Below are 209,790 nucleotides of genomic sequence, written 5' to 3'. Positions count from 1 at the left end.
GACAGCGGTGCACGGCGCCACTTTCTCCGGTCACAGGCTCCTCCCGCCTCGCCCCTCCCGGTGCTCGACAACGGGACAGTGACTTTCACTCCGCACGGCCCGTTTCGCCTCAGCGGGCACGGCACCGTCCCGTCCCTCCTTCAGCGGCCGCGTCCCCACCGCCCCCCCTCAGCCTCCCGCCCTCGGCTGCGCGCGCACCTCCTCCCTCCCGGCCTCCCCCCCACCTCCCCCCCCCGAGCTCTCGCGTTGGCTGCCGGGATCGCTGGCCGCTTTGGTTAATGTCCGCCATGTTTGCCATGGCGCAGGGAGCGGATCGAGCGAGCCCGGCGCGGATCTAGGGCTGCGGGGCGTGCGCTGTGAGCTACGGGCGGCCCCGCGGAGAGCTGTTCCGGGGCGGCGGGACCCTCCATGGTGGTGCGGGCCGGGTGCGGGAGCGGCTGGGAGGCGGCGGCGAGGCCGCACTGAAGGCCCCCCCCGCCCGCCCGGCCCCGGGGTGTTATTGTGAGGGGGAGACAATGAGCAAACTCTCCTTCCGAGCCCGGGCGCTAGACGCCGCCAAACCGCTGCCCATCTACCGCGGCAAGGACATGCCCGACCTCAACGACTGCGTCTCCATCAACCGGGCTGTGCCGCAGATGCCCACGGGGATGGAGAAAGAGGAGGAATCGGTAAGGGAGCCGCGCAGGGGGGGCACCATTGTTTATCAGACACCCCCCTCCCCTCACGGGAAATAGGCCATCGGCATTCACCAAGCGCACTACGCACGCTCCCCACCGCAGCGCTGCACGGCTCTTATGGGGCCCTGCGCAAAGAGCGCAGCGTAAACTGCTGTCCGACGCCGTAAGCGGGCCCTGCTCCGCCATCTTCTTTGCGTCCCGACTCGCGAGTGTTTTGATTAGTGTGGGGGGGGAGGCCTTTACGCTAGCGTAAGAGGGAGGAAGGCGCAAGATGCATCTCTGAATGAGCGGGCGGGCGCTGCGGCCGCAGTTGGCGTAGCGCGCCTTGGCTGCCGCTGCTTCCCTTGTGCGCGGGGAGCGGGAGGGGACGGGACGGGAGGGGACAGCAGGGGACGACGGCGGCGGCTGCGGCTGGGCGAGCCCGTCCCCTGCCGCAGACGGCAGCGGGAGAAACGCTCGGTGGCTGTCACCCGGACGCGTCCCGTTCGTGCTTTTTGAAGAAGAGCTGTGTTGTGCTGCGCGGTGTGCAGCCAATGCCAGATGCACCAGCTGGGACGTGTTGCACTAAGGGTTAGGTTTTTGAGCGTTTAGGTTATTTTTAAATAAACCAGTGAGAGTTAAAAATAGGTATGTGATGCGTGTTCTTCTTGTAGTGTTATAGGGGAGAAAAAGCTTTTGTCCACTTACAATAAAATAAGTTTCTGTGTTTTTTTGACGAGCATTAGGACAGCACCGCTTTGAAGATGCTTGCCCACACTTCTGGTGCCTTTTAAATGTACTGGTTTGTCTTGCTGATCCTCAAACATCCACTCCGGTGCTCCTTAGAGTTGTATAAGGCTCAGGTATGGGCTGTCGCCTGATGTGTCTGTACTTGTAGGCAGAGCCGATAGTAAATGCACCCTCAAGAATTTCTTCAATGAATCCGTGTCTCCGCCTCAGCCAAACCCCTGTGCGTGTGGATTGGCTTTTCGAGGGTACAGCTGTCAAAGCAGGCTCCATGCCTCTCTCAGTGTTTTTTCTCACTTCACTGTTGATATTAAGAAGAATCCTCTGTCTTACCTTTGTGGGCTTTTTTTTTTCTCTTTTTTTTTTTTTTTTTACTATTTCCCCTGTTGTTTTACAATGTGTAATACACTGTGGTCAGAACTTCCAGTACTTCCCAAATTTCTACTAGAATCTGGGAGTGTATTTAAAAGGAACAACAGTGTGGTACTAACGAAGGAATCTTGGAGAGTAATTTGGTTTTCTCAGTTTTTAAACTCTACGTTGCAACCCTGTGTTTGCATTTAACGTTTATAAAATGTGGCACATTTTTAAAAAACGATTATGCTATTTCGATAAATCATGTTTTAAATAAACTTGTTAATGGAAAATTGCTGTAAGAGTTCAAGCGAGCAAGCTGCTTGTGAACTGCTTAACTGATTGCGAAGATTAGATTTATACTTCAGTAAAACTGCTTTAGTGTTGTGCTAAAATGTTGCCTTTCTATAGGAATGAGGTGTATTTTCTCTGCACTGAAATGTGACTATATTTGATATATTATGTAATAGTCTCAAAATGAAATGGTCATTGAAGCAATATATAAGCCGAGTGCTAGACACATCAGCCAGACAAGATTATGAACTGTACTATTAATAGATTGTTTCGATTATTGCCATGTAGTGACAGCTTCATTCATGGGGTAGCCCTTTTCCCAATGTTACACAAATAATTTTTTAATGTAGATTTTTGTGATAGCGGTATATAAAGCTCTTCTAGGAAAGGCTGTTGTGGATGACAGTAGTTAAATATTCGAGAAATATTTAAACAGCTTTTATTCATAGCAAATATTACCGTGATTGATTTGATGTATTTTGAAAGGGATTTTTGGAGGGAGAGAGAAATCCAAATACTCGTTTCTGACATCTCAATTAATTGAGTGTCTCAATGCCTTTTTTTAGCTCAGACTTTTGCCGGGGATGCATCTTGTGAAAAGTGTTTGAACCATCAGGGTGGCTGGTGATTTACATTTTCTGTACAAAGGCACGAAGCTGATGGTACCCTGGCCCCAGCACGCTGCTCTCCTTGCTGTGCCACCCTGCGTGAAGCCTTGGTGAAATCAGAAGGGTCTTGTAGTACAGTGTATCATGGGGTCACGTAGCATCTTCCAGGGCTGGCTTTCACGGAAAATAACCATGTATTTACGGATTTGCAAGATGGGGAAAATGGGTAAGATTGACATGTCTCTCTGACCTGCTCTTTACAACCTAGTCTTGCTAGTACAGGCATATGATTTGCTTTGTTCATGATAGATATTTTGTGTGTACAAAAATGCAGCTTTTGGTCCATTTGTCTTTAATGTGGTGTGGACGTGGGGTTTTTTTGTTTGTTTGTTGGGGTTTTTGTTGTTTTTGATTGCTTTTTTTTTTTAACTGGTACTATTGTTTGGAATGTAGAAGGGTTTGAAGCTGGGGGTGTGTGGCTTAGTGAGTATCACTCCTTTCTACTACTATTACTAAAGTTATTTGGACTGTGTATTAAAATGTCATGCAGTTACTGTAGTCCCAGGCTGGGCAACAACTCACACTGCTGGTCATCCCACTACAAAAAAAGTATATTGCCCAGTTTGTCAGTATGAGCATCTATTTGACTTTTCATTTGATTTGATCTTGATGAATATGCTGGAACTATTTCTATTTAAGTATTTTAGAGATTTATATCCACTTGCAGCATTTTACAAATCAGCAGCTCATTTCTCTCACTTGGAGATTCCAGCTGTGAAAGAATTAGGCTTCTGGTCTGTAGCATGTTTATGTTAGCAAGTGTTTGTAATTTACCCTAAATTAAACCTGAGGAAGAAAATTGTGTGGGTTTGTTTTTTATTTTGGTTTGGGTTTGGTGTGTTGGTGTTTTGTTGGGTTTTTTTGATTTGTTTTTTTTTTGTTGTTGTTGTTTTTTAACTAAGAGATTAGAAGATTTCCTTTTGTGAGCTTCAGAAACTGAGCAGGAACATTTCGTATTGTTTTTTTCTGATGAGTAAGAGTTGTATTTCATAATGCTAATGAATTGTTTTGGCTAGAAGGGGGGAAAATTGCAGAATAGATAAGCCCTGGCTTTGTTTCTTATCGTGTTTTTTATTTGAATACATATAACTGGAGATAGCTGAGTTGCACATTGTGGGGGAAAAACCATGTTTAATAATGAGGCAAATTCAGGCTGAAGGCTTTCAGAAGTAAATTTACTTGAGCTGTTAGGGAGCTAAAAGCACAGTGGTAATTGGTGATACTTGGATTATCTGGTCAAAGTTATCTGAACGTTCATCTCAAAGTTCTTGTTTGAACATACATTCATTTACAGCTAAGTTTGACATTCATATGGCAAGGCTTAAAGTTATAGAGGAAAAAGTGCACGAAAAGCAAGTTAAGGACGTGGTTTAATGTTATTAAAATGCTGTCAGAGTACAAATGAGAAGTGACTTTCATTCTCAGTCTTTGAGTGATCACCTCAGGATGATCTTTTGTTGATCATTAAATGTAATGTTCAATTTTGAGTATGTTGATAGGCTGGAAGTAGTTAAGCTTTCCTTTCTGTTCGTATTCTGTTCATTCAGTTTCTGTTGTAACACTGGAAATGTCTGGCTTTCAAGGTGGCCTGGAGGTAGTGATGCTTCTGAAGCAGTGTATTCATTCTCCTTTTAAAGCAGGAAGCATTAACTTTGCACAAGTCATAATTTTTCTTGTTTGGATGTTTTTCCTGATAAGGTGTACCATACTGCGTATTTTTGCTGGTAGAATGAAGTGGAAGAGTTTGAAATATGGACATACACACAGAGGTATCATTAATTTTATGGCAATACCTACCTGCTTTTTTTAAAAGAAGTTTTTTATGGCACAGTCCTACATTCACATTTTCTTGCACATATTTTATGCCTAAACATTTTTTTTTGTGATTTCTCTTTATAAGATCAAACAATAGTCACTTCTTAATCTTTTCTTGGAGGGGTTTCATCCTGCATATGTGAGTGTAAATGCATTGGCATTGGCTGGGGACTTCAGGGGTGCTCTGCTTTTGCCCCTTTTATCTATTGTTGAAATGGTGCACGTTTTACAGATTATGCAGGGGTTTTTTTGCACATTGCATTAACTGATAGTGTAATTTATTTTTATAAGGAGATTAAGGGAGTTTTCACATATTACAGCTAATTGTTGACATAAAGGCAAGTAGTCTTGTTTGGTATATCTTCTATGCACTGGAATTGTGCTGAGTGCATCTGTGCTACCAGCTGGCTTTCTGCAGTGAAATCAGAGTTTGGAGTTCAGTGCTGGAGTCTCCCCCCTCCACTCCAGACCCATTTTCACGTCTTTAGTGGGAAGCATAAGTCTTTTAAAGCTGATTTTTTTATATGGAAATGTTACAGGTAGTTGTTTTCATAGCATGAATAGATATTTTTTTCTTTTAATCCCAATTTAGAAATAATTATTTATAGTAAATTATAATTGTTAACAGATAGGTGCCTTAAAACAATTTTATGATGACAATGGTATTTTCTTTTAGAGAGAGATGAATTTGTGGTGTTAGTTGTGCTGTCGATATCCATGACTTCTAGGAAGGTGCTTAAATAAACACAATTGGGTATTATAGACTTGCACAGAAAGAGTGAGGTTGGAAGGGACCCTGGAGGTGAGACCTTGGCCACCCCCCTGCTCAAGTAGGGCCACCTGGAGCCTTGTTGCCCGAACCATGTCCAAATGACTTTTGAATATCTCCAAAGTGAGAGGAATCAAGTGTATGAGGATTTATTCAAGCTGTCAATCAGAAGTACCTACCTGGTACTGTCTGATGCACTCAGGTTTAGGTTTAAAAACATAAATGTACATAAATGCCTCTCCCATGTGGACAGAGCCTATACTAACTTGAGAAATGTATGTCGGATACGCATTTGTAACCTATGGTTGAACCCTCAAAGTTGCTTACAAATAAGGGGCTTTGCAGAACAAAGAAGAAGCCAGGACACCAGTGTGTAAAATAGAAGGTCAACAGAGGATAACTTCAGTTCAAACTATGCAAATATTCTGTAACACAAAATTCCCTCAAAAAGACTTAATGAAAGTCTAAGTAAGAAACTCAAAAGATTGTACTTCCCTGCAAAACTAAGTGAAATCGAGACAGCAGACTTTCCTTAGGAAAGAAATGGGGTTTGCTTGATTAGAATCAACTGGCTTATGTGTTGGGGAAATGAAATTCCCAGCAGAAGTTTATTGCTCAGTTTGAGTTCAGCACCTGTATTTATTTACTTATTTTGGGTATGTTTGGAGACTCCTGGGATTACTGAAGGTGTGTTTGGTAGTAGGTAGCATAATGCTGTGTTGTAATCTTTATTCATGGAATTTAAAGCTTCAGTTCTGTTTATGAGACTTCTTCCCCTGCCTTCAGGTCCTGTATTTTTCTCCCTCCCTTTGAGACCCATTGCATCATGCAGTGATGTTCCTCACAAGTGCATATTTTAACTCCATTTCCCAACCATTACTTCAATTTTTCAGCTGTGATCCTCTGTCCTTCCTCTGCTCTCACCTGCAAAATGTTTTTGTGGCCAACAGAAACTTCCTTTCAGTCCACTGCTGGTACTTTTTAAGGTCCCGTTCAATAACGGTAGATGAGACTTAAAACTAAGTAGGTTGCATTCTGTTGGATTGGGGATGGAAATAAACTGTTGATGAATGTGGACCCCGTCTAAATGCTGGAGTAGCTGAGCATAGTTAACGGGTGAGTTGTTAAACTGAGTAGCTTTCGGTTTAATTTGTTCTGGCTGTATTTATGTGTCCAAAGTTAAACAATGCAAAGATTTGCTTTTAAGTCTCAAACTCACCATCAGTTTATTAGGGCTTATTACATTAACACCTATCAGCTAACCTGTAACAACTGCTTGTGAGTATAGGCTTAGCCTGTGACAAATGTCAAGTAATTTATCTTGGAGTGTACTTTTAAGATATGGCTGAGACAGAGCCAGTAGGGATGGTCTGCGTTTTGGAGCACTGAGGCCCATCTGACTGCATAATGGGAGGTGAGAGCCCACCATGAAAAAGCTGAGCATCCTCCACTTCTATGAGAAGTGGTAGGAGTATGAGGGGATAGAAGGCTTGGGAATGGAGAAGCACGAGACTGCTATGCTTTTGGTGTCATCCTGAGGTTAGGTGGGTTCAGCCATATCTTAAAACCACACCCTTAATGTAGATAAAGCTGCAGTTTTGCTGCAGGCTAGTCGCATGCATAGGGTCAGTTAACACCAGCCCATTAAATCTGTCCTAACCTGTCTGGGTGCCTGAGTCCGTAATAGAGAACAATGGTATCTGCATGGACGTTAATTGAGAGTCACACCTCAATTCATTATGCAGGAACTTTCCCTTATAGGTAGGTTTCCTCAGGATGAGGTGTAATTCCATGATGAAAGCTTAGGGGAACGTTTTGTAATCTGCCTCTCTGTGCTCTGTCACTCAGCTCTGGAGCATCTCAAATGTAGGTAACAACTTTTCCTCTTCCTTCAATTTCAGAAAACCTTGTGAAGAAATACCTTGGGCAGCTTCAGTTGTGCTTTGAAGTACGTGGTGCCAGATTGCACGTTGCCCTTGCTTGGCAAAATAGAGCAGTAGTCAGCTTTGTACAGTTTCTGTATTGATTCAGTTGAGATGTCCTGTTTGAATAATTTAGATCAACAGGCATTAAATCTGCTTACATTAATCTTGGTTTTAATTATTTTTCATAAGAAAAATAATGATGGGTGCTAGACGTTCAGAAGGTTATTTGTAATTTATTTTGCCAACAAAGCTAATAAACTATGCCCTGTTTGTACTTATTTGAAAAGTTATATGCCGTAGCTTATTTATCATTCTAACTGTTTGACTTCTAAAAAGATAATACTTTTAATATTTACATAAACAAAATTACAGTTAAACCTTAGGTGTCCCAAAAGCCATTGAAGATTAACTGTAGAACTGAAATTTCTGTAACAAGTAGAGAAGAACTGAACGAGAACTGAACTACTGTGTGTGAAAAGGAGTCAGAAGTGGAGAAAATAATTCTATGAAGCTAAAACTAATATCAATATAGACTGTCATAATTTCACATTTAATGTAGACTAGTTCTACACTAGAAGTGAAGTATTTTGGAATATACTATTTTAAAGTTTTGATTTTAAGCCATTTGCAAATTCCCACTTTTTGATATATAATAATCACTGTATAGTGTGACTGAAGGTGTTGGGTCAAAATACTGTCCCTGTCCATAACAGAACTGCCCTAAATATAAGAGAGCAGAAGTTTGCAGAAAAAAAATCCAAGTTCTTATTTTTCCTAATTTGGTGAATTCTAATTGTGATTAATACATTTACACCAATAAAATGCCTAATCCTTTAAGGTAGAAGGAGAGATTACCACACCCGATTCTCATTAAAAAAAAACCAAACCAAAACCAACTTATTTCTTCAGAAATAAGGCAACAAGGAAATGCATGGAGTAAGAACTTTGGACTTTATTAGGCACAGATATGCGTTTTGGTCTATTATTACTTAAACACACACCTCAGAGTGGAAGGAGTAGGTGAGCTGATACCAGGGTTGCATCCTCTCAAATATGTTACTTGGCAAAGAAAAAAGTAATTCCCTACTGGCAAATGTGTGAGGGTAGAACTGGTTGCTTTTGTCTAATAGACTTATTTCTCTGGTCTGTGAAGTTCGATGTGCTCAACACCTCACCAATACGTCTACTTCATAGAGTTTTTCTCTACAAGGTATTTTCTCATGTTTATGTCATCTTAAATTGCAAGAAGTGAGGGTTTACACAGCTTGCCTTGTGAGCCTGTTCTCCAGTTCGTTAGATGTCACTTTTCCATATCAATAAAATACTGTTTTCTCCATTTTTATCTCATCATGTCCCCTGTGACACACAAAGTAGTTCATCTATGTAGCAATTCTTAACCAGCATATTTGTAAGTGTTTCCTGCCCCCTTTTCCTTAGTTGCTTTCTGGTGTTTACATTTTAATTTATAATTTGGTTTCCTTAGGTTTCTGTCATTTTTGTGGCTGCAACTCACACTTTTTATCTGTTTGACCAGTTTGAGTCACACAACAAAAACTATTTCTACTTTGAAGCATCCTGGTAATGTCGGATTCCCCTGTGCTAAGTTTAGATATAAATAAAACATTGGATGTGTTACGGTGGTACCTAATGACTAGATAAGTAAGACAGACACAGACTGCTATTATGGAAAATATTAAAGTAATAATACAGTTTCTTGAGTTAAAGGTGTTTGAGTTAAAATGGAATTTTGTAGTTAATTTTTAATTCCTACCAATTACTGTGTGTGCACTTTTGTGTAAATTTTTTTAAACATTTTTCAAAGTTGTCCTAACTATAGAACCAATCTCTGGTATCTCTTTCTTTTAGTATAATACGATGGATTTCTGTTTTGTTTATCAGATCTTCAGTGCTCCAGGCTTTATCAGTTTGGTGAGGACATTTGTTTCATGAACTCTGTAAAATACAAATTCCCTGGTATTGATGTATGTACCTCAGTTATATTAAAATTCATAATAAGAACTTTGGCTCTTACTCCTGGAAAGAAAATGTTAACACGCAAGTCAGAAGGTTAAATGCATAGCGCAGTATGAGGGGGAGAGGTACAGTAAGCAACTTGTTCTTGAATGTACAAGTTATACCTGAAACTTGCCAAGAAATTGCATTGCAGATGAAGATTAAATTAACGGGCTCGTTTGGTGTCCAGACTCTTGGTAACTTAACTTCAGTGCTAAGGTAGTAAGTTCTGCTTTGACCACAAAACTTATTTTTAATGGGTGTCTTTCCTCTCAGCAGCCGTATGTGTTCACACCTCTCCCCCCGTGGCTGTTGTAACCAGCCTTTAGGCTTCTGATAGGCACCAGCAAAGTGAGACTCTGCTTAACCTCTGTGGCACAAATGAGAACTGACGTTTTGAAAGATCAGATCTTTAAGGTAACATGGTTTCTTTGCTAACACATATCATAGAGCAGGTAGCCTGACACATCTTAGCCAGGTGAGGGTCTTGAGTAGCTTCGAGCAAGCTTTCTGTGCTGGGACCAGAAGCAGCGTGTATTGTTACAAGGCTGTTGGGTAATGCAAATCTCTAATTGTGGGATGAAGTGAGGCAGCACCCAATGCTGCGCTGCCTTTCCCAGGTCCTTGTGGCTTCCCAGCTGGGAGACAGATCCTGCCCGGAGCCATTACTAGCTTCTGTTGGAGAATTTCCATAGCCTTCCCTCCTGGTGACTTCACCTTCCTCCTCTCCTCTGCAAGGAGCACGGTTTTGTCACTGGTGGTCACGTGAAGGTTTTGATACGTGGAGCCAGGAATTAAACTGAGCTCAGATTCTGTGTGTAATACTGTGTTTAATAAAGATGAAAACTAGTTCTTGTGGCATCTCAGCCTTTTAAAGTACATTGTGGGGTTAATTACATGAAAAATAAGAGAGAATATTTGTATATGTAGGTGTATACCTTTCCATCCCCATTTGTCTGGCTTGGGACAATCGAGTTATGCTAATTGAAGCAGACTGTAAAGAAAACGAAAAGGAATTCGTCAGATGCAATTCGTTAACAGTTTTTTCTGTGTAAGATTGCATTTGTTATGTGGTGAAAGATCCAAATGTATTGCAAGGAGCCAGATGAAGACTAAGTTGTGTGTCTTTTGATTGGATGTTGCAGTACTTGTAACAATTTTCTCTTAAGGTCATGCAAAGGCATCTTGGCGGGTGGGAGGTCCTGCTTTTTAGGAAACATACATTTCATCAAGTACCATATTCAGCCTTTCCAAAAGTAATAATTCAATTTAATTGTTATATTACAACAATAATTCTATTTTTAAAAACTCATATGCAAGTTTTGGCATACTGGAAACTGAGATAATTAAATGTAGCTTTAAAATATAGTGCTCTAGGGTTTTTTTGACGTTTCATAAACAGTGACAGTTTTGTGCCAATGATATATTCATAAATAGCAAACGATCATTATTTATAGGAATGAGAGAGTGCTCGTGTTCTTATACATTACTACTGTCCCACTCAGTAGCGTAATATTTGGGTTGTCTTACAGTTGTGTCATGTCTACTATTCCTTAGGATGATTGAAACTGCTTGTTTTTTCTGCATTAAACTTCTTTAGAGGTTTTTATTTTGGGGTTTTTGTGCTGCAAAGTTGACTAAAGAAACACAAAAATGACTGTGATTATTGTCTGGTCAGCTCACTTTCCCTGTACCTCCATCGGTGTCTCATGGGCGAATTTCCACTCGTACTTCCCAGCTTGCCTGTAGTCGCTTTATAGTGTTAAAATTGGCTTTAGTCAGACTGACAGAGAGGAAATGAAGGAATTTTTTTTGGCATTTTTTTGGTCCAAATTGTATTGTCTTCATTTAGATACGCAGCTCCCATGGAGACCTATCTATCTGGACAAAAAGTGTCACCCAAGGATGTTGGGCTCAGTTAGGTGTTTTTGGTGACCCTTCTGTTGTATTGTTTCAGCCTACATCAGCATTCTTGAGATAACATTCAGGTGCTTTATCTACAATCGGATGACTTGTATGTAAAGTATTCACCGAATGGCTTGTCTTTGGTTTTTAGATAGCACTAGCATTGCTTTGTGAGATTACAGTTGTTTAACAACTGGGAAAGGGAAGTGACAGAAAAGTGTTTTGGTTTGTTTTTTTTTTTTTCTATTGACATACTGTTTTCTGTTCACTCACTTCCGAAATAATGGAGTGACTTTAGAGTAGCTAAGTAATAAAAATTTGACCCATTCCAGGGACTTCTGTGAATTTTTCCGATGGAGTTTTATGATTTGATTCACTTTGCTGCATCCTTCATTGAGCTGTCTGTAAGAGCAGCCTACCGTTAGTACTTTTTTTGGTTTGTAATCATAATTCAGCAGTATGGAAGGCAAGTGTGTGGCAGGTGGTTCTTGTGATTATTTAAAATAAATAAATAAATAAAAGGGTGGGGCGTGTTGTATTGGAAAACCACGGTATGTCCAAAAGTGAAACTGAGAAGTGGTTCCATGAGCCCTTTCCACTTGTAAGGAGGCCTTTTCGCATACCTTCTCCTACTTCTGAGTTTTCTTGAGTTTCCTCCCACTGGGAGTCAGAAAATCCTTAGGGAAACTGGGAGGAGTTTCAGTCCTAGAAAGCAGGTTTGCTTTAGGTGTGTTGCTTTGAACTCAGTGTGGGAATTTTTGTTGTTTGCCCAGTTCTCTGCATTACTTTATAACTGGTATGACCTTTTAAGGGGACACCGTGTAGGAAGAGGAAACAGATCTGACTACTAAATAGATTAACTCTCCATTAGATCAGTAGAAAATAATACCTCATCATCTTTGCTAATTCACTAAAACGTTTGCTTTACAAAATAAATTGAAAATGAAGCAGTGAGTTTCTCCTAAGATACTCATTGCTGTCTCAAGGGTGAAAATTGCGGTAGTGCACAGATGGGTTTCTTGCTCTAGATGTGACTCCTTATTTCTGTTACTTGTTTTCCATCCCAGGGCAGAGGGAGGGGAAAGAAAGGGAAACGGCTTGGTAGGTATCTTCCCTTTTTTTTCCCGTCATCTTAAGCCTTTCAGCAGCTTAGATATAAAGCAGCCTTTCTGCTGCTTTTATAAAAAAGCAGAAATCTTTATTAAAAAAATGGGTATGTGTGTGCAAAGAGGGAGTAGATAATAGGGCTGTGCCTTTAGAAGGGGGCAAGGTTTTCGATCAAAGTAGCTTTTGAGCTTCCTGACGCTTTTTTCTGTAAGTGTTGTCGACAGGTGTTACTGGCTGTGGTTGAGGCTTTGCAAGATGAGTCTGCACATTTCAGTTTAAAATACTGTACTTTCTGTTTCTGAATCTCCCTTTTAAGTATAAAAAAAGTCAATTAATTTGAATTTCCTAATTTGAATACAATGTTAAGCAAATAGGATCTCTAGGCTTTAGTACATTTTCATTGTTTTCTTTGCTTTAATTTGGTTCTTGATTGCAGGTAGGTAGTAAGGCTGGCTCTAGGCTGACCTAGAAATATCTTACTTTGAGTAGAGTAAAGCTGTTAATTTATTAACTTTTTTCTTCCATCACACTTACAGTGGAGTGCTATAGAGTTAAAGCCATCTATCTTAAGAGAGTTGATTTTAACAGCTAAGCTGTGGTATGTTATGTTTTGTTTCCTTTAAGTCTTGGTAACATCAGTTAAGATATTTCTTTCATTAAAGTCTGCAGTGTTGCAGATGTGTAAATTGTGTGGCCTGAAGCTCAGTAGTGAAAGGGCTGGCAAAGAGGAAGTTGTTTTCTTAAATAGTGTCGCAGTAAACTGTAGTGTGTCTCATTGCTTCTCCCTCACAGGGTAAGCGTAAATACTAGTAGGTGAATAAAAGCGGTGAAATAACCTTTTAAAGAGTTGTAGCATCACTTGTACAATGTAATTTTAAGGAATGAAGAAGGGAACTGTTGTGGTTTTGGCTGGATTGGCCAATCAGAATGACAGATGGTCCCCCCTCCTGTCCCCCCCCAGAGAGGAGAGGAAGAGATAAGGAGATTTATGAGTTTAGAAAAAGAACTAAACTAATGAAAATAATAAATAATAAAATAGTAAATAATAATAGAATAATAAAAATTAAAGAAGAAAAAAGTATACAACATATACAAAACCGTATCCAGCTCCTGGGATGATGATTGCGTCACCAGCAGACACAGGGAATGTCCCAGACTGGAGTCAGCAATGGACAGGAGCTGAATTCTGGAACTAGAGTCAGGAATGCTTGGATTGGGATCAAAGGCAGATGAACAGACAGGGTCCTCCTCGGACATCAGCCATTGAAGAAAGAGCGAGCCAGAGCAGCCTTGCCCCTTTGATCCCTCAGCTTTTATACTGAGCGTGATGCAGATGGGATGGAATACCCTGTTGGTCAGGTTTGGGTTACCTGTCCCATCTGCTCCTTCCCACAGGTGGGACCCCTCTATGCTTCTCCGCTTCCGACCCTCTAACAGGGCAAGCAGTGAAGTTAGCTGACCTTGGTTGTTCCAGCAATAAGTATAAGCAAGAGCCTCTGTGCATACCATTCCTTGGTATAAACAGGTCTTATCACTCTGAGAGTGACCAGTGTCTGAACAATACGGTGTTAATTTCAGACTTTAGTCAGTTAGAAGAGGCCCAGCTAAAAAGTAAAATTACAAATCAGAAAATTGGTTCTGTTTTACGTCAAACCAGGACAGGAACAGATAAGTTCAGTCCTAAAACTGCATCTTCTAGGGTGTCTGTATCCAATATGGAATTGCTTATTGCAGTTTCATAATTAAGACAGTGATCAGCTTTTCAGTGTGAGGATGGTATTCGGCCACTGACATCTCCAAACATGCCCATCCAAAAAACTATCACGTTTGTTTAAAGTATGGTAAACTATTTCAGAGAGAGTACTATGGGTGATGGCAACAGGGAGCGTAAAGGATAAGGGAAAAACCAAACTGGTCTGTTGGATTCAAGCCCTGTGTTTTGTAGCAGCAGAATAAAAGGGAGTATATTGGTAAATGTAGTTCTAATGGGTAAAAATAATGTTCATTATTGATCACTGTTTCCCTTAAAGCTTAATAAAAACAATCTTTAGAAGAATATTATCTGTTGACTTATTACTATTGTTGAAGTTTCTGTCTGGGACTTTCTTCACTATGAAAAAAGTTTAGAAAGAAAACGAAACCTGTGGTATTTCAGGGGTGAAAGGAGATAGCAGTGGAGGTAGCTTGCTCTGATTTGGGCTTGGAGCCTGGTTCTGAACATGTGCACCCAAAGCTGGTTTTAGGTACCAGTTGTAGGATTTTTTTGGTTTTTGCCTCTGAGAAACAACTAAAGCAAGGATTGCAGTGTCTCAGTATGGGCTCAGAGGTGTGATTTCAGGTCCTGTTCTGGACTGAAGCTGATACTTACTCTCTGTCAGCCCTGTTGTGAAGGGCTGTCAAGTCATTAGGGTTGGAGCTTTGGCAGTAGGGTGTGAGACTGCTCGGTGCAGTGTGCTCTTGGTGATGCCTGCCACAGAGTGAGTAGATTCATGCTGGCAGGACAGGCTGTCTGCACCAAGGAAAACATACTGGATTATGTAAAGCCAGTGGCTTGAGCAGTTTGCTGTAAACTGTTGTCAGTACGGTGGTTGTACAGTGAAGGTACCTGCGTGGCTAAAGTGCATCTTGAGAGATAAATCTGTCGCTTGGAGAACAGTTTTGTTTTAATGCGTAAATATGCTGAAGCAGCAGTATTACATATACTAAACATTTAGATATTTCTAATTCTGTTATGCTGTTAGTTGAAGAAATAGAACCATCTAAGCTGTATTTGTTTGAAATTTTTTGGTCATACTGGTGAGAAAGATTTGGATGTGCTTTTTAAGGAATTAGTGAGTAATGACTCTTTGACAGGTACTCCTTTTTATTCCCATGGCAGCATGTTCTGTTTGCTATCATCACTGTTTCCTCTAATGTTCGGTTATTTTTTTTATGAGATCTTTTTATCTCCCCTACTTCAGAATGAAGTACAAGTTAAAATGTGGTGTATGTCTTTCAAAACCATAAGAAAGGGTGGAAAATAGACAAAAAGGTATATGGTATACCAATTAACTAAATCTATCTTTAAAAAACTCTTTTACAGGTTTAATAAAGCTGTGTAATTAGACCAGCTTTCATATACAAGTCTTCAGAGTTTGTTTAAACAGAACTGAGGAGTTAAAATTTCTTATTTTCCTTAATTTCATGTTCAGTGGAAAGATTACTTTTTTTCCCTAATTTTAAAAACTGCATAGCTTATCTGTCTCTTGAAGCTCCACTGTTTGAGTGACAGTAATACTGTTAAGACTCTTCTGTTTGAAAGCTGTGTTATGCTTGAAGGCTTTTTATAGTAAAGTGAGTACTAACACCTATTGTCACATTTTCCTTGGGAACTCTGTACGCTTACTAGCAGTGTTACAGAAACTGAGAATCTGAGTTACTCATCTGCACTGTTTAATGGGCTATGGAGCCAGAAGGTGTTTTGAATTTTGGTTGCGGTGTGTCCTTCTTCACTACTTTTTCTGAAGGTTAAGCCTTGTTTATCCATTCATTACTTAAGCCACCGTGGACTAGTGTGGCTTCTCTACAAGTTATTTAATCCTGTTTTAGAAGAGTGTCTGGGTTTGTTTTATTTTAGGAGTGTGGAGCTCTAAGTTGGTCAGCTTCAGTTGGTTGACTGTGTGAGGAATGCATCCTCAGCAAATTTGTTGCTGATCCTACATCAGGAGGAGTGGTTGGCTTGCAAACGGTGGAGCGTCCATCTTTGTGGATGCTGAGAAACTTGAGGACAGGCCCAGCTGAAATTTTGTGAAGTTTTTAGAAGTGCACAACTTTTGTACCTGGGGCAGAATAATAACATTGTGCATCAATACAGGCAGAGAACTGGCTGAGGAGGAGCAGCACTGATGGAAAGAATCGACCAGGCAATGTGTCAGCGCCCTGTGCACACTGTATGACTAAGGCATGCTGTGGACTGGGCTATGATAGGAGCAGTGTGGCCACCAGCTGGGGAAGTTATGTTGCTCTTCCACTTGTTGGTGGTGAGGCTGTTCTTGGGATGCCCTTTCCTGTTGCTCTGCTTTCCCCAGATTTCTCAAAGATGTTGAGAAACTGGAAGCTACTCTGTCAGTGGGCTGCCAGAGTGGCTAAAAGCTTAGACCGTAGCTGCTCTGAGGAGGAGAGGGTGAGGGAACTGCTCTTGTTACTTCTGGCAAAAGAGAGTTAGTACGTCACTGAAACAGGTTACTTAGAGGGGCTATGGAAACTGGAGGCTTTCAGGACTTGAAAAAGTCATGCCTGACCTGTCTAGTGTTGGAGATGATCGTCTTCAAGTGGGAGTCGGACAGATAACCTCCACAAGTCCTTCCAGACAGCATTTCTGTGGTGCTGCTGTGTACTATGTTGTTAACTGTTAGGAGACAACTCTTGGGACATCAGTTGAAAGCAACACAGTTGTGAAACAAATTTTATTTTAGTTGAATTATGTACTCAGCGCTGTGAAGCTCTCCAAGAGACATTTCAATGGTAGAGTGACAGATTTACTCAGTATGTACTAACTCAAGCAGATCACACCAGATATTTGATTGCATGCTTGTCTTAATTTTAATAGCGTTCACTGGGGAGCCTGATAGTTTGATTTAATGTTGCTTCTTCTACTACAGGAGATTCCCCAAGCTGCTCTTCCAGTCCCTGATTTGTTATATTCTAATTTTGCAGAAACTGGATTATTTGTGTTTCTGCAAGATCTTAATATTTAAGAGGGTGTAATTTATTACATATTGTTTACATATTTTTAAAGATTTCTTCCATTCAGTACCCTTTTTTTAAATAATGTTCTGTAGAATTAAAGAGGAGGACATTCTGTTCTTGAGAGAATTTACCAAGTGTCTAGCACAGAATCTCTGGGTGCAAGACTGCCACGTCTGCCAGGCTCCATTGCAGTGGAGTTACTGAAACACTGGTTCTCCTGTTTGGGGTGTTGATGTGACTCTTGTGAAGCCAGATGTCACAGGTGTTAATTGTGGGGAGGGGTACCCCGGAAAACCAGAGGAGGAGACAGTAGCAAAGTCTGTGTGTTTGGGTGGTTTTGTTTGGTTCCCCCCCGCCACGTTTGGAAGAAACACTCTTTCCAGCAGTCAAGTGTGTGGGAATGGCTAGAGCATAACCTGAAGCCCCTGGAATAGCCAAGGTGACGCTGCATAGGTCTAGGACAGAGCAGAGCTTTGACTTCAAGTTGATATTCTGCTGGATCGTCCTCCCTCCCCTCAGATTCTGGAAGCTGGAGGCAAGAACTCTGCGGTGGGGGAGAACTGTAAAAAGAGATCGAAACTTTCAGGCTTTCGGTTCTGGTGGAGACTAATAGGTAATCTGCTAGGAGAATGCAGTTTGCTTGGTTTATATTCGACTTGCACAGATGGAGAGCTTGTGGCTTAAATCACCACAGCTGTTTACTTGGGAAAGCTAAGATTTGTCCTGGTGAAGACTACCACTCCTCCTCTTTACCGGACACACAGAAGGCAGCACGTGCCAACTTAGCCATTTGGAGTCTTAGCATGAGACATTTTTGTAATGGTTTAAATGAGTAGCCTGCACTGGAGCGTCTGAAGCACACACATACGCTGCACAGCTGCCAGCATCTGGCTCAAGGAGGGAGGCAGCCAGAGGGGGAGCATTCAGAATCATCCCATCGTCTGCTGGACAGGCTGCTATTGTCGCAGGGCAGTTCATACAGGTGTTCTGCAGACTGCACTCAAATGGTACATGGATGGTAGCATGAATCAGAATACTGCATTTGTACTGCTGGGGTTTTTCTTTGCCAAAGTTTAACATGAGTGCTCATGAAAAATCCCTGAGAGAAAAGCCACAGGTTAGTGCAGGCTTACAGCAGTAGATGAATTTCACTGAGTTAACTAATAAAATGATGTGTGAAAAAATCTTTGTAAGTTAATACACTTGTTGTGATCTTTATTTCACTTGAAATGATCCTGTAGCAATTGATTCCTGTCCTGTAAGAATAAAATGAAGTGATACCTATTCAGGAACTCTGTGCTTTTCAAGTGTGATTGTAGGACAACTACTCTTTATTTTGCTCTTAAGTAGCTGAATTTCTGAAGACAGCAAGCTGGTAAGAATTGCTGGGTAGACAGGAATGATGAAATTAGCTATTCTTTTGATTTGAATCTGTTGCTTGTAATGCTTTAAACGACTTACTATGCATCTGTTAACTGATCTTGCATAAATTTTCTCTATGACAGGTTTTGATGAGTTTGGCTTATACCAGCCTTAATTTTCTACTAGGGTTATTTTGTGCAGTTTGAATGTTTGACTTTTTTCCAGTTTGGTAGAAGGTGTGGGCTATTGTCTGAACAGAAGGCTCTTTTCATCTGTTTGTAGTCCTGCCTAATGTTCACTGCAGCCCTAAGATCCTTATCTGTTAGGAACCCCGTGGTATACCAAATGATGGAGAACACATCTGTCCTGTCACTAACCTGGAAACAAGCATCTTGCTGTCCTCTAAAATACAGTAAAGCCTCAACTCTTTTATCTGGGTCTCCTGTAACAGAGGTAAACAGTAGGAGAAAAGGACGGTGGTCTTTGTATGTGCTTCTATATACTGATACCTAAATAAACAAACTCTTACATTTTCCTCTTGCAGGAACATCATTTGCAACGGGCTATCTCAGCACAACAAGTTTTCAGAGAAAAGAAAGAGAGCATGGTTATCCCAGTCCCTGAAGCGGAGAGCAATGTCAACTATTACAATCGCTTGTATAAAGGAGAGTTTAAGCAACCAAAGCAGTTCATTCACATTCAACGTAAGTTAACAAATGTTGGGTTTGTTCCTCTTCCCCCCACCCCCCTTTATTTAAATTGTGTAATCCTCAAGCAGTCTGGAGACAAAGTCGCTACAATGTTCAGAAAGTGGGAGGACTCAAAAATCCAAGGGGGATTTTTATATGTAAATTCCAGTATCTCTCTTCTCAAGTGCTGGAAGAATTTAAGGTTGAAGGTAAACGTGAGGTTGTTTTCTGCTTTATTTGTTTATGGGCTCTGTGCTGATACTATATCTCCATGTACGGTAGCTGGCAAGCGTTAACCTGTCTGTTGGTCATCCACTATTGTTGATCAATGCATTCTTTTTTTTTTTTTTTTTTTCCTCCCAAAGTCTGAGAAGGAATAACTGAACTAGCCTAGCTGACTCCTACTTGCTTATACTAATGCAGGGTATGGAAGAGTTGTCTCGTTTGCCGAGTGAGTCTGGAATGCCTGTTAACTCCAAAGTTCTAAATAAATAGAGATCAATAAAATAGAGGAGTTTTTGTAATGAAATCAGCCTTCATTCTACTGATTGTAATAGAGTTCTTGAAGCTTCAGTTTCAGCTGTGCTCACAGTGCAGTTCAAGCTCTTCACTATAGCAGGGATATATTCTGGGCTATGGATAACAGTTATTTTTCTCTGTTTTGCTAAAACTGTAGAGAGGTCCCCTTCTGTAGGGAACTCTCAGATTATTTTATAGATAAAAGGACGAATTATTTTGTATGAATTCAGCTTCGTATGTCTAAAAAGACCTAATTAATTAATCTGAACTTGATTATAGCGGTCTCTGGCATAATTGTAACACTTTTTTTGGTTGATGTTCTGTTGACAGTGGTGCACGTTTATAGCTCAGTTGTTCCTTGGCACACAAATCATGTTTGTCCTTTGCAGCCTGTGGTTTTGGGGGGTTATTTTGTGACTTGGATTTCTCCCAGGAGTCATCTTCATAGCAAAACTTTGGTTCAGTCGTCACAGGGGCTTGTCGGTCCTTAATGGTGAAGCACAGATTCAGTCCTCAGTCACGCAGAGAAAACTTTTCTTGTCACTGATTCATGTTTTTGGTTCTTAGTTGTATTGGAAAGAGTATTGCTACAGCACCTTGAACAGGAATGTGGTCTCGGGTGTTAGTTTGGGGGTTTGTGCAGACAGTATTGATTTACTGGACTTCATCCATCCATTATTTCTCACTGACATGTTGAAGTCTCCTGTTTTTTCCATGTATTTAAAAAACGAGAGATTTTGGGAAAGAACATGCTCAAGATTCTCTATGATGTAGGAGAGATCATACTGGTAGTGTGAGAAATGATTTAAAGGAAATTGATTAAGTATTTCTCTCCTTAATAGAAGAAACAAAGCTGCAGGCAAGGCAGGTTGAATTAACTGAAATGAAGCTACTGAATGAGGAGTGTATTTTATTCTTTTCTTTGTTGGACATTGCTAGAAACACTGTAAATATTGTTAATAAACATGTCTAAAAGTGTTAAATATATTATGCCAAAATGTTCTTTGTCTTGTTGAGACTCACAGTCTTTGTGGACAGAATTACAGAAGGTATTTGAGCTGAAGATAAACATCAGATACTGCTCCAAGATAATTTTTCCCACATATTCTGGTTGGAGTAGGTGTGATGCAAGGCAGTTTTATGCTACATAAATTGCTTAGAAATTCTGTGTTAATGCTAAAAGCAGAAAGAACAACAATACTTACTTTGGCCAGGGAAGCTATGTAAACAGATAGAAGGTGAGAGGCCATGTACTGTAATCCATACTTACTGATGGTTGTTACTAGAAATCTCTCATTAGACCTAAATAGTTTTGCAGTGCATCTGGTAGCCCAGGGTTTTAGTGTTTTTAACTTTCCTAGTATAATTCTTTTATTTAGACCAGTGGCTCCAAGCAGAGAAAAGTTAATGTCTTTGTGAGGTGTGGAATTCATGAATAACCATGGATTCCAGGTGTTAATTCAACTTAGGTAGCACCAATTCAGGTGACTTTGAACTGAATATAAACAAAAACCTTGAACTATTGTAATCATTCCAGTATGCTTAAGAATTTTCCAAGAATGTTTTTAGTTTCAGTAACATGGAGATGCATTGTAAGTTATTAATATGCAGCAAAGAGAATAAGTTAGTGCACTTGTACCTATGTTAGAATTAAGTGGGTGTAAGAAAAGTCGTGTCCCTAACAGAAACAATAAGAATGGAGCAAAAAAAATATTTTAAATATATATATTATAGAATATATATGTATTTCACCTACTTGTGTATATGAAGGGTAATGATACCAAACTCATGCTTTATCATAAGTAATGCAGCCAAATAGTTCAAATTATCTTCATTAAGTTGTGTGGGATGAACTCTAGTCACTTCTTTAAATTTAAAGTGAAGTGTGTGCATTTCATGGAACTGAGAGTTGCCCTTTTTTGATTCATTGGGTGTTCTGCATTTTTGGAGGATGCTGTAGCAGGATCTGTTCCAGCTGTGGCCTTGCAGCCCAGATACGTACAAAGGGTATCTGCCCGCTCCCTCCCCTAGTGAGGTATTTCAGTGCAGGTGAGGAGCACCGGAAGCTCTGTTCCAGTCAGGTGCTATGGCCTTGCCATTGAGGGGCTGTTTTGCTGCTTTGTTGTGTCTGCTGCCATTGGGATCCATACTGCCCACTCCCTTCATACTGCCAGCGCCTTTCTGCTGGCTGTTGTGTTCATGGGGAGCTAATTCTGGGAAGAAACTTTTCTTTCATTTTTTGGTTAGGTGAACCTCCGTATTTATCAGTTTTCTGTCTTGGCTCGTCACATGATTGCTGGTGTTGGCACAAGCAAGGTGGTAGGAATGTGGCTTGCTGGGGAAGGAAGCTAGTAGAACCGCTTGTTTCAGTGGTAACTCATGTCTATGTCAGTGTAAAATGACCGTGGAACCACAGCGTTCACTTAGTTAGCTAAATGAAATCAGTTAATGTAGTTCAGTTAAACCCAATGTAATGTAACTTAAAAACAAATTGCATTTCTGTAAGTTAGTATAAACTCTGTTCCTGGGGGAGCTCAAGTAAAGTAAATCCCTCTGACAGGTACTGCCGTTAGGAGTGGTTAGAGTGGCAGAGGATGTAAACTAGGATGTTGGTTTTGTAACAGCAATTAGGAAGCCAAGGAGTTCTGAGTATTCATACAAGGTAAACTTCACTGGTAGGATCGCTGGGGCCCTGTCCAACAGTGCACTGTAGAACATGCAGTGTGGAGAAATGCAGAAATTTTGGAGTAGGAAAACTAGATTCATCAGTCAGTCACAAGAATCTGCCAGGAACTACTGGGAGGAAGGGATATAGATGATCCATTTTTAACTACATTGGTAGTTGTTCTTAAAATGCTAACTAGCAGCAGGTCATCTGAAGTACAGAGCTTTCTGTGTCTCAGTCTAGTCCTTCACTAATTCTTGCAGGCGTGAATGAACAGTTGCATCTGTTGCCATGGCAGGGGCAGAAACAGAGCCTGGTGATGGATAGTTGGATCACACAGCACATAAACCACCTGTGTCTTGTGATGGCTTCTGAAGCCAGCAAGCTGCCATGCTAGAGGCCAAGTCCGGGATGAAAAATGGCTTTTTCTGGAACCAGCACAGTTCACTCAGTGCTTGGGAATAGAAGAAAACTGATGATTAAGGATGTCCCTGAAAGCGTGTTTCAGAGAGCAGTGATGGACAAACTTCAGGGAAGGAGGACTCTTCCATGAATGTCCCAGAGCTGTTGTGAGCCAGCTTGGGGTTGATTAACTCCTTGTGATTGCATGCAGCAGTTAAAGGATGAGGGATAGCTTTGCGTTTCCTGAGACTCACAGACCTCCACAGGCTGCTGAGACTTTGTGGCCTTCATGTCCGCATTGAAAGAGGAGGTGGAATGCAAGTATTGCTTCCACTGCTTCAGCATCGTTAACCTGCGGCCTCTGTGGAACCCCCTTTCTTTGGCAGTCAACTGTATTGATAACTACAGGTCATGACAAATAGTATGAGAAGCATTGCAAGCAAAAGAAAAGCATTGCTAGAAGGCATGAAAAGCAGGATATGTAACAAGGGCTGCTACTGTTCTCACAGTACCAATTTCTTTTTGTATAAGAAAATGAGACTGGATTTATTTGATGTAACTTATTCCTGGCAAGTACATATTGGATACCTTTTATCTTGTCATTTTGATTGTTTGTCAAAATATTTTTGTAGAGTTGAAATTCAGGTGTAGTTTTGGCTTTTTTCTTAAGGCTTATAGCTTTTTCCATTTTCCAGTTTTTCAGCACTTAATTTGTTATTCAGGAAGTCTCAAAATGATTGCAAAAGAGCTGATGTTTTATCACCAAATAATTTAGTACATGTATGAAGTTAGGTGGACTTGACATGTTACTCAACCAGTGGTTCACAGGGGCAAATGAACCAATGTAGTGGCCAGAAGGGAAGGTTCCACTTTTCTTCCCGGTTCCACTTGCGGTTGCGTACACCCCTGTGTGTCTTGAACTGGTCCTGATCCTCACCGGGTACCTCTGCAAACTGGTTCAACTTGCTAACAGTAAGGAGTGAGAGAGAGGGAGGGACTCTCCTGCTTTCAGCTGAGGTGCACCATAGGGTCACTTTACTTGCTGGCAGTGCAGTAATCTGCCTTCTCCATTTCAGATGGAGATCTCACCTTCTTATCGCTAATGTTCATCATGTGTTCCTGAGGATGGTTGGTCTTTTAAGTTGCTTGTGGATAGAATGGTTGGGCTTTCTCTTTTTTCCTTGCTAGTTTTAGTGTTTCCTTTCCAGTTGCATCTCACTTGAGCTTGTCTGATTTTGTTCTGAAAGGTGATTCAGGAAGGTGCATGGCTCAAGGACTTTGAGTCACTCTTCTTTCCTCGTTGTGGAGATGAAGGCGAGCTTACTGGCACTGCCTACAGTGTACAGGTGAATAGCATCACATCTTCCCTGTCATAGAGATCCTCCTGCTCACCGAGACTCTGGTTTAGAAATATTGACTTGAAACATCTTGTTCGTGGGGGATTACTGAATTATCTACTGACAGGTAGTAGGTGGATGGTTTTTTTTGGTGTAAGATCAATATCTGTCTGAGGGTAAACAAGCAATGCCTTTTCTGGACTTCAGTGGATTTCTGTGCATTCTCACGTTGTCTGTGAGAACATGGTTAAACACCTGTTTCTTAGAGTAGAAAGACCTGCTTTATCCACAGTGATGGGGGTATCTGGTCTAGAAGACTGGCCGCCTCCCTTGAGCAGAGTTGGTTGTATATTGTGAAGCCCCTTTCATTAGGACTGTAGCAGCTTTATAGGCTCTGAGGATCATCTTGGGGTGGGGGGAAACTTCTGCAATTTCCTTTCTGGTAAAAATGGCAGTTTATGCTTCAGAGGTCATCAAATTATAGATTGTGGTAGAGGGGAAGTGCAATATTGGGCGTCATTCTGCAGAAGTACGAACTGCTGAGGTTGCCCTTGGCTGGGAGAGCTCTGAAGTGGTTTGAAACTCTGGTGAATAACATGTGGAGTCAGGCATACTTGGTCCATGTTTGAGCTGTGGTCAGTGCTGCGTGGGAGAGAAGCTTTGGAGTGAAGGAGTGAGGGTTACAGTTCAGGTGGGACAGCTCGCCCCATTTCAGTCTGTGGCTGATGTGGGGCACTGTTTGTGCCACCACTGCAGTTCTGGGCTCTGCTGGGCCCACACAGGAGAGGCTGGAACAAAGCTTCCAGGAGCCCGAGGTGATGTGTAGCACGCTGGTTTCATCGAGCACTGACACTTGGCAGGTAACTCACTGATACTGGGCTGGTCACCGGCTGTGCAGCTCACCCCAGGTGCTGTAACATCCTCTGTCTTCTTGCAACTACATAGTCTTGCCTGGGGTTGTTTGTAATGAATTTTAAAAAATAAATAAATCTGGGTCAGTTTTTATCTCAAAACTTTTGATTCCTACAGACTGCCACTGGTGAAGCAGGATCCAATGTTGTAAGCTGTAATTTAACTCTAATATACAGTTGTTAATTGTTAGAGGGATGCTGTGGGTCACGTGCCCAATGACAGTGTCAAGTGACCAGTGCCGTGCAACTTGTACCTACTGAATTAATATTGTTAATAATTCCACTTAATACATATTTACAACCTGTTTTTATTAACAACTTCTTGAAATAAATTTTTATAGTCTGTTTACGGTGTGTTTGGCCAGAGAAGCCTTCTGACTAAATGGTGTTGTCAGAGTTAGTACAGTTGAGCACTGTCTCTTCTGAGAGGTAGCACTTTGCAGGTCAAAATGGTCAGGGACTGCTTATTAGCACGTCTCAGCTGTATCTGACTGAGTTTCTGTGCATAGCCAAATCGATTAAATGCTGGTAGCGCTTTAGCTAATTTATTGCGTTGGAATACAGATAGAATGGTCTTGGGCTAGTCTGAAACATGGAAAGATGTTTGTTGGCTGTTCAGACCATGGGACAGAAAATACTATAATTTAAAGATTTATAATTTAGCTTTTTCTTTTTTTCCTGGTCTTCCAAGTTTTTGTTTTAAGGTCCTATCAAAGTACACTGGGAAACTTAGTAAGCAGATGTTTTCTTTAAGTTAGCGCTTAGATATAGCCATGAGTTAACAGTGTAAAGCGAGGGTAGCGCTGTGTGTCTAATAAGAATAGAATATATTTCAACAAGCCTTCACTGCTTTCATACAGCAACTTGTTGATTGAGTTATTTGGAGTGTTGTAGTTAATACTTCACCTCTTCAAGGTTTTATTAGGTACAATTAATGTTTTGTATTAAGAATTCTTCATTGTTTGCAGTTTGTTTGTACTTGTTGTAAAACTTAGTTTCTGCTATGTTACCTGAATGGTTACTTCCTCCTGCTTTTAATAGGACCAGGAACATTGTGTAAGAATGGAAAATGAATAGCACAGTCTGTAATAAAGACATGAGCTTTGTTGTAAACTTGGGAACTTGCTATTTGGAGAGTACGGAGGAATATTCAGGTTCTGCATCTGGAGTTTAGTTGGTTTTGGAGAAAAAGTACCAATTCCTTCAGGACTGGTCTCGCATTTTTACGGTTTGTTGCACAGTTGTATGAAGGGGGGGAGGGGGGAGGAAAAGTTTAGCCTACTAAATATTTTAAGACTCTGTTTGTTGAACTATTTAAAAATGACCAACTGCAATTACATCAGAATGTCAGTGTAAATGCTTTTTCTCCAAGTCTGAGATTTGATGGAAAATTATCTTAATTGTTAACAAATCTTATCATGATATTCTGGAGGAGCTGTATTGTAATAGCATTAAGAGGCCTTTTTTTTTTTCTCTTGTTTTGCAAAGATATGTTAAAATTTCTATGGTGTTTTTTTAACTAAAGCTTTTTTTTTCCTGTGACCCCTTCAAGCCGCTTAAAATTGAACTTCTTTGATTCCCCTTGTACTGGATGTCAGAGACAAGCAGTGTTACGGTAGAGATGTGCTAATCCAAAATTTTATTGATCATTTTTGATATCTGATTGTCTGATGCACGCTTCTGTGTTTCCGTAGTGTGGTATTTACCAAGAATTTAACTTCTTTTGTTCACGTGTATTTCTCTTTCAGCCTTTAATCTGGACAATGAACAGCCAGATTATGATATGGACTCTGAGGATGAAACCTTACTGAACAGACTAAATCGGAAGATGGAAATCAAGCCGCTGCAGTTTGAAATAATGGTTGACAGACTTGAAAAAGCCAGTTCTAGTCAGGTATTGTGCTATGTTCAGAAATGACTGAGGTTTTTTGATTTCTGAGTTTTCTGGTCATGTGGTTCTGGGTGGTTTTTTGTTTGTTTTTCAATTTGTTTTATTTCCTATATCCACACAGGATAAGTGTGTGTGAGTCTGCAGTTACACATAAATCATGCTGCTGTCTTTTACTGTCAATATTGGTAACTTAGAAAAACAGGTAGGGAGGGAGCTTGTGGGGGATGGTTGGGCGGAGCTGTTTTTAAATTTTAATTCCTAACCACAGGGTGTTAGAGAGGACAGCTTAGAACATCTTGTTTTACCTGTGTAAAGATGGAAGAAGCTCGTGGTCTACAGATTTGGCTGTAAACATATATGAGAATCCAAATTCTTTATTTCAGTTGGTACTAATGGACATTGACTTCAGTTGAAGTTTGAAGGTTAGAAACTTAGAAGCATACACAGCGAAGCAAAGTATTTGTTAAGATTGGGCTCTTGTAGCAGAAACTGCACAGATGCAAGAAAGTAAGTTATACTCCAGTTCGGACTTGGAGGCTCGGACTCCTTGCTTTACAAGGAAGCATGGGTTTTATTTAGTCACTTATTTTATCGTAAGGGTACCAGTATCTTAATAACCGGGTTCCTGAGGTGTTCCAGGTCAGTATCTGGAGAAGGGTCTTAAAGCCAAAAACATTACTGAAAAGTTACATCTGAAAGATCAGTTTCTGAAGGGCAGGTTTGAAATAGGTAAAGTTATTTTTCAGTAAGATGAATATTTTGCTCGAGGGAAAAATCCATTGCAGGATCTGTAGCTCTGACTCAGTTTCTTAATCTGATTTAGTTCAGTGTAATGTGTTAAGAGGCCAAAATGTTGTATTCTCTACATCTTGGAGAAACTTTAAGAAGGATTAGGTAAATATTTATTACTGTGCTGAGAAGGTGGAGTATGAAGAAAAAAAAATTGCAGGGTTCATTGGATGATACTTGTTGAACGTGTGTTACTCAGATCTCTTAGAGCTTTGAGGTAGATACCCCTGTTTTGGCTTTCAATTAAGGTGGTTCTGGTTATCACTGTTCATGATTAATTTGCATCCTTCTTATGCTGGTTTCATCTTTCATTGCTTGAGTAATGAAGTTAAATTTCAGAAATATATTGTTTCCTTTTCTGCTTACCGTAATAGAGGGATGAGATTTACTGTAGTTGGACATGTTGCAAAACAGCAAACTTTTTTAGTTGATATTTTTCAAATTAGGGGAAGATGAAGTGCTGTCCAACTTCTGTTTTAAGTAATACTAGAGATACTGTTTTCTTTTTATGTAATGAATGGGTTTAAAATGCTATGAGCGTGTTAAACTACCGTACTAGTTAGTCAGTGGTGGGTTTTGCATTTATTTAGAGTCTGATTTCCATATAAAAAGCTTAACATAAAAAGGAAAAAAGTTATCATTTAATTACCTGTGTTTAACTACCTCCTACTCATATAACTTACCTAAGAAGTGAATGACTTTGTATCTCTGGGCTGTAATAAACAGGGATGGTTATTATCCTTTTCTCTCACAAAGTAAAAATTTTTGGGGAGAAATTAAGAAACTTCAGAATGCATTCTGTCTACTGAAAAATATCTTCTAGGGGAATTGACATTAAACTGCAAACAATCCTATGTTAATAATGGCTAACCAATAAGAAACTTATTTTTTTAGAAAAAAAATAGTCAAAGTGATTCGCAAATCATGATCTGCAGACTGTAGTAAGTTATTTATATCCTGTGCTTGTAATTGTTTCGAACAGTGTTTTCAGATTTCATGAAAAAATGATAAAGTTGTAGACTATTGTATGAAAGTTTCTGAGATGACAATGATGCTGTATCAGAAGAGTTGGGAACTTAATATTTGGAAGACCGGCTGGTGGCTTGAGTATTTCAATTTAGATCAGTGGTTTTTTCCTCCCTTTGCTGTCTTGTGCTAGAAAAGAATCAAGTTTGTTTAGAAAGTGTACAGGAGGTGTGAGCGTGCAGTGACTTTCTCCCTCTGCCACCACCCCACCCTCATCTCCATTGCACCTTTTCAATTTTCTCTTTCAGCTTGTAACACTTCAGGAAGCTAAATTGCTGCTAAATGAGGATGACTACCTTATTAAGGCTGTATATGACTACTGGGTAAGAAAGCGTAAGAATTGCAGAGGGCCATCTCTCATCCCCCAAATCAAACAGGAAAAGAGGGATGGCTCCACCAACAACGACCCTTATGTTGCCTTCCGGAGGAGAACTGAGAAGATGCAGACGAGAAAGGTAATTTGCCAAACCTTACTGTTTTAAATTTGTCATTTTAAATCCCGCAGTGATAGGAATAATTTTGATTTGTATCCAGCATCTTGCAGGATCTGTCCTGTGGTATCCACAGTTACCAATCTGATTGCCCCTGTTAATACTTGCAATATTAGATGACCCAGCTAAATTTCAAACCTGCTGAATGATGTAGTCAGTGTGTAAACCATCAGTTCTCTATGGCCAACTTACAATCTGTCTGTTCTCTAGAAAGCTGAAACTCAAAGGGTGACTTATAGGTATTGGCACATACTGCACAGCTGCAACAAGCAGCTGTGGGACTTGCTAGGTTTCACACTTCCCCTTCTGTGAAAAAGAGGAAAATGATCTTCCATTTGCCATGGAGTAAATAATTTGGGTTTTGTATTTGCAGTGTGGATTGATTTGAACTGGAAAATCTGTAATTACTCAGCATTTTAACATCATCTTTCTACACATACGTACACAACCTTATTGTGTGCGGAATCAAGGTGGAAAAAGTGTTTTAGGAACCAAATCCTGAATTCCTTGTTCTGACAAACGTCCACTGGGTTGATATGGAATCTGAGCAGAGAAAGCGTGGGGGGAAGTGGCTGAAAAGTTCTTTTTCAGCTTAATTGTAAAAGTTGGTTTGTTTGCTTTTTGTGGCTTTGTCTACCGAGTAGATTATGCTTTAGGAAAAGTTTCTTTTGAGTGTACTCGCATGATTCTCACTTGCAGCAGCATTATATTGGTTTTTTTTTTTGCTATTTATGCCTCGTAAGTTTTGCTTTTGACTTAAAATTTGTTTAATCTTTCAATAGAACCGAAAGAATGATGAAGCGTCTTATGAGAAGATGTTGAAATTAAGAAGAGAGTTTAGCAGAGCCATAACAATTTTGGAGATGATAAAGAGAAGAGAGAAAACAAAACGCGAGCTATTGCATTTAACATTAGAAGTCGTTGAGAAAAGGTAAAATTGCAAATTGTACCTGTAAGAAGTCATTTGTAACACCAAGGTTTTAATTTTCATCAAATATGTTTGAAAACACCTCCTGTAACTTATTTCTGTATGGATGCTAGTCTTCCGCACACATGCAGTGCTGAAGGCATATATAGCACCGTAAACTTCAGTAACTGAAATAAAAGGGGCTTATGCAGACTGTTTGCCTTGACGCTGTTTTCTGTCTTTCAAATATTTTCCCAGTGGAAATGCAGTATTATATTTTTAATTGTGTTTTTTGAGGTACCATTTGGGTGATTATGGAGGTGAAATCCTCAATGAAGTGAAGCTTAACAGACCTGAAAAAGAGATGAGCACAACTCCATCCACTCTTCATAATGGAAATCATCACAAAGTTCAAGAATGTAAAGTTAAGGTAAGCTTTCTTCTGCTGCGAGTCTCTTGTTAGCGGTGTCGTCGTCCTTCTGGATGTACACTGCTGATGTTTGCACGGGAAAAAGGAGTAGGAGGCTGCCATACTTGAGGGTAGGAGACCAAGAGACTGCAGTGCTGGCTTCCAGAAGTTTAACGTTTGTTTTTCCCACCTAAGTTTTCAAGGGACTGACAGGCATTGCTGTTTGTTTCTTTAAACAACAGCAGTGTAGTACTCTTCATTTTCCTTCTCAGTTCTCTGCCTTTCCTTGTAAGGTGATGTAAACATGAACTGTTAAGTGGACGTCAGGACCTCCATGAGATTGCAAAGTGAATTATTTTTTCTTCTCCCTTCAAAGGGAGACTAGAGCACTAAATTTTTCTGATAGTGTTGTCCACGACTGGCCCACAGTGTCCTGAAAATACAGGATTTTACTGAATTACAGCTAGAACGCCGAAGGATTCCAGAAACTATTCTGAACTGTTTAAGTGATCTTTGAGTAACATTTCCAGGCGCAAGAATGCAACTGTTATCTTGTTGGCAGCTGAAAAAAGTTGCAAGCAACTAATGTTTTAAAAAACACGTCCTGGAATTTGTAGTAGTTGTTAACTGAGGCCTGCGCGCTTCTGAGTAATACTGAGTAGGCATTTTTGTGTCTGCCACAGCTTGGCCCTCAGTATTAGGTAAGTAGCAAACACAGGAAGGTGGAAGAAAGAGTGGGTAAATTTGGAACCTTTAGTTTCTGCAAAGGGGTAGAAGGCTGCTCTGAGAGAAAGAGTGCAGAAGGATGTAAGACTTGAGTTGCTGTGTGTCACATACTAGTTATTTTGTCTTTCTAAAACTAGCAAAGTTGTGGAATTCTGTACTTAACACTCCTTTGACAAAGTCTTCCTTTACATTTTTTTAATATGTCCAGAAACTCAGTGGATCTAGTTTTATTTTTATAATTGACCTTGTTATTACTTGTTATTAACATCCAGAGAAGTAGTAATATAGGAATAATCCATAGCTAGAAATGCTAAACTTTAATGGTTTTCTTTTTTCTTGTCTCATGACACTCAAAAAACCAAACCAAACCAAAAAAACCAAAGCGCCAACCACATCAAAGGGAACTCTGTATCTTCTGTCATTGTTCAGATCTGATACCAAATCAGATTGTAATATTTTTGTGTGCTAGTTATTATCTTTTTGGGAGGCCAGTCTTTACATCTGTGCAGAAGAGAATTAAAACACTTTTCTCAGGAGGATCCTAGTTAACCAGAACTACGACTGTATTTGTTGGTTCTGGTGATGTGCCGTTCCAGCAGATTTAAATGAAAGATAGTAGAACAGTCATAACAGTCATAAGCAGCTTACACTACAAGCAGCAGTATTGACAAACATATCCATCTTGGGTTAATGTTTTTGAAATTCCTACTTCAGAGTAAGGTTGGGGTTTTTTTTAACAGTTAATACAGGCACCGATTGCAAAATTAACTGTTCGCAATTGTAATGTAATTGTATTATTACAAATGGTTGATCTGCTTGTCTTGTTTCTACTTCTTCATGTTGTGTTTCCTTTAATTGTTACTTAAGCCATAAGTATCTCTTCTCCCCTTTAGGAGCTATCTTGGCTTTAAAACATAAACACTAAAACATAAATGCGGTCGTGTTTCCACTGCAAGCCGTTTTAATGTCATCATTATGGTTACGCTCACGGAACTGAGTACGGTATAGAAAAAGGATAAGCCTTGATGTTCCACTGTTAATGTGACAGGAAAAAAATGCACCCAACTTTGAATTAAGACATATTTTTGAGAAATAACCTGAACGACTAGTTATTATAAAATGCTTGGATGCAAGGCTGGAGAGCTGAAGACCTTTTGAAATTTGTGTTTAGCACCCACGACACCTAGTGGGCACTGGATTGAATACAAATCTTGGTTCTTGCGCAGGAATTTTGTGTTTCTTGTCTCATTATGAAGCCGAGCTCCATTACTGGAATGGTTTCAGTCAGACGGTTATTGATAAGTGGTAATTTGGGGTAAACTTAAACACTCTTTCAAAACTGCACTGGCTTTTGCTTGTAATTGAGAATTTTGCAAGTGAAGTAATCTTCCTTTTAATTTAAAAGCTTTGAAGTGTAATAGCACTTCTGTTCAAATGAACAGTTTAATACTGATGGAGTTGTTTATATAGAGGGTTTATGTGGGCAAAATCTTAAATAACAAAGATGAATAACATTACCTCTTTTCAAAAATATGAACTGAGAAACACGAAACAAATTAGATTGTTTCTTTTGAACATATCTGAGCAGTTCAGAAAATTGAAAGCGCTTGCTATAGAAAGCTGAGATTTTGGAAACTAATTGGAATAGGTTTTCCAATTACAATACACACTGAGTCTACTGCAAAGCAAGGCACCTCTTAGGTAGTTGTACAGCTTGAAAGCTTTCGGTTTGTTTATTAGTGAATATCTGTAAAGACGATCAGAGGGAAAGTTCTGGTTGTTTTAATGTTTTGAATACATTTTGCATTATGTGTCTGAAATATTCTGCAGATGCTGCATGTTGAGAGGCTTTGGAAGATAAGCAGTTGTGTCTTCCAAGGCATGAGAAGAGGAAAGGTTAATTACTTTATCTTTTAAATTTTGTGTTCGTTTTTCTCAAACAGCATCCTCATCATTTATCTCTCAAGGAGGAGGTGTCTGATGTTGTACGTCAAAAGAAGAAGTATCTAAAGAAACCTAAAATAGAGTGTGTAGTAACTCCTCAACAGCCCTCTGCTGAGCCCTTGCCTGTTATCAACAAGAGCGATATTAAACAGTATGACTTCCACAGCTCGGATGAAGACGAGTTCCCACAGGTAATACTCCGTTGCAAAATCTCAGCATACAGAAGGCAGAAATTTCAGTTGTCTGTAATTTGGCCAGTCGAGCTTCAAATGGAGAATAACTCTGTTGGACAGGGGGTGTATAGAAGAGATACTTGCAGAAACTATGACTTTGTTTTCTTCTAAGCTGTGCTTCAAATAAGCTTGCATTTAATGTATAAATGTGGCAGTTCATATTATATAAATATAAACTTGTGTAATAAATAAATAAGATGATATTGTATAAACATGGCCGTTGGAAGAATGACTTTGCTGTCTGGTCTAGGTACCCTCACCAGTATCAGAAGCAGAAGAAGAAAATGATCCTGATGGACCTTGTGCTTTCAGGAGAAGAGCAGGATGCCAGTATTATGCTGTAAGATTATCTGCTCTTGGATTTAGTGGGGTGGTTTTTGTTAGGTTGTTGTTTTGGTTTTTTAAATTTAGACTGGCACAGTGCTAATGTAATAGTTTTTCAGTTCCCACTTTTACCACCAAAGCTTTGATTTAGTGAATCCAAAGACAATCGCTTTCAGTCTTCACGAGAATTATTCTCACTGTACTGTTCCTCTGTGATTACCTGAAGATAATACAATGCTTTGCCTGCAGACCAATTCAGTCACTGTTTAGCAGGGAGAGAGATGTTTTTTGTTTTTCTTAGCACATCCTTTCTTCCCAGCTTGTAGAGCTCATTAGAGTTAGATACTAGTTGTCTTAGTTCTCAGACCTGCTGAGAGATCCTACTGGTGCATTGAGTAGAATCTGCTACTGAAGCACAGGGGTGAAATCTGGTAGGACTTTTTCATATAGTGAAGTCGAAATTTTCTTTTTAAACCAGTGCAAGCTGTATATATATTGAAAAACATCAGGTTGCAATTGCAAGAATGTGCAGAGGACAGATACTAATTATACGTGTCCTGTCATCATCTCGGAACCACTGACCATGACATGTTTTTACTGCACACGTGCTTATAGATGGGGAGCTTTAGGCTGCAGAAGACCAAGAAAGGCCACACAACACTATGAGTCTGTTTTTTCTTTGCTTGCTTCCTATGGAAAGAATGAAGTTACATGACAAAATAATTGTGTAGCCTTTAAAGTCACTGAGAAGTCATTTAGTCACTAGGTAGGCTGTTTCAGAAGCCCAGGCACCCCCCAGATTATTCAAATTATAGCACGGGCATCTCCCACAAGCTGCACTGAAAGTTCTTTGCACAGGTCAGATGTGCTGGCACCTGCTCCTGTGCCTGCTGTGCCTTGTCCTGCTCTGCTGTGGTCGTTCCAGAGTACCACAGACAACTTGATCTTTCCACGAATATCTCATTGTTTTTAACTACTCTTCTCCTTTTAGGGATTTATTAGTGGTTTATTTAAGACGTACTAGCCTCTTTGCCACCCATTTTTTTGTGTGAGCTCTTAACTTACTTTCAGTTCGGGTGAGGTTTTTTTTTTTACTGTTGGTTGTTGATCTAGTCACCTTTTCTGCTTAGCTCCGGAGGGTTAGCTGAAGCTTCTCTCTTGCTTAGAATTTATCCTACTTTGTTTTTCTTAGTTAGCCTATGATTTAACTCCTTTGCCAAAAGAAGTTGAGATAACCAAAAACTTGTATTTTCATTCTTTTTTGTTAGTTTTCCGTTGCTGTTTAGAAGCTGATTATTTAACAGCCTTAATGTTAGCCTTATAGGATTTTTTTCTAACTACTGAAGCCTTTTCAGTTTTGATTAACTTATAACATAAATTGATTGAATCTGCAGCACTACTGTTTCTGTAGGTTCAACCTGATCACAAAAATTGATTATTTTAATATATATTTATTAACCTGTCATATAAGACATTTCAGACAGCACACAGCATTTCTACTTGCAATGATTATGCAGTTTTGAATTCATAATAATAACAAAGATACTTACGGAGTAATAAAAATGCCCTAAGGTAAGCTGATACAGAAAATACACTGTCAAGATCCAGTAATTGAATGCTGCGTATTGGCACAAAGGCCATTCAGAGCAGCGTCTGTTACCTTTGGCAGTATGTGTTTCATGAGTAAAACTAAACTGCAAATTTAGGAGCCCCTTTTGAAATTACCTACCTGCTTAGGCTGCAAGCTCTCCGAGTTAGGAATTGTTGTCACTTTGCTTTGTGTAGCTGGTGATTCAGCAGGATCCTTGATAAATGAACAAGCCTTCTTGGTATTTACTTTGTCACAATAAGTACTAAATGTATTCTTCAGTAGCGTGATATTTAGCACTGGAGTTGTGAATATATTTTCGAGGTATTTCTATCAATTACTTTTCATAAACTCACTCTTACAGACAAAAGCTTTTATGCTACTGACTCTTACTTGCGGGATTAGACAAGTTCATGAGAAGGATAGGCCCTCAACTGATTACAAACTGTAGTCAAGATGCAGCATTGCCTGCAGGTAGTCCTTCAGCTTCTAAGAGCCTGAAGCTCAGAGGCTGTAACAAGAAAAGAATTGCACCCTGTGTTTTATATCTTGTGACAAATCACCAGAAGAGCCCTTTTCAGACGGGACGTACCGGGCCAGATGGGCCTGTGTTTGAGTAGAACGGTTCTAGATGTTTCTTGGTAGAATGAATTCTACTTGTTCTATATTTTGGTTGTGGCATCTTAACTTTATGACTAATCAAGGGAAGAGGATTTTCGGCTTCATGTATTTTTAAAAAAAAAAATAAAAATCCAAGTTCTTTTATGATCTGAGCATATTAATCAAGTGATAGTTCTATGGGCATTTTCAGCATTTTCTGTGCTGTAGCCTGTGCATGATAATCACTTAGTAGTAACCTAACCAAAGCATACACTCCAAATGAGTGCAAATTTGCCTTTTCTTTTTTCTTTACAGCCTCGTTTGGACCAAACTAATTCTTCATATGAAAGCTCAGAATTGGCAGAATTGGACAAACTGAGGTTCAGGCATTGCCTTACAACCCTTACAATTCCAAGAAGATGTATAGGATTTGCAAGAAGACGAATTGGCAGGGGTGGAAGGTACAGTTGCACCATGTTTACTCTTCATTCCCCTTCAAAGGATAAAAGTAAAAAGATAGTTAAACTAACATTTTTTTTCATCCTCTTTAATCAGGGTTATAATGGACCGAATATCCACAGAACATGATCCTGTCTTGAGACAGATTGACCCGGAAATGCTGAACAGTTTTTCAAGCTCTTCCCAGACTTTAGACTTTTCTTCTAATTTTTCACGGACCAATGCTTCCAATAAACGTTGTGAAAACAGACTGTCCCTTCCTGAAATACTAAGCAATATCAGATCATGTCGACTGCAGTGTTTTCAGCCAAGGCTACTAAATCTACAGGACAGTGATAGCGAAGAATGTACCTCAAGGAAACCAGGGCAGACTGTGAATAATAAAAGAGTTTCTGCAGCATCTGTAGCTTTATTGAACACCAGCAAGAATGGCATATCAGGTAGGCAAGGATTTGAATTCTTCTGGAACTGAAAATATTGAATTCTAGTGTCTTTACTTGTGACTGGACTGATAACAACATCTTCAGCAGCGACGTGTACCTAAACTAAAGATACAAGCTAACTATTTTGTATTTCTTAGAATATACTGAAGTTTTCCACAAACAGTCCTCTTCCTCCTGCTTTTATTTCAGTTTCAATTGAATCTTGATAAAGTGCTGGATTTAAACATGCTTTATCCAGGATTCTGCTCATGTTTAAGAATTGTTTAGGTGTGACTGAGACTTAAAGACTTCAATTGGTATAACCTTGTTTAAGGAGAGGAGAGTGCTCTTTAAAAATGCAAAGGAAAAGCAGTTGGTTTCTTGGGGAGAGGTGTCTCTTCTCTAGTTGGAGTCTTTCTTTTTAAATCTTGCCAAAACATTTCAGAAAACCAGTAGTAAGTTAGTGAGTGTACTGAGCAGGCATGACAAAGTCTGAAAACAGCACTTTCTGTTGGTAGCTGTTATAGTCAACACTTTGACACTGGAAGCATCCAGTGATGCACCTTCTCTGATTTCTTTTTTATTGTTTTTTTTTTAAGAAAATCATCAGCCATTAATGAAGTGTGATTGCCTTTCCCCTTAAATATCACCTGTAACAGTTGCAGCCAGTGCAGCCATCTCTGTCCGTTTGGCTTTATGACCTGATAGCTCCAGATGAGCAAGACAGCCATTCACTTATAAATGGTTTTACATGTAAAAGAAATAAAAAATTCTTGTAGTTTCTTCACAAAAATATAAAATACGTGCAACAAGTCTGATCTTTGTAGACCCTTTGTTAGCAATTTGGATATAGAAGCACTAAAGTTGGAATAAAAGCCACCAAAAGAAAAAATTGCTCTAAGTTTACACTAGCAGCCTTTACATCACTTGCTTCGTGTACTATGAGCTGTAATTGCTTAAGTTTCAACACTGTCGCTTCTTTCTCATCGTAAAAGGATGTATGATTCTTTAAAAAGCTGGACAATTGGAGATACGCCAAAGGAGATCTCCTACCAAGCAACAGCACGCATCTGAGTGTTTTCCTACTCTATTGTGTATAGGCAGTATTAGGTATTGTAAAACAGGGTGATTAGATAATATACTAGGGTGATTCTAAATTCCATAATTAACTTTATATGGATGTGGAATGGTCTGTCTCTTTTAACATCAGTTGCAGGATTGGGTATTTAATCTTCAATAACATACCTTTAGAATTCATGTATAGAAATTAAATATCTTGGAAAACAAGAGCAGATTTCTCTATGTTACGGTTTTAGAAGACTAAGCATTAACTTATTAAGTAACATCAGAGTAGTACTGACATAAGCACAGAATATTTACTTTCATAACTTACTCTTCAGTATAGTTATTGCAACCTTTGTATTGTTCTCTCTCATGAAAAGATTTGCACAAGAGCATTTTTTCTGCTGTATGGAGAGAACAGACATAATGTGCTATGCTCATATTTTGTATGAATTTTTTTTGTAAGGAGCTTGAAGGGCTGGAGAGTTGCAGCTGTAGCAGAAAGGGGCAGGTTGGTGTGATGGGATTACGGATAAGCACCAGGAGGTGTCTTGTTAAAGCAAATGCAGAAAATAGAAAGGAATACTACTTGTCAGTTAAGGATGTGAAATGTGGACCATAAGCTGTAAGGAACACCGAAGAATTTGCTGGTAGCTCTTTATATAACAAGAGCAAGTAATACTGCAAGATTTCTGTTTGCATGAATAAAGTACGATGACACCAAGGTAAGGAAAGTTGCTGAAAAAGATACAGGTTAAGTTGATTATTTTTTCTGTAGATTTTTAATGATAATGTAAAGGATTAGCTAGATGTAAAACTTCAAGGCTTTAAATTCTGCTCTGGGAGACTTCCCCCCACCCCTGAGTGGAGTCTAAAGAACTAGGAGAATATTTTGGGGTGGAAGCTGATATATCTGATTTTAATATAAATGAGTGAAGGAAAATGAAGAAATGAGTGAAGGAAAAAGGTTGAAGAGATTTGTGAAATCTTCATACCTGGCTTTAGTATAAATGAAGATTGCAGCAGTGGAAGAGAATTCCCGTAGCTAGGGGAAAGATGGCACATAATAAGAAAACTAAAATGAGAACAGCGTTTAAGCGGTATATTCAGGGAAAGGGGGGGGTGTCACTGTTTTCGTGGGGAACTGTGTATACATAAGAAAAAAATGTCCGCTCTTCCTGATTCAGGTTAATGCCATTGACAAGGATAAAAAAACCTAAATTATTGGTGCTATGCGGCAAATTAATGACAGACCTGATATGCACGTACGGACTAGCACTCACGGACTTCAGGATTCATACTGTTAGGGAAAGAGAACTAAAGGAAAGGCTAGGGGAGACTATAGAGAAGTATCTAAAAAAAATGCATAAAAACAAATCTGATGGATCTAAGCTGCTTTGTAGAGGAATAATAATTAACTTCGGTTACATAATCTTAGAAATTATCTGAAGAATACATTTAGATTTTGATAGAGATCACTCATTAGTTGAAGTACATTATGCAGGGAAATTTATGGTTATGGAAGACCTTTTTCTTTACAGGTTTAAATTACAAAGCAAATCCTGTAATTCTAGTAAAAGATCAGAGACAATAGACAACAGAAGTCCTCAGCAAATAACCGAGTCAGCAAGAGGCACTGCTGTTAGATTTTCTCCTTAGTAAATAGTGAGTAAATTTTAGAAGGGATGGCCAAAGTCTGGCTGTGTATTAAATCAGCACAGGTATTATTGCTGCATTTATTAAAGTAATTCTGTCTGGGAGGTGATTGTTGAAATTAGTTGATGGTACAGCACACTTACCTGTAAGCATAAAGCTACCTCTAAAGGAAACAATGTCAGTGGTTAAACTGATTGTTTTGTTTTGTTTTTTCTTTTAGTTTAGAGAAGACTTGGAGTTGCTTGCTTTGGTTTTCGGTGCAGAAGAATATTTAAGTTACCTCTGCATTGTATTTTTTGCTTGTGTTAATAAAGCAACTCTTACTCTGATAACTCTTCAAATGCTAGGCATTGTACAAACAGAAAGAAAGACTTATTTTAAAAATGTGTGACTGGTCTTTTCTTGAAAGTGCCTAATCGGTGCATGAATAAAGAACCACTGTTTCAAGCTAAATTATTCTCTTGCTCATGTTACAAGAACTGCAAATGGCAAAACTGAATTTGAGGAACTTTAAGAGACGTCAGTGAAACAATCTGATCCCTTTGATCAGTTGTGAAAACTCTTTGTAGTCTTACACACTGTATCTGGAAAGGTAAGCTGGTCTTTGCCAGTGACACCTCCAGAAGAGCTCTCTGATCTAAAGATCTCTGAGATCAGCTGATGAGGTAGGGGTACAACTGATCATCAGGAGAGATGATGGAGGAAGGAAGTTGTCAGGAATTTGTGGATGGTACTACTTACAACAGCCAAGTAATACTTAACCTGCTTGCGGAATTCCTGCAGTGTGACTCAACTGATTTTTGGGATGGAAGTAAGAAGTAGGCTTTAGGCAAAGTCCTCAGCAGTTCGCAGTACAGTCGGAATGTTGCATTTGGCTTCCAGTCTGCTTCAGCTGCAGTTCCAGTGACCCACTCAAGTAGTTACCTGTTTCGTTACCATGTCTCTAGATACAAAAGACAACTGCAGATGATGGCATTCTCAGCTGAAGAGTTTTGCTTATGGAACAAGCTTTTACCTTTTAGACTTGGCGGGTTGTTTTCTTTTCTGAGAATTAAGTACTATGTAGAATGAATTAATGAAATACCACTTGTGGGGCAGCCTGAAAGATGGTCTTTGATTAAAGCCTTCAACTCCTAAGAGAAGTGACATCATAATCCAAACCAAAGCTGTCAAGGAGAGGAGCCTGGAAGACTTACTCTCACATTGACTTTTTACCCTGTTCTGCTGTAGTGTTTCAATACAGTCAGGCTATGGTAAAATAAAAAATACTGGTATTCAGCAGCGGAATGTAAAATTCTGGTAAACAGAACCTTTTGTAAGAAGTACAGAATTCTTGCCCTTAACTCTGACCTTAAAGGCTATGTTGGGGCATCATAGAGGCTTGCTATTTTTTTTTTCTCTAGGACCCTTCAGTTGTTTGATTTGGCAGAAGCAAATTATATTAAATGTGCTAATGAACGTCTGCTGTTTTATAACAAAGCTAACAGCTGAGTTCAGTCTCACCACTGAATAACTATCTGGTGAAAGGTAGTGAATTGAGTGGAAAGGCTAAGTGATGATTATGTTACTACGATAATCTTCCCTGTACCTTGTAATAGAATGTTTGATGACTTCATGGTCTGTGTCAAACTGAGAAGGATGGGAGATTGAAAACACAGAATTGATATGTGGGTTAAATTAGGAGATCCTGTGGTGTGGTGACTGCTTTCTATATTACGTCTTTACAGTCCGTAGAAGAGTACAACTTTGAGTCTAGATGAATGCCCCTGTAGTGCAATATAATACTACAAATAATAGCTAATTACGGCTAAATGCAATTTAGGTATTTCTTTGTGCCGTATAAGCTTGTTCTAAAACACTTCTTATAAATCAAAAGACATGCTCTGGAATTTCTTACCTCAGAACTTAAAAATAGAAATATATATATGTAATGTTCCATAATGCTGTTCTTGGCTCTGTTGCCTTTAGTAATGCAACACGTTTTGGGAGACCGTTGTGAGGGAACTTAACAGGTTTAGCTGGCTGAACTTTGAGTTAAGTGCTTGTAGTAATAGCTAAGAATATTCAAGAGGAACAAAATACAGCTAAATGTGAAATAAATTTCACTTTAGAATATGTGGGAAATTATAAAATCCCTAGAATCTAATAGGAATAACTGTATAAGTCATTGGATTTTTAGGTGCCCTCCTAACGTGGTTGAGGCCTGTTTTAATAATGCAGCAGTAGAGAAGAAGGTTCAGTCCTAATTTCTAAACAGTCGCAATCTAAGTTTGGTATTTATTCAGAATGGAATTTCAGGACAACCATGAGTATTACAACTAGTAAATGAAGGAGCCAGACCCTGAAAGATAGTGTGATGATATTGCTGCAGAATCCAGGTGTTTGAGATGAATGACAGCTTTAGTCTTTGAAAAACATAATAAACTGCTGAACTGTAGTTAATGGGAATCTTTGAAAAGTGAATTCTCTTTTTACTTCCTTCTAGGAGAACTTGGTTCTCAGGTTAGCATCAACTGCACAAAACTCAAGTTTTAATGTGAAACACCTGACAGTATTTTCAGTTTGAGTTTGCAGTTCTTTGGTGGAGAGAACATTGAGAACAGCTTTTCTGACTTTGCCATTCCCTTCACTTTTTTTAAGAGTCTTGTACTCCTAGGGTTGCATTAACCTGGTTCTCACAAATAAACAAATGTATTACGTCACTCTTAAACTCTTACTCAGTTTTTAAAAAAATTAATTTGTGGAGAAAATCCTGTTCAGATGAAACTTAAGCATTCCCTTCGGGGAGGGTTGGGGTGGGGAGAGCGGTTATTTAGGGAAAGTTAAACTGGATTTGCTAAATAAACAGTGCTTTGTAATGTTTGCAAACACTTACTAAGTTTTAGACCCAGAGATTAGCTTTGTCATTGTGTATTAGTTTATAGTCCTTTCAAGTGAGAATTGGTATAGAACTGTGTGCAGACTATTTAAATGTATGAATTCTGGTTGTGCTGTTGAAGCAGGTGTTCTCGAATGCCAGGCGTGTGCTTCCTTTGCAGAGTCCAGTCTGGTGTCAGAGAAAAGGGCAATAACAAGGGACTGTAGGAAGGAGTTGTACAGGAATGAACTTCCAGTGGTTACTGGGAGAGAAGGCATCCAGCTCAGCCCAGTGTACTTCTTCCTCAGCTATGATTTTTAGGACACGCCTGTTTTCTGAAAACCAGGAAAAGAATTTCTTTAAGCTTTTGCTTAAAGCTACTGGAAGGAAAACCACCAAAGATAGAAACTGCTTAAAAGCAATGAAAACTGTGAATCCTTTTGTTATGAATAGATTCAGCGCTAGAAGAACAAAACAAACAAATTTAGCTTGACCTCTCCTTTACATAAGAATGTATGAAGAATGTATCTCTGCAGGCATCTAACACAATGTATGTTGTCTTCAACCACTTGTTATCCAACACGGATGTGCTCCTGCATTTCAGATGTATTTGTTTTGTGCAGGCCTATTTAACACTAGCTTCACTTTCTTTTCTGTAGTAACAGGGGGTATCACAGAGGAACAATTTCAGACACATCAACAGCAGTTAGTTCAAATGCAGAGGCAACAACTTGCTCAGCTTCAGCAGAAACAGCAATCTCAGCATTCCTCACAGCAGACACATCCGAAAGCACAGGTAATGCACCTTAAATGTCATCATATGCTGATATCTTCCTTTTTGCTTGCTGTGTTTTTCATCTCTTATATGCTTAATGTATCACCTCAGTAAATATGTTAAACTTTAGAATGAGTTTTGGTCGAGATACTTTTCCAATTTGCCATATAATGCCCAGAAGGCACCTTATGCTGTAGCTAGTACAAATACCTTGCTTCCATTTTTCTGTTTGGAATGAGATAATATTTTGAGTTTCAACATCAAAACCTGTTGGTGGTTTTTTTTTTTAAGTTATATATCATGGCTACATTTTATAAGTTGAGTAAGAGACTTCATATTTGAATGTGTTAATTGCGTCCACAGAGTCAGTGTAGAAATAGCGAGTGCTTGGTCAAGTCGTACTGTTTTCACTGGTTCTGTCTTCCTTTGTATAAGTGCTCTGAAGAGACTTGTTTCTTAAAGCTACTTCACGAGGTAATGTATTCTCTTATGAACAGATGTTCTATGAGTACTAAAAATTGGTAGCTTCTGAGGGGAAAATACATAGTTTTGCATATTTAATTGGATTCCTTCCCCATCCCCAATGTTACTACTTCTGTCTTCTAAAAGAATCACACTTTTCCTCTGTAATGCCTTGCAAGGAAAGAATCTATGTTTTTGTCGAGCTTAGTTTTCTGTGGATTTCTGACTGAGAAAATCTAAAAGCTATTGCATCTGACTTATTACTAGGAAAACTTATTTTACTTTGAGCATACTATATGTAATTGCCAGCGCTGTTTGTCCCTTCCCATCAGTGTTTTCTACTTTGATTAATCAGGGATTCTGTATTGGCAGTTACTGATTACGTTTTTTGTAAGTGTAAAGACATGATACCAGGATATCTAAACAAAAGGAATGAATTTTGGATTTTTAAGACACTCAATGTCTATGGAAAGTAACTTTCTTAGTTAATATAAATTGAAAGTGTGGAGTGATACATTAAGCTATTTCAGGGTGTCTTTCTAGTACTTACCGTTCTTTCAGAGAAACTGGGCTAGTAGAAGACTTCCAGAATGCGGTGGGCAGTTAACGTTGTGGTACAAATTGCTCCATCAGAATGAATGTACCATAAATGCTGAAGATTCTTTAGATTTGCAGTTGCAGTGTATTTCTGCCTGGAGGCAGAAGAAGAAAGAAGGAAACTTAAGGCATAGTTGTTTTCTTAGAGGAAGCTTCTCAAATACACAGAATCATAGAATGATTTGGGTTGGAAGGGACCTTAAGGATCATCTCGTTCCAAGTCCCTGCCCTGGGCAGGGACACCTCCCACCAGCCCAGGTTGCTCCAAGCCCCGGCCAACCTGGCCTTGAACCCCTCCAGGGATGGGGCAGCCACAGCTTCTCTGGGCAACCTGGGCCAGGGGCTCACCGCCCTCACAGCAAACAATTTCTGCCTCACATCTCATCTCAGTCTCCCCTCTTGCAGTATAAAACTGTTCCCCCTTGTCCCATGGCTCCTCTCCCTGCTCCAGAGTCCCTCCCCAGCTTCCCTGGAGCCCCTTGAGGGACTGGAAGGTCTCCCCGGAGCCTTCTCTTCTCCAGGCTGAACTACACATCCTGGAAGTTATCTGTCGTGTTAAGAACTGCATTTGTCACTGACTGGCTGAATTGGGCAGAACTTACTCAACACTCATTTGGGCGCTAATTTTCAGCCTTTCATCAGACTTGTGATACAGAAATATTTAATGTTATGGTGCATTAGATTACATTTAGAAGATACATTTATTTACTTGCTGGTGATTGTGCATTATAGCAATCCTAATGTGGTATTTCTTTTGTACTTGGATTATTATAAAGACTTTTTTTTTTATTGACACAGGGCTCCAGCACCTCTGACTGTATGTCAAAAACACTTGATTCAGCCAGTGCCCACTTTGCTGCATCTGCAGTGGTTAGTGCACCTGCTCCGAGTCGCAGTGACGTACCGAAGGAACAAAACGCCAGCCACAACAATATTAATGGTGTTGTCCAGCCTTCAGGTGATGACTTCTTAAAACTCGTGGTCTGCTGTGAGCTGAGAATATGTCAGCTGATCTTTTTTCTGATTTCTAAAAAACTACTTAATAAAAAAATCAAGTATATTAATTGTGATAGTTTTAAATATTGTTCTTTAAAATACTTTTGTGCAATGGTGTGTAGGTTATTATGGTAATAAAACTACCAAACGCTCTTTTACATTGGAAGAGCGTTGCTTCTGTTTTCTTCTGTAGGCTTTTATCTTTTGCTAATCTGTTGTGATCAGAAGCATAAGTGACAGCATTTTAAAAACAGTGTGAATGTGTAATTAAAAAAATAATTGCTTAAAACATTGTTAAGTACCTTGAGAAGGAAATAGAAAAGTTGCTGTGTTATTTGGTCATTATCTCACTTGAGTATTCAGACAAAAACATACTAATCAACTACTCCTAGCAGTTCTTTTGACATTACTGTAAGTTTCAGATTTCATTGCATTTAGATTCCTCCAAAATTCAGACAAAAATGTAGACATTGGCATCCCCCACCTTCCCTCTGCCCTCTCTCCTGAACGTCCATTGCCAGAAGCAGTAACGCCAGTCATGCTGGTGCAGCAGCCATGTAGCAGAGAGACAAATGTTATTTGGAATTTGACTGCAATAACAAATAAAAGGCTTTTAGAGTAATTTGTTGCTTTAACAGCTAATGATGTGATTAGTTTTATAGACCTTCTGCCAGGCTGGGTTAATGACAATATGAAATGAATAGAGGGGAGAAAAACCACAACTGAATAAAATCAATATACTGGAACAGTTCCAGGAAAGAAAAAGACAACTATGTATAATTCTCTAAGATTGTATCTGAGAGGGTAACGTTTTGGGGGGTGTAAGATCAGACACATGGTAGCATACCATGCCGATACGTGGTATACAGCTTTATGATTGATGAAAACCATTGCAAATATTATGTGTATAAAATTAGGCTTCTGTTAACGTTCTAAAGCTGTAAGTGGCAATGATGTAAAATAGCTATTTCTATTTAGGATCGGAAGATTTTTAAATGAGGAAATGTTAGCTAAAAGCAGATTTTTTTTCAGGAATAAGGATATAGGAGAAAATGTATCTAGTTTCCATTGTGATCGGAATCAGAATAGTGAATAACTAGGATACCAAGATGACGTTTGAGAACCTCTGGTTTGAAAATACGCTGTGAAACCTGAAGTTTCCCACAACTCTGGAGTGCAAACAGAGCACTGCAGCATAATCTGAAAGGAGTTTTCTATTTTGCCCACTCTTAGACCCCTAGTTTTGCTGCCTTGAGGGTGACTGATCCCCAGAACCTTCTTACGTTGCCAGCAGAACAAGGGAGGAGGTGATTAAAAGCATCAGAATTTGGCTTCAAAGCATCAGAATTTGGCTTCACAGTCAGTGTCTGAAGTTGCTCAGCTAAGGTGTTCTCCATTCGATTTATTTTCACGGGGAATGTTGCCCCTTTAAGGCATCCAAAATGAAGCATACAAAGTTGGGCAGTGAAAGTTCTTTGTCATATAGTAACTTCTTCCACTTTCTGATGTTCTTGTGAATGAAAAAAAAAAAACCCAGGAAATATTTCTAATGTGAATTTCTGAAGTGAATCTTTAAAAAACAGATTCTTGCACAATTCCAGTGACACATATAATCAAAGCATTACCCTTGAGATTAATCTTTGTCTTTGAATCTAAGGAATGGCATATTTTTAATTAACAACATTTGTTTTGTAACAGGAACCTCTAGAACTTTGTACTCCACCAACATGGCTTTATCATCCAGCCCAGGGATTTCAACTGTACAGCTTGTAAGGACAGTTGGCCACACCACCACAAACCACTTAATTCCAGCATTGTGCACAAGCAGCCCTCAAACGCTTCCCATGAACAATTCTTGCCTGACAAACGCAGTGCACCTCAACAATGTCAGTGTTGTTTCTCCGGTCAATGTGCATATCAATACAAGGACTTCAGCACCATCGCCAACAGCCTTAAAACTTGCCACAGTTGCTGCCAGTATGGACAGAGTGCCAAAGGTAACTCCTAGCAGTGCCATCAGCAGTATAGCAAGGTAAGTCTCTAGCGAGCTGGAGCAGTTCTGGCTCACATTTGTGCTACATAAATGTCTCTATAGATGTGCCCAACTCTGCACTAGAGCACTAAATAGAATTGTTTGCACCTCTAGGAGACTTCTCAGTATAGCTTGAACCTCACAAAAACAGCCAGCTGCTGGCATCTTCAGTGTGGCCATGACAAACCACAAGAGCTGATTTTGTAGATTAACCCCCAAGTGGTTTGCGCTGATTTTCTAGTAAACTTCAGTTGTGTTTAAAATGGCTTCAGTTTAACCTTTTTCATTTGTCCCTTCTCATGCAGCATTTTCAGGTAGATTCTATCAAACTCTCCGCAAGTTCTCTCCATAACTTTTGTCCCCATATGGTAAGATGCAGGCTGGCACATACCTATTTTATATATACATACAGATATATGTGTTATATATTCATGTAAGATAAAACCAGATATGTGTCAGCCTTCATTTTACTTATATAAATAGATGTTTATCTCATTGAACAGCAGCACTATTATTTCAGGATACTTAGAAGATGTTTCACAGGAGTGTGAGGAGCTTGCAGCTGGCCAAGTTTTCTGAAAATGACAATATTTGGGCTTTGTTTTAAGTCTCTGCTGGTTTGTGTGATGCTTAAAAAAAGTCACATCTGTTTATGAATTAGAAGAGTAAAAAATGGATATTAGCAAATGTGGCTTACTGATTATTTCATAATGCTTCTGGAGAGGTTAAAAAGAGCTTTTTGAGATGGAAAATTGCATGTATAATTTAGTAACTGCATAGATTGAGAAAAAGGTATTTTTAAATTAGCCAGCGTGCCTTAAAGTGTACTTATTTATCATGAATGCATTTAGTTTTTATTTCCCTCAAGTCAGAGAGGTATTTCAAGTCAGGTCAGCATATGCCTTGAAAAGTACTACCTTAGCTGAGTAGGTCTTAGCCTTCTCTACAGAGGATGATAATAAATTAGAAAAATATTTAAGATTTCTTGTGCTAGTGCTAAAGCGGAATTGGGGGTGGAGGGGAAACTGTTAGAACAGTGCTTTGCTCACTAACAGAATAATCGGTACTGAGTCATCATGGTATATCTTGACTTTGCTCCTTCAGGAGATTTTTGACCTTTTAGTACTCTTATCCATAATTTACGCTGGTAATTTACAGTTAAATGCAGTAATTTGTAGAAGGGACTGCACTGTCAGTGGAGTAAAAGCAGTTCTTAAATGCCAGTATTTAATTTTAAGTAATCTGTTTCCAGTGTATGTGCTAAGGTCTCTCCCTAATCCAGGTAACAGCTGTGTAAAAACACATAGCACATGTAAGAAATTAGTGAAACTGAGTATGGAAGCGTTGATGTTCTACCTGTAACTGTTGAATATTTCTTTTCTTGCAGAGAGAACCATGAACCAGAACGACTGGGTTTAAATGGCATAGCAGAGACAACAGTAGCCATGGAAGTGACATAACCTCAGAGCAGTGTCTCAACCTGTGCTAATGGTGTAGTCATTTATATTCCAACTGAATGCAAAATACAGCACTCTGTGGATCACAGAGAACTAAAATGGACCTAAATGGACTATCATTATATCGTGTATTAAGTCGATATATAATGTAAATTTTGTAAAATTGGGAAAATCACTACCTTGTAAAATAGTTTATTTGTATCATCAATATTATTTCTGTTACTTGAATAGTAGATATTCATCATCATGCTTTTGCACTTGAATTTGCAACTGAATGGATTAAAAAATAATTCTTTAATGGGATCATGAGCATGAAATGGGATCCTGCATCACTTGTTTTAACTATTTATTTTGCCATGTTTACATTTTGTATCTTGTACAAATAAATCCAACTTTGTGTCTAAAAAAAAAAGTTAAAGATTCATAGCTAGGAAACAAAATTCTTGTAATTTTTTTCTAAAGGAAATGTAAAGTTTTCACTTGGTTCATTTTGTTTCACAATTTGACTAGATGGACTTTTTGGTAAATACTTTAGTGGCATTTCACTGTCAAATATGAAGTTCAAGGCAAAATAGTATTTTCTATTACTGTGCAGGGGAAAGGGATGGATCGATACATGCAAATTTAATGTAGTAACTCACTTTTCCATATATTTTGAATGTATATTTCTATTTATAATACCAGTTTATAAAAAATAATTACACAGGAAAAAAACTGACTAGGAAAATTATGCATCTAGCACATATAAAATTGTGCAGATATGAGAAAATTTTCAACTGATTACATTTTATCTGAAGACTGCATATTTTAACCGGCTTTAAAACTGTAACACACCACATAAAGGATATTTTACCAGGTATGTATTGCATTATATATCATTGCAATAATTAATTATTGGATGTCTAGATATCGAGCCATCCCAGGTGGTGGGGGGGAGGGAGGGTTGTGGCAAGATTGTCTTTTCAATTTTGGAGAGTTTTCCTGTGGCTACAAGGCAAGTAACGGGTTGGAAAAAGTCTGACTGTAAGCGTTGGACACCTTCGTAGTGTAGTGTTTTAGTGACTTTTTTTATACGGTTCTTGTAAATTAGATACGTGTAGTGGTGTTTCAGAATGTTTGTTTATGCACTAGTTCAGACAACTTTCCCTGTTACTTGTTCTTGATAAGTGAAAACTGCAGGGAAATAAAAATACATATCAAAACATAGACATGTTGCATATGTGTTTATTTCACAATGTGCAAGCAATGTAAGCGTAAATTTTACAGGCTATTGCTGGTCTTTCGGCGATTGTTTGACCAAAGCATACGCGCTTTTTTCCAAAAGGTTTCCGTTTATGTGGTTATTTCCTGTGCTCACAGTATACGGTAGGGGAGGGATGGTCTGGTAGTTGGGACCTGAGACCTGGGAATAATCCGGACATGACAGTCTCTTGTTCTGCCAAAGAAACTTGAGGTATTACTTTGTGTGAATCACTTGAATATTCTACTGTTTGGTTCTCCAGGTGTAATTTGGATAGTGTTTCTGTACTGTAGAATCATTGAGGTTGGAAGCAATCTCGAGATGTTGTCTGTTCCAGCCCTCTCCCCCAGGAAAGTCAAGATAGGATTTGCCTGTATGTCATGCAGTCAGTGTATTTTTCTTCTTGGCTTTATATATAGAAAGAGCTATTTTTACTGTAAGTTATGTTTAAACATGTGCTGTCTTATGTCCTGTAAGTTAAAAGTTTTGACAGTTAAAAACACTTGCAGAGCTTTAAATACTGGGAGCTTGTCAGAAACTCAGATGCCTAAAATTAACTATTTTTTGCTTAACTGATGCTTTACTTTGTATTCTGCGTGAAGTCTGCACGGAGAGATGATAATAGATGGTATCTGTTGACAATAGTCAGAGGAACCCAGGACACTTGAGTGTCACTGCTGTGGTCAGTTGAGGGGCAGTGGCAGGACTGGGGGTGTCAGCACAAGGGGGAGGCACCTGAGCAAAGGTGCTTACTCGTGGCTCTTTCTGCACCATGCCTTCACAGGAGCTGCTGCTCCCTGACAAATTGGTGTTTACGCGTATGTCTAAGGTTTTCTGTGGAAATTGGTTCATTTCTGGGAATGACTATGACCTACGTAGTCTGAAGTATGAATTAATATTTTTTGAAAGCAGAATTGTTGCAAAACAGAGTCCAAAAAAAAAAAAGAAGTTGTCCTCCTTGATATATCAAAATAACCTTGCTTCTCTAACATGTCCCCAAAACCCTTTTGAGGTTTAATAAAAACATGAAGTCATTTCTTCTGCGGATTGAAAGTTGTACGCTTAGCTATGGAGCTCTGTAGTAGAGACTCTTCTCGCTACGAACATAGATCACTTCGATGGACCAAAAATGTCCCTAAGATTGCTGTGTATCTATGACTTAGTATAGTCTAATCGTCATCTAATTACTTAGAAGCTCCAGCTAAAGGCTTTTTAACTTTTAATAGATTTTGGAAAAATGTGAGGTGGAGAAAAGGATTTCATAAACTCCAAAGCTCTGTGGCAAGTGTGCTGTATCATAGAATCATAGGGTTGGAAGGGCCCTCTGGAGATCATCCCGTCCAACCCCCTGCCAGAGCAGGGTCACCCAGAGCAGGTGGCACAGGAACGCGTCCAGGCGGGTTTGAATGTCTCCAGAGACGGAGACTCCACCACCTCTCTGGGCAGCCTGTGCCAGGGCTCTGCCACCCTCAGGGTAAAGAAGTTCCTCCTCATGTTTAGGTGGAACTTCCTGTGGTCAAGTTTGAATGAGTTTCATTTAAAGGATTAGTATTGACATAGCTTTTTGTAAAGTAGAACTGTAACAGTTGTCTTAAGAATTTCTAGCAATTAATTGTGTGCCTCAAGTGCAAGAAAAGGAGAGTGATGAATAATGCTGTAGTCCATAGAAATCTTCATTAAAAAAAAAAAAAAGGGAGCATTGTTAGAAAGTTTACTTTCTCCTGATAGTGGTATGCAGCAGGGAACACCAGAGACTGAGTTATTTTTGTGCACTGTTCAAAAGTGTGTGTTGAGTATATGACACCTTTCTCTTCTTAATTCCATTATTTGAACATCATGCGCATCTGCAATATGATTTGCATAGTGATTTCTGGTTTATTACGTATTGGGGAAGGCTGTTCAGGTAAGATTTTTGAATATCTACAGCAATTTATATCGGACTTAAAGTGTAATGTGAAGTTTTCCCTTAAATGTCAGATGCTAAAAAAAAATTATTCTTTTTCTGAGGGTTATCAAATTTATTTAATCTATAGACTGACTGGAGTTTTGGTACATGTTTAATAGTAGGCATCTTGTTTTTGCTTCTGCTGTAGGGCTTTTCCTTCCCTTTCCAAAGAACATCTCCACAATATCCTATTCTATTTACAGAGCTGTTCCCTTTTCTTTAATCCTCCGCAGTAGACTATGTGCGGGTTCCCCCGCTCCCGTCCCCCTCTCCAAACAAGAAGACCGGGACTGCAGCCCTTTGCGGTTTTCCTGAGGGTTCTGACTTTGAGACTCCTTTTCCTTCCCTGTTTGTCCTTTTTCCTCTACTACCTCCAACTCCTTTGTAGAGAATAACAGACATGTTTCCTCTTTCCTTATTACAGTAATTGTGATTTTTTTGAAGCAGAATCCTCAGACAGTGCAGCCTTCCAGGAGGTGACCAATTTATCCTGAGGTGGACTTGGCATCATGCTCACATCCATCCTCGTGTTTTCCAGTACCATTCAGGAAGAACTGCTCAGCCCTTCAGAATAGAGGGTCCTGGTAGAAACTTGCATCTTCAAACAGGAAGGCTCTGAAGGCAACAGCAAACTGACCACTCCATACAGGACTGTCATCTCAACAGACTTCCTGGATTTGACTTCAGATAAATGGTTTCAAATCTCACTTCCCTATTTCTTCTGCTTCTAGGTTTTGCAATATTCAGACGACTTCTTAGAAGGATGGAGAATAACCTTCATAAATCAAAGCACATCTTCACAGTAAAATGCTACTTGGGAAAGAAGAAAAAAGGAAGGACGTGTCTGTAACAGGGAGAGGAAATGTTTCCTGTGTAGCAGCAGATCCAGGCAATATAAGTTGGGTTAGCTATTAAGATCCAAGTGTCTGAACGAAGGCACATGGTGGATAATTGGCTTTCTTCTGGTCTAACCAGCTAATTATGTGGAAAACATTAGATATGGGCAATTGCTGTCTGTGAGCCAAAGCAAGGCTGGGTGAGTTGAATCTCCCAGGGAAGCCATCCAGACCGGTCAAGATGGAAACAGTGGAATGTTGGGGTGTGGAGTCCTGCTGTGGAACCACTTGTACCCTGGAAGTGCCCTAAAGCAGGCAGCTGCTTGGAAGGGGATTTCTCAGGAAAATAACAGGTGGTTTTAGGGTAAGGGCAGTGTTCCTTGAAGCCATGGCTGATTCACAATGAGGGCTCTTGTGCTTCCCAGCACGTTGTACCATACCTGCACTATCTGGAGTTTCTCATTCTGGGGAGTCTGTTGCTTGTCTTTACGAGAGGTCACGTTACAGACACCCTGCTACATTGCTCTAGCCTACATAGAAATAAAGCAGCCTTCTAGCTATTTGCAGAGTGCCTGAATGCATTTAATGGCAGCATTTCTCTTGTAGGCCAGTGATAATGTGTGAGAACAGCATATATATGAAATGGGAATATATTTGGGTAATTTCTTCACAAAGCTTTACTTAAATGGCCAGAAGGAGAATGAGAAGATGCAGTACTGAGAGAATGTAATACTGATTGCATTTCTATTTGGTAAGAAAGTCCACTGGCTAAGATGATGAGTTCCAAGCAGGCTGCCATTCTTGCTCATAGGTTATTCTGTCCTTTAAGCAGCCAGCTCACCAAGTAGTGACCTTGTGTGCCTTGTCCTCCTCCTAGTGAGTATGAAACCTTCTTAAAGAAGTGACTGTTAACTGACCGAAGGTAGCTGCATCCTGCGCCTTCACTGACTGTGTAAGGGAAAAGCTAGGAGTGCCAGCATCCTACTTGCACGAACCCAACTGCAGTGGCTGAAGCGAGGTGATGAGACGTTCTCATTTGTCCTGAAATTGGTTTGATTGTGTGCCATCCTGCTGCACTGAGGGTCGGTACCCAAAGTGACATTCCCTAGTGTGAGAACGTTTCTTTCTGAAGTGCCTTTCTGTTATACAGGAGGAAAAGGCAGTTTCAAGTTAAGTTCCTTGTTTTCTCAGTGACTTGCTTGTTTGTTTCCAAGTCACCTAGTGTATCTCAGCATGCAATCTGTGTATGCTTTCGGATTTTTTTTAATGGTGTAATCTCAAAAATTAATGAGGATCACCCATGCAAGTTACATTTTGCTATGAATTTAACCCCATTTAATCACAGGCTGTATTGTCACCCAGTAACTACTGTTTAAAGACAAAAAAAAAAAAAAGAATGTAGTTGGAATAGGACTAAAATCTGAAAAGTGAAAGGGAATAACAGTGAAGCAGCTGAACTGCTTCCTGAACATGGACTACGTCCACTCCTTTCTCTGAGCATCAACATCATCTTCCCATTCTTGCTCCATACGTGGTAGTGTTGAAAGTGGCCGTCCCTGTACCAGCTGTGAAAATAACGTAGTGCCACCCAGCATCCCTCCCCAGTCTCAGGGCAGGTGGATGCACACGCATGCAGAGACATGGCCCAAAACTGCCTGTGCAGAAGATTTGAGAGATGTCTCGAGCCCTGTTGATGTGCCAGAATAATAGCCTATCCACTCTATCCCAGTTAACGCTGCTTTTTTTTTTCTAGTTAAAATTGTTTCTGCGACTAAGAATGGGAAAATATGTTTAGTCCAATCTGGCTTCAATCCATTACACACTGATTTAACTCTTAGCACAAATGTAATTACACAGGGAGGATAATGTAGAAAGATCAATTAGAGAGCAAGGGGCAAATGAAGGAGGGAGGCAATTAATTAAGGCTATACTATAGCAGATAATGATAAGAGGAAATTTTAACAGGACAGCTGCATCGGCCTAAATCCTTTGTCCTTCTAAATCCAGGAGTACACAACCACTTCCTTAGAGTTCTGACAGATACAATGCAAAGACTCAGACTACAGCACCATACCTATCCTGTTGTATTCTGGCAGGATCTTACCTATTCAGGAATGTCTGAAAAAAAAAAAAAAAAAATAGACTAGTACTGTGCCTGGCAGCTGGTGAACTGTCCTAAGGATAGCAGGAAGAAGTTAATGGGGTGGAAGATGATGAACTGACCAAGGTTAGGCACAATTAATAGTTACACTTTCAAAGCCCCAGGAGCAGTTCAGATTTTTGACGGCAATGCAAGGCCCTGCTTCAGCAAGCTGGGCTGTAGCCCCGTGTGCCCTGACTCCAGCCCCCCGGGACGGGCTGGTGGCAGCTAGCTGTGAATTGATGGCAGCTTGGTGCTCGCTTTCCCACCATCGCTGTTAATGCTTCACCGACTCTTCCTGAATTAATGTTATTTCATTGAACCCTGCCCTGGGGATAAAGCAATGCTGAAAATAACATCATCCCCCATCTTCCCGATGATGATCTGACTGGACTAGTCATCGTGGTTTTAAATCAACAGCTGTGTAAGTGACACCAGAAGATGGCATCATCTGCCTGTAATGCTGTTTAACTCTTTCTGGACCTTCATGCATGAAGGTGGTGTTTTTTCCACAGTGTATTTGGTGTAGAGGCTTTGTGTTTTGGGGTTGTGGGGTATTTTAGTGCATTCGGGCTTTTTTGTTTAGTTGGTTGGAATTTTTATGATTGCTTTATAGCTTCCTATAGTTAAGGAAGACTTCTTCCCCCCTCCCCCCCCCCCCCCCAAGTTACAATCCTTTAATTTGGGTTATTTATTGAGTAACCCAAATGAAAGGATTGTAACTTGGAAAAATATTTTGAGTGTTGAATAATCAACTATAACATTTTGCTGTTTTATACAAAGTGGTAAAAATTTATTTACTTTTAGCAAACCCATTTTTTATGGGAGTGTTAACACGATGTATATGACTAGGCATAATGTGAATAATTTATATGAATATTGAGATTTATGTGTGTACGTAACATACTTTAAGTACATACTTCAAAATAAGCATATATTGAAGTGTTTTGCAAATCAGAAACTACGGCTGCTCTGAAACTCCCTGCTAGCATAGCCCAAACACTTCCTGATGGAGTTCCTTTTGACTAGTGGGAGGTGTCCCTACCCATGGCAGGGGGGTTGGAACTAGATGATCTTTAAGGTCCCTTCCAACCCGAACCATTCTGTGATTCTATGAGTGGCAGTGCCCTAGTTCCTAATCCGACCTTTCTGTGGAAGGGTGAGAAAGGAACCCCCGTGGCCCCTGATCACCAACAAAATCATTACCTCTCTGATCAAAGGACATGTTCCTTCTGGGGTAATCATCTCGAGTGACTAAGAGTGCCAGTTATGCAGATCCTATACATCTTGCTATTAAATTTTTCCTTTGCCTGGACAAATGGTCATATAGCCCAGTCTCTCCTGAACTGCGGGTATGTCTCCTTGCCTTTGGTGATGCATGGGTGTGCAGATTAGGTTGTCTCTGTGTCCCAGTGCTTCCTAGCTGCCTTCTCAGCACTCTTTAGCTCATGTTGTTGCCTATTCTTCAGTCTTTGGCTTCCTTTATTTTTTTTTTTATTCCTGTTGAACACTTTATGTTCTGGCTTTGTAAACATTGCCCCTGATGCACTCCTAACAGTGTCTTTTGGTGTCTGTGGGACGTTAACCATCCTTGACGTTTGAAATTGGATTTTGTCCTGGGGATCCCAACCCTTTTCGTACCTCCTGCAAGAAATCCTTTACTACCACTTCACCCATAGACGTATCTCAGCACTGATGACACAGGCATATCATCAAATTTCAGCTTGATGGCCATTGCTGAGACACCAGGATCGATAGAACCTACATTAAAGCTGCTTTCCCTGCTGATAAGATACTCCCCTGGCCAGTACTGGTGTCAGTTCGTGGCACTGAATTTTTAAAGACAGCAGAAATTCACCATCGTTGTTTTCTTTCTCCTGAAGCTCTTTCCCAACTCCAAAGCACATTCCTGGAGCCCAGAAGTGATGAAAGGAAGCGATGTTCTTTTGGCTCCGTGGATAGGAAACTGGTTTTTCACTTCTGAAATACTTAGGTGTTTATTCCCTTATTCCTGTGGGATTGTCACTATCAAACTCCACATTTTGCTGTTCAGAACCTCTACCGCATGCCCCTTTCTTGTTTTTCCTGCAGCCTCACCAGCTTGGATATATTGGCGGCTCATCTGCAGAGAAACAGAATCTCGTTTTTTCTCTTATGGCTGTCCCCCTTTGCCCCAGTTTTCGAGGAGGGGATTTGTTATTCCCTTTGGAGAACTCTGCCATCACGGGCCGTTTAGTGAACTGTCCCAGGTGAGGTTGGCTCAGCTTGAGAATTTCTTCAGGAACAATCAGAAGTTGCTGTCAAACTATGTCTTGGTATCTAGCTGGAGAACTTGCCCTACAGTTGTAGGAAAATGAGATGACATCAAGGTTTGCTTTCTTTTACTTTTGTGTAACCAATAGCAAGAAAATCCTCTTGTGTTCTGGTAAGCCAAGCAGAGCATAGCTGTTGTGGTGTTCCTTGTAAGTACATCATCTGAAAAAAGCCATGGCTTCAGGAATGAAGGAAATTAATATTGGTAATGCTTAAGAGTGCAAGTATGACTGCTTTTTGGCGTCTCGATAGTTCATGGTTTTTTGTGAAGCAGTTTCACAATAAACTGTAAATCATACCTTCCATCACTCTAAGTGAGGTACCACAGCAGCGTGGGAGGAGCTCACAGGCTCAAGGGGGTTCCGATCACTCCTGAATCTGGCTGAAAACTAATGTTCCTAGGAGGCTGCTTAACTCGGTTATCTGGTAATAAGTAGTAAAAATAGCAGCTTTGTGACAATATGGTATTGTCTACAATACAGATAACGTGGTATTGTTTGTGAGAGAATTGCGAAGAAGAGATGGCTCTTCAGTGCATTCTTACTGATTGGAGATTATACCTACTCTGATAGGAAAATAGAGGTTCGCCTATCTTGCTACAAAATGAGCTCTCAATAATGGAGAAAAATAAGGATTAATTCATCGAAATGGTTGTCCTTTATGACTAAGCCCCTACTTGTCATGACTTACGAATTTGCTATTCAGGGTAAAAGCTTGAAACATAAGAGAAATAAAAGGGCTAGATAATTGGTAATCCATGGGAATAAATCACATTATATAATAATGTCTTATCACATACTGCACATTGCTAACTCTCCCTGATGTAATTGCTTTTAAGAAGGGCACGAGAGCCTTTGTAAGTAGCCTGCTCTTCTCACATCCACATCAGGTAATGAGGACAACCGCTGGGGCTAGAAGAAATGGAAAGCTCCGTAGAAATGCTGAAGAACTGACCACTGTCATCTTAATTCTGTGACTGAGGAGAATTTAATGAAACTGGTGCTCTGTTCTTTGGAGGAAACCTGTTTCAGGAGTAGCTGAAGGCTTTCCTAACGACAGCAACAGTTGTTGCAAGGAGGTAGACTGCTTAAAGATATGTGTAGGGGAAAAATGGAGGAGGAGAAGACTACTTGTGCTATGTCAGGCTGTTTCAGATGACTTTAATACAGTGAAATGAACTAGCCTTGGCACAGGGTTGGAGGCAGGAGGGTAAGTTGCTGGTGTTTTTAGCAGGCAAGAAAGAAATATGGCCATGCTTCTTGTCAGTGAGCGAAGGGGAGGAGGAGGAGGACAGCACCCCTGAAGTGCAGGAACAGGCTCCAGACTTTGTCTTTCCCAGATGCTGATTCACTGACTGCAGCGTGACAAACTTCTTGTAAATTTAACAAGGTCAAAGCGTCACCCACATATGCTATTGCTGCTTCTTTTCCTCACAGAAAATAAGGGTAATGTAATGAAGGGAAGCATTGGTGTTCATTACATCCCTGGGCTCTCTCCCAGGAATAAATGTCCTTTAACCTGGTCATAGATCTGTTGGAGCACAGGTGTCCACTCTTTTCTCCTCCTTCCTCTCCTTTTCCCTGAGAGAGCAGCCGCACCTGGAGGCCTAAAACTGGGGCAGACAAAGCCAGGTGAAAATTAAATACCTGCTCCCTGTTGTGCGGTTTTGTTTGATACACCTCCGCTGTCGAGCATAACCGTAGTCCTCCGTTAATCGCTATAATTAACGAAGAGGTGGTGGGGAAAGCGGTCCGGCCCTCCCTTCGCTCCTTGGCGGCCGTGAGGGGGCCGCCGCTGAGGCGAAGCCGTTGGGACCGTTAGAGCCGTTGGCGGCCGCCACCTGCCGCGCGGACTACGCCTCCCGGCAGCCCCCGCGCGCTGCGGCGGAGCCCGGGGGCGCTGAGGGGAGGCTCAGGAGCGGCTGAGGGGGCGCAGGCTGCGCGCCGCGCCGCACCGCCCCGCCCCGCACCGCGCAGCCGCGCCGGGGCGGGGGCCGGGGCCAGCCGGCGTCTGCGGCACCTGCCCGGCGGAGCGCCTCGCTCCCTGCGGCCGGCGCCCGCCCGCCCGCCGAGATGGCGGATCCCGCAGAGTGCAGCATCAAAGTGATGTGCCGGTTCCGGCCCCTCAACGAGGCAGAGATCCTCCGGGGGGACAAATTCATCCCCAAATTCAAGGGCGAGGAGACGGTGGTCATCGGGGTGAGTTTGCCGCAGACCCTCTCTCCCCACCGCGCGGCGCCGTGACGGGGCGAGCATCCCCCCTCCCCGGGGAGAGCGTCTCCTCCCCGGGGCGAGCATCCCCTCCCGGCGGTCCCGCACCCGCCGCCGGGCCCCGCGCCCATTGTTCCCGCTGCGGCGGAGCGAGGGAGGGGCGGCGGCGCTCCCCGCTCTCCTCCGGCGGGGCTGGGTCTCCCCCAGCTCCTGTTCGGGGTCTGGGCTCCCCGCTCCCCTGGGTCGCCCACCGGGCCCGGTGAGGGGTGGGGGCGCGGGGGCGGCCGCCGGCGGCGGCGCTGATGTCATGCCGGTGACTGGGCATGCTCGCCGGCGCTCCGCGGGGGCGGCCGTCCGCGCCCCCGGGGCCGCGCAGCATCCTCCGCACCCGCGCAGCATCCCCCGCCGGCGCGGAGCACTGCGGGGCGAGACAAAAAGCCGAGCCGGCTGCGGAATGCCGGGCTGCTCCCCCGGGAGAGGCGGTGTCCCGGCGGGGGGGTGCGCTGTGCTCGTCCCGCCTGGCTGCTGGGCAGCGCTGGTGGTGTCTGGTGGCTGCTGGGCGGCACTGGCAGGACCCGCCGAGTCCCTGCGGAACAACCGGTGCACAAGCACCATTAGTTAAAATGATCCACGCAAGGTGAAGTTTTTTTTCCTCTCATTGGAAAAAAACCGAATTTAAACATCAAGTCACTACCAGCTTATAGCAATGACATATCCAAACTCTGCGTTTTCCCTGCGTTTTGTAGGGGAAAACATGCTTTGTGGGCTGTTCGCAAGAGCAAAGGCTTTAAAATGAACAAAGCGTGCGTGTGTCGGGGCCCTCCGTGGCTCCTTGGACAAGTGTTGAATATGGCGCAGCGCGTTCGTCAGCCCTGCACGGCAAAGTGCCTTTTGCTTTTCCTTCCCGCAGCCCAAGCTTTCCAAAGCAGGTGGCTTGGCTGGGGTTGTGTTCAGGAGGCTGATGGTGCTCATGTTGGTGGGTGTTCATAGATAGTACCGAGCACTTGAGTTATATTTTTGGTTTACTGTCTAACCAGACCATGTCTTTGGTGCTTTGTTTTATATATTGGTCTACTGTGGTTAAACCGATGATATGATCCATACTGTACTATGATAAGGAGATCTTAAAACTAATTGATGATACAAAGAATGAGCAATTTCTTGTATGATTTGTCAAGGTTCTTATTAAAACCTCGAGTTTTTAAGAAACTTTTTTCATGAAAGTTGCAAGACTGTTATGGAAAAGCAAAGAAAAAAATTACTCAATTCTGGACATACATGGCTAACTTGTTTTTTCTTAATTTGTTTTTATTAAATGTTTTCTGTGTAGCCAAATTAATTTTCTTTATCTGAAGGTTAAAGTCGTAACACCCAGAACAGTCTGTTAACAATAGAATAATCAAATTAGTTACCAATCTCAGTCAGCAATTGAAGGCTGTCTTTGGTCAACAAATACTTGGAACGAAAGCGTAACTGTAGCACAGTCATTTGGATGCTAAAGAAACAAAAGTCAGCAAAATGCTGTCCCCCCTTTAAATAAATAAACCCTCAGATGTATTAAAAGTAGATTAAAATACATCTACTGCAAATCCTTTAACGATGTTATCTTTTTAAGAGAAGCATAATTTAGAATTTTTTTATCCCACCTAAGCGAATGTGCAAGTATATGATGTATCTTTCTCTAGAAAGTATCGGTTGTCTGGGAAAACAGTAACTGTGATGCTTTGAAAAAGATATCTATATCTTGCAGACAGGATATAATTCCTTTAGCAAAGGTAAAAAGGAAAAATACCAGCAACTGTCAATTTCCTACCATGGAAGTTTAAAAAAGTAGCTAGAGATAAACAAGAAAAGTGCATGTATCTATTTATTTATAGGAATACATATAAACATTTATTTTTAGATATATAAATGTTCACTTTGGCAGGATCATTTTTTGGGGCTTATTTTCCATCTTGAAAATCTAGTCAGAAGCTTAGAGTATGGCTTTCCTTTCCCTTCACAGGGCAAACCACAGGTCTTTTTTAGGTGCACATTTTAGTCATCTTAACTAGTGAAATATATCCTCAAATACTGCTGCTTTTTTTTCAAAGAGAAACCATCCGGCTCAGGTTCCCTGGGGATATTTGTAGTTTTGTAAGTGTAAATGAACATGAAAATCTTTCCATATTCTTTGTCTTCTTTATTCGCAGTACCGAGCTCATTGAGCTTTAGTGTAACTTGATCTACAGTGGATGCCACTGCAGTACGTTAGTAGAAAGCAGTACCATTTGTTATTATTTACTGGTTTAGAGTGACTGCTTACATCCAACAAATAATGCCTGGCAGGGGGAAGGAATCCTAATTCTGGTGGAAGGCTCTATCAGAGTGGCCTTCCTTCTAGAAAAGCAGTATTTTAGCCTTCAAAAGCTCTTAGAAACATTACATAAAGCAAAAATAAACCAGAACCAAACACTTTTGTGTGTGTGTTTTACTATAGCATTTGAAAAACACTGCAATGCAGCTTTTATTTTTGTTCCATAAAATATTGGAAAGAAAGAGATTCTGTTAAAATTTAAAAAAACCAACCAAACCCACCAACACGCCCTTCCCCCCCATTGCCCCCCCCCCCCGCCCCGAGGAATTCTGTCATCACGTAAGAAAAATTAAAATATAAATGATTTAAAGGAAATGTCAATTTTTTTCCTGACTAGTGAGTCTGAACAAATTTACTTCTCCTTCCCAACAAACAATTGTGGGGAAAATGCTTTCTTTCTGAACCTCCCACCATCTCCTCCCATTATATTTCTCCAGTGCCTTGAGTAAGTTTTCCAACAAAAATTAAAGATCACAACTTGATGATATTTCTTGAAAACAAGCAGCAATGAAGGAAGTTTAACAACTTAGGCTTGAGTTTCCCCAGGATATCTTTCATGCCTTGACTAAAGCTGTATCTCTACGATGCCTGTGACTGCATGGTTCAGAGCTCTTTGTCGGGGAAGTCTTAGGACAATGTCCTAACTGTTCAAACCAGTTAAACCCCTCAGAATTGGGATTTGACCCTGTGTCTTATATTCTGTCCTCTTCCATCCGTCTTCATGAGCTTTGCACATGCAACGCAGTGAAGCATGGAAGATTAAAATGTCTTACCTTAAATTTTCCTCTGGTTAAAACAGAGAAAACCCACTGGATTTTGAATCTACTTTAAAGTTTTAAATATAAAAGCCTTTTAGATGTATCTCATCTTTAACCATGGCAGGAAAAGGTGATAGTGGTAAATCCATCTCTTTCTTTTGTGGTTAGCTACCCAACAGTCTCAAAAGACTGCAGTTTCATTTTATGTTTCTGCTCCTCTGCAACCTCAAGGTGACTCTCCGATTGATTGTGTTGGCTGACATACCTAAAAATGTATTTTTTTAGCTGGCTTGCTTCTTACAGTCTTTTTGGAGAGCGTGGAGCTGTTTGCTGTAGTAAGCAACTGAGGCAGTCTTATGGCGTGTGGTTTCTTCGTGTTTCCCCTGTTCCTCTGAGTGCTTTTATTCCTGAGCATCTGCAAAGGAAGGATGCAGAGAGGCTCAGCACCTGGTGGGATGCCCTCCCTGAGGATGCTTTTCTGGTTTAGGTTTATGCGGGAGAGTGCTTCCAGCTCTTTTCCCCCTCCCCTGTTGTAAACAATAGAGGAATTTAGTTGTGAAGGAGTATTTTCACCTCCTTTCTCTGTTAGGACTAGAGTGACCACTTCCCTTTTAGCACAAGACTGATCTGAAACTGATTTTTCAGGCAAATATCTCCTGTTTAGAAAGGAGAATGCCTAAATTGAATCTTTCTAGCCAGCTCAGAAACCTCATGTTAATATTACCAGAAAGAGGATAAAAGACTCTTCATTCTGGTTGTCAGCTGGTTTTTGAGCTGCAGTGTGAGTAAAGCCCAGCTTAGCAGGAGCTGCTGAGCACTGCAGTTCTCTGCTGCGTGCTCGGTGTCAGGCGGGCAGCGCAGAGCCTTCCTCGGCCCCTGGCTGCCTGCGCTGGGGGTTTTAGCGGAATTCCACCAGCTCCTGCAGCAAACTGCCCCTGGGAAAACCAGCGGAGACCTACAGGGGCAATGGGAGGGGCCCTGTGGGATCGCGCATTACTCACATGCGTGAAAATTCTGTTGTTTCATCCATGAAACATTCCACATAACTAACTATTGTGCCTAAGACAAACAAAAATATCATCACCTGATACTCTGCTGCCTTGCAATGCTTATTGCTGTTTTGCAGTGTCATATTCCATGAAGTAAAAGAAAACAAAAATTGATGACTGATTCCTTTGAAGCAGGTGGGGTGGAATCTGAGCAGGGTTGTGGTTTTTTTTTTAATATTTTCTGCTATAGTACTGTTTGCAATGTTGCCTTGTGGAGAGATTTTCACTTATTTGCATCCCTAGAATATCTGGATACATTTTACCTTTTATTTCATGTTCACCAGTAAAGTCAATAGAGTTTATACAGATGATAAAAAGTCGTGTTCTTAAGTCCCTCCTTTACAGACATCTCTGTAGGCAGTTGTCACTCTGTGGTTAAGACAGATCCACAAAAACCCCTTGGGATAGTAGATAAATGACTAGTTAAAAAAAAAAAATATTAAAAATCTACCCTGTGCTGCATGACATTTTTCATGGGGTGTGGTACATTGTGCTTCTAACAAAAGCCAAGCATCCATCTCTATTTCAAAATACACAGCAATTCTGTTTGTAGAGGGTTTGTTCATGACTTATCTGTAAATACCTTTTATAAAAAGCTCATACTGGTTTGATGTAGGATGTGAAGTGAGGTGGGATTTCTGTCTCGGTATAAAATATGTCAATGGATATGTAGCATGCTGTTTTCCTAGCAGAAGGCTCAATCTGGGAACCTAATGCTTGCTTTGTCTCCCAGCATCTTTGGTGTGTTTTCCACCTCTGTTCAACTCTTCTTTTCCAGTGAAGACTGAGCAAGTTTTGTATGAAAGCTTTTGTGAAGGACTGCTGTGAGATACAAGTGGCTGGCATAGCTACGCATGACATTTATATGGAATTGATGGTATCTGAAGACACCAAGAGCTGACAAATACCTTTGTGGGAGCTGTTTGTTTCGAAAGTGTTGCTAATCCTCCTACACCCTAAGATTTTTCTGTACCCTGGCATAAGCTGCGAATGTCTCTAACCTGCTGCATTTTCCTGTTTGGTGGATGAGATGTACCACGATGTGCTGTGCTCATTCCCCTGTAGCTTTGGGCTATGTTGCTTTCGGGTCAGACTATTTCCAGAGCAGCAGCAGCACAAGACTGACAGATCTGGCACTTGCTTTTTTTGGGTGATTTCTCTTAGTAGCTGAAGCCAGTAGGTATCTCAGGAAGAAGAGGAAGCCTGTAGATCATACCACGTTGCTCTTCATTTAGGAAAGAACAAATACAAGATGATTCCACTGGGTCTGGGTGGCTTTTCTGTGCCTTGCAGAAAAAACAATTTTATTTACTGAAGAACTGGTGTGGTAGCCATTCAGGGAGCTGCTTGCGTGCTTGATTTTTGAAGAGTAGTTGTTTTCCTGCTGTGCTTCACACTTATTTTCAGGAGCTTGTGTAGAAAGTTAAAATCCTGGGACTGATAAAATGACTGGCACAGTAGTTTTTTGGTTCTGTTTTTACAGTGTGTTGGCTAAACAATGAAATGGTTCTGGATCTAATTATCAAAAAATATAATACATTTATTTCTTTGACACAGCAATACTTCCATAAAGCACTGAAGCAAATGTAATGTACAACATTACTTACTCTCCCGTAATATAAGTCAGTGAAGAAAATCTGTCTTGAGAAGGGCTTGGAAAACATCTCTGAGCTTCTCCAAACCCCAGACGTTCTCCTTCTCCACCAGGCTTTGCATCTGTCCAATCCCACAACCCGGACCGGGTCGGTATGAGATAGGGAGGCAGCTTTCCAAAGGAAATGTGGGTTTGCATGGTGATTTGGCGCATGTAGAGCTTTGAAACGTTGCACAGGGGCAGAGCATGGCATTATTAAGAGGGTGGTGAGTGGCATGAGCAACACCCTCCTGTCTGCCTGAGTCCCGTGGGTAGTGATGCTCTGGGGGGTTCCCCCAGGCTGCACTGCAGGTGTCGGGATGGGCTGCAGCCGATTCGTCTCCCGGGACTCTGCTGGTGCCAAACCAGTTTTCTAAGATGCTCCCGAGATGGAGATACTTTCCTCCAAGTTGACGTTCGAAGCAAAATCCTTGGCTTGTTAAGTGCTGCTTGGCACATTCATGCTAGATTTAAGCATAGATAGTCACTTCTGCAGGGACAGTGTGGTTTGGGTATTTCTGTTTGTTTCTTTTCTGAATCCTCAGCTGTTTCTCTTCTGGAAGGGATATTCTTTCAAGCTTGTCTGTAAGTGCTGAACTGGGGGAAATTATTCAACACGGATCAATGGGTACTTCTTGGATGAAGTTGTACGTGCATTTCTGTTCTCTAAAAATGTAATGAGAAATAAGGTGTGAAAATAGCTTCTATTTATTGTTGGTGGTGCTAGAAAGATGATTTACTCAAAATACAATGCTTACTATTTTTTCACCAGAGCAATTTCCCTTTTGTCTTTCCTCAGGGCATTGAAGGCTTTTTTAAATCTTTTTCTAATCCCATTTGGGTATCCTTCTCTAAAAATATCTTCATCCGGCATACCTGTCCTGTGCAAAACATGGATTCCTACTTAAAGCTTTGAAATTTAAAATATAGATGATATATTTCAACAAGCTGGATTGTCAAACAACTGGAAAATGTAGTCTCATGCCACTCTCAATGTCTTTTTTCCTCTGGTAGCTCCTGCAGGATGCATTTGGTTTAGACCAGAAGGTTTAGACCATTCGGCGTCTGTGTTCCTGTATCTCCTTCCAGCTTGTTACAGTCTTTGTTTCCTTCCCCTGAGATGCCGTAGTTAGTCACTGGTGTTTGGATCCATTTTTGCAAATGGCTGTTCAGTCTGGTACAGTCTGATTTATCGGTATTTGGGGAAATTTGGGAGTACTTTTTTTTTCTGCATGGTTGGAGATGATTTCTCCTGAAGCTTCCTGCACTAAACGAAGGCTTAATGTGCAGTGAGGAAGCTGGTGGGGAGTGATGTGTACTTACATCTCCACATATTGTTTCAGTGTTTCAAACTGTGCGAGAAGAATAAAAGCCATTACAAAAGATAAAATGAAGGATGAAATGCCACTTATAAGTCTTTAATATTAATGTGCTTTTCTCTGTGGTAGTTTTTTGAGGATTTTTTGAGGCTTGAGATAATTTTTTGGGGATCACAGGAATGCTTCTGTAAAAACAGATATTTAGGAGGAGAGATTATTTAATTTAGTTTTTCTTGGCAGTTTTTAATAGATTGCTGACACCCTTGGTATCATATTTGGTGTTGTTCTTGTTATCATTAAAATGACTCACCTTAGGATTTGTTTTGTTTTCTTCCAAATGTAGTCATTCTGAAATGCCTGATGTGCCTCCAGGTCCATTCCTAACTCTGTAAGTGCTGTATCAGAGCAGCAAGTTGCAGAGCTGCAACACCTGCAGGTCTCACAACTGTGTTTTCTTAAAGGTGGGCTTTTCCTTCTGCTGAGGAAAATGTTAAATTGAAGTTAAATATTCCGTCGCTGGTATTTGTCCATTCTTTTGTTTGAAGACTTCAGTGTGCATAAACTGAGCCGTGTCGTTTCATCGGTGATACCGTATGTGTAGGGAGAAGGGGAGTTGTGGACAAGTGCTGAAAAGGGGGCAGTGGCATAGAAGAAACAAATGAACGGGGCGATCTGTTCTCTGCTTGGAAAAGAAACACACATAATCTAATTTCCACCTATTAGCTTTCATGGCTTGGGACGGTCTGGTTGCTGATGCATTTCTTGTTAAATTCTGGCTGGTTTTGTTGAATACAAAAGTGCATTTGGCAGGAATGTTTTCATCAAAAGATCTCTTCTACACAAGGGGATTTATTTGTGGGTTTTTTTCTTAACATAGACAACAGTCCTGTGCACAGGATGTTTTGTGTCTGTTTTTGTTGGATCCTTTTGAGCTTGACATCTTGTGTCTTAATGTAGCCAAACAAGACCAAACACAATTACCTACCAACTGCTTTCAGACCCTTTACTTTCCCTCTTTTGTTTGCTTTTGTGTTGTTGCAGCCTTTTAAAGCTCAGAGGTCAAGCCAAGGTAAGACTCATTCTGAAAAGATAGTTACTAAGTTCCTCAGATGACTGAAAAAACGTGTATCTGTGTGGGAATGAGTCTTGGTTCTGTTCTCAATTCTACTGTTGAGAACCAGGATGCTGCAGGGTGCAGCAGCAGAGCTCTGCTTTGGCAGCGGGCAGAAGAAATGGAGGGACACTGGATCCAAGTCATTTGAGACAGCAGCCTGGGTGTGCAATACGGGGTAAGCTGTGCTTTAGCTGACGCTGCAGGGATAGGAGCAGAAAAGTGATTTAGAGTTGCTCAGTAATTGCTCGACACTTTTGACTTGGCTGCGGCGTCGCCAATGTTTGCTTTTCTAGCTCCATTGGAGGGTGCATGTTGGATAATGGTGCTTGTCTGTGTGATGGCTTTGTGAACTGGGAAAATACCTTTATTCAATTTTATTGGATTTTGGAGTGTGAAAATATTGCGTAGTTAAAAAGAAACCAAAACCAACACAACAGCAAAAAAACCCTTTACCTTAAAATATCCAAAATGGCATCCTTCATATCTTAAAGGTGTGGAGTCACAGGCGTGGTGTTTCTGATGAATTCCTGATTTTATTCATCTACTAGAAAGAGCCAAGCCGTTTCTGTATGTTTATGGCCTCTTTGGTTCTTGACTTTTTGTGGGATGTCCTGGAAATGCATGTGATTGTTATCAGATTCTCATTATAATACCAATAATTGGTCCCATGACAGCTTCAGAAAGTGCGTATTTTCAAATTATGAGATAGAGTCTAATTGAAACCAAGAATGCTGGATTTTTTCCTCATGAGAAATGAGTATTCAGAGATAAGGACTTAAATATTTAATAGTTGTCTCTTAGATGTCTTTGAAAAAAGTGATTTATTTTTTAGTGCTTTACTCTCTGCTAAAAGAAATCTTACTCTGCTACCTAGTTATAATGATGGATAGGAGATGCTCTTGGTTGGTGTAAGAGACTCTCTTCTGGGTCAGGGAGGACTAGGATTCTCGGAAAACTGTGGTGGTTTTGAAGTTGTTGTCAAACATTTCTGTTGCATGAGGAGGATGTGATACTGAAAAACACAGTTTCCTGTATGTCAAATGGCCTAAAGGCTTGCAATAACTTTTGCTGTATTCCTGAACGAAATATTATTGAATTTACTTAGATAATGTTGCTATGAGTCAATTTTTTGTATTCAACTGTCCTTGTGGCAGCCTGTGAGGTAAAGAAGATCTCTTATTTTGGGGGGTGAAAGTTGACTTTTAAAGTCACATTGGGAATCTGCAGGGAAGTTGAGTCTCTGATACACAAGTATCATTCTGACTGCTAAATTATTATCTCACTTAGCAAAGATGTGCAGGAGACCGTTATCTGAATTGGGGTAACTGGGTTAGTGAATATTTTTAGCAAAGCTGTTAACAGAAGTTGGATTTTTCTGCAGTTGTAATCTCTTTTCTTGACTATACAGTTCTTCTGAATTGCTTGAATCTCTGTATTTAGGCCAAGAGTGAGATGTGGATAATGCTGCAACTTCTCAAAGAGCTTTGAGATTTTATATTGTTCACTTAGTAATAATCTGTTCCAAAAATCTAGTAAGGAAAGTCATCTGGCTTTTTCTTAATACATTGCTCTGTAGTACAAATAGCTGAGCAGCTGTACTTGGAGGCACTAGAGCCTGGTGAGGGAAGCACAGGATGCAGCTGGAGGATGTATATATCTATGTTTGTAACTATATGTATATCAGACTAGCTCATAACATGCAGTGATGTTCCGTGAAGAGGTGGTTGAAGCTAGTTCAACTGGAGCAGGCACAGCAAATGTATACGTCTTGCCTTGTTCACTGTCTACCTGACAGGATTTGCTGATGGCTTGATCAGTGCCACGTGTCCTTTTAGAATGCAGTGACTTCTGTGACCCTGGGAAGCCACACTGCTCCTCGGTTTTACTGCTGATGCTCTTAGTAGCTGTTTCAGTTGCACTGCACGGTTGTCTGCATCCATACAGCTCAGTCTTCTCCAACTGCAGCAGTCAATTCCTCTTTAACAGCCCAACACTGATTTTTGTCACCATGCAAATCATACAAAATGCCACTACTAAAGATTGACTTGTTTGTCTCAAACTGCTACCCCCGTGTCGTATCCATCCTCTACTTCTCTCCCCTTTTCTGTTACCTGTTTTTTCCCCCTTCCCTTTTATATTGCATTTTAATTTTTTTCTCTCCTTTTTTATATTACATTTTGTTTGTTTTTAGTCCTTTTAGAACCTTCTTATATATATACTTTCTTATTTTCTTACCACTCTTTTGGGTCACCCATAAATACCCAGTGGAAATCTTTGCTGTCATTCGATAAACACATTGGCTTGATTATTTTTCACTTTATGGTATCTTTTACAATTTAACTTCAAAGCAAAGTAGTTCAATGATGCAAAGAAATCTTAAAGCAAAGTTAATCTTGCTATACAGGAGCATGTGTTTCTTTACACTTGAGAAAAATGTTTGCTTATATTGGTAATAGAGGATTTATTCTGCCCATTGCTTGCTTTACGTGCAGCCCAGATTTTCTGAGTATTATAGAATAACCTTAGCCATAAACTTCAAACAAAACTGTTGCCAGCATAAACAATTTATTTTAATCATACCATATGTGATCATTGAGCTGTGAAGCACTGTTCAAGAGTTGCCTTCTCTCTTTCTGTGCGGGAGGAAGGAAGGACTCTGCTGCTAAGAGCTGAAGAAAAATGGAAGCATCTAAGGTGGTTTCATACTGGGCTCATGTGTGAGCCAGAGCCAGAGCTGGGAAAAAGAATGAGATGTGGAAACCCCTGGTTGTCAGTGCCCGACTTGGGAAACACCCGACTCACCTGCAGAACTGCTCCCCTTTGGGGAAAAAAATGTTGAGATGAGTCATTGCTATCTCCATCGTCTAATCAAGCTGTTTGAAGGGCTGCTTATTTGAGATGGCTAGGAATATGTGTAAGTGCAGAACTGGCTGCCTCAGTCGGAGCGGTGAGAAGCGCTGTCTTCAGCAGCCCTCTGGGCTGTTCATCCTCCTGGCACAAGGATGGGAGCTCCCGCAGGGGGATCCAGCTCCTGGTGCTGTCTCCAGGGCTTTCTGATGGCTGGCTGTGTGCAGAGCTAGTGGATGTGTCTGTTTTCTAGAAGCAGACTGAACTATTGCCTTATTTTTCACATTTTTTTTGTTTTAAGTTCACTTTTGTCAGAATTTTTCAATAGTATATCACTTAATATGGGACTTCTGTTTTTCTGAAAATCAAGTGAACTATCTCCTTGTTATGTTTGATGATACATACATGTGCTATTTCAGCAAAGGCAGTACTATATGAATGTACAATTTTAACTGAGCTGAGCACATTGCTCTTCTGGCTTGATGCAACTCTTAAACTGTTCACCTTAGTAGAGCTTGTGTTTGTCCTGGTTTGGATTCAGACTTTGTGCTGGAACCGGACAAACCTGGATTTGACTTGCAGGTGACTGTAGGCTTATCAGCTCCTTAGTCCCCTGTTTATACAATGGAAATACTCCTTGCTTTTCTCTTATCTGTTATTGGGTTTGATGGTTTAAACTTCAGGGTTTTCTGATTTTTGGCACTATGGTAGCTGCTGGTGCACACTTCCGTTTCATTTTGAGAAAGTCATTTGGGGCTCTCTCTTTAAAACGCAGGAAGCCTGAAAGCTGAAGCAGCTGTAGTCTTGTTGGTGGACATGGGAACTCGGAGCAATTACTCTGTCCTGGAGGGAGGTACCTTCTGTCTTTAGGATTTGCAGAATATTGCTGTGTATCTGTCCTGCTTTTCAAAAGAGCCATCAATAACTGTGTAGATGTATGTCTACCGCACGCAGTGGCTGAGCTGTGTGAATGCAGTTGTAGGTGTGCAGGGGCAAGCGCTGGAGCCCCGCTGCTCCTCTGGCTGGCGAGCGGCAGCAGCAGCTCCTGCTGAGAGCCGTGTAGGGGCAATGACAGCAGCACTGTCCTGCTGGTACAGCTCTGATCCTGCCCTGGGTTGGTTTGTTTCATTAACATCTAAGCAGAGCACTGCTGATAAAGATGCCTTGCTGCCCAGGATGCCTGCAGCAGGCAGTGCTCAGCCTCTAGGTAAGCTGCTGCGAAGGGAAAGCGGGCAGCTCCTCTTTGCTGCCATTGCTCACTCGGTCTGTCTGGGAAAAGTTATCCCTCCTCTTCAGGGAGAAGGGCCAGGTGGAGAGGAAACTGTGATCATTTACCAGTTATCTCCAGAGCTGAGCTAGTTTGTGTAACAGGAACTGCTTGCATTTTATTATTATTAAAAACTGCCGTGTGGAGCGGCATGTGTATTAGAGACTTTGAGATCTAGGAATTGTAAATTGGATAAACATCAAGGATGGCGAAGGCAAGAGACCTCTGTGGCTTCGGGTCTAAGGAGTTTGGGTTTTTTTTGGAAACAGAGCCAAATGATGAGCTTAAAGGTAAGCAGGGTGGCTGGAGGTTGAAGTCTGTCAGCAGAATGGCCTCTGACTTAACAGGAAGAGCAACTGCTTATGCTGATGCAAAGAAAAGGTCTGAATGATTGTTTGCACTCTCCTTGTCCTCCTTATTTTCTGCCCGTTGACAGTCCTGTGTCTAGCAGATTTTGTTTGTTTCTGCTAGAGAGAAATAGGAATATGAATCATGATTTACATACAAGACAGGTACTTTGTTTATATGACTGCCATTCTATAGGTCATGGTCCTTTCTTCATCTTCCTTATTGCAGTGGGTCAAGAAACAGTGCCAGGGCTTTCACTCACGTGTGTAAACATTAACATGGTCTTGGTGCCTCTGGAACACTATAAGGGAATGGAGTGTGGCAGCCCAGATTGTACCCTGCTTTGAAGATTTGGGAAATGCAGAAGGAATATATCAGCATTACTAAATCTGATAATAGAATTAGTGTCAGATAATTCCAGCCAGCATTGCCTGTTTCTGGATAACTTAGCAGAAAGTGGGGCTGGTCTGCCGATGTCATTGCTGTGCTGTAAGAAGAGATGTGCTGTATATGTAAGCTGTAATGCGTTTCTAGCTGCAGGGAGGGCACAGGAAGGGGCCAGAAAAATCTATTTTTGCAATTAAAAAGCCAAAATTGCCAAAGAAGGTCCAAGCAGTGCATTTAAAAAAGAAATTCTGCAGCTCTTTGTTGTTACAAAGTTCACAGGAGGGTATTTTGTTGTGTTTGTCTGTGTGTTTTAACCAGCTCTATAACATCACTTTTATTCATATTATTTGTGTAACAGTTTGAGCTATATTCTGTGTAGTAACACAATCGGAACCCCTTTGTCAGCTGTCCAGGACAGCACAACTTGCCACCACAAATTTCTCAGTATAGGACAAGCTGGCATAGCCGTTCTCACTCCCAAATGCAAAGCCATTTGGAACCAGTTCCACTTGAATTTTGAATGAGATTTAAACAATTCTGAATTTCTTGATGATTGACTTAATTTGTCAGTGATGGATTAAAGTATCAGAAATGCAGAAACCAGATTCTCAAATACTCTGTTTTCCTCCTGATAACTGGTGCAAAAATGGAGGAGGCAGTAATTCTAGTTTGGAAGGGGTTGCAATGGTTTTGTAAGGATGGGTTTTTTTGTCTCTACTTGTCTAATTACTTAATGCAATTTTTATGAACTAGAGGTACAAATGAAGAGTGCCTGTATTGGAATATGATTGCTGAGTATTACCAAACCAAGCACTTGCAGTATCATGACCCTGCTCCTACAAATATATGGGTTTTACAAATAGGGTTGGGGTCTCTGCTTAACAGATTCTTATTTAAGCTTTCCTAGCGCCCACTATATCAGAGAAATAATCCTTATTTTTTTCCTATTACTAAAAACTATTATTTTTGTATAATTACCCGTTCCCAAATGCTTTAGCTTGAGGAAGACTGGATGATTGGTGCTAAAATTGTGAGATTTGGACACATCAAGTGAAACAGAGTTCTGCTTTTTGTTTTCTCCAGATAATGAGATGAGATATGTATAAGGAAATTAGTGCAACAAGCTAAGAAACAGAAGCTTGTTGGTTGTAAGGTTATGGATGGGAGTGAGCAGGTTCCTCTCTATGCAGAGGGTACAGGTGGCAGGAACCGGTGCTCGTGCAGGCGACAGCTGAAGCTCCAAGTGACCAGGCTTGTGCTTGGCCAGTGCCGGGTGGCTTTGTTCCTCCCAAAGGGGAGCTGCCTCCTTTCTCCTCCACTCCTGCCTGTCTTAAATGGGGTGAAATGGTAGGGCGAGAAGAAACTGGGCAAATTTAGGTAAGAATCAGAAGAAAAGGTAAAACCAAATCAATAGAAGTGTTACCAGAGTGAAAGGAGTAGCGGGATTCAAAGGCCATATGAAACACTGCAGCTCCTTCCTGGAAGATCTAATCTCACTCCATGTTCTTATTAAATAAGCTTTTAGATGTGCATTTCGCTTGGGAAGCACAGACCTCACAGTGATGGGCCTGCCCCAAGAGCTGGAGAGTCCACAGCACGAGGACGGAGAGAAGTGGCGGGTGCGCAGACGCTCAACAAAATGGCTGTGCTCGTGCATGGGGTCTCTGTTCTGTGAAGGCTGTTCTCTGTCCGTGTTTGAAGAGGTTTGTTGCCAGGAGCAACTTGTCTGCATTACTTGGTGACAGGGTAATTGCTCTGCCTGCCTCGACATCTGAGCTTCTGTGAAGGCTCTTCCATGCTCAAATTGTAGCTGTTACTACAGTCGTTGAGATGCAGAGCTGGGTATTTCCAATAGACAACACGAATCTAGGCTGCAGTCAAGCTACAAAATAGAAGGTAATGCCAGGGCAGCTGTGCATCAAATATCTCTATAGATAAAACTAGATACAGCACTGCACTGCTTGCTGCCCTTTCAGTTCTTCTTTTAGGTATCACTTTCCAATGGAAAAGGTTGAGGGAAGTACAGAAGTAGTGGTGCTGTCATTCTTCTTCCTTCGTTCTCTGATGTATTTTCAGTGCATTTGTTTTTAATTACATTGCATGAAAGGAGGCTGGGGCAGCCTAGTGATAACATTTCTGTTCTATTGTGTGCTTTTAAATCCCTGCTACAACATCAGGTCAGTAAACATTCAAGCTCCCAGCACTGCTGGCATTTAGTCTCTCGGTTTGTAAATGAGGAAGCAAGTCTAAGTTGTTGTTACTGGTCTCCCAGTGAATCAGGCACTCAACCAGCAAGGTATCAAGGGGCGAGGCTTATTTCCAGATCTCTGGGAGTACTGTTACTCCATTAGGTTATGGATGCTGGTATCTTCCTTTCTCACCTGTTTTGGACACTATAAATCTGGGCTTTTGAACATTTCAGATCTTTCAGTTCTTGAGAGCAGAGGATAATAATCTACATGTACCAGTCTTGCTGTTGGACCTACAGTTTGCTACCAGTGATTATGGGATGACAATAATTAAACCCTGTTTGGTGGAGCATGTTCTCAGCAGAGAGCCATGTTCTCACCATGGTGTGCCACCACATAGACGGCATTTTGGCTCTGCACAGGTCATTGTGAAGGGAGTCAGTTTGGGGAACAGAGATGTGCCCAGACTCACTGCATATGCTGTCTGTTGGGGTCTGGGCTCGTTGCTGTTGGGATTACCTGTGTGGTTTCAAGACCCTTCAGGAACTCCATCCACAGGATTCAGTCACACAATAAATTAGTGGCTCTGGATTAATCCCTGCGAGACTGAATGAGTATATAGCCCAGCTGCAAATGTGACAGTTTTATGCTTGTGAAGCGCTTTCTCTGCAGAACAAATACCGTACAATGCAGGCAGTGGGGTGCAAGCATCTCATTTGTTTCCTCTTGCCGATGTATATCCAACCTGACGGGACGCTCCAAGACCAATGGTGTAGTTTGTTCTCTGATCCTCTTCAATCCTTGGTTTTGCGGAGCATGCTGAAAAGAAAGCTGCTGTATGGACCAGTGACGCCCTCTCATTTTGTTTTGACCTCTCCTGACCTGAGGTGGATTTGAATCTACAACTGACAGTGCTCAGTATCCCATTACTAATCTCCTGAGCCACCCAGTTGCCCCATAAATCTGTAAGTGATATGTTTAACAAAGTGGAGATTAACACAACACTGCCACGGCAGAATTAAGATGTAGTTACGTCTTGAACCGGGACTGGTTTATGTTGCACTTCTCTTCTGTAGGTGGAGCTGAAGGTCATTATCTTACTTGGGACTTTTACTTCACCAAAACCGCTCCATTTCATGATTTGAAATAGCCACCTATCTTTTTTTGATTTTCGTTGGAATATTATAAACACTGATGATAAGCAGAGTTGCTGCTCCAGGTGTAACTTATTCCCACTGCCTTCCACCTATGAGATGGCCTTGTCTGACTCCTCTTCCATTGCTACTGTAGGGAGCTGCCTGAGGATAGGTTTTACTACATTGTTTTTCTGGCTAGGAATTTTTTATATTTGTTAAAAGAAAATCATAGTGTTCTTTAAATAACAAAAAGCCCACAGTAGTTTAAAACCAATTTTGAAGTATTGCATTTTTACAAAATAGACAATTAATACATTGTTCTCTTTTCATTCTCAACTTCTGTTAAATCACAAGACCTTTAGTTAGAGGAGTCTTGGGCTTCTATAGTTACGGTACATTTCTTTCTCTTTTCTTCTACAACAAATATTATTTTGTCTTTTATTTCCAAACTGTTAGTTTGCATGGTTTTATACACAAAAGAAGTTATCAAATTCTCTTATCCTTTTGATGTGAGGGAGTAGGGTAGGTTAGCTGAAGTGCTGGAGACCAGTAGAACTGGAGAAATTGTGGGTAATTTTGAGTCTGGCTTACCTTCGGAGCTCATTGAGTGCTTTTTTTTTGGTAGAAGCGTGTCATGGTTTAACTCCAGCCTGCAGCTAGGACTGCGCAGCCGCTTGCGCAAGGTGCCTGTTGAAGGTGGAAGCTATCAGAAGCATGTTAGAAAAGGACCCTGTGTACCAACTGTGCCTTGGAGTATTATTTATTAAATATCCTCCCAAGATTTCTGTTTACTTAAGAACCTCTGATGTCGAGAGGATCTTTATCTGAAATGCAAGTGACAGCATTTTAAAGTTAATTTAATTAAGCCTGTCTGTGCTTTGCTGAAGTAAAATGAATAGATTATGAAGGTAGCTTCAAATAGGCCTGAAAAGGTCAATTAAATTAGATAGAGCACATTAAATTAAACCAGTAGTTATCTGTTACACATAATACAGTGGCACAAGCTACCTGAAAGCCAGAGGGATGGTGCAAGGGACGACGTTCTCCAGTTTCCCCTAGGACCGTTACAGTAACCTGTGTCCAGTTCCTCACTCTTGATAGTTTTGTACCTATGATAAAGCGGAGAGGTCTGCTGAGCGTACAATCACATATCTACTTAAAACTTAGTTTTGTGAAAAAAGAAACAGTTTTGTGAAAAACAAGTATGAAAAAGTTTTCTTAATGTGGGGTGGAAGACCCAGGAAAGGGGGAATAATGCACATCTTCAGCTAGTGCTGTACAGACCACCAAATGAAATCCTTTTCCCCACGATCATTAACATAGCTTCATCTTTTCAGAGATTAAATTTAACTGCAGGAGGATATCACTGCTCTCCAAATACCCAGTTTTGTGCCGTTGCATAAGCAGTTAAGTAATCAAGGCCCAAATCTGCAAGCTGCTGCGTGGCATGCAGAGCACTGGTGGGCTGGAAGGATGGTGCTAGTCCTGATGGCATTAGGCTGCACTGTGGAAGGAGTACCAAAGGATGTGTGGATTAACCACGGCCGGTAACACAGCATCCACATGCAGTGCTTGGTGCTGCTGGGCGCTCAGTCGCCGACCGGGCAGTGCCCCCACGGGGGCTGCCTGCACCCGACTGCCAGTGGAGTGATGAGGATGGCGAGGAGCTGGAGGAAGATGTGTCCCAGGGCCTTTCCGCCTTCCTGTCCTATTCTTGAGCCATGCAGCGCTGGGGAGTCCCGGAGGAGGAGGAGGAGTGAGTCGGTTGCCCTCAAGTAAGAAGAGATCCCATTTTCCACGGTGCTGGTGGGTGCTGCAGCCTCCAGCAGTGATGGAGCTCCTGAGCTGTGGGTGCACTGGGGTGCTGCTTCTCCAGCCCCTTGCCCCAGCCTTCCTCCCAGCTGTGAGGACTCTCTCAGCCTGCAGTTTATCATCTGATGGCCAGGCTGGGAGGTAGTTTGCATTGCTTTTTATTTTTGTGACTAGTGTTACGTTGGTAACGTCCCATCTGATCAGCTGAGAAGTGCCAGCAAGGGGTTAGAGCATTTGCGGGGTCCATGATGGACACACCGGGTCCATCTCTTCCTCTGGACAGTGGTGACTAGCTTGCACCAATAAAAGTAAATAATAATGGAGAGTTGTTACTCTGGGTATTGCTGTGTCTGAAGTATAAAAAAAATGTTGCCAAAGAGTGCTATTTAATAGTTGGCTTTGTATTGGGAGATCTTTATACTTAAAATTCATATGAAGTTTCTTAAAGAGTATATTTTCCAGGTCATGCATCTTAGGTAGAAGAAAAGCTTTAAAATAATTGCTAGGGTTTGGTTTCCTAAATTGCAGATCCATACTAAAATAAAATACTGCTTTCTGAAAATGGGATTTATAGCAAGGAGTTAAAGGTTCTTTCTGCTGAGAGTGAAAGCTAAAAGTGGATCGCTGGCCACGTGCCAAATTCCATCAGCTCCACAGAAATATTCATAAGGTAGATCAATAATTAAGCCCACTATGCAAAAGTAATGCTGTGTTCAACTCAGATTGCTCTGCGGTGCCTGTTCATACACAACTGCTTGTTTTCATTTATTTTCCAATTGAGTTTTAGGACTGTTACAAAGATTTACGAGTTTCTTTTGGAGAACTTGGTTTGACTGTGTAGTATATTCAGGTTATTCTGAATAAATTTCCTTAAATTTTTTATCCCAGGTGTTCTGAATTCTCATCTCCTAGGTGAATTGCTGCTGTGCTAGTGTTTTTAAAGGGTGAGCTAGTGTGGAAAATGGGTAGGATGGGTGTAGCATTTCCTTAGTCAATAAAGGAAAGGAACAACATAATAACTAAATTTAACTGTTTTGCTCACATGCATTAATTTTCTCCCTCTGTCTTTAATCATAATGTTTTCAATCCTCACTAGAGAGAGATGGATTCAGGAGAATGGGATAGGTCCTGTTTTTTCTTGTGCTTTATCAGCAAAAGCATAACAACCTTGTAGTTGCAGAATTTCTCTAACTTGTGGGGACAATAAGTCCTTTATCTAATTAGTTCTATCTAATTCCAGAGGAAATTTGCAGGGCCAGATGCTTATCCCACTTGTGAATGGAGTAAGTTTGATGCAGCGTTCAGTAACTGTGGCTTCTACATTCTCAAGGGGAGTAAAAACTTTAATTCTTACTCCTATAGGCTAGAGAGAAGAAATGAGTTTTATACCACCTTCCAAGGGAGAAACTCAGCTCTGCGCAAGGGATGTGCCTCGACTGAAAAATTGAATTGCTGCTGGTAATAGTTTGCTTTCTGCTCTTTGAAAAATTCTGTCTTCCAGGCCTGCAATTACGTATCTTCTATTTATAAAACCTCTACTACAAGAGCACTTATGGTAGTGAAAACTAGCTGGGAAATAATTTCCCATTAATTAAGCTCCTACGTATCACATGCTTTTATTACCTGTATACTCATCCGTTGTATGTACTGGCAGTGGCGTCTTGTATGGTATGTTAAACACACTCATAGATCATTCATTCCAACTGCGTCAATAAAACTCATTGACTTGAATAGAGAGCCAGAATAAAAATGACAGAGTTTCAGCAGTCACGGTTTTGCCAAATGATTCATCTGGTAAACCGAGCCACGTGATTTGTCACTGTTTTGTTTCTGCAGGGACTAAAAGTTTTCCTGAGCTATCAGCTGGTGATTGCATGACTGATGCACCCCTTTTACAGGGGTAAAGGGGATGCCTTTATCTGACCAGGTTGTGGAGAAAAGAACATTCCTGGCTTCTGAGGGGACAGGGGGCTAAGATGAATGAGAAGGACCCTGTGTATACAATCTGTCTGCCCGTTTCAGATAAGTGCCCTAACTATCGGCTGTTAGGAAGAACCAAATCCGGCAGCCTGGCAGAGGTGAGGCTGAGCCCCTTTCCAGACCTTCTTGCACAGAGATGCAGCTGGCAGCATGGACATGTGGACCTTGTGACCTGTGGTCCCACCTCAGCTGCTGGTGCTTGGGAACTTACACGTTGCCAAGCAGTACTTTTTCCCCTATTATTATCTTCAGAAATACCATAACTCCTTGAGTCTCGTTCAAAATGATGTCCCCCTCGAGGATGTGCTGGCATGGTATGTTGCAGGCAAGTATGAATGAGCTTCACCTCTGCTTGTATGTTTGGGGTCAGAACTGCACTAGGCGTACTCACAACTGCCAGTCATCATATAACTTGCTCCCAGCTGTTTTCTGCTCAAGCAGAACAAACTTGCATCTGTCCTGGGTTAAATCTGGATGCTATCTTTAATTCTAGGCGATGGTTTCAGGCTATAATTCCTCATCTAACTCAAATGTCTCCTTACAGCCCCAAAAAGCAAAGAAACCCAGCATTTTGTATGCCCTCATCTTTCTTTCTTCTTTAGCAATTATGTATCTGAGCTACATGCTAGCTGTTGGAAATCCTGTTCTAAGCCATCCCACTTTGCCCGTGGTTTTTATAAGGCACTTTGGGGATGGACCTTGGACTGTGGATTCTGCCTCTGAGCTCAGATGCCTGAAAGTCAGGTGTTGTCTTGCTTAACATCATGACCTGCAGATACACTGGTGAAGTCAACCCTGAATGTCTGTCTGAAGATCACAGGGAATTAATCATGAAATTGCATTGAGGCTCCTAATTCTTAGCTTTAAGAACTGAGCACTTCTCATTTCCTGTGTAGAATTTAGGAGAGTTGATTTTTTATATATATATATTTTTTATTTTTTTTTAACAGAAAATATATTTGGTTATCTTTAATTGAGACCATGTTGGCTCCTAGTGATATCACTGCTCTGTGATGTTGCTTGTAAAATGATGGTTTTGGTAGCGCATGGATTGATGGTCAGGATTCTTTTTGTGCTTGTGAAATCCTCAGATTTTTAAATGCCAAGCCTGTAAACTCGATAGGAAACTGTAGACATTAAGCTGGTGAAATAGTAATTGGTAATACATATGAATAGTGTTCTTCGTGCTATCCAAGGGCCAGAACAGAATCTATCTAGCTGTCAATACAACTTCAGCAGGAATTGTGTGGGTGGATCAGAGCACTTATCCTAGCCATTATGCAGCAGTGGCATAAGTTAATGGAACAGATTGTCAGGGGGACTGTAGGAAGTAATGGCATAGGAAGGAAGATGTGATGTATGTACGAGAGATAATACACTGCATATAATGAGAAAGTTTGAAAAATAATGTATGGAGGAGGCGCACAGATAAAACTGTTAGCATCAACTCAGAAAATAACACTTTATTTCTAGCTGCTTATTGCTTTCTTGAATAAGTGCTAATAAGGCTGAAATCTTCCTGATTTTGGTATTTAATTCAAGCTGAGTTACATTAAAAAAAAAAAAAGCAGTTATGGTATTTCTGAAGGTGACAATAGGGGAAAAAGTACTGCTTGGGAACATGCTAAAAATAAGGTGATGTTCGTGTTTGCTCACCCTCCCTTTCTGTTTTGGAGCAAAACCTTCGGATGTGCCAGTGTGTTGCCTTTGTAGGATGGATATGGCTTTTGTTACCTTTGAGGAAAGTCTGTCAAGAATTAAGAGCTTATAACAACAACATCCTCCAAATCAAAAAAAACCCCAAAGCCATAGTTTGGTCCAGAGAAACATCTTCTATCTTAACAGTATCTTGGCAGCTGAATTACCACAGCTTTCCTTCAGGCTGGGCATCTTCTCCCTGTCTAAGGTGGTGTGGTCTCATACAGCCCCCGTAAGCTGAAGGTGAGCTCCTGCGGGACATGTGCAGAGTGGGTTTGTGGGCTGCCTAGCTGGGACGTGGAAAGGGTGAGGAACAACCTGGTAGGAGAGGTGATGAAGGTCACAGCCTGCCACCAGGAGCCTGGAGCTGGGTGGAGATGGTGGTGAGGAGGACTCCAGGGAGAGCCGGTGGGACAGAAGAGTCAGGAACTTGAACAAAGTGAGTGGGGTGACACGGGAGGTGCCCAGTCTTTCTCCAACGTCAGAGACCCAAGCAGGAACTTCTGAACAAAGGAAGAGAGAGGAGGATGAGGAGCCTAAGGAACAGGGAGGGCAGGTGGTGGTGGAGGTGGGGAGAAGAGGGTTGAGCAGGATTGAGAAGGTTTAGGGCAGAGAAGTGGTGGTAGAGCAAAAGAAGTATAAACTCTCAAACTGAGTAAAGACAGAGGGTCTGTGCCCACTCAGCATACTGTCCTTTGTGGAAAGGAGCGTGAGCCTTGAGTTGTCTTCATCTAAGATCAGTGTGGAGATGAGGCACAAAAAACCTCCCCAAAAACCTGTAAGTGCTGCTCAGATAATGGAGTGCTCTCGCTTTGTGCAGTTGGTGGCAGATGCTTTGTGATCCTTCATGTTCATTTATTTTCTTCAGCTATCAGTGATGGGTATTCCAGTCTTTCAGCTTCCCAGAACAAAAATCCCGAGGAAGAAATCTGACCTATGTAGCACGTTTGTGAATTGCTGTTTTACATTTGTAGCTTTTCAGTTTGACAGCTAAATAACAGTTGCAGTCAGTGCCTCTTTCAGCTGCGAGCAGCACAATTATGATGGGATTGGTTTTTGGGGCATTATAGTTGTCGAGAGCTCAGTAGAAGAGCTGGATTGATTGCACCAGAGCAGCGTTTGCCTGGAGTGCTGGGTTTGCCGTGGTAGGATGAGGTACTGGCATTGTTTTCTGCTATTCTCTCACATTGCTTAGCTAATAAGCCTCAACTCAGGCATGAAATAAATAAATGGGATAAGTGGATGGCTGAGGTTGTGTGTCCGTGTGTTTTTTGGCCACTTGCATTAGGGATTATTGTCTGGTACTTGGAATAAGCAAAATGGGGGTAAGTAGGTAAAAAGTCCATTTGAGAAATTGTTCCGGAACAATTATAGCAGGGCTGGGCAGCCCTTCTCATGCTGGGAATGATGAGCTTTGTCTAGCTGAGAGCCATGCGATGTGCACTGTCTGTGGAAAGCTGTGGAGAGCAGAGTTTGGGGTAGGTGCCAGCTGGGTGCTCCCAGCAGTCCCACCACTCTCCCGGGGGCTGGGGCTGCACTGGGGATGTCGGTCTGAGTTGCGTCTTTGGGCTTGTGTCTTATCAAGCGGGCTGCTTGGGTGGCCCAGTGTTCACCCCATTCCAACACAGGACCATGAATTATTTACTACGTGATTTATAAATTGCCTTCTTATCCTTGAGATCTGAAATTCTGGGATGAAGCATGAAGAACACACATTGCAAGCAAACACCTCTCTGTCTTATTTCCCCTGTGGCTGTTAAGTACCCGAGTTTAAGGAGCAGGCAACTGTAAGCTTGTGATCTGCTTGAAGAAAAATCAAAGTGTGACAAAAATGGCTAATTGAGCACAGCATTTGAACAGCTGGCTACAAATGGCAGAGATGGCACATCAACTCAACAGAACAAGACTCCTACATCGGGTATCCAGCCACCTTGCAGTTAGCTTTGAAGCCCTTGTTATGCCGTTCTCAGAGCAGGTGTCACATCTTCGAAGGGAAATATTACAGGCTTTGATGGAAGATAAGAAAGATGCTACACATACACTTAGTGTAACTTTAAATAAAGGAATTGTATTTTAAATGCAGATGTCTTGCTTGGTTTTGAGTTGTAAGGAACTGAACTGCTGTCTTAGAAATTGATTTGCCTTTTAAGTGTCATGCAAACCTATTTTTAGGATTGCTAATACGTGTTTCTCTTGTAACCAATTATACTCGCTACAAAGAGGAATCAAAATTTTCTGGAAGTGTATGTACGGGTTGTGCTACGCCGTATATACATATGAATAAGTGTCAGTCATGGTGTCACCTGAGAATTAGGGCAGCTCGGTGTCTGTGGTGGGATGGATTGTGGTTCACAACCTGGAAATGGCCCTGGTCCCATTCAAGATGTCATTTTGGAGCTCTTTCACACGGCATCCTGTTATTTGTTGGTCCTAAGGATAAAAATCATGACAATTTCTGAATGAAATACAAGCTTAGGGCAACATAACAGTCTGACTGGTCTGCCTGTTTTGGGTCTAATCTGTGGTTTCACCGACACACATTTGCATGTTTAGCATAGAAATGAAACCAGGCTATTTCTGCTGAAGGAACGTGCAGTGTGCTGGGACCGTGCTTGGACTGTGCTGGGCCACCCCAGCTGCAGCAGAAGGCAGCTCTTGGGACCTGCAAACTTCTGATTCTCTCAGGTCTGACTGCTGTTTCTTGCATGCCAGCTTTCACCTGTTTACAATAATGAACAGCAAATCTTTTGCAAATATTTATATGGCTATTCCCGTTTAACTCCTAGGAGAGGGAGAAAATAAATCAACTTCCAGTTGCTGATATTTCAGCTTATTTTTTCCTGCAACTGTAGCTGCTGACCCAAATGTGAACACACAGAAAACATATGCTGCGTTTTATTTGCCAGCTATAGACAAGATGGTTTTGGAGTGCGTGAGATGTCACATCTGTTTATTCAACAAAATATTGTCGTCTCCATTGCACTGAATGGCTTCCTTTGTAGTAAATGCTGCATTTTAGGATGCCTGTTAAATTGGGTCTGTAAACTGTTTTAAATGTGTGTTATCTTACAGAGTTTCTCTTTTGTTTGCAGCAAGGGAAGCCGTATGTCTTTGATAGAGTGTTACCTCCTAATACAACCCAGGAACAAGTTTATAATGCCTGTGCCAAGCAGATTGTTAAAGGTAGGTGTTATCTTTGTTTATTCCTGCTTGGGGAGAGGGAAAAAGATGTCTCCCTGTCCCCTCAAGCTATTTAAAGACAGGATAATAAATGTTTATATGTCTGTGTGGGAGTTTAGGAATTAGTAATTCCAAGAGTTTCCTTTTTTAAGGACTTGTCTGTGTAAAAAAAACAAAACAAAACAAAGCAAAAACAAACAAAAAAGCAAAACAAGCAAATAAACAAAAAGACCTGAAGGAATTGCACTAGTTGTTCCTTACTTTCTCCTTGTGTGTGACTGTTATTCCACACAAATACTTGCTTTTTGCGATATATGATAAGCAACAAAAAGCATGTTCTTCATGCAGCGTGACACTGTTCCGTATGGAATGAGCTGTCTTTGATATGGATAGCTGTGTCTTTGACTGGAATGATGGACCACTAAAAGAAAACATAGAAGGCACTGGTTTTGTAGCTGCTTTGCGTGCAGATAGCTTGCATTTAAAAATGAAACGAGAGCACAAGTGCCTATTGTATAACACCCTATTTGTTTAAAACAAAACTTTCATAAACTGTTGAAATATCAAGATTTTAACTTGAGAATCAAACTTTTTGGGTGCATTTTAATTGCCTGCCATACTTCCCCCACCTCCCAAATCACTCTCAGACCTCCCACTCGGTTCTGATGCTGGATAGTCCATCCATGATGGTATTACAACTGGATAGTCCATCCATGATGGTATTGCGGTCTAGTTGTTCACTGGCCTTGTGCGGTGTCCCTGTGCCCCCCAAGATTTGGTCCTCCGTTTTTGTTTTTAAATCAAAGTATGCAAACAGTGGGAATGGTGTCAGAGCTGGTCAGAACTGTGCTTTTACAGCAATGCAAGGCTGCCGGTTGAATGCTGTGAGATTTACGAGGCATGAGAGATTTGGGCTTGTTCAGAGGTGCAGGAGCTACTGAAGCAGTGTTGAAGGACTCGGTAGCGTTCCAGGCGTGGAGCTAGATCTGCTGAGAGCTTGTGTGTGCTGCCGGTGGGGAGAGGTCCCTGCGGTGAGCAGCCCTGCTGCCAACCCTGCGTTCTCTTCTGGAGGAAATTGCTTGGCTCGCTCGGAGAGCCTTGAGCAAACCAACATGCGTGTAGACTAGATGGTTGGGGGTGAAGACCCGAAGCTAAGTTATTTGATGTTGGAGAGAGGAAATGAGTCATAAGACTTCAGTTGCTTCTTCTCAGCGGGGAGCCTAATTACGGCAATTCTGACTTCAGACGGGTAAGCCTGTAATAAAAACTGGTGGGATTGGAGTGGTAGAGCTTAGAAATCATTAGTTTGGGTTGCTGACACACCACTCAACTTTTGGAAGTTTGGGGACCTGTTTCAATACTACAGTGTGTGCTAACAGACGCAACAGAGCGCTGTTTGTAGCTTTGCGGAAGGTATTTATATCTCCTGTGGAAGCTGGTTTCCTCTGAAAATAGTGAGAGAAATAAAATCCTGTTTGAGAGCAATTTGGAAGACGTAAATCAGTGACTAATTCTTCATTAACCAAATAGAAAGCTAAATGCTTCCCAAAGTCCTATTTGAAAATAGAGTTCAAACATACTTTTTCATGTGTGTTAACTTAGACCTTTTAGATACCTTGAAAGACAAGTTTGATGGGGGGAAGGGTCTAGAAGAAAGGAAAAGAGAAAGAGAAATGGGAAAAAAAGAGAGAAGGAGAGAAAGAGAGGAGAGGGATGGGGAAGGAGAGAAAGGGAGAGGGGGGAGAGAAAGAGAGTGGAAGACAGGGAGGGAGAGCACAACATTACTGGAGTGATATTTTTGAGCTCTGGGTTTACATTTCCTTATGTTTAATTTCCAGTTTAAAGCCTAATAAAGTGAAGAATGTGAAACGTACTGGGCTGTTTCTGATAGAATGGAACAATGTAATTTACTACATGGAAATATGAGCTGAGTGCATTACAACTTGGAGCACTATTTAAATCTTTGAGACTTTTTTAGATAGCTTTTCAAGGTTGCCATTTGTTATCAGATTTCATTATACTCCCATGAAATGGCTGATGGTTTCATTGTGATTAATGTTATTACAGAAAATGCCAGCTGGCCTAACAGTCTCTAAAACAATGGTTACAATAACTATGTTGACAATGAGAATGATCTCAATGAGGTTTTTTTCACTAAAGAAGTGGGATTAGGCTTAAGTAAACAGCTCAGTGACTAAGTCAAAGTATTTCACATTCCATATGTGAAAAACATGAGAAACGGGGAGCTTTTTAGAGGAGGAGAAGCAATCTGTTTGTTACAGCAGTTTACGTCGGGCTGGGCACTGGGATGGTGTTTGTTCAAGGTGCTGCCAAGGGCAGAGGTACCAGTAGTGGAAGCGGGTGGGGAAATATCACTGGTGCATATCAACACAGTTTGGGGAACTTGTGTTTGAATTTTTTTCACCAAAGTAAGAAATATCGCTAAATCTGAAAGGGAACAATAGTGTGTGATTGCCACCACTTTTGCTTTGTTTCCCATTGCTTTCTACTGCCAGCAAACAACTTTATCTTCTCAGTCTACACAGATGGATGTGTGTATCTGGATTTTGCATCTTTCCTACATTGAGGGGAGAATACATAATGGCCATATATTGCTGAGCACTGGAGCTGTGAACATGTGAACATCTGTGCATTTGTGTGTCCTGTGAGGAGGGGAAAATTGCTTTAATAATTTTTTAGGTGGTGGGGTTGCTCTCAGACTGGGTAGCTTATTGGCCTTCTATTCTGGTTACAAATATGGGCCTCAGATGCTGTGTCGTAGAACTAGAAAGTTTAGAGATGGAAAAGATAAGTATGGAGCTAAAAATTTGGTTGTAGAAATGAAGCTGAAAGGACTGCCATAAAACCACTCGGTCTGTCTTCTTGCCATTAAGACTCCTATAGTTGTCAGTGGTCCATTTGAAAGGTCTCCAGTCCACAGCTGCCCTTGGTGACCTGTTGCAGAGCTCTGCTGGGACTCTGGTGCTGCTGGAAAGACTTTCTGGGTCCCTAACCCGAGTGAGTCCGTGTTGTAGCCCCAACACAAGGGCTGTGGTTTTAGACTGTTGCTACTTGTCCTATCCATCCTCGTCAGGAAAATCACCATCTGGCAGCAGCTGAGTGGCTGAGTGAAGTAGCTGGCTTTTGTGGGGAGAGCAAATCAAACTGAAAGTCATTGTAGAGAGAGTTGGACCAGGAATTAAAAAAAGCACTTGTTCTTATTTTGTTTGGTATGAGTTACGTAAAAATCCCAATTGATCTTTGTTCGGTCACTTTGTTCATCTGTTATTTCCCCCCTCTCCTTTGCTCTTAAGTTTTGTGCAGGCTGTTTCTGTCAGCATCTGCCTTCTCTCTTTATCCAGTTGACAGATGGTTTATTTTATTTTAAGGTGGAAAGTCTTCTAACTAAAATAACCTCTTCTACCACAGAGACCACTGACTTTTTTTAATTGCAGGTGACGCAAAGGACTGTGGGGTTTTTTTTTGTATAGAATAAGGTATTTTTTGCTAATTGGGAAGGTAAATTGCTTATCTGTGCTTCCTCAAACAGTGATGTATCTTAGTATACCTTGATGCAAATTCTGAGCAATTTTCTTACATAACAGTAGATTAATCAGGTTATTTCCCCCCTAGGCTGTGTACCAGTATAAAGCTGACATTGTACATTGCATTCACCTGGAGATAATAAGCCTTTTTTTTTTTTTAATTCAACCTTTTTTTTTAAAACGTGAACCAAGTTTGGCAAAAATTTGAAATAGTAGTAGTGAAGTAGATTGTGCCTAACTGTCCTGTGGTAGAATTTAAAAGGTATTTGGATGCTAGGTGATATTTTAGAAACAAAAAGGAGTTGCACATGTTTGCTTGAGGATTTCTGACTTCCTCCTAGGACAACTATTTATATTTTTTGATGCCTAAGCACCTTTGAAATTCTGGTTCTGTGCACCTTCCAAACGTGATTTGCTTTCATCTAAAGAAAAAAACAAACCTTCCAACTTCTAGCTAGATTTTAATTTAGAATAAAATGTCAAAATGCGAATACTTTCTTTCTTTGCTGTCTAACAAAGATGGAACCTTCTACATACAACAGATATGGAGTACTTGCAACTGGATCTAGTCTCAAAAGTTAAATACACTCCCTCCCTGTTCTGCTTAGATGTGTCTATGTTTAGTAAGAAAAGTGTCAAGTAAGCTTTTTATTTAAAATATTTCAAATAGAGTTGCATTAAACGTTCCCTTTCTTATAGGCTATATTGAAATTTAGTATTAATCTGATTAGATTTTAAAAAGGAAACAATATTTTTGTATTAAAAACAAGATAACAGTCCAATCTCCTGTGAGCTACTGCCACTGGTCTCATGCTGCAGATCCACGGCTGCGCCTCTGTCTCTACCTCCTTGGTCCTGCGCTCCGTGTTTCTGCTGGTTCGCCCAAGTTAGACCCATCAGTGTGAGTTGAGTGGAGCTCCTAGCAGAATTCGTGTTAAAGTTTTAATCATCAACAATCTTCAGGAAATTGCTAAGCAGCTAATTTTCTTTTGTTCATACTTTAATGACTTCCAAAGGCAATGCTCAGTATACATTGGGGTTTCCTTGTAAAAAAATGCTGTTAAATTTGCACCCCCAGAAGTTCAAGTGAATGGGCTTTGAAGGGGGTGGAGCCAGAGGGCTAGCAGGGAGGCTCGCCAGCTCTTCAAGCTACCAATGGAGTAACCCTTCCCTCCCACTCAAGTTCATCCTGTACTGAAATGAAAATTAATGTTTCCTTCAGAAAAGAACTGGTGAATGAATGTTTTGAAATACCAATAATATGAAACTTGGTGCCACTTTGAAGCCTGTTGGTGAAATTATGGGTCAAAGGCATGAACTCAAGATAGCACTGCATCTATGGCTGCACATCTGTGTTTTTATCTTTGCAATTATTATTTATATTTCTTTATTTTAAACTTTGTCTCCTTAAAGCAAGAATAAGCAGTGTCTCTATTTTTATAAACAGATGAGGATGCTAAATTCATACAAAATGTTAATACCAGAATGACAGTAATTATAGTCTCTAGCTTTGTCTTTCTTCTAGAGTTCAAGATTTGAAAAATTTACCCAGCGATACTCTGTGGAGGTCTATGCAACCCCTGGCATGTCTGTCCTCTTCAGTTCCCCAAAATAGTTCTGCCACAACTTAAACAGTTATGCTCTGTGTTTAATTAGACTATATATTTTTAAATGGCTTCATTCCAATTTCATCCTTACTCACTGTTGCTGTACAGGAAATGTGGGTCTGTGTAGCAGTTGCCTTTGAAAAAGATCTCTTGCCCTTTCCTTTTTTAAAATCCATTTAGTTTCTTTGAAAATCACCTTTGTGTGTTTTTTCTATGAATTTTTTCATGCTTGTTCTTTCTCCATTCTTTTTATCTTTTTCTAATGTATCTTATTTAATTATCCTTCCTATCTGGACCATCTACATACATACATATGGAGATACAAATAAGGAGACTGTATGTGTAAATGTAATATATATGACATTATATGTAATAATATATAATATAGTCATGTGTGTATATTTACTGTAAATACACGCACAGCATATACTCTTTTCTCCGGGTAGTCTCTATTAGTATAGCTGTAGAGGGTGGGAAATGTAACATATTTCAGAAGCAGAAAGGCCAACTCTAACAGCAGGAGATGCGTTTGGAAGTGGCCATGGACAGGAAACTTTCTGCCCTGCCAGATGGTGGCTGCTCTCTAGTCCCCTCTGCAAGCTGCAAGAGTCCAGCTTTCCTTTTGCTTTTCTTCTGCGCTGTTGGCTTCCCCCTGTGTTTGGTGTTTCTGCTCCAGAGGCCCATGGCAGAGCTCCGGTGCCAAGTATGATGCCACTGGCTCCCACAAGAGCATCGAGCACGGTGGCGAGGGGAAGGTGGGTGTCCCTAAGCGGAGCACCTGGCAGCGTCCTTCCTACCGCCCTCGGGGCGCTGGGGGTCTCTCGGAGGAGGCTGATGGGGGGCAGCACAGGGTTATCACCACCAGGTTTTAGATTGAAGGTTTCCTTTGTTCTTTATTAGCAACTATAATAAGTATTATTCTATTTTTTTACATGAAAGCTGCATAAATAGGTGGCCCTCCTTAAGACTTTAAATTCACTTGCCTGGAGCAAGTCCAACTCTAATCCTTTCAATGGCAATGAATGGACGTGGGATTGTGCGTAAGAACCAGCTGGTTTACAACACTCCTGTATTTCTGAAAGCTACTATAGGCATTAACCACTGCAAAGTTAAAAATGGGTATTTTTATATCTTAATGCAATATAAAATTATTCTGCCTTGAGTGAAGTATATTTTCAATAAAGCCAATTCCTCTTTGTCTGACTTTCTTCTTGCTTTGCTCTCCTGCTTTGCAGACGAGCTTGGAAATTAATGAGGCCATGAAATCTTGAGGGTGTTATAGTAGTAGAAAAAGTATGAATTTGTTTAATTTTCTCTCTGTTATATAATGGTTTAAAATGCATTTCCATGTTACAGAGATATATTGGGTAGTATCTAGTGTCCAGAGATGATTTTTCCAGGAAAGTGAAAGAGAAGTCAATAATTCTGTAATTCTCTGAGTTACATTTGGTTATGATTTTTTTTTCCCTAGAGATGGTTAGCTTTGTTACATTTTCCCCATTCTTTATTGTGCAAACTATTTTCTAATTGAGCTTCAACATTGTAGAAGACTTATAAAATGCTGATAATCCAGCTAAACCGCCAGTATGATTTTTAATTGTTTTCCTTCTTCTTGCAGATGTCCTTGAAGGGTACAATGGCACAATCTTTGCTTATGGACAGACATCATCAGGAAAAACGCATACTATGGAGGTACAGTGGCAAAATTAAATGAGTTTGGTAGCAGCAGTAGAATTATATGTACCAATTACCTGAACAAGCCCGCTATCTGGAGCACTCAGCTGTGAGTGACATATAAAAAGCAATCTGGGTATGTTTAGCTTCTACTGCCTTTTAAGCTGTAGTATTTCTTTCAGTGTAGAGTTCTTTTCAAGAGATGTCTATACATACCTACCTAAACTAACAAATACTGAGTCAAAAATACCAAGTATAGCTTCTCTGTATTTGTCATAACAGTTTAGGTATGTGTATATTTTAAAGGTTTTGAGTGAGATGTGTTAATCCACAAATGAAAACAGTAATAAGGGTCTGTAGAGTTCCCTGGCATGCAGGATTACGAAAATTCATGCCTGGGTTATTGGTTTTCTCATTTTCACTCCCCTTCTGGGAATACCACTCTCGCATGCTGCAGCACAGATGGATGAATTTGAGAATTGTTGCTTTGGAGGAGAAGAATGCCAAATTATACCAAATTCCAGTGGCTGAGGTCCTTAGTCTTTTTATATATCTGCTATGTGAGGTGTGAGAGTGTAGGGTATTTTCCTGTGGTTTTTTTTTTTTTTAAATGGTTCAGTTAGAAGATATTTAGATATTTTAGTCTCTTGCTAAAAAAGGCGGATCATTCAAGCATTTAATCCTCGCATAGGACTGTTCCATCACAATGCTGTACAAGCTGGATGTCTTGGAGCATTCCAGTTCAACTGTGAACTTTAATACAGGAGGGCTACAGCGAAGTTTTGCTAAATGAAAGGAAAAAATGAGCTTTCGTTTGTTTAACAGCATCAGATGGTTTTTGCTATACGATTAACACGGGTGACCTACCTAACCTGAAGGTTAAAGGAGATGGAAAGCAATATTCTCTCGAGCCAACAGGCCCTGGTGAAATTGCCGTTCGATTGCCACAGTTGCTCCTTTCCTGGAGGATGCAATAACTGATGCCTCATGTCTAATTAAGTCTGTCCTTGTGAGGATGGGGGGAAATCGCTAGCTCAGCCCTCACAGATGGCACAATGGCTGAGTAATCCACCAGCTCTGAATGTAATTAAATCAAAATGTCTGCAGGGCTTGAGCTGGTGCTTCCACATGGCATGGGGAAAGATCTCTTAAAGCCAATTTATATTCAGAATTACAAGCTGTGATAAAGAAAATGACTGTAGAAAAATGGCTGTTTTACTTATTTAATAAAAAAAAGCTGTCATTTTAAAGTGGAATCAGGTCTATATTCAGTTTTAATCCCCCTTTTAACTGAACATCCTCTTGTAAAGTTGCTAAAGTATGTTGTGGAAGAAAAAAATAGTCTGTAGTTGAAGCAATAGTAAATCCTCTTGGTAAAGCTGTTATGGAGGATTTTCTGTGAAATGTGAAATGCTTCGTAGTGTTAGTGGTAAGCTTAAACAGGACACGGTAGTATAATATAGCCAGGATAGCTTTCTGACATACATAGGTCTGTCTTCTGTGCTAGATAAAACATTTGCCAACCTGTATAGCAGGATATAACCAAAACTGTCTTAAAAATTACGTATTTCTGCCCATAAGATTGAATTGCTCAGCTTTGACCTTATAGTAGTTTTCAATGCTAAGTCCCTATCGGTTGTAGTTATTATGTCAACATCCGGAAATAAAACAGCACTGCCTCAAATGTTACACTTCACTAACTACTGCCTGCCCGCTATGTTTAAATGTGGAAATTAGTGTTCTTATTAAAATGAGAGGCTTTAATGAGCAGAGAACTCTCTGTCCTGGTGCTTTGGGGGAGTTCACTAACTGCAATGTCAGCATGGCAGCAGCAGCCCATTTCTCCAAACTCTTTCTGAGGTTACAGCTAAATCCATGAAACTGTTGTGTTTTTTTTTTCTTTTAAATATATTTTGTTTCAGCTTTCCAGTGAATAGCCTACCTTTACCTTTGTCTTCCCTCCCAGTTTATGGTCTCCGTAAATGAGAGTGGGACCTGCTTCAGTCATCTCGTTTTAATAAAAATCCATGGATAACAAAGTAAAAATGATATATTTTTTATCAATATGTCACAGAGTGCTGGTGTTACATTGTTTTAAAGATCTTAACTCTTTCTTTGGAAAGCGTTGAATGGGGTCTCGCTTCACTGAAGTTTCTACTGACTTAAATAGAAAACCCAAGCCCAAGAAGTTGTAGATGCAATGGTTGAGTTACATGCACACTTAATCATGTTTTACAGGTTGCTTTCTCTTCTGAGCTAGAGAAGGCTATGTAAAGGAAAACATAATTATTAGGGGGCTTGTTGAAGATAGAATGTTTAATTAAATACTTTTATAAGTTGTCACTTATCCAGAGCCCAAGCGATTATTAGGGGAAAGGTTTACGTAGTGCAGTGATCCTGGTGCACAGCTCTAGCATTTCTCCTGTAGCTGCCTCTGCCTCTGCTGCCTTAGGAATCATGCCTCCTGCAGGGCTACATAGCCTAGACATACCCTTGGTTGCATTAATGTGTGCTGAAGAAATACCTGCAAATCTCTGTTTACTCTAGAAAAACTCCTTTTCCCTCTGTGGGAAAACTCTCTGTGCAGTAATAAAGGGTAGTCTGCTGGTTTCAGTGAGCTTTTCAAGGACTTCTTCAGGAGGAAGGGATGGAGAGTGGGAAAATTGTATTGCAGTCTCTGCTCAGTAACAGCGCTGTGTGATGGGGCTAAGTGCTGGCAACTTAAAACGAGAAGAACAGAGACGCTGGCCATTGAAGAAGAGGGGGCTGACCCATTTGATCCCTCAGCTTTATACCAACCATGATGCCGATGGGATGCAATACCCTGTTGGTCAGTTTTGGGTCATCTGCCCTGTCTGCTTCTCCCCGCATGTGTGACCCCTCTACATTCTTCCACTTCCGACCCTCCAACGTGGCAAATAAAAGTGAGCTGACCTTGGCTGTTTTAGTAATAAGTGTAGGCAAGAGCCTCTTTGCATACCGTTCCTTGGTATTCGCTATAAACGTCAGGCCATATCTCTGCTAGAGGCAGGAACTGTCTGAAAAACATGCCGTTGATTTCAGAGAGTGCAGTCACTTAGAACAGACTTGACTGAAAAGTAAAATTACTGAAAAGGAAAATTGTTTGTTTTTTTTTTTTTGTTCCATCTCAAACCAGGACACAGATCAAATCTGAATTCCCATGATTTGGAATTGTATGGCTACCCACTATATTTAAAAAAAATAAAAATAATTCCCTGCCACTCTTTGGAGTAAGATGCTTTATTGTGCTGATACGGGCAGTATTACTTGGACAAAGATATATTCAAAAGGTATATTAGAGTTTCTAGACTCTGTGTTCTGATGGAGTCTTCCAACTATTGACTTGTTATTGCATGTTTAACCAGTTTGATAAAACATTTGGAAATAACAATACAGTGTGTGCTGTAGTCAGAAAAGGTTTTTATTTCAAGTTAATATTTCTATTCAGTTTTCAAGTGTTAGCTTTCCTGTATGTGTCTGCCTTTTTCAAAAAGAGTAATACAACTAAAAGGAGCCATGCAGCCAGGGAAATTGTTGTTTTTATTTAATACTCAGTTCTTGAAAGAATAGAGGAAGGTAGTTGTGCATATTAACATGGAGAACAGTCGTGTTTGTAAGGCACAGTTCTCTGGCAACAGGCCCAGCAAGCTCAAATCAGAATATATTACTCTAATCCCCAAATCCCCGCAACCCAGATTTCCCTTTAGCTTTTCTAGCATAGTGGTGAAAGAGAAACAAAATGCTTTAATACTTCTTGCTTGTGACATGTTTCCAAATATCTGATTGAACTGGGAGAACTGTTTATTCCTCTGTCTTCAATGGGAGAGTGACAGTGTAGATAGCGGCAGGGCAGCACGCTTGGCAAATGGCAGGAGCTGACAAAACAAATAGGTGCTCTGTCAGGTGAAGAGTGCTAGCACGTTGAGTCATTCTGCCACCTTTTTGGTGCACTTATATCAAGCAAATCCTCCCCAAAGCAGCAGACATGTTCATAGGGGTCCACTGGAGGAAGGTGTGTTTGCACAAGGCTTCCTCCTCTCATGTGCCTGAGCAAGGCTTTCCGAGTTACGGTTTGGTTTTGTGTCCGCAGGGGAAGCTGCACGACCCTCAGCTCATGGGAATCATTCCAAGAATTGCACATGACATCTTTGATCACATCTATTCCATGGATGAAAACCTGGAGTTTCATATAAAGGTAAATGCAGAATGATGCATTATGTAATGGGTCGGATGGAAGAAAGTCAAGCTGGACGGGAAATCTGCATTCACGCTATAACATTATGCTGCAGAAGTTTTCCATTCTCCCTTTTTTAACTCAAAACAACCCCCCATTATTCTGCCCAGGATATTTACTAGGAATAATCCCATACAGTTAATACCCTTTGATAGAAATTTTTTTGGAGTGTGTTTTTGGTTCAGGTTTGTTAGTCCTTTGATTGCCTTGTCTCTCACCGCAGTTGGTAGGCTAACCAACTTGGTAAGAAATAACACACTTATTTCACTGCAGCTTCTCCAAAGACTGTACCTCAGCCCCACAAGTTGTGACCATAAATACCATTGATTTGCATGACATTTGTGAGAATTCTGACACGTTGTTCCTTTCTCAAGGATATACACAGTCCTCCATTGAAATGGAGGAAAGATGGCTTCAGGCAATTTACGGAAGGATGCTTAGAAGTAATTTTTAGCTCAAAAGTTTATGTATAGGTTCCTTAAGAATGGTGGTCTAAGTCTTGATTTGAACAGCTGCTATGTTTTTCTGTGTCACTATCTCGATCCCAACCGTATGATTGCTCAAATTTTTTGGGTGACCTTTAATTCCTACTGTTCATCCAGTCTCCTGGGGAGCTCTCAGCCATGGGGGGGCATTGGTCCATCTGGCAGAGTTGGGGTCAGGATACAGCTTCCTTCTGAGCAGACATCAGTAAAATTACCCAGTGGGTTGCAGGAAAAATTAAGTACTCCTCTGTATCATCCTTCCCCCAAAACACACAAAATATACCTGGATGGCGTCAGTAAAGTTAAGTACCTGAGCGCAGGCAGAGTGTGAAAACACTGTTCCTTCTCCTGCGGTGACCAGGTGATGCTCTCTGAGAATGGAGCTCTCCTCCTCTGTCCCTCTTGGGCCTAAAGCTTAGAGATGAGTGGCCTTTTAGTGCTGCTTGCATTAAAGCCCTTGAAGCACTTCTGGGGGTATATGTGTGTGTGTATATATATATTTATCTATATCAGTGCCCATTCATGGGGGGGGTGCTCATGAAGTACAGACAGAAGAAGCAGCCTTACGAAGTACAAATAAACCATCTAAATATTTTAATAGAATCTAGATTGTAAAATATTGAGCTCCTTAAGAAGAGATGCCTCAGAATTTTCCTAGAAATGGCTTCCATAGGAGCGACACTGATTTCTTTTCATCATCCGTAAAGCTGTCCTGTGGCTATTGCTATTCTACTGATAGCACTTGGATACACTTCGATAGCACAGATGGGGACCCCCTTGTACAAGACGTAGTAAATTCCTGTCCTGGCAGAAGATTATCACTTTATAAAACATGTTCTGCCGGCGCTGAATTGTTTCAGTGGTTTCCTATCAGAGTTGACGTTTATGAATATCTTAACAGAAAAGCTGCCTAAATAGCTATGAATGAGTGAGTGATTATACAAGGAGCTGTCAGTGAGAGAAATGCATGTTCTGTCATTGGGAGCAAGAATTTAACCAAACTGTCAGACTCTTTTAATAACTGAGCCAACGTTGAAAATTAATATAATTTCTTTCTCTCCCTTTTTATTAGAGACCCATTTAGAATAGGGGGGAAACTGGGTACCTCCTGTGTCTGTTGGTCCTCAGCAGTGTGTTAATAGGATAATGTGAAGCACGCGAGTTAAGGCTGGGTGAACTGGACTGTTGAAATGAGCTTGTCCAGAGAATGGATTTAAATGGGACATGGGTGAAGTAAATGCACAAAAACAAAATATATCTGTTGTCACATAGGAAGACAAAAAACTAGACATAATTTATTTTTCACATGAGACAACACAATACTTTACTAAATAGCTAGAGTTTACTGATACCTAGAATTTAGCCATCTAGTATTCTACCTAAGTAATCCCTGGATAAAGCTTATTTAGGGTATGGTCAAGCACCACGCCCCTAACACATTTCTGTTTGCTTCTGTGAGTTGAATACCCTTTTATTGAGAGTCATTCATTCATTCTCCCTCTCCTTGATCGTGTTTGGGTTGTATTTTTTTTTTTGCGGACAATTGTCTCTCTGTTACAGAACAGCTCATATTCAGTTTCTTCTTTGTGGCTTGATTCAAGACAGAACTTTTACATATGCTTCATTTAAAAGTTTGATTTAACATATATTGCTTACATTATGTAAGTTGTATGTCAAACCACTGAAGGTGCCGTCTGCTTTTGTGCTGTGAATATCAATACATCTCTTACAGCTGTCGAACCTGACCCTTCTCATGATGCAGCTGTACTAATATGATAGTAGCTTAATTGATTTGATTCTGTTCAATATTTTTGTCAATTTTGCCTATATAAAAAAAAAAAAAAGAAAAGAAGAAAAGATTTGTCTGAAGTTTTTTTGTATACTTTCCTGATGAATCATTGATAAATGGAGAAAGATCAATGACTTGTAAATCATTCAAAATACAAGTACGTTCACATGAAAGATGTAATTCAAACTCTGTGGGAGGTGGGGTTTATTTCTAGTTTGGTGCTTTTTGTTTTGACAGATACAGAAATATAGGTATTGCGATTTTTAAATTGCCAAAGTTTAAACCTGTGATGTTTATGATTTCTTAATTAGGTTTCCTACTTTGAGATATATTTGGACAAAATAAGGGACCTACTCGATGGTGAGTTCTGCATTTCTTAGGGGACTAAGTATGTTTTGGCTGGGTATAGTGCCTTCAACCAACGCTTAAGGGGAAACAGTTACTTTCTTTGAGAGCGATTTAAGTGTAAGCTGTATGACTGGGTTTGTGAAAGAGAATTTTGCAGTTGAAGTCATCTGATCTCTGACTCTTGCGCACCTACCTCTGCAGTGCTACATAGCTTTATTACAAATCAATGAGTACAGAGAATTTTACAGACTTCAAGGCAGGTCTGAGCCACGTTGGCAATGTATATTCTTAAAGAAAAAAACCTGTAATTAAAAAATTTATATAGTATTCTGTTTGTGGGACTATGAAAGCGCTGGCAAGGGACAGTGAGGACAAGCAACAGCTTGTTAAATTTTATTAAATTTAGTATACATTCGGTTCAACTTATTCCTCGCTTTGCTTCTGTTAGGTAGAGTTGGTTTGGAGGGATCTATCTCTTTTACAATTTGTGCCTGTATATGCGTGCTGTATGTTAATGAAAGTGTGAAATGCGTGTGAATCAGTCTGAAGACAGAGAAATGTATGCTAATGGTAACACAAAACCAGGAACGTGTATCTGAGCTTTTCAGAATTCCAGTGAGTTCTTCTGTCTATTTTGAAATTCTTGCTGCCTTGGCAAAATCCGATTCGTTCTGTGTTTATTTTATTAATACAAGCAGTAAACGAAAGCTTTTGTGCCCTAAAGTTAACTTTAAAGAAACAGGTACAAGACTGACAGAACAAGAAACAAATTTTATATAGCAGAAATACTGGCAGTTCATAAGGAATGGGAAGTGACTACAATTCTCATTTACAAATTTAGTACATTCACAGTATTTGTCTCTCATGCCTATAGTTGACACATTATTACCTGTGGAATATTCCTAATGATCTACATCTTTTTTTGTAGTGTCAAAGACAAACCTCGCTGTACATGAAGATAAAAACAGAGTCCCATATGTTAAGGTATAAGGAAAATTTGATGCTCAGTTTTTCGTTCTTTCTCACATATGCATTTATTTACACATTTCCATTTGTATCACAGTGTGTTTGCTGAAATAATTCAACTCGTGTTTGGAGTCTTGAATGTTCAAGTAGTATTGGTTCCTGAAATATTAATGGGCTTGAACCATGTTTGCTTTATTTTCCTGACTTTAAACATTTACATTTTGGTAGTATGGTGTTAAATTTTATGTATTCATATTCTCATTCATGTCAGATATGAAAGAGAATATCTTGAAGAATTTTGTTCGCTAAGATTTTGTTGCATAGATGCTGTAATCTCGCAATATTTTACAACAGATGTGTTGGGTTAGGATTTTTTTTTATGACATCCTGGGCCCTCACTTAAATGGAATATACTTTTTATGAACATATGTGTCTTAATAAAATACATATAATATTATTCTGTTTAGTTTCATCCTGGGGAGGACAAAAAAATTTGATAAAATAATTCCTTCAGTAATATTGCATTAAGGCAGAGAATAAGGGCTATGCATCTTGTCTTGTAGTTTGAGAGAGAAAAACTAATTTGGATATGCAATTTAACCCGAATTAGTAACAGGAATATATGCCATATCATTCCATGTGTTCTACATGTAGAAACTCTTTTCTACTGCATGTTTGGATCTGACCGAGTCTTTAATCTTGTGAAAGAAAATTGTCCCTTAAGTTATCCTGTGGAGTCCTCCTGAAAGTCATATAAAGGCATGTTTTGGTCCATTGCCTCGCTAATGATCATGTTGGCTGCTGATGGCTCTTCTAATTATTTTGTTCATTAGTGCTAAATATTCTTCCTGATGGCATTTGGAGTACTAGGACACTTCCTAAACTTTTCTATGTTCGACTTGCGTATTTCTAGGGTTGTACAGAAAGATTTGTATCTAGTCCTGAAGAAGTTTTGGATGTCATTGATGAAGGGAAAGCTAATCGTCATGTAGCCGTTACAAGTAAGTGTTCTGGCTGTAAAGTGTGGGTGGTTGTAGCTTCCTGGTGATGTATTGATTCTTCGTGTGCGCAGAGGGCTTTGAGTTACTTAGATGAACGATGTAATGATGCACAAATTATAACGCTCTAAAATTAATAGAGCTGTATTTTTTTTACCGCTTCACTGCATACAGAAACATTTATTGATTTTCAGCTTTGACAACTCCTGAATTTAATATATGGCATTATTAAGTATTGCTATATAAAACATCAAAATATGTATTGTCACATATAGTATAGATATTTTAAAATTATGTAAAACTGAAATTATGTATGTACATTCTTCTTTGTGCTACAAGTCAAGAACTCAGCGCAATTCACTGGTCAAATGGCAGGCAAAGACTGCAGAGCAGTTAGCAGACTCTTGCGAGTTGTCCCAGTGAAGTGGTGACTTGGGTTGAGTTCCAATGATGGCAAAGCAAACAAATCTTCCTCAACTTAAAAAGAGAATATTCAGGCTGTGCCAAATGTGTTGACATTGTGTTGCGTGCAGGCTACTAGCGTTACAGTGATGGAAAGGGCAGGAATCTTTGGCCAGTTTCCCAATTTATACTGTAAGACGTCTTTGATCCAAGCAGTGAGCTTGGCAGAACCTCAGCTTGTAACTCAAATCTTCGTGGTGGGGTGGAGTTTTGGGTATGGGGTTTTTTGGTGGTGGTGTGGGGTTTTTTTAAATTTTATTTTATTTTTTATTCTGCACTAGATAACTTCTTTCTCTTCCATGTCTCTACCTTCTTGCTTTGGTAAATACTGTATTGCTTTAGCTTTCCCATGTCTTTCTCATCATACTAATGGAAACGTATTCTCTTTTTTCCTGCATAAAATTTCCTCCTGTTGTTTCTGCTATTCACTTTAACAAAAAATATCCAAATACACCTTTTGCTGCGATACTACCTGTTGCATTTGGTGCACACACAAAAGTTCTGACAAAAGTTGACAGAGATTGAATTTTACCTAGACTGAAATGGTGAGGAGCAGATTTGGAAGTGTTATTGAAAAAACTAGGTTTGGAGATGGAGGAGAAAAAGGGGGTTCAGAAAAATATAAATATTGCTGTGAGCGTGAATGGGGAAAGGTGGGAGTGGATTTTAAAGTAACACAGAAAAGAGAGAAACAGATGAGAAAGTGGTTGACTGATTCTTAATGTTTTCTTTTTTGCTACTTTATGAAACTTCAACCATGATATGGTACAATCAAACTTAGAGTAAGTAGGAGCTGAAACTCGAGCTGCCTGTGTTTCACCTGCTGCCTGGGTGAAGGAGGAGTTGTAATTACACAAGCAATAAAAATCACTCTGAAATTTTAATTTAAATAGTAAGTTTTTGATGAAAACTTTTGCTAAAATGTTGGGAGATCTCCTCAAACAACTGCACTGAGACCTGCCCAACTTCTTTTTAATGCAATTATTATTACTTCTCTTTAAATTCTCCTGCTCAGCTCACAATTATTGCTCTGTCCAGGATGCTAAACATACATCCTCATTGTAGTTCTGTCGGAATGGTGTATGTTAGATCACAGCAGTGTTTTGTGTGAGCTGTCTATACTCCTGAAGAAGCATAAAAGGACAGACCCTTTATTTCTTACCGTATCTGTGAAATGTTATTTTATTAGTCTTATGCTATGATTTTTTTTGTTATTTTTAACTATTTCTGGTCAAATTTTATTGCGTCAGGGGAATAAAAAGACTTTTAAAAAAGAAAGAAGGAGAACAAAAAAAAGGCCTGTCACTTATCATGAATTGGGTTCATTTGGTCCTGTTGGGAGAAAGTAGGAGCTCGTTCTGTAGTCCATGAGCTTTACTTGCAGCTCTTGGTGTAGACACTGCTGTCAGTACGCTGCTCTGGGCTCTCCAGGGAATCGCCTCATACTAGCATACTAGCCATAGGCTAGCTCTGATGAAATATAACTTCGTGTCAGGTTTTAAAGTCATTTAAACAAAACCTTTCAAATGCGATTGCAGATATGAATGAACACAGCTCTAGGAGCCACAGTATCTTCCTCATTAATATTAAACAAGAGAATGTGGAAACTGAGAAGAAACTCAGTGGAAAGCTTTACCTGGTAGACTTGGCTGGCAGCGAGAAGGTAATCTTCCCTTTTTTCTAAACTTCTGAACAACCCTAGTGGGGTCGCTAAACTGATCATGTGAACCTGTGTCAGTGCAAAACTAAGCTAGGTTATCTTAGCTTATTTTATCTTAGATTATCATTAGTATGGCAATTTTTTTTTTTTTTTAGTGCGGGATGGAGTAAAGGAGCAGATGAGAACTGTTGGTATGAAATACAAAACCCCAAATCTGCAATATATCTTCATTTATAATGAAGTGGATTGAACCAGCGTACTTCTATATAGTGTCACATTTAGTTATGGGTATTTGAAGGAAGTAATGTAATTTAATGCAATTTGTCAAATTAGACAGCTATTTTAATTTGCTTATATTCAGACATGGCCTATTTCTAGGTTTGCTGTAATTATTTCACGTATTAGATCAAAGAAATAACAGCAGCTAATGCAGTTTTACAGCTGAAGTCCACCTGAAGCTCCCTGAATGAGTATCTTGATTGTGGTGACTCTTTCTGCCTTGCGAGATAGAAAAATACTAACCAGAAAAGAACTTGTGTCTGTTTACCAATGGTGTAATGGTCTAGAACAACACTGCAGTGGGAAAATGTCATTGTTTCCCAATTCTCATTCTGTCATCTTCTGGAGTGTTCAAAATTGTCTAACTGTAAATTAAATAGATTATAAAATTCATTTTGCAATGCTATGGAATTCTTCATTCAAGCTGGATCCTTGGTAACTACTGTGCGTGTCAAAATAATTACTCATGATGAAGCAATGTCTCTCATTGTGGTCAGAGATTTCTATTTCTTTCTGAAAATGAGAAGTAAAATAAAAGATTTAGCTTGATAGGCTGGGAAGGTTTCAGAATGCTCATGGGGACACACTAGTTGATAACTCACTAGTACAATGCAGAAGCCATTCACCAGAGTAATTAATCATGTTAATTTCTATTATTGCCTATAACACTAGTTGTTAAATTAAAAACTTCTAGTGATGTTTAGAAAATGAGGGCCTAATCAGGCTCTACTCTCCTCTGAAAACTACACTTTTGTTTGTTTGGACATACAGAAAACTTGAAATAAGGGTTTTCTTGGTAGATTGACTTAAAAGATGCAATTATGTTCATGTGGCATTTCTAGAGGAAAGTACAGCTACTGTAGTTTTAATGTAGAGAAAAATATGTGGCTTTATCCTACTTTTCCGTGCCCTTTCCCACCCACCCCATCCTCCAAAAAAAGAGAGAGAGAAAAGACTGTAAAACCATGTTGCTGTCTAAAGGAGTGCTGGTCCCAGGCCACCAAGCTTCTCGCCTGGACCACCTTGGGATCCAGTTTGTGGACCAGTAAACCTTGCATTCAGGATGAGTAAGATCGCGCTTCTTCTGTCCTGACATTCTTGGTCCATGCAAGCAAAATACAAAGGCAAAATACTTGTTTGGTGGCATATGCTGTGCCACTGAGTGTGCCCTAAGAATATAGCTGTGGTGTTCCCTGTCTGTATGGACACTCTGGTCTTAGAAGTGGTCCCCAAGTGTCCTCAGGAGACACGGGCTTACCAGCTTTTCCCTGAACAAAGTAAGGGTCAACTTGCTGTTACGCTGGAGGAAAGGTGGAAGTATTACAAGCTTCCACTAACAAAAAAAGTGCATAGAAAAATTCTCCTCCTTTATGCTGAGGATAAGCTTGCTTTGTTTTTCTTCCAAGAGCATCTTTAAAGGTTGCACTATCTGCGTTGTGGCTGTATTTGTAGAGGTGCTCACTGGTAGCTGAGCCTGACTGTTGCCTGCTCTCTTTGGTAGGTCAGCAAAACTGGAGCGGAGGGCGCTGTTCTTGACGAAGCTAAAAATATCAATAAGTCTTTGTCTGCTTTAGGCAATGTGATATCTGCCTTGGCAGAAGGAACTGTAAGTAATCCTGTTTTGTGTTGTTGAAGAATGGCTTTTTATCTATCTGTTTCTTTGCCATGCACATAAAAAAAATCAGCTAACATTTCAATTCAGAAACACGAAAAGATTAGCTTTCCAACCACAAACCTGTGACACTTTTGCTCTTCTACTAAAGATAAGAAACGAATTCTCAGTGATTCCACTTGAGTGATTATCCAATCTTAGCACAATCAAAACAATTACTCTTCATGATTGCATGCTTCAAATCCATTAAACCTGTCATTATCGACTCGTGTTCTCTCTCATTATGATATCATTACTTAAAAAAATTGTTCTTGTCTCTTATTTATATTTTGATTAGAAAACCCATGTTCCATACCGAGACAGCAAAATGACCCGAATACTTCAGGATTCCCTTGGTGGGAACTGCAGAACCACCATCGTGATATGCTGTTCTCCTTCTGTGTTCAACGAAGCAGAAACAAAGTCGACCCTGATGTTTGGACAGCGGTGAGTCCTACTTGGCATTAGGCTGGATGACTCTTACTCGGGCTCTTCCACGTGTTCCAAGCCAGCTGTGCCAAGGGGAACGAGACGAGTAGGCATTTTAAAATATGGAGGTTATGGTTTTCTGGAGTTGTTCAAAAATAGTACTGGAGAACTTGAAAAAACTGCCTCTTCATTCCCTGTGGTACCATAAAAATAAATGTTAATGTTGGCCAGCAGCTGCACTACTTAGAAGCTCTGGTAATTTTTCCTGTAGAGAGTACAAAGCATTATCGTAGTTCTTTGAACTTTTATGGGGAAGATAATGGTATTGGACAGTTTTCTGTTGGCTAACAGTGGAACGTGTTTGGGTTTCCTTTATTTGATGCTGCTCTTGATGCTTTTAAGATGTGTCTTCTTCTTGAATGGCATCTCAGGGATTATCGTTAGGTTGTAAAAAATATTTTTTAACCGTTAAGAAAAATGAAGAATATGGACTCAGTGTAATATTGACAACTTCAATAGATTATCGTGATAGCTTGTGGACATTTTTATGTTTGAAGGATCTTAACAGTTTAGGAACAAGTCTTCAGAAACAAGCAAGGGTAAAATAAGCATGGAAGTATTCAGAAAGAAAATTTCTCTTCCATATGTGTTCGTTGGCAATAGTCATATGAAATACATTTGGAAAGTTTGCAAAAATAGGTCAGGCTCATTACGTAATTACTGCTTTTGTTGTAATTGAGAACTCTGATACTTTATAAAATTACTCATTTTGTGTAATAGCAGAAAGAAAAAATACTATCAAGTTATGATTGTTTGAAATAGAATTGATTTAACAGTTTGTACAATACAATAAATTTGTCTTTGCCTGAAAATGGGTTGTTTTCCACCATGCATAATTTTTGCATTGAAGCCCACACTGTTAAGGAGCATTTTATATTGGAAAGTAAAATCATGTATAAGAGATGAATATGACAATATCTATTAATTCATTGTTCCACTTTTATCCTTTAATGTGAGCTTTTCTTAGATTTTCGTGGGGGAAGATGATCCCTTTAGTGTATTCATATAAGAGTACATAAAAGTGCAGGACAAACAGCTGCAGTTGGGCGCAGTCCCTCTTAGCGGCGAGTTGTGGATTAGTGCAGGTTCCCTGCAACACGCTCTCCATCTGGCGTTGCCAGAACCAGTCCGAACTTGGCCTTGTCATCTGCTGCTGGGATTTGTGGAAGGTGGGGAGGGACCCCCACGCTGCAAGCCAGTTAGCTGCAAAAAGCACCACTTCCTCCAATCTCTTCCTATAAACTACTCGCTTAATAACAGCATGCAGGAAAAACTCCCCGGAGTTGGAACATCACAGGTCGCTGCAGAAAGTTTTAATGGAAAAGTGATTGTTAACATATAATCGAGTTAAGGGTTGCTATGCAGTTTTAATTCACCGTTGTATGATGAACGTAAGTCTAAGTTATTGAAGATGTAAGCTTCTACTGAAATCCCATATATTATAATGTGCATCACAGATATTTTGAGTAAATGCAAATATTAAGATACAGTAGTTAAATAAAGATAATTAACCGTTCTGAAGTATAATGAGCTGCACATATTTTGTTGATGGTTAAATTTTAAATGTTTTGATGGTTCACAGTTTAAACCTCCCCACGTACGATTTTCTGACTGCAGGTGATTTCAGACGAGTGTGAATCTTACACCTCTCTAGAACAGAAATGCCATCCCGAAGTTCCTGATAATCCGTTCTGGATAAGGCTCCAGGGCAGTAACGCAGCGCAGGGGCATTCAGTTTTCAATAGATGGGTAGGTGCTGTGTTAGGTTCCCGCTGGCTTGCTGCTGTGCAGAACTCCCTGTCTGCAGGTATGGTTTGAAGTAAACAGAAACGTAAGCAGTAAAATGTAGTAGTTCAGATCAAGGGGATTAAAAGGTAGCCTAGCTTTTTTTAAATTATTGTTTTAAATCTAGATTAAAGGGGGTTTGCTTTTGCTCTGTAACGTGTAGCAGCGCTCCAGGCTCTCTGGGAAGTTGTATGCTTGGCTATTTGAGGAATTCTGTGTAGAGGAAGTCCAGTTTCCATGTTATTTCAGTTTACATTTCTCTTGGTTTTGTTTCTCTTTACAGTAATGGGTAAAACTTGCCTTTCCGTTTGGAGCAAAATATTTTTTAAAACAACTCCACGCATCCTGGCTAGCAGAGCTTGGAGTGATGTGACGTGACTAACACTTTTCTAGAAGAGGAACATTGTAAAGATGTTCCTTACTGAGGACTGGGATGTCAGCTGAAAGAACCGGGGAAATAGCTAAATACTTCCTGAGAGTGCTTGGTTGGGGTTTATTGGGGGGTTTTTGTTTGTTTGCTTACAAGCTATAGAATTGGGCTGAAATGGGAGTTCCTTGTGGAGAACATGCACTTGTAAGAAAGGAAATACAAGTAGGAGGACTGGTGATGTACTGGGCCTGCAGAGCAGCACGCAGACTTTACACACATAGTGTTATGTGTCAGCATTTTGGATAGGAATATTGCTGTCTACGGGAAACGGTTTCTTTTACAGGCTCTTCGGTTGCGGTGTTTCATTTTTCTGATCTGACAGTATTAAGGGCCTGAATAACATTAAAGGCAAGGTATATGAGTCATGGGTGATTACTGGTTCCTCCATCTTTCTGAGCAAGGAAGAATTATATCACCATTAAAATAAGTGTTAGGAGTAAAATTCATCTTCACAGGCCACTTAAACTAATCAACACATGCATGTGCTCCTCTGTTAGTGGGGAGTCGGTCTCTTCTTTTTCTGCTCCATCTTTTCTTGTGTTTTTATATTGTTTTTAATTTTAGTTGCTAGTAAGTACTCCATCCATCATTGGGGTAATGCAGTCGATAAACTTAACGGTGTGGCATTTTTTTCCCCTAGTGCAGTTAAATGAGTGGAAACTTGAGCCATGCTTTTGGCAGAGACAATATGTAGAAGCTAACTATTAGGTGTCTGCATATTTTAAAAGTACAGTGTTATTTAAAAATGTTTCTAAGGTAATAAAACTCTTGCTTGCCACATAGTGCAAATCACTGGAGCGCAGTTTGGAGTATAAGGCACAGATAGGGGAGTGTTTTCTTGCTGACAAAACAAAGTTTTGGGATTTTTAGTGATTGGCCACATTGAAAGGATGCTTTAGAATCAGTAAGTGGAGCTGTGAAGAAAATAATTAAGATCATGTGCCCTCCCCAAAGTAGAGTTAGCCCGTGTATTTCTAGCCCATTTCTAGGCGTAGTTTCTTGCATTGATATTTCATACATGGTTTCATACTACGCTTTACATACCAGTAGGAGGTTTGTCTGTTATTCCTTTATTTAGCTTCTGTTTTATCCAGTAACACTGGAGTCATTTGGAGGGACTCAGTGTCTGAGCAGTGAAGGGCAAAGATCCGAAGCTTTCTTAATTCATACTGATTTGTTTGGTTTTTCTTTTTAAATGTGGATTTGCTGGAGTAGGTGCTGTGCAATTTTTCTGCTTGCTTTGCATTTTCTGGTGCAATTGTTTAGGTTCAGTTGGAGCTAAGCACTTTGACAATAGTAAAGTGGTGGTGGTTGTTGTTAGAAGGGTTTAAATTTTGTGATTTTTGCCAGAGAGGCAGTAACTCGTGAACCCGCCTGCAGTGGCACCAGAATGAGTTCAGGCTCCCTTCCCCCTGAGAGCCTTCCCCAGCCCAGCAGTGACCCAGTTACCTGGTGGTGACCAGCGGTTCCCCTCCTTCCCCTCCTTCCACCCCCAAAAATGTGTTTCAAAGTGCTATTTGGCTTTCAAGAAGGATAAGTTTCCATAAGTTTTAAACTGACAGAGGGGAGATTGAGATGAGATGTGAGGCAGAAATTGTTTGCTGTGAGGGCGGTGAGCCCCTGGCCCAGGGTGCCCAGAGAAGCTGTGGCTGCCCCATCCCTGGAGGGGTTCAAGGCCAGGTTGGACGGGGCTTGGAGCAACCTGGGCTGGTGGGAGGTGTCCCTGCCCAGGGCAGGAGGGTTGGACTGGATGACGTTTAAGGTCCCTTCCAACCCAAACCATTCTGTGATTCTATATCTCTGCTTCACTGTGATATCCTTCATGCTGTGATGCTTGGCGTATGGCTGAGTTTTGTTGGTGGAGTTTAAGGGATGGTTGTTAAGAGATGGGGCGAGCCCGTGGTCAGACACTGGTGTGGGGTACTCTACAGTGGGTCCAGGAGAAGCTGCGAGGTGACAGCTTACCTAGCAGAGCAATAACGACAGGACTTGGTTTTGTCCTTAATTCAAGAACAGTTTCCAGAGCTTCTCTTTTTGGAGAAGAGGCAGATCCATGTCTAACTGGTCACTGGCTGCTGGATTTTGATACAGAAAAGTTTCCATTGAGGCTTCAAGGTAGCAATGGTACTGAAGGTTTGAGAGAAATGGAATTGTACCATTGCACTTTAGAAAATAAATTGCAAATGTTTAGTAGTTTCTCATTGTGTTATGGAAAAAATTCTGAATCCCTACTGTTGTATGGAGATAAAAGTTGCAGAGCAACTGACAGCTGGTTTTGTTGCGCAGAGCTAAGACGATTAAGAACACGGTCTCTGTGAATCTGGAGCTGACTGCGGAGGAGTGGAAGAAAAAGTACGAGAAGGAGAAAGACAAAAACAAGAGTCTAAAGAATGTTATCCAGCATCTAGAGCTGGAACTGAACAGGTGGAGAAATGGTACGTACCAGAAAATGGGCATGGGTACGTGTGTCTATATTTTTAAATTATGTATGTTTAAATCTTGCCTTAAATCACAAGAGTCACACTGTTTCTAAGCTCACCATTCAGAGTGGCAGCTCACGCTTCATAATAATAACTGAAAGGTGAAGAAGCAAAAACGAGGGAAACCAGCAGCAGCCATTTATAGAAGGTACCATTTTAAATGCCAAAACTAGTGTGATATCAGATGTTGCGAGTACAGGAAGGCATCAGTAATTTTTAATAATGCTAGTCACATTACTAAAGAAAAAGTAAAATGTCCTTATGTTTAGGTTCTTTTTTTTTTTTTTAAAGAACTCTGCTCCTCAGGCATGAGAATCAGTTTCATTGTTCTTTAAGTAACTAAATCTTGGGTTTGTGGTTTGTTTTTTTTTTATAATTGAGTTTAACATTAGAATAATTAGTCCTTTAGTACAATGATTAGGAGTGTCATCGGATTAGAAGAATCACCACTTGTCTCCTTCTGTGGCTTCTAAGTAAAATTTATGTTGAGCCAATTTGCTGTTTAGAAACATAGGGAATTGCTGTTCAGGGTACACTGTAAGGTCAAGCGTAGGATGGTAGAGGAGGAAGAATATTTTTATGCATCCATACAAATTAAAGAATTTTTATTTAATCTGGAACGTGGACAAATAATTTTAGCAAACCATCCTTGCTTTTCATTTTTATTCCATGTATTAAAAAAAAGCCCAAACAAAAACCCTCCAAACCTATAAGAAGCAACAAACAAACAACTCTTGAACCCCAAAAAACCCAACCCTGCACCCCCTTGCACCCTGAAATCCCAACAAACCCCCAACAGTAAAATGCTGCTTCTTTGAAGTCATTTTTATTTTCTAAATTGCTTGTCATCCAGGTCCTAAGTGTTGATGTGTCTCGCAGTTCAATAATACGTAACTCTTGCAAACGTGAAGTATCTAAACCGAGAACAGATCTGTGATTTAATGATTAATCACAATTTGTTTTGCACAGTCAAGTCTGGTTTTGAACATCCTGGGTGAAATCACTACTTAAAAGATAATACCTGATCTTTATGGGTGCGAAAAATTGTTTCCTCTTTCAGCTCCCTGTGCTGTTTACTTGCCTTTCAGATGAGATCGTTACCTAATGATTGCGCTCCCTGTCTTTCTCTGGAGACTTCAGCACAGGGAATATTTCCCTTATCAGCATAGCGCAATTGCTATGGAGACGGTCGCTCTGCTGGTGGCGTTGAGGAGTGCTGGGGATTTATAACCTGCCCATGTTCTGCGTGTTTCATTTGGTGTTTGCTAAATGTGACGACTTTAATTTCCTTCCCATTCTAGAAACATTTTTTTTAGAAAACCCTGTATAGATCCTTTCTATAAGCCATGTAAACAAGCCTTATAACATGCTGTCTCTATTGTTTTGTCTAAATATACACACCTCCTCATCCCCTCCATCTCATTGGCGTTACCCAGCAATTCATTCAATGCATTCAAAATACTATTGATTTCTTGTCTGACCTTCTGCAATAGCATCCTTTGGAAGGATATTCTGTCAAAAGAGGCTCTTTACAAATGAATGCGTCACAGAAATTGCATCTTGAATATGAAATGCCAGATAGATGCATAAATATTCCATTGGTATAGCTTATTCTGTAAACTTAGAAAATAATATACAAAATAAAATTATAGCAGAAAATGGGTGTGCCCAGTTCTCACTGGAGCAGGATTTCAGCAGCCTTGTATCCAAGTGCACAATTTGGTCTGTGTTTTACAGGTAGGTTGTTTTAATCCAGTGAATGAAAAGCTAACGATTCATTTTGTGAGGCTCCTGATGGATTCTCTGCAGCCTGAGGAGCGTTGCCGTGGGTGCGAGGTCCGACGGTCTGACCGAGCCCACCTTTCCTAGTCTGCTCCGGTGAAATGCAACAATGAAAAATCAATTTACATTTTTCTCATTAGTAATATAAAATATCATCAAGCCACTAGCAACAGGGAGAAGTATTTTGAGTAAAGTACTTTTATAGATGTTATGGTGCTTGATTTCAGATTACTCTTTTTCATGCTTTAAGCTTGAAAAAATTATCGTCTCCGTTAGTTGGTCATGCTCTTTCATGCCCTGTTTTGTTTTGCTTTGGGGCCTGAATTAGCCTGCCTTTTTTCTTTTTCATATATTTCTCTTGTTTACTTGTTTCCCCACCAGTAAGACAAATACTGCCTATGCTGTTTTGGCAAGAGGAATGGCTAGTAAAGCTTTATGGCATTAAAATATTGCAGCTTTTCATAGAGAAGGAAAAACCCTGTTCATGCAGAAGGGTTGGAGGTAACCTTCCCGCACCTCGAGCCAGGCGTGCAGCGTTCAGTGACTCGCAGAGTCTCTCACCAGACTCTAATGAGCGTAGATTCAATTTCTGGCATGAGCGCTTTGCCTGTCCCTCTTCACTGAACTGCAGCAGCCTTGTAATTGCAATGCACCGACGTTACCGAAGAAAATATTCCTCGGAGAAAATGATTTTGAAAGAAAATGTGTAGGGAGAACATCCTGTCTGCTATGCATAGGCAACATCTGAAAATTGGTGTATGCGCTTTAATTTTAGATGTGACAAGGCAGAAGGTGAACATCGTTTTAAATGCAGCTGTCTTGCCTGTTGTCCTGATGTTCTAGCAGTTCATTATGGGGAAGGCAGAGTTGATAAGGCAGTTGGCAATCTGGAGAGGAAGAGACATTTAATTGCCAGTAGGCTTTAGGCTGAAAGTCGGATTTTTTTCCTCCTTATTTACACTTCTGTTAATCCATGGAGCTAATCCCATCTATAGAGGTCTTGAGTGAAAGAGGAGCAGGGAGCTCAATGCTTTTAATGGCAGCCATTCAAACTGTTGCTGCATTTTGCATATTTGTGTTTCTAACCATGGAGGTCATCTTCCTAATGAGGATGGCCATCTTTCCACACCTCCTTTGGCCCGCCATTTGTCTGCATGGCAGTTGCCTGCCTTGCACAGCTGGATACAGGCCTTCTTTGCTTTGCTGAGTCCCTCTCAGCAGCTGTGAAGGACCATCCTAGAGTCTCCATGGGTTTGGGCAACCCTCTCTCTTGGATTGTAATGACCGTAGATTGCGTGCCTGCAGGAGAAGCTGTGCCTGAAGATGAACAGATCAGTGCAAAGGACCAGAAGAACCTGGAGCCTTGTGATAACACCCCGATTATTGACAACATCACGCCGGTTGTTGCCAGCATCTCGACAGAGGAGAAGCAGAAATATGATGAGGAGATTGCCAGTCTCTACAGACAGCTGGATGATAAGGTGGGAACCTTTGGGTTGACTCCATTCGCTGGAAAACTGCAAAATGGAAAACTAAGCCAAAATGGGTGGGTGTCTCTCTGTATTTCTGGAGCACCATGAACTGGAAAATGTCCCAAAGCTCAAAACATGGTCACTGCATAAAACCAGATCATGTCCTTTCCTGTCAGTTCTTGGCCTCTGTTCCCTCTGCAGATAGTGTTTGGGAGTGTTCTCCATGAATTGGAGCCAAGCTTGCCTTTAATTTTAAGGGCTCAGTACAGGCTTTTCAGCACTCCTTTTCTTCAGTGATTTTTGTAAAATCCGTCAGCAAAATGTAATGTCGTCTTGGAGTCACAGGAGAAAGAAAAAAAGGGAGACTATATCTTAATATTTTTTATATATTTATTGTGTATTAAAATTTTAAGGAAAATACATAACCATCCCCTGGGGCTCCTTTGTTCATGTTGTTCTAGCTGTGAGCGCTGCCTGGAGTGCAGGTGGCTTATTTATTTATTTGCACAGCTTGAAATACATCATTGGCACTTAAAGCTATCAGCCATACATTTACTGAGCGCTTGCCGTTAATAGCTTTGGCTTGCGTGAAGATAAGTAGTGGGGAAAAAAAGGCATACTGAACCCATTGACCATTAAGGATGAGAACAGCTTAAACTTTATCTAGCAAAAGTTGTTGTGTGTTGATGGCATTCAAAATAACAGTTAAGGTCTTTAAGAAATTACAGCTTTTCTGTGATGGAGCATAGAGCCCCGGTAGCAGTCTCTAGCTTTTACGTATTGATTAGAAAAAGAAAAAAAGTCAGTCATTCTTTCACTTTCCCTCATCAGTTGTAGCAAAGCCCATTGAATTATTCTGGAGGGAACTGGCAGCAGGATTGCGTTTCACCCTAGAAAACATGGGAAGCATAATTTGGTGCATTACTGCAGTACTATCGGAAATGAGAAGGTATTTGATCCCCAAAACAAAACCAAAATGTTGCCATGTAAAACTTGTTACAGTGTAGACCATTCTTACATTATATCTGGGAAAGGATTCGATGTATTCTACTTGGTATCTGTATTTTTTATTGGAAATCAATCTATTAGCGTGCTTGTCAGTGCAATACAAAATATCAGTTGACTCTGATTGGGTAAAAAGCAACCTTTTATCTTTGCTAAGTTCCTTTAGAGAAGGATGTCCATCACAAGAAGAGATGCACTTGGTCAGGTCCTGTGCTCAGTGCGCCTGTGGCGGTCTGGGGGAAGGACCTGAACAGTGGAATCCATCGTCATTTCTTCTCTGTATTTAAGATCAGCTCCTGCCCATGAGGATGCCGTCTCAACAAGGAAGTTGAATCATAGAATCATAGAATTGCTGAGGTTGGAAGGGACCTTTAAGATCATCGAGTCCAACCTTTAACCTACCCTGACAAAAGCCACTTCTAAACCATGTCCCTAAGTGCCACATCTACCCTTTTTTTAAACACCTCCAGGAATGGTGAATCCACCACCTCCCTGGGCAGCCTATTCCAATGTTTAGTAACCCTTTCAGTGAAAAAATGTTTCCTAATATCCAATCTAAATCTCCCCTGACGTAACTTGAACCTGTTTCCTCTCGTCCTATCACTTGTCACCAGGGAGAAGAGGTCAGAAATGCCAGTAAAAGTGGATGCCTGGCTGTGCATTACCTGGCATTATTTTCTGCAAGGGCTGTGACGGAGTAGGAAAATACAAATTCTGCAGTTGAGGGTCCAAGTTCTGTGTTGTGGTTCGAGCTTCCTCTGTCATTAAAGCAGTTCAGAGCTAGCTGTAAATTGTAGTTGGTTAATAAATTTATTTATTATTTATAATAATTATATTATTATTATAAATTATAAATTTACGATCTCTCTTCAGCTGAAATTTAGGGACAGAGTAAGAAAGAGAAGGGGTGTGTATGTATTTTTATATCTATAAAACATCACGTATGTTGGCAAAGTCTACTGCAAGTGATAAGGTGCAACTCTGACTGTATCAGTATCTTGTTTACCATCAGGGACGCCTCTGCTTAGGTATATACCAGCGACAGCTGCATGCATACATTGCTTTTACTATGTAGCTCCGTGTATGTGCATTTTTCTCTCCTCTCATACCACTCAAACCTGCACAAGGTTTGCTTCGGCATTATTCTTGCTTCTTTATTAGAAAGGGGAAATAAAAGTGACCAAACAAGAACTGTGAAAAGAAACTAAAAATGTCCAACTCTATTTCATTGCAGGATGATGAAATCAACCAGCAGAGCCAGTTGGCTGAAAAACTAAAGCAACAAATGCTGGATCAAGAGGAGGTAAAAAAACAAAAGACAACAAACAGAAACCCCTTATGCATTTTGCTTGTGAGCCCCTTGTTTAGCAATTCTGTCACAGTTGTTGACTAAATATGTTCATATTAACTGGATAAAATTCAATCAGTAAGAGAAACCTGTGTGACAGCTAGGTTTAAACTTCAAATTTCTTAATATCCTCAGAAGAGCATTAAGCCTTGATAACTCCGTATAATAGCAAACCGTCCTGCTGGGAAGCGATGCTGGAAGTACCAAGATAGGAGCATGGCCAGTATTTTTTTACTTCAAAAGTGTTTTGCAATATGTCTGTATCCTTTCAGGTGTCCAGACACTATGGACCGTAGGTGGTTAACAGATTTCCGGATTGACAGTATAAAGATTAGTTCTGGTAATGTTCATTATAGTCCTGATGTTCATTATTTTGGCAATTAGATAGTCCTGTGAGAAATCTGTGAGTCTGAAAAATTGATTATCGCTGCTTCCACAGATTTGCTTTAAAATCTTGGATTGCTCACTTTAAACATTTTATTCCATTCTTTTTGTCTGTAAAATGAATGTGGCTTTTAAGATGGGGACTATGACCACTAAACTTAGAGTCAAGTCATTTCCTTTTCTGTCATTTGTTTACGAGAGGTTTTGAAGATGTAAAATCTGGCAATAACACTAAATTACCAAGTTGCCCAAATGTTGCTGTGATATTTCTTGGAAGATGGCTTTATGCTGGTTTTCAGACTGTGGGAAACGGGTATTACCGTGGTGTGGAGGTTCACTCGTCATTACTGTTCCAAAATGTTGGTGTCTCTTTGCCGTGATTCCCTTGGATTCTCCCAGCTGCCCGAGCCCCTTCAGTTGGAGTACAGCATTATTCTGGCTGCTTTTTTGGGGTGTGAAACCTCTCTTGTAATTGAAAAATGATTCTGTCCATGCCTTAACCAGGTCCTCAGAAAGGGTCGCCAAGGTTTGGCTCCTAGCAGGGAGAGAACAACCTATGAAAATGTCTGTTACTCGTCATTTGTGACTTACCTGCCACCTTGGGGGACTTTATCCTCACTGCAGGAATTACCAGCTTTATTTTACTCCATGATTAAGCTCTTCATTCCCTTGCTGCAACTTTCTTTTGATGACTCTGTATTACGTGCTGCCCATGTCCATGGCTATACAAACATGAGAGAATTTTATGCATTCTAGGCAACATTATTTTTGGATGTGTGTTACTTACACCATCTCACTTCTCCCATCTTTTTTACATCAGTGTTCTCATCTAAAGCTTATTTTCCCTCACGGTTTTTCTTATGTCTTATTTTTTGAGCAATGTTCCTTTCTTTGTATTACAGATTTGGGAGCATGCTGTACCCTGGCTTATTCCCCACCCGCTGTGTTCCAAACTCAATATTACATCTGGAAGATGAATCAGTTTTTCAGTGGTCTCTAATCCTTGCCTTAGAGATCACTTTTTCCCCTTTTTCGCACATGCTCTAGCCTAGCTTTGCTGACTTACTGAAGTCTCTGCAGCTGATGTTGCACCACTAGTTCAGAAGGTTTTTAGCTGTTCATCCGATAAGCTTGTCCACCTCTTTGGAAGCTAATGCAATATTTTTGTTTTCTTCTTTAAGGGATTTGAATTAATTTTTTCAAGGTTTTGTCTTGCCCACGTAAGCTTCAGTGTGGGAGCGATCTACCTGTCCTGTCTTGGAGCCTGTAATTAGCTCCGTGATAGATGTGCTGCAGAGCAGCTGCCTCACTCTGCTTCCCCCCAATTAACCAGAGCACTTTTTTTCTGCTTGATTAAGCTAGCAGGTTAATTATAAATCTAAGGCCTGCTGCAGATGGCACTGTGCTGATACTGGTATCTTTTGGTACCTTTTCACCACTGGCTGTTTCTTAGGGGGTGTGTTTTGGGGGGGATTCTGAATCTTCGGCCCTTGCATCTCGCGTGCTGTGAGCAGATCCCTGAAACGCTGCAGCCATTGTCTCCTTCCCTTTGTTTATAACTGATCGGTATAATGCGTTATTAATAGCTTTTTAACATCTTGGTATATTTTTCCACATTATACCAGCAAGAATCTTCTGTGGAGCTGTGTTTATGCTCTAGGTGATATATAACACTTCCCTTTACTTGAAGTCACAGTAATATTCACACAGAAAAATTTCTTAAGTAAATGTAAATAATAGTTCCATCTGTGTTTAGTAGAAAGATTATTTTAAGCTATTTTGTTGTTTAAATATTTACATGCCATCTGGCTTTGGCAATTCAGTGGGTTTTTCTGTAACGTGAGTGCACTTCTGAGGCTGCAGCATTACCAGTGAGATAAATTTCCCTTACATCTGAATCCTCTCTTCACCACTTTGGGCACGTGCCAGTGTCTGAAGCTGCCTGGTTGGTTTCCTATTTTCCATTAGCACTCTGAGCCAAAAAAAGCAATGTTCTTCTCTGACATTCTCCTTTTAGGTGGTCCGTTTGAGAGAGACGTTTCTGTTTAGCTTGGGGACTTGCGCTCAACTTCTTCATGGCCCGGGGGCCAGTGGACAGTGGTGGGACAGGTCAGGAGAAGTCCACCCAGCACACTTCGGGAGTGCAGGTGTTGTTCTGCTGTTCAAGAGAGCTGCAGTACAGTAATATTACACTAATCCATACATAGGAAGGCTTGGAAATAAGTGCATTCTGTGAATGAATGTCCAAACTTTGCTGTTAGCATGAGCATGAATGCCTTCCCGCATCTCATGCGCTAGTTTTATACGTTATTGTTCTATATTTTATATCTTTATGCAATGCTAAGTCCTGATTTTGTTATTATTCTCGAAAGTACAATATTAGTAATAAATGTTAGGTGGCACCTTTTCATTTATTTTCACATCATTCTGCAGCATATGGCTGCTGTTGAGACTGGTTTTGTGCTAAGAATCCAATAGCTGAATTTTTGAGACTTTAACATCTGCATGAAGGTGGAGTGGTGCAAGGGCAAGGGAGAAGACCATGCAGCTGACCTCTTGCGATCAGCACTCTCACTGAAACTTCAGCGTCTCTCTTAGTAGCAGGCGAAGGGTAACTTTAATAAGTTTTACAAATTGGAAATATTCACTAGTATGTGTGAAGTCTGTATTTTCTTCTTGAGTTAATATTTTGCCTCAGCAAATGTGAGCAGCTAATCTGTCTTCAGCATCATGCTTCAGATGATACGTAAGGGTAATCATCACAGGTTTGCTTATCAAAGTGTTTCTCTAATGCCACAAGATCTTTGAGACTGCCTCAGACAGCCCTTTTACTTGGTTCGGTTCAAAGCTGTGAGTCTGTGTTTAGACATTTTACTTTGTGGTATTTTTTGGTCCTTGCTGCAGCATTGGATTGAGGGCAGAAAATTTCTTTGGAGCTATGATACTGTTTAAAATAAGTTTCTCTGCCTCAGTCTTGTGTCATAACAGGATTTGATTAAGACTTTTCTTTTCATTGAAGTTCAGAGCCTTTTTTGCTCCCTTCAAATACATTTTGCTGAAACTGATGGTGTTTTGGGTAGAATAGCAGAATTTCTTCTCTCCTGCTGTCTTTTTCTTGCACTTGCGCTTTCTTTCTCTCTTTGTCTGTTTTTTCCCTTTTCAATGTTGTCTTTTGAATGAGTTCTTGGGTGACTTAACGTTTCTGTGATATCTGCTTTCCAGCTTTTGGCCTCCACTAGGAGAGATTATGAGAAGATTCAGGAGGAACTGACCCGTCTCCAGATTGAGAACGAAGCAGCGAAAGATGAAGTGAAAGAGGTCCTTCAAGCCCTGGAAGAATTAGCTGTCAATTATGACCAGAAATCCCAAGAAGTGGAGGACAAAACAAGGGCCAACGAGCAGCTGGCTGACGAGCTGGCACAGAAAAGTGTAAGAGCACACTTCTGTGTTCTGGGTCCCTAATTCTGCATCTCCCCTAAAGATTTCCATAGGGGTTCCCAGATAACTGCCAGCCTCTGCCATTTCAAGAATCTTTCAGATCCTGCTGCCAAGTATGTTCTATTTAGTTTAAAAAACGGAGTAGCAGGGAAGCTGTTAAAAGATCCATATTTGCCGACGCTACCCTCCCTCTTCTATCTTAATTAAATGATAAAATGAAGATAACTCCGAAACTGCTCTGTGGAAGCTGGTGGCAGGTTGTGGCTCTCCTGCGACCTCTGTGTTTTGCACAGCAGAGCAGCAACTGAACTGAATGTGAGAAGTGGCCATTCTGTGGTTTGGTTATTTAAAAACTGTATTATGCCAAAAAAAAATGTGAAAATCTGCTTCATGCAAATTGCAGCTTTTATGTTTTTCTGGACTCTGTGCTGTGAAGCAGGAATTTTGTACAGAGTCAGGAGATCTCAAGGAAGGAATCCAGAAAAAATTAATCTTTTTCAGCTGATGGGTACTGATCTTAAGGAAACAATCTGATTTTTGAGATTGAGAAAAATCAGGATTGGGTTGCTAGCTTAATACATCCTCGTTCCTTAATTCATTATACAAAGAGAGGAAGCTGTTGTTAACAGGTCTATTTTCATGGAAGACTTCGTTATCAACTTCAGTGAAACAGATTACTATGAAATCCGTTTGAAAAAAAATTGAGTTTTATATCCTTCTATACCTGTTTCTCTGTGGTTAACCTGCTTTGCCATGTATTATGCAAATAAGATTCTTACGGGATTTACTACATTTAATAGATCTAAAGTAGCCTTGTTAGCAAGTGCGTTGTGAAAGTGGATTATGGCAAGGTGGAATTGTAGGTGGCAGTACACTGAGCCAGGAGGCACCTTCAGGAAAATACAAGACAATACCGTGTACCTTAGATGTCGCAGAAGAGCCGATGCCCAGTCTGCAGCGGGGGGATAACTTTTCCTTTTAAACCTTTTCAGAGTGCCCTGACAGCGACCCAGAGGGAGCTGGGCCAGTTGCAGGAGCTCAGTAACCATCAGAAGAAGAGAGCTACAGAAATCTTGAACTTGCTGCTTAAGGACCTGGGAGAGATTGGAGGAATCATTGGTACTAACGATGTTAAAACAGTAAGTCAGTTATCTTTATTGCTTGCCCCACCCCCACCTCCCGCAAAATAAAAATACTTGATGTGGAATATGTGTGATGCAGCAGTTCCTCCTCCCAGGACGCTGCTGTTTAAATCCCGGCCTCAGCACAGAGCGAAATACTGAAGAGATCTTTGTCGGGGCCAGAGATGGTCAGTGTCTGTGCACACAAATACCACTTCTGTTCCCAGCTCAGTGTTTGAGGCCAGACTAACGCGGCCCATCTGTGTGCTGATGCATTTATTAAGGGGCGGGCAGTGTCTGAGTTCCCCCCAAAACAATACATATGTAGCTCTACTCCTTCGTTAGCTGGCATGATCCAGTATTCCCAGAATCTGAAGAACCTTTTTAGGGGAGATTTGGCTTCTGGGTGGTCACCTTTTTGTTTGGAGTTTGTCCTTAAACTGTCGTGTGGCTGAAGGTGATCGGTTCTCAAAGCCAGAGGTCTGTACTGACAGCTGTCCAGGGCACCTGAATGAGATCTGCATGGAAATTGTGTTTTCTGCATTCTGGTGTTTATTGCCTGCCAACAGTGGCTGGCTTCATCTAAGAGCCCGCTCTTTCATGTGTGTTTCTGAACACAAGATGCTTTAAATATACTGATTTCCAGCACTGGTAAATTCGTGCTAGATACCACATAAATATTTACATGATGGTAGGAGCAGCTTAACTTTTGTGTATTGACTAATGACCTTTATAGAGGAAAAATTGCAGAGGATCATTTTTCTCTGAGGTAAGAATGGGAGTGAAGGTCATTGAAGCAGCAGAAACCTTGGTATCTGGACATGCCTGGAGGTGGTGCAAATTTTGGCCACCTTTGCTTTGAAACTTGTCTTCTGCCTGTCCCTTGGGTTTACAGGCACGGTGAAGGAGGTAACTACTCACTTTGTCATGCTCCTCATGTTGTAGATGAACAAAATGCTAAGCCTCAGACAAGATATTTGTATAGTCATTGCTAAATGGCACATCTCTGGAAACTTTTCACGGCCTGGAAAATCTTCTGGTGGCTTTAAATGGACAGATAAGATGACATTAGCACCATGTAGAAAAGAGCAATTGGTTAAGAAATTAATTCTCAAGATGTACATATCTTACTTGCAGTGCACTCCATTTTCTTACTTTTTGTTCACTTCTCAGTTTTTGAGCAATGATCTTTCCCGAACTTTTGCAGAGGTCAAAGGGAAAAGTGAGTCTGTGCAGCTGGAGACTGAGAGCTGTTGATGTTCTGCTAATACCCCCTTAGATCAGCAGATACTCCAGCCTGCTCTTACTGCAGTGGACACCGGCCCTGTTGTCTGATGTGGTTGTGCAGATGCCAGGCAAGATCAGACTTCGCTAGATGTTACAGCAGCCTCTGGTGGCCGTTGTAATAGGAACTATAGGAGGAAATCTTTGAAAATGGAGGTGGAGCCTGTTTGATACAAATTTTTATAGTAACGAAGATGTCAGCATTTTACAGGACAGCTGTCAGTGTAAATAAGGCCAGATTGAGAAGCGTTTAGAAGAATAATTTCAAATTTGTTGGCAATTAACGTCTTCTCAAAGTGTGTTTAATTTCAGACCAGACCGAGGGGTTTGGAAGCGGTTGTATTTTTAAGGCTGTTGGGAGAAGCCACAGCACGTGTTTCCTTCCCTTTGGTGGTGTGGGGTAAAAGGCGAAAAGCAGATGAAGTTGCTGGCCATATGCTCCCTCCACGAGAATCTTCACAGCTCGTCAGTGGGTTACGTGAATTAAGTAGTTGAAGAAAAATCATGAAGAGAAGGACGCGCAAATATAAGGCACCACGTTAAACCAGGGAAGGAAATGATGTATAAATAGAATGATACTAATATTTAGAGACGAGAGCAGTTAATTTCCTCTTGCCGGGTGAGATTTCCAGACCCATGTCTGTCTTACAGCTCCTTATTGAAGAAGCACAACACTTCAAGAGGAGAATTCTTTAAGGAGTACTTTAAAAATGCTCCTCCGCTTTCAGCTGCTTGAAAGAAGGAAAATTTCCTGTGCTTGTGACATGAGAAGGTTTCTCCAAAATATGCTCTTCCCATGATGGCAGGCTTGCTTACTTTAGATGTTGAACCACTAAATTGATGGGGCGCACTGTGAGTGCAAGCCTTAATTTCTCATTTTTGAGGGTCATCAGTGAAGATTGTAAGAAACAGAGTGGTATAACCTCTTTAAAGGTGACCTGAAGGTCTGTGGGTACTTTCTCATTCTGACAAGAGTTTCGCAGCAGGAAGACTGCTTTGCATTGGCTTAACTGTAAGAACCACACCTTCAAGATTGCGACCTGCTGTGTGTTTAGTTAGCAGATGTGAACGGGGTGATTGAGGAGGAGTTCACCATGGCGCGGCTTTACATCAGCAAGATGAAGTCTGAGGTGAAGTCTCTGGTGAACCGCAGCAAGCAGTTGGAGAGTGCCCAGATTGACTCCAACAGGAAGATGAACGCCAGCGAGAGGGAGCTTGCAGCTTGCCAGCTCCTCATTTCACAAGTATGTTTGTTCCTCCTTCCTTGTCCCTTTGTAGCAAGGTTTGATGACTTTCTCAGCCTCCTTCCTTGTGAAACGGGTGTGCTAGAATTCGGGGAGCTGAGTGGTATTTCTCATCTGGTTTGTTGGTTTGTTTCTCTCTTCTCCCATTCCTCCCCTCAATGTTTTTCAGCACATTCTGTGGCAAGATCGTGTCCTGTTGTAGATCTCAAAATGTTTTCTATGGCGTAATACTGAAAATCCTCCTCAGAGTGATTCCCTCAGCATGAATTTTTGTCTTGTACCTCCATTTTAAAAACAACCTGAGAAAGGAAGCAGTGATTGTATGGTTCACCAGCAAAACATTCAGAGAGCCCCCCGTATCTGGTCTGTTAGTATGCTACCAAGACAATTCGGCAGCAATATATAAAATAATGCATTATGGAAAACATTGCCCTATAAGTTAGAAATCCGGATGATAGGAGGGCTTCACAGTGGGTGGCAGTTACAAGCAGTGACGCTTGCTGCAGCCCGCGGCAGGGGAGGGGGCTAATGCTTTGAGAGGATCAACTGCTTTGAAGTGGACATGCAAAAGGCAGGAGACAATCCAGTTTACTGTATTTCACTTGCTACCAGCTATTCAAAGAAATCCTGGAAGAAGGATAGCCTCTTGTCCTGCAGCAGAATGGCTTTACTAAGTTCTGCTTAATACAGCTGTAGCTGTAAGCGTATCTTTACAATAGCACCAACCCAGAGGTCTCAACCCCTCTCTGCTGAGAACAGTGGACCAAGTGAACAAGTGCTTCAGTGGCCTTATGAATAGCATGTAATAATTCCCAGGTAGTATCTCAATTTTATCCCCAAAGTAGAAAATTTTAATTCAATTTTTGATGTTTTCCCTACATTCTTCACTATCTTCTAATAGCTAATATTTTCTAATAGCTTCACATAAGCCCTTCTCATTCAAAAGGATGTTTCTATGATTCTATGATTCCATGTTAACAAGAAAGAAATCATCAGGATGGCTGGGGAGAGTCGATCTGAGCTTCTGCAGGTTGAGGCATCCAAGAAGTCACCTCAGAAGCCCAGCGTTCAGCTGGTTTTAGAAAGCTGCTGCTGTTTGTTTAACACCAAGTCATGAGCTTCTCATGATGTTTTGGAATTACCACCTGCACTGTTCAGCATGTCTTGGACTACTACGTGTGACCTTTACAAATGCAGTCTGTTTGGGTCCGTTAGCTCCTTCTCAGATCTTTCGCTGTATTTTCTCCTAGTCATCAGCTCTGGATGTGGAGAGCTTTCTATTCTTCCTCCTTTATGTAGGACAGTACCTGAATTCCTAGATAACAAGTTGTGGTACTCACCTCTCATTGCTATTCCCCATGTCTTTAAAGCATGAAGCAAAGATCAAGTCCCTTACAGACTACATGCAAAATATGGAGCAGAAGAGAAGGCAGCTGGAAGAGTCACAGGACTCTCTCAATGAAGAACTTGCCAAGTTACGTGCTCAAGGTACAACATTGCATCTTGTGGTCATCATTTCTTTCACCAAGTATGTCTGAGAAAATTCAGTATTGGCTGAAGTATTGTATGTGCAGTAGTCCTACAATATTTTATTGTCCGCGTAGTATTTTGCAGTGAAGACGTAAAATTGTGATTCAGAATATTTAACACATTGCACTTCCTCGTAGTACGTTACACTTCAGATAAAACCAGAATTAGCCCTCTCAGTCTAGCCCATTCATGAAATACAGAGAAACTTAATTTTTCAAAAGAATCAAAAACTTTATGACAAGCTTCACCTTGTGCTTTAATGATGTGAGGAATTTTAAAAAAACCCTAAAACAACAACAACAAAACCCCAAATACTTTAGCCAAACAGCGCCAATCAATCTTGCTAAATCTTTATTCTGTAAATTCTTGGATATCCGTCTAATTTCAGTTGTCCCTCTGGCAAATGCCCTGCCACGTTCAAGAGGAGGGTGCTTCCCTTAGGGTCAGGCAAAAGGTGTGTCTTTCCTAGCTCCTCTACAGGATTCATTTTAAGAACTGCTGGTTTCTCTCCTTCTGATTTAATGTGGAAAATGTGTATCAGAAGCAGTTCTTGTAGCATTGCTAAATTCCTGGTTTATGTAAAATTACAATGTGACCTAGTAGCCTTAACATTATTCTGGATTTCTGCACCAGGGATCTTCTCTGACTCCGGGAGCAGCAGGTGGTGACAAGACTTTTTTTTTTTTTTTATTAACATCTTCTCTATTTTTAGAATAAATTTTTTATTCCATCTCCTGATTTTCCTACCCCACTTTTAAGATATAACCTGGTTCTGGTGGCACCGTTTCCCTGGAGAAAGTGAAAAGGGACAAGGAGGATTGAGATCAATAGGGTTACAAGGAGACAAGAGCAGGTTGGAAAGGAGCTGGATGGGCTGAAAACCATGTGGGCTGTTAGTAAAGGAAAAGGGGGTTTGGGGCAGTATGGTGACAGGTTGGGTACTGCAAACCATGGCTGTCTCTGCCCTTCCAACGCTGTCTCCCTGATCCCACTGCCCCCTGCAAAAAGAGGAACGTGGTTTTTTTTAAATGGCTGGATGTAGCACATCCTGGAACTATGCGGTTAATTCTCAACTGTCTCCAACTCTAAACAGAAAAAATGCACGAAGTCAGTTTCAAGGATAAGGAGAAGGAGCATCTGACCCGGCTTCAGGACGCAGAGGAGATGAAGGTAGTACGTTGTGCGGCAATTTTAGAGGGCATTTGTCAGTGAGATCATTCATTAAGCTGATAATTAGGGTGTAATTTTGTCTTCCCGTACACATTGTGTGCTTTTAGAAAACCCTTCCAGCCTCTGTCAGAATTGCCAACCTCTGTTAGAAAACCTGACCTCATGTAATTGAGCGACCTTGGCAATGTGAAATTAGAGAACTTGTTAGTATTGAGGTTGTTGATCAAATTATGGAAAAAAATAAGTTATAGCCAGAATATCTGAGGTGAGGGCATCTTTTGGCACCAGCGTGTAAGGTGAGCCAGCTTCAAGGAGTAGAGAGGTTCAGTGGCCTGTGTTTGCTAAATTGGAGGTGCCTGCGTTCTTCAAATCTCACGACCGGATAACCAAAGTTTAAGAGCCCCTATCCGTCCTTGACAACAGTTTTGTTACGTATGATTGAAAAAGGATATTGATTCACCTCTATGTTACTCTAATTTTTTGCCAGTGGAACTCCGCTGAAAGTCAATTTGCTAAGTAGCGAATCGGGCTGCTGGGGTTAATATAATTCAGGTACTGAAATTTGATAAAAAAAGAGGCCAGACCTCTTTCCCAAATAATTTGGCAAGAATTCTGACTCTCTCCTAGAAATAATAATCAAACATCAATCTGTTTTCTGGTATTTTTGTCTTCCTCGGGAATGCAAAGAAGAAATTTTAGGCAAAATTGTGCGTGTTGTGTTTCTGATGGGGTTGCAAATTGCGGAAAAGGAAAAACACAATTTTAAAAGGGATAGTGATGGAGGTTTGTCAGCTTCATAACTTTTACCTGCATTATAAAAAGTTAAAGTTATTAAAACAGTTGTATAGTTATTCCTTACATTTGGAAGGAAAAAAGCAAGTCTTTTATTAGCAATTTAAAGAGATGTATGGAGTTTTTCTTGCTACTTGAGATATACCTAATCGTGGAATTTAAATAACAGGGCTATGGATAAACAATTTTCAGAGAGGGGGAGGGTGTTTTGGGTTTTACTTCTGTCACAAGGATAGCTGAACACATATTTTCATGGTGAATAAACAGGTGAAATAAGAGAGGACTGGTAAAAACAGTGTCATTCTTGGCACTTGATGTACTAACACCCTGGCTTTCACATGCGGTAGTTCTTGCAAGAAAATGAGTAGAAATTGGTGTACATCTGTTGCTAAAAAATGCCTGAATTAAATGCTTGGATGAGTAGATGCATTTTTGTAATCATAGAATGATCTACCAGGCAGACTCCTGAATTAACCAGGTCTGATAAGCTTCCCTCAAATCCAGAAAGAAAGGTTGATTTAGCTGACACGTACGAAGGAAGCTTAACTGTGTGTTACTTGGTTCACGTATGGCTGTGGTTTTTGCGCTCTGCAGAAGGCCCTGGAGCAGCAGATGGAGAGTCACAGGGAAGCCCACCAGAAGCAGCTGTCCAGGCTGAGGGATGAAATTGAAGAGAAGCAGAAAATAATTGACGAAATCAGAGAGTATGTTCACTCGCTCCATCACTTTCTCTGGTCCTGTCCTGTCCTGTGACACTGTAGGGTTTTTTTCGTTTTAATTGATGTCCATATATTTCGGTGTCTCACAGAAAGTAGTGTCCTTACATGCAACAGCCAACCCTCTAATTATTTTGCACAGTGGATTACAGTGCCTAGGGCTTTATTGTGGAGCTTTAACAAGTCCATAAAATTATAGAGAGGAAAAAGAAAGCATAATGTTACACCTGCAGCTCAGTAGATACGAGAAGCTTGGAGGAGAACAGATTTTAAAAGATAAAAGTTTTGAGGGCCCCTTGTAGTAAGTAGTTCTGCCACAGACTTTCTGCAAGTCTGGGTGGCTCGAATGTGTCCCATTTTTTGCACCCTTAATATTTCTTCCTGACACGGCAACGTAACTCTCTTAGTCAGATACTCCAGCACTTGAGAAACGGAGTTCTTTGCTCCTGTACTCTCGGGTTTGTCAGTGTTCATAAAATCTAGGCAATCCTGAGGTAGCGTTTATTCTTTCATCATATTTATTTTGTGGCCAAAGACTAAAACCAGGGAAATAGGAACATGGGGAAGCAGGACAGAAAGACTGCAAGAACAGTATGTGCCCTTTAAGATACAGAAAGCAAGCCACTGTATTTAATTATCTAATGTTTTTACATAAAAGCTATTGTTCTTCAGGTTCTTTATTCTTAATGTCTTTCAGAATTTTTCAGTAGAGAGTTACAGCTTTACTTTCTCTGTCTAAGCCAGTTTTGTTTATGGAGATTTCCCCACGCTCCTTGGTGGGGTTCAGGACTGAGCTGTACTGACTCTTACTTTCGCATTTCAGTATGAATCAGAAGCTGCAATTGGAACAAGAGAAACTGAGCGCTGATTATGATAAATTAAAAATTGAGGACCAGGAAAGAGAAATGAAGCTGGAAAAGCTCATGTAAGTCTACAGTTTTCTCATCTGGTGTGCTTGAATATAGTGTCTTTTAATGTGTCCACAGGAAATGTCCTAGTGAGAAACGTTTATGTTGAAATATTCACACTGAAAATACCATTTCAGTAACAAAGCCAACATACAGTACTAAAATTATTACCAATTACTACGTATTTTTACATCATAGGCTTTTTAATAATGGATTTGATTTAACAGTGAATTGATAAAATCTGAAAAAGATTTTTTTTTTTAAGAGCTCCAATTTTATGAAATACTGTAGCAAGAGTTAAATCCCCTATTTATTCATGCACGGCAAAAACAAACAAGAAAGAAGCTGGGGCTTTGGGGGTGGCTGGGCTGGGCTGGTAGTAAATCAGACATCTGAGTAAAAGCTTTTCCTGGAAATGAGAGATAAAAGTGTCGTGTGTGGACACAACAAATGGAGATGGTGACTCAGCCATTCCAGGTGAGAAATTTGCGTATTTGGGACAGTCGGAAGAATAATTACAGATGCAGAGACATGTAGAATTTGCTGACGTCCGCAGATGTTCTACTCAAACTGAATGTTGATTGATTCTCTTCTGTCTTGTTATGACTTCAACATTTTTGATTTGTGTTTAATGTTGTGATCTTTCTAGACTGCTTAATGATAAAAGGGAACAAGCAAGAGAAGATCTTAAGGGCCTGGAGGAAACAGTGGTATGTCTTAATTACACATTATTGAGCTTTTTTTCCCTAGGTCTTCATCACTGATGTATTACCAAACACTTTTATCTGTGCCCAAGGAAGTTAACAATTTATATCATAATAGGCTAAATTTGTGCATTTTGACAAATTATTGAAATTGAATTTTAAAATTTAAGCTTAAATACTATTATTATTGCCTCCTGTGAATAACTATCATCGGTAAGTCTACCAGTACTCGTTTGTTTTGCTGTCCTTGTTCCTTCCAGTCACCTGAAATAACCAGCGTACGGAACAGCGTAGCTACAATTAGGTAATACATACCTGCCTCTAACGTGACCAGGGAAACAGCTTACCGAGAAATATGATATTGCGCATGTGATGTTAAAAATGCCATCTGTGATGGATGACTTCAGTCGTGAAGCTGTTGCTGCACAGTTTTGTTGGAAGCTACGTTTTTACCTGTCTACAAAATATGCAAGCTTTCTCAAAGATCTCAGAAGCTGGTCAAAACCATAGCTGGTTTAGGGGCATCATAAAGTTATTTTTGCTAGTGTTAACATGGTTAATAACTCAAATCCAGCATTTTCTTCTCTGTGTGATGCTTTAAAAATTCAGTGGATAGTGGCCTCAGGATCAGTTGGAGTTCATTTCTGAAGCTGAACTATTCAGATCCTTTCAGCTTTGGCTCCCGATGGCTCCCACACACATAAGCCTTGGTAAATAAACTCATGCGAGGGACAGATTTAACCAACCTTTTGGATATGAACTGTTCTCATTAGATACTTACAGAGCTTGCACGTAGACTTGATTGTCCCTGTTTGCCAAATGAATTAGGCAGCTGGAAATCAGAGTTAGGCAGTACGATACCGTCAGCTTGCAGAAACCCAGATGGTGGCTTTTTATATTTTTGAATAAACACCTTTGAACTATCTTACATTAAAATTTTATTCACTTTGTTAGAGTTTTAATAATTACTGCAGCAGGAATTGAAAATCAAGCATAGAGAATTACAGGAAAACCTGAGCCATCAAAGGCCAAACGGGGGCTCATCCCTGCCCGTTGGTGTGGGGAGACACCAGGTTCCACGGGCACCGTGTGTCGGTTGGGTGGTGACTTTGAGAAGGAAAGGATGAAGAACAGTTTTGGTGGGACCAAAACTTTGGTGGGACTGTTCTTTCTCCTTCCCAGCACTGGGCTGGTGAGGAAGCAGAAGGGGGCCTGGGGGGGGGGGGGCGGGGTGGAGCCTGCTGGGGCAGCACCCCGAATGGGAGCTCTCGGGGAGGGGTCTGCTCTGCAGCTGGGCGTGACTCAGAGTGGCTCAGGGTGCCCCTGCTGGGTACCACATCACTCACACGTACATAAACTGGGCTTGTAATGTACGGTTTCTAGCAGTCCATGAAGGAAGCTTCTCTTTTTTGGTTTCTACTCAGTTTTGCCTTTTTCTTTTGAGAGAGAAAGATAAAAAATTCAAGATCAAAAGATTGTAGTCATGGTGGAGCTTATTGAGCAATTCATTTAAATTCCAGTCTGTGAATGGATAAGCATAAAACGGGAAAGCTAAGGTTGCTCTTACCAACTTTGGAAAGAGAGTTGAGCATGGCTTTGGCGCAGTACGGGGCTGGGGTGAGCTGCCTATCCACATAGTTCCCTTTCCTGCACACGGATTAGTGCTTCCGTCCTTCTGGGAGTAGGGGCAGGGCTGCCACTTCTTGTGTCACACCTCCAGTCTGGAGTCAGGCCGTTATTTTGCTCAGCCTGAGAAGTTGATACATATTAAAAAAAAAAAATCTGGGAAAGCCTGGATTTTTGCCAAAACTGAAAAAGCACTTAAACGTGTTAAGTGCCTGTGAATAAGCATTCACAGCGAGCCAATGCGTTTGCTACAGAGTGACTCCAGAGCTCTTTCGCGTCGCTAGATGTGTGTAACCGTGGCCAACTTGTGAGACTTCAGCTTTCTCCTGTTTCTACCCGCGCCCTAAGACAGAGCTGACATATTTTCCAAAGTAGCTTTGGTGTGGTGAACGCCTTGGGAGGTGCAAGAGCTCTTCAGCGTGGGCAGTGCCCTTCTGTGAGCTTGCGTATACCTACAGGCAGGTTCACCTCTGTAAATAAATCACAGTAAAGCCATGTTATTGACTCAGTTTTTACACCGGAGTATTTACTATCTCTTACTGGTTTGTGCTTTCTTTTTTTTGTTATTTTGATTCCAGGCAAGAGAACTTCAGACTCTTCACAACCTACGCAAACTGTTTGTGCAAGACCTCACCACCCGCGTTAAAAAAGTAAGACTATACTCTTTTAAACCAAAGTCTTATCTTTTTTTTTCAGTATTCTTGTGGTTTCCTGGAAGCTTTTAGTTTGTGTTGTTACAAAGTGGGTTATTGTCTTTTTCAGTAACAACGACTAATAAGATTAAAACTGTTCTGATGTTAATTAACTTTTATTTGGTTCTAATTTGTTACGGACAAGTCTTGGTGGTTAGGTGAAATGAACCAATCCAATTCAGTTCAGTTACACATTCTCAAAGGTGGTACCAATGCGTACCAGAAATTATACAATATAATTTGCACTACCTTATGCCGCGGCCCTTTCTTTCTGTGGGCTTGTGACTAGTCAGCTTTTCCTGCAAAATTATTGTTTGAAGGAATAAATGGATTTTTAACTGTTGAAGAAGAGTCAGAGCTGATAAATAGTCAAAGGCTTTGCAATGCTTTTCAGTCCTTTAGAGTAGCTTTGAGGAAGAGGTTTTATAGTTTGGTTTCTTTTAAAGGTTGAATTTTTACACAAAAATGTCTCCCGGGAGTGGGAAAAAAGAGGGAAAAGGGGTTTTCCCAAGTAAAATCTATGATTTTCCTATTCAGGATCCCCCCACAATTGTTTGGTAACAATAGTTTATCTTTTTTATTGGGGGGAATGTGGCTCTTGAACATAGAATGAACAGGTAGAATAAGTTCTCTTTAATCTGGGGCTCTGGAAGGCTTTTCTGCCTTTGGGAAGCTTAAATTCACAAAAGACCTGAGCTTCCTCTTGAGTTTCTGCCTGGCTGTGCTGAATGCTGCAACTCTGTGCAGAGCGTTGAACTTGACAGCGATGACGGAGGTGGAAGTGCTGCGCAGAAGCAGAAAATTTCCTTTCTTGAGAACAACCTGGAACAGCTTACAAAGGTTCACAAACAGGTAGGGGCTCTCCTTCCTTCCTCCTCTCCTTCCTTCCTCCTCTCCTTCCTTCCTCCTCTCCTTCCATCCATCCATCCATCCATCCATCCATCCATCCATCCATCCATCCAAAAAAGCATGTTTAAAAGGATCATTTTTGAAGGTAACATGTACTGTCTGAGGAAACGGTACCTCTAGATCTAAACTAAAATTCTTGGCATTAGGAGTTGGTGTTAGAGCTGCTCTTCCCACCGTCCGTACTTCTTATGGATGTGTTAAACGGACAATTATTTTTTCTAGCAGCTTTGGCAAGACTAATTGTCACTGTATTGGTGTAATGCATAAAAAACCAGAATAAAGTGTTTGTTATTACCTTGTGTGCTGCTAGCAGGTTTCTAGATGGATTGTGTATCCCTGGTTTTGACTCCTGGTCTGAAGCTGCTTTAGAGGCACCCTTGGAGGTGACTTGGGTGGAGTCAACCCACAGAGTATGGAAGCAAAGAAATAAAGGTTTTCTGTAGTGCTGAAGGGGTGGTGCCTCCCTGGGATGCTGAGGTTGGTCATTTCTGGGCATGTTCATCTCTGTCTCCTCCCTGTTTCATGGAGTTCCTCCTTTCTCTGGAATTCTGCTGTTCAGACAAGGGCTACGGAGAGCCCTTCACCCTTGGTACTCACCGTGCAAATGTGAGGTGAAGGGGATGTGTGGTAGGCAAGTGTTTTGGGTATACGTCAAGGGAAGAGCCTTATCCTCTGCCTACTGGAAGTGTGTCTATATCAATGATGCATGTATATATCTAGGCAGCACCTCGTTAGATAAAACTGGATCATTTCTGCCTCTTATCAGATGACAGATGTCAGTATTTCTGAACTGTGTCCTACTGTTCAGGTGCAGAGCACAACGTAGTTCAGATTCTTCTGATTTCATTTTTGAAGAGTGACATAACATTCTCCAGTGCAGTTTTTGGAAACTGTTAATAGTGAGACACAGCGTTCTCTGAGATCTGCTTTATTCCTGTGGAACCACCAAAAAAGCAGTGCCGGACCGTGACAAGTGTCCGCTGAGGTTCAATATTTTGAGATTCTCAGTGAACAGATGGTTTAAAGACCTAGTTTCTAAATGTGGAAATCGGGACATGTTAGGAGTGATTTTCCTTTTACTGTTTTGCCTTTTTTGCACTCAGTTCACGCATCTGCTGGGTTTTCAGATACAGATTTTTATAGCTCTCATTAGCGTGTATTTACTCAAAACCAACTAGGAGGCCACATCTCTTAAGAAGCTTAGAGGGAAAGATGATATTGAACTTGACCCTAAGTGATATCATCCTGCTTTTATTTCGTATCATAACTATTTCGTAGAACAAGGGTTCGACACTTGCAGGAAAAGCACATTGTGACAATTTTTATTTAGCTTTGTTTGTGTTTTTCTTCTGGCACTCAGCCTGGACTAGCAGGTGTAGAACATTTTGGTTGTCAAACAAGGTGTGAATGTCAGTACGTGCTGTTGCTTTACTGTGTTATTAATGTGGTAGTTAAACCACTGTCTTCCCTTCACTCCAGAAGAGGGAGAATCATTCCTTGGAGCAGTTTTCCGTTGACTTCTAGTAGTGGTATAATTCCTTCAGTAGAAATTGTACTGGAATTTCTAACTGTATCAGTTTTTTATTTATCAAAAAAATCAATCCTCTCTCTTGGCTGTTGTTGCATGGAAAGTTAGATGTTATTCTGATAAGCGATAGCTCTTGCTCAGGTTCGTATTTAATTGAGGAAGTGCATGAATTCAGAGTTGCACATGATCATCACATCTATAACTACAGGCCTTAAGTGATGTCTTAGCGATGTTTGAGGCATTGAAGTTTCCAATTTACCCATATGCTTGAGTAGGGATCGAGTAGGTAAGCATGCTGTAACCGGTGGAGATGGTGAATATTTAATGATACCCAGTGTTGTGCATAAGCCATAGTTAAACACTGCAGTTTTGCAATAATGAGGTGATCAAGTATTTGTGAAATATTCTGCGTTCTGAAGAAGTGCAGAGTTTCTGCTGCAGTTGCTCTGAAAGCCTAGAAAAGCAGGTATGGCAGTAGAGTGCCCTGCGGTAGCAGGCTTTGTCCTGGAGCCCTCACCCTTCAGGCTCAGATCTGTGAAATTGTGTTGAATGGAATAAACTTTTTCATAGCATATTTTTGAAACTTCTTTTCTTGCAGTTGGTACGTGATAATGCAGATCTTCGTTGTGAGCTTCCTAAGCTGGAAAAACGACTTAGAGCTACGGCAGAGAGAGTTAAGGCCCTGGAGAGCGCACTGAAGGAGGCCAAGGAGAACGCCATGCGAGACCGCAAACGGTACCAGCAGGAGGTAGATCGCATTAAGGAGGCTGTGAGAGCCAAAAACATGGCACGGAGAGCACACTCCGCTCAAATTGGTAAGGACATGGAGCTAAAGGGTTAGCGGTTGCTCAAATACTTCATGGTTGGTCTGTTTGCTCATGTTTAAATAGAGAGCGCTTTGAAAGCAGCAGACCAGGGCAAACCACGGGGTCTGCTTCTCAGCTGCACGGGAACCTTCAAAGGCTTCACTTTTTAATAGAATCTGCCCCACCTAAAGTTTAAAGTGCCTCTGCTATTTAACTCAGTAAATAAATGGCATAATGGGTCTTGTGTGCCCTTCTAGTGACCTGAAAACTTGTCTCTTTAAATTAGTCTCTCACTTTCTTCCTCCTCCCCCACGTATTCTCCTGCTTTCATTCTTTCCTTGCCTTTCTGGACCTTATCCCTTCCTCTCTTTTTCCCTGATCACTCCTCCTTGTGATTTAATTTGAGCTGTGTAGAGTCAAAAATCTTCCATATAATATGGATGCTTGATATATCTGTGGGGTGCGATCTGAATGCATGAATACATCAAAAAGTGTTTAAGATGGAACAATTTTTGCAATTATTTGTTGGAATTGCTGAAGTAGAAGGATAATGTTTTGGGTGGCGATGCTAATATTGGTGTCTTAAAACCTGAGAGAGAAACACAAGGTTTCCTGCCGTATGCTGCCTCTTGTAGAAAGCCATTGATGGCTTTGTCTCAGCATCTTCTGGGATGATATAGAGTCAGCTTGGACATAGAAAGTACATCACTGACCACCGAGTGGTTCCCTCTGTTACATAGACAGTCCATAATCTTTGCAGAGATGAGGGGCATGCATGGGATGGTTAAATGGCTCTGTCACAAGCAGAAAACGGGTGTATTTGTTGTTGGCTGAGGTAAGGGAATGCTGTATTCCGCGGAGCTAGGGTACGGACTGCTCTGCCAAGCACAGCTCCTTGTTTGGAAACAATGGGGTATGTACGAGACGAGAAGGTGAGGTAGAAAACCTTGTGTGAAAGCTAAACGTCTTGTTTTGTTTCCTACTTTTACTCTGCAGCCAAGCCCATCCGCCCCGGTCATTACCCAGCGTCTTCTCCAACGGCTGTCCATGCCATCCGAGGGGGAGGGATGTCAAACTCCAGCTACTATCACAACACCAAATAGACGAGAAGTAAGACCAAAGTAACCTACTCTTCTGTTCTTTCACTGATCACCCAGTTTTCTTACATTTCAGTCTTGCTTTTAGAAGACCCACAGTATTTTTTTTTCTAGTTTTAGTAGGACTCCTTTGCTGATAATTTAACTGTGAAAATTTGCAATTTAAGTGAGGAGTGCCTTTGCAAGCTGCTGGTAAGAGTTTTTATTTTAATGGTATCTCACTTAAAACTTTTTTAATAAACTGAAATGCCCTGGTAAATCTGTACTGAAATTCACACGTAGAGGTGTGAATCTCATGTTGTAAAAATAGAGTTCCAGAGGTTCCTTCTGCCAACAGAATTTTCTGCTTTCTGTACCATGGATATGTTTCCGTGTTGAGATATTCCAGCCTAGGACAGGGGTAGAGCAGCAGCCATAAGCGGCAGCAGCACAGAGCTCTCCAAATTAGAGTGTCACAATTTGGCAAACTTTACTTTTGTTTCTTTTTTTTTGTGCTCTCATTCAGCTCTCTTCAGAAAAAAATGTAAATATTTTACTTTAATTGCAAAGGCCTGGAGGTTTTTCCTAGGCACAAATCTCATCCTGGAAAAATGAGCAGCATATTCCTAATAGACTGCTTCGTGTACTCTCCCCTCCCTTGTATTTCTTTAAATGCTTGATATTTCTGAGCTATTTTACATCTGCTATTATTTTTAGATGATAACTTTAAGTTACAGACATACTAGCAGTTGGATGGTAGTGAGTGGCTGTGAAAAGCAGGGGACTGCTGAGTTGTCCCTCTAAGTCTGGCTTTTTTTAATCCTTGAGGATTAATCCTGTCTTATGACTCTCTTCTAATAGTATGTGGTTTCCTTTAGGCACTTGGCATTCTTGGGTGTTTTTTTCTTTTTCTTTTTTTTTTTTTTTGAGAATGTTTCATGTCATGCGTGCATGCAAACCATCCATCACATCACACTCAAGCTCTTATTGTGTTGTGCAGATTGTTTCTGTTCATTGTGTTTTCCGTGAGCCCTGTAGCTGCAAGCAACATATTTTCGCTGGGGATGAATTAGGGCAAGTCTTTGCTGAGTGTTTTTGTGCCTTAGTTCATTCTGCACTGAAATTGGCTTTTCCATCTCACAAGCGAGATGGCCTCTGTCCATCTACTTCATTGCATTCCCACCTCTGTGAAAGCGCAAAGGGAAAAGAGTGTGATACAGAGGCATGTAAAATATTTCCAGACATATAACAGCTGCTCTGTGGGAAAAAAAGCTGCTACCTGCCTGAACTGGGTGGGCCTTTAACATACCATCTGCTAGGAAATTAGGTGTCAGACTCCAACAGGCCACACATTAGGTATAGGCACACGTCAGGAGAACAACTGTAGATTAATAAAAGTTATTAACAAAATAAATACACTTAAAACTAGATGGGTGTACTACAAGATAGGACTTTGGAAGTCAATAAAAAGCAATCTGAAGGCATAGAATACGCACCAGATGTTTTGAATGCCAAATTCTAGATTTGAGGGTGGTGGAGGATGAGCGGGTTCAGGCCAGGCTTGGGACATGTTGCAGAGGAGCTCAGGGACAATACAGGTGGAGAACAAGAAGATGGAAGATCTTAGAAGAAACGGGGTAAACGTATGGATTTATGGTTTCTGAAAAAAATGGGAAAAAAAATTCTGAAAACCAAATGGAAGCCCTACAGGTTGGAATGAAGCCATTTAAAAAGTATGTATGTGGGGTTTTTTCCTTAATTGACAGTAATGGTCCTTTATGGCTTTTATCGGTCAAGTTTCCTTATTGCTCGAGATTGAGTCTAACACCTGGCTGCATTATGTATTACATATTATGTGTAAGGCAACAATTTGAAATGTCGTGGGAGTTGGACTCAATGATCTTTATGGGTCCCTTCCATCTCAAGATATTCTATGATTACTACTTCAAAGAACCATATTTTGGGCTTTATAATTGGTTTTTAAACACAGTCAAGTTCTAGATTTTTTGCAGGCGTCTAGAAAGATGTCTTGAAGATGTAGTAAACTAAGGCAGGGCAGTGATTAGAGAAGGTCAGTTCTCATCATTTTTGGTCCTTCGGTTAAGAAGGTTATTGGCAAATTGCAGCTGTTTGGCTGCCAAAGGATTTTGGGAGTATTGGAGTGATCTGAATTCTGGGCTTGTTGGATGAAAGTCCAGGGGCCTGAGTAAGAGTGTTACTAAAGGTACTACTTGTGGAGGGAAAATTTTATACAGATTATTGCCATAATATCGTTGAGACATTTCTGTGCCCTCTAGAACTACACCATGCTTTTGAACGGCACAGTTCTACACAGCTAGAACTGGAACAGAACTTTCTTTTATATTCCTTTAACAGCAGGGAAATAAAAGTGGGATTTCTACATAAATGTTGCTGTCAAGTAACATACCCTATCTCTGGAACAAAAATTTTATCCCAGGATGAGGGGCAATTTATCTTAGGTTCATTCATCATTCACAGTAAAGATAATAGATACTTATTACTGTTAGACTGGTCAGTAATAATGATTTATTAATGCAGCAGCTTAACCCTCAGTAACAGCCAGTGTTGGTGTTTTTATGAAGTCCTGCAGAGCTGGGCAAACCCGTGAGAGTAATCAGGACAAAGCTCAGACTTCGCCCAGTCTGGGCCACGTTGCCGCGGTGCAGCGTGCACGATGTAAGGAGATGATTTCTACCCCAGAAAGCCTAGCATTTGATGAACAACAGTAGCAGATGGGAGAGAAAAAAAATGTGGGTGTTAATAAAATGTGGTCCTGAAATTGCAAATTGCCAGTAGCTGGCTTAAACAGGAGACTCGGGAGGCCAAGGTGTGGCTGCAGATCTCTACGAGATAATTCCTCGCTCTGTTTACATTGCAGACATTTTTGAAAATACAAATGCAATGAATTTGTTACCTGGGGCGTACCTCAAACCTAGATTTTGGAAATGATCAGGAAGGGAAGTCACACTGGTGCAGCTGACAGGATGAGTGCTGCAGTACCAGTATTTTTCTGCACTATGCGTGTATTTCCATCAGAAGGTAGCACTGGAATTGCTACAACCGTGTAGCTAAATTTATGCCAGGGTTTCGTGGAGACGGCCTTGGGGATTTCTAAATGTTTATTTCTATAGCACAATTTTGAGTCAGTTCTTACAGTTTAATCTTTCCTGATTTAACAAAATTAGTTGAAATGTATTTTCAGTGTAAATCTCATAAAGTTTTTGAATTTTGCAGAGAGAAGTATTTTGACAAAACTTTAAAAAACGATACTCTTCATATGTGAATAGCTGCAAATCACGTCACGTGGATGGTTGTACATTAGTTTCTCTGCTGGTCAACTTGTATATTGTGCAGAGTTTCTAAACATAACTAAACACAGTGCAGGTTTCAAAAAAGGTTAATATTAAAGTATTTCAAATAATGCCAGGAATTAAAAAACCAAAAACTACGGCATGTATTTTGCTTTAGATAGGACCAAAAAAAACAAACAAAGCAAGACCCAAATTGTCTTGACTTTCTCATGCTGCCCCACAAAGTTTAGGCCAAAAACTGCACAAAATTATCCAAGTCACTCTACAGTCTGGTTTCATATGTTTATTTCTAAATCGTTAAAGAAAACCTATAATAATAATATGTTTTAGAAATGGAAATAAGCATAAAGGCAGTGTCTGAGCAAACTTGAATGTCCCTTGCAGCCTGCTAGTCAGTAACTGCCAGCCCGGCATGAATATAGGGAAAAATGCACGAAGTGGTAGAAGTCTACGTTGAACTGGCTTTCATGCTTAAAATGTGTGGCCAGATCAATGTTAGTGAAAATCAGCTCAAGTTCTGTCTTTAATTTCATGAAATGGACCTGCTGAGACCCCCCCGGCACCCCGTCTGGAGGACGCAGGTGCTGTTGCTCAGGTTGCTCATGGAGAGCTGAGCCGTGGTGGCGCTGTGCTTCTGCAGCTCCTGGTTTAATGAGGGCTTTCTCCAGGTGGAGCAGAGATCATCTTTGAGTCCGCTTTAATTACATCTTGGCCCTAGCCTGGCCCCCCCCCCCGAACAGCGGGTCCCTAGCAGGGGGGGACACAGCTGAGGCTGGGGCTCAGGGAAAGCAGGGATGATACTACTCAACACTTGTGGCTTTGCTGGAGGGCGCTTCAGGTGCTGTACGCGAACTGCTAGGTTTGCTGTCACCATTTTTGCAACCCCGTTCTCAACGGCTGAGCTGCAGGCTGGAGGATGCTCTCTGCAGTCGCTAGACCTGTGAGCAAGCTGGCACCGCCGGGATGCTCGGGCGCTGCCCGGAAACCCAGGACAGGCAGAGCAGTGGCAGATGGGTGGGTGATGGGCGTGCTTCCCTGTTTCAAATCTGGAGGAAGCTGCTGATCTGCCTCTCCTGCCTTCCCAATCCTTGCTCAAACTTGTCTGATACCTCATTTCAAAAGAGAAGGAAAGGAGTGACATGAAGATACACTAACGAGTAATGCTCCATCACAGCCTATGGAAATTATATTAAAGCAAGTTGTACGGGGATCTGTATTTGTGCAAAAAGCTGTGCAAACAGACTCTTGTCTGTATGTCCCTTATCCTAAAGCTTCTGGTATGTTCCCAGCACCTCCCCATCCTTGAGCAAGATGAATAACCATATTTAATTAGCTAGACCGTAGTTAATCTAGCCATTAAGAGGCATGAATTAATAACCATCCCGGTTTCCTTTAAGGTGTTACTAAGGATGACAACTAAGGAGCCAACTACAATTCCCACTGTTAATTTAGGGTAAATTTAAAAACACCGATGCATCGATATTTATGTATTTATTTATTTTCCTAACTTGATCTTGAATATGGGCAAAGATTTTTTTTAAATAACTATACAAGAAAATGCTTTATTGAGGAAAACACATCTCTCTCTGTAAGGCTGATTTTATATTAGCTAATGTGCTAAAAAACGTGCTCGGCACATTCAGGTACTTATGTGGTAAGTAACATATGGCTAATGAGAAAAGTGGGGCAAAAATATTCAAACCCAAGAGTTTTTAAGAGTCTGTATTTGAAATGTTTTATAAGCAACTCTAAGTCACCTTTGTACTTGGTAACGTGCCTTGAACTTTGCTTCTGGATGCAATTACTATAAAATTAGTGAGAAAGATGCCTGTATAATATGCATATATGGTATATAAAATTATGTAGTATAATTGCATATTACATTACCAGGGTATTATATAAAATAGTTTTATGTATTTCTGTAAACACATATTTTTTATATTTGTGTGTGTATATTATATTAGGAAAACACCTCTCTGTCAGGAGACTTATAAAACAGAAGGATTGTTTGGGATTTGTATTTTTTCAGCCTTTCATTTCATACTAAGCTTTCAAACTCAGCTGCAGTTGCTGTCCTTACGTGTATGAGACATGCACACGTCTGCTCTTCAGCATATCCAAGTGCTGACCAGTGGAGAGAAAAATCCTGTTAAAAGAACAGAGATAAAAGGAAAATAAAAAAGTTAGACCTTTAGATAGCGTTTAAGGATGTATTTAGACAATACATAATGCTATGCTACAGGTGGCAAAGAATTCATTTCATGAAGAGAATTGTTTCATTATGACTGTGCCAATTTGTGGGCTGGAAGGACAGATCTGAGAAAACTCCCCTGCAAGATTTAGTAACTGAAACCCTCCTTTCATGAATTGTTAAAATTGTGCTTTCTGTGACTCTCGTTGCCTCGCTGTCACGGTGGCTCTTTGGTTGCCGCACATCACCTTTCTGTGAAGTGTAGGTGTCAGCTGATCAGCCGCGTGGCGTATCTGCTTTCTAATCTCAAACTTCCACTAAGTATCATTACCTTTCTTGCTCTCTTTTGACAGGTCAGTTCCACTTAGCATGCTAAGGACTGTCATTAAGTCACTAGCTTCTTTTTTTCCCCCCTCTTCAACCCGAAACACACCCTCTTCATCCTGCGCGTCCTACAGCCATCTGCAATGCACTGGTCCCGGGTATTTTGAGCTTCGTAGGATCTCCACGTGTACAGAAGTGTTCAGCTCAACTCTTCTACAGATACTTGTACAATGTATTTAACATAACCATCTAAGTAACGGTAGGAAGTCTGCCACTCAGAATCTCTCACTGACTGCGTTTGACCCCTTGGCGCTGGTTAGGTTGGGGCTTCTACACTCAGATTGATGCTTTTTCAAAGTCCTCTGTTGCGTCAGTAAATCCCGACTTCTGGCAGCAGAGAATTAATTATTCAATGACCAAGTGCCATCGAAGGCAGGTGATTGTGCTCTGTCATGACTGATTTACTGTATAATATACATATTATTTTATATTTTTAGGGGATGAAAATGTGCTGCTATATGGTTTAATTTTACTGCTTACATTTTCAGAAGTAAATTTCCCCAAAGAACCATTTGTAATATCCTGATAAAATCTTTGGACTGTATAAAATAACCTTTATTGCAGTACCTGGTAAAGATCAAATGGGATGCAGAGAAATCTGTTAGTATAGATCTAGGTTTTGAAGTTTGGTAGTTACATGAATATATCTGTGTGACCTATCTTAAAATTAAGATCTGATCTGCTTGTAGTTCTCCCTACAGTGGTGGGTTTTCCTGGAGTGTGATGGCTAGCCATGTGTTTGTAAGCGTTGTTCTCTATGAAATTTTGAAGGCTTTCAGAATGCTGTGGAAATCTTGTCTTGGAAAAGCCGACAAGCATCTCCCCCCTTTCCCCTTCCCGCATGCCTTCGGCAGGCCCCGATCCGTTCACTCGGGAATTCAGGTACCGGAGTGAACTGTCCCCTACCAGAACAGACGCTTTAAAGAAGCAAAAAAAAAGATAATCCCCCAAACCCCAGACCCTACCTTAAAAAAATTATATAGAGAGAGTCCAAAAGGAGGTGAGAGTTGTATACTCAAGCCGTCCTTTGCAGATCAAATTTGGGAATACGTTTGTTAGGAGGTGAAGAGCATATTGCAAGGGGAAAAGAAAGTCATTGTAAGTTACAACAGGCAAGTCGTCCCACGGATGGCACGCTTGTGCGCACGGAGGTAAGGATGAGATCGCTTGCCTTTCTCCGATCTCTCTTTTTTGTGCCAGACAGAAAGTTTCCATCTTCTCAGCACTGGGGGGCACTGGAATCGTTCTGGGAAGGTTCCGCTGGCCGGCAGAAACTCCTGCTCCTCCTCCCGCTTCTGTGCCACACACACATATCCTCCTTCCGCAGGTGTGCAGAGTACGCGCCCCTGCGTCCCAACGGAGCGCGGGTTCCAGGAAGGGTACGGCCCAGCACAGCCCTCTAGTCTTGTTTTGCAGACGTTTGCTCTTACTTAATTTGCGATTGATTTTTTTTTTTTTTTAAATTTCTGAACGTGTTTGTTAGTAGGCGTAGAACTATTTAGTTAGTGTAGAGCGTTTTGAAAGATGGTGAATTGACTTTCGATATTTTTTTTCTACTGAAATTATTTAGGTTGTTGCAAAGTAAGTTGTACTTAATTTAACTGTTGTTTTTTTTTTTAAATGTTGCACTATTTTGGGGAGCGTTTTGCTAAAAATATTTAATGAAGTTGCAAATTTGCATGTATTTAATTTATTTTGTATTTTTCAAAGTTTTATATTTTCTTTCTTTATGTGCATGTGCACTGCCAGAAAAATGAACTGTGAACTTGCCATATGCAATCTTTAATAAAATTACTGATTCAGAACTACTCTGTGCTATCGTATCAGCTGTTCAGAGCTGAGATTTCTACTATGAACTAATGATCCTCTTGTTTTGGTTCTAAAACAGTTGTCTTGGAAAAGATACCAAACTTAATTGCTGTCAAAGATTTTGTACTGTAGTGAAACTTTGGTTCTGTCTCTCGAATTCAAAGTTGGGTATGGAAGTATGTTGTAGATGCAGCATTAGCTTAAAAACCGTATTAAGTTCCTCGCAGCATCACCGTTAGTTCCGTATGTCAGTTGAGACGTCTCTCTTCAGTTTGAGTAATAAGTTAGCTTGGACATCTCTTAATTGTGCTAGTGCTGATCAGCCAGTCAGTTCATCTAGCGAAAATAATATAAGTTTCTCCAAGTTAACTTCTTACATCAAGACTGTCGGAGGCCTTTCTATAACCGAAACGCTGAAAAGATGCCTTAGGCTAAAAATCTCAAAAAGAAATGCAGAAGGTATTTTCTCAATTGGAAATGATTAATTCCGTCAATCGAACTTACTCTGCTTATATACAGATTCTTGTTTTGTAAGCCTATTTTAATTAGGCAACTTAAGTTTGTATTGCGTACTGTATATTCAACTTTTGTACCATTTTTAAGTCTTACACATTTTATATATAGAAACGAAAACCACACATCTGCTCTGCAGAGATCAAAACCTGTCTCCTGCCATTTCCACTACTTGATGCTATCTTACTTTCTTTGCTCTTTGAATGTTGTGTTATATTTATTCTAGGCTAATTTAAAAGTTGTGATTTGTATAGTGCAAATTAAATTTCACATCTTCAGATGTCATGCATGGGACAAATTTTGGTGGAAATACTGTTCACAAATGGAAAACGTACTTCAGATGGAACTAAAGTGCATATTGTTCTTTTTGCTAGTAATTAAAAAGTATTTCCTGCTCATTTGAGCTTCTCTTCATGATATGTTCAAATATCTTGCGTTTGTCTTGAGTTCGTGTTTCATCGACTTGTTTTCTCAAAAGCAAGGAAAGTTTTAAACCTGGAAAGATCTTGGCTGATGCATTTTTAAGTTTGTATTTAACTCAGCAAGGGTGAGAGCGGATTATCCTGAATATATTGAAAACTAAAAAGTAAGTCACAAAAACTTAACTTCAATAATTTGTGCCTAGAGAACCTTATGAGTAACTTTTATAAAGCCTAATGGACTGAGATGCACGTTGGCCTGAAATTTTGATAAGTAAGGCTGGGAAATACAAGAAATAAAGAATTTTAAGCTGAACGTTGTTTCATTTGAATAAATGGGTATTTATACCAAATGGTCATACAGGTCCAAAAGGAAAAGGCCTAATTAAATTTCCCTTATTGGAGGAGAAAGACTTTGTGTAAACAGGAATGAAGTACATCTCCACTGGAAATGGAAGGGATCCAAAAATAAATTGGCAGGATAATCTGAATCTACCCTTGCTCTGATTTTCGTCTTCACTGTGCCTGTACGAACTGCGAAGCGCACTGGAGAACATCCGCTGTGCAGGATGGAACGCCGCTCCACCAGTTCCTCTCTCGCTCTCACAATCTTGTCCATTGAAACACTTTTCGTTGTGGGAGAACCACGGGGGTTGAGGCATTCTGTAGAATTTACATGTCTAGTTTGTAAAGTGTGTAACGTGTACTGCAGATGTGTATTCTCTGGGCTCTATGTATCTTTACAGTAGTGTTCAATTTAGGAAAAAATAAATTGTGGACACGTTTTGCTGGTAACAAGGGGAAATTTTTTGCCATTGCATCAAACGATGCTGAAATGTATTAAACTCTTGATAGCAGATCTCACCCTCCTTCCCCCATCCCGTGGAGATAAGTCTTTTATCTTCGTTCTAAAATTCTATCAGAGATGGATGGATACACTGGCAGACTGCATGATGTATCATTCGAAAACCGTTACAGTGGAAAATAAAATTGAACTAAACTTTACGGTGTGCATGTTGTGTGACGCGTATGTCCGGCATCTCTGTTAGAGGGGTGCTCTGCCCATGGCGCGTAGGAGTGACCCGTTCCGTGGCACTGCGCTGGAGTCCCCGTCTCAGGCCGCTGTCTGGAGTTAAACCTTTCCTCTAAATCTGTAGAAAGTAATTAGAAGGCTTGGGAAATGAACACAGGATTATTATTTTTATTTTTTTTTTATAAATAATTGCGTCTTCTCTACTACCTCTCCATGGAAATCTTCCTTCTTCCTACTTTTTTTCAGTAGCCTGGCGGATGACAGGGAGACTCTTCCACTAACCCATGCATGCATCTCCATTTTTATAGGAATGTTACACACACTCACTTTATATACAGCGTAATGGAGTAGAAGTTCCTCCATCCATGACACCTCCCTTAAGTCATACTCAGAAGCTTTATGAACAGCTTATTTTCAGTAATGATTACTCTGAGCATTTCTCAATTATATCGTTACTTTTCTGCTCTGCGATGCAAATTGATGGCACTCCAGAAGTTCTGTAGAAATGGATTGCTCTGTTTTTGCTGCCAAGTAGATTTCTAATGAGGATTATGTGGTTTTCCATCATTATTTACCTACGCTCATGCTGCTTTCGCTTGGGGCCTGCTGGGAACCCGGCGGCACGGGAAGCCCCTTGCAGCCAGGCTCTGTCAGTCCCTGCTGGTGACGGGCGGCCGGTGGTGACCGATGGTCGGCGTGACAAGTACAGGTCTCTAAGGGCTGGGTAAATGCCAGCCAGCAACTAAGCGTTCAGATGCACTGACTCCACAGCTCTACTGATATAATCATGATGATTAACCCAGTATATTTAGTAGGACAGACCACTGGCCAAGCAGACTTAGAAATCACTCTGTTAAAATCGGGAGTCACGTTATTTCTAAATCAGAGTGAACTTTCTATTATTCTATTGCATGAGGGATGGCGAGCTTTGCCTCCATCAGGGATGAAAAGTCGTTCCAACGTAGATGGTTGATACTGGGGAAAGCAGCCAGGGCTGCCGAGCATTCCCCACCAGTCCTGCAGAGGAAGGCAGACGCTGTGCCACGCCAGAGCTTTTTCCATGAGTCAAAAAGATGCTCCCTGTAAGATCTCCTAGATAAAGCCCGTGCCTGGAGGATGAACTCAATTATAGAGCAAACTTTGCAAGTGTATCCCTACGATTTCATTTTCAGAATGTGGGATTGCATCAGTTAATTCACTCTATCAAAACAACACAAATTATTGTATCCATTTCCAAGATTCAGTTTACGCAAGCGTACAGTGAAAAGTGAAGGAGAGGGGTTTCCATCCATAGAAAAAGACTCACTGCAAATCTATCACTATTGATAATTCACTAAAGTAATTCTTAGATAAAACTTAATTGAAATTTATCTTCCATCGGAGCTGAACTCAATGGAGACTGTATTTATCCTCAAATGAGGACCTTCAATAGTTTTGGGTTAAGATACGTGATGGTCATTCTTTATCGGCTCACACTTTAGATGTGCCTGACGCTTCAGTGGGGCTGATGTCTCGCCCCATCGGCCGCTCCTGTGGCAGAGGTGTTCCAGTGGCCACTGCGATGCCCAGGAGGCACCTGCAACGTCCCCGTGGGTCAGGGTGGTGTCAGGAACTGCTGAGCATCGAGCCTGTTCCTCGGGATAACCCTGGCAGCACATCTCACTCCTGGAGTGTCAGACTTCCTTCACATTTGCTTGAAAACAGGGCTTTGACATTTGCAGTCCCCTCAGTGCAGGTGCCCAACACCTTCAGCTCTGTGGAAGTGATTCATGGACCTGTTGGAGCGGGGCCAGAGGAGGCCCCGGAGATGCTGGGAGGGCTGGAGCCCCTCTGCTGTGGGGACAGGCTGAGAGAGCGGGGGGGGTTCAGCCTGGAGAAGAGAAGGCTCCGGGGAGACCTTCCAGCCCCTTCCAGGCCCTCAAGGGGCTCCAGGAAAGCTGGGGAGGGACTCTGGAGCAGGGAGGGGAGCCATGGGACGAGGGGGAAGGGTTTTATACTGCAAGAGGGGAGATTGAGATGAGATGTGAGGCAGAAATTGTTTGCTGTGAGGGCGGTGAGCTCCTGGCCCAGGTTGCCCAGAGAAGCTGTGGCTGCCCCATCCCTGGAGGGGTTCAAGGCCAGGTTGGACGGGGCTTGGAGCAACCTGGGCTGGTGGGAGGTGTCCCTGCCTAGGGCAGGGGGTGGCACTGGATGGTCTTCAAGGTCCCTTCCAACACGAACCATTCCGTGATTGAGAGCCCTCCCGCTGCCCCTCCGGGCCCCGCAGCCCCTCCGCGCCGGCCGGGCCGCCCGCGCTCCCCTCAGGCGCCGGGGCCGCCCCCGGCTGAAGCCCGTCCGCCCGCCCGGCGGGGCTCGGCGGCGCCGCCCGGGGGGCGGGTGCGGGGGTGTCCGAGCCGCTCGCTCCCCGCCCCGGCCCCACCTCCGCCCGGCAGCCCGCACCGCCCGCCTCCCGCCGAGCCACGGCCGCCGCTGTCCCGGATCCGCCGCCTCGCGCCGAGCCCCCGGGGAGCGCTGGCAGAGAGGGTGAGTCCCCCCCGCCGCGGAGCGGGGCCCGGCGCCGCCATCGCCTCCCCTCAGCGCGCCGCGGGGTGAGAGGCGGGAAGGGCCGGCGGGGAGCCCCAGGGAGCCCCGCCGTTAACCGGGAGCCGGAGATGGATCCCAAATCCCAAATCTGCCGCCGGGTGAGGGAGAGGGAGCGGCGGGGCCGGGGGGAGATGGTGGGGCTGGAGGGAGATGGCGGGACTCGGGAAGGAGCCAGGCTGTGAGGAGAACCGGGGTGTTCAGCCTCGAGCGCTGCCGGTCCCAGACCCAGGCCGGGCTTTAGAGGTGTGTGGTAAAATCGCAGTTATTACAGCATTGCACCTGATGGTTATATACAGCTGTAAAAAATAAAAAAAAAAAAAAAAAAAAAAAGCTCCTCATTTTTCACAGGTGCGTTGGCAAACTTTTCACTCTTTTTTGAAAGTAAGCGCATTAGGCTTTGCCCTAAAAAATAACAAAACATTAAAATACGTGCGTAATGAAGCAGATACCAGTAAGTAAATAATATAAGTAAATAATACAAATAAATAATACAAGTAAATAAAAACTACACGCCACCCGCTGTGGGAGTGGGCAGGCAGGTGCCGAAGTGCTGCCCTTGGCACGGCGTTTCTCCTGCGAATGGACGCGGGCTTCCCGTGCCTATTTCCTATACACAGATGCACATTCTTGTGTTTAATTAGGCCGTAAACTCCTTGGAATAACAACCGGCCGTGTCTTTGTGGTGTGGAGGGCGCCGAGGGCTTGGTTCTGTGCCGGGCCGATGGGTGCTCTGGTAATAGGGTTAATGAGAACAGTCCCGGGGTTGATGAGTGCACGCCGTTCGCGCAGATAGAGCTGGTTTGCAAGACTCAGCTGGTTGATTCCTAAGGGCAATCTCAGGAAAATAGGTTCGTATGATTTCCCGTCTGTCAGAGGGTAACGCGGGCAGAGCCGGGAACCGCAGATGCAGAGATCAGAGCAATTGCAGAGAGCCGTGTACTGCAGCCTCTTTCATAAATACAGTACTGGTAATCCCAGATGCTCAGATAGTGAGTCAAGTTTCCCTCCCTCAATAAACATGTTTTTGCTTAAAATAATAAAATATTAAATGCTGAGATTGCTCTTTCTCAGGTTGGTTTTGAACCTCTAAGTATAAACTTTTCAAGCTTCCTCTGTAACTATGAACCTCCTGGTTGTGGCACCCCGTTCTGCCTCTCCTCAGGTGAGTTTTTCAGAAAAGGGCACAAATTTAAACGTTTACAGTGCCAAAGAATATGGTCATCCCTTGCATTTGAGAACACGTACACCAGCTCGGAGAAAGAGAATTAAAAGGTGAAAGAGTTTGTCCTCGTGATGGTGCGACAGCCTCGCATCCCTCGTGCCAGTGGGTGCCCAGGCTGTGCGCAGCAGCGCAGTCCTGCAGGTGAATTCCAGAGGTAATTGCAGATGGATGTTTTATAGCATGGATGAAGGGAGTTGTCCTGTTTGGTACACGGCTTGGTGATTCATCAATCTTTACGTGGTAATACTTTTGCTCTTCTAGTCAATCCACAATTAACTGCGCTACCAGTGTTGCTGATGAGAGTCTTTCCCTCTTCTCGTCATGCGTTACTTGCTGTAAGTCAATTAGCATTTCCCAGCGTGATAATTGCAGCACTCTGTTCATAGCCAGTCTCATCCTCTCAGTGACATCCCTTCCAGAGCAAGATAATCTTAGGGCCTTTTGCCTTAGCCTGGTTTTGTCAGAGCCGTCTCTCCTCAAGCCAGCTTGACATGTGGCATTCTGGCTGCGTGACGTTAGGAGTCAGGAGTCTGGTAAATCCTGTAATCAGCTTATATAGGATGGATCCCGCGCGTTGATCCTCGAAACACTTCTCATGAATTCCATCCTCTGGCTGGCACCAGGTGCTGGATGCTTTATCTGGCAGAAAGAGATGAGGGAGAGCGTAGCCAAGGTGAGGGTAGATATGGTCTCTCTGTCAGGGAGGCGTGCAATTTGCCAAAGTGCAAAGTGCTGCGGGGGAAAGAAGCTGTGTTACAAGAACGGGCGCCTTTTCCTGCAGCCTTGGGAACTCTGTAGAAGAGACACCTGTACCTTGCTAACTCGTGGGTTGACTCATGCCACGCAGTCAATTTATTATGATCTCTTCCTGCCCTGTTTTCCATTTGCCCAAGCTTCAGTTGTGGGTGAAGAGATAGGGGATGTTTCCTTTTACACTGTTGACACAAGTTGTGTCAATTATGTAGGAGAGCCCTGCCCGAAATCAGGAGTTGTGAACTTAGGTTGTGAACCAGAAGTCACCAAGACCAGACAGACTCTTCCAGTGCAGGCAGCAGGTAAGGCACTCGGCAGCAGAGGTGAGGGAAAGAGCATACTAAGTATACTCAGGGTGCTTAATGTCTCTCAAGGAGGGCAAGGTCGTTGAAGGGTGAGGAATCTTCCAGGGCTGTCATTTCCCAGTCCAAATGGGCCCTAAGCTGCACCAGAAACACCCGCTCACCTCCCCTCTACCGTACTACTTTGAGGGGTTCCTTAGAACAAAAGCCCTCCCTCTCCAAATAAATTCTGATACTTGAGAAAATTCCCCCCCCTTTTTTTTGTTTTAAGTCTAAATTCCTCGGTATTTTCTTTCCTTCCTTCATATCCATTAGCTGGATTGTGTAGATTCAAAGGAAAGGAATGCTTCCGTTATTCGTGTGTGTGACTCAAAGGACTTCTGGATGAGGGGCATGGCCAGCAGTTCAGAAGCGGTGAAAAGGTACGTACGATAGTGCCGCGCCAATAAGCTTCAGAAGGAATTTCAGATTGCAGCTTTCCTTTAAGGACTGAGTTGTATTGTATGATGCGTCTGTTGTTGGCAGTTATTTTTCCATTAATTGCTGTGAGAATCTTTTAGTCTAAAGAAGAGGCTTCATCTTCTAGACTTTGCCCATGCTTTCGGCAGAGATCTGAGTAGCGGGCTGGTTATTGCGATGCCAAATGCTGAAATGAACTGTTGCATTTGCTGTTTTTCTCACTCAGAACCTGGCGCCCGTGAGGAGCCAGAACACGAGGCACGAGCTACGATCATTGAAACGGCACCACTCGAGCTACGGCAGCAAAGCTGGATTGGGATTTCTTGTTTCTTGCCTGAAGCTTTGGGCTTTTTGATGTACCGGGTTTGAACTGCAGGCTTTGGCGAGGAACCAAATTAGGGTAAAATGGCGTTCTTTTGGTGGTTTTTGTCTAGATGTTGCTTTGATCTTTAAAAAAATCTAAACTGTTGTGTGAAACCTGCTTGAAATAAACTTAAAAAACCCATTGTTATATCACTTTACGGATCTGGAAATGGGGCAGTAAAGGATCAGAAAGTGTTTTGGTTAACGGATCTAGGCTTTAGCTACGTTCTGCCCACCAAGAAGCCCGGCACCAGGGGATTCCTTTAGGGTGAGCTGAAAGAGCCTTTGTTGATCTGGTTGAAGATGTCCCTGCCCATGGCAGGGGGGTTGGACTAGATGGGCTTTAAAGATCCCTTCCAACCCAAACCATTCTATGATTCTGTGACTTGCTGAATGGTTCTAGACAGGTAATTTATCTTCTTTCTGCCTATCGATTGTCTCATTATTGGGAATAATGATGACTTTTCTATTTCTATCAATTGCTGTGAAAATTGATCGGCTTGTAAATAATTCTCAGTGCAAACAGCCCTGCAGGGGTAGCATTATTAAGGGTGCCGGTTTCACCCCAAGAAATGCAAGCACATGGAGCTTCCCCATGTTCCAGTCTAACCAGTGCCTATGGAAGGCGGAATTTGCTCCTATTAGAGATGGCCGTAGGTGAAGTGTCAGCAATGGGGAAGTCTGGGATGAAGGTTTCCACTTGAAAGTTTCTGTAAACCCTGTAGCATGTCTAGAAAAAGTTATTTTCAGTGTCAGGTAGTCCATCTTTAAACTAGATTATCAGAGCATTTAAAAAAAATTCTGAACTCTGTTTCCCTTTCTGTTTTGTTTTTTTTTTCCCCACAGTCCATAAGATGGTTTGATAACAAATACCATCTGTCTAAAGTGTGGTGAGAAAAAATTACCTCCTTATTTGAAATGCTCATTGAAATGAAAAAACCCACATTGTACTGTAGCGGTGCCATTTATTAATGAGTGAGTCACGTAAAGTCACTTTGCTGTGGAGTGGGACCTCACTAGAAGTCACAAAAGTTATTTTGAAGCTTATACATGCGACACGTTCTCTGCTGGTTGAACCCCATCCCTGCCCCCCGTGCTCTTGCTGGAGAATTGTGGAGTCTCAGATCTAAGGACAGGGCTGCGTTTTGTAAACATTCCCTACGCCCTCGCAGTCTAAATGTGCTGGCTTGGCCGAGAACTGTAATTTAAGTGTTTAAGCTAACCCAGCTCGTTTGAACCGTAATGACTTACAGAGCAGTCAGGTCATTATCCCGGAGGTGACCGTCTGAGCTGGGGAGAGGTGGAGGGAGGGGTGGCCAGGGCCAGGGGGTGTTTCCACGGGCAGCTCTCAAGCCCGAGGATGGTCCACTCCGTCCTGCAGGATCTGTCTGCTGGCTAGTAGCTTTGTGGAAAGAAGTCTTTATCCTTCATTTTTTAAAAATAGGAGTACGTGCTGACAAGCAAAACGAGAGGAGATGCTTGCAATAAATAGGTGAAAAATCAGAGGTATCAATAGGTTGAACTTACTGCTTACTCAAAATTTTGAAATACAGTTGTGTTCACACTCTTTATTTGTTTTGCTCATAAATCAGTGTGTCTGTGAGAACCGTTTTCTTTCCTACCTCAGTCAAAGTGGCCTTGTTGTGTCTCTATAAAGAAATGGGTCCAGCCTCCTGTGTAGCCTCGGAAGATTACACTGGTATTTCCAAATGATAGAGAAGCTAAGACTGAAATCCTGAGGCCTATCTTGGGTTATATAGATTGAAAACTAACACCAGTTGCAGGAGTAATACTTGATTTGTATCTATATATATTTGCCCTAAGTTTAAATGCAAGATACTGTAATTTCTGCCTGTTATTTAAATGGAAATTTAACAAACAGAAAGCCCTCCATAAAACAATCGCTGTCTTTGGTGGTCTGGAGGCCCTTGGTATAATAATAATAATCCTTTCCAGAATTGCTCCATGAAATCTTGTGGCGTACGCGTAGATAATCTCTTATTTGTACCTGAAATACCATGTCGCGTTCGAGCCCTGGACTGCGGAGTGCGTTTCGCAGTTTGGGAGAACCGGTTGCCATCCTAGACTGGCTCATCATCTTAGGTCTGTAAAGCTGCCTCTGGCAGTGATGAATAACTAACGCTCGAGGGAAGACTAATATCCTCTATTATGCACCTACCCAATTGGGCAATGTCAAAAACAGAAAGATGGGCGTAAGATTATCTGTCTGACCCCTGCGGATCATGCCCTGAAGTGTGGTGATTACCCTTCTCAGAGTCTAAACACGCATAAGTGCAGATGGTAGTAGTTACAGTCATCTAATCCTTTTTTTGAAAAATGCTGCCCCGGCTTTGTCTTGATGTGAATAAACCTGTTGCGGCAAATTACACTAATTCAGAGCTCAACTTAATACAGAGAAATGGAACTAAAAGCTTATGAAATAGAGGGAAATACAGGCATATGTACCTTGTGTCACTGAGCTTGCTAACACAAGCGTTATGTGTATCCTCTCAGTGCTTAAAACCTTGTTTACAGGTACTGGTTTTCCCTTAAACTTCATTTAAGGCCAGATATGAAGAGTTTTCGTGCCTATGTAAGGAGCAGTTGCTAGATGTGAGCTTGAAGTGTTGACGTTATCTTCTTTCAGTCGGTAACTAAGAAAATCCGTTCTGGCTAGAGTTTCGATGGGCCAAGGCCAACTGTAGGAGGTTTAATAAGGCCAAGTGCCGGGTCCTGCATTTCGGTCACAACAACCCCAAGCAACGCTACAGGCTTGGGGCAGAGTGGCTGGAAAGCTGCCCGGCAGAAAAGGACCTGGGGGTGCTGGTGGAGCCAGCTTGACACGAGCCAGCAGTGTGCCCAGGTGGCCAAGAAGGCCAACAGCATTCTGGCTTGTACCAGGAATAGCGTGGCCAGCAGGAGCAGGGAAGTGATGGTGCCTCTGTACTGGGCACTGGTGAGGCCTCACCTCGAGTGCTGTGTCCAGTTCTGGGCCCCGCTGTACAAGAGGGACATTGAGGTGCTGGAGCGTGTCCAGAGGAGAGCGACCAGGCTGGGGAGGGGTCTGGAGACCAGGGCATGTGAGGAGAGGCTGAGGGAGCTGGGCATGTTTAGCCTGGAGAAGAGGAGGCTGAGGGGAGACCTCATTGCCCTGTACAACTACCTGAAAGGAGGGTGCAGAGAGGTGGGTGGTGGCCTCTTCTCCCAGGTGAATAATGACAGGACCACAGGAAATGGTCTGAAGCTGCGCCAGGGGAGGTTTAGATTAGATATCAGGAAGAATTACTTTACTGGAAGAGTGGTCAGGCACTGGAACAGCCGCCCAGGGAGGGGGTTGAGTCCCCATCCCTAGAGGTGTTTAAGAAACGTGTAGATGTGGCACTTCAGGGCATGCTCTAGTGGCAGAGATTGTAGGGGGTTTTTTTGTGTGTGTGTATTGTGTGTGTGTTTTGTGTGTGTTGCACTCGACGATCTCAAAGGTCCTTTCCAACCATGAAGATTCTATGATTCTGTGATTCTTATGGCCACGTTTTCCTTAGCTCATGGCTGTGTGGCAGCAGAGTGTCGGGTGGGTGTTCAGGTCCCGGCACTGTTGAACTTGGGCTCATCGTTTTTCCTTGAAGTCCACTGTCTCCATCTGCTGTGCCTGGCTCAAGTCATGCAACGTCTTCCTTAGACTCATCATTACAGTTGTTTCTGTAGTTTCCAGCTTTTCGTGGTTGCGGGACTGCGTGGGATAATCCTCTCATTGGCGTTTCATCCAAGAGTGGGAGAAAATTACCAGATGCTTGATCTCAGCTGCCCAGGGTAATGTGTCTGCTCCAAAACTTGAGTCTGCTCAAAGGGCACGTCCTGTATCCATCCTTTAAAACTAAGTCTACAAGTCAAACATTAAAAAAAAATAAGATTACAGTGGTTCTTCTCTCTTTGGGACTGTCAGAGAACAGACTGGTTTCCTGACACTGGTGCAGCACTGGGATTATAGAGTAAATAGTGAATTTTATTTTATGTGGTATACCTGAAGATGTGACCCTTTCTTAGTCTCTTTTTGGTACATGTCAATCTAACATTCCACCTCTGGGGTGCTCGTTCAAGGTAATGGTGTCTCATGTGCCTTATATGGTTTGTAGAATCAAATTAGAGGATGTTTATATGAGCATATAAAAATTATTTTCAAGTCTATAACAAAAAGCTACAGCACAGATTCTGCAGAAGTCAAGAAAGTGGTTTGTCCGAACAAGCCAGAGGTGAGAGATACTGGCACAGCGGCTGCTCCTCTGGGATATCTGTTATTAAAACACCACGTGTCTGTAAGGGCTGGGGAATCGCCCTGTGCAGAGCTAATTCTGGATGCTGATTTCAGCCTTGGGCTCCATTCTGTTCCTCTTAATTTTTAATTTTTTTTGAGATTATTACAACACTGCCCGATATCAATCTAGTCTGATAAAATTCAAGATTCGCAGCACAGAAGGGAAAGATTATTGGGAGTTTGCCGTTTCAGGAAAGAGCCTTCCTGTGTTTTTTGTTGTTGGTGGTTTGGTTTTTTGGACAGTCACTGCTCCCTTGGGAACTTCTGCCGAGGATGCTCAGCTCTCCCCTGCGTAGCTCCATCTCCCGTGTCAGCCTGTCATCTTACCGAAAACTTGCTTCTCCTGTCTCTTCTAGCAGGCGATGACCCGTATTTGGGCCAGTACTTGCTAATAACTCTTTGAATAGTGATCTTCTAATAGCACCTCACTGAAGCTACAGTAGTGACTACTTGTCACTGGGCAGCTGATAATATCATTTGTTTAATGAATGACTGTTGGATTTAATTTAGTCCGGGTTTTTTAATATTTTTTTCCGCTTTTTAATAAGGAATTTTCTCTCATCAGATGCCATGAAATCGATACGCTCTGACTCAATAATTATGTTTCACATCAAGTTATTTTGGTGTAACAAAATAAATCCAAGGGACTTATTGCTTTAATATGTGTGTATTATTACCAAAACACTAATCGAAGTAAGCAGAATGTTTTTCGTTGAGGTATGTACTGTGGTTTTATGGGAGTTTTTGTTAAACGGTGGAACAGGATTTGAAAATTCTCAGTCGTTCATTGGGTAAAAAAATGAAAAGGATCATAAAGTGTGAGGCTTTAGAAAAGCATCACCGCTGGGTTCAGGAGGACTTGCTTACCTCTTTCTTTATAACATTTCAGACTTGACTATTTGGCGTCATTTATATTAGAGGAAAAAGGCAGAAATACAGCACCGGCCACTCTGCTGGGCAGACGGCTGACCGGAGGCAATGAGGAGCAGTAAGTTGTGTCAGCGTGTACAACAAAAAACCAGTCCTGCTCAGGGGAAACGCCGACTACAGCGTTTCACTACTTCTTCCCTTTCAGCCTGCCCACATCCAGTAAAGTTACCGTTTCTGTACTTTCTCGGTACTAAACCTTTTGGTAGCCTGAGGAGCGCGACCAGACTCTGCTACCAGCATCCTTACGCCAGTGAGGTTTGTGGGAGAGAGGGTGTGGGCGCATTCCTAAAGCTATTTTGTGGTTCCCACCTGCCTCGGCTCTGTTGATTCCGTACAGTTCTTTTGCAAGCTGGATTGTTCAAATGATCCAAGTTCAAAATAATCCTATTCAGAAAGAAAATTCCCGTCTTTCCCTCCTTGCGATGAATCGCGCATTCGGAGAGATTACCAGATTTATGAGACTACGGCTACAAAGAATTTACACTGACACAAATTACATCTAGTGTGGAAAAAACTTAAAATAGGTGTTTAAAATATTAACGAGGTATAGAAGAGCTGCAGATTTACAGCTAATCTGCACAGACTTGAAAATATCTCTTCTGTGAAGCACCAAAATGAGGTTAATAATTACAGTATAATTAGACAAGAAGAAAAATGTGTCAAGTGAGGTAGGATTTCTGCCTCACTAGTTATAGGAGAAGAGAGATTTGGTGTGCAGAACAGACTCACACCTTTTCTGAGAGAATTATGTAGAGGGCTGAGAGTGTCATTTGAACTGTAGGCTGTAATACCTAGGAGATACTTAGAGTAAGAAGTTTTTGTTTCAGCCAGCCTGCTAATTTAACTAAAATCTGCATGGCTTCTTTTTTTTCTTTTAGAGGCAGAGATTAGGGGCTATCATTGCCCGCTTCGAGTCCCGCCAGGCACCATGAATTCTGTGCTAAATCAAATTGGAATTCAGGGCATCTGGTGTTCAGGCTCACACCAGTCCTCTATTTTTCCTCCATCAATACTGCGAATAACGAGCTTTTTGAAAGTGTTGGATATTAGGACTTTCAGCTAATAACACTTCCTGAGACTACTATCCTATCGTATTCTCTGGATATGTGATATATGTCTACTCAGTACTGCATCATCTTGATACGGACTTGTCACTGTTGGGTATCTAATGTGAAACATGATGGAGTGGAATACTTCTCATAAACAGAATATCTGTTTATATAGAGATATTTCATTTGTGTTACCCCAGCTATCTTCCTCATGTCCAAGCTAATGAGTTATGATCGTGTTACATGGTCCTTCTTGTTTTGTCACAGTTTGGGCAATAGCTTATTTATTTATAAGAAAGTGCAAGTAGTTCCTGGGTTCTGAGGAACTAAGCAGATTATGTTTTCAAAATAATGAAGATATCAGTTAATATTGTTTATAGATTTGTCTTGCAGAGAATCAAAATACAACGAGTTTGTGTCAGTCTAGCAGCTGCCATCTTGGATGGTGCCATTCGTCTTGAACTGGAAGCTTCTGGAGGTACAACCATGAGCTTGAGTAGGAGATACCCGCTCAGAGTCACCAGTGAATTCACCTTACGTCACCTGCACACTTGTAGCTCATGGGTGCCACAGGGCAGTGGTGTCAATGATCACGGTGCTTGGTGCTTGGCTGGGGTCGGGAATGGTGTGAATGCTGAAGATGGATGATCCTAGAATCATAGAATGGTTATAGTTGGAAGGGACTTTAAAGATCATCTAGTTCCCCTCCCCCCGCCCTGGGCAGGGACACCTCCCACTAGACCAGGTTGCACAAAGCCCCGTCCAACCTGGCCTTGAACACTTTGAGGGGTGGGTGGTTGGTTGTTGTTCATTTTTTTATTGTGGGTCTGCTTCTATGCATTTCACCACGATGTGTCCTTCCTCAGTGATACTTGCCAACTGTAATCATGCCTGGTTGTGACTGTAGGATTGATTGTTTTGTGTAAACACAATTTCTTTATATGTAAAGATTTAGACATTCCACCTGCTTGCCAAGATTCAGAATCTCAGTTCCCTTAGAGCAATTCCTCAGCTATTGTGAACGTCCTGAGAGAATGCTGAAGTAGACTTTACTCCCTTTCCTGACCAACATTGACTTTAGCAACGCCCTAGTGATTTGACAAATAGATCGCTGTCTGATGGGAAAGAACTGTTTGCTGTAGTTCAAAGCCAGATTTCAGAGGTATAGAAAAATATTTCACTAAGAATTAACAGGAGAGGAAGAAAAGGCATTTGCTGACGTACTTTATTGCCACAGGACTTATTTTTCCCTGTTAGAACTTAGCAAGCCCACCACCTAGTAGGGCAAGCTTTAAAAGAGGATAGTTATTAATTATGGATTTTGGATAAAGAGAGGTTTCTTACCTTTCATTATTTACGCCAAAAGATACAGAGTGTAACAGAAGTCACATCAAGTGTTTTAATGCAATGCATTTTTTCTGTGTTGTGTAAGATACGCAACTACCCAGATTTTTTTGTCTGCATCAGTATTTGTATTTCTGCATCGATGGAGCACTGGCACAGTTTCCCAGGGAGGTTGTGGGGTCTCTCTCCTCCTTAGCCAGATTCAAAAACCATCTAGACATGGTCCTGGACAAGCAGCTCCAGGTGGCCCTGCTTGAGCAGTGGGGTTGGACAGGATGACTTCCAGAGGTCCCTGCCAACCTCAGCCATTCTGCGATTTGGTGATCAGGTGGTCGGGTTTGAGTAGTTTTTGGAAGGAATCGTTTATGTGCTGACAGTCCTACAGGAGCTTGCTCACGGGTCTGGTTGGGATTGAATTAATTTTCTTTGTAGCAGCCCATATGGTGCTGAGTTTTATATTTGGGTCTAAAACATTGTTGATAACACACCCATGTTTTGGCTGTTTCTGAGCAGTGCTTGTACAGCATCACAGGACTTCTCTCTTTCTCGCTCTGGCTGGTGGTGGGTCGGGAGCCGGGAGGGCACACAGCTGGGACAGCTGACCCCAACTGGCCAAAGGGACTTTCCACACCATATAATGTCACGTTCAGCAATAAAAACTGGATGGGCGTCATCTCTTCAAGGTAGATGTTGCCCAGGGAGCGCCTGGGCATTGGTCTGCTGGTGGGAAGGGTGAGTGATCGCCTCTGCATCACTTATTAAACTTCCTTTAACTTGACCAATGAGGTTTTTCTCACTTTTTCTCTTCCAATCCAATTCTCTTCCCCATCCCACTGAGGCAGGGAGAGAGCAAACCTCAGCTGTCTGGGGTCAATCAGCCACGGGGTTACAGGAGGAAGAGGGCAGAACTGAGAGAGGGACTACAGAACCTAAACCTCGTGTTGCTGTGGGTACCTAATGACTTGGCAGCGTACAGATCCAAAGACTGCGTTATTAGTTGTGTAAGGCAGGCAAAGCTTCGTGTGAGAGCCTTGCACCATTCTGCATCGCTTTTCCAACCTTACCCGCTGTCGAGTTGGCTTGCCGTTGGTGTGACCCACCTGGGAGAAGAAAAGTAATGAAAGTAACCAACTTTCTCCCTCTTGGTGAGACAGTGGGACTAATCTATAGCATTTCATCGCTTAACTTTCAGAAGGGGAGTGGCTTTCGGGGACATTTCACTTCTCTTTTGCATTTTCAATGAAGCAAGTTTTAGAAGTGACTAGTGCTTTCTGGAGTGTTAGACACACAGCAACAGCTGATACCTTGAACCTCTTGCATGTTTTGTGTTCCAGCTGCTCTTGAATTGTCAAACCACTAGCTTCCATCCCTTCCTCGCAAAATAAGACCTTTAAAGCCTTTAGTCATTGCAGCTGTAGGGTGGAACGCTGCCTCCCAAAAAGCTGGATGACAAAACTACCTTTGGCTTGAAAGAGGCTGTGTTTTCAGTTCTTTTAAAAAATGCACAGGGCAAACAGCAAGTCTTCTGATGCCGTAATTCAGTAGAAAATGCTTGAAGAGCTACAGTATGGGTCAGGTTTTTAAATAGATGTCAGCTTTTGAAGTCAGATCTTTTGAAAAATCAACACAGAAATATAACGATAGTAGGTACAGGGAATCAAAAAGTAACAGGGCCACTTTTAGTTGTTTTTAAGGGTTGATCTGTCTTGGAAAAATGTCCTGTGGCGTCCAAATGCCGGAAAATGTCATTGGGCACATGAATTTATTTATGAACTTTCTTTGTATCCCGCTGTCATGCTAGAGTAAGTACAATTAGAGATGGATCCTGGGATTTTGCAGGCTGAGCGAATGCATTGTGTACACTCTTGACAGTCACAGATATGCACGTAGGATAATTTTTAGTCAGCGCAGAATGAGAAGGAAGTATCTCCTCTCCTTTCTTGCCTTGGGCAGCCTTGCATTATTTCTAGGGACAGCTCTGACTTGAGCATTCAGAAATGGGGGAGTGAAAATGGTTTTGAGGGTTGACCTCAGGGCCCGGAGGTCTTGGGAAGGATGCACTCTGGGGCCGTTTCAGTGGCTTATCAGGGAAATAGTAGCATGGCTGTTATAAACCATGGAACGGGGCACTTAGTGCCTCTAGTTCAAATTGACGGACAACCATGAGAACATGGTGGTTCCTCTGGCTGGTGGCCAGAGGGGACTACAAAGGCTTGTTCAGAGTAAGAATCCAGGATATTGCGGGCTTCCCCTGGATGTGTACTCAAGAAAATAAATAGTGCCGATACACTTGTCGTACTGGCATAATGTTTCCAAATTGCTTTTTTCTAATTTTATTAATTGTGGTAGTAACCTAGCTGAGTATGTTTAACTGTGGAATCCTGTGTACGCTTGAAGACCTTTGATCTTTTAAAGGATAGATGAGTTAAGCCTCTAGTTATTTCTAGGGTTTCAGGGTTTTAAAAACATATTTCCATCTTCTTTAATGTTGCCAAGAATGCAGCCTTGCTTCTGTGATGGTGAGAATGTCCTGTTTGTATTGCTCTTCTCACAGAGGGTTTCATTTATTCTGTGTGGATATAAAACAATTTTTTCTCTGGTAGTATCCAGATGTTGGGAGGTGGAAGGTGCATGTTTATTAAAGATTTATCACAAAGCCACTTCTATATGTGGCTTTGTGAGTTGTCAGTGTAGCTTGACCACCATAGTGAAGTAATTATGTAGTGAACTATTTTAAGAACAATGTGTAATTGCAAAAGAAATCTCTGCTTGTGTACTTAGTTGCCAAAATAAAGGGAATTGAGATCTGCTCTGAATTGTCAGAATACGCTCTTAACTAGTTAAATCCATGTTTACAACCCTGCCTGTGGTTAACCACCCATAGATAAGATCATGGGCTGTCTTGCTGTGAGTACTAAGGTGTAAAGGATTGATGATACAATTCACATTTAAATTACTTTTATTTGTGCTTTATTTTTTTCTGTTGTCTTTGGCTTTGAGAGGAGCTTTCTGTGCTGTGAGGAATCTTACCGGTTTATTAAGCGACTGTTTCTCGGAATAATCCGTTGTAGCTGGAAAGGTAATAACTGGCCTCCCGTAATACTACACGACACTGGTTTCCTGCAGTGCATCCACAGAAGAGGCTCCAGTGGTTGACGGCTCCGATAATGTGCTCAATCACATGTCTGGACATATGCACGATATGAAACTTGAAACTTGGCAGTATATATGCAGTTTTAAGTCAACAGAGCTAAAAGCAGCCACAGTGCATCTCTTGAACTGCTGTTCCTTTTTCTTAGTTATCACGGAAAAGCAAAGAGAATTTATTTCAAGTGCTACCTTAATCTGGGCGTTGTCCTACCTATTAGCATAAATCTTCAGTTTTCACTGTGTACCAGGTAAAACTGGTATTTGAGCTGGAGCATTTGGGGTACGCCACCAGGGTCATCATGTTTTAGTACTAGTTATTTTACCAGAGAAATCGCAGTGTGTATACGTGTGTGTGTGTCCCCACATATTAAAAAATTCTATAAATTTTTTTTAGCAATATAGTATAAAAATTGTTAAGAAATGCATTAATAGCATTCAGTCAAATTAGCTAGGCAGATGAGTGGGTGTCCTCCACCAGACTTTAGCCTGCTGCAGAGCTGTTCTGCAGAACAAATCTGAAAAATAATAATCTTTGCAGGTAAGTTTCTAGGTCATCTCTTGTGGAGCATAGTTCTTAATGTATTTCCATTTGTAACCAGGCATTTAAATAAAGGATTTTGTTAGGAGCATCTTCAGGATTCGATTTATCCCCAAAACAATGGCAGTAATAGGAATTGTGTGGAGTGTGGCGAGTACCCAGATTTAGACTAGATACAAGGAAGAAATTGTTTGCTGTGAGGGCGGTGAGCCCCTGGCCCAGGTTGCCCAGAGAAGCTGTGGCTGCCCCATCCCTGGAGGGGTTCAAGGCCAGGTTGGCCGGGGCTTGGAGCAACCTGGGCTGGTGGGAGGTGTCCCTGCCCAGGGCAGGGGGTGGCACTGGATGGTCTTTAAGGTCCCTTCCAACACAAACCATTCTGTGATTCTATGTTCTTTCATTTTCACCTGTCTGCTTGATTATAGCGCTTTTGAGCTCTTCTTGTGCTTTGCCATGCCGGATACTTTGGTTGGGACTGTGGATAAGATTTACATTTCTTTGGTCAGCCTCAGCACCGCTGCTCCCTTGCCTGCAATGAACAGCATTTCTTCCGTGGAGCGGCTCGTGGCTCCGTACCTACTGTTAGCAGTGTTATGGATTGGGAATTTTAACGTCAGCACTGTGGTTGGAGTAGGATGTAGGCATCGGTGAAAGACGAGCTTCCCGCGTGGGAGGGAATGTTTTGCATGCAGGGATTATGGAACAGCTCCCAGTCCAACTGGTCCTACTCTATCTAGAAATAACATACTATGTGATGGGTATAAAAGTATGACTGTCTTTATTTTTAAAGTTGTCCACTGGAATCTGACCCACTGGAAATTAGAGGCGTACACCTGCAGAGAATTTACATGTGAGAGAAGGAGGATGTTTAGCTCTTTTGGCACTTAAGATACAGCCTGGCTTAAGCTGTATTTATTTATTTATTAATAGGCGATAAAGCCACCTGGTCTTTATTTCAGAACGCTTAAAAAGTGGCCATTGGTGAGCCTGGATTTTCTAGGATACCGTTTCCTTGGTGGCTTCTGTCTCTGTGTCTTATTCATGTTATATTTTGTTTCTCTCCATAGCGGGCTTCGTGCTAAAGTGCACGTGCTGAAGAAAGTCTCTGTGGCACCCCGTGGGATTTGGCATTCTGCTGTGAGGATTACTGCCGGGAGATGCCTGGCTAATTCCCAGTGCATACTGTTCCCACAGACAACCTGGAAATGGGTGCGGTTGACGTGCGCAGTAGCAACAAAGGTATGAAGCTGGGATTGCCTTCTGGAATGGCAGCGCATCAAAGGGCTAGGAAAATCTATAAAATGAGCAATAAAATCACTTTGAAAGTTTCAGGTTTACTCGTTTTACTACTGCAGGAAAATGCTTGTAACGTATATACACGTAAACCACATTGGTTTATATTGTGAATATAGTACGTATTCTTTGAAGAAGAAGATAAGGGGAAATCCCTTCAGAACTCTTACAGTAACTGTGCTCCTTTAAACGGGTTATTTTCTTCTGGGACCATCTTAAACTCTTGTTTTTTCATGTTTCTTTAGCTGAATTGCTTCCTTTCTGTATGAAGGATGCAGTAGTTAATCAACTTCTAAGTCTGCTTGGAAGAAGGTTAATTGTTAATCACTATCAACAACACTCAAGGGTGTCTGAACTAATTTGGTGAAATGCATTTTCCCTGCAGCAGCAAGTGCTGCGTGTTTTCCGCAGTCTGCTATAGTAGACATCCATTATGCAGCTTTGACATGTGGCTAAATCCACAAAAACTCTGATGTGTGTTTCAAAAATAGCCCTTAAAATGGTATGAAATCAAGGAAATGCTGCGTGGAACCATAACATCAGTGTACCAGTGGTTATGTTCTATATGTCTTACTAACACAAGGGAATTCACGGCAGCTGTCAAGGGCCTACATTCTACCTGTGGGAAGATGCCTGAAGGTATGCAGAAGAGGGAGGCTAGGGAAATACAGGTTTTTAAACATTGACTCTGTTGGAAATGTGGAGCTTTATTCTTGTTTACCAGAGGCGTTTATCTTCACTAGAAATTCAGATGTTTTATATACCAAAGTCATTGGATAAAAGAGTTGATAACTGAAACAAAGCCTGGAATGCAGATCTTCCTCCTCCCAGGTGATCGTCTGCTGCGCGTGTGTGTGTAGTCTTTCTGTCTGCAGGATGGACCTTTGATGTTCCCTGCAAGGTGTATCAGTTTCAATAAGAGAGATCAAGAGCTTCCCGCTCTGAATGAACAGATCGGCTGTTGATAGAACGCTTTCTTGGAGAAATGGTGGTCTGAATCCTGGCAAGAATTAACCCAGATCTCCCACATCTGAGGCAAGTGTGCCACTTAACTCCCGTTGAATGGAGCCCTACCTCCAATTACTTCACCCCCCACCAGAAGAGAAGGAATCTGGTCTGAGTGCCATCTGGATCAAACCCCTCAGATGAAGCCCTCAAGAAGGGCTTGTGAATACAAGCGTGAGACTAAGCTGCAAGATGGGTTGGTAAGCTGCTCGGGCCTGCCAAAATTGGGTGTGCCTGAAAGCAAAATTTCCTGTGATTAGAGAATGGAAAACTTTGAGGTGCCTGGGGAATTCTGGTAGCAGCTGAGTGGGTGAATGTGAAGATTGCAGTTTTTCATTTGTGTGTCTACTCTGATTTTTAAATATATTTTTTTTTTTTGTGAAACATAAATTCCTTTTGTGAATGTAAACCTAGGTGCTCAAAAAAATGGCTGTTTAAGCTCTGTAAGAAAAATACCACGAGTCCATCTCATCAAAATCGGCTCAACTCTCTAACGCACAATCGCAGAAATAATTTCTGGTGGTGGCTTTATGTATAGGAGTGCCATACAGTTCATGGCTAATATCAGTTCTAACACAGGAATGGTTCGACTAGAGTTTGGTTTAGGCTTTTTCCAGTCTCTGTGTTGGTGAAGAAAGACTTAAAATGGAAGGATTAGCAGGTTGTGCCTGGGTGCATTCTCACACCCTGAGCATTGACGAACCACCCAAACGTCTCTCTCTGCTGGGCAGATCGACCTGTCAGTGTGGTGACCAGTGGTTTAGAAAGCTGGAATTTTTATATTCTATTTGAACAGAAAAGCCTGAAGCTGTGAATATGTATCGTGCAATGCAATACCCAATGGTGTATCAGGCACGGGGGAAGCTCATTGTGCCTGTAGCTACAATAGGATGTTAAATACCAGGGTTATTAATCTTTCCTCACCTTCCCTCACTACAAGAAACTTGTAGTCCATGTATTAATGTGTTTTTGTATGAGATTTAATTGCTCAGACTTGTAACGACTCAAAACTTAAGATCCCGTTTCCCACTGTGACTGGAGTCTTGAGAAATGGGTTCTATTTAAAAGCAGGAAATTGTTGTTTTGATTATATTACCTTTTCAGTGGCGTATGGAGGTTCATCTATTGTTGCTCAGAAGGGTAGTTTTTGAGGTCAGGTATTAGGTGGCAGAGAGCACATACACGTTGTAGTTGGCACCCCCAAAAACCAGCTGGTCCCCTCGTCTGTGTCTCTCGTGTGATAAGGGTGTTAATAACATAATGGATGTCAGGGTCTCCCTATTGAAATGGACAGGCTGTTCGGTTTCTGTGTTGTTTCTCCCGAGTGGTAGGTGCTGTCCATGGAGTTTTCTTTCCTTCTTGGCTAATACAATGAGAATTACCGCATAAGAAGAAATTACCATTTTCTGTAAAATCAGTGTAATTTGTAGAGCATTTTGACATCACACCATACAGTGCTGTTAGCGAGCTGACGGAGACGTGCAGTGGAGTGGGTCCCAGCCACCGGGGAAGCTCTGGGCTGTGCTGCGGCGGAGCGGCACGTTTTCACTCCACCTCCCACTCCCTTCAACTCACTCAAAAGATTTTTGGAATGTAAACTACATGAAAATCATTTCTCTGCAGGGGTATCTCTGCTATAGCTCTACTAGGTCTGGAATCACACAGTGAACTAAATCTAGCTTATCTTTGTATTGCTCTGATTAAGCCAAGCATCTAATTATATTCATAAATCTGTTAAAGTCAATGGGAAAGCCTGTGGCAGAGAGCTTCGCTGCTCTGGGATCTGCGTGAGGTTGACTAAAGAACACACTGGAAATTTACACTTTAGATGAAATGACGTTTTTGTTAATCAGCATTTGCTTGTGTGACATACATCAGCACCAGCCCTGAAGGTAAGATGTTTTATAGATGAGTGGAGACCAAGGCTCAGACTAGGGCAATGATTTTCCAGAAGTAAACTGCAGCCAGGAATGATGCTGGGAAGGGAATTCCAGAGTTCTGGCTTCCTGCACTTGACTTGAATCATGTCAGCACTATATTTGCTATCTTAAAGAAATTACCGCAATAAAACACCTTAATGTTTATCTTAACAAACATAATAAAGAAAGGTATTTCTTACAATAAAATATGATTAGACCTGTGGAAGAAATAATAGTCTCTAAATTAGCTTCAGATGAAGGCAAACTTCACCTTTTATTACGTGATTTTGGCTTTCCCATTGCATAAGCTGAAAGTAGCAATGATTATTTTTAAGAGTTAAAAAAAATTAAAAGGTTAGAAATTTTTTTAAAAGGTTTTGACATTCAATCTGTCATCATTGTCTTCTCAAGAATGCATGCAATGTTTTAAAAAAAAAAAAAAGAGAGGGTTTTGTTGAATGACATTGATCTTCTTTGGAGTTTTTGTTTGGTTTTCTGCTCATTAAGCTCCTGACATGGAAACAGACTTGAAAAGGCTGAGAACTATGACATTAAATGTAGCTTTCAGGAATGTCATCAGGTCTAGTAATAGAATATATACAGAACTTGATTTTTTTTTTTTTTTTTTAACAGCAAGAACCAATATTTGAAAGTAACGCTTTTCTTCTGTGCTTCTCTTCAAAGTGCAACACTCAGTATACCTTCAGAAGATTTATCAAATAGACTACTTGCAAGGTTTCATCTCAATTTTTGAAAATTAGTTTCAGTTCTTCGAGCCTATACCAACAACGTTGTTGTGGCTCAGTGCGTGCTGTTGAAAAGTGCACAGGACAGGAATGCATGAAAAAATGGAGTAGAAGCTCGTACTTGAGAAACAAACTGGCTGATGTAAACCTAAGTTTTCATGTTGAGTGACAAAAATGATAAACCATCCAGCAGGGATAGAGAAGAGGTGATAAAAGAAATAGTATGAGACGTAAATCGTGAGCTTTGTATATTTTCTCATTTAAAATAAGTATAAGCAATCGTATAGTTCGAATAACTCAAATTCGAAGGCTGTTTGTAATACAAAGCTAAGAAATTCATTACCAGAATCATCACTGGGTAATATGAAAAAGGGGAATCATTTATGGTTTTCTCCTAGAGCGTCAGAAGCAATGCCAGCCTCGTGTCCCCAGCACAACAGGGCGGTTGATGTGGGCAAAGACACCACAGACCAGCGGCTTCTCTGTGGTGGTTTTTGGAAGTTTCTGTGCAGTATTTGGCAGGGGTTGTTGCCTCTCAGCCACACGGCCCGTTAATAGGCTATAGCTATTCCTTTATATGGTGCCTATGGTGGCAAAAGTGGTTTGCATATGTACAGACCGCGCAGTGGGAGGGATTTCAGGGTTTTTTCTTTATTTGATGTTATGCTGAGCTTGCTTAGAAATATTTAGAATACCTGGCTCTTATATGACTATCCTTTTCTTCTTTTTTTTTTTTTTTTTTTTCTTTTCTTTAATACGGTTTTCTGGTACGTATTTATACCCAACCTGGAAGAAACCTAAGTAAGTGCCTTTTTGTATAGCCCTTCATGTCTTGGTTTCTGTAGCTGAGTGCCTTATAGTCGATGTTCTGCCGGCTGCCGGAGAGAGCTGCCAGTTGTTTCCATGTTCCCTCTCACCTTGGCTGGCCTCTTGCAGGGAAATGCTGGAAGTATTTTGCGTGGTTGTTGGGATGTTGTTTGTGAGTCCTCTCAGTGTTCCACGCCTTAATTTGTATTTTGGACATGGAAGCGAATTGGGGCAGTTAAAGTAGCTTAAATGTGTGCCTGCGTATCTTTTTGTGGTCAAAAAAACCCCCAAAACAACAAAACAACCAGCAAAGCCAAAGCAACCAAAACAACCACCTTTTTGTTTTGAAAGGCTAGCAAATCTTTCCCACAAATTAGATTCTCTTAGATTTTTATTTTGTTGTAATACAGCGTCTAGAACCAGACACCGCGTTTGTAGTGAAACTCATTTAGTGCAAACCAGGGACTCGGAGGTTTCGCCGGCGCTTGCCAAGGGTGAATGGGCCTGGGGAAGCGTCTGGAGGGAGACTGTGAAATTAGAAGAGACATCTGAGAGTGTGTGCCGAAGCCCTCTTTCTAAATTAACTTACACAGAGTGCAAGACTTCAGGACGCGTTTGAAGTAGAATTGTGGCCTTTCCCAGCAGAAGCTGAGGGTAACTGCGCATACTGCCCGGCACTAGAAACCAAAATCGAATCAAATTCATGTCTCTGGAATGCAATTCTTGTTTAGTTTCATAGGAGGTTATGCCAAGGGGCTTGCTAAAGCCAGGATGAAGCGGGTCACGTTGGTCAAAATTGTTGTTTAAATCCATATCCAGCCTTTTGGCGTTTTTGCCCTGCGTTATGCCTCACTGTGTTCAGATTGCTGCTGATCGGAAATGCTGAAATCATTTACAATCCTGATATTTATGTAATGAAGAGAGTGTGAAGCACCCCGCTACCAAAACCTTGCCACGCAAACCAAACATAAGCAAGACACTGACGAAGTGCAGCGAGTCCAGCAGAGCTGTCCAAGATGGATAAGGGGCTGGAGCTCAAGAGAGGCCAAGACACAGCTGGGTTTGCTCTGCCCGGAGCAGAGAAGGACGCAGGTGATGTTATGCCTTCTCTTCCCCCAGCTGGAAGCACCAAATTATTGAGGTTTACATAGAGAGTGGAACTCTGGAGAAAAAATTTGGTGATGTAGGAAATACATACAGGTGACGGACAGAACGAAGGAAGAGGAGACAATGCCGACCAGGTTGTCCAAGTCCAAGGGTGTGACCGCAAAGGAGGACACGGGAGAATCCTTTTGCTAGGAATCTGTCTGCAGAGTTGAGCAGCTGGGGGACTCTACAGCTTCTTCAGATGCATGTGCCTGGGACAGAAGTAGATTCTGCTCTCTTCGGGGAAATTACATGTAACTTGAGCTTTTCCTGATTCATCAGTGCTGCAGAGCGCTGCGTGCCCATAATCACCCTCCCGTGTTGCAAATCATCTTTTTCAATTTATGAAGTGCCTATTTTATTTAATGAATTATTAATGCAAGCAAAGCAAAATAAGGAATCCATTCACTGTTTCCCATTGCCAGGCAGATGTTTAGCCATTTCCAGAAAGACAGGGCTTCATCCCCTGTAACGGTTATTTGGGAAGTCTGAATGTCCCTCCTTCCTCCTTTCCCCACCCCAGCTTTTATTGCTGAGCACGATGCCATGTGGGATGGGACATCCCTTTGGCCAGTTGGGGTCAGCTGTCCCGGCTGTGTCCCCTTCCAACTCCTTGTGCCCCCCAGCCTGCTCGCTGCTGGGGTGGGGAGCAGAAAGGTCCGTGATGCCGTGTAATTACTGCTCAACAACAGCTAAAACACGGGTGTGTTGTCAACACCGTTTTTGGTCATAAATCCGAAGCATAGCACCTTATGAGCTACTATGAAAAAAAATTAAGGATCTCAGCCAAAAGCGGTAAAATCCTACTTGCATCTGGTGACGTTTCCTTTTAGGTTTCTGTTAATCTCAACACATTTTACATAGTTTGTGCTTTTACCACTTAAAAACCCAAGCAAACATTTATTCCTTTGCTAGGTAACTGAGTGCGGTGCTACTTTGAGAAAAAGAGAAGGCGGCTTTTTTTTTTCTTTTTTTTTTTTTTTTTTTTCCCCCCTTCTGCAGTTGTGTATTTCAGAAGGTGGTTCCAGATTACAAAAACAAAGCAATCTTTCCCCGGGGATTAGTTGTCCAGCAAAGACTTCTCAGCTTCTTTAATCTGTAGTTTCTGCTCTCTTGAAGTGTCAGGAACTGATGTAAACCATGTGCTTGTTCATTGTCTTTGCTCATTTTCCTAGTCAGAGAGAAATTGAAAAGTTGTTTATTTTAATGTGTAGGGTTTTTCTCCCAGCCTAAACAATTGTTTGCCTTAAGTGAGCGTTAGATGCCCTGTTCTACTTTGCATAAAACAAGTCTGTCCCTTTCATTGCACAGAAGGAAACAATTCTTCTTAAATTCTCATTATTTTCTCCTGGTTTATAAATAAAAAGGAGCACTTGTTTAAAATAATAACCAATTAAAAAGTGTGCTTCAAATGAAATGGGATTTGTGTTACTGGGAAGGGAGGGTGCTTGTGCTTGATGTGTTTCAAGTGCGGAGTGTATGACCTACAGGTGTTGAATATACAGTAATTCTGCTTGGCTTCACTCCATTAAATTAGCCACCCTGCTTTCTTTAGCTTGCTGGGAAAATTGCAAACGCATTGGTTTGTGTCTCCTTGGCAGTTAGGGGTTTAGCAGGACGTTGATTCTTCCCGCACTTCCAGACAGAGTCCCATTGTTTATCCTTAAACTCTGCCAGGGACTTATCAGATGCCGTGTAATGAGCCCCCTTCTTTCAGAGATGCTTCAGCTCTGTAAAGAAACCGCTAACGATTACTGACTTTCCTTTCGTAGGAGTCATTTTCAATGCGAAAAGGTTATTCTGTTTTAAGGGTTGTTGTTTTTTTTTTTTTAATGGTTTAATCTGGTATATTGGAGGACACTTGTTAAATGAGATTTTTTAGTTGTGGGCATCATAAGCATTTCTGTGCAGCAGGTATTGATTTGTCGCCATTAGTGTTGCCTTTCTCCGGTATGGTGTGGTTCAGGGATATGTTGCCTCTGGAAATCTCTGCATCAATGTGGCAGCTCTGTAGGCATGTGCTTGGTAAGGAAACTGATTTAGTAAAAAAACTAATAAAAAAACCCCAAAACTTCCTACTACCTAATCTAAATCTCCCCTGTTTCAGTTTAAAACTATTCCCCCCCCTCCTATCACTACATGCCCTTGTAAAAAGTCCCTCCCCAGCTTTCCTGGAGCCCCTTGAGGGCCTGGCAGGGGCTGGAAGGTCTCCGCGGAGCCTTCTCTTCTCCAGGCTGAACCCCCCCAGCTCTCTCAGCCTGTCCTCCCAGCAGAGGGGCTCCAGCCCTCCCAGCATCTCCGGGGCCTCCTCTGGCCCCGCTCCAACAGCTCCGTGTCCTTCTTGTGTTGAGGCCTCCAAAGATGCTGTATTTTGCTATAAAACTTTACAAGAATTTTTTATTAAAAGGAGGGTGTTGCAGAAGATACAAGGCAACCAAGCAAACTTTCTATCCATTTAGAAAAATACTTGAACTACTACTTCCTTTCAGGGAAACTGTGATTAACGACCACTGAGCAAAGAAAATTAATGTATAATGATAAAAAGCTTCACGGGTCACATCACCTGTCTTCAATCTCTCTTAATAAAGCAGTACTGCCATGGGATGCAGCAAAGGAAGATTCATGTGTTGAGATCCAGGCTCCACCGGATGATTTAAGTTCAAATACACTTGCTGCATATTTCACTGGTGGCTGTCTGTTTGATCAGCATACGCCTTACTCAGTCGCAGAATAGCAGGTTGGAAGGGACCAAGGATCCCATTTGAGGATCATCTGGTCCAACCTTTCTTGGCAAAAATCCTACCGTAGCTTCACCGGTACTGGTCTGTCACCTGGATTAGCTGTTCGGATGGCACGGTGGTTACATCTATGTCCCCAGAACAGATCTGTACCAACTAAAAACTCTCTTTTCGTATCTGCCAGCAGAGCGTGTATTTGTTCTGTCCTGACAGCTGCGTACCTACAAGAGAGCCGAAGAGCAGCTGCTGTGATAAGAGGGACAGAAGCGAAAAGACTAATTTTTGCATTTGGATAATCAAATACCAGAGATTCTGGTATGGTTCAGCCTCGTGTAAGTGCATCGTTTTTCAGTACAGGCTGTCTTGTCTTTTGTTCTGACTTGTTCTCTCCAGCTGTGCTTTCACAGTCACTCACTGCTTTGGTTTCCTCCCCGTTTGTTTCCTTCTTAGTCTTAGAAGCTGTTGATGACTTATATCATCTCCCTTGTATCAAGGGAGATTCATCTTCACTTAGTTTAAAATTGTTCCTAAGAATATTTCTATTGTTTCTTCCACTTTCTTTGGACTCCAAATGTATGGAAACGTGCTGACATCCTCAAAAAGGAATCTCAGCTGTGCTTCTGTGCCCAGATGTTAATCTGCTCCATGGCAGACAGTTTCAGTCTTGTTGTTTTCTTGCTTGTTTCCCACTTCAAATTTTTTTGCAATATACTAGGTTTGTTACATTCTTGGATATTTTAAGTTCTTTAAGCTAATTGCGAAAAGCCTGTTCATAATTTTCTCTGTGCTTGAGGTTACCTTTCTGCTTCAAATCTCCTTTTGGTGGTGACTTGCAGCCTTCTCTCCTTTACTGTAGGAATACTTCTTCCACACTCTTTGTTGAGTACCATGGAAAAATGAAGGTTAAAATATTATTTTAAATGTAAGAATAAGAAAAGGAGTGGTCAGAATGACTTTGTCTATACATTTAGATAGACTTATTCTGTTCTGTAGAATTTCTTTTTCTGAAGTTAAATTCTGGCCTTGTGGAGGTTGATGGGGAAATTTGCTATTACTTTCAATGATCAGGAATTAAAATATTTTAAACCCCTTTAACTCTCTGCATGTTTTTGTTGTTCTTATCGTAGAGCGAAAATAAGATTTTTAAACTTTTCTTTCCCCAGCCTCTCTCTTCCACGATTTTCTGGGGTTTAGTTCCTAACATTTTCTGCTCAACTTTCATTTTAGTTCTAAAAGGGGAAGAAAACAATATGTCATCAATAGATTTTTTTTTTTTTTTTAATCTTATTTTTTATTCAACTCCCAAATGAAATATCTTGGTAAGATTTTATAAATAATAATAAAAAAGTGCTGCTTTTAAAACCTGGGCCACAAAAGCGGCCTCTGGAGTTTTAAAGGAAACTTTCCTCTCTCTTTGTTGAAAGTTCTAACTGTTCTGAGTGGGATGTACTTTAAAGACACACACACACACACACATATATATATGTATTTGTTTGTTTGTTTGTCCGTTTGTTTCAAACGGTGCAGGGTTAATCAGGAGTACTCAGGGTGATGGAGTTAGTCACAGGCATTGGAGTGTGAGTTAGCAAGTGCCTCTTCAGTCAAATTAAGACCACTTCAGAATAGTTTGTGGTGCAAGAGGAAACGTTTGAGTGCTATTTCCCCTTACAGAGAGAAGCAGGCTCAGAGCAGGCGCCTGCTTTCTCTGTCCATGTTATCTTTAACGCAGGCATCCGCAAAGAGCCAAGTCGAATTTCATTAATGACTTTCAACAGTCATTACACTTTTCTCTAAATACCTGATGTCTTTTTTGAATGGCCTTCGTAGGCAAGTCCCGTTTAAAAAAAATAAAAATGTAGCTCTAGATATCCTCTTTCTATAAAAATAGTGAGAAGACTGTTCCCTAGGTTCAGTAGCTGACTAAACAAAATAGGAACAGAGCAGACTATTTAGACGTTGGCAGATACTAGTGCAGCAGAACATGGAAGGCAAACACCATTGGAGAGTATAATCTAGTCTTTGAGTTAGTCATTCAGACCAGGAAATATATTTTGCTTCTTTACTGCAGATTTATTACAAATTTATGGTCCATCTAGCAGCTGGGAGTTACTCAGTAAGCCTTGCTGCAATTCCACGGCAGCCTAAGCCCAGTTTAACTACCGACTTCCAAGGTGCAGTCCTCTTTCCTCCATTTTATGCCTTGTCTTCCCATCCTTTGGTCTTCAGGTCTGCAGCCCACTGGAGCTGGGCTGAGCTGTTTCAGCCTGTGTAACGTGGCAAAAATCTCCTCTGCCCAAAAGTTCGCTCAGTGTCTCGGTGTGCTGGAAGTGGGGTAAGGTGGGTGCAGAGCCAGTGCCATGGGGACATGAGGCTCCTTTGGTTCCTCAGTGTTGTTCAGTCAGCTGCTTAACCCACGACTGATTATTTATTTATTCATTTATTACACTAGGGCTTCTCTACATGATCCCTTCCAACAAAAATGATGGCTAGAGAAGGAAGCTGATAGCCCAGCACTCAGATGGGTTTAGTTGAGCAGCCAGCAAATCTTTGGTTCGCTTTTATTTGGGTGTCTTTTATTGCGCGTGAAGACCAGAATGCACGAGCACGCATAGAGCTGCCGGGCGCACAGCTGTTCCTTTGTCTTCCAACTAAACCTGCAAGAAATAGATTATGGCCATACGGTACTAGGTTAAACATTAAAATATTCGCTGTGCCTGGTTCAGCAACACAGTGGTGGTTGGTGGGCAGGTTGTGGATGTCAGCATCCCTTAATTGCTTACTCCTTGCAATGGACGGGTCCTTCTTCTTCCTCAGTTACCTTCTTCTGAGTCACCACTTTTCATAGAATCACAGAATGATTTGGGCTGGAAGGGACCTTAAAGCCCATCCAGTGCCACCCCCTGCCCTGGGCAAGGACACCTCCCACCAGCCCAGGTTGCTCCAAGCCCCGTCCAACCTGGCCTTGAACCCCTCCAGGGATGGGGCAGCCATGTATTACTTAAATTCTCCCCTCAGGGTTTTGTGTCTTTTCACGTTGATTGCTTTTCCAAATCTTTGAGTTACTGAACTGTTACTAAACTGGCAGTCTCATTTCTCCACTGCTCCCTTTCCTTGTTTTTGCTTTTTTTTGTCTTGGCGGAATAGCCGGTGTACTTTCTTGCGTATGGACTAATGACAATAACCACACTCAGCAACAACGTCTGCAGTATAATCAGGTCAAAATCACAAGCCTGTGACTCACAAATCTGTTTGTTTGGGCCTGGTCACATAGCCTTCCATAAATCTGCAGCCGTAACCCCGCAGGCTTTTGTACAGTGCAATTTGCATTCATCTGTGTCTAGTATTTATATCACCTAGGTGTCTAAATACGGGCATACCTGCTGAGTATTTATTGATCTATTACCAAAGCACGTGAGGAATGCAAACCAGCTACCCAGGAACGGGCTCAGAGCAGCAGTGAAAGAGCATAGTTTATTTTAAGACAGACTGCTTGGGGGGTGAAGTTCATAGGTAGTTTTCTGACAGCATAAAACAGTAACCACGTTGTCTGTTCCTGCTCGTTCCTGTGCTGTGTTTGCATAGGCATTTATACAGCTGCAAAGTGAGCTGAGCCAGGAAAAGGAACGTGGCTGAAAAGCAATCTTTTCTGGGTTTATTTTAACCCGGAGCAATTCCTCCATTTGGTTCATGGTGTGGCCACACACACCTTCTGGGGGGCAAGTCGGAGGTGGGAACGAGCAGTTGGGGACTGGCAGGTGGCTGCGGATTAGACTAATTTAAGAAGTAATCTTAGAACCATAGAGTCATAGAATGGTTTGGGTTGGAAGGGACCTTGAAGCCCATCCAGTGCCACCCCCTGCCCTGGGCAGGGACACCTCCCACCAGCCCAGGTTGCTCCAAGCCCCGTCCAACCTGGCCTTGAACCCCTCCAGGGATGGGGCAGCCACAGCTTCTCTGGGCAACCTGGGCCAGGGGCTCACCGCCCTCACAGCAAACAATTTCTGCCTCACATCTCATCTCAATCTCCCCTCTGTCAGTGTAAAACCCTTCCCCCTCGTCCCATGGCTTCCCTCCCTGCTCCAGAGTCGCTCCCCAGCTTTCCTGGAGCCCCTTGAGGGCCTGGAAGGGGCTGGAAGGTCTCCGCGGAGCCTTCTCTTCTCCAGGCTGAACCCCCCCAGCTCTCTCAGCCCGTCCCCACAGTAGAGGGGCTCCAGCCCTCTGCTGGGTGTTTCACCTGCAGGCTCAGGAGATGGTGTCACCTTCTGTTGCCTTTCAGCACTTCCCTCCTTGTCCTCCAGCTGCCCTCCTGCCCTGGCACACGTCGGACCTTGGCACCAGGCACTTCAGGATGCTGAATGGCTGCGTTATTACTTCAGTTCTGCAAGTATGGGTAGTGCTAAATAATTCTCAGTCCAGAAACTTTTTAGGCAAAAATTCATTGTGCTAATTTTTAGGAATCTCTGTGTAATTTGGTTCGTACATTTCCTGAGAGAAAGATGTATCTTTTTTCCCCTGCACTGTACGAATGGTGTTAAGAACATGGTGTAAAAACAGAGAATAAAATTTGGATTTTTTTTTTTCTTTCTATTTTCTTTTGGGTTTATATTTTATTTTGTTAGACTATGCAAAACTAGAACCATTTGGTATTTATTAAGACACATGGATTAAAAACAAAAGAAAAACACAACAGAAAAGCGTGAATACATTTGCAGGCTGCTTATTTAGAAGTGGAGGATATCGAAGAGATTTTTTATAGTGGAGACAGGAAAAAAACACCCTTGTCAGCAACGTAATGGGAGAAAATGTCACAGTTGTATAAGATGCAGAGCACAGAGGGTTAGTTTCGTAGCAGCTGTGACAGTTATCATGATAGCTAACGCCTTGAAACTTCTGTTCGGCTTTTTTACAAGCAAAACACCACGCTTAAGTAGAGAGCTCTGCCAACAGTCATACTTTCGTAAGTAAGGGGATTATGAAACATAAGCATTTGGATGCTGATTTTTATATTGTCTGTCAAGCCTGAATAAGTAAAGACTGATGAGGAATAGCAGTTTTTATACTTTATATCCGAGATTAAGTTTAGGTTGACTTTTAGAATGGAAGGTGTGTAGGATATATTTCTAAACAGAAATTTTGAAGAAACCCTCACAACATTTGGTGCTCAACAGCAGCTGCTAAACAGAAATTTCTAACTGTGGAAACTGGTGAGTTGTTGGAGGAATTAGATCCATATTGTCTTGACAAGGTGAGAACACTAATTCTATGTCTTGTATACGATTTTGATAGCATGTTGAATTTAAAAACAAGAAAGAGATTTTGGCTTTAAAATATGTCATGTATGTATTCTGTCAACCCGGAACAACAGACAAGGGCAGTAGAGTGTCTGCTGGCCTTTCTGGAGGTGGGTTTCCACCATACAATACAGTCACTTCTGGTCTGGGACCAAGTAATTATTGCTGCGCAGAGTGGCCTGCAGTGGCTTTGTTGACCGAGCTGTGGTGGCGATGAGCTCTGCCGTGTTTTGGGGGAGCGCTGCTGTGACGAAGCTGGTGAGGGGTCTGGAGAACAAGTCCTACGAGGAGCGGCTGAGGGAGATGGGGGTGTTCAGCCTGGAGAAAAGAAGGCTGAGGGGAGACCTTCTCGCTCTCTACAGCTCCCTGAAAGGAGTGGGTAGAGAGGTGGGCGTTGATCTCTTCTCCCAAGGAACAGACGATAGGACAAGAGGGAACGGCCTCAAGGTTTAGGATGGATATTAGGAAAAATTTCTTCATCGAAAGGGTTGTCAAGCATTGGAACAGGCTGCCCAGGGAAGTGGTTGAGTCACCATCCCTGGAGGTATTTAAAAGATGGGTAGACGTGGTGCTGAGGGACGTGGCTTAGTGGTAACTTGGCAGCGCTGGGTGAACGGTTGGACTTGATGATCTTCCAACCAAAACGATTCTGTGATTCTATGCTGTGCTGACTGTGTGGGGGTTCTGCCCCACCAGCCCCAGCCCGCAGTGGTGCTCCCTCCTTGGCTTTTCTGCCCTGAAGTAGGGAGGGGAGCAACGGGGCCTGATGGCACCAGGATTATGAAAAATTCAAATGGTACCACCCCTCGTTACCTAACGTACCTGATCTGTTTTTCAGCTTTTAGTGGGGCTGCGTGTCGTATTTGCTGTCTCTACAGAAGTTATCACGATAACACTAAAAAGATTGTGTGAAAATTAGTGCCGTTTTTCTGTTTGCACATGTTAATGCTCTGCAAATAATAAACTATTTAGAAACCTCGAGAGCTTCTACAGCCTTTGTGGGTGGCATGGAGTTATTCCAGACATTTTTGCTATCCCTTATCACCTAAGGAGATGTGTTGGTTGATGTTGGTAGCATGCCTCTATCGTGACAAGTGTTGAAGGGAAGATGAAGAAGCAGAGTAAATAGTTTCCAAGGCTCGTGATCTTTTTTGTATCCAATTTGTGAATTGTGGAGAACTCCAGTTGTCACACTTTATTTTTGTGATTCAGAAGCATCCAGACACTTCCTAGAAGGAAGGAAGTGTCTTCACTCAAGTTGCAGTTGCTCTCAGTTCTTGAAAAAATTTCTAATAAAGCTTTCCTTTTGTTTCATTTACAGTTATATCGCAGTTTGTGGTAGGCTTTGTACTGTGTTAGTATAATTTGTAGGAATTCTTGGTGTTGAAGCAGCAGTTGACATTTCAAGGACTAGTTTCATATATTTTTTATAAATACAGCTTTGTACAGCGCCTTTGGCTCTTCCCTTGTCTGGTACAGAGTGCTACAGCGATCCTTGCTTGCCATTTGTTAAATGTTGGATTTATTAGTATTTTCTGCTGAGGTGTCAGTGGTGACATTTGAACCTGAGGGGTGCATTTTAAAGTAGTTGACATAGGGAATTATAAAACTGGATTTCTTTTCAGCTTACACAAAGGAAATATATAACACAGAAGGGCTCCCATATTTGCAGGGAAGTCCAAAAGACCTTTCTGTTTAGCAAGTGGAGAGACCTCTCAGAGCGTTCACTGTTCTAGTTGGAAGACATTTCTCAGGCTGCCATGATTTCTTCTCTCCAGAGTGTCATCTCGGGTCTTCTTTCTTGCCCGTCCCTGACTGCTGCTCCTTCCTCTCACCTATTCATTGCAGGAGTGGGTAAAACAGTTGAACCAGAAAACAGTCGTGCCTGACGGTGAGGGAGAGCTGGAAGAGTATGGGGAAGAGATGAATGACTCCAAAAAGCCCAGGCAGCTTGGTGTCAAGTAGGAAGGGGAAGAAAGCTTTTAGACAGTGGGAGAGCGCAGCCACAAAATGCTTTCTGGGTCATTCACACCTTCTCCTTCACCAGGGCTGCCAGTCGCGGAGGCCACAGGTCAGTACGGACTGCAGCTCTCCAACTGGGAGCAAAACAGCAAATGACTCGAGCAGTTTGCTGAAGGAGCACTTACCGGGGAATATTCCCTTGTCCTCTTCACCTGTACTACCGCTTAAGAGCCACTCATGAGAGAATCATTCCAAGTGTTTTCTGTTCAAGGCAGCTTTCTGAGCCCTGGAGGTATTCATGATACAAAGCAGGAGAACTTTCACGTGGATGGGATTCTTAAGCTATATTTATAATTAAGTTAGGATTATTTTTTTCACTCCACCCCTGTTCTCCCAACCCTGCACTTTCAAGCCTTTGAAGAGAGGCCAGCTGTCTGGCGTGTCTGTCATAGTTCTCCTATTTCTGGAGTGCTTCCAGTGTCAGTGATTTCTGGCAGCTTATAGAATTTTATCGAGCAGGGACCATGGGATGATCACACTGGCAGAACTGCTGTGTCCTTGCTCTTCTCTGCGTCACCAGAATAAAGCAGAGAGACAAACTTGCATAGTTTCCAAACTGGAAGAAGATGGAACCAAAAATTCTTAGGATGAACTGTCTTCCTGAGATGTGTGTGTGTGAACATGGGTATATTGTTTGAATGTGCATGAAAGCGTACAGTAAGCATTTTGGCTTTCTCTGGAGGCTGTGCTAAGGCCATTGAATGCCTTCGGTGTGTTACAGCTGAGGCAAGCTGGAGGAGATCCCTTTTATTTTTTAATAAAAGAGACTGATACTGGCTTTGGCCCAGTTCTATACCAGTGCTCTCTGACTAGCTGTAAATCCCAGCCCTAACTGGGTCGAAGTGCAGGTTAGTTTATATATGTGGGTCCCTGGGATCATCAGCTGGATGCTCTTGCTTCTATTCTGTAGGAAGCCCCCTTGGTACTTAGTTTTTCTGTAGTTAAAATGTGGACAAAATAATCCTTTTCCCTTCTTTGCAATGTGTGGCAGCACTGGTTGGTTAAATCCTGGCTATTTCTGTTCTTTAAGGAATAGAAGTAATTACACCAAATTGTATATGAGATTTTGAAATACAGTCTGGTGTTTGTTTAAGGTTTGATTGGGGGTTTCAACAAACTTGCTTCCTTTGAGATTATTAAGTGTAAGATTGAATTCGTATCTATAAGAATACCGCATTTATGGCTGTCAACAAACACCACCCAGTCTGTCATAGATTAGTGTAAGATTAAATATGTTTAAGGTGCGCAGTTACTCTTTTTTTATGATGGAAAAAACGAAAAGGCTAGTGACTTGCCTTAGATGGCAGATGTTTATAGTGGAGCAGAAACTGGGCCCACTCCTTCCAAGTCCTAGGCTAGTAATAATATGCTCATTTTTCCTTGCTTGAATATGCCAATAAAAGCTCAATCAGTTGATTTATTTTTATTTTTTTTAGGGTACTTAAATCTTATTATTAATAACTTTTGAAACTGATGGTAATTACTCGTGATCTTTTGTCTTTGGAATCCATTCCGGAGAGGACTGTACAACAGTTAATTAATTTTCTTGTCTCTAGTTATCGATTAGTCAGATTGCTTTGAGTAAGCTGTTCTGGGTTCAGCGTAACCGGTCCTTTACATGCCTTATCTCTTGTCTTTGACTGGCTGAGTCTCTTACATACAAAGTATTTTTTTTTCTCCAAATGGATGGTAATGTGGCTTCATTCTTAAGGGCTCAAGCTATAAAACCCTCATGCATAAGCTGGGTGAGTTAACTTCTGACCCCATTTTGGCTAACAGTAGCAACCATCAGCAGGTGGAGAACTTTATCTTTCCACAGCCCTTTATAGTGTTTACACAGCGTCAGATAAGAGCTGGAGGAATTCTGCCCCTATTATCGCATCGCTTCGCTGTGCTCAATGCGAAATTGCTTTGTAGGAATAAAAAAATACCTGAATGGCTGCATAAGGCAAAGCGTGCATTACGTTTTTCGTCCCAGATTCACACTTAATCCTCTGTGGAAAACTAGAATGTTTATATTCTTGGCTATTGAGTTTCTTTTTTACCTATAAATGCTTCCACCATGCTTTTACAGTAGTTAGTTATTGTTGTGATGCGATTGGCTGGCTGTGTTTTGAGTTCTTTGGAATAGGCTAATGACTATTTAAACTGGACTATTTTTTTTTTTTAAGGACTGTGTTCTAGATCTGATAGATGTGCTATAGACCACGAATAGGCTCCATGCTGTAGGTTTTATCTCCACCGTTGGTAGGGAGAGCTCAAGGTTGGATGTGGAGTTGGTGCTTTGCTTGCTATGGGGTAATCGTTGCTGTGTTTTCGTGTTTGAATTTTGGGTATTGCTATTTTTCTTCTGCGTTAAGATGTGGCAGAAGCCTGGGATTTGCACGGTGGATGGGCAACGCCAATGGATTGGTACTTCCTTGTACCGGTGGTGAGAGCAGCGGCAACCAGACGTCCTTCACAGGAGAAGTCAGAGACCTGCCCGGCGGAGGACACTCTCTTAGTTCTGTCCCCAGGCCCGTGGGTTGAGATGTGCACGCGTGCGCATGGTTGGCTCTGTTGCAACTGTTTTCCTGACTGCATCCTTCAAATCGTCCGACTGTGCTTCAAACCTGCGATCCACTCTTCAGGGCTGTAATGAGAAGTTCAAATTAAAGGTCAGGAGCAGACACTCACATTTCTTGTGGTGGGTTATAGAACGAAGCGAGTGGGGTGATGCACTGCTGGGCTTACAGCTATGGAACATCAAAGAGGTAATTCACACTGGTGTGGCAAGTGCAGGAAGTGACATATAGATAATAATGGCAAATTAGCGTAGTGCTCCCAGGCATTGGAGCTGAAGCCTCTTCTTGCACCCTTATGGATATCAGCGGATCCGACCGGCTCGGCACTCCTCCCTGCAACTGGGAGGATTTGGGGGTCATTCATCGTTTAAACATTTTCTGAAAGATTCGTTGTTGTGTTGAACCTTTAATCTTGTTTTGCGTTAAAAACGCCATCACAGTGTATCTTCTCAGTATGTTGGTGGAAGGAGGTTTTGGGAAAAGAAACCCTACAACGCTGGAGAAACCTGGCTGCGGTGATCAGCAAAGCTTAATGCAACTTCTTGTTCTTTGTGGCTCATGGGAATTCAGCGACAGAGGAAACAAATCTCTCCTTTTCTGTTCTGTGTTACTCAGCTGCAGACTGGAGAAGCTAGGGCTCAGGTGCTGGCTGCAGCACCCTGCTCGTTTCTTTAATTAGACGACCAGTACTTAAGCAACCAAGGACGGACGAGAGGGGAGGGGAGGATGAAAGTAGTATCTCTTTTTTGCAGTGTGCTCTATTTTGGTCTACATTTAAAGAATTTAGCTTTTAGTCTTTCTTTCTCTCTTCTGCATGGTCTTTTCTGGAATGTTTTTTTTGCCTCTCTCAGCACCTTTCCGCTCAATGGTTTATCTTAGCTAGGGATTTATTTTGTTAAACAAAAACAAGTACCTCTTATAGACTGCAAGCAGTTGCTGTGGTCAAATGGTCTATTTAATTTTTATGAAGATCACACAGCTAAGTTACAGATTTATACCTGTAGTACAGACAAATACTGCGTAATGTTGTATGTTCAGTTACTTTTTCATACTTAATGTAGCACATGCAGCCGTATCAATATAACTAACCATTTTAAAAGATGAAATTCTGTTCCATCGGAGACAGAGGTGGTGGCCAGGCGCACATTATGACTGTTTCTGCTCCTCAGGCAATGGTGGATGTTAGAGACATCTCCCTTTTCTTCTGAGCTGGGTTCCCTTCTGCTGCTGTATCCACTTTGTAGATACTGCAGTGTTTCTCTGGTAACGTATAAAAGTGCTTCTTGAAAACACCGAGGAGGTTTTGCTGATGCAGCATCCCTTTATGATGATTATACAAATGATTAAAGCCTCCATCAGCTGAGAGCTGTTCGGGAATGTTGTCTCCTTTTTTCTTTCCCCTGCTGCTGGTTTTCAGGCACCGAAGCCCATTCATGGAGATAAGTGAGAGCACAGAATCACAGCAAGAAAGTTCTCTGATTTTAAAAGACTGTTGAGCCTCTTTTTTCCTGTAATAAAGTTTATTGCTTCCTATGTATTTGCCTGGTACTACGGAAGGGATAGCTTTCCACCTGCCGGGTAATTTGGTTCTGTAGAATTATTCAGTTTACACTGAACGCTCTAAAATCTGCTGATTCAGGTCACTTTCTGGATTCTCTGCCAATTAACTTGTCCTGGCCCTTCTGTCCATATTTTTAATTAATTGTCTCGTAAGGTTTATTGATGAAGCCCATCCTGCGTTTCTTTTCCCTATTTTCCCTCCTTCCGTCGCCACACAGTGAAGACTTTTTGCTAACCTCTGGTTTTCAGTGCAGTAATAATTAGGAGTCTGAAAGGATGTTCTTTCTGAGCCTTTCCATGTTTGGGGGATTTAATACTGTAGCTCAGACATAAAATTTTGCTCCAGGCTGACACTTGGAATTGAAGATCTGAGTTTGAAAATGTTTCATTTATGTTCTTATTTTGTTTATACACTGCTGTAAATCCTTGAAGTAGATAATTAATTTTTGGTTTGTGTCAACTTCTGCATAATCCATGCATCATGTTAGAGGAATCAGAATGAAAGTAATAAGCTGTAAGTTACCCTCTGAAACTCTTTATTCGTCTGTCGACGTTCACAGAATGTATTTTGAGGAATTGCTTGATGTGCACGTAGGACGACTTCTCAACTGACAATTTCTGAAAGTCATTTAACCTCTGAAAAGGTATATTCCTAACCTGTGGGTAATTGGGGTATTGCATGACCTGTGTCGTGAAAATGAATATAGTTAACAAAAGGAAAATTAGTATATTATCAGCAGTAATGAAAATTTAATTTTTCCTGGAGTTCAGGTACGAAGTCTGTTTAGGTGGGCGTACAGGGCTTGTGTATGCGCGTGCGTGTCCCTCTCTCCCCTCGTAGTGTACCCACACTTTGTTCAGTGGTTGCTTTTCCCTTGATTTCAAAATATATACTATGAACCAAAAAAAATATGCAGAAGACAATAAAGGTAAACAAAGATCTTCAACTTCTCTGAAAAAGGAGCGGGTTTTTTCCCCCCCTGCCCCTACTTAGGAAAAGAGACAACTGGCTCAGGGCTGTGGCAGGCACCAGTTAAATCCCGGCAGCTGTGGGGAAAGGAAGCCGCGGAGGGTCATTCGTGGTTTGTCACAGGGCAAGGACTAGGTGCCATAAAATGAAACAGGCAGCTGGTTTAAAACAAAGGGAAGGAAATAACGCTTCAAAAGGTACATGTTTGTGCTTTGCCGTTTATTGCCGTAGGATGTTGTGATTACCAAAACTCTAGATGGGTTCAAAACCTGACAGTAATAACCCGTGGACCGTTCAATTAGCCAAGCCATGGGCAATTAAACACCAAGATAGGTACGCTGTCTCTGCCCTGGGAAGTCCCTGAATTACAGACTGTCGGGAAGGAGGGTGAACATATACAGGAGGAATTATCCCTGTAAGCTGAGATGTTCGCGTATTCTTTCCTGAAACGACTTGTTGCTGGGCAGTTTTGGAGTAAAGAGAGCTTCCTAACTCCTGCTTCGTGACACGGGCCTGAGCCATCTCCCACCAAACAACCCTGCCTTCTCTACAGGCAAGAAGCCTGACAGAAAAAAACCCCTAAACTTTAAAAAAATGTATTATCTAATGGGAGAAAATCAAGTGAAAAACCCCTCCTGCTCTCATCCATTAAGGGAGAGTATTGAAAGACCTCTTGAAATACTTACGCATTGTCAGCCCAAACAGACAAAAATTAAATCAACTGAAATCCCACAAATCCTCCAAAATGAAATGGCCTAACATCTGTGTTTCCTTATACTTCTTCTTTTTGCCCTTTTCATGTGATGTTTGCAGGTGCTGAGGGAAATCTGTACAGCCTGGTGAAAGCATGTGGACCTGAAGAGACCAACAATAATAATAAATATGGGTATGCAATAGCTTTTGTTATGAGAGGCTGCAGTCTTTTCCTTAGGAGTGTTTATTTTCTTACTAATGTTTATTTTCTCACTAGTGTTTGGTGGATTTTACTATTACTGGTGTTTGGGTTTTTTTTGTCTTAGTAGTGTTTGAGGGGTTTTTTCCATTACTAGTGTTTGGAATATTGTATTTTTTTTTCCTTACTGGTAATTTTTTTTTTCTTGTGTCTGTCTTTCCAGTTTATCCTGGCACTAATTTGATAACGACCTAGCTGCCTAAAAGACACCCAAGGTTATACAAAGGATTTCTGCAAGGCTCTGAGTAACCTTAGGAAAAAGCACATGGTGCCTTTGATTGTGAAGAGTTAGAATGTGAGCTCCCTACACAAAAGGAATACGATTTCTTCTTTCCCCCAGGGAATTGCTTTCTGTTTGGAGGGGAATAGTAGTAAGGCAAGTTTTCATGTGTGTTCGTTTATATGGATAGCTTACTCAAATGGCATCTGATAGTTCTTGGAACTGGCCTGTAGCCTATGAAAAGCACAATAAAGAGAAACGGCTACAATAAACTATTTATTCACCCTTTAGGGTGAGTTGTGCGCCTGTTTTGAAACGCAGCGTGCAAATATTGCGTGGTTTGCACATAGTATTTTAGCCTGTTCTAGCGGGTAGAGCTTTATCAATAGGCAAAGCTCGTTTACTGGAAATGGATGCGGCATTGGGTGTCTGCTCCTCTCGGAAAGGGAGGGTTATCAGGCTCTGCGGAATTGCATGGGAGCATCTGAAATCTATAAAAAAAAACCCAACAAAAAAACAAACCAACAAACAAAAAACAAAACAAAAAACCAAAAACAAAAAAACAAACCAGAAAAAAAGCAGATACAGCATTTGGCTCTTGAGTTTGAGCTTAGTCCTCTCACACCCGTTCATGAATCTCCGAAGAAATTCTGCTGCAAACCAACTGATGATATTTCAGATGCAGAAATTGGCATTCACCACTAAAATCCAGTGCTTCCTTTTATGTTTTTACTCAGGGTTGCCTTACCTGTCAAGGATTTATTATTTTTAGTAAAGTAGGAATTATTTTTTTTCCTACTTGTAGTGCTTTTCTCTTTAGCATTACTGTTGATTTGTGAACCAAAAATGAAGGAAACAGAAAATTTGCCAGCTTTAATTTGTCAAAATAAATTCTGCACATGGTAGGCCATATGTAAGTAAATAAATCTCCCCACCCAGGGGCGTTCCTATTGTTACTGGTTACCGCGCTGCCAGTTTATTTAAGAATGTGTCATTGTCTCTTGGGCAGGTAAGTGCAGAGCTGGAGCGTGCACTTTGTCTCTTTCTCTTGCTCTTCCAATTGAATGAAAACTAACCTTTAGTTCAGATTATAAATTACTTCCCATGTTTTGTTTTATTATTCCGTTGACTTGACTGAAAGGAATAAGGTGTGAGGCTTTATTGGACGTTAGGCTTTGAGAATACAAGCCAGTCTCTGCTCAGAATACCCAGAAGCTAAAGATGATTTCTTCTTGGAGAGGACTTCAGAGGTGTGACTGTGGGAAAGACTATTATTTGAAGTGTAAATCTCCTTACTGCCCTTGGAAAATATCACAAAGAGCCAGGATGGTACTGAATAGAAGCAGTGCTGTCACTTTAATTATAAAACTCTTAGGTAACCTCCTCTAGCAAGTGAGAAAACTTCACTGCCTCGATAGCATCACGCTGAAGAGATAAGGGGGGGGGGAAAAAGAAAGAGCTGAGAAATGGGAAATGTGTGTCAGGGGAAGGGAACATTTGCGCTAGATGGAACCAAGGTGCTTGGTTGCTTTCTGTAGAACAAAGCCCATGAATCGCACCCACAGTCATTAGCTTTTGCAGCATGGCGAGGTGAGAAGACGAGGTGCCCGTGTCCCTTCGGTGGACATAAAACAGGGGGGGCGGAATTGGATTTTTTTACCTGTTTCCTTCCAATATTCAATATGCTGCTAAGCTGAGGATGGGACCGTTCCGAGTGGTTAAGATTTGTAAGATAACCAGTGCTATTACTGAATTCCTGCCGGGGAGATGAGTGGGAGCTGCGCTGGAAGAAGTGAAGGGACTGGCTGGATGCTGTTCCATCCCAAATGGCTGGTGCTGGAAATGGTTTGGCTCCCTGTCCTCTGCGCTGTTTCAATTCAAGCTTTTTAAAAATAAATAATAATAATAAAAAAAAAAGATAGTGTCACTTCAGTGAAAAATACTATGAAAAAAAATGCTATGAAATACTAGATGTCCATCCTGGACAACGCTGAAAAGACAAGAAATGATGGATGTTTAGTTTTTTGTCTGAATCCTGGGAATGTTTCCTCAGCTACTATAATATCCAAGGCTCAGCCTCCAGCAAATGGAAGAAGTAGCTGCAAGGGGATGGGAATGTGATTTCCTTTTAGCTGCTATACATGGTGATGTGATTCCGCTTCTGGAGCGTGGGTGTTTATGGTGAATGAAGGGAAATGAGAGAAACTGTACAAAAATTCATTATTTTCAAATAATTTTAATTAAATATTATTATGTTTAATTATTAGTGCTTAATGCCAGGTTGTGCCTATAGACATGGAAGCTGTGTGCTTCTGCTCCAGAAATTTGAGCCTTAGAGGAAGAAAACAGCGCAGCGTTGGGGTTTTGTAGTTGCAGATATGGCATATACGTCAACGCGGCTTTTGTGAACCTGCGAAAGGGAGCTTTTTATGTTTGGATTGTCCCTCCCTTGAAATGAGGGCAAATCACTTTTCCCTCACAAAGCAAGAGAAAGCTGACTGAGGCTGTTCAAATAACAAGTTGTGCCAAATGCTGCTCGTGGGTGACAGTTCTCGGCTAGTAAAAAATGAGATTTGCTTTTTGCTGGTTTCAACTGTCTGGATTAGAGTGTTGATGGGAAGTAAATGCCGTTTTACGCTAGGTCAGATTGGATGGGTCAGCAATTGATTGAGCCTAGTTCATTTAAAGCATTTCAAAACAAACAAACGACTCCTAAGCCTTTTTGTGTTTGTAACTGTGTAAGGAATTGAAACAGACTTTGGTAGTACTCTTAGAAAAATAAAGCCTTTTTTCTTCTTACCCCCTTTCATCTCTTGCTTTTGCAGAGTTCACATACCTCTGGACATATCTTCCAAGTAAATCTTTCCTTAAGAAGACAAGGCTGTAGAATATGCCTGTAGATATATTCGGTCATGTGTATCAAGATTTTCCTAAGAGACATCATCAGAAGCACCCTCATCAGTGCCAGCTTCTCAGCTCGCCCTTCGGTGGCAAATAATAGGAGTGAAAAGTTCAGCTAGAAAAGGGGTTGTAGAAACCAAAGTACTGCAGACAGAGAACCTTGGCTTGGAAATGGGGTTTTCATCATCTCTTCTCCATTAGTGGTTGTATCTCAAGTAGAAAAAGCTTCATCTGTAATTTAGGAAGCCATATTTGAAGTATCCATCACTTCGGAGTGGAGTAGTCTGAGACCTCAAGGAGAAAACGGGGGAAATGCACAATTGGGGTTCATCTAGGAGAACTACATCTGCAAGTCTATACGCTTGGGATGTTATGTCAGCTCTTGTAGGGCAAGGTGGAGTAATGGGAATTACTCAAATACTTGATCAGTTTTCAGTGACTGAAAGTACGCGCCTTAGAAATGTGGACAAGCAATGTGGAAGAGGGGAGATTTTTGTGCACACAACATTTTTCAGAAGTGTAATCAGTGACACTATGATTAATTTTCTGCTCAAAAGGAGTTATGTTACGCTGTTAGTAATGTTAGGCGTGATGTATGACACCGAGCTGTGGTGCAGCTCTGTAGGCAATGCGATTTCAAGGGAGGTACTTTTTCTGTCAGTTGGGTAGTTCCTCCTGTAGTAGATTCTGTATTGACTTGGCAATAATCAGAATTTCACTCTTTCCATGCCTCCAGCACACTTGCAATGGAAATCAGTCCTCTTAATAAACATAAACATCGGGTAGGCCATGAAAATAGAACCTGCAAAAGATTTCTGCTTTTAAAATCGCATTTTCAATAAGTTTGATTCAGATACGTGTGTTTCTTAGAAATGTGACGTAATAGCTCTTGACATGAGTTCAGGTGAACAAAAGCTTCTTCTCAATGATTCCTCTGAGGACGGGCTGAGAGAGTTGTGGGGGTTCAACCTGGAGAAGGCTCTGGGGAGACCTTCCAGCCCCTTCCAGGCCCTCAAGGGGCTCCAGGAAAGCTGGGGAGGGACTCTGGAGCAGGGAGGGGAGCCATGGGACGAGGGGGAAGGGTTTTGAACTGCAAGAGGGGAGATTGAGATGAGATGTGAGGCAGAAATTGTTGGCTGTGAGGGCGGTGAGCCCCTGGCCCAGGTTGCCCAGAGAAGCTGTGGCTGCCCCATCCCTGGAGGGGTTCAAGGCCAGGTTGGCCGGGGCTTGGAGCGACCTGGGCTGGTGGGAGGTGTCCCTGCCCAGGGCAGGGACTTGGAACGAGATGATCTTTGAGGTCCCTTCCAGCCCAAACCATCCTAGGATTTGATGATTCTATGAGTTCAATATGAAGACAGCTTGTTCCTCACAACCACATTCAACAGCAGGAGTTTGTTGTTGTGGTTCCCTGGACGTAGTCTGGCAGAACTGGGAATTCATGGTGTCCGTCCAGTAGCATTCGCAGTCATTCCTGGTGCGTGCAAGGAGCTGGTACTGTTTATGATTTCAGGGATTGCGTAGTTACAAAAAGCTGATAGAAACATGAGGCAAAGATAGTATCAGACAAGTACCAGCACTATAAATTTCACACATTAAACCCTGCCAGTATAAACCAGTGGTTGACTCTGTGTGTGGCTTTTCTCAATTGCAGTGCGGATTAGTTCGTGCTACTGTCTTAAACTGGCATAAAATGGTGGCGGAAGGGCAGAAGGGCGTTGCTGGCCATTTTCTCATTACTGGGAAAGTGAAGGCAAAATAGTCCCTCCAGTGTTGTGTTATTGTAGACAATGTCATTATCTGTGGTTTTAGTGAAGCGTCCTGCTGTAGGAAGTTAAAGGACATTTTGCCATGAGAGGTTGCACCCTGACGCTCAGTACAATAAAACTAGACAAAGATAGTTTACCTTTTCTTCATGTTCTTTCAGCGCAAAATGTGAGTTTGTATTGGCACATATGTGATACCCAACCCTCTGTGACTTGGGAAAAGGTGGCAACTGAAATGGGAGGAAGGGGCAGGGGGACTGATGGTTTTGGACCCCTTATTCTTTCCAAACAACTGGAAAAGAACCCAACCAAACGCCAAGGTAGTGAGGGGGTGACCAAGAGTTGAGACCGAAGGCTGAATTCTCTCCAGACACCAGCGTTGGGTAAAATTATGAACCCAGCTGGTGCATAGCTCAAATCTTAGTTTTAAAATACAACTGAATATCAAGCTTCTGCAGAATGTTCTTTGTGATGCAGAAATGGTCATACCTTCTAATTTGTGAGATCCCACTGGGCCCTTGAAGGTTCAAACAGATTTTGGTGAGTGTAAGATGTGAAGCAGGACTGCATGCAAACACTCTTTTCTCCTAGCGAATCTTTTCTGCGCAAATCTTGATTTGACATTTTAATTTGAAAGGGAGCGTGGTATTTACTTCACAAGTGGAAACCATGTAGGTTCTCATTTCTGTTGTCTAGAATGTCTTATTTTTTTATTGTCTAGAATAGTATATGTAATTTTATGGCGCATGTAACTGTATATTGCACATAGTTCGTGTTAGAAATAGGATTTCACTTGGAAAATCAGGGATTAAAAACAAGGCATGTTTCCAAGGCTGGATCAAACTGTCTGAAATGCTGCATTTTCTATTTAACAACAATTAGTGGATGGTCTATAGAAATATACAGGTATCTCTTGGTTTCATTGGAACAATGCTGTTGTCCCACCTTTCGCGTGCTCCAAAATAGTTCTTGAAGAACTTTATTCTTGTGCAACGTGCCGTAGCGTTACCTTTACTTTTGGTGAACATGAGTAAATTTAGCTTGTCAGGAAAACAGAAGACTTTTAAATACTGACTGTGGTCTGGAGCTAAACTTGTAGAAGGATACTGAAAATCAGAATTTTGTCTTCTACTTTTGGCCGGTTGGGTGTTGACTGGGGCCTCTCGGTACCGTAAACTGGGGTCCCTACAGCTTCTGTACAGAGAGGTCTGTAGGTCTGCCGAACTTCTATCCCACCATTTCTAGTGAGGCCTAACTAGTTAATAATGATCTGATACACTGAGGTATTTCACAAAATATTGCGTAAAATTAATACCGTTAAACTGGTCTTCACAGAAGTGCCCCGATGAGCTCAAGGAAAGAAAAAAGCGCTGCTTATTCCTATAATCTCTTTTCTCTAGAGTAATATTAAGTTCCTATTTCCAGCCTAGCACAGGTGGGAGAGAGACATTTAAAGCTTGAATATGTGATATATAGAAGCTGTTACAAGCTGAAGCGTAAAACTTCTGGTCATGCATAGCTTTGACAAAGTGCAGTTCTTTGAGGAAATCATACGCTTGCAGAAGGGAATAGGAGATTTCTCTCTCATCAGTGACTTTTTAGCTAGAATAAATTACTTTCCAAAGATGATCAGGGATTCTGAATTTTAAAATAAACGTCAGTGCTCAGGACTAGTTTTTGCTGAGCAGTTTTGGCTATAAAAGGAATGAGATGTAACGCCATGTAATGCAATTTTCAATCCATGGATATTCTTTTTTTGTATGAGCTTAAAAAACAAATACGTGATTTTATCCTTGCAAACACTTCACTTCAGTGGCGCTTCTCCGATCTATCACATTAATCACCCATTCATCTTTTCAAAATCCCTGCAGTTGTGTGTATTGTGGAGTCAGACACCGCCGTGTCTCGCGGTGGCTTTGCATCACAGCTTCCCACGCCAGCTCTACACCCCAAGCTAAGTGACGTTGCCATTGCCGGAGCTGTACGTGTTTTATAAGGTCTGAGATACACAACTCTGTGATTTCTTGTAATTAAGACCATATTTAATTCCAGGCAGGGTTAAGTGTTCTGTGGGTGAAGATAAAGTAATGTGTTGTGTTTAAAAACAACGTTGATAACCTGGATTCTGTTCTGTCGGTGTTACTGGTTGCAGCTGTCTGTCAGCGTGACGTAAAACCTCTTTTCCTGTTATTTTGTACTAACGCTAATGTGGTGCAAGGAAAAAAATCAGAAAATAGAAACTCAACTCAGTAGATAAGAAAACTGTATAACAAATAATTCTAATTTGCAGATCTGTAAGAGTATTTTATGGTTTGGTTTTTTTTAAATTCTTCAAAATATTTCCTTTTTTCTCCCTTTTTATTTTAAATGTGCCCCACCTATTTCCCAAGGAAAATGAAGGTTTTCTCTTATTCATTCCACCCATTTATTCACTCTCTGAGTTTTGAAGTGGGGTAAACGGTGGCTTACAGATCAAGTTAAGTGGTCTCCAGAGGAAAACATGAGAACGGCAGGATTTGTCTAAGAAATGGGGAAGCCAAGGAGCTATTTTTGTCCTTTTAGATAAGTTGAAGGGTCAGTTTTGGCCTCTCTGGCTTGTTGCAGGGAACACCTGATGATGTCAGGTGTTGGTTTTAACTTTTTCAGCCCTTACCATACATACCTTTCTGCCTATGTATTTCTAACTCTTATGTCCTGAAGTGGTATTTAACAAGCTTAACATAAGCATTTGCAATTATCTAATAGCACCTGAAAATTGCTTACTAAATGACAGGAGGAAGTTTCATTTGCGTTCCGTATCTGGTGTTAAATCTGCTAATCCTCCACAGAGTCTGCCAGGAAAAACAATGCAGACAGACTTGAATTTTATTAAAATCAGAAATCAAGCGCGCTGCTTCCTACTCTTATGTTACACGCTGCAAGATAAACTTTAAAACCTCCTGGAATATAATAGTTATTTCAGCCGCTGTATTCCTCGTTGTTTTCTTGAAATGTGCTTTAGTTACAGAGCGTACGTTAACAGCCCTTCCCTCTTGGGTCGTCTTCCCTCACCTGAGAAAAGCTGCGTCTCCGTGTTTGCTCTTGTTTATGTAAGTTAATCTTCTGGATTGTGACAGTTTTTTCCTTCGTTAATGCGAGTTCTTAATTGTGCATTATGAAATGTTTACTCATGCTACTAGATAATATTATATGGAGGCACGACAGAGACGAGAGAGACTCTGAAGAAAAGAAGCATTTGAAAGGTTTTGGATAAGATATGAAAGCCTTTTTTTGTTTTTCTTTTTTTTTTGCCAATATTTTCCTATTTTATTTGAGAAGGGACTTCTGGTGCAGCTGTGTAACCAAGAGGGTGTCAAACCACATCCATTATTTATTGGCCTGGTTAGCAAACAAGGACACCTTTGACTACAGCAGGTTGGGAGGGCGATTTGCTGGGCTTTACACCAACTAAAGGCTCGCTTTTTTGTATTTATATTCTCTAAAATTTTCCATTTGACTTGAGCTTCTCTGGGGAAAGCAATGGGAACTTGGGGTTGGGGGGGGGGGGACGGGGCAGGAGGGAGCCTGAATTTGTAGAAAGCTGGCACAAGTGTAATTGTGCCTTTTATTTGCTCTCCAGGTGCCTCAGATCAAGTTACAGACCGCTCTCCCCGTAACGGCAAATTTTCCTCAGCCTAGTAGAAACTGCAGAAAATATATGTTACGGAGATAAATTTTGCAGCTGTTCCATATTGAAATGATTCAATACCCTGTCTTCCTACGGGGTAAAAGTGGAAGAATTAAATGCTCTCGAGCTGCCCGAAATCCACTGAAATTCGCTACTTGCTTAAAACTGGCTTGCCAGTTTAAAAGTAACTTGCTTGTGATATTCAAAGGGCACAAACAGAGCTGTTTTGCAAGGGATCTGTGAAGAAGGATGTTGACATTTGAGGCATAAAAAAGACTTTTCTCTTACTCTTCCCAAGGACGCTCAAGCAGCCTGGGAGCGTTAAGGGCCTGGTAGTGGAGTCAGTGCAAACTGGTCTCTGAGTGTCCAAGGACACAAGAGGAAGGTAATTAGTGTCAGGAACGTGCGGCTCTGCAAATTGGTACCTGCTTGTGCTGGAGTTCCTGTCCTTGTAACTCCACACCTTGCTATCGGTTGCTGTACTTTTAAAAATTATTTTGTTAAAATTAAATATGTGGCGGTTCTGATTTTGAGCTAGTACTTACTCTGCATGGAAAAACACTGCCTGGCGTCCCGGCAAAGGATACGGAGGTTCCAAAAGATTCCGGAGTCACTCCCTCCCGGGGCTTGGGGACCAGTTTATCCCAGCACAGCTAAGAGTGGCTTCCAAACGGGCTCGGTTTAGTGGGAAAGCTGAGCAGGGGGAGGAAAGGGATCATGGCTCAGGACCGTAAAATTCCACCTTGCAGTTAAAGTAGCTTTAATCTCTCTGCGCAGTAGTGGGATAAATGGGACGAATGTAAGACGGAGTGGCTGTACTGAGTCAGACCGAACACCTCATCGTTCCTTGTTTGGAGTCTGGTCACGGATGACAGGAGATACCTATGGGAAAGAATGGCAAAGGACAACCTGCAGAGGGAGCGAGAGGAGGGATGTGTCTTCTACAGCCGACAAAGGGGACGTTACTGACGAGCTGGCTAATTCAATTGTGCATAATTGCGTTTCATATTCTGTGCTTTGGGGGTATTTTTGTTTTTAAATCGCCATATGAGAATTCCCCTTTGTGTGGGAAATGAAAGATCTCTGAAGTTAGCCTTTATGCATCCTTAGCTGTTAATTTTTTCTCAGATTGGCTACTTTATATAGAATTCTACATTTATATATAATTTTATTGAAATGATGCTAATATATTTTGCTTCCAGTACCTATGACATTTTGTGATTACTTTGACTTTTAACTCTTCAGCTCATTCAGAATAATGGTTACGGTATTAACGAAGGAGCTTGGTGTGCTATGGTGCTTCCTTCTCTCGGTGAGAGCATTGAAACCTCATCCGAAATACCGTAAAGCAGAAGAGTGGGATAGGATAATATGGGGAATATTGTCTGTGAAGAAAAGAAGACATTCGTCAGCTGGAATAGAAATTCTGTCACCTCTTGACACTGGGATAAAAGGTTATTTTGGGAGCAAAATTGATTTTAAGAATCTCAGATAGAGATGGCAAAGGATGGAGGTTTTAGGCACCAAGGTAAAATGAACTGTTTGAAACAAAAGGAGCTTGAGGGAGAGATGTTGTCTGCAACGTAAACTGGTAGAGCTAAGAAAGCTAGGGGAAGGAGAAATTCAGTTGGATGGTGTGTTGGATCATTCATGTCTCCTCTTGTTGCTTTCTCCTGTTATCCCACTGTCTCCTGGATAATGCCACATTCTGCTGCTCTCTCTTGGAAAACATTAAAGGGTCATGAAATAGACTTTGGAGGCAACAGCTCAGGGACAGAACATGATGTGGGTTGACTTGTCAGCAGAAAAGCATCCAGTCATGATGCTTTTTGTTTTGTCTCTCAACAAATTAGTAAAACCCACAAAACTAAGTGTACATTTGAAATGTGCACCTTGAGTATGTGTTAGTGAGACCAGCCAAGTGGGTTATAAGCAGCCTGTCTTTACTGCTGCAGGGTATCATCTGCTTAATTGGAGAGATCTGTGACTATGTTTTAGATTTGTTTTGGATTTGGCAGTGGTGTTAGGGATTTGACCAACATTTTTGTGTTCCTGTTTCAGTAAGGAATGAACTGTGGGGGACCTGTTTACTTCATAACTTGCTAATAACTGCTAATCTGGAGGCTGATGATTGTCTTTGCTCTCTTAGGTTGCCTTGATTAGTGCTTCTGTTTTGGTCACAGCATGTGTTGCAAGTTTGGATATGTCTAGAGTATGAAATATATATTCATCTGGTATAGTCGGTCCTGCCCGGGTCATTGCCTGAATGATGTTTTTCCCTTGTGAGAGAAGTGAACTCACCCTCTTGGAAGGGCTGAGTCATCTCATTGCTTCACTTTTTGTCTTTCATTTGTCTTTGATGACATTGGGTGTCACAGAATCTGTGTATCTGCAGTAGGGTGGCACTCAATGAGGCAGAGCCACACTGTGTGGTTCAGGTGCTTCTTTGGATATTTTGTTATAAAAACCACCGTACTTCTAAGTTTCTATCTTCATTTTCAATATAAATAAGGACCTACAGTGTTTCAGCTAATTAGTTCCTTCAGGACAGAATTATGATGGTCGCTTGCTGTTTTTTTTTTCCCCACAGATTCTTCTTTGTAATCCTTCTTTAGATCCTGGGCTACTGTCAGAAGAAATCTGGACCATCCACAGAAAATAGTCTCGGAGGTGCACTGCAAGTAGAGGTATGCTGCGGCTTTCTCACTGTCTACTGAAAGGGATTCATAAAGCCAGGATTTAAAAAACAAATCTTAAGAAGGATGGCCACACTCCCAGTGCATGAAGTTGAACTTTCTGTTGATTGGTTTGTTGGCAAAACCACCTTTCAAATAACTCCCGTCTGTGTCGATTGGGGAAAAAAAGCTCAGGAAAAAGAAGGAAATCTTTTGACTTCACCACTGCGGTCTTGAGTAGCATTTTCAGTTCAGGGCTTGGCATCACTCAGAGCTTGCTGCAGTGTACGCGTACACGGGCCTGCGCGGGGCGTGCAGAGGTTTCTGAATGAATGCACTTGGCAGCTCAGAGCAACGTCTCTGGCTTGGCGGGAACCTCCACTCCAGCTTGTTTCTCCTGCTGGGAATTTGCATGGGCGCAGTGCCATTTCATCTGATTCGACTTTTTAATATCTCAGCTGGGTCTCCAGTATCGCTGCAATTTGCCGTGCATACCTGTGTGTACGTACGTATGTGTGTACATCTCAATATCAAACTGGCCAAAGTGTTCAGTGATGAGTTCTGCTCTATAAAGCCTTACCAAAATACCTAGGATATTTATTTGGGGGCCCCAAATAAATGCGCAAAGCACGCCTAAAACAGGCCTCTCATCTCTCTGAGTGTTCTCCAAAACTTGTGTAACATCACCAGGCATCTTCCTTAGCATTTCTTTTGTATGCACCTTAAAAAGAAATAGATCTAATTTACGCTCATGGTCTTTAATTCTCTGCCGTTGGTAAATGCACTTACAATTTATCTGAAGTCAATAGACTTACATTGATCTGTACCAACAAGGAATTGGTCTTGGGTTCTAGGCTGTTGGTGTTAAAAATGACATTTGTCTGCATTTTGCTTTCTTTAATGGCGCTGTAATCCCGTCTTGTTTCGAGTAGGATATAAAGGAGCTCTGTTTTGGTGTTGGTTTTTAGGAACGCTTACAAGGAATCTGTAAGATTGACGTTGCTTAGAAGGACAAATAGATGAAAGAAATAACTTTTTTACACTTGTGGGAATTTTAAGTACTTTGTGCAGGATCTTGGCCAGCAGAAGGCAGCAACTGCCCAGCTTTGCATTGTTCATCGTTGCGTGCCTGCTTGCCTTAGCCGGCTTCACAGTATAGATCTATGGGCTGAATTTTCCAGGTTTCCAAAGTAGTTCATGGGAAACTTACTGTTCCACATGTCCAGTTCTTTATGATTCCCCCTAAATAATGCGTTCCCTTTCTTTCCTAGGCCTGAGAGTTTTGCTTTTCGTGTACAATAATCCTCAGCATGTTGTTATTCTGTCACATGCTGGCCGGAGCCTTTCTTCCCTTCCTCATCCTTTCAGGAAGCTGGGTTTCAGCTGAGAACATCAACTTTTACAACGTGAGACCTCCACTAGACCGTAAGTAGACAGTTATGCTTTTTTTATGTATGCAGTTGTAGCTTGACATTTTAGTTAATTGCCGTATTCTCTCAGTCCTGTGGTTTTCAGGTGTTTGTCTCCTTCAAACATGAAGGATAAAAAGATTAAAATAAAACTTTTGCTTTTCAGCTCCCAGCAGTTTAGTTTATATCTAAGATTTTAGAAGTTGACTTAATGAAAACAAACAATTGCGTGCATTGCTAAATTAAAGAACGCATGAGGGCAACAGTTTTCACATTTTAAGTGCTTTTATTATATTTTTCTGTCTCTGAAACGTCTTCCTGCAGAGCAAATCATGCAGTGCATTTCTCATAAATAACACAGAACAGAGGGTTTTGTCTTTTTTCGTGTTGGGGGTTTTGTGAGGCAGAGAATAGGTGTGCAGTTAATTCAAACTGAAGGTAATTAAAAACCTTGTGAGACCTGTGAAGCCAGTTGTCACTAATAGCATCATTTTTTTGCCTCTTATCTAGCATCAGATGTGCTCCATCCCTTCATTTCAGGGGAGAAGATTTTCATGATACGTATCACTGAAACAGTCAAGACAGCTAGATATAATAGGAATCTATGTGCACCCAGGGAGCTGCGCGTCTAGGGAAATGCGCATCTTAAAACAATTTATATATTTATAAAATGCAAATGAGATCTTAAAATCGTTGTCTTGATCCCTTTGTCAAAGGGTTCAGACTTCTTCAGAGTTGGAGATCAAGATCCGAAGCTGGTTCTGAAGGTGTGGGGTTTTTTTCCTCAAGGGAATCAAAAGCCGTTTGAATGTAGGTAGTGTTTGTGTATCTGTACAAACATCCGTGCGCACGGACGGTCATGCGCATGTATACACGGTGTTCTCGCTTGCCTGTTTTTCCCACCACGACTTCAGTGGTATTTTGGATTGTGAGAAGGAAAACAACAGGAGGTGTTTTAAAGTTCAGGCATAGGAAAATCAGTTAAAAATGCAAAAGCTTTCTACAAAACTTGTTCCGTAGGTTTTATTTGTCTAACAGTGATATACCATTGAAAATATGTAAATGTGTGTAGTATGTTTTTGTAACTGTATGTGTCTACAAGCACTTCCAGTATTATTCTGAATATTTTATTTTCTTACTATTTGCAAACTTACTATGTTTTAATACTTTTAAAGCCACTCCATTCCCAAACAGCTTTAAGTGCTTTACCTGTGACAACGCGGTGGACAATTACAACTGTAACAGATGGGCTGAAGACAGATGGTGTCCTGAAAGTAAGTGCCTCTGTACGAAGGAGATTCTTTGTGATAGTTAAATTTGTTTCTCCCTGACTCAGCCGTCTTGTAGAAGTCAAACTGAATAGGATTAACGTGCCAACGCAGCGGTGCCCTCAGTTATGTTGTTAGTAATACTGAGTCACACGAATTTTGCTGAGGTGAATATTTTGATCATTTCAGAGTGTGAAGCAAGAGTGAAAAATTATTTTAATATATATATGTATGTATAAAACATTTTATACGGTACACAATATATTATTACTATATTAATTCATGTATTAATAAGATATTGATTATATATTGATTGGTTATATATGTGCATGTAAATATATATAGCTGTGTGCTTCCTAGGAATTCATTTTAAAGGTGGTGGTGTTTAAAAGAACCGATGGATTGCCTTTGTAGCCTTGTCCCCTTCCTTTTGGGAGCCATCCCGGGATATAATGGGCTGTAGGCTTACGTGTGAGCAGCAAGACCTGCACGACTAGGGATCATACTTGTATGAGAGGATGATAGATACAGAGAAAAGAATGGAAATACGTTTCCTCATTTTTCTTGGCAGTGACATTCACCGTCACAGTGGGAAAAGGGAAGAAATGAACTAGAGGAATGAGGAAACGGGTCAGAAACAAAGAAAGCAAGAATGTGCTGCAAAAAAGAGGAGAGAATGGATGATAAATGCATAGATTATAGTGCTAATAAGTAGTTTAAATGATAGCAGCCTTTCTGGAGGTTTGAAGGGTCGGTTGAGCTTAAGATTTCATCACTAATTGATTTCTTGATAAATGGTATTTTGATCAAGTTGAAAAATGGCTTTATACAGCCAAAATAAGTCATTTTTATGTGAATATTTTGCTAAATCGTGAAGTTTTTAAACCCTGTAAAAGAAGGCACGCTTTACGGGAATAATCATTTGTAAATTTGTTTTGTAGGTACTCGGTACTGTTTGACAGTTCATCTCTTCACAGACCACGGGAAGAGTACATCGGTCACGAAAAAATGTGCTACTGGAGAAGAATGCCATTTTGTAGGCTGCCACCATCACAGGGAAAGTGGCCACACAGTAAGCACCACTCCTTGTATAAGAGCAGCAGATTGGTTTGGGGGTTTGTGTTTCAGTACTTGTTTTTCCTGCTGGGCTGAAGAGGATGTGCCAAATACTCGCCAGTGTTGTTTAACTACAGAAATCAAACTTCTGCAACAGATGCATGACTAGCCCTACTCTCCGAAGTGTGACAGGATGGAGGAACAACTTCTAAAGAAACACCTGAGCTTTCCGGGGCATTGCTGGTGTGTGCACGGGCCTTGGTTCCTGAGTTCTGAGTAGCCCAGGGCGGCAACGCAGCCTGCACCGGTGCTGCAGCTGTGGCACTGTCAGCCCTTGGGCAAGTCAGGCTGGGTGCTAGGTAGTCCAGTGGTGTCTCTGCACAACACAGCTTGGGTAGCACTGCACAGTACACAAAACAAGGCTGTATTTGTCCACAAAGGCCACGCTCTTACGCAAGATACAACTGAGGGAGGAGCATGAGGGAGATACAGCTAAGGAAGGGCTGGAGCCCCTCTGCTGTGAGGACAGGCTGAGAGAGCTGGGGGGGTTCAGCCTGGAGAGGAGAAGGCTCCAGGGAGACCTTCCAGCCCCTTCCAGGCCCTCAAGGGGCTCCAGGAAAGCTGGGGAGGGACTCTGGATCAGGGAGGGAAGCCACGGGACGAGGGGGAAGGGTTTTGAACTGCAAGAGGGGAGATTTAGGTGAGATATCGGGAAGGAATCCTTTGCTGTGAGGGCGGTGAGCCCCTGGCCCAGGTTGCCCAGAGAAGCTGTGGCTGCCCCATCCCTGGAGGGGTTCAAGGCCAGGTTGGACGGGGCTTGGAGCAACCTGGGCTGGTGGGAGGTGTCCCTGCCCAGGGCAGGGCGGGTGGGACTAGATGGTCTTTAAGGTCCCTTCCAACCCAGACCATTCTGTGACTCTGAGGTTTTGTTCCGTGACAAATAGCTGCAACTGCTGCCTTCTCTTGTCCTTGGGATGCGAGGTCAAAGTTTATTCTTAATAATCAAGCATATCCCACCAACGTATTATTCACTGGAGTAAAGTGTTATCCACCAATTCCTTAACAGTTGAGAGGGTTAGTTATGTTATTTTTAGCATGAAAGATTTCAGACACTGAAGACAAAGCAGACAACATCCATGCTAAATATAAAAGAATCTGGATGCTATTTGAATCAATTTCCTTTGATTTCAACAGGTTTTGGTGGACTTGAGGGCATGAAGTGACTATGTAACCTGCCTTCTGCTGCACTTTTATCTCATAAGAGTTCTCATGCCTTTGGATTAGGTATAATTTGGCCTTCACTTGGCTTTTTCAGTAAGGAGTGTCAAGTAAGGAAAACTATTTTCAGAGCGTCCTAAAAATCAGATGTCAGTGGTTCTGTAGCACTAGAAAACTGAAAAAAGCAGGTCTGAATTTCAGCACAGAAAGCTGCACTGAACACAAAAGCTTGAGGGGAAAAATGAATGGGAATAGAGGTTTTGCAGTCAGAATTTTTTCAGCTTAAAACTAAAAAAAAAAAAGAAAAAAGCTGAAACTTGAAACATGCAAACGCATGTTTTTAGCTCATGTTTTAGAAGGGAAAAGCGGGTGAAAGCTTTCTCTATTTTCTGTTATGTTAGTGAACTTGTACTACTTGAACTACCACTGGCGTGGCTGTATTGCATCACATCGCGGTTTCCAAGCCCGGTGACAGCAGTAGGGGATGAGTTACTCCAGGAAGGCTGTGGTGCACGACTTGAAAGAGAAGTTGTAGTATATGTGTTCTATGTGTTTAGCTGTAACCTTTGCAATCGACTGAAAAATGCATGGAATCACAGAATCACAGAATGGTGGGGGTTGGAAGGGACCTCTGGAGGTCATCTAGTCCAACCCCCTGCCAGAGCAGGGTCACCCAGAGCAGGTTGCACAGGAGCATACATCTCTGAAAGCCGCTGCTGACTTACGCTGTCTCCTTTTTCTCAACAGGAGTGTGTTTCTTGCTGTGAAGGCATGATCTGCAATGTAGAAATACCAACCAACCACACAAATGCCGTATTTGCTGTGTTGCATGCCCGCAGGACGTCGGATGGCAGCAGGTGGACGGTCAGCGTTGCCCTGCTCATATCGGTCCTGGTGATCGCCTTGTCATGATGCAGCGTGCTCCCGTCACTTCTGCCTGAGAGGGTCCGCCTTTCTGCGGGCCCTAAGGAACCCTAAGGAGATTGTTTCAGTATGTGCAAGGAGAAATCACCAATACTGCTTAATTACATACAATGCAAGGGGACAGTGGAAAGGCAAGCGTACATCATGAAGTCCTCGGATGTTCTAGTGAAGATACTTCATTCGGCCTGCAGTATTTTTTAAAAAACAACCACCCACTGGTTGACTGGGCAGTGGCGTGGACTCAAGTTACTATAATTCACTATTTTATGATGACAATACACATATGCTCGGCATGTCTTTTGAACAGAGAAAAGTGTCAGTAGACAATCGCTTTCCCAGGTGAGATAAGAAGGAACTTTTGATGGACGATGTGCCAACAGGTATCTCAGTGGAGACTGTTTTTAAACTGGTTTTCATTGTGCATGAATAACGAATAAGTTTCTTGTCTTGATCAACAGGTGTATATAAGCTTATCTTTAGTTATGGTTTTCATAGAGAACATATATGAGAGAATTTTTTATCTGTTTTGATCAGAGCTATCACTTCTGCTGGAAATAATACAAAATAATACTTATAGCTTTCTTTTCTGTACAAATGTGGTCTCACACTCAGATTTTAAAACAGCGTGAAATGATGTATAGTTTCTGTCTGAACATGATGAACTGTTTGGGCACCTAAATCAGAATTTTCCCCCCACAAAGGGATTATTTTCTTGCAATGGAGTCTCACGTCAGCTGAATCTTTGTCTTTGTGGTATTGCTCAAAGTGGTGGTAATACCATGACTTTGAAATTGCAGCCATGGTCAAGCAGCTACGTTATAAAGAGAAGAGCGTACTGTGTTCCCTCTTGATTTGCAGAAGTTTCTCCCAAAAATGTTACTGGCCTTGATGGATCTTCAACTTGTAAGTCGGCACTGTTGGATATCCCAGGCCTCTGGACGTCATTGTTATGTAGCTTTGCCACCCCCATTTGAAAAGTTCGGGCCAAGATTCTGTTTTCCCTTACAATATTGGGGGGTTTAATGTGATTTATTTGCATAGTTCGACAGTTTGACTCCTTATCATTTAGACGACCGTTCATCAACGAGATGAACAGTTGCAAATTTGACAAATAGTAGAGTTTAGGTTACAGATAGACATATTAAAACCTTTGTAAACCTTGTGGGGCAGAGCAGGATAAATAAGCTGCTTGCGTGAATTCTCGCCCCTTATAGCGCAGAACGGTGCTTTCCAGGGCTCTGACAGATCCAGCTGTTACAGAGCCTGCAGTGGGTCAGACTTTACGGCGTCCGCAGTGGTCGCTTTGTTAATGTGTGTGTTCTGTGCACTGCAGACGTCCTGCTCATACAGAGCAGCAGGTGCGGATGTTGTATGACTTCTCAGAATGGTTTTATGTGGTCTGGAATCCTAACAAATCTCCGCTGCTCCCGTTCGCCCAATTGTGTTTCTTCCAACTCCCCACCATTTTCATAAACCTCCTCTGACACCCTGAGATACTGCAGCACAGGTAAGGATTTGACCTAGCAAGGCTGAGGGACTGCATTTCACTTTTTTCCCTTTTTAATCTATTTTACTCATTTATGAATACACTGATACGATTAGCAATAAGATAGATTATTCTGATCTGTCTCTAGTGGCTTTTTCTCATCTTAAATGAGATGGTTAAAATTATGATTAACTTGAACTATTTTTCAGGAAGGATGGATCATTAAGATTTACTCTTAAAAAGAGATTCAAAAGTGTTCTCTGAAAAATTTCAAGTATCTGTAAATTGGGATTTATTTCCATAAATATTGGCCTAGTTATTTGGTATTTGAAATCACGGAATCACGGAATCACGGAATCTTCAGAGTTGGAAGGGACCTCTAGAGATCATCTAGTCCAACTCCCCTGCTAGAGCAGGGTTGCCTAAAGCACATCCCTCAGGGCTGCATCCAGGCGGGTCCTGAAAATCTCCAGAGAAGGGGACTCCACACCCTCCCTGGGCAGCCTGTTCCAGGGCTCTGTCACCCTCACTGTAAAGAAGTTTTTCCGTGTATTTGAACGGAACTTCCTATGTTCTAGCTTGTGCCCATTGCCCCTTGTCCTGTCGCTGGGAACCATTGAAAAGAGCCTGGCTCCGTCCTCCTTAAACCCACCCTTTAGATACTTGTAAACATTAATCAGGTCCCCCCTCAACCTTCTCTTCTCCAGGCTAAAGAGTCCCAGCTCTTTCAGCCTTTCCTCGTAAGGGAGGTGCTCCAGTCCCACAATCATCTTGGTTGCCCTTCGCTGGACTCGCTCCAGTAGTTCCCTGTCCCTCTTGAACTGGGGAGCCCAGAACTGGACACAGTACTCCAGTTGTGGCCTCACCAGTGCAGAGTAGAGGGGGAGAATGACCTCCCTCGACCTACTGGCCACAGTCTTCCCTATGCAGCCCAGGATGCCATTGGCCTTCTTGGCGACAAGGGCACACTGCTGGCTCATGGATAATTTGCTGTCTACCAGGACCCCCAGGTCCTTCTCCTCAGAGCTGCTTCCCAGCATGTCCGCCCCTAACCTATACTGGTGTTTGGCATTCTTCCTTCCCAGGTGCAGGACCCTGCACTTGCCCTTGTTGAACCTCATTAGGTTCTTCTCTGCCCAGCTCTCCAGCCTGTCCAGGTCACGCTGGATGGCAGCACGGCCCTCTGGAGTGTCGGCCACCCCTCCCAGCAATCCCAGATTGTGATCCCAGATTGTGATCCCAGAAATCACTGAATGTATTTAGACTAGCAGGTGAAGAACAGATTTTGAAATGTTTTTGGTTTTGTTTACATTCTAAAATTGCCTCGGCAATATTTTAGAATATATAAATGTGTCTAAAAATCAGTCAGTGATTTGTTGGCAGGCAGTTGCGCAGTTACAAAAATTGGATGGAAACACTTTTTCTTTGCCAATGCAAAATAGTTCTTGCCGTCCTAAGTCAACATTTTCCAAGCTCTGGGTTCTGATGAACGTTGCTGTGCCATCCAACAGGCCAAGATGCTGAGGATCTTTTGAGGAAATTTTCCCTTTCTTCAGTGACCATCCCTAGGTAACATACCTGTAGTATAAATCTTGGTGTCAGACAATAGTAACAAGCACATTCCTTGTTTTTCATCATTAAACGTCACCTTCTTGCTACGTGATCTACAGGGTACACGAATGTTTTTCTTGTGGGGAAAATCATTCCAGGTTTGCTCTCTGCTCAGCAGGGCATTCCTTAGCAAAGTGAAGGCAAGGGGTCTGCTACTGCTCAGATCATGATATTTTTCCTGGTTCTGCCTCTAAGCACTAGGTGCTCCCGTAATTCGGTTTCTGGGAATGATTATCACAATCTTAACAAGGCCTTAAAGTGCCCTATAGTCTTATATGATTTTACTGTAAATAATATTACAATAATCTAAGCGCTGACATTTGTTTACGCTGCAAATGCCGTTCCAGAGGGTTTGGGGGTGCCAGGGAGACCCTGGAGCCCCGCGGGAGGGCTCAGGCGCAGGGAAATGGGCTGCAGGTTCCCTGCGACTGCCAGGAGACCTTTTGGGAGGGGAGGTCTCTCCGTCTTTGTTTTTCTCGGTTGAACTGAGGTGGGTTTTTTTTTTTCCCTGTTCGTCACACTGAAAAGTTAAGAAATCTGCTCATAATTTAAATACTTAATGCATTTGATAAAAAATTGTTTGGAATAAAAAAAATAAATTGAAGAATTCCGCTGGAGTGCCAACGTAGTATGCTTGATTTTAATTGTCATCATTTTCAAACAAACAATAAAGACAACAACCTGGGTATATGAAAGGATTTGGTGTTGCCAAAGGTTTATTTTTTAGCCTAACAGGATTCCAATAGTGGAGGATATTAAGGATGAGTTCTAGTCATCTTGATACATCAATACCTTTGTTATTGCAAAGTCTAAGACTATGGTTTCTTGCAAAATGAATATGCAAAAGCTGTTACTGCAATGTTCATGCTGCACAAACAGGCGCTTGCCTGAAGAAATACAGAATTTAAGAGTGAATATCACCCTTAACCTTTGCTGCTTTTTTATGTATGTAAAAACCTGTATGCTTCTGCTTACAATTTATTTTAGGTCACTGTAAAATGCGGACTCCGTAGGAAGAGCAGTACGAGCCAATTATTAGAGGAAAAAAGTGCTAAAATTCGCCAGAGTGCATATTTTTGGCATGACTAATGATTGACTGCGTTAGGCAATCTTTTCGTTAATTTATGGTAGGATGTTTATATTTTATTCAATAGATTCAAGTGTCAGCTCTATGTTCTCCTCAGCTATCTGTCTGAAGTACTCGCTGAGGAACTTACAAGAGCGTTGTCTGATTTGAGAAAAATAATCCTCAGGCCCTCCGCAAAGCATGTATTTCACGTGTCTCAATTTTGCTTCGCTGATGTTGTAACTTAAATATGGATGACTCGTTAATGCCTAAATTAGCCACCCAACTTGGGAAATGACGTTTCTGTCAACGCGCGTCCCCAGCTTTACATGCCGACATGTGTTGGCGAATGGTCTGTGCACACCCCGCTTCCAGCAATAAGGTGTTAAATACTGTGTTCTGGCTCGGTAATGGGGCAGGGTTTATCTCGGAGACGGCAGGCGCTGGGTGAAATCTGCGGGTGCCAAACTCATGTGCCTTCATGGGCAAAATGCTCCCTTCCCGTTGCCCTTAGAACCTGGGAAAAATTCAGGGGTAATGGCAAGTAAAGCAATTTGTGCAGCTGAGGAAAGATGAGCGTCGTTTTATAATATATATGTGTAATGATGAATTCTTTTGCATTGCACTGGACAGTCTAGAGAAGATCTGTTTTTAAAAGCTTCTCCTCTATTCAGTGTTGGTTTGTATGACACTTCCTTGCTGCTGTGTCACTGTTTTAAATCTCCAGAACTGGCACTTTTAATTAAAAATATTAAAATACATGCTGGTGGAAAATGTTTGTGGTGAAAAAGATAAAAACCCTTTTGCTTCTTAAGACAGCAAGACCAGTTACGAGGAAGATTCTGATTTTGGTTAAGGAAAATCTACTTTGTAAATTATGTAGCTTGTTAAAGGAAGGCGGCCGCTGGCGGCACTGGGGAACTTGTTGAGCTGATGTTGCACCGAGAGCAGATTCTGCGGCTCTTTCTCTTTTGGTACGTGCTGGAAACTCAGCGAGAGGTGTCCCGAGAGCAGCAGGGTAGGAAGGACAGACAACGGACCAAAGACACAGGTCAGCAAGCCTTGACGGGAGAGCACCGCAGCCCTGGGGCAGGCAGGCGGTCATGGGTTGGCATTTTGCCTTTCCCAGTGGATGTAACTGTTTCCAGGTTCGTTAAATTTTTCATGGGGTGGAGATTCCCTTTTCTTGGGCAGTGTGAGTAAGTCTGAACCTTTTTAATGACGTGAAGGAGCTGCAGAAAATGGAAATAGTGAGATACGGTTCATCTCTGCTTCATCTCCAGCTGGGAGATCCACCTGCCCGTTGTGGGTGTGCTGGACTGAACAAGCGTGCTGCGCATCACCACTTGGGGGTTCTGTTCCAGTTTCTAGATGAGCATTACCCTTCTTCAGGACTTTCCATTACAAGGTGTAGCAATGTAAAGATAGCTTTACACTGCATGTGTAGCTCTGTTGAAGAAAAGATGACAAATGGATAATATATGCACGTATATCTATGTATCCTGGGAGACTGCTCATTAAACTCCTGCTACAGCTAAGGAAACGCTGGCAAAACCTTAGTTTAAATAGAATTCCGTCATGGCTTCGGTGTTGTTTATAATATCATCTGCTTTGACTTTTACCGGGAGTCTTTACCGATGCCAGTCCTCCCCTCTCGGGGGGCAGTTTATCCCCACAGACACACACTGTGCCCCATGGCGTTTAAAAAGGCATGAAGAAAACTAGATGTCATGTGCATTCCTGAAAACGAAATTGCTGTAATCATTAGTGAAGTGATTTTCAGTACAGTTTTGTAGTATTTAAGTATTTAGTATTCAAGTGGAAATAAATTTTTACTTTTACGCTTAATCAGAAAAGTTTCAAAGCAAGAAATGCGTTTCCACACTGGCCTCTCAACTCACCAGAGGAACTGAAGTCCAAGTGCAGGTTAAAAATTCCAAATTAAGGCAATGAGCAGCACACAGTCAATTCATTTAAACAGGACAAAATGCCAATTTCAGATTTTTATAGCAAATAACATCAAAAGAAGATTTAAAAAAAAAATAATTTAAAATCACGGAATCACGGAATCACAGAATCTTCAGAGTTGGAAGGGACCTCTAGAGATCATCTAGTCCAACTCCCCTGCTAGAGCAGGATTGCCTAAAGCACATCCCTCAGGGCTGCATCCAGGCGGGTCTTGAAAATCTCCAGAGAAGGGGACTCCACAACCTCCCTGGGCAGCCTGTTCAGTGCTCTGTCACCCTCACTGTAAAGAAGTTTTTCCGTGTATTTGAACGGAACTTCCTATGTTCTAGCTTGTGCCCATTGCCCCTTGTCCTGTCGCTGGGAACCATTGAAAAGAGCCTGGCTCCGTCCTCCTTAAACCCACCCTTTAGGTACTTGTAAACATTAATCAGGTCCCCCCTCAACCTTCTCTTCTCCAGGCTAAAGAGTCCCAGCTCTTTCAGCCTTTCCTCATAAGGGAGGTGCTCCAGTCCCACAATCATCTTGGTTGCCCTTTGCTGGACTCGCTCCAGTAGTTCCCTGTCCCTCTTGAACTGGGGAGCCCAAAACTGGACACAGTACTCCAGTTGTGGCCTCACCAGTGCAGAGTAGAGGGGGAGAATGACCTCCCTCGACCTACTGGCCACAGTCTTCCCTATGCAGCCCAGGATGCCATTGGCCTTCTTGGCGACAAGGGCACACTGCTGGCTCATGGATAATTTGCTGTCTACCAGGACGCCCAGGTCCTTCTCCTCAGAGCTGCTTCCCAGCATGTCCGCCCCTAACCTATACTGGTGTTTGGCATTCTTCCTTCCCAGGTGCAGGACCCTACACTTGCTTTTGTTGAACCTCATTAGGTTGTTCTCTGCCCAGCTCTTCAGCCTGTCCAGGTCACGCTGGATGGCAGCACGGCCCTCTGGAGTGTCGGTCACCCCTCCCAGCTTGGTGTCATCAGCAAACTTGCTGAGGATACACTCTGTCCCCTCATCTAGGTCATTAATGAATATATTGAACAAAATTGGTCCAAGTATTGACCCCTGAGGGACACCACTCGTTACAGGCCTCCAACTGGACTCTGTGCCGCTGATCACAACCCTCTGGGTTCTGTCACTCAGCCAGCTCTCGATCCACCTCACTGTCACCTCGTCTAGCCCATACTTCCTCAGCTTCCTAATGAGGATGTTATGGGAGACAGTGTCAAAAGCCTTGCTAAGGTCAAGGTAGATGACATCTACGGCTCTCCCCTCATCCAGCCAACCCGTTATTTATATTATATTATATATAAGTATATAATTAATAATTATATTATAATAATATTATATATATTATATAATTATATAATTATATATATATTATATATATTATATAATATATTATATATAATATAAAATATTATATTATAATTATATTATAATATATAATATATATTATATTATAACCCGTTAATCTAGTTATTTCAGAGCACAAAGCCATTTCTGTAGAAAGTATGTGTTTAACATCGCTTGGCTCTAGAAGAAGCCCTGAAGAAGTGCCTGATTTTACAGGGCTTGCTACTTGCAGGTGTTTCAAATGAAGACAAGAAGGCCAGCAGCCCTCTCTTGAAAGGAGCAGAGGGGGGATATTTCTCACCCCCTTCACCTGAGAGACTGTTCCAGCTCCTGTGTTGGGGCAGGATAATCTGGAGCAGGAGCAGTTGATTGGGTGCTTGAGGATCTTTCTGGTCTTCACATCTCCTCTGGTTTCTGCCAAGGAAGAAGCTCCTCGGCTGTGGAGCTCAGGAGAAGGTGGGGGTTTTGTTGCTCCCTGTGGATTTGGGGTTTGCAGCGTCGCTGGTCGGTGCAACCTTGGTGGAGAAGCTGTGCCAGGTTCTCAGCTGGGGCAATCAGCCTGTCCAACAGCCGGGCGCAGGGTTTAATCAGGACAATTTAGCCTCCTGGAGGAGTAAGGTAGGCACCAGGTGACTAATTAGTCTGTGTTATCTCTCTGCAGAAAGTACATGTCTGGGGTTTTGTGGGAGCCTTTGATACCATCGGTTCTGCTGTTGTCTTCAAGAAATTGAGGAGATGCAGAAAAACAGCTGTAA

The 209,790-nt window shown here is 41.6% G+C and overlaps 3 protein-coding genes across 4 annotated transcripts; all 3 read left to right on the top strand.

Annotated features, from left to right (window-relative positions):
* The first annotated feature begins 261 nt into the window (after positions 1–261).
* Positions 262–49,773, top strand: EPC2 (enhancer of polycomb homolog 2). The gene is made up of 14 exons (XM_054208572.1): positions 262–668; positions 18,888–19,047; positions 26,615–26,760; positions 28,821–29,027; positions 29,846–29,994; positions 30,268–30,400; positions 33,049–33,240; positions 33,533–33,622; positions 36,110–36,255; positions 36,350–36,693; positions 42,910–43,046; positions 44,883–45,042; positions 46,779–47,112; positions 48,500–49,773. The coding sequence occupies exons 1-14, from the start codon at positions 516–518 to the stop codon at positions 48,570–48,572; spliced, it is 2,424 nt and encodes an 807-aa protein (XP_054064547.1). The 5' UTR covers positions 262–515; the 3' UTR covers positions 48,573–49,773.
* A 9,329-nt stretch (positions 49,774–59,102) lies between these two features.
* On the top strand, positions 59,103–144,378 carry KIF5C (kinesin family member 5C). The gene is made up of 26 exons (XM_054210196.1): positions 59,103–59,241; positions 84,239–84,329; positions 91,097–91,170; positions 95,264–95,368; positions 97,993–98,041; positions 98,958–99,013; positions 99,909–99,996; positions 101,994–102,118; positions 103,896–104,000; positions 104,344–104,492; positions 109,036–109,184; positions 112,317–112,492; positions 114,723–114,791; positions 118,443–118,649; positions 119,651–119,797; positions 122,119–122,307; positions 123,678–123,795; positions 124,931–125,007; positions 126,394–126,503; positions 127,339–127,440; positions 128,073–128,133; positions 130,332–130,403; positions 131,193–131,297; positions 133,481–133,697; positions 134,685–134,798; positions 140,641–144,378. The coding sequence occupies exons 1-25, from the start codon at positions 59,116–59,118 to the stop codon at positions 134,789–134,791; spliced, it is 2,874 nt and encodes a 957-aa protein (XP_054066171.1). The 5' UTR covers positions 59,103–59,115; the 3' UTR covers positions 134,792–134,798; positions 140,641–144,378.
* An 18,169-nt stretch (positions 144,379–162,547) lies between these two features.
* LYPD6B (LY6/PLAUR domain containing 6B) lies at positions 162,548–202,464 on the top strand. 2 transcript variants are annotated; one of them, XM_054209254.1, is made up of 6 exons: positions 162,548–162,683; positions 195,599–195,695; positions 196,955–197,108; positions 198,268–198,366; positions 199,302–199,432; positions 201,382–202,464. In XM_054209254.1, exons 3-6 carry the CDS (start codon positions 196,994–196,996, stop codon positions 201,544–201,546), a joined length of 510 nt encoding a protein of 169 aa, XP_054065229.1. In that variant the 5' UTR covers positions 162,548–162,683; positions 195,599–195,695; positions 196,955–196,993; the 3' UTR covers positions 201,547–202,464. The 2 variants fall into 2 exon arrangements, with proteins under 2 accessions (XP_054065229.1, XP_054065230.1); XM_054209255.1 differs by lacking the exon at positions 162,548–162,683 and adding an exon at positions 193,298–193,393.
* Positions 202,465–209,790: the final 7,326 nt, after the last annotated feature.

The sequence above is a fragment of the Rissa tridactyla genome, chromosome 7 (assembly GCF_028500815.1).
Source record: "Rissa tridactyla isolate bRisTri1 chromosome 7, bRisTri1.patW.cur.20221130, whole genome shotgun sequence".
Lineage (NCBI taxonomy): Eukaryota > Metazoa > Chordata > Aves > Charadriiformes > Laridae > Rissa > Rissa tridactyla.
This window is presented reverse-complemented; position numbering and strand designations above follow the sequence as displayed.

Bases quoted from the DNA above. Each gene is read 5' to 3' on its own strand.
- EPC2 (XM_054208572.1), top strand. From the start codon at position 516: ATGAGCAAACTCTCCTTCCGAGCCCGGGCGCTAGACGCCGCCAAACCG. The intron at 19,048-26,614 runs GTAAGTTAACAA...TTTCTCTTTCAG, and splicing joins GCAGTTCATTCACATTCAAC to CCTTTAATCTGGACAATGAA. The intron at 29,028-29,845 runs GTAATTTGCCAA...ATCTTTCAATAG, and splicing joins AGAAGATGCAGACGAGAAAG to AACCGAAAGAATGATGAAGC.
- LYPD6B (XM_054209254.1), top strand. From the start codon at position 196,994: ATGTTGTTATTCTGTCACATGCTGGCCGGAGCCTTTCTTCCCTTCCTC. The intron at 198,367-199,301 runs GTAAGTGCCTCT...TTTGTTTTGTAG, and splicing joins AGACAGATGGTGTCCTGAAA to GTACTCGGTACTGTTTGACA. The intron at 199,433-201,381 runs GTAAGCACCACT...TTTTCTCAACAG, and splicing joins ACAGGGAAAGTGGCCACACA to GAGTGTGTTTCTTGCTGTGA.
- KIF5C (XM_054210196.1), top strand. From the start codon at position 59,116: ATGGCGGATCCCGCAGAGTGCAGCATCAAAGTGATGTGCCGGTTCCGG. The intron at 104,001-104,343 runs GTAAGTAATCCT...TATTTTGATTAG, and splicing joins CTGCCTTGGCAGAAGGAACT to AAAACCCATGTTCCATACCG. The intron at 128,134-130,331 runs GTATGTCTTAAT...TTTTGATTCCAG, and splicing joins AGGGCCTGGAGGAAACAGTG to GCAAGAGAACTTCAGACTCT.